The sequence below is a fragment of the Ranitomeya imitator genome, chromosome 6, assembly GCF_032444005.1.
Source record: "Ranitomeya imitator isolate aRanImi1 chromosome 6, aRanImi1.pri, whole genome shotgun sequence".
NCBI classification, from domain to species: Eukaryota; Metazoa; Chordata; class Amphibia; order Anura; family Dendrobatidae; genus Ranitomeya; species Ranitomeya imitator.
In genome coordinates this window covers 20025667-20271495 of record NC_091287.1, presented here as the reverse complement: position 1 = coordinate 20271495, position 245829 = coordinate 20025667, and the positions used below count along the sequence as shown (strand labels likewise).

At 45.2% G+C, this 245829-nt stretch overlaps 6 protein-coding genes across 15 annotated transcripts; 3 read left to right on the top strand and 3 right to left on the bottom strand.

The window, feature by feature from the left end:
* Positions 1–5863: 5863 nt before the first annotated feature.
* Positions 5864–11326, bottom strand: SYF2 (SYF2 pre-mRNA splicing factor). Its single transcript, XM_069729303.1, has 7 exons — positions 11245–11326; positions 10665–10766; positions 9410–9535; positions 9183–9300; positions 8945–9035; positions 8017–8115; positions 5864–6164 (listed from the first exon to the last, which is right to left on the bottom strand). Exons 1-7 carry the CDS (start codon positions 11275–11277, stop codon positions 5999–6001), a joined length of 735 nt encoding a protein of 244 aa, XP_069585404.1. The 5' UTR covers positions 11278–11326; the 3' UTR covers positions 5864–5998.
* Positions 11327–11403: 77 nt separating this feature from the next.
* Positions 11404–77935, top strand: LRRC72 (leucine rich repeat containing 72). Of its 4 annotated transcripts, none has more exons than XM_069729301.1 (10): positions 11404–11426; positions 15965–16038; positions 29483–29552; positions 31748–31829; positions 36661–36774; positions 38440–38529; positions 45019–45171; positions 45920–45950; positions 64118–64296; positions 77814–77935. In XM_069729301.1, the coding sequence occupies exons 1-9, from the start codon at positions 11415–11417 to the stop codon at positions 64281–64283; spliced, it is 792 nt and encodes a 263-aa protein (XP_069585402.1). In that variant the 5' UTR covers positions 11404–11414; the 3' UTR covers positions 64284–64296; positions 77814–77935. The 4 variants fall into 4 exon arrangements, 3 of the variants coding, with proteins under 3 accessions (XP_069585402.1, XP_069585401.1, XP_069585403.1); XM_069729300.1 differs by lacking the exon at positions 77814–77935 and adding an exon at positions 71197–72061; XM_069729302.1 differs by lacking the exon at positions 77814–77935 and adding an exon at positions 71197–71333 and having other exon boundaries at positions 38440–38523.
* On the bottom strand, positions 74649–115946 carry ANKMY2 (ankyrin repeat and MYND domain containing 2). Its single transcript, XM_069729291.1, has 10 exons — positions 115789–115946; positions 103466–103530; positions 93632–93770; positions 87039–87137; positions 84567–84727; positions 83221–83435; positions 80871–81006; positions 80280–80408; positions 78870–79011; positions 74649–75718 (listed from the first exon to the last, which is right to left on the bottom strand). Exons 1-10 carry the CDS (start codon positions 115853–115855, stop codon positions 75534–75536), a joined length of 1338 nt encoding a protein of 445 aa, XP_069585392.1. The 5' UTR covers positions 115856–115946; the 3' UTR covers positions 74649–75533.
* Positions 115922–160799, top strand: BZW2 (basic leucine zipper and W2 domains 2). 7 transcript variants are annotated; one of them, XM_069729295.1, is made up of 13 exons: positions 116232–116280; positions 134191–134352; positions 140667–140731; positions 143048–143224; positions 146722–146825; positions 147400–147465; positions 147742–147877; positions 150001–150110; positions 152632–152802; positions 153186–153332; positions 154815–154953; positions 157362–157484; positions 160391–160799. In XM_069729295.1, exons 3-13 carry the CDS (start codon positions 140674–140676, stop codon positions 160417–160419), a joined length of 1260 nt encoding a protein of 419 aa, XP_069585396.1. In that variant the 5' UTR covers positions 116232–116280; positions 134191–134352; positions 140667–140673; the 3' UTR covers positions 160420–160799. The 7 variants fall into 7 exon arrangements, with proteins under 7 accessions (XP_069585395.1, XP_069585397.1, XP_069585393.1 ...); XM_069729293.1 differs by having other exon boundaries at positions 116237–116280; positions 134191–134292; XM_069729294.1 differs by lacking the exon at positions 134191–134352 and having other exon boundaries at positions 115922–116249.
* Positions 160800–179693: 18894 nt separating this feature from the next.
* Positions 179694–219094, top strand: TSPAN13 (tetraspanin 13). Its single transcript, XM_069729290.1, has 6 exons — positions 179694–179900; positions 207397–207564; positions 211540–211620; positions 211763–211876; positions 213893–214003; positions 214336–219094. Exons 1-6 carry the CDS (start codon positions 179838–179840, stop codon positions 214408–214410), a joined length of 612 nt encoding a protein of 203 aa, XP_069585391.1. The 5' UTR covers positions 179694–179837; the 3' UTR covers positions 214411–219094.
* A 987-nt stretch (positions 219095–220081) lies between these two features.
* Positions 220082–244719, bottom strand: LOC138641695 (anterior gradient protein 2-A-like). The gene is made up of 8 exons (XM_069729288.1): positions 244615–244719; positions 242490–242615; positions 238164–238227; positions 237810–237862; positions 237285–237358; positions 226271–226334; positions 223978–224061; positions 220082–220691 (listed from the first exon to the last, which is right to left on the bottom strand). The coding sequence occupies exons 2-8, from the start codon at positions 242605–242607 to the stop codon at positions 220642–220644; spliced, it is 507 nt and encodes a 168-aa protein (XP_069585389.1). The 5' UTR covers positions 242608–242615; positions 244615–244719; the 3' UTR covers positions 220082–220641.
* Positions 244720–245829: the final 1110 nt, after the last annotated feature.

The window sequence follows — 245829 nt, the reverse complement described above, 5'->3', positions numbered from 1 at the left end:
ATAGGAGCAGTATTATAGTAGTTATATTCCTGTACATAGGAGCAGTATTATAGTAGTTATATTCTTGTACATAGGGGGCAGTAGTATAGTAGTTATATTCTTGTACATAGGAGCAGTATTATAGTAGTTATATTCTTGTACATAGGGGCAGTATTATAGTAGTTATATTCTTGTACATAGGGGCAGTATTATAGTAGTTATATTCTTGTACAAAGGGGCAGTATTATAGTAGTTATATTCTTGTACATAGGAGCAGTATTATAGTAGTTATATTCTTGTACATAGGGGGCAGTAGTATAGTAGTTATATTCTTGTACATAGGGGCAGTATTATAGTAGTTATATTCTTGTACATAGGGGCAGTATTATAGTAGTTATATTCTTGTACATAGGGGCAGTATTATAGTAGTTATATTCTTGTACATAGGGGCAGTATTATAGTAGTTATATTCTTGTACATAGGGGGCAGTAGTATAGTAGTTATATTCTTGTACATAGGAGCAGTATTATAGTAGTTATATTCTTGTACATAGGGGCAGTATTATAGTAGTTATATTCTTGTACATAGGGGCAGTATTATAGTAGTTATATTCTTGTACATAGGGGCAGTATTATAGTAGTTATATTCTTGTACATAGGGGCAGTATTATAGTAGTTATATTCTTGTACATAGGGGCAGTATTATAGTAGTTATATTCTTGTACATAGGGGCAGTATTATAGTAGTTATATTCTTGTACATAGGAGCAGTATTATAGTAGTTATATTCTTGTACATAGGGGGCAGTAGTATAGTAGTTATATTCTTGTACATAGGGGCAGTATTATAGTAGTTATATTCTTGTACATAGGGGCAGTATTATAGTAGTTATATTCTTGTACATAGGGGCAGTATTATAGTAGTTATATTCTTGTACATAGGAGCAGTATTATAGTAGTTATATTCTTGTACATAGGGGCAGTATTATAGTAGTTATATTCTTGTACATAGGGGCAGTATTATAGTAGTTATATTCTTGTACATAGGGGCAGTATTATAGTAGTTATATTCTTGTACATAGGGGCAGTATTATAGTAGTTATATTCTTGTACATAGGGGCAGTATTATAGTAGTTATATTCTTGTACATAGGGGCAGTATTATAGTAGTTATATTCCTGTACATAGGGGCAGTATTATAGTAGTTATATTCCTGTACATAGGGGCAGTATTATAGTAGTTATATTCCTGTACATAGGGGCAGTATTATAGTAGTTATATTCCTGTACATAGGGGCAGTATTATAGTAGTTATATTCCTGTACATAGGGGCAGTATTATAGTAGTTATATTCCTGTACATAGGGGCAGTATTATAGTAGTTATATTCCTGTACATAGGGGCAGTATTATAGTAGTTATATTCCTGTACATAGGGGCAGTATTATAGTAGTTATATTCCTGTACATAGGAGCAGTATTGTAGTAGTTATATTCCTGTACATAGGGGCAGTATTATAGTAGTTATATTCTTGTACATAGGGGGCAGTATTATAGTAGTTATATTCTTGTACATAGGGGCAGTATTATAGTAGTTATATTCTTGTACATAGGGGCAGTATTATAGTAGTTATATTCTTGTACATAGGGGCAGTATTATAGTAGTTATATTCTTGTACATAGGGGCAGTATTATAGCAGTTATATTCTTGTACATGGGGAAGTATTATAGTATATTCTTGTACATAGGGAGCAGTATTATAGTAGTTCTATTCTTGTACATAGGGGCAGTATTATAGTAGTTCTATTCTTGTACATAGGAGCAGTATTATAGTAGTTATATTCTTGTACATAGGGGCAGTATTATAGTAGTTATATTCATGTACATAGGAACAGTATTATAGTAGTTATATTCTTGTACATAGGAGCAGTATTATAGTAGTTATATTCTTGTACATAGGAGCAGTATTATAGTAGTTATATTCTTGTACATAGGGAGCAGTATTATAGTAGTTATATTCTTGTACATAGGGGCAGTATTATAGTAGTTATATTCTTGTACATAGGAGCAGTATTATAGTAGTTATATTCTTGTACATAGGGGCAGTATTATAGTAGTTATATTCATGTACATAGGAACAGTATTATAGTAGTTATATTCTTGTACATAGGAGCAGTATTATAGTAGTTATATTCTTGTACATAGGAGCAGTATTATAGTAGTTATATTCTTGTACATAGGGAGCAGTATTATAGTAGTTATATTCTTGTACATAGGGGCAGTATTATAGTAGTTATATTCTTGTACATAGGGAGCAGTATTATAGTAGTTATATTCTTGTACATAGGGGCAGTATTATAGTAGTTATATTCTTGTACATAGGAGCAGTATTATAGTAGTTATATTCTTGTACATAGGGGCAGTATTATAGTAGTTATATTCTTGTACATAGGGGCAGTATTATAGTAGTTATATTCTTGTACATAGGAGCAGTATTATAGTAGTTATATTCTTGTACATAGGGGCAGTATTATAGTAGTTATATTCATGTACATAGGAGCAGTATTATAGTAGTTATATTCTTGTACATAGGAGCAGTATTATAGTAGTTATATTCTTGTACATAGCAGTATTATAGTAGTTATATTCTTGTACATAGGGGCAGTATTATAGTAGTTATATTCTTGTACATGGGGAAGTATTATAGTAGTTATATTCTTGTACATAGGGGCAGTATTATAGTAGTTATATTCTTGTACATAGGGGCAGTATTATAGTAGTTATATTCTTGTACATAGGGGCAGTATTATAGTAGTTATATTCTTGTACATAGGGGCAGTATTATAGTAGTTATATTCTTGTACATAGGGGCAGTATTATAGTAGTTATATTCTTGTACATAGGGGCAGTATTATAGTAGTTATATTCTTGTACATAGGGGCAGTATTATAGTAGTTATATTCTTGTACATAGGGGCAGTATTATAGTAGTTATATTCTTGTACATAGGAGCAGTATTATAGTAGTTATATTCTTGTACACAGGGGCAGTATTATAGTAGTTATATTCTTGTACACAGGAGCAGTATTATAGTAGTTATATTCTTGTACATAGGAGCAGTATTATAGTAGTTATATTCTTGTACATAGGAGCAGTATTATTGTAGTTATATTCTTGTACACAGGAGCAGTATTATAGTAGTTATATTCTTGTACATAGGGGCAGTTATATTCTGGTTCTGTTCTGACTTTTCGGTATTGCCTGTCTTTTATTCATAAACGTATGCACTAAACAGGTCATATCTATTCTAATGTCCAAACCCTACAATTCATATAAAAAATCTAATTCAGCTACTCACTGGAACGCCTTGGTTGTTTGCTTATTAATTTTTGGGTGTGTGCCAGTAACACCAAGAGGTAAGATAACAAAATAAAAACCCTCAATAGTCGCTATGGAGTCGACCAGACGGGAGTCCTAATTTCTGCCTTTGAAAGAAGGGGAACAGTTTGTCCCCAAAATTGCATAAAAAAATTACATTTGTGCAAAAGATTAAAAACTCGGGAGGGTAGAAGATGAATTAGAATCCAATGTGGAACTTCTCTTTAGCTGCCCTTTTTTTCTGGATTGCTCTCGCTCTTCCTAGGACTCTCCAGCCCTCCTCAGATATGGCCTATTCCCTCTGATTATCACATAAGGCATTTATTTCCAGATATTAGCTCTTCTTTTATCTACCGAGTCCATGGCCGAGCTAATAACAACAAAGAGGCATCACTTCAAGGGGTAGAGGTGAAAGTCACAGAAAAATTAACAAAATATTTGCAGTTTTTAATCATTTGTTCTGCAGATGGGAAATAATCACCTTTGGTAAATTAAGGCCAGGTTTTCTTATAAGGACGCTGTCCGCTCCGCAGATGTTTGTTTTGAATAAGAAACTTAAAGATTAATATTAGCCATAAACGTCCACATTCTATATCATATTAATCAGTGGCAAAAGTACGTGACCCCCTTTGCTCTCAGTATCTGGTGTGACGCCTTGCTCAGCAATAACTGCATCTAAACATTTCTGGTAAATGCTGATTATTCTTGCACATCAGATGGAGGAATTTTAGCCCGTTATTCCCTACAAAATTCTTGTTTCAGATGACTTGTGTTTTGGGTCGTTTTGCTGCAGGACCAACGTTCTTGAGATTCTGCTCATGGGAAGAGGTCTGGATGTTTTCCTTCGGAATTTGTCAATGATGGCCGCCGTCCTGGCCCAAACACTGATACAACCATCACTGCGTGTCACATTATGGTAGGAGGTTTTTAACCCCTTTCTGACCTCGGACGGGATGGTACGTCTGAGGTCAGAAGCCGCGCTTTGATGCGGTCTCCGGCAGTGAGCCCGCATCAAAGCCGAGAGATGTCAGCTGTTTTGAACAGCGGACATGTGCCTGCAATAGCAGCAGGTGAAATCGTGATTCACCAGCTGCTATTAACTAGTTAAATGCTGCTGTCAAACGCAGACAGCGGCATTTAACTACCGCTGCCGGAAATGATCACCATCGCCAACCCCCGTCACGCGATCACATGTGGGCGGCACTCATAGCACACCTGCATTTCTGCTGCATAGCAGCGATCTAATGATCGCTGCTATGTAGCAGAGCCGATCCAGTTGTGCCAGCTTCTAGCCTCCCATGGAGGCCATTGAAGCATGGCAAAAGTTAAAGTAAAAAAAAAAAAAGTGAAAAAAATAAAAAAAATATAAAAGTTTAAATCACCCCCCTTTCGCCCCATTCAAAATAAAATAAAAAAAAAAATCAAACCTACACATATTTGGTATCGCCGCGTTCAGAATCGCCTGATCCATCAATAAAAATAAAGCATTAACCTGATCGCTAAATGGCGTAGCAAGAAAAAAAAAATTAGAAACCCCAGAATTACGTTTTTTTGGTCGCAGTGACATTGCATTAAAATGCAATAACGGGCGATCAAAAGAATGCATCTGCACTAAAGTGGTATCAATAAAAACGTCAGCTTGGAACGCAAAAACTAAGCCCTCACCCGAGCCCAGATCCCGAAAAATGGAGACGTTACGGGTATCAGAAAATAGCGCAATTTTTTTTTTTTTTATCAAACTTTGGAATTTTTTTTCACCACTTAGATATAAAAAAGAAATAACCTAGCCATGTTTTGTGTCTATGAACTCGTAATGACCAGAAGAATCATAATGTCAGGTCAGTTTTAGCTTTTATTGAACCTAGCAAAAAGGCCAAACAAAACACAAGTGTGGGATTGCACTTTTTTTGCAATGTCACGGCACTTGGAATTTTTTTCCCCGTTTTCTAGTACACGACATGCTAAAACCAATGATGTCGTTCAAAAGTACAACTTGTGCCGCAAAAAATAAGCCCTCACATGGCCAAATTGACGGAAAAATAAAAAGTTATGGCTCTGGGAAGGAGGGGAGAGAAAAACGAACACGGAAAAATGGAAAATCCCAAGGTCATGAAGGGGTTAAGGTTTATCCAGGTGATGTTTCGCAAAATTACAGAGGGACAGCAATGATGTTTTTGTACCGCAGTGACCTCCTTACAAATCCTGTCATGCACTACATACTTGTTCAGGATCATACCAATGGTGGACAGGTGCGGAGAGGCCTTCAGTTGTTTAGGGGTTACCTTGGGTTCCTTTGTGAACTTGTGGAGTATTATATGCCTTGCTCTTGGAGTGACCCGTGTCGGTCGCTGCTCCTGTGGAGGGTAGTAATGGTGGCGAGTGCCCTCCATTTGGAAACACTGTTTTGACTGTGGACTGATGACATTCACACTCGTGCAGGTCTTATGGTGTGCTCACCACCACCGCTGTGTATATAAGGCGACACTTGTCACAGCCATTGACTTTCTAGTCCTGGTTTCTCAGCAACACATTTATTATAGTCATATCTGTATGTACAAAGCAGAAGAATATAGAAAACACAAGATAGAAATCTCCAAATGTCTTATAGGGAAACGCATGAGAGCTGCACCCACAGGACAGCGCCCGGCCCCTACACGGCGGTGCCCCGCTCCAGGTTCTGCTTGATCTCGGCTGTGTACTTCCCATAAAACCTCTCCGCCTTCTTGTTGAATTTGGCGTTCCTCTCGTTGATGTAATCGATATCAGCATCGTCGTTGTACGCGCGCCGACGGCTGTATTTCTCTCGTTTCGCGATCCTGCAACACGAAGAGAAAGGAAAAAAACAAAACAATTATCCATCATTTTCTTTTATTAAGCCTCACTGCAATCATTAATGTAAAAAAAAAAAAAGTTTTCAAAAGGTGTCAGTATTTAGGAAATCATTAAACACTTGAAGGCTATGTGCAAACAATTTTTCTGATTTCTGCATCTGTTCGCAAAAAAAAAGTGCGTTTTTTTTTTTTGCCAGGCTTTGAGTGCGGTTTTTTACTGCATTTTCTCCCAGATAATTATTGCAGTTACATGTTTTGTTAGAAACACGTTTATTTCCTTTGTGTGTATTGGAACAATAAAAAAAAGTAGAAAAAGAAATTGACATAATTGCACCTTATTTAAAAAAAAAAAAAAAAAGTTCCCACGTATTTCTTCAGACGTTTCTGCTCCCTGTGGTCAGGATAGGGAAAGAGTCGGGGGGAGTTTTTTTTTTTGGGTGCTTTGTCTTCCATTTACTTAGTTGGGTTATATATACTAGCATCGGGGCTTGATGTCGGCTGTGTGTCTTGGACAATTCACAGCTGACAACACCAAGCTCCATTACCCCAATTACCACGACATCGGGAAACAGCCGAGCACAGCGCCAAATTTGCAGCATCAATGTGATGTGCCACTTCTGGGGCAGCTGTGGGCCGGTACATTTAGGCTACGAAGGGCCCAATATCCATGGACCTTCCCAGCCTGACGACATAAGCACGCAGATGTCTGCTTTACCTTTGCTGGTTATCAAAAATAAGGGGGGGGGGACGTAGTTTTTTTCATTTATTTAATCATAAAAAGCTCTGCACGGTGCACTATGTCGGGGGCTGTAGTGCAATTATATGCCTGTCTCTATTATATCGCTCTATTCCATGCATTGTTGTCTAAAAACACAGCAAATCCACAATAATTTTTAAGACGTGCATTTTTATAGCATTTTTTACTGACTTCTTTTGAAATCAAAAGGTGAAAAACCACCCAAAAAATTGTAATACTGCAGTTCTAAATCTGCAAGTCACAAATACGCAATGTGTGCACGAGACTTCAGGATTCTCATTCGCTTTTCTGGCTCTGGCATCAAGAATCCCTTCAGATTTTGTGACAAATCCAAGCGGCAAAAATGCAAAGTGTGCACATCGCCAAAGAATTGCCAAACTTGACCAGTGAACTAATCCCTTTAGAATATACAGCCGTTTCATTGCACCCTGCGCTTTCTACCTATAGGTATAAGTCAAGCCGTACGGTTAGGAGATACTTCCTGTACTTTAACTATATAGGCTGTAATCCAAATGAATCTGAAGAAAGGGGGAAAAAAAAAATTCTACGAAAATCTCAGGAATCTCTGTGGTTCAAGCAGGAGCATTGCTACATGTTACTGCCAAGGTCCTGATTGCACAGTCACAGTGCGATTACAGCATAATAACAGCAGACTCCTACTTGCATCATACTGTGACAATGCCAGTCATCAAGGGGTTAAAGATGTGGCAAGTGTTTCTCTTCACGCCTTACAATGTTTAGTGGGTCTGTCCCATGAAAAATAATGAACTGGAAGTCACAGAAAACATGGAAAGGGGACATGGAAGCAACAGATCGTACTGAAGACATAGTGATCAGGTCATGTAGAAATGATGGGGATATTAAATGCATGCAGGTTTCTTATAGTAATGGTGATTTATGTGATGCCTGAACTACAGGCAATATAATCAGGGACACCACATGGTCACAGTGTGCACTCATTGGGATTCGCTCATGCTTTACTGATCAGTGTGGTGTTCTTCAATGACAAACTGCGGAGAGGACAGTGGTGTCCAAATAATCTACAAGAGAGCAAATTCTAGGACAGAGATAAGCGCTTACTGTTTCTCAAGATCGGTGACCATTCTGTCGACACCATCCTTGGACGGGACGTGCGTTCCATGATACAGACTGTTTGATGTGGGGTAGAAGAGGTCACCTCTGGAATAAATGAGAGCAAAATACAATTAATATACAACATAATACATTGTGTATAATAAATACAAGACTTATCCTGCATTACATCCTGTATTATACCCCAGAGCTGCACTCACTATTCTGCTGGTGCAGTCACTGTGTACATACATTACATTACTGATCCTGAGTTACATCCTGTATTATACTCCAGAGCTGCACTCACTATTCTGCTGGTGCAGTCACTGTGTACATAAATTACATTACTGATCCTGAGTTACATCCTGTATTATACCCCAGAGCTGCACTCACTATTCTGCTGGTGCAGTCACTGTGTACATACATTACATTACTGATCCTGAGTTACATCCTGTATTATACTCCAGAGCTGCACTCACTATTCTGCTGGTGCAGTCACTGTGTACATACATTACATTACTGATCCTGAGTTACATCCTGTATTATACTCCAGAGCTGCACTCACTATTCTGCTGGTGCAGTCACGGTGTACATACATTACATTATTGATCCCGAGTTATATCCTGTATTATTCTCCAGAGCTGCACTCACTATTCTTCTGGTGCAGTCACTGTGTACATACATTACATTACTGATCCTGAGTTACATCCTGTATTATACTCCAGAGCTGCACTCACTATTCTGCTGGTGCAGTCACGGTGTACATACATTACATTATTGATCCCGAGTTATATCCTGTATTATTCTCCAGAGCTGCACTCACTATTCTTCTGGTGCAGTCACTGTGTACATACATTACATTACTGATCCTGAGTTACATCCTGTATTATACCCCAGAGCTGCACTCACTATTCTGCTGGTGTATATGTACACTTACTGTTTATCCCGCTCCCTCTCGTACTCCTCCATGTCCGGTTTGATCTGTCGTGTCAGTCTCTGGTACTGGCGCAGTTGTGCAGCTGCGTAATCTGTGAAGCACAAGAGGTTATGAAGGACCCCAGTACATGAGGCAGCAGATCACAGATTATAGGGCAGTCACAGTATCAGCCAATCAAATACTCTGATCCCTGCAATCCCATCTCAGACTGACATTGCACCGACATGATGTTACTCACCTGAGAATCCCATATCCGGGTTCCTCTTCCTCTTTTTCCTCTCCCATCTCTCTGCATCGTCTGCGCTGATCTCCAGCAGCTTTGCCCTCTCGTAATCCACCCCGTTAGCTGCACATTCCTAGGTTATAGCAGAGAGTCAGAGGTGAGATATGATTTTTCTGGGCTTTCTTGTTCCTGCATGAGGTCCAGGATCTCCCGGGCTCCTCCATGACCGGATTCACGTTTACCTTCTTCCTTTCCTCCTCCTTCAGCTCCCACTCCAGTCGAGCTTTCCGAGCCTCCCAGTTGCTGGGTAACTTCTGCCTCTTGTCCTCCTCCACCACCTCCTGGTGGTTCAGTTTCCGCGCTTCATTCTGAAAAATGAGCGGAGTCTTTAATTTTCACCACTTATGCATAGGAAAGACTGACAGGTCGCAGCGTTGGCACGGGTTGCAATTTCCGGATCGTTTCTTAGGTGTGTTAGGGTCAGCAGGTTTAACCCCTTCCCAACATCCACCTTTTGCAAGATGGATGGGTGGCGGCTGTGTTATACAGCCGACCCTGCCTCCAAGAGCAGCGATTGGAGTTAGATCTGATCGCTGCCACTTAACTACTTAAATGCCGCTGTCAATCTCTCATAGCAGCTTATAATTGTGTGGTGCAATCCGAGAGAGGGTTTGTTGCAATGCCCTAAACAATGCGATCGGTAGGTGCTGACGGTCCGCCATGGCAGCTGAGGTCCTGCTGAAGGTCCCCGCAGCCGCCATCAGTGCCACGCAGCACAAACATTTGGTATCGTCACATCCAGAAAAGTTCTATCTATGAAGATATTGAATGATTTAACCTATAAGGCAAACGGTGTAAACAAAAGATAGTGGAAACGTCAAAACTAACATTCTTTGGCGGTTCAACCATACTATAAAAAAAAAAGTAATAAAAAAATAAAACACAATCAAAACGTTGTATGTACTCGAAAAAATGACAACAATAGCCAATGCATCTCGCCGTGCAAAAACAGGGTGTTCTCCTGAAGGCAGCCTTAGGCCATGTGTCCTATAAGGAGCACTCCGCTCATCATCCTCACACCACACAGACAGTCGGGCTGAAGTCTGCGACTTTCTAATATACTCTCTTGTTTCAAAATCTCTGCTTACAGTCAAAAATAAACATTCTGCTCCACATCCAGAGGCCTGCAGAGACCTAACAGCTATCACAGCCGAGGGTCTGACATCCAGCCGTCTGGTATTTGGGAAGATACATTTTCCCAGCACTGATACATTGTAACAAACTAATAAGACAGATAAATTGTAAAGTTTCTGTCATCAACTTAGTGTTCATTCTACCCAGCAATGAAGACTTGAGTGATGTGGGACAGACTTGTCCGCTAGCAACCAGACCGGGCTCCGGCCCCAGAGATGTACGGGCCCAGTCCCCCCCCTCCGGCCCCAGAGATGTACACCCCCGGCCCCCCGGGCTCCTCACTTGTCACACACGGCCTCTCACCCTTTTCAGGTGCAGTTCCCGAAACTTTCTCAGACGTTCCTCCCGTTTCTGTGCGGCCGGATCTTCCGCTGATGTTGTCGGCTCCTCGTCCTCAGAAGAAGACTGTGAAATAAAGAGCAAATTATTAATCACAATGACACGATGAACAGCGCAGGAGAGGACTACTGCTCCCTGTTATCAGCCACACACAGGGGAGATGCAAAAAATGTGCCAACTCCCCAGCCCCAAACCAAGAGACCCTGTGATCTGCAGAAGAACTACAAGACCCAGCACAGCCCAACAGAGATAATGAATAGCAAACCCCCCAGAACTGCACCAATGAACTACAAGTCTCAGCACAATTGAACAGACCTCACACATAGGAACACGTTCCAGAATAACTAAAACCACACTGATGAACTACAAGTCTCAGCATGTCCCCAGACATCATACTGAAGAGCTACAAGTCTCAGCAGGCCTTCCAGAGAATACAACCACCCACTACAGAGACGTCACACATCAGCCTGTAGGAGGTCTGGCCTCAGCTTAGGACCTGCTGGGCGTTATAGTCCTCCGGGCCCCACCTCGCCCCTGTTCTCACCCGCTCTCTCTCTTCCGCTGCTGCAGTCGCCATCTTGATGTTATGAACAGTAAACTTCCGCCCTCACCGCGTTTAGCGGCCGCGACCCACAGTGCGTGCGTATGACGTACTTCCGGCGCATAACCGCGTCCCCGCCCCTCAGGTGTCTCCTAGCAACAGGAGAAGCTAACATGGCGGCCAGGGTGAGTGAGATAAACAAGAACAGCAGCGCCGCGGAGGAGAGGAGAGTCTGACAGTGCGGACACTACAAGGATAATCCGGCAGCTCCAGGAATTAACATGTCCAGCTTGTTATCAAACTATGCAGTATTACACCAGACCCCCGAACTAATACAGACCCCAGACAAGACCCCTCAACATGGATACTGACCCCCCCCAGCACTGAAGCAAACCCCAGACGAGACCCCCAAACTAATAGACCTCAAACCAGACCCCCAACACTGATACAGACCCCAAACCAGACCCCCAACACTGATACAGACCCCAGACCAGAACTTCAACACAGATACAGACCCCAAACCAGACCCCCAACACTGATACAGATCCCAAACCAGACCCCCAACACTGATACAGACCCCAAACCAGACCCCCAACACTGATACAGACCCCAAACCAGACCCCCAACACTGATACAGACCCCAAACCAGACCCCCAACACTGATACAGACCCCAACCCAGACCCCCAACACTGATACAGATCCCAGACCAGACCCCCAACACTGATACAGACCCCAAACCAGACCCCCAACACTGATACAGACCCCAGACCAGACCCCCAACACTGATACAGACCCCAAACCAGACCCCCAACACTGATACAGACCCCAAACCAGACCCCCAACACTGATACAGATCCCAGACCAGACCCCCAACACTGATACAGACCCCAAACCAGACCCCCAACACTGATACAGACCCCAAACCAGACCCCCAACACTGATACAGACCCCAGACCAGACCCCCAACACTGATACAGACCCCAGACCAGAACTTCAACACAGATACAGACCCCAAACCAGACCCCCAACACTGATACAGATCCCAAACCAGACCCCCAACACTGATACAGACCCCAAACCAGACCCCCAACACTGATACAGACCCCAAACCAGACCCCCAACACTGATACAGATCCCAGACCAGACCCCCAACACTGATACAGACCCCAAACCAGACCCCCAACACAGATACAGATCCCAAACCAGACCCCCAACACTGATACAGACCCCAACCCAGACCCCCAACACTGATACAGATCCCAGACCAGACCCCCAACACTGATACAGACCCCAAACCAGACCCCCAACACTGATACAGATCCCAGACCAGACCCCCAACACTGATACAGATCCCAGACCAGACCCCCAACACTGATACAGACCCCAAACCAGACCCCCAACACAGATACAGACCCCAAACCAGACCCCCAACACTGATACAGATCCCAGACCAGACCCCCAACACTGATACAGATCCCAAACCAGACCCCAAACCAGACCCCCAACACTGATACAGATCCCAGACCAGACCCCCACACTGATACAGACCCTAAACCAGACCCCCAACACTGATACATACCCCAAACCAGACCCCAACACAGATACAGACCCCAAACCAGACCCCCAACACTGATACAGACCCCAACCCAGACCCCCAACACTGATACAGATCCCAGACCAGACCCCCAACACTGATACAGACCCCAAACCAGACCCCAACACTGATACAGATCCCAAACCAGACCCCTAACACTGATACAGACCCCAGACCAGACCCCCAACACTGATACAGATCCCAAACCAGACCCCTAACACTGATACAGATCCCAGACCAGACCGCCAACACTGATACAGACCCCAAACCAGACCCCCAACACTGATACAGATCCCAGACCAGACCCCCAACACTGATACAGATCCCAGACCAGACCCCCAACACTGATACAGACCCCAAACCAGACCCCCAACACTGATACAGATCCCAGACCAGACCCCCAACACTGATACAGACCCCAAACCAGACCCCCAACACTGATACAGATCCCAGACCAGACCCCCAACACTGATACAGACCCCAAACCAGACCCCCAACACTGATACAGACCCCAAACCAGACCCCCGACACTGATACAGATCCCAAACCAGACCCCAACACTGATACAGATCCCAAACCAGACCCCCAACACTGATACAGACCCCAAACCAGACCCCAACACTGATACAGATCCCAGACCAGACCCCCAACACTGATACAGATCCCAAACCAGACCCCCAACACTGATACAGACCCCAAACCAGACCCCTAACACTGATACAGATCCCAGACCAGACCCCCAACACTGATACAGATCCCAAACCAGACCCCAACACTGATACAGATCCCAGACCAGACCCCCAACACTGATACAGATCCCAAACCAGACCCCCAACACTGATACAGACCCCAAACCAGACCCCAACACTGATACAGATCCCAGACCAGACCCCCAACACTGATACAGATCCCAAACCAGACCCCCAACACTGATACAGACCCCAAACCAGACCCCTAACACTGATACAGACCCCAAACCAGACCCCAACACAGATACAGACCCCAAACCAGACCCCCAACACTGATACAGATCCCAAACCAGACCCCCAACACTGATACAGACCCCAAACCAGACCCCAACACTGATACAGATCCCAAACCAGACCCCCAACACTGATACAGATCCCAAACCAGACCCCCAACACTGATACAGACCCCAAACCAGACCCCTAACACTGATACAGATCCCAGACCAGACCCCAACACTGATACAGATCCCAGACCAGACCCCCAACACTGATACAGATCCCAGACCAGACCCCCAACACTGATACAGATCCCAGACCAGACCCCCAACACTGATACAGACCCCAAACCAGACCCCAACACTGATACAGATCCCAAACCAGACCCCCAACACTGATACAGACCCCAAACCAGACCCCTAACACTGATACAGACCCCAAACCAGACCCCAACACAGATACAGACCCCAAACCAGACCCCCAACACTGATACAGATCCCAAACCAGACCCCCAACACTGATACAGATCCCAAACCAGACCCCCAACACTGATACAGACCCCAAACCAGACCCCAACACTGATACAGATCCCAAACCAGACCCCCAACACTGATACAGATCCCAAACCAGACCCCTAACACTGATACAGATCCCAGACCAGACCCCCAACACTGATACAGATCCCAGACCAGACCCCCAACACTGATACAGACCCCAAACCAGACCCCAACACTGATACAGATCCCAAACCAGACCCCCAACACTGATACAGACCCCAAACCAGACCCCTAACACTGATACAGACCCCAAACCAGACCCCAACACAGATACAGACCCCAAACCAGACCCCCAACACTGATACAGATCCCAAACCAGACCCCCAACACTGATACAGATCCCAAACCAGACCCCCAACACTGATACAGACCCCAAACCAGACCCCTAACACTGATACAGATCCCAGACCAGACCCCAACACTGATACAGATCCCAGACCAGACCCCCAACACTGATACAGATCCCAGACCAGACCCCCAACACTGATACAGATCCCAGACCAGACCCCCAACACTGATACAGACCCCAAACCAGACCCCCAACACTGATACAGATCCCAAACCAGACCCCCAACACTGATACAGACCCCAAACCAGACCCCAACACTGATACAGACCCCAAACCAGACCCCAACACTGATACAGACCCCAAACCAGACCCCAACACTGATACAGACCCCAAACCAGACCCTCTGATACAGACGTCAGACCTTCCATACATTAATACAGACCTGAGTCCAGACCCCCGACCTAACAGATTTCAGCCCCCAAACAACTAAAACAGACCCCAGACCAGACTTCCAACAATAACACAGACAGCGAACCAGACCCCCCCCCCAGAAAAAAGAAGTGCAGCCCTAATACCAGACCCCCAAAATAACCCAACTAACAAGTCCCATCTGTGCCCTGAGCGCTGTGATGTTTGAGCCCAACAGCCAGCGACAAGGCGCAGCCCCCCTGTTGGGACCCTAACATGAAGCCTCTCCCGGGCTAAGAGCCTACAACTATAAGGGCAGGTAGGATCTAGGCTGATGGGGGGAGTAGTGCTCAGTCAGGGGGCGTGTGCTGCAAATATCAAAAAACTGACCGCACTTCAAAGCAGAAAAAGACAAGTGTGAACAGATGCGAAGAGAACGCTGCGCTCGGGAACACCATAGCACGAAATCACTGAATATGTGGAACTGGAAACTGCTGCTGTAGAAAGCAAGTAAAACAATGATAAAGTGGCCTAAACCAACACAGACCCCCAAATCCTATAAACACGTAGGGACCTGAGCCGTATGTAGAAAATCACAAAACATATAAAATTGTCTAAAACAGAAGCATAAAATGGAGAGTATCAAACACTAATACAGACCCCTGATCTGTCCCCCAACACTAATACTCCAGACATGACCCCGAAACTAATACAGACCCCCAAAAGCTAACACAATCTTCAGGATTGCCGCCATACATTAGTACAGAGCGGACCCCTACAGAGGAGGGCTTCATGTCTGTATCACCCACTTATTCTGTGTCTGCAGCGTTACTGCTCGGCTGGTGAATATATTTGGAATTTGTGTGAGGAGAATAATGGCCGGATAATAATAATAATGTGTTTCTATAGATTATTCAGGAGCAAATCCACAAGTGCGGCTACAAGACCGACAGAGATGTGTGTGAGCTGTACCTGGGGAGACGGTACGTACCCCGATATGTGTATATAGGACGTACCCCCAACATGTGTATACAGGACATACCCCCCAACATGTGTATACAGGACATACCCCCCGATATGTGTATACAGGACGTACCCCCAACATGTGTATACAGGACGTACCCCCGATATGTGTATACAGGACGTACCCCCGATATGTGTATACAGGACGTACCCCCAACATGTGTATACAGGACGTACCACCGATATGTGTATACAGGACGTACCCCCAACATGTGTATACAGGACGTACCCCCGATATGTGTATACAGGACGTACCCCCGATATGTGTATACAGGACGTACCCCCAACATGTGTATACAGGACGTACCACCGATATGTGTATACAGGACGTACCCCCGATATGTGTATACAGGACGTACCCCCGATATGTGTATACAGGACGTACCCCCAACATGTGTATACAGGACATACCCCCGATATGTGTATACAGGACGTACCCCCGACATGTGTATACAGGACGTACCCCCGATATGTGTATACAGGACGTACCCCCAACATGTGTATACAGGACGTACCACCGATATGTGTATACAGGACGTACCCCCAACATGTGTATACAGGACATACCCCCGATATGTGTATACAGGACGTACCCCCGATATGTGTATACAGGACGTACCCCCAACATGTGTATACAGGACGTACCACCGATATGTGTATACAGGACGTACCCCCGATATGTGTATACAGGACGTACCCCCGATATGTGTATACAGGACGTACCCCCGATATGTGTATACAGGACGTACCCCCGATATGTGTATACAGGACATACCCCCCGATATGTGTATACAGGACGTACCCCCGATATGTGTATACAGGACGTACCCCCGATATGTGTATACAGGACGTACCCCCGATATGTGTATACAGGACGTACCCCCGATATGTGTATACAGGACGTACCCCCGATATGTGTATACAGGACATACCCCCCAACATGTGTATACAGGACATACCCCCCGATATGTGTATACAGGACGTACCCCCAACATGTGTATACAGGACGTACCCCCCTATGTGTATACAGGACGTACCCCCGATATGTGTATACAGGACGTACCCCCGATATGTGTATACAGGACGTACCCCCGATATGTGTATACAGGACATACCCCCCAACATGTGTATACAGGACATACCCCCCGATATGTGTATACAGGACGTACCCCCGATATGTCTATACAGGACGTACCCCCGATATGTGTATAGAGTGCGGACCCCCAATACATATATTTATATATTTTTGTATCTATCTGACTATTTGTCTATTCTTTCTCTAAAAAACTATAGGGAGAAAAATACTTTATCTAAAAAACTAATTAAAGCTGCCAAAAAGGAAACAGAGAAGCACATTGCTAAGGAGAGTAAAACTAATCCCAAACTGTTCTTCAACTATATCAATAGTAAAAGAATAAAAACTGAAAATGTAGGCCCCTTAAAAAATAGTGAGGAAAGAATGGTTGTAGATGACGAGGAAAAAGCTAACATATTAAACACCTTCTTCTCCACGGTATTCACGGTGGAAAATGAAATGCTAGGTGAAATCCCAAGAAACAATGAAAACCCTATATTAAGGGTCACCAATCTAACCCAAGAAGAGGTGCGAAACCGGCTAAATAAGATTAAAATAGATAAATCTCCGGGTCCGGATGGCATACACCCACGAGTACTAAGAGAACTAAGTAATGTAATAGATAAACCATTATTTCTTATTTTTAGTGACTCTATAGCGACAGGGTTTGTTCCGCAGGACTGGCGCATAGCAAATGTGGTGCCAATATTCAAAAAGGGCTCTAAAAGTGAACCTGGAAATTATAGGCCAGTAAGTCTAACCTCTATTGTTGGTAAAATATTTGAAGGGTTTCTGAGGGATGTTATTCTGGATTATCTCAATGAGAATAACTGTTTAACTCCATATCAGCATGGGTTTATGAGAAATCGCTCCTGTCAAACCAATCTAATCAGTTTTTATGAAGAGGTAAGCTATAGGCTGGACCACGGTGAGTCATTGGACGTGGTATATCTCGATTTTTCCAAAGCGTTTGATACCGTGCCGCACAAGAGGTTGGTACACAAAATGAGAATGCTTGGTCTGGGGGAAAATGTGTGTAAATGGGTTAGTAACTGGCTTAGTGATAGAAAGCAGAGGGTGGTTATAAATGGTATAGTCTCTAACTGGGTCGCTGTGACCAGTGGGGTACCGCAGGGGTCAGTATTGGGACCTGTTCTCTTCAACATATTCATTAATGATCTGGTAGAAGGTTTACACAGTAAAATATCGATATTTGCAGATGATACAAAACTATGTAAAGCAGTTAATACAAGAGAAGATAGTATTCTGCTACAGATGGATCTGGATAAGTTGGAAACTTGGGCTGAAAGGTGGCAGATGAGGTTTAACAATGATAAATGTAAGGTTATACACATGGGAAGAAGGAATCAATATCACCATTACACACTGAACGGGAAACCACTGGGTAAATCTGACAGGGAGAAGGACTTGGGGATCCTAGTTAATGATAAACTTACCTGGAGCAGCCAGTGCCAGGCAGCAGCTGCCAAGGCAAACAGGATCATGGGGTGCATTAAAAGAGGTCTGGATACACATGATGAGAGCATTATACTGCCTCTGTACAAATCCCTAGTTAGACCGCACATGGAGTACTGTGTCCAGTTTTGGGCACCGGTGCTCAGGAAGGATATAATGGAACTAGAGAGAGTACAAAGGAGGGCAACAAAATTAATAAAGGGGATGGGAGAACTACAATACCCAGATAGATTAGCGAAATTAGGATTATTTAGTCTAGAAAAAAGACGACTGAGGGGCGATCTAATAAGGGGACAATACAAATATCTCGCTGAGGATCTGTTTATACCAAGGAAGGTGACGGGCACAAGGGGGCATTCTTTGCGTCTGGAGGAGAGAAGGTTTTTCCACCAACATAGAAGAGGATTCTTTACTGTTAGGGCAGTGAGAATCTGGAATTGCTTGCCTGAGGAGGTGGTGATGGCGAACTCAGTCGAGGGGTTCAAGAGAGGCCTGGATGTCTTCCTGGAGCAGAACAATATTGTATCATACAATTAGGTTCTGTAGAAGGACGTAGATCTGGGGATTTATTATGATGGAATATAGGCTGAACTGGATGGACAAATGTCTTTTTTCGGCCTTACTAACTATGTTACTATGTTAGGTTCAGAAATATTTGGCCAGTGAGGGAATCTTTGTGATTTCAGCTCTGCAGGCCACAGTTTTTGATGTGAAATGAAACAACTGAGATGCAATTGAAGTGGAGACTTTCGGGTTTATTGAAAGGGGTTACAAAAATATCCTGTGAAACGTGTAGGAATTGCAGACATTTTTCTACAAAGCCGCCTCATTTCAGGGGCTCAAAAGTAATTGGATAAATTCACTTTATCATAGATAAAATGTTCATGATACTTTAAAGAGAATCCTTTGCAGCAATGATGGCCTGAAGTCTGGAGGCCATGGACGTCATCATCGCTGGTGTTTTCTGGTCTGAGGCTTTCTAGCAATGACGACCTGAAGTCTGGAGGCCATGGACGTCACTGTCGCTGGTGTTTTCTGGTCTGATGCTTCGTAGCAATGACGACCTGAAGTCTGGAGGCCATGGACGTCACCATCGCTGGTGTTTTCTTGTCTGATGCTTCGTAGCAATGACGACCTGAAGTCTGGAGGCTATGGACGTCACCATCGCTGGTGTTTTCTGGTCTGAGACTTTGTAGCAATGATGACCTGAAGTCTGGAGGCCATGGACGTCACCATCGCTGATGTTTTCTGGTCTGAGACTTTGTAGCAATGACGACCTGAAGTCTGGAGGCCATGGACGTCACCATCGCTGGTGTTTTCTGGTCTGAGACTTTGTAGCAATGATGACCTGAAGTCTGGAGGCCATGGACGTCACCATCGCTGGTGTTTTCTGGTCTGAGACTTTGTAGCAATGATGACCTGAAGTCTGGAAGCCATGGACGTCACCATCACTGGTGTTTTCTGGTCTGAGGCTTTGTAGCAATGATGACCTGAAGTCTGGAAGCCATGGACGTCAGTATCGCTGGTGTTTTCTGGTCTGAGACTTTGTAGCAATGATGACCTGAAGTCTGGAAGCCATGGACGTCACCATCGCTGGTGTTTTCTGGTCTGAGGCTTTGTAGCAATGACGACCTGAAGTCAGGAGGCCATGGACGTCACCATCGCTGGTGTTTTCTGGTCTGATGCTTCGTAGCAATGACGACCTGAAGTCTGGAGGCCATGGACGTTACCATCGCTGGTGTTTTCTGGTCTGAGACTTTGTAGCAATGATGACCTGAAGTCTGGAAGCCATGGACGTCACTATCGCTGGTGTTTTCTGGTCTGAGACTTTGTAGCAATGACGACCTGAAGTCAGGAGGCCATGGACGTCACCATCACTGGTGTTTTCTGGTCTGAGGCTTTGTAGCAATGATGACCTGAAGTCTGGAGGCCATGGATGTCAACATCGCTGTGTTTCCTCCTGTGTGAAGATTTGTAGACAATGACGGCCTGAAGTCTGGAGGCCATGGATGTCACCATCGTTGTCATTTGCCGCCTTTACTGAAGTGACTTCAGTTCTCGCTTGTTTGTGGCTCTTTCTGCCTTCAGTTGTATCTTCATCCTGTGAAATGCGACTCGATGGGCTGAGATCTGGGGATGACTCGGCCATTGCAGAATATTCCTCTTATTTGCTTATACAGGATGTTTTTGGTCATTGTCCATCTGTCCTGTGAAGCGTCGTCCAACCTTGTTGCATTTGGTAGAATATGAGCCGAAAGTGTAACCCTGTACAGCCAGGATTCATCCGGCCGCTTTTGTCTTCAGTCACATCATCAATAACCACTAGTGACCCGACGCCATTGGAAGCCATGCATGCCCGCGCCATCACACCACCTCCACCATGTGTCACACAGGATGTGGTGTGCCGAGGAGCAGAAGCCGCTACAAGCCTTCTCCAGACTTCCTTCTTCCAATCATTCTAGGACAGGTTGATCTTAGTTTAGCTTTTCCATCAGGGATAAGCTGATGACAGACGCAGATCATCCCCAACTGGTATTTATGGGTCCATAAGGTGGTAAGTGATCTCCGTGAAAGTCAGTGATAGGATATATCTATATATCCTAATATATCTAATATCTAATATATATATATTTGTCTCTTCTTACTATAGGGGAAGAAAAGCTCAGGCAAGACTAAGCATAAAGTACCATATATACTCGAGTATAAGCCGACCCGAGTATAAGCCGACCCCCCTAATTTTGCCACAAAAAACTGGGAAAACTTATTGACTCGAGTATAAGCCTAGGGTGGAAATGCAGCATTTACCGGTAAATTTCAAAAATAAAAATAGATCATTCTTGCCCCATAGCTGTGCCATATAGTGCTCTGCATGTTCATTATTGCCCCATACCTGTGCCATATAGTGCTCTGCACCGTTCATATTTCCCCATAGCTCTGCCATATAGTGCTCTGCACCGTTCATATTTCATGGGGGTTCTGAAAGATCCCATGGACAAAGAGGCAGATGCTTTCCTCAAAAGTTCATGGGAGGCAGCCGGGGGAGGGTTAAAACTTGCGGTTGCCGCCGCATGCACATTCCGTTCCCTAATGGTCTGGTTATACCAATTAGAAATCCAGCTTAAAAACAAGTCATCTATGGTCTCCATATTAAACACCTTACCGGTAATGCGAGGAGCTACCGCTTTCCTAGCAGATGCCTCCGCTGATTCTATCAGACTGTCTGCTAGGTCAGCAGCTTTTTCAAACGCGGCCAGGCGAGCCCTTTGGCTTAAATGTTGGCCAGGGGATCTCGAAACCAAATCTAAGTTGTGTACAATCCCCTGTGACGGAGAATTCTTATTTGTACCCACTTTAGACGACATCTTAGAGAAGGCAGGGGATAAAAAGAAATCATTCCCCTCCCTTGGTTTTCCTTTCTACAGGAGGCTCTTTCGGAGCAAGAGGTTCTTAGGAAGGAAGCCTGGGAAAAATCAAGATAAGTGTGAAGATAGGAAAAACAAGAACAAGGGATTTATGTTCAACAAGAGCCCCACTGACAACAAAAAACCCACCCAATGAATGTTTGCCCCAGGTCGGGGGAAGACTGTCCCTCTTTCTCTCGGCATGGGAGAAAATTACCAACAGTCCATGGATTTTGGACAGAATAAAGTCAGGACTAAAGTTAGGATTTCACAAACTTCCTCGTCCCTCCTTGATGATGACATCCCTGAGATCATCAGGAGAAGAACAACTAGCATTAGAACAAGAAATTATGGGGCTAGTAGGCAAAGGGGTTCTCCTGGAAGTTCCCCCCCAAGAAAGAGGAAAAGGATATTACTCCCCTCTGATCCTGAGGAAAAAACCAGACTGGTCCTACAGGACAATTATAAACTTGAAAAGCCTAAACAAATATCTAAATGTTCAGCGGTTCAAAATGGAGACAATAAAAACATCAATAAAAATGCTGTTTCCACTTTGTTTTATGGCAGTCCTGGACCTGAAAGACGCTTACTATCACGTCCCTATCCACAAAGACCACCAAAAATTCCCCAGGATAGCAGACGTCATCATAGGGGTGACATGTCATTTCCAATTCTGAGCTCTTCCCTTCGGACTAGGCATATCTCCGCAAGTCTTTACCAAACTAGTTGCAGAGGTAATGGCTTACCTGAGGGAACAAGACACCCTGATAGTGCCATACCTCTCCCCAACATTGTGAAAGTCAGCTAGAAAGAATCATGCGCTCATTAAAAAGCCTGGGCTGGTTAGTGAACTTAACAAAATCCAGATTGTTGCCGTGCCAAATCCAGGAATATCTGGGTCTTACTTTGGACTTTGTAAGGCAGGAATGCCGCATTCCATCAGAAAAAGTGCAAAAGATGGTGGGCCTAGTGTCCAGAATGAGGGATTTCCCTTCCATAACTCTCCGCCAAGCAATGTCCCTTCTGGGGTCCATGACGGCTTGCATCCCTGCAGTCCAATGGGCTCAGCTTCATTCAAGGGACCTTCAATGGCAACTTTTGTCAGAAGAAGTCTCTCTAGAACGGAATTTAGAAGGTCGGTTCAGTTTATCTCCAAACACAATTCTCTCACTAGATTGGTGGACGTTGCAAAACAATCTTTCTCAAGGAGTCCCCTGGGTAACCCCGGTCTCAAAAGTAGGTGGGTGGGGGGCACATCTAAATGACCTATTAGCTCAAGGGACTTGGCCACCGAGCCTGGAGAAGGTATCTTCCAACACGAAGGAACTCCTGGCAGTCAAGTTTTCACTCTTAGAGTTCATAGATCCACTTCACTCCCTCCATGTCAGAGTTATGTCAGACAACAGAGTAGTGGTAGCGTACCTAAATCATCAGGGGGGTACCCGCTCTCAGAGTCTGATGGAAGTAAACAAATCAATCTTCCACATAGCCGAAGGCAATCTTCAGTCTCTGTCAGGCCTTCATTTAAAGGGGTAGACAATTACAGAGTGGATTTTCTGAGTCGTTCCCGTCTAAAACAAGGGCAATGGAATTGAACCAGGCAGTGTTCATCCAGATCTCACAAAGGTGGGGTGTACCGAGCATAGACATCTTCACGAACAACCTAAACAAAAAGGTAGGCACCTTTTGCTTCATAACACCATTAGGGAGCCCCGTATCACTAGATGCGTTTCTGACTTCTTAACACCATCAACTAGTGTATGCCTTTCCCCCAATTGCTCTAATTCCAGCAGTTCTGAGAAAGATTCGGGAGGACATAGCTCATGTAATCTTAATAGCTCCGTTCTGGCCGAAGAGGGCATGGTTTTCTTGGATGATGAGGTTGTCTATCTCCAATCCCTGGGTACTCCCGGACCTCCTAAACCTCCTCTCCCAGGGTCCAGTTCAACATCCGCAGGTTGCAAGTTTACACTTGACAGCCTGGCATTTGAGAGGGAGCTATTAGAAAATAGGGGTTTTTCTCCGGGGCTGGTATCTACCCTTCTACAAAGTAGGAAACCAATTACGACCAGACAGTATGGGAAAATATGGAAAAAATTCCTGTCATCCTCAGGCGCCAAAATAGGTGAGGGAGTCCCTCTTAATGCCGTACTAGAATTCCTACAAAAAGGGTTAGAAATTGGTCTCGCCTCAAGTACCCTAAAAGTCCATGTAGCAGCGTTGGGGGCTCTATTCAATTATGATTTGGCGGGTAATTGGTGGGTCTCACGGTTCATCAGAGCAGCCGGGAGATCAAGACCTCTTCCTGTGCGAAACACCCCTCAGTGGGATTTAAATTTAGTCCTGAAAGCCCTGACTAAACCTCCATTTGACCCATTGGCGGATGTCCCATTAAAAATGTTATCCCTCAAAACATCTTTGCTGGTCGCTCTCACTTCTGCACATAGAGTTAGCGACATACAGGCTCTATCTGCTACCCCCCTTTTTACTCAATTCCTGGATGATAGGGTTGTTCTTAAAACAGACCCAGCCTACCTCCCAAAAGTAGCATCCCAATTCCATAGGACACAAGAGATATCTCTCCCCTCATTTTGTCCTAACCCCAAAAACAAGGAGGAAGAGTCCTTAGACACATTGAATGTTAGGAGATGCCTGATGCATTACATAGAAGCCACCAGAGAGAGTAGGGAGGATGGCTCTCTTTTTGTATGCTTTCAGGGTCCCCTGAAGGGGAAGAAAGCCTCCAGGGGCACTCTGGCAAGATGGATCACGGACGCCATCAGCCTGTCATATTCATCAAGTGGGGTACCCGTCCCAGGAAATGTCAAAGCGCACTCAACAAGAGCAGTAGCAACCTCTTGGGCGGAGAAGGCCGAAGCTTAAGTCGATCAGATATGTAGAGCTGCTACCTGGTCTTCACCATCTACATTCTATAAGCGCTATAGATTGGACCTTATCTCCTCTTCGGACCTTACCTTCAGTAAAAAAGTTCTGGAAGCGGTGTTCTCTCCCTAATGTACAATCTCTGCAATTCTTTCCGTGGTGCCATCATGGGCGTCAGAGAAAAATATCGTTCTTACCGATAACAGTATTTCTCTGAGCCCATGACGGCACCCGTACATTCCCTCCCTTCACATATGGGTGTGCACATTAATATAATGTCTATGCTAAATACCTAAATAAATAGCCACGCGGTATCTCGGTTAAGACTTCAAGTAATGATGAACTTAGATTCTACTCTTTAAGCTTCCATCATGCTCTGTAAACAACTGATGCAGGAGAGAGGTACCACCTTTTTATCTGTAGGTTTCCTGTCCTTGGTGGGCGGATCCCCTCTCTCCGTGGTGCCGTCAGAGAAATACTGTTATCGGTAAGAACTATATTTTTTTTCTTTACCATGGAAAAGATTCTGGAATCATCCACCGCTGTTGTCTTCTGTGGACGTCCAGGCATTTTTGAGTTCCCAATCTCACCAGTGCCCTTTTTTTAGAGAATATACCAAACTGTTGACTTGGCCACTCCTAATATTTCTGCTATCTCTCTCTGATGGATTTCTTCTTTTTTTCAGCCTAATGATGGTCTGTTTTACTCCCACTGACAGCTACTTTGTCCACACGTTGTGAGTTTACAGCAACAGTTTTCAAATGCAAATGCCACATCTGGAATAAGCTCCAGACCTTTTACCTGCTTAATTGATGATGATTTAACGCGGAAATAATCAATGAAGCCTATTACAGAGATTTTAAAATAATTGTCAAATTATTTTTGGTCCCTATAAAAAAAGGGAGCTACATATTAAAGATGTGTAATTGCTAAACCCTTACTCCAATTAGGAAGTGAACCCCTCAGATTAAAGCTAAGAGTCTGCACTTTAAGCTCAGGTAATTTATAATTGGACCTTGAATTGACTTTGGTTATCAGCTAAAATGCCAAAACTTGTATCACTTGCATCTATTATCTATCTATCTAGCTATACAAAAAAACCTGACCAGCACCTCCTAAGTGTGAATAGGTGCAAGCTGTAGTGACTGAAAAATATGTATAAAAAAAGCACAGTCAAAATTGTCGGAACCTCTCGCTTAATGACAGAAAAACCCACATTTGTCACAGAAATAACTTGAATCAGATAAAAGTAATAATAAAAGATCTATGAAAATGAATAAATGAAAATCAAACATTGTTTTCCACCATGCTTCCACAGAATTTAAAAAAAATAAAACTCATGAAATCGGCCTGGACAGAAATGATGGTGTGAAGGATCACCTGTTCCTCCCACATCACCAATTTGTGACGTCACTACACAGGCACAGCTCTCTGACGCCCCCTCTGTCTCTCAGGTCAGTAAGGGAACTGCACCTAGAGCAAATGGCCGCCGGGGAGACTGCCCTTTTACCCACACTGGGTATTCTAAGATTCGCAATCAGAGTAAAAGGATCAGCCCAAAATTTATGATTTAATTGCCTTAAGGGCACACTAGGTAATTACAAGAAATATACAATCACAATATAGCAAGAGTTACAGTCAGAGTACCATATAACAATAATAATACAAGGCTTAAAGGTATAAAGCTGGAGGTCAGTTTACCAGGTTGAAGGTCGCTTGTGGAAGCCAGGGGGCTTTGCGCTCCACAGGTAGACATCTTAGTTGCTGGGCAGCCCCCAGAAAGCGTGTGCTTGCCCCCCTCTGACTGGCCTGCCCTCTTTCGTAGTTCCTCAGTTAGTCATCTTCTTCTGTATGTGTTTAACTCTCCCAGTGTCCCAGCTCTTAACCCTGCTGTGACCCTCCCCCTGTAGCTGGGTGGGCTTAGCAATCTCCACCCCTCTGCAACCCTGCAAGATTTATTCCAATATCTAATAAATGGGATAACTTCTCTCAGGATGATCGGATCAGTACACGGGCAGTACCAGCGCCTGTGGTTTGTTCTGCCGGTCGTACAGGGATCAAACCTGGACCCATTCGGTCCCTGTGGGAGGCTCATCTCTATATCTCGGGTTTCAGACCTCCCACGGACACGGGAGTTGCACTGTTAGATGCGCAATTTCTTTAGGGCGAGGGGAATATTTTTTATGAGCGGGTACCTCAGACGATGCGTCCATAATTCACGATTCCATGTTGGAGACGGTTCGACTGGATGGCCATAATAGATGTGTATCCTGTGGCCACTTGACATGCGTGCTTAAATTAAGCCCCCAAGCACCTCCATGTCCCCTGCTGGTGTGGCTTCCTCACTCAGGCTTTGAAATGCTATCTGCCTGCCACACTGTGCTCAGCCCATTACCATACTAATAGGAACTTTATTCATTAGAAAAGGTGGGGGCCAGGAGCACTCCTCTCTGCAGACCTGTGACGAGGAGACAAAATGGAGTCACGCCAATCTCTGTTAGTATGCCCGTCCAAGATGGCGGCTGTTCCCTCATCACAGATGGTTTCCTTAACTTAATATTTTGTTACACGACCTTTTGCGGCTATCACTGCAATGAAACGATTCCTGTAACTGTCAGTGAGACTTCTGCACCTCTCGACAGGTATTTTAGCCGCTCTTCCAGACCAAACTGCTCCAGTTGTCTCCTGTTTGAAGGTTGCCTTTTCCATGTTTCAGCTCTTTCCAAAGATGCTCAATAGGATTTAGGTCAGCGCTCATAGAAGGCCGCTTCAGAATAGTCCAATGTTTTCCTCCTAGCCAGTCTTGGGTGTTTTTAGCTGTGTGTTTTGAGTTATTATCCTGTTGCAAGACCCATGACCTGCGACTGAGACTAAGCTTTCTGACGCTGGGCAGCACATTTCTCTCTAGAATCCCTTGATAGTCTTGAGATTTCATTATACCCTGCACAGATTCTAGACACCCTGGGCCAGATGCAGCAAAGCAGCCCCAGAACATAACAGAGCCTCCTCCATGTTTCACAGTAGGAACAGTGTTCTTTTCTTGATATGCTTCATTTTTCCATCTGTGAACATAGAGCTGATGTGCCTTGCCAATAAGTTCTATTTTTGTTTCATCTGTCCATAAGATATTCTCCCAGAAGATTTGTCGCTTGTCAACATGTAGTTTGGCAAATTCCAGTCTGGCTTTTTTTTTTTTTTTTTCCAACAATGGTGTCCTCCTTAGTCGTCTCCCATGAAGTCCACTTTGGCTCATATAACGATGGATGGTGCGATCTGACACTGATGTTCCTTGAGCTTGAAGTTACCCCTAAAGCTGTTTAGAAGTTTTTCTGGGCTCTTTTATTACCATTCGTATTATCCATCTCTTTGATTTGTTATCAATGTTCCTCCTGCAGCCACGTCCAGGGAGGTCGGCTACAGTCCCATGGATCTTACATTTCTGAATAATATGTGCAGCTGTAGTCACAGGAACATCAAGCTGCTTGGAGATGTCTTATAACTTTTACCTTTAACATGTTTGTCTATAATTTTCTTTCTAATCTCCTGAGACGACTCTTTCCTTCGCTTCCTCTGGTCCATGTTGAGTGTGATACACACCATGTCAGCACACAGCACAGTGAGGATCTGTAGCCCTATATACCGGCCACTCACTGATTCCAGGATTGTAGACACCTGAGATGCTCGTTAGTGGACACACCGCGATTTAACATGTCCCTTTAGTCACATTATTTTCAGGGGCGCCATCATTTCTGTCCAGGCCGATTTCAGGAGTTTCATTTTTTTTAAATTCTGTGGAAGCATGGTTGAAAAGCAATGTCTGACTTTCATTTGTTTATTTTCATAGATCTTTTATTTATTATTACTTTTGTCAGATTCAAGTTATTTCTGTGACCATTGTGGGTTTTTCTGTCATTCAACGAGGGGTACCAACAATTTTGACCACGTGTGTATAGTACTGGAGGGCAGATATGTATCACTGAGGTTGTTCGCTTCAGTGATATGAACCTAGGAAAACGATCCAGGACACTAAGTGCTGAGATGGGTTAATCGGCCATATTTAGGGCTAGGTTGAGTGAACAGCTGTAGAGTGGGTGGGAGGCTGTTCACCATATCTCCACCCAAGGGTGCAATCCAGAGGATAAATACACAGCCTTCTGGCTCATTCAGTGTGGCGTGGGCTTGGAGGTGCAAGCTCCAGAACCATGTTTTCATGATAATGAAAGCTGAACATTTTGTTCTTTGTCCCTGAGCGGGCCCACAGCAACACAGAATGTGCCATACATTGTATATTTTTTTCACATTAGGCCAGAAAGGCCGTGTTTGTTTTGCTAATGCTGCACTGGTTTATGCAGTACCTTTAATAAACCAGTGGAAGATTTAAAGAGACAGTGTTCCTGCTTCTACCTCTATCTGCAGCCAAGAGAGCCGATCTAGCACAGTATTATCATTTATCTATTGTACAGGCTGCGGCTCCCCGGTTGGGGCAGTCATCTCTTTAATCCACGGTGTCTGTAGTGTTATGTATCGGTTACATTCCTACTACTATTTCCCATATTCTTCTCTGTACAGGGGGCTGCAGGACGTCTGCGACTTGTCGAGGTTTCGCTTACTAAAATACTTGTGGCTTAACCATAACAAGGTAATGAATTCGCAGGATTTCTGTAAGTGTTGAACAAAAGGTTTTGCAGAACCCCGGTCATTAGTCCGTGGCCGTCGACCCAAAGCCTTGCGAGCCTCCTCCTACCTGCCGCCATCTGTAGGTCATTGTGCAGTGGAAATGACCCGACAGCACAAATTTCTGGGTCAGTCCAATTACGGGGATACCAAACTTCTCCAGTTATTTTTTATTAATAAGGTGGTGAAATAAAAAAAAAATAATTAATGTCGCCATTTTCTGAGATTTGTGACTTCATTATTATTCTGACAATGGCTTGATTTTTTCAGTGGCGAGCTGAAGTTTTTACTAACACTATTACGGGTTACATATGTTTTGTTCACTTTTCCGTGCATTCTTTTTTGGGGAAGTGTGGAGACCGAAAAACCTGAATTCTGGCGTTTGGATTTCTTTTTACACTATTTATCATTTAGATTAATGCATTTTATATTTTGAGGTGTGTTTACGCACGGAGCGATACCAAATGACTTATTTTTTCGTTAATGGAATTAAAAGGGGGTGATTTAAATTTTTTATGATTTTTAAATTTTATATTAGTAATTACCGTAAGTAATTTTTATTTTTTTTTGTTATATTTTTAACTTTTCACTTTTTTAATTAGCCTCTATGAAGCCACGCTAGCAGGATTGCACGGTTTCACTGCTGATGTCAGTGATTGACGGCATCATTTAAGGGGTTCACAGCAGTGATCAGATTTTGATTTACAGAGGAAATAGTCACCAAAAATGTATATTTGCTTTTGCTGCTGCTACCTGGAATTGAGTGAATATTTTTCTCTGGGTTCCGACTTGTCAAGACCCTTGCAGACAAAACTAAAGGATTGTGGCGCATTATAACTCCATCGCCTGTTGAACTGATAAGGGGCTTCCATTGTATAGAAATGATTATCTATAATGCTCTAATCGATGGGGGTCCCAGCAGTGAGAATGGAGCGACAGTGCGCACGTCCGACCGCTGCTATGTTTATTCTCTGGGGATTCCTGGAAGAAGCTCTGGGCATTGCCACTTCATGCTCATAGGGGTTTATAGAGGCCCATTTCGCCGATCGGTGAAGGCCCCAGCAGGCAGACCCCCACCAATCTATAATTTATAACCTGGATAGGTGAAGACTTCTTTTAGGCCGCAGTCACACTGGACTGTAATAACGACGAGTGCTATGAGATAAAAAATCGCATAGCACTTGGACCAATGTTAATCTATGGGGCAGCTCCCATCATCTGTTGTTTTCTCAGCCGTTTTATAAATGCGAGAGAAATCACAGCATGCTGAGACTGTACGTGTATATCAACCGAGAATCGCCAATGAAAGTCTATGGGTGCGAGAAAAACTCGCACACCACACGGACCATCAGGGTGACTTGTGAGAAATACGCAGCAGTGTCCTATAGAAAAGCCGTCACTTCAGTGCGGTGTACAGTAAAATCACACGGACCGGTTAGAACAGAACAGATAAAATTAATGTCTACACATAGTAGTATATATATATATATATATATATACACTCCCTGACAGAAGTTATGTCGCTTATCCATGTTATGTAAATAAAAGCTTATAACCTGACGTTAAATTCATCCATTGGTTGTATAAATTATTCTTTTGAAAGCTGAAACCCTCCGAAATGTGGCTTAGGTTAAGAAAATAAATTGGCATCAATGCAGAAATATTGATCAGTTAATGGACACAGAATGGTCAGATTTTGGCAATATATACCGGCTATTCTGCTATCTAACTCTGTATGAATTATAGATATATATATACTAGATGGTGGCCCGATTCTAACACATCGGGTATTCTAGAATACGTATGACAGAACTTGTTCAGTAAACGTAGCATATAACAGCCCACGTAGCATATAGCACAGCCACGTAGTATATAACACAGCCACATAGTATATAACAGACAATTATATATATATATATATAGATATGTGTGTACTGTATATACAGTATGTTTTTCCTAATATTTCAGCCCATGAATCCATTATATGTCCATTTTCCAAGCCGGCGAGAAAATCTCGCCATACGGATCACTGTTCATGAACATTTCTGCGTTTCTCGGCCATAAAAAAAGGACCAATTTTTTTATACGTTGTGTGTGACGCCGACCTTAAATCCATTTTGCGTACGTGCATTTCATCAGAAGTTTTCATCTTTATTTCAGATATCAAAGGTGAACTTTCTTGGCAGTAATTTCCGACTGACGGAGTTATATCTGAACAGCAATGAACTCTGTGACATTACAGGTGCGAATCCACAGGAGCCATCCCCAAATACTGATACTGGATGTACCCCAGGATCAGTAACGTAATGTATGTACACAGTGACTGCACCAGCAGAGTAGCGAGTGCAGCTCTGGAGTATAATACAGGATGTACCCCAGGATCAGTAATGTAATGCATGTACACAGTGACTGCACCAGCAGAATAGCGAGTGCAGCTCTGGAGTATAATACAGGATGTAACTCAGGATCAGTAATGTAATGTATGTACACAGTGACTGCACCAGCAGAATAGTGAGTGCAGCTCTGGGGTATAATACAGGATATAACTCAGGATCAGTAATGTAATGTATGTACACAGTGACTGCACCAGCAGAATAGTGAGTGCAGCTCTGGGGCATAATACAGGATGTAACTCAGGATCAGTAATGTAATGTATGTACTCAGTGACTGCACCAGCAGAATAGTGAGTGCAGCTCTGGAGTATAATACAGGATGTAACTCAGGATCAGTAATGTAATGTATGTACTCAGTGACTGCACCAGCAGAATAGTGAGTGCAGCTCTGGAGTATAATACTGGATGTACCCCAGGATCAGTAATGTAATGTATGTACACAGTGACTGCACCAGCAGAATAGTGAGTGCAGCTCTGGAGTATAATACAGGATGTAACTCAGGATCAGTAATGTAATGTATGTACTCAGTGACTGCACCAGCAGAATAGTGAGTGCAGCTCTGGGGTATAATACAGGATGTAACTCAGGATCAGTAATGTAATGTATGTACACAGTGACTGCACCAGCAGAATAGTGAGTGCAGCTCTGGGATATAATACAGGATGTAACTCAGGATCAGTAATGTAATGTATGTACTCAGTGACTGCACCAGCAGAATAGTGAGTGCAGCTCTGGAGTATAATACAGGAGGTAACTCAGGATCAGTAATGTAATGTATGTACTCAGTGACTGCACCAGCAGAATAGTGAGTGCAGCTCTGGGGTATAATACAGGATGTAACTCAGGATCAGTAATGTAATGTATGTACACAGTGACTGCACCAGCAGAATAGTGAGTGCAGCTCTGGGATATAATACAGGATGTAACTCAGGATCAGTAATGTAATGTATGTACTCAGTGACTGCACCAGCAGAATAGTGAGTGCAGCTCTGGAGTATAATACATGATGTAACTCAGGATCAGTAATGTAATGTATGTACACAGTGACTGGACCAGCAGAATAGTGAGTGCAGCTCTGGGGTATAATACAGGATGTAACTCAGGATCAGTAATGTAATGTATGTACACAGTGACTGCACCAGCAGAATAGTGACTGCAGCTCTGGAGTATAATACAGGAGGTAACTCAGGATCAGTAATGTAATATATGTACACAGTGACTGCACCAGCAGAATAGAGAGTGCAGCTCTAGAGGATAATACAGGATGTAACTCAGGATCAGTAATGTAATGTATGTACACAGTGACTGCACCAGCAGAATAGAGAGTGCAGCTCTAGAGGATAATACAGGATGTAACTCAGGATCAGTAATGTAATGTATGTACTCAGTGACTGCACCAGCAGAATAGTGAGTGCAGCTCTGGGGTATAATACAGGATGTAACTCAGGATCAGTAATGTAATGTATGTACACAGTGACTGCACCAGCAGAATAGTGAGTGCAGCTCTGGGATATAATACAGGATGTAACTCAGGATCAGTAATGTAATGTATGTACTCAGTGACTGACCAGCAGAATAGTGAGTACAGCTCTGGAGTATAATACAGGAGGTAACTCAGGATCAGTAATGTAATGCATGTACACAGTGACTGCACCAGCAGAATAGTGAGTGCAGCTCTGGGGTATAATACAGGATGTAACTCAGGATCAGTAATGTAATGTATGTACACAGTGACTGCACCAGCAGAATAGTGACTGCAGCTCTGGAGTATAATACAGGAGGTAACTCAGGATCAGTAATGTAATATATGTACACAGTGACTGCACCAGCAGAATAGAGAGTGCAGCTCTAGAGGATAATACAGGATGTAACTCAGGATCAGTAATGTAATGTATGTACACAGTGACTGCACCAGCAGAATAGTGAGTGCAGCTCTGGGGTATAATACAGGATGTAACTCAGGATCAGTAATGTATGTACACAGTGACTGCACCAGCAGAATAGTGAGTGCAGCTCTGGGGTATAATACAGGATGTAACTCAGGATCAGTAATGTAATGTATGTACACAGTGACTGCACCAGCAGAATAGTGAGTACAGCTCTGGAGTATAATACAGGATGTAACTCAGGATCAGTAATGTATGTACACAGTGACTGCACCAGCAGAATAGTGAGTGCAGCTCTGGGGTATAATACAGGATGTAACTCAGGATCAGTAATGTAATGTATGTACACAGTGACTGCACCAGCAGAATAGTGAGTGCAGCTCTGGAGTATAATACAGGTTGTAACTCAGGATCAGTAATGTAATGTATGCACACAGTGACTGCACCAGCAGAATAGTGAGTGCAGCTCTGGGGTATAATACAGGATGTAACTCAGGATCAGTAATGTAATGTATGTACACAGTGACTGCACCAGCAGAATAGTGAGTGCAGCTCTGGGGTATAATACAGGATGTAACTCAGGATCAGTAATGTATGTACACAGTGACTGCACCAGCAGAATAGTGAGTGCAGCTCTGGGGTATAATACAGGATGTAACTCAGGATCAGTAATGTAATGTATGTACACAGTGACTGCACCAGCAGAATAGTGAGTACAGCTCTGGAGTATAATACAGGATGTAACTCAGGATCAGTAATGTATGTACACAGTGACTGCACCAGCAGAATAGTGAGTGCAGCTCTGGGGTATAATACAGGATGTAACTCAGGATCAGTAATGTAATGTATGTACACAGTGACTGCACCAGCAGAATAGTGAGTGCAGCTCTGGAGTATAATACAGGTTGTAACTCAGGATCAGTAATGTAATGTATGTATACAGTGACTGCACCAGCAGAATAGCGAGTACAGCTCTGGGGTATAATACAGGATGTAACTCAGGATCAGTAATGTAATGTATGTACACAGGGACTGCACCAGCAGAATAGTGAGTGCAGCTCTGGGGTATAATACAGGATGTAACTCAGGATCAGTAATGTATGTACACAGTGACTGCACCAGCAGAATAGTGAGTGCAGCTCTGGGGTATAATACAGGATGTAACTCAGGATCAGTAATGTAATGTATGTACACAGTGACTGCACCAGCAGAATAGTGAGTGCAGCTCTGGGGTATAATACAGGATGTAACTCAGGATCAGTAATTTAATGTATGTACACAGTGACTGCACCAGCAGAATAGTGAGTGCAGCTCTGGAGTATAATACAGGATGTAACTCAGGATCAGTAATGTATGTACACAGTGACTGCACCAGCAGAATAGTGAGTGCAGCTCTGGGGTATAATACAGGATGTAACTCAGGATCAGTAATTTAATGTATGTACACAGTGACTGGACCAGCAGAATAGTGAGTGCAGCTCTGGAGTATAATACGGGATGTGAAGGTATACCGGTAATTCTGTAATAAATGTGTATTTTGCAGCGTCAGCTTCATTTTCTGTGGTTCTGATTCCCTTTGATACATTTGTGAAGCCTTTTCCGTTGACCTGTAATCGCGCTCTTATGGTCACACATTTGCGGCGTCTCTGCCATATGGCGGACACTTTGCTATGTTGGATGTGAGAGCACAGATACTGACAGCGGCTGCAGATGATCGGGGTGCGTGTGGCAGCGTGTACAGAAGTGATTCATTGCGGGTTGGGGGATTATCCTCCTTTCAGCTCCACTTTCATTCATCGTCTGTGGATTTCCCTTTGATTTCTTGCACTTTCTATTTGGGGGGACCAGAGGGGGTATCTGGGGTGGGGTGGGGTGAGATCAGCGGTGTCTTGTCCTGTGACCACATTGTGCAGCCTGGGCAGACTAACATTTGTCTGGGTTACTGCAGCACAGAGTATTTCAGGTGATGAGTGTCCAGATTATGGGGAAAGTAGCAGACTTATGTTTTCTTAGTGGAAGGTTTGGGTTCTTGCAACAGCACAGAGTATTTCAGCAGAAGAGTGTGCATATTTTGGGGGAGATCGCCGATTGGAAGTTATTTGTGGCAAGTAGCAGGGTACCCCAACAGCACAGAGTATTTCAGGAGAGGAGCGTGATGATCAGGTTGGAGCACAGCTGTGGAATGAACAAAGTATTTAGCAGCACAGAGTGTTTCAGGAGAGGACTGTGCTCATCTTGAAGGCCATAGACCAATAGTTACCTAGTGGAAGAATCAAAGTGACCAGCTGCGCAGAGTATTTAAGTGTAATGATGGTGGAGGAGACAGTGAAAGCAACAAGGTCCCACAGCAGCACAGAGTATTTCAGGGGAGCAAAAGGTCACAGATTGGGAGGTAAATAGTTTAAGGACCAAGTTTCTCAGCAGCACAGAGTATTTTAGCAGATGAATATGTGTTAGCTCACAGTTACATAGTATGACATAGTGTAGAAGCAGCATCCTTTGGTAGCGCAGAGTATTTCAGGAGAGCACTGTGTTTATCCTGGGGAAGAACACAGACAAGACCTCCCCCCATGATCAGCACAGGGCTCCTCAGTAGCACAGAGTATTTCAGGAGAGCAGAGCTTCTGATGCCAGAGGAGGTCTGACAGTGTATAGTGGAAGGAGCAAGTAACCCCAGTAGCACAGAGTATTTCAGGAGAGCAGCATGCCGATCCTGTGGAGGGAGGAGGTTCTCCTTGGTCGCCATCTAGATGTCACCATTGTCAGTAATGTCTCCATCTTCCTCCATTTCAGGGTCTCTGAAGCATTTATCCTCGCTGCAGACCCTGATGTTACACGACAACCACCTGACAGATCTGAAGGGCACAGTGAAGGAGCTGAGAGGAATGACAGATCTCCGCGTCCTGAGTAATCACCGTCCACATGAGGACGCTCTGCAGCCGGGGGTCATCTGATAGATTGTATAAGTAACAGCGGGCGCCATTCATTCTGCAAAAGGGTGCAGCGTACACCCTGCAGCTCACTCAGAGCTGCTTACTCTCTCTGCAGCTCACTCTCCGCGGCTCACTCCCCGCAGCTCACTCTCCGCGGCTCACTCCCCACAGCTCACTCTCCGCGGCTCAGACCCCGCAGCTCACTCTCCGCAGCTCACTCTCCGCAGCTCACTCCCCGCAGCTCACTCCCCGCAGCTCACTCCCCGCAGCTCACTCTCCGCAGCTCACTCCCCGCAGCTCACTCCCCGCAGCTCATCCCACGCAGCTCACTCTCCGCAGCTCACTCTCAGCAGCTCATCCCACGCAGCTCACTTTCCGCAGCTCACTCCCCACAGCTCACTCCCCGCAGCTCATCCCACGCAGCTCTCTCCGCAGCTCTGACCATGCAGCTCACTCTCCGCAGCTCACTCCCCGCAGCTCACTCCCCGCAGCTCACTCCCTGCAACTCAGTTTCCGCAGCTCACTCTCCGCAGCTCACTCCCCGCAGCTCACTCCCCGCAGCTCACTCCCCGCAGCTCATCCCACGCAGCTCACTTTCCACAGCTCACCCTGCGCAGCTCATCCCACGCAGCTCACTCTCCGCAGCTCTGACCCTGCAGCTCACTCTCCGCAGCTCACTCCCCGCAGCTCACTTCCCTGGTGGTCCAAAGTAGAGGAGAGATTAAAGCCATCCTCCCTGGTGGTCCAAAGTACTGGCGGGATTAATGTCATCCTCCCTTGTGGTCCAAAGTAGTGGAGGGATTAACGCCATCGTCCCTGGTGGTCCAAAGTAGTGGAGGGATTAATGTCATCCTCCCTGGTGGTCCAAAGTAGTGGAGGGATTAAAGCCATCCTCCCTGGTAGTGGAGGGATTAACGCCATCCTCCCTGGTGGTCCACAGTAGTGGAGGGATTAATGCCATCCTACCTGGTGGTCCAGAGTAGTGGAGAGGTTAATGCCATCTTCTTAGGTGGTCCAGCCTGTGACGGGATTTATACCAGCCTCCCTGTTGATCGGTGTATTGTAGCGGATGGATTAATGCTAACATCCCTGGTGGTCTAGGGTTGTGAAGGGTTTAATGGCAGCTTTATTGGTGGTTATGGCAGTAAAGAGCTTAAACTCATCTTTTCTGGTTGTCTAATGTGGTTGAGGGATTAACCAGGTTTCCTGGTGGTCTGGGGAACTGGACACATTAATACCATGTTTCCTGGTGGTCTAGAGCAGTGAATCGATTAATATCAGCTTCACTGGTGGTCCAGGGTAGTAAAGTCAATGCTAAGTTTCTTGGACGTTTAGGGCCATGGAATGAGTAATGCCCATTTCCCTGGTGGTCTAGGGGTGTGTGTGTCTTAATTCCAATATTCTTGGTGGTGTAGGGTGGAGGAGCGATTAATGCCAATGTGGCGGTGTAGGACGAGCAGAGGATGGATTCGCTTCTGTTCACACTCTCTGTGCAGACATGATATGCAGTGAGTAGTGACACGGGGGCAGCACTAGGCGCAGGGTTAGGGTGACGGAGCTGCGATGTTCGGGGCTTTGGGTGACAGTATATAGACGGTGAGTTTGCCTCCATCTTGTGTCTCTGTCTCGCCCTTTGTAGATCTATTTCATAACCCGCTGGGACAAGACCCCTGTTACCGCCGCACCGTCATCCACCACCTTCCTCCGGTGCAGCTGCTGGATCGTGAGTGTAAGCGCCTCCACATCTGGTTCTCATTCCCGCCGCACTGTCTAAATGGAGGCAGATCCGCGGCCACAGGTCACAAATCTCCTGCAACCGATAGAGTGCAGCCACAAATTACCGCAGGATTTGTGGAATCAGAAAATCTGCACAATCCCAGATGGCTGCTCAGCGTCGTGTAATCTCACACGTCTGTACGAGACAAGACAACGGGACCGGCCCAACATGGGGGTATCCCGATATGGGGGGATAGTTATATACAGTGGACCTGTCCTGAGAACTACACTAAGGGATTAAAGTATTGAGCGATTCTTGTATGAGAGGAAAAGGGGGCCGAGCCCGTGTCTGACCGGGAGTGCAGAGGAAAACGGGGCAGAGCCCGTGTCTGACCGGGAGTGCAGAGTAAAAGGGGGCCGAGCCCGTGTCTGACCGAGAGTGCAGAAGAAAAGGGGGCCGAGCACGTGTCTGACCGGGAGTGCAGAGGAAAAGGGGGCCGAGCACGTGTCTGACCGGGAGTGCAGAGGAAAAGGGGGCCGAGCCCGTGTCTGACCGGGAGTGCAGAGGAAAAGGGGGCCGAGCCCGTGCCTGACCGGGAGTGCAGAGGAAAAGGGGTCCGAGCCCGTGTCTGACCGGGAGTGCAGAGGAAAAGGCCGAGCCCGTGTCTGACCGGGAGTGCAGAGGAAAAGGGGGCCGAGCCCGTGTCTGACCGGGAGTGCAGAGGAAAACGGGGCCGAGCCTGTGTCTGACCGGGAGTGCAGAGGAAAAGGGGGCCGAGCCCGTGTCTGACCGGGAGTGCAGAGGAAAAGGGGGCCGAGCCCGTGTCTGACCGGGAGTGCAGAGGAAAACGGGGCAGAGCCCGTGTCTGACCGGGAGTGCAAAGGAAAAGGGGGCCGAGCCCATGTCTGACCGGGAGTGCAGAGGAAAAGGGGTCCGAGCCCGTGTCTGACCGGGAGTGCAGAGGAAAAGGGGGCCTAGCCTGTGTCTGACCGGGAGTGCAGAGGAAAAGGGGGCCGAGCCCGTGTCTGACCGGGAGTGCAGAGGAAAAGGGGGCCGAGCCCGTGTCTGACCGGGAGTGCAGAGGAAAAGGGGGCCTAGCCTGTGTCTGACCGGGAGTGCAGAGGAAAAGGGGGCAGAGCCCGCGTCTGACCGGGAGTGCAGAGGAAAAGGGGGCCGAGCCCGTGTCTGACCGGGAGTGCAGAGGAAAAGGGGGCCGAGCCCGTGTCTGACCGGGAGTGCAGAGGAAAACGGGGCAGAGCCCGTGTCTGACCGGGAGTGCAAAGGAAAAGGGGGCCGAGCCCATGTCTGACCGGGAGTGCAGAGGAAAAGGGGTCCGAGCCCGTGTCTGACCGGAAGTGCAGAGGAAAAGGGGGCCTAGCCTGTGTCTGACCGGGAGTGCAGAGGAAAAGGGGGCCGAGCCCGTGTCTGACCGGGAATGCAGAGGAAAAGGGGGCCGAGCCCGTGTCTGACCGGGAGTGCAGAGGAAAAGGGGGCCGAGCCCGTGTCTGACCGGGAGTGCAGAGGAAAAGGGGGCCGAGCCCTTGTCTGACCGGGAGTGCAGAGGAAAAGGGGGCCGAGCCCGTGTCTGACCGGGAGTGCAGAGGAAAAGGGGGCCGAGCCCGTGTCTGACCGGGAGTGCAGAGGAAAAGGGGGCCGAGCCCGTGTCTGACTGAGACCGCATAGGAAAAGGGGGCCGAGCCCGTGTCTGACCGGGAGCGCACAGGTAAAGGGGGCCAAGCCCAGATGAGACCGGGAGCGCACAGGTAAAGGGGGCCAAGCCCGTGTCTGACCGGGAGCACACAGGTAAAGGGGCCGTACCCGGGTCTGACCGGGAGTGCCCAGGTAAAGGTGGCCGTACCCGGGTCTGACCGGGAGTGACCAGGTAAAGGGGGCCGTACCTGGGTCTGACCGGGAGCGCACAGGTAAAGGGGGCCAAGCCCAGATGTGACCGGGAGCGCACAGGTAAAGGGGGCCAAGCCCGTGTCTGACCGGGAGCACACAGGTAAAGGGGGCCAAGCCCAGATGTGACCGGGAGCGCACAGGTAAAGGGGGCCGAGCACGTGTCTGACCGGGAGTGCAGAGGAAAAGGGGGCCGAGCCCGTGTCTGACCGGGAGTGCAGAGGAAAAGGGGGCCGAGCCCGTGCCTGACCGGGAGTGCAGAGGAAAAGGGGGCCGAGCCCGTGTCTGACCGGGAGTGCAGAGGAAAAGGGGGCCGAGCCCGTGTCTGACCGGGAGTGCAGAGGAAAACGGGGCCGAGCCCGTGTCTGACCGGGAGTGCAAAGGAAAAGGGGGTCGAGCCCATGTCTGACCGGGAGTGCAGAGGAAAAGGGGTCCGAGCCCGTGTCTGACCGGGAGTGCAGAGGAAAAGGGGGCCTAGCCTGTGTCTGACCGGGAGTGCAGAGGAAAAGGGGGCCGAGCCCGTGTCTGACCGGGAATGCAGAGGAAAAGGGGGCCGAGCCCGTGTCTGACCGGGAGTGCAGAGGAAAAGGGGGCCGAGCCCGTGTCTGACCGGGAGTGCAGAGGAAAAGGGGGCCGAGCCCTTGTCTGACCGGGAGTGCAGAGGAAAAGGGGGCCGAGCCCGTGTCTGAGGGGGAGTGCAGAGGAAAAGGGGGCCGAGCCCGTGTCTGACCGGGAGTGCAGAGGAAAAGGGGGCCGAGCCCGTGTCTGACCGGGAGTGCAGAGGAAAAGGGGGCCGAGCCCGTGTCTGACTGAGACCGCATAGGAAAAGGGGGCCGAGCCCGTGTCTGACCGGGAGCGCACAGGTAAAGGGGGCCAAGCCCAGATGAGACCGGGAGCGCACAGGTAAAGGGGGCCAAGCCCGTGTCTGACCGGGAGCACACAGGTAAAGGGGCCGTACCCGGGTCTGACCGGGAGTGCCCAGGTAAAGGTGGCCGTACCCGGGTCTGACCGGGAGTGACCAGGTAAAGGGGGCCGTACCTGGGTCTGACCGGGAGCGCACAGGTAAAGGGGGCCAAGCCCAGATGTGACCGGGAGCGCACAGGTAAAGGGGGCCAAGCCCGTGTCTGACCGGGAGCACACAGGTAAAGGGGCCGTACCCGGGTCTGACCGGGAGTGCCCAGGTAAAGGTGGCCGTACCCGGGTCTGACCGGGAGTGACCAGGTAAAGGGGGCCGTACCTGGGTCTGACCGGGAGCGCACAGGTAAAGGGGGCCAAGCCCAGATGTGACCGGGAGCGCACAGGTAAAGGGGGCCGAGCACGTGTCTGACCGGGAGTGCAGAGGAAAAGGGGGCCGAGCCCGTGTCTGACCGGGAGTGCAGAGGAAAAGGGGGCCGAGCCCGTGCCTGACCGGGAGTGCAGAGGAAAAGGGGGCCGAGCCCGCGTCTGACCGGGAGTGCAGAGGAAAAGGCCGAGCCCGTGTCTGACCGGGAGTGCAGAGGAAAAGTGGGCCGAGCCCATGTCTGACCGGGAGTGCAGAGGAAAACGGGGCAGAGCCTGTGTCTGACCAGGAGTGCAGAGGAAAATGGGGCCGAGCCTGCGTCTGACCGGGAGTGCAGAGGAAAAGGGGGCCGAGCCCGTGTCTGACCGGGAGTGCAGAGGAAAACGGGGCAGAGCCCGTGTCTGACCGGGAGTGCAGAGGAAAACGGGGCAGAGCCCGTGTCTGACCGGGAGTGCAAAGGAAAAGGGGGCTGAGCCCATATCTGACCGGGAGTGCAGAGGAAAAGGGGTCCGAGCCCGTGTCTGACCGGGAGTGCAGAGGAAAAGTGGGCCTAGCCTGTGTCTGACCGGGAGTGCAGAGGAAAAGGGGGCCGAGCCCGTGTCTGACCGGGAATGCAGAGGAAAAGGGGGCCGAGCCCGTGTCTGACCGGGAGTGCAGAGGAAAAGGGGGCCGAGCCCGTGTCTGACCGGGAGTGCAGAGGAAAAGGGGGCCGAGCCCGTGTCTGACCGGGAGTGCAGAGGAAAAGGGGGCCGAGCCCGTGTCTGACTGAGACCGCATAGGAAAAGGGGGCCGAGCCCGTGTCTGACCGGGAGCGCACAGGTAAAGGGGGCCAAGCCCAGATGAGACCGGGAGCGCACAGGTAAAGGGGGCCAAGCCCGTGTCTGACCGGGAGCACACAGGTAAAGGGGCCGTACCCGGGTCTGACCGGGAGTGCCCAGGTAAAGGTGGCCGTACCCGGGTCTGACCGGGAGTGACCAGGTAAAGGGGGCCGTACCTGGGTCTGACCGGGAGCGCACAGGTAAAGGGGGCCAAGCCCAGATGTGACCGGGAGCGCACAGGTAAAGGGGGCCGAGCACGTGTCTGACCGGGAGTGCAGAGGAAAAGGGGGCCGAGCCCGTGTCTGACCGGGAGTGCAGAGGAAAAGGGGTCCGAGCCCGTGTCTGACCGGGAGTGCAGAGGAAAAGGGGGCCTAGCCTGTGTCTGACCGGGAGTGCAGAGGAAAAGGGGGCCGAGCCCGTGTCTGACCGGGAATGCAGAGGAAAAGGGGGCCGAGCCCGTGTCTGACCGGGAGTGCAGAGGAAAAGGGGGCCGAGCCCGTGTCTGACCGGGAGTGCAGAGGAAAAGGGGGCCGAGCCCTTGTCTGACCGGGAGTGCAGAGGAAAAGGGGGCCGAGCCCGTGTCTGACCGGGAGTGCAGAGGAAAAGGGGGCCGAGCCCGTGTCTGACCGGGAGTGCAGAGGAAAAGGGGGCCGAGCCCGTGTCTGACTGAGACCGCATAGGAAAAGGGGGCCGAGCCCGTGTCTGACCGGGAGCGCACAGGTAAAGGGGGCCAAGCCCAGATGAGACCGGGAGCGCACAGGTAAAGGGGGCCAAGCCCGTGTCTGACCGGGAGCACACAGGTAAAGGGGCCGTACCCGGGTCTGACCGGGAGTGCCCAGGTAAAGGTGGCCGTACCCGGGTCTGACCGGGAGTGACCAGGTAAAGGGGGCCGTACCTGGGTCTGACCGGGAGCGCACAGGTAAAGGGGGCCAAGCCCAGATGTGACCGGGAGCGCACAGGTAAAGGGGGCCAAGCCCGTGTCTGACCGGGAGCACACAGGTAAAGGGGGCCAAGCCCAGATGTGACCGGGAGCGCACAGGTAAAGGGGGCCGAGCACGTGTCTGACCGGGAGTGCAGAGGAAAAGGGGGCCGAGCCCGTGTCTGACCGGGAGTGCAGAGGAAAAGGGGGCCGAGCCCGTGCCTGACCGGGAGTGCAGAGGAAAAGGGGGCCGAGCCCGCGTCTGACCGGGAGTGCAGAGGAAAAGGCCGAGCCCGTGTCTGACCGGGAGTGCAGAGGAAAAGTGGGCCGAGCCCGTGTCTGACCGGGAGTGCAGAGGAAAACGGGGCAGAGCCCGTGTCTGACCGGGAGTGCAGAGGAAAACGGGGCCGAGCCTGTGTCTGACCGGGAGTGCAGAGGAAAAGGGGGCCGAGCCCGTGTCTGACCGGGAGTGCAGAGGAAAACGGGGCAGAGCCCGTGTCTGACCGGGAGTGCAAAGGAAAAGGGGGCCGAGCCCATATCTGACCGGGAGTGCAGAGGAAAAGGGGTCCGAGCCCGTGTCTGACCGGGAGTGCAGAGGAAAAGGGGGCCGAGCCCGTGTCTGACCGGGAATGCAGAGGAAAAGGGGGCCGAGCCCGTGTCTGACCGGGAGTGCAGAGGAAAAGGGGGCCGAGCCCGTGTCTGACCGGGAGTGCAGAGGAAAAGGGGGCCGAGCCCGTGTCTGACCGGGAGTGCAGAGGAAAAGGGGGCCGAGCCCGTGTCTGACGGAGACCGCATAGGAAAAGGGGGCCGAGCCCGTGTCTGACCGGGAGCGCACAGGTAAAGGGGGCCAAGCCCAGATGAGACCGGGAGCGCACAGGTAAAGGGGGCCAAGCCCGTGTCTGACCGGGAGCACACAGGTAAAGGGGCCGTACCCGGGTCTGACCGGGAGTGCCCAGGTAAAGGTGGCCGTACCCGGGTCTGACCGGGAGTGACCAGGTAAAGGGGGCCGTACCTGGGTCTGACCGGGAGCGCACAGGTAAAGGGGGCCAAGCCCAGATGTGACCGGGAGCGCACAGGTAAAGGGGGCCAAGCCCGTGTCTGACCGGGAGCACACAGGTAAAGGGGGCCAAGCCCAGATGTGACCGGGAGCGCACAGGTAAAGGGGGCCAAGCCCGTGTCTGACCGGGAGCACACAGGTAAAGGGGCCGTACCCGGGTCTGACCGGGAGTGCCCAGGTAAAGGTGGCCGTACCCGGGTCTGACCGGGAGTGCCCAGGTAAAGGGGGCCGTACCTGGGTCTGACCGGGAGCGCACAGGTAAAGGGGGCCAAGCCCGGATCTGACCGGGAGTGCCCAGGTAAAGGTGTCCGTACCCGGGTCTGACCGGGAGTGCCCAGGTAAAGGGGGCCGTACCTGGGTCTGACCGGGAGCGCACAGGTAAAGGGGGCCAAGCCCGGATCTGACCGGGAGTGCCCAGGTAAAGGTAGCAGATTGTGTCAGTCTCAGGAGTTTATCCAACCAGTGAAGATCATAGATATGTGATAAGGGCTAGATGACAGTAATGGAGGCTGAACGTCTTTTCTTGCAGACGTGACACAGAAGGAGAGGGAAGAAGCGTTCCGGCTCTTTAATCCGCACCGGACGGCCGTCATCCAGTCCCTGGGATTTGGGAGAAGAACAGACTCGGTCATCGGCAGCAGAACGGCTGCAGGTCGCGGCTCCACAGGCCGCAGATCGTACAGTGAGTGCCCACATGGCATAGACACCAGGAGCCACAGCCCCTCAGCTACACGGGAACCCGTCTACACCCGGCACCAGCGGGTCAATGGCGGAAAGGAGTGTGGCTCGCACTGCGCCATTAGGAGCCAAAGTTTTATTTGTGCCTAATAGTAATCTCGCCCCTGCTCTGTCTACCCTGTACAGGCGGAAAGGTAACGTCACCCTCCTTTATAGCTCCACACAGACTCTGGGTATGTTTATTAAAAAGTTTAAGAATAAAGAAAGTTGGGAAATGGTGACATAAGGCTACTTTCACACTTCCATCTTTTCAGATCCGTTGCAATGCGTCGTTTTGGGAAAAAAACGGATTCCTGCAAATGTGCCCGCAGGATCCGTTTTTTTCCCATAGACTTGTATTAGTGACGGATGGCCACACGTCGCATCCGTCGTGCGATGGATCCATCGTGTTTGGCGGAGCGTCGTCTGGAAAAAACATTCAATGTAACGTTTTTTGTCTGCTCGAAAAAACGTACAGCGGCGGCCATCGTTGGCTAGAATGCAAGCCTATGGATGCAGGATCCGTTGCTGTCCGTTGGAAGACGGAAGTGTGAAAGTAGCCTGGAGTAAGTGCGAGCGTCTCCTACCGAGGCTTATTACACACTGATACGGCTGCAGGAATAGAAAAGAAGACTTCAAGAAACGGCATTTACTGTCCTGCAGTCACAACGGTCACAAAATATCTCAACATTTTCTGTTTTATGTCTTTATAGGAAATCGTGTCCTTACAAGTAATACCAAAAGGTGAGGAGGAAGAATGCATCAGGAATCCCTGATATCAGACTCTATACAGGGAGCTCCCCCTAGTGGTGACTGCTTACAGGATCTTATCATGTATCTCTATATACAGGGAGCTCCCCCTAGTGGTGGCTGCAGACAGGATCTTATCATGTATCTCTGTATACAGGGAGCTCCCCCTAGTGGTGGCTGCAGACAGGATCTTATTTATCTCTGTATACAGGGAGCTCCCCCTAGTGGTGACTGCAGACAGAATCTTATCATGTATCTCTATATACAGGGAGCTCCCCCTAGTGGTGACTGCAGACAGGATCTTATTTATCTCTGTATACAGGGAGCTCCCCCTAGTGGTGGCTGCAGACAGAATCTTATCATGTATCTCTGTATACAGGGAGCTCCCCCTAGTGGTGACTGCAGACAGGATCTTATCATGTATCTCTATATACAGGGAGCTCCCCCTAGTGGTGGCTTCAGACAGGATCTTATGTATCTCTGTATACAAGGAGCTCCCCCTAGTGGTGACTGCAGACAGAATCTTATAATATATCTCTGTATACAGGGAGCTCCCCCTAGTGGTGACTGCAGACGGGATCTTATCATGTATCTCTGCATACAGGGTGCTCCCCCTAGTGGTGGCTGCAGACAGAATCTTATCATGTATCTCTGTATACAGGGAGCTCCCCCTAGTGGTGGCTGCAGACCGGAACTTATCATGTATCTCTGTATACAGGGAGCTCCCCCTAGTGGTGGCTGCAGACAAGATCTTATCATGTATCTCTGTATACAGGGAGCTCCCCCTAGTGGTGGCTGCAGACAGATTCATATCATGTATCTCTATGCAGGGAGCTCCCCCTAGTGGTGGCTGCAGACAGATCGTATCATGTATCTCTGTATACAGGGAGCTCCCCCTAGTGGTGGCTGGAGACAGGATTTTATCATGTATCTCTGTATACAGGGAGCTCCCCCTAGTGGTGACCGCAGACAAGATCTTAACATGTATCTCTGTATACAGGGAGCTCCCCCTAGTGGTGGCTGCAGACAGATTCATATCATGTATCTCTATGCAGGGAGCTCCCCCTAGTGGTGGCTGCAGACAGATCGTATCATGTATCTCTGTATACAGGGAGCTCCCCCTAGTGGTGGCTGGAGACAGGATCTTATCATGTATCTCTGTATACAGGGAGCTCCCCCTAGTGGTGACCGCAGACAGGATCTTATCATGTATCTGTATACAGGGAGCTCCCCCTAGTGGTGGCTGCAGACAGGATCTTATCATGTATCTCTGCATACAGGGAGCTCCTCCTAGCCTCCTAGTGGTGACTGCAGACAGGATCTTATCATGTATCTCTGTATACAGGGAGCTCCCCCTAGTGGTGGCTGCAGAAAGGATCTTATCATGTATCTCTGTATACAGGGAGCTCCCCCTAGTGGTGGCTGCAGACAGAATCTTATCATGTATCTCTGTATACAGGAAGCTCCCCCTAGTGGTGACTGCAGACAGGATCTTATCATATATCTCTGTCTACAAGGAGCTCCCTCTAGTGGTGGCTGCAGACAGGATCTTATCATGTATCTCTGTATACAGGGAGCTCCCCCTAGTGGTGGCTGCAGACAGAATCTTATCATGTATCTCTGTATACAGGGAGCTCCCCCTAGTGGTGACTGCAGACAGGATCTTATCAGGTATCTCTGTATACAGGGATCTCCCCCTAGTGGTGGCTGCAGACAGGATCTTATCATGTATCTCTGTATACAGGGAGCTCCCCCTAGTGGTGGCTGCAGACAGGATCTTATCATGTATCTCTGTATACAGGGAGCTCCCCCTAGTGGTGGCTGCAGACAGGATCTTATCATGTATCTCTGTATACAGGGAGCTCCCCCTAGTGGTGGCTGCAGAAAGGATCTTATCATGTATCTCTGTATACAGTGAGCTCTGTTGTGAGTTCTGTTTTTGGGCTCCCTCTGGTGGTTACTGATGGTACTGGGTGATTTGTGTTCTGCTGTCTCTGGTGTCCACCTGTTCTATTAGCATTTGGGAGTTTCCTATTTAACCGGGCTTTCTTGTCATTTCCCGGCCGGCTATCAAGGTTATCAGAGTGTTTTGTTACCTCAGCTTCTGGCTTCAGTAATCTTCAGGACAAGCTAAGTTTTTGATTTTCTTGTTCCACGTTTTGCTTTATTTTTTGTCTTGTCCAGCTTGCATATAATTGTTTCTTTGCTGCTGGTTGCTCTAGTGGGCTGTAATTGCTCCTCATGTTCCATGAGTTGGAACATGAGTTCAAGTAATTACAGGATGGTTTTTTGAAGGGTTTTTTGCTGACCGCGCAGTTTACTTTTGTATCCTCTGCTATCTAGTTTTAGCGGGCCTCATTTTGCTGAATCTGTTTTCATACTGTGTATGTGCCTTCCTCTCATTTTACCGTCATTATATGTGGGGGGCTGCTATTTCTGTGGGGAATTTCTCTGGAGGCACGTTCCCCGGCTATTGTTATTTGTGCGTTCAGGTTTAGGGTCGCGGTCAGCTCAGGTTCCATCACCCTAGAGCTCGTTGGTGCTTGTCCTTTTGTGATTCCCTGCCATTGGAATCATGACAGTATAGCCGGCTCAAATGTTTGGGCTGAAGTAGGAGGAAAAGTAGTCTGAGGAAGTTTTTTTTTTTTTTTTTTCTCTCCTCTGAGGTTGCTGCCTAGCCTTAATTGCAGCCTGGCTGATTTTTTTTTTTTTCCTCCCCTAATCCTTGAATGGCTCTGACCTTAGCTGTTTATCATGGACGTCCAGAGTTTAGCTTCCAGCTTGAATAATCTTGCTGCTAAGGTTCAAAATATACAAGATTTTGTTGTACATGCTCCTATGTCTGAACCTAGAATTCCTATTCCAGAGTTCTTTGCTGGAGATAGATCTAGTTTTCTGAATTTTAGGAACAATTGCAAGCTGTTCCTTTCTTTGAAATCTCGCTCTTCTGGAGACCCTGCTCAGCAGGTTAAGATTATTATATCTTTCCTGCGGGGTGACCCTCAAAATTGGGCATTTGCATTGGCACCAGGGGATCCTGCGTTGCTTAATGTGGATGCGTTTTTTCTGGCATTGGGTTTGCTCTATGAGGAACCTAACCAGGAGATTCAGGCTGAAAAAGCTTTATTAGCTCTCTCTCAGGGGCAAGATGAAGCAGAAATATATTGTCAAAAATTTCGGAAATGGTCAGTGCTTACTCAGTGGAATGAGTGCGCCCTGGCTGCAAAGTTCAGAGATGGCCTTTCTAAGGCCATTAAAGATGTTATGGTGGGGTTCCCTGCGCCTACGGGTCTGAATGAGTCTATGACTATGGCTATTCAGATGGATCGGCGTTTACGGGAGCGCAAACCTGTGCACCATTTGGCGGTGTCTTCTGAACAGGCACTTGAGACAATGCAATGTGATAGAGTTCAGTCTAAAAGTGAACGGCAAAACTATAGGCGGAAAAATGGGTTGTGCTTTTATTGTGGTGATTCAGCTCATGTTATATCAGCATGCTCTAAACGCACAAAAAAGGTTGATAAGTCTGTTGCCATTAGTACGTTACAGTCTAAGTTCATTCTGTCTGTGACTCTGATTTGCTCATTATCATCCATTTCCGTCGATGCCTATGTAGATTCAGGCGCTGCCCTGAGTCTTATGGATTGGTCATTTGCCAAGCGTTGTGGGTTTAGTCTTGAGCCTCTGGAAGTCCCTATTCCTTTGAAGGGAATTGACTCTACACCTTTGGCTATGAATAAACCTCAGTACTGGACACAAGTGACCATGCGTATGACTCCCGTTCATCAGGAGGTGATTCGCTTCCTGGTATTGTATAATTTACATGATATTCTAGTACTTGGTCTGCCATGGTTACAAACTCATAATCCAGTCCTTGACTGGAAAACAATGTCTGTGTTAAGCTGGGGATGTCAGGGTGTTCATGATGATGCACCTCCAATTTCTATCGCTTCATCTACTCCTTCTGAGGTTCCTGTATTTTTGTCGGATTATCGGGATGTTTTTGAGGAGCCTAAGCTCAGTTCGCTTCCTCCTCACAGGAATTGCGATTGTGCTATAGATTTGATTCCTGGCAGTAAATTTCCTAAAGGTCGTTTGTTCAATCTGTCAGTGCCAGAGCATACTGCTATGCGGGATTATGTTAAGGAGTCCTTGGAAAAGGGACATATCCGTCCATCTTCGTCCCCTTTGGGAGCAGGTTTTTTTTTCGTGGCCAAAAAAGATGGGTCCTTGAGGCCTTGTATAGATTATCGTCTTTTGAATAAGATTACCGTAAAATATCAGTATCCTTTGCCTTTGTTGACTGATTTGTTTGCTCGCATTAAGGGGGCTAAATGGTTCACTAAGATTGATCTTCGGGGTGCGTATAATCTTATACGAATAAAGCAAGGTGATGAGTGGAAAACCGCATTTAATACGCCTGAGGGCCATTTTGAGTATTTGGTAATGCCTTTCGGACTTTCTAATGCTCCTTCAGTCTTCCAGTCCTTTATGCACGATATTTTTTCTGTATATCTGGATAAATTTATGATTGTGTATTTGGATGATATTTTGGTTTTTTCTGATGACTGGGAGTCTCATGTTCAGCAGGTCAGGAAGGTGTTTCAGGTCCTGCGGGCTAATTCCTTGTTTGTAAAGGGCTCAAAGTGTCTCTTTGGAGTCCAGAAGATTTCTTTCTTGGGGTATATTTTTTCCCCTTCTACTATTGAGATGGATCCCGTCAAGGTTCGGGCTATTTGTGACTGGACGCAGCCTACATCTCTTAAGAGTCTACAGAAGTTCTTGGGCTTTGCTAATTTCTATCGTCGTTTTATAACTAATTTTTCTAGTGTTGTTAAGCCTTTGACGGATTTGACTAAGAAGGGTGCTGATGTTGCTGATTGGTCTCCTGCGGCTGTGGAGGCCTTTCAGGAACTTAAACGCCGGTTTTCTTCTGCTCCTGTGTTGCGTCAGCCTGATGTTTCGCTTCCTTTCCAGGTTGAGGTTGATGCTTCCGAGATTGGAGCGGGGGCGGTTTTGTCGCAGAGAGGCTCCGATTGCTCGGTGATGAAGCCATGTGCGTTCTTTTCTAGGAAGTTTTCGCCCGCTGAGCGGAATTATGATGTGGGTAATCGGGAACTTTTGGCCATGAAGTGGGCATTTGAGGAGTGGCGTCATTGGCTGGAGGGTGCTAGACATCGTGTGGTGGTCTTGACTGATCACAAAAATCTGATTTACCTTGAGTCTGCCAGGCGTCTGAATCCTAGACAGGCTCGTTGGTCACTGTTTTTCTCTCGTTTCAATTTTGTGGTTTCATACCTGCCAGGTTCAAAGAATGTGAAGGCGGATGCTCTTTCTAGGAGTTTTGTGCCTGACTCCCCTGGAAATTCTGAGCCCACTGGTATTCTTAGGGATGGGGTGATTTTGTCGGCCGTCTTCCCAGACTTGCGACGTGCTTTGCAGGAGTTTCAGGCGGGTAAACCTGATCGTTGTCCGCCTGAGAGACTGTTTGTTCCGGATAGTTGGACCAGTAGAGTCATCTCCGAGGTCCATTCTTCTGCGTTGGCAGGTCATCCTGGAATATTTGGTACTAGAGACTTGGTGGCCAGGTCTTTTTGGTGGCCTTCCTTGTCGAGGGATGTGCGTTCTTTTGTGCAGTCTTGTGAGGTTTGTGCTCGGGCTAAGCCTTGCTGTTCTCGAGCCAGTGGATTGTTGTCACCTTTGCCTATCCCGAAGAGGCCTTGGACGCACATTTCCATGGACTTTATTTCGGATCTCCCTGTCTCTCAAAAAATGTCCGTCATCTGGGTTGTGTGTGACCGCTTTTCTAAAATGGTTCATCTTGTACCCTTGCCTAAGTTGCCTTCCTCCTCTGAGTTGGTCCCTCTGTTTTTCCAGAACGTGGTTCGTTTGCATGGGATTCCGGAGAACATCGCTTCTGACAGGGGATCCCAGTTTGTGTCTAGATTTTGGCGGACGTTCTGTGCTAAGATGGGCATTGATTTGTCCTTTTCATCTGCATTCCACCCTCAGACGAATGGCCAGACGGAGCGAACTAATCAGACCTTGGAAACTTATTTGAGGTGTTTTGTTTCTGCTGATCAGGATGACTGGGTTACCTTTTTGCCGCTGGCCGAGTTTGCCCTTAATAATCGGGCTAGTTCTGCTACCTTGGTTTCTCCTTTCTTTTGTAATTCGGGGTTTCATCCTCGTTTTTCCTCTGGTCAGGTGGAGCCTTCTGATTGTCCTGGAGTGGACATGGTGGTGGATGGGTTGCATCGGATTTGGAGTCATGTGGTGGACAATTTGAAGTTGTCCCAGGAGAAGGCTCAGCAGTTTGCTAATCGCCATCGCCGCGTGGGTCCTCGACTTCGTGTTGGGGACTTGGTGTGGTTGTCTTCTCGTTTTGTTCCTATGAAGGTCTCTTCTCCTAAGTTCAAGCCTCGGTTCATCGGTCCTTATAGGATCTTGGAAATTCTTAACCCTGTGTCGTTTCGTTTGGATCTCCCGGCATCGTTTGCTATTCATAATGTGTTCCATCGGTCGTTGTTGCGGAGGTATGAGGTACCTGTTGTTCCTTCGCTTGAGCCTCCTGCTCCGGTGCTGGTGGAGGGAGAATTGGAGTATGTTGTGGAGAAGATCTTGGATTCTCGTGTTTCCAGACGGAAACTCCAATATTTGGTCAAGTGGAAGGGTTATGGTCAGGAGGATAATTCTTGGGTGGTTGCCTCTGATGTTCATGCTGATGATTTGGTCCGCGCTTTTCATAGGGCTCATCCTGGTCGCCCTGGTGGTTCTCGTGAGGGTTCGGTGACCCCTCCTCAAGGGGGGGGTACTGTTGTGAGTTCTGTTTTTGGGCTCCCTCTGGTGGTTACTGATGGTACTGGGTGATTTGTGTTCTGCTGTCTCTGGTGTCCACCTGTTCTATTAGCATTTGGGAGTTTCCTATTTAACCGGGCTTTCTTGTCATTTCCCGGCCGGCTATCAAGGTTATCAGAGTGTTGTGTTACCTCAGCTTCTGGCTTCAGTAATCTTCAGGACAAGCTAAGTTTTTGATTTTCTTGTTCCACGTTTTGCTTTATTTTTTGTCTTGTCCAGCTTGCATATAATTGTTTCTTTGCTGCTGGTTGCTCTAGTGGGCTGTAATTGCTCCTCATGTTCCATGAGTTGGAACATGAGTTCAAGTAATTACAGGATGGTTTTTTGAAGGGTTTTTTGCTGACCGCGCAGTTTACTTTTGTATCCTCTGCTATCTAGTTTTAGCGGGCCTCATTTTGCTGAATCTGTTTTCATACTGTGTTTGTGCCTTCCTCTCATTTCACCGTCATTATATGTGGGGGGCTGCTATTTCTGTGGGGAATTTCTCTGGAGGCAAGAGAGGTCTGTGTTTCTTCTAATAGGGGAAGTTAGATCTTAGGCTGGTGCGAGACGTCTAGGATCAACGTAGGCTTGTTCCCCGGCTATTGTTATTTGTGTGTTCAGGTTTAGGGTCGCGGTCAGCTCAGGTTCCATCACCCTAGAGCTCGTTGGTGCTTGTCCTTTTGTGATTCCCTGCCATTGGAATCATGACAGTATAGCCGGCCCAAATGTTTGGGCTGAAGTAGGAGGAAAAGTAGTCTGAGGAAGTTTTTTTTCTCTCCTCTGAGGTTGCTGCCTAGCCTTAATTGCAGCCTGGCTGATTTTTTTTTTTTTTTCCTCCCCTTAATCCTTGAATGGCTCTGACCTTAGCTGTTTATCATGGACGTCCAGAGTTTAGCTTCCAGCTTGAATAATCTTGCTGCTAAGGTTCAAAATATACAAGATTTTGTTGTACATGCTCCTATGTCTGAACCTAGAATTCCTATTCCAGAGTTCTTTGCTGAAGATAGATCTAGTTTTCTGAATTTTAGGAACAATTGCAAGCTGTTCCTTTCTTTGAAATCTCGCTCTTCTGGAGACCCTGCTCAGCAGGTTAAGATTATTATATCTTTCCTGCGGGGTGACCCTCAAAATTGGGCATTTGCATTGGCACCAGGGGATCCTGCGTTGCTTAATGTGGATGCGTTTTTTCTGGCATTGGGTTTGCTCTATGAGGAACCTAACCAGGAGATTCAGGCTGAAAAAGCTTTATTAGCTCTCTCTCAGGGGCAAGATGAAGCAGAAATATATTGTCAAAAATTTCGGAAATGGTCAGTGCTTACTCAGTGGAATGAGTGCGCCCTGGCTGCAAAGTTCAGAGATGGCCTTTCTGAGGCCATTAAAGATGTTATGGTGGGGTTCCCTGCGCCTACAGGTCTGAATGAGTCTATGACTATGGCTATTCAGATGGATCGGCGTTTACGGGAGCGCAAACCTGTGCACCATTTGGCGGTGTCTTCTGAACAGGCACTTGAGACAATGCAATGTGATAGAGTTCAGTCTAGAAGTGAACGGCAAAACTATAGGCGGAAAAATGGGTTGTGCTTTTATTGTGGTGATTCAGCTCATGTTATATCAGCATGCTCTAAACGCACAAAAAAGGTTGATAAGTCTGTTGCCATTAGTACGTTACAGTCTAAGTTCATTCTGTCTGTGACTCTGATTTGCTCATTATCATCCATTTCCGTCGATGCCTATGTAGATTCAGGCGCTGCCCTGAGTCTTATGGATTGGTCATTTGCCAAGCGTTGTGGGTTTAGTCTTGAGCCTCTGGAAGTCCCTATTCCTTTGAAGGGAATTGACTCTACACCTTTGGCTATGAATAAACCTCAGTACTGGACACAAGTGACCATGCGTATGACTCCCGTTCATCAGGAGGTGATTCGCTTCCTGGTATTGTATAATTTACATGATGTTCTAGTACTTGGTCTGCCATGGTTACAAACTCATAATCCAGTCCTTGACTGGAAAACAATGTCTGTGTTAAGCTGGGGATGTCAGGGTGTTCATGATGATGCACCTCCAATTTCTATCGCTTCATCTACTCCTTCTGAGGTTCCTGTATTTTTGTCGGATTATCGGGATGTTTTTGAGGAGCCTAAGCTCAGTTCGCTTCCTCCTCACAGGAATTGCGATTGTGCTATAGATTTGATTCCTGGCAGTAAATTTCCTAAAGGTCGTTTGTTCAATCTGTCAGTGCCAGAGCATACTGCTATGCGGGATTATGTTAAGGAGTCCTTGGAAAAGGGACATATCCGTCCATCTTCGTCCCCTTTGGGAGCAGGTTTTTTTTTTTTCGTGGCCAAAAAAGATGGGTCCTTGAGGCCTTGTATAGATTATCGTCTTTTGAATAAGATTACCGTAAAATATCAGTATCCTTTGCCTTTGTTGACTGATTTGTTTGCTCGCATTAAGGGGGCTAAATGGTTCACTAAGATTGATCTTCGGGGTGCGTATAATCTTATACGAATAAAGCAAGGTGATGAGTGGAAAACCGCATTTAATACGCCTGAGGGCCATTTTGAGTATTTGGTAATGCCTTTCGGACTTTCTAATGCTCCTTCAGTCTTCCAGTCCTTTATGCACGATATTTTCCGTGAATATCTGGATAAATTTATGATTTTGTATTTGGATGATATTTTGGTTTTTTCTGATGACTGGGAGTCTCATGTTCAGCAGGTCAGGAAGGTGTTTCAGGTCCTGCGGGCTAATTCCTTGTTTGTAAAGGGCTCAAAGTGTCTCTTTGGAGTCCAGAAGATTTCTTTCTTGGGGTATATTTTTTCCCCTTCTACTATTGAGATGGATCCCGTCAAGGTTCGGGCTATTTGTGACTGGACGCAGCCTGCATCTCTTAAGAGTCTGCAGAAGTTCTTGGGCTTTGCTAATTTCTATCGTCGTTTTATAACTAATTTTTCTAGTGTTGTTAAGCCTTTGACGGATTTGACTAAGAAGGGTGCTGATGTTGCTGATTGGTCTCCTGCGGCTGTGGAGGCCTTTCAGGAACTTAAACGCCGGTTTTCTTCTGCTCCTGTGTTGCGTCAGCCTGATGTTTCGCTTCCTTTCCAGGTTGAGGTTGATGCTTCCGAGATTGGAGCAGGGGCGGTTTTGTCGCAGAGAGGCTCCGATTGCTCGGTGATGAAGCCATGTGCGTTCTTTTCTAGGAAGTTTTCGCCCGCTGAGCGGAATTATGATGTGGGTAATCGGGAACTTTTGGCCATGAAGTGGGCATTTGAGGAGTGGCGTCATTGGCTGGAGGATGCTAGACATCGTGTGGTGGTCTTGACTGATCACAAAAATCTGATTTACCTTGAGTCTGCCAGGCGTCTGAATCCTAGACAGGCTCGTTGGTCACTGTTTTTCTCTCGTTTCAATTTTGTGGTTTCATACCTGCCAGGTTCAAAGAATGTGAAGGCGGATGCTCTTTCTAGGAGTTTTGTGCCTGACTCCCCTGGAAATTCTGAGCCCACTGGTATTCTTAGGGATGGGGTGATTTTGTCGGCCGTCTTCCCAGACTTGCGACGTGCTTTGCAGGAGTTTCAGGCGGGTAAACCTGATCGTTGTCCGCCTGAGAGACTGTTTGTTCCGGATAGTTGGACCAGTAGAGTCATCTCCGAGGTCCATTCTTCTGCGTTAGCAGGTCATCCTGGAATATTTGGTACTAAAGACTTGGTGGCCAGGTCTTTTTGGTGGCCTTCCTTGTCGAGGGATGTGCGTTCTTTTGTGCAGTCTTGTGAGGTTTGTGCTCGGGCTAAGCCTTGCTGTTCTCGAGCCAGTGGATTGTTGTCACCTTTGCCTATCCCGAAGAGGCCTTGGACGCACATTTCCATGGACTTTATTTCGGATCTCCCTGTCTCTCAAAAAATGTCCGTCATCTGGGTTGTGTGTGACCGCTTTTCTAAAATGGTTCATCTTGTACCCTTGCCTAAGTTGCCTTCCTCCTCTGAGTTGGTCCCTCTGTTTTTCCAGAACGTGGTTCGTTTGCATGGGATTCCGGAGAACATCGTTTCTGACAGGGGATCCCAGTTTGTGTCTAGATTTTGGCGGACGTTCTGTGCTAAGATGGGCATTGATTTGTCCTTTTCGTCTGCATTCCACCCTCAGACGAATGGCCAGACGGAGCGAACTAATCAGACCTTGGAAACTTATTTGAGGTGTTTTGTTTCTGCTGATCAGGATGACTGGGTTACCTTTTTGCCGCTGGCCGAGTTTGCCCTTAATAATCGGGCTAGTTCTGCTACCTTGGTTTCTCCTTTCTTTTGTAATTCGGGGTTTCATCCTCGTTTTTCATCTGGTCAGGTGGAGCCTTCTGATTGTCCTGGAGTGGACATGGTGGTGGATGGGTTGCATCGGATTTGGAGTCATGTGGTGGACAATTTGAAGTTGTCCCAGGAGAAGGCTCAGCAGTTTGCTAATCGCCATCGCCGCGTGGGTCCTCGACTTCGTGTTGGGGACTTGGTGTGGTTGTCTTCTCGTTTTGTTCCTATGAAGGTCTCTTCTCCTAAGTTCAAGCCTCGGTTCATCGGTCCTTATAGGATCTTGGAAATTCTTAACCCTGTGTCGTTTCGTTTGGATCTCCCGGCATCGTTTGCTATTCATAATGTGTTCCATCGGTCGTTGTTGCGGAGGTATGAGGTACCTGTTGTTCCTTCGCTTGAGCCTCCTGCTCCGGTGCTGGTGGAGGGAGAATTGGAGTATGTTGTGGAGAAGATCTTGGATTCTCGTGTTTCCAGACGGAAACTCCAATATTTGGTCAAGTGGAAGGGTTATGGTCAGGAGGATAATTCTTGGGTGGTTGCCTCTGATGTTCATGCTGATGATTTGGTCCGCGCTTTTCATAGGGCTCATCCTGGTCGCCCTGGTGGTTCTCGTGAGGGTTCGGTGACCCCTCCTCAAGGGGGGGGGTACTGTTGTGAGTTCTGTTTTTGGGCTCCCTCTGGTGGTTACTGATGGTACTGGGTGATTTGTGTTCTGCTGTCTCTGGTGTCCACCTGTTCTATTAGCATTTGGGAGTTTCCTATTTAACCGGGTTTTCTTGTCATTTCCCGGCCGGCTATCAAGGTTATCAGAGTGTTTTGTTACCTCAGCTTCTGGCTTCAGTAATCTTCAGGACAAGCTAAGTTTTTGATTTTCTTGTTCCACGTTTTGCTTTATTTTTTGTCTTGTCCAGCTTGCATATAATTGTTTCTTTGCTGCTGGTTGCTCTAGTGGGCTGTAATTGCTCCTCATGTTCCATGAGTTGGAACATGAGTTCAAGTAATTACAGGATGGGTTTTTGAAGGGTTTTTTGCTGACCGCGCAGTTTACTTTTGTATCCTCTGCTATCTAGTTTTAGCGGGCCTCATTTTGCTGAATCTGTTTTCATACTGTGTATGTGCCTTCCTCTCATTTCACCGTCATTATATGTGGGGGGCTGCTATTTCTGTGGGGAATTTCTCTGGAGGCAAGAGAAGTCTGTGTTTCTTCTAATAGGGGAAGTTAGATCTTAGGCTGGTGCGAGACGTCTAGGATCAACATAGGCACGTTCCCCGGCTATTGTTATTTGTGTGTTCAGGTTTAGGGTCGCGGTCAGCTCAGGTTCCATCACCCTAGAGCTCGTTGGTGCTTGTCCTTTTGTGATTCCCTGCCATTGGAATCATGACAGAGCTCCCCCTAGTGGTGGCTGCAGACAGGATCTTATCATGTATCTCTGCATACAGGGAGCTCCTCCTAGCCTCCTAGTGGTGACTGCAGACAGGATCTTATCATGTATCTCTGTATACAGGGAGCTCCCCCTAGTGGTGGCTGCAGACAGGATCTTATCATGTATCTCTGTATACAGGGAGCTCCCCCTAGTGGTGGCTGCAGACAGAATCTTATCATGTATCTCTGTATACAGGGAGCTCCCCCTAGTGGTGACTGCAGGCAGGATCTTATCAGGTATTTCTGTATACAGTGAGCTCCCCCTAGTGGTGGCTGCAGACAGGATCTTATCATGTATCTCTGTATACAGGGAGCTCCCCCTAGTGGTGACTGCAGACAGAATCTTATCATGTATCTCTGTATACAGGGAGCTCCCCCTAGTGGTGGCTGCAGACAGGATCTTATCATGTATCTCTGTATACAGGGAGCTCCCCCTAGTGGTGGCTGCAGACAGAATCTTATCATGTATCTCTGTATACAGGGAGCTCCCCCTAGTGGTGGCTGCAGGCAGGATCTTATCAGGTATTTCTGTATACAGGGAGCTCCCCCTAGTGGTGACTGCAGACAGGATCTTATCATGTATCTCTGCATACAGGGAGCTCCCCCTAGTGGTTACTGCAGACAGGATCTTATCATGTATCTCTGTATACAGGCAGCTCCCCCTAGTGGTGACTGCAGACAGGATCTTATCATGTATCTGTATACAGGGAGCTCCCCCTAGTGATGGCTGCAGACAGAATCTTATCATGTATCTCTGCATACAGGGAGCTCCCCCTAGTGGTGACTGCAGACAGGATCTTATCTTGTATCTCTGTATACAGGGAGCTCCCCCTAGTGGTGACTGCAGACAGGATCTTATCATGTATCTGAATACAGGGAGCTCCCCCTAGTGATGGCTGCAGACAGAATCTTATCATGTATCTCTGTATACAGGGAGCTCCCCCTAGTGGTGGCTGTAGACAGGATCTTATTATGTATCTTTGTATACAGGGAGCTCCCCTAGTGGTGGCTGCAGACAGGATCTTATCATGTATCTCTGTATACAGGGAGCTCCCCCTAGTGGTGGCTGCAGACAGAATCTTATCATGTATCTCTGTATACAGGGAGCTCCCCCTAGTGGTGGCTGCAGACAGAATCTTATCATGTATCTCTGTATACAGGGAGCTCCCCCTAGTGGTGGCTGCAGACAGAATCTTATCATGTATCTCTGTATACAGGGAGCTCCCCCCGGTGGTGGCTGCAGACAGGATCTTATCATGTATCTCTGTATACAGGGAGCTCCCCCTAGTGGTGGCTGCAGACAGGATCTTATCATGTATCTCTGTATACAGGGAGCTCCCCCTAGTGGTGGCTGCAGACAGGATCTTATCATGTATCTCTGTATACAGGGAGCTCCCCCTAGTGGTGGCTGCAGACAGGATCTTATCATGTATCTCTGTATACAGGGGAGCTCCCCCTAGTGGTGGCTGCAGACAGGATCTTATCATGTATCTCTGTATACAGGGAGCTCCCCCTAGTGGTGGCTGCAGACAGAATCTTATCGTGTATCTCTGTATACAGGGAGCTCCCCCTAGTGGTGGCTGCAGACAGGATCTTATGTATCTCTGTATACAGGGAGCTCCCCCTAGTGGTGACTGCAGACAGGATCTTATCATGTATCTCTGTATTCAGGGAGCTCCCCCTAGTGGTGGCTGCAGACAGGATGTTATCATGTATCTCTGTATACAGGGAGCTCCCCCTAGGGGTGGCTGCAGACAGGATCTTATGTATCTCTGTATACAGGGAGCTCCCCCTAGTGGTGACTGCAGACAGGATCTTATCATGTATCTCTGTATACAGGGAGCTCCCCCTAGTGGCGGCTGCAGACAGGATCTTATCATGTATCTCTGTATACAGGGAGCTCCCCCTAGTGGTGACTGCAGACAGGATCTTATAATGTATCTCTGTATACAGGGAGCTCCCCCTAGTGTCGGCTGCAGACAGGATGTTATCATGTATCTCTGTATACAGGGAGCTCCCCCTAGTGGTGGCTGCAGACAGATCGTATCATGTATCTCTGTATACAGGGAGCTCCCCCTAGTGGTGACCGCAGACAGGATCTTATCATGTATCTCTGTATACAGGGAGCTCCCCCTAGTGGTGGCTGCAGACAGGATCTTATCATGTATATCTGTATACATTGAGCTCCCCCTAGTGGTGGCTGCAGACATGATCTTATCATGTATCTCTGTATACAGGGAGCTCCCCCTAGTGGTGGCTGCAGAAAGGATCTTATCATATATCTCTGTATACAGGGAGCTCCCCCTAGTGGTGGCTGCAGACAGAATCTTATCATGTATGTCTGCATACAGGGAGCTCCCCCTAGTGGTGACTGCAGGCAGGATCTTATCAGGTATTTCTGTATACAGGGAGCTCCCCTTAGTGGTGGCTGCAGAAAGGATCTTATCATATATCTCTGTATACAGGGAGCTCCCCCTAGTGGTGGCTGCAGACAGAATCTTATCATGTATCTCTGTATACAGGGAGCTCCCCCTAGTGGTGGCTGCAGACAGGATCTTATCATGTATCTCTATATACAGGGAGCTCCCCCTAGTGGTGGCTGCAGACAGAATCTTATTATGTATCTCTGTTTACAGGGAGCTCCCCCTAGTAGTGGCTGCAGACAGGATCTTATCATGTATCTCTGTATACAGGGAGCTCCCCCTAGTGGTGACTGCAGACAGGATCTTATCATGTATCTCTGCATACAGGGAGCTCCCCCTAGTGGTGACTGCAGACAGGATCTTATCATGTATCTCTGTATACAGGGAGCTCCCCCTAGTGGCGGCTGCAGACAGGATCTTATCATGTATCTCTGTATACAGGGAGCTCCCCCTAGTGGTGACTGCAGACAGGATCTTATAATGTATCTCTGTATACAGGGAGCTCCCCCTAGTGTCGGCTGCAGACAGGATCTTATCATGTATCTCTGTATACAGGGAGCTCCCTCTAGTGGTGACTGCAGACAGGATCTTATCATGTATCTCTGTATACAGGGAGCTCCCCCTAGTGGTGGCTGCAGACAGGATCTTATCATGTATCTCTGTATACAGGGAGCTCCCCCTAGTGGTGGCTGGAGACAGGATCTTATCATGTATCTCTGTATACAGGGAGCTCCCCCTAGTGGTGACCGCAGACAGAATCTTATCATGTATCTCTGTATACAGGGAGCTCCCCCTAGTGGTGGCTGCAGACAGGATCTTATCATGTATATCTGTATACATTGAGCTCCCCCTAGTGGTGGCTGCAGACATGATCTTATCATGTATCTCTGTATACAGGGAGCTCCCCCTAGTGGTGGCTGCAGACAGGATCTTATCATGTATATCTGTATACATTGAGCTCCCCCTAGTGGTGGCTGCAGACATGATCTTATCATGTATCTCTGTATACAGGGAGCTCCCCCTAGTGGTGGCTGCAGAAAGGATCTTATCATATATCTCTGTATACAGGGAGCTCCCCCTAGTGGTGGCTGCAGACAGAATCTTATCATGTATGTCTGCATACAGGGAGCTCCCCCTAGTGGTGACTGCAGGCAGGATCTTATCAGGTATTTCTGTATACAGGGAGCTCCCCTTAGTGGTGGCTGCAGAAAGGATCTTATCATATATCTCTGTATACAGGGAGCTCCCCCTAGTGGTGGCTGCAGACAGAATCTTATCATGTATCTCTGTATACAGGGAGCTCCCCCTAGTGGTGGCTGCAGACAGGATCTTATCATGTATCTCTATATACAGGGAGCTCCCCCTAGTGGTGGCTGCAGACAGAATCTTATTATGTATCTCTGTTTACAGGGAGCTCCCCCTAGTAGTGGCTGCAGACAGGATCTTATCATGTATCTCTGTATACAGGGAGCTCCCCCTAGTGGTGACTGCAGACAGGATCTTATCATGTATCTCTGCATACAGGGAGCTCCCCCTAGTGGTGGCTGCAGACAGGATCTTATCATGTATCTGTGCATACAGGGAGCTCCCCCTAGTGGTGGCTGCAGACAGGATCTTATCATGTATCTGTGCATACAGGGAGCTCCCCCTAGTGGTGGCTGCAGACAGGATCTTATCATGTATCTCTATATACAGGGAGCTCCCCCTAGTGGAGGCTGCAGACAGAATCTTATCATGTATCTCTGTATATAGGGAGCTCCCCCTAGTGGTGACTGCAGAAAGGATCTTATCCTGTATCTCTGTATACAGGGAGCTCCCCCTAGTGGTGACTGCAGACAGGATCTTATGTATCTCTGTATACAGGGAGCTCCCCCTAGTTGTGACTTTTGTTATTTTTAATAAGGAACAATTTCAGAACTTTTTCCACCTTTAATATCTCCCATAATTTATACAAATCCACGGGGTAAAAACAAATCATTTTGAGTAACAAAATACATATAGCAGAACTAAAATAATGTTGCAGGAATGCGAGTACCTTCTTATAATTGGGGATGTGGTTGTGTTCAAAATTAGCCAATCGCATTTACACTCATGTTACATAGTAGTCAGCACTCGGCCGCCATCATTTACAGCGATTTTGATAAACCCCATATAAATTTACGCTGTGCTACGATTTTCATGGCATTTTCTGGTCCATAAACAGCTGACAACACAGCAAAAGGATTTTTTTTAAAGTGATCATTTATGAGAAGGGTATAAAAATATAGCCGAGAAATTAGATTTACCATGGACGCTGTGAAGATGTCAAAAAAGTCACTGTTTTGCCAAATATCAGTCACGTTACTTAGAACTGGACATCTCTCAAATTTATAAAAAGGGCAAGTAGAAAATTGGTCCAGATGGCTGCCAAGAAGCCTACCGCAACATTAGAGGAGCTACATGAAATTTTTGGCAAGTTCTGGTTGTGTCCTACATGTGACAACAATCTCCCGTATTCTTCATATGAGCGGCCTGTGGGGTCTGGGGGGAAAGACGGAAACCTTTGCTTACAAAGGAAAACATCCAACCCCAAAACTTGCATTAAGTCTGCCAAAAGCATGTGGGTGATATCTTTGTGTGGAAACTTCCTGAAGAAGAAGCCTTTGAGCTTCGAAACGCGTTGAATAAAGCACCCGAACACCCTAACAGTATATCTGGATCTATTATTTGTCACAGCAGCGCAGATGTAATCCACATTTCATTTATTATATAAGCATGTGGGAAACGTGTTATGTTTGATCAGACAAAGGATATACTTTTCGGCCATAATTCCAAAACATATGTTTGTTACAAACATACCATGTCACTAAAAGATCACCATCCCCACAGTAAGTCATGGTGGAGACTGCATTTTGCTTTGGGGCTGTTTTTTGAGAGCTTTTAGTGTGGCTTTATTGAAAGTGGAGGGAAATACCGTATGTAAGGGTGTGAATATTTTTGCAACCACATTATGTTAGTGTTTTACTTTTCTTATTTCAGCCGAAAAGATTTAAGTTTGTTTCTCAATTGATTTGTACAGATTATGCAGAAATTTAAGGTGGAAAAAGTTCTGATTCCTTCCTGGTGTTGTAATTTCAGGGTCTCAGATTGTATATTTTACTTTATTCTTTATTTTTAAGGTGATTATACAATCTTTCTTCTTAGTAATGATGGTTTTACCCTGGATGATAAAGTTCTACTGAGAGGATATCACAGATCCATTATGCAGTTTACGCTCTTCGATTGGAATAAGATCCCTGTATCCAAACTTCTACGCTCGGAGGAGAATCCCAAGGACGCGCCTCAGTTGATCACTGTCACATTTCGATAATAAGATTAATAAGGTGAACAAAAATGGTGAAAGATGATAAGTCACCTTCCTGGCTGCTGAGGCTTCATATCTGCCTGTAAATATTACCCAATATTGCCCTTACCTTCAGTAATATGTACAGTCAGTATGACACTATGAATAGGACAGATATATGAATTAAAGGGCAACACTAGCTGTCAATACCATCATCTACTGTGGAGAAATAGTCTCTGGACTACATGTGACGGATAATAAAGGAAAAAAAATCTGTTGCTTTTGATGTGTATAAGTCCGTATCAAACCTCACACTGGACATCTTTGTACCTCACATAACAGAACACAAGAATCTACAGTGGGGCAAAAAAGTATTTAGTTAGTCAGCAATAGTGCAAGATCCACCACTTAAAAAGATGAGAGGCGTCTGTAATTTACATCATAGGTAGACCTCAACTATGGGAGACAAACTGAGAAAAACAAATCCAGAAAATCACATTGTCTGTTTTTTTAACATTTTATTTGCATATTATGGTGGAAAATAAGTATTTGGTCAGAAACAAAATTTCATCTCAATACTTTGTAATATATCCTTTGTTGGCAATGACAGAGGTCAAACGTTTTCTGTAAGTCTTCACAAGGTTGCCACACACTGTTGTTGGTATGTTGGCCCATTCCTCCATGCAGATCTCCTCTAGAGCAGTGATGTTTTTGGCTTTTCGCTTGGCAACACGGACTTTCAACTCCCTCCAAAGGTTTTCTATAGGGTTGAGATCTGGAGACTGGCTAGGCCACTCCAGAACCTTGAAATGCTTCTTACGAAGCCACTCCTTCGTTGCCTTGGCGGTGTGCTTTGGATCATTGTCATATTGAAAGACCCAGCCACATTTCATCTTCAATGCCCTTGCTGATGGAAGGAGGTTTGCACTCAAAATCTCACGATACATGGCCCCATTCATTCTTTCATGTACCCGGATCAGTCGTCCTGGCCCCTTTGCAGAGAAACAGCCCCAAAGCATGATGTTTCCACCACCATGCTTTACAGTAGGTATGGTGTTTGATGGATGCAACTCAGTATTCTTTTTCCTCCAAACACGACAAGTTGTGTTTCTACCAAACAGTTCCAGTTTGGTTTCATCAGACCATAGGACATTCTCCCAAAACTCCTCTGGATCATCCAAATGCTCTCTAGCAAACTTCAGACGGGCCCGGACATGTACTGGCTTAAGCAGTGGGACACGTCTGGCACTGCAGGATCTGAGTCCATGGTGGCGTAGTGTGTTACTTATGGTAGGCCTTGGTACATTGGTCCCAGCTCTCTGCAGTTCATTCACTATGTCCCCCCGCGTGGTTCTGGGATTTTTGCTCACCGTTCTTGTGATCATTCTGACCCCACGGGGTGGGATTTTGCGTGGAGCCCCAGATCGCGGGAGATTATCAGTGGTCTTGTATGTCTTCCATTTTCTAATTATTGCTCCCACTGTTGATTTCTTCACTCCAAGCTGGTTGGCTATTGCAGATTCAGTCTTCCCAGCCTGGTGCAGGGCTACAATTTTGTTTCTGGTGTCCTTTGACAGCTCTTTGGTCTTCACCATAGTGGAGTTTGGAGTCAGACTGTTTGAGGGTGTGCACAGGTGTCTTTTTATACTGATAACAAGTTTAAACAGGTGCCATTACTACAGGTAATGAGTGGAGGAAAGAGGAGACTCTTAAAGAAGAAGTTACAGGTCTGTGAGAGCCAGAAATCTTGAAGGTTTGTTTCTGACCAAATACTTATTTTCCACCATAATATGCAAAAAAAATGATAAAAAAACAGACAATGTGATTTTCTGGATTTTTTTTTCTCAGTTTGTCTCCCATAGTTGAGGTCTACCTATGATGTAAATTACAGACGCCTCTCATCTTTTTAAGTGGTGGAACTTGCACTATTGCTGACTGACTAAATACTTTTTTGCCCCACTGTATATATATGTATATTACCTAAGCACTGCCCGCTACAGATTAACAAGTAACTAATACTGCAACCTGCATACAAGAATATAACTACTATAATACTGCCCCTATGTACACTAATATAACTACTATAACACTGCTCCTATGTACAAGAATATAACTACTATAATACTGCTCTCGTGTACAAGAATATAACTACTATAATACTGCCCCTATGTACAAGAATATAACTACTATAATACTGCTCCCATGTATAAGAATATAACTACTATAATACTGCTCCCATGTACAAGAATATAACTACTATAATACTGCCCCTATGTACAAGAATATAACTACTATAATACTGCCCCTATGTACAAGAATATAACTACTATAATACTGCCCCTATGTACAAGAATATAACTACTATAATACTGCCCCTATGTACAAGAATATAACTACTATAATACTGCTCTCATGTACAAGAATATAACTACTATAATACTGCCCCTATGTACAAGAATAGAACTACTATAATACTGCCCCTATGTACAAGAATATAACTACTATAATACTGCCCCTATGTACAAGAATATAACTACTATAATACTGCTCCTATGTACAAGAATATAACTACTATAATACTGCCCCCTATGTACAAGAATATAACTACTATAATACTGCTCCTATGTACAAGATTATAACTACTATAATACTGCTCCTATGTACAGGAATATAACTACTATAATACTGCTCCTATGTACAAGAATATAACTACTATAATACTGCCCCTATGTACAAGAATATAACTACTATAATACTGCTCCTATGTACAGGAATATAACTACTATAATACTGCTCCTATGTACAAGAATATAACTACTATAATACTGCCCCTATGTACAAGAATATAACTACTATAATACTGCCCCTATGTACAAGAATATAACTACTATAATACTGCTCCTATGTACAAGATTATAACTACTATAATACTGCTCCTATGTACAGGAATATACAGTGGGGCAAAAAAGTATTTAGTCAGTCAGCAATAGTGCAAGTTCCACCACTTAAAAAGATGAGAGGCGTCTGTAATTTACATCATAGGTAGACCTCAACTATGGGAGACAAACTGAGAAAAAAAAATCCAGAAAATCACATTGTCTGTTTTTTTAACATTTTATTTGCATATTATGGTGGAAAATAAGTATTTGGTCAGAAACAAAGAATCAAGATTTCTGGCTCTCACAGACCTGTAACTTCTTCTTTAAGAGTCTCCTCTTTCCTCCACTCATTACCTGTAGTAATGGCACCTGTTTAAACTTGTTATCAGTATAAAAAGACACCTGTGCACACCCTCAAACAGTCTGACTCCAAACTCCACTATGGTGAAGACCAAAGAGCTGTCAAAGGACACCAGAAACAAAATTGTAGCCCTGCACCAGGCTGGGAAGACTGAATCTGCAATAGCCAACCAGCTTGGAGTGAAGAAATCAACAGTGGGAGCAATAATTAGAAAATGGAAGACATACAAGACCACTGATAATCTCCCTCGATCTGGGGCTCCACGCAAAATCCCACCCCGTGGGGTCAGAATGATCACAAGAACGGTGAGCAAAAATCCCAGAACCACGCGGGGGGACCTAGTGAATGAACTGCAGAGAGCTGGGACCAATGTAACAAGGCCTACCATAAGTAACACACTACGCCACCATGGACTCAGATCCTGCAGTGCCAGACATGTCCCACTGCTTAAGCCAGTACATGTCCGGGCCCGTCTGAAGTTTGCTAGAGAGCATTTGGATGATGCAGAGGAGTTTTGGGAGAATGTCCTATGGTCTGATGAAACCAAACTGGAACTGTTTGGTAGAAACACAACTTGTCGTGTTTGGAGGAAAAAGAATACTGAGTTGCATCCATCAAACACCATACCTACTGTAAAGCATGGTGGTGGAAACATCATGCTTTGGGGCTGTTTCTCTGCAAAGGGGCCAGGACGACTGATCCGGGTACATGAAAGAATGAATGGGGCCATGTATCGTGAGATTTTGAGTGCAAACCTCCTTCCATCAGCAAGGGCATCGAAGATGAAACGTGGCTGGGTCTTTCAACATGACAATGATCCAAAGCACACCGCCAGGGCAACGAAGGAGTGGCTTCGTGAGAAGCATTTCAAGGTCCTGGAGTGGCCTAGCCAGTCTCCAGATCTGAACCCTATAGAAAACCTTTGGAGGGAGTCGAAAGTCTGTGTTGCCAAGCGAAAAGCCAAAAACATCACTGCTCTAGAGGAGATCTGCATGGAGGAATGGGCCAACATACCAACAACAGTGTGTGGCAACCTTGTGAAGACTTACAGAAAACGTTTGACCTCTGTCATTGCCAACAAAGGATATATTACAAAGTATTGAGATGAAATTTTGTTTCTGACCAAATACTTATTTTCCACCATAATATGCAAATAAAATGTTAAATAAACAGACAATGTGATTTTCTGGATTTTTTTTTTCTCAGTTTGTCTCCCATAGTTGAGGTCTACCTATGATGTAAATTACAGACGCCTCTCATCTTTTTAAGTGGTGGAACTTGCACTATTGCTGACTGACTAAATACTTTTTTGCCCCACTGTAACTACTATAATACTGCTCCTATGTACAAGAATATAACTACTATAATACTGCCCCTATGTACAAGAATATAATTACTATAATACTGCTCCCATGTACAAGAATATAACTACTATAATACTGCTCCCATGTACAAGAATATAACTACTATAATACTGCCCCATGTACAAGAATATAACTACTATAATACTGCCCCTATGTACAAGAATATAACTACTATAATACTGCCCCTATGTACAAGAATATAACTACTATAATACTGCCCCTATGTACAAGAATATAACTACTATAATACTGCTCCCATGTACAAGAATATAACTACTATAATACTGCCCCATGTACAAGAATATAACTACTATAATACTGCCCCTATGTACAAGAATATAACTACTATAATACTGCCCCTATGTACAAGAATATAACTACTATAATACTGCCCCATGTACAAGAATATAACTACTATAATACTGCCCCTATGTACAAGAATATAATTACTATAATACTGCCCCTATGTACAAGAATATAACTACTATAATACTGCCCCTATGTACAAGAATATAACTACTATAATACTGCTCCTATGTACAAGAATATAACTACTATAATACTGCCCCTATGTACAGGAATATAACTACTATAATACTGCCCCTATGTACAAGAATATAACTACTATAATACTGCCCCTATGTACAAGAATATAACTACTATAATACTGCCCCTATGTACAAGAATATAACTACTATAATACTGCCCCTATGTACAAGAATATAACTACTATAATACTGCTCCTATGTACAAGAATATAACTACTATAATACTGCCCCTATGTACAAGAATATAACTACTATAATACTGCCCCCTATGTACAAGAATATAACTACTATAATACTGCCCCTATGTACAAGAATATAAGTGCTATAATACTGCTCCTATGTACAAGAATATAACTGCTATAATACTGCCCCTATGTACAAGAATATTACTACTATAATACTGCTCCTATGTACAAGAATATAACTACTATAATGCTGCCCCCTATGTACAAGAATATAACTACTATAATACAGCTCCTATGTACAAGAATATAACTAGTATAATACTGCCCCTATGTACAAGAATATAACTACTATAATACTGCCCCTATGTACAAGAATATAACTACTATAATACTGCCCCCTATGTACAAGAATATAACTACTATAATACTGCCCCTATGTACAAGAATATAAGTGCTATAATACTGCTCCTATGTACAAGAATATAACTACTATAATACTGCCCCTATGTACAAGAATATAACTACTATAATACTGCTCCTATGTACAAGAATATAACTACTATAATGCTGCCCCCTATGTACAAGAATATAACTACTATAATACAGCTCCTATGTACAAGAATATAACTACTATAATACTGCCCCTATGTACAAGAATATAACTACTATAATACTGCCCCCTATGTACAAGAATATAACTACTATAATACTGCTCCTCTGTACAAGAATATAACTACTATAATACTGCCTCTATGTACAAGAATATAACTACTATAATGCTGCCCCCTATGTACAAGGATATAACTACTATAATACTGCTCCTATGTACAAGAATATAACTACTATAATACTGCTCCTATGTACAAGAATATAACTACTATAATACTGCCCCCTATGTACAAGAATATAACTACTATAATACTGCCCCTATGTACAAGAATATAACTACTATAATACTGCTCTTATGTACAAGAATATAACTACTATAATACTGCTCCTATGTACAAGAATATAAGTGCTATAATACTGCTCCTATGTACAAGAATATAACTACTATAATACTGCTCCTATGTACAAGAATATAACTACTATAATACTGCTCCTATGTACAAGAATATAAGTGCTATAATACTGCTCCTATGTACAAGAATATAACTACTATAATACTGCCCCTATGTACAAGAATATAACTACTATAATACTGCCTCTATGTACAAGAATATAACTACTATAATGCTGCCCCCTATGTACAAGAATATAACTACTATAATACTGCTCCTATGTACAAGAATATAACTACTATAATACTGCCCCTATGTACAAGAATATAACTACTATAATACTGCCCCTATGAATAAGGAGTTGTAAATGCAGGACTGTTTCTTTGAATATTTGCTCAGTATGAGGGGAGTCGGTGTGGGATGTAGCAGTGCTCTGCTTTGCCTCCATGCTCTCTGGATTATACCGCCATACACGACAGGCTCACACACATTGGTTTGTAGAGATGATAAACAGGTTCTACCTTCTATCAACAAATCAGACTTTACCAGTTGAACATTTTGACATTGCTTTAGTTTCGGCTTTTTTTCCTCTAACCTTCCAGGAAGAGCGGCCACATGTCTACCTGATCTTAACGGACAAAAACATTTACGTAACCCGCACGGAACATCTGTTGTGGACGATCCCGAAAATATCGTCAGCGAGAGACAAGTTGGAAACTGTGCAGAATGTTATGATGAGAGGTTGGGATGGTTGCGCCTCCTCGGGACCATATGGCGGGATTCCTGGGTTCTTCATAACTTGTGAGTGCCATAGGTTTACCAGCCATGGTCCTCCCCGATGAGCTGGGTCTTCTCCTGGAACTTCATTGACATCAAGAAGTCACTCACTGTTCTTCCTCGCTACCAATGATCTAGTAAAAAAAAACCTTCACATTAGAGTTCAATGGCATCTGTGAAGATCTTGTCTTAAAGGGGATGTTCAGATTTGTGAAATTTTCTTATTCCTTTTCTGTAAAATTCTGTCTTACGGGCTTCCTCTCTACAAGACCATCTCCCCTTCACCAGAATGGTCAAAAGTCAAAGATTTTCTCTCTCTCTAGAGACCCTGATGAAGAGTCCATCAATAACACTTGTTCCAGTGTAATGCTTCCTTTCTCCAGTGGTGGCGCTGTAGGGACTCTAACCACTTAGGACACGATTTATGACTTTTTTTTTTACTAGTTTTTCCTGGTTTTGGGCTGTTTTTTTTTTTTCTTTAGTTGTGCTCCAAGTTCTATTTTGATGGTATTTCTACTCATTCTTCTCTTTTTGTAATCCAGATTTCCTCAACGAACTCCTTATTTGTGACGCTTTAAAAAATAGCACAACTTTTTACACCAAAATAATTAATCAGAAATTTTTTGCACAAATGTTAGAGCTGCACTCAAAAAGTGAACGGATCTCGAGACTTTTTGACTCAAGAAGGAGAAAAAAAAAGTTAAAAAAAAATAAATAAAATGAAAATATTACAGGCAGGTTTGTAAATTATGCAAAAAATAATTTTAACACTTTAGCGCAAACATCAGAAACGGAAACTGCAAGATAATAAAGAAAAGTGACTTAAGAGGATGAAAGGGACCATTAGCGCTTGGACTCCCCACGGTTAAGGCTACTTTCACACTAGCGTTAACTGCAATCCGTCACAATGCGTCGTTTTGCAGAAAAAACGCATCCTGCAAAAGTGCTTGCAGGATGCATTTTTTCCCCATAGACTTGTATTGACGACGCATTGCGACGGATTGCCACACGTCGCATTCATCGTGCGACGGATGCGTCGTGCTTTGGCGGACCGTCGGGAGCAAAAAACGCTACATGTAACGTTTTTTGCTCCTGACGGACCGCTTTTTCCGACCGCGCATGCGCGGCTGGAACTCCGCCCCCACCTCCCCGCACCTCACAATGGGGCAGCGGATGCGCCAGAGAAATGCATCCGCTGCCTCCGTTGTGCAGTGCGTTAAACGCTAGCGTCGGAATCTCTCCCCGACGCACTGCGACGGGGAGATTCCGACGCTAGTGTGAAAGTAGCCTAACACTTGTTATCTGCCCAATATCAAGAGACCTTGGATTTGTTTTTCATCCTCTTAAAAGGTTATAAAATTGTAAAGATATTTATACAAATAACTTTGCAATTTACTTCCCAGTGAAAATATTCTCTTTTCTCAAGAATGGAGATATTTTTAAGTTTATAGTCTATGGATCGTTGCCAAGTTACCGGCCACCTCTGCAGCCTGTCAAAGGTGGCTGGTAGCCTTGGAGCACAGTTAGAAGCTCTTTGCTATAGTGATTGCTTCAGTGCCAAAACATGGCAGAGCGTAGTCCGGGCTGTCAGCCCAATCATGTCTCTGGTCTGAACTGTCAATCAGGAGCACATCGTCCCCAGCAAGCAAGAGTCAGGGAAGCAGCCCTCAGCAAGCAGGAGTCAGGGGAGCAGCCCTCAGCAAGCAGGAGTCAGGGGAGCAGCACGCTCCAGATGACAGAATAAAACCCTTTTAAAGGAGGTTGTGTTCGAATTTAAAAAAAAAATGACCAAGGTAGGGGATGTAAAAAAGAGAGAAGTATATACCCTTAAGTTCCCCAATGCTTTAACACCAGTCCCATCCATCAGTGACCTTACCACTGCAGCCAATCACCAACCTCAATCATCACATATTAAATCATGGCTGAAGTATGTGTAAGGTGACAGACAAATTGGGTTCTTATTTTTGGTAATGGCAGGGACCTGAGCAGCGGTGGTCGGTTTAAGTCATTAACATATTTGTATATGAAGGGCCATTAGGAACAGTTGTCAGTCACGCACTTGTTCAGCTGACAGGTACCAGAGGTGTATGGGTTTTATGTTAGACTTTTTGTGGGTGGGCAACACGGGGACAAGCTACGATCATTATCTCTGTGGAGGACCCCCGCTCTTCCCATTGGTTTCAATGCAAAATGTGTAATTCTTGCTTTCTCCTGTGGAGGTGCTGCAGGAAAAAGGTGAAGTTTCAGCTGATCACCAGACGTCCCATCAGTACGGCACTCTGTAAGTAGTTTGTCCATATAGAATACCCCCCCTTAAAGGGATATTCCCTACACAGCCATCATATATTGTAGTCACAGATATGGAAACGATGGTATCAACAAGCGCGAAATTAGTGTAACAAGGGACAAAAAGTCACATTCAATTTCAATTTATCACCACTTTTAAAATATCTGCTTGCAGTCAATGAATGAAAACATTGTTGACAGGCAGAGGTTAAGCACCTGGACAGCCACAATACTTCTCGCAGCTGAGTTTTTGTTACAAACCTCTGTGAACTAAACACATCAGTGGAACAAAGGTCTCATCTGTCCTCAGTTACAATGTATCAGTCTATAGTCTCAGACCATTGTCTATACTGGATACAACTGTAACAAACCATCAGCTGTGAGAAGTAATAGGTCCCTGGATGTAAAGTAGAATGTTTCCATTCCCTGACATCAAGGAAGTGAATTTTATTACTTTCCTAGAATGCTCTTTCCAGGAGCGCAATGAGGATAAAGTATTTCTAGCGGATTTCAGCTCTGAAGGAGTGGATTGGGTATAGAAACTAGCTCAACTTCATCAGCACAGGAATGAAATATTGGGTAAAGGGAAAAATCCTGAAAAAACAGCAGGAAATGCCGGGTCCTGGATGGGCATTAGATTCGGGGTCACAGGGCGGTGTACAGAAGAGATGGTTCCCTGCATACTATGTGGATATGGTGGTCTTCACTTGGACGCTTCTATAGCGGCGGGAGCAGACCCCCATGATTAATGGCAGTGAGTGTCGTTCATTGGTCAAGCTGGAAACTCTTCACTGCCGCCATCCTAGCGAAACCATGAAAGCCTCATCCACGAGGACATAGAAAGGTACCGGCCAAGGCCGACAACCAGTGTGGCCGCCATTACTGCTCCCACAATGGTTGTCAGAATGGAAAACCGCCAAATGGTATTTGTCATTGAGGAAGCTGGGAAAGCTGGGTGAGGTTGTGAAATCAGCGTCCTGCTAATCAACGATAGAGAAAAGTCAGATTTATTAAAGGGATGTCCCCATAATCACCATCCAACACCCCATAATCACCACCCATCACCGATTACTCAGGAGCGCGGCACACGGCCGTGCACTCTGCTCAGCGCCCCCCTTAGTGATTGGGGGGATTCACAGCAAACTCGCAATTTTTACCAATCCAGTAGAAAATGGATTTAGCTTTGAATATCCCTTTAACGGCGGTTTCCAGGACTTCAATATTGACCTTAACATGGGATGATTGGAACAGGTGTAACCCCTTATTCAATGAGCCGTGGCACACCGGCCCTAAACATGCGACTGACATTGTGCCATGAAAGGCTGCAGTACCGCTCCCGGCCACTACACAATATGGCGCTGTCAGATTCGATGCACTTCGACCCCATCGATCAGACGATCAGTGGGGTGTCTGACCCCACCAGGCTATTAAATCACCCTTCCTTTTAACAGGTGATCAACGTTAAAGTTCCAGGAACCGGCCATTAATGGCACCTCTAGTAACCATATCGCAGTATAATTACATGGAGTGGCCACGTGCGAGTCTAGGGAATCTGAGTGATAACTAATCTGGGAGCCGACATGACACCATATTAGTCATCACCCAGCTTTCCCAGGAGCAGATGTCACCGTCAGTGGCGAGAACGGTCCCTTATTAGTCACATGTGGTCCTGATGTGGGCGGAGGGTGGCGGTGGAATGTGGAGCAGTGCTGGGACTGGAGCGCGCGGCTTCTTATACTTCAGCACTTTACAAATTGCTGCTATACGTCCTTCCCTCCATTGTAAAACGCTTATCAAGCTGGGACTTGTAGTTCTACAGCAGGATGTAGATTTTCATGTCCACAGTGAAGAGCGTTGTAGGAGCGCAATGGTCGGATCATTGTCCTGCTCCCTCCGGTGCGTCCGGCTGGATCGGATCAGCCGAGGTTTCATCATCATCAGCAGCAGCAGCAGCAGAAGTCACAGTCTCTTCTACAGTGGAGTCGGACTCTCTTACTGTGGAGGCTTCACTTTCACCATTATCCTCCTCCTGTGACGCCGTGGATTCAGCAGATTTCAGCTCTGGGGGGAAAAAAAATAATAAAAATATTGTATTGTATTGTACCTGCTTCCAATTATAAGGCGTAAAAATCTACAGCACAACATGTCTATACATACAGTAATGTGCGCCACCATGTGGATGCAATTAGAATAGCAGCAGTATGATAGTAGTTCTAGTACATAGGGGCGGTATTATAGTAGTTATATTCTTGTACATAGGGGCAGTATTATAGTAGTTATATTCTAGTACATAGGGGGCAGTATTATAGTAGTTATATTCCTGTACATAGGAGCAGTATTATAGTAGTTATATTCCAGGTCATAGGGGGCAGTATTATAGTAGTTATATTCCTGTACATAGGAGCAGTATTATAGTAGTTATATTCTTGTATATAGGAGCAGTATTATAGTAGTTATATTCTTGTACATAGGGAGCAGTATTATAGTAGTTATATTCCTGTACATAGGAGCAGTATTATAGTAGTTATATTCTTGTATATAGGAGCAGTATTATAGTAGTTATATTCTTGTACATAGGGAGCAGTATTATAGTAGTTATATTCTTGTACATAGGAGCAGTATTATAGTAGTTATATTCTTCTACATAGGAGCAGTATTATAGTAGTTATATTCTAGTACATAGGGGCAGTATTATAGTAGTTATATTCTTGCACATAGGAGCAGTATTATAGTAGTTATATTCTTGTATATAGGGGCAGTATTATAGTAATTATATTCTTGTACATAGGAGCAGTATTATAGTAGTTATATTCTTGTACATAGGAGCAGTATTATAGTAGTTATATTCTTGTACATAGGGGCAGTATTATAGTAGTTATATTCTTGTACATAGGAGCAGTATTATAGTAGTTATATTCTTGTACATAGGAGCAGTATTATAGTAGTTATATTCTTGTACATAGGGGCAGTATTATAGTAGTTATATTCTTGTATATAGGAGCAGTATTATAGTAGTTATATTCTTGTATATAGGAGCAGTATTATAGTAGTTATATTCTTGTACATAGGGGCAGTATTATAGTAGTTATATTCTTGTACATAGGAGCAGTATTATAGTAGTTATATTCTTGTACATAGGGAACAGTATTATAGTAGTTATATTCTTGTACATAGGGGCAGTATTATAGTAGTTATATTCTTGTATATAGGAGCAGTATTATACTAGTTATATTCTTGTACATAGGAGCTGTATTATACTAGTTATATTCTTGTACATAGGGGCAGTATTATAGTAGTTATATTCTTGTACATAGGGGCAGTATTATAGTAGTTATATTCTTGTACATAGGGGCAGTATTATAGTAGTTATATTCTTGTACATAGGGGCAGTATTATAGTAGTTATATTCTTGTACATAGGGAGCAGTATTATAGTAGTTATATTCTTGTACATAGGGGCAGTATTATAGTAGTTATATTCTTGTACATAGGGAGCAGTATTATAGTAGTTATATTCTTGTACATAGGGGCAGTATTATAGTAGTTATATTCTTGTACATAGGGGCAGTATTATAGTAGTTATATTCTTGTACATAGGGGCAGTATTATAGTAGTTATATTCTTGTACATAGGGGCAGTATTATAGTAGTTATATTCTTGTACATAGGGGCAGTATTATAGTAGTTATATTCTTGTACATAGAGGCAGTATTATAGTAGTTATATTCTTGTATATACGGACAGTATTATAGTAGTTATATTCTTGTACATAGGGGCAGTATTATAGTAGTTATATTCTTGTACATAGGGGCAGTATTATAGTAGTTATATTCCTGTACAAAGGGGCAGTATTATAGTAGTTATATTCTTGTACATAGAGGCAGTATTATAGTAGTTATATTCTTGTATATACGGACAGTATTATAGTAGTTATATTCTTGTACATAGGGACAGTATTATAATATTGTGAAGAAATGTATACATTTTTAGTGTATATAGAAGTATTAATCAGCAGGAGGTGACAGTACATTATTTCCTGGGTATAATTTCTTTGCTCGATTGTGCGGCATTATATCATGATTATTTATACTATTAATCTACATCACATGAATATTCCGCACAGATGGTGACTCTTTATACTTTTCCCTTCTCTCCCAGTTATTCGCGCACAGAGCTATGTAATATAATGAGAGCTTTCTGTAAGACTCCGATGATTCCCGCCGTTCTGTACGAGGCTGGAGACAATTATCCTCAGCATCTCCGGGTAATGGAGGACAATTCTCAGCTATTGAGCAGCAGCTACAAAGACTTCTCCCGCTAAGACGCCATCACACAATCGTCTCAGTGTCGGGAAATTAGAGAAGAGGATCAGAGCCGGGTGATGACGGGAGATGCTGAGCGCCGCTCACGCTGCCACCACAAGGGCAAAATAATACCATAGATTTTAATAAAGTTTTAAATACACCCCATTAAATAGAACCAGTCACTTCCCATAAATAGGTAATATTTTAATCTGCTGTGAATGCCGCTTTTCTCCTGAATCCGGCAATGTTTTTCTTTTCTTCCTGCGCCTCTCCATTCATAAGACATGGCTCATTCTTCCCTGTATGTAATTGTTGTCAGCCAAGGGGGCGTCGTCCTCATGTAGACACCCACACAGAAGCTGAGGATCACACCCTCTTGGTTAACAAGACTAGATTTATATACAGGGAAGAGACGGCCGTATCTCAGGAACGGAGAGGCGCAGAAAGAAAAGAAAAACATCGCCCCTTACCGGAGAACAGCGACTTTTACACCTGAAAAAAAAAATCTGTATTTATGGCCAGTGGCAGATTTTCTTAAAAGTCATGTCCATATCTATACTGTGGATTTCTTCACCGTTTTCCTAAAGTCTGCTTGTTGTCAGTGAATGGAAATATGAGTTCTTTCTATCCGGAGGTTGATAACACATCCTGACCTTCTACTTTTCACAGCTGAAGGTTTGTTACAACAGTCCTGTTTGAGCTAACCATGTGTGAAGTCCGAAATTCCCTCCTGTGCTGACAGGTTTGTTACAATGTATCAGTACAGGAAAATTCTAAAGGATTACCTAGGCTGGATACAATTGTAGCAAACCCTCAGCTGTGAGAAGTTCACGTGTTCGCAGCCTCCGGATGTTAAACGTTTGTTCCATTCACTGACAGCAATCACTAATAATCGCCTTTCTCCACGGACCTCTCTCGGCCAGCCGCTCCTGCCTCTTCTTCTCTTTGGACGCCTCCAGCTCCTGCTTCTCTCGCTTCTCCTTCAGGATGTTGCAGACTTTCTTGTGGGCGAACCAGTGAAGTTTCTGACACTTCTGGCCGCAGTAGATGACCTGACGGACGAGGAAACAGGACAGTAAGAAGCCTGAGACGTGTGGCCCCAACTCCCATGATGCTTCTGTTAGAACTTGCTGGGAATTGTAGTTCCACAACAGTTTGGGAGAACACCTTGCAGTAACATTAGTTACATTGTAAGACAGGTAGATGGCAGCAACGCGCAAGCTTCCTCGAAGGTACAGTCTTAAAGGGGTAGTGCCATCTTAAAGAATTATGGCAGCTGATGTAACCCTCATCTATGGGGAAAATAACTGAAGTCAATGGGACTTACGGGGAGGAGTCTTCTGCTACTTGTTCGGCTCTTTTTATGACTCCCATAGAATTCAATGGAAAGCAACATTTGGTAAAGCAGCAGCTTAATTATTTATGGAGGTTGCAATCCCCTTAAAAAAATTGACTGTGGAGTCAAAAAATGATCCTGCACCCATCCAAGATGGGAATCCCACCTTAAGAATTTATCTTTAGTGTATAAGGATTTTCTCTGACCTCCGTCTAAATATTTGGGTCAGGTGAAAAGGGGGTAAAAAGTATTAAAAAGGGGTTGTCCAGGATTAAAAAAACATGACTGCCACTTACATGCAAAGACAGCCCCCCGACAACTGTCCTTGAGCTGCACTGAAGTGAATGGGACTGAGCTGCAATACCAGACGTGATCTGCAGAAAGGTGTGGTGCTTTTTTTTTTTTTTTTTTTGAACACGTAGTCAGAGATCACAAAAAAATTCCCACATACAATTCCTAGGCAGGTGGAAGCGAGTAGCCATGTTTTACTAATGAAGATTAAATGGGTCTGGAGCTTTAATAAACCTACCCCATAGAGGCAATTGGATAACGTACTAATTTAGATCCCGTCGTGGGGAGCAGAGGTAACGATGTGAGAATATAGGTGTGGAGTCTATTACAGAGCAGCATTTCATCGTGGTTTTTGTCCATCTAGGGGTATTATACACTATAAAGTTGGGGCGGAAACCTCTGAAAAGTCAAAAGACAGAATTGTATTCAACGGAGTTGTCACTTCTAGGGAACTGCAATGGGCACCAGCTCCACCCCATTGATAATTCTCTGTCTTAAATGAATACCCCTCCCATGAGGAGCCTTAAATTGCAGACCTCCACCCCTGCCTAAAGATCAGCGCAATCTATGCTACGTCATATTGTGAAACACTAAGGTCTGAGGATAGACGCACATTCTTGAACATCTATAGCACCTCCAGGAGAAAAAGTTAAATCAATACCTTGATGTGGCCACAGAGAAATGAATACTCACCAACTTGCAAACCGAGCAGCGTTTATCTGCGCCTTTCTCACCACATGTAGTGCAAAATTCTGCATCCACAAAGCCCACCTGGCCGGTAATGGCTTGTGTCAGCACGGAAAACGCTGTGGGGTCAGATCCCTGGAGAAACCAAAAACACATTATTAGCTCCAAAATCTTAAAGTCATTCACGGCACAGAAATTAACGGCTCATAAGCCATCTCGGAGTGGTCGTGGTGGCCATATCCTGTGTCACCTAGAAAACCAAAATATTTTTTATAGGAAAAATAAAGGATTTATATTTAGATGTTTTGTTTGTTTTGTTTTTTTACTTCCATGCTTATATTTTGAGTTAAAAACTTTTTTTTTCTGGATTTGGGTTTAGGGAATTGAAGTTGAGATACTTTGTCTGTTTCATACTATGGAATTATTATGTCATTTGAAAGATCAAAAATTCTGTACTTGGATAATTAACAATTTTTTGCAATTGGGTTTCATTAAAAATGGCTCCCATAAAGTGCACATAGGGTCACTTTCAGCTGCTGCAAGAGAACTATTTAAAGCAATGTGTCCGATATTTCCAACTCCCAGTAATACCCTTACAATTTCCACAGGAGCGATGCTTCGAACCAGCTGCTGCAGGAGTGTGGTCTCGCAGTATGGAAATTTCCGGATACTTTCCCTTATGAACTTTTCTTGGAAAACGGGAAAGCAGTCACCCTCTCGACCCTTCAGTAAGCTAAACGAGAACACGGAGAGAAACGTCAAACAGGGAAACCATGGAAAATAGTGATTATACCCAGGTAATAGGTGCACGCTGTGATAAAGCCGGCCCCCGAAGAGCCCACAAATAACAGCATCCGCTGCTACGCCCCACCCCCGAGGAGCCCCCAAATAACAGCATCTGCTGCTACGCCCCACCCCCGAAGAGCCCACAAATAACAGCATCCGCTGCTACGCCCCACCCCCGAGGAGCCCACAAATAACAGCATCCGCTGCTATGCCCCACCCCCGAGGAGCCCACAAATAACAGCATCCGCTGCTACGCCCCACCCCCGAGGAGCCCACAAATAACAGCATCCGCTGCTACGCCCCACCCCCGAGGAGCCCACAAATAACAGCATCCGCTGCTACGCCCCACCCCCGAGGAGCCCACAAATAACAGCGTCCGCTGCTATGCCCCACCCCCGAGGAGCCCACAAATAACAGCATCCGCTGCTATGCCCCACCCCCGAGGAGCCCACAAATAACAGCATCCGCTGCTATGCCCCACCCCCGAGGAGCCCCCAAATAACAGCATCCGCTGCTATGCCCCAACCCCGAGGAGCCCCCAAATAACAGCATCTGCTGCTACGCCCCACCCCCGAAGAGCCCACAAATAACAGCATCCGCTGCTATGCCCCATGAGGAATACTAGGCTCTATGAAGAGCTGAAGCTGCAGTAAAGAGAGAGGCTGCAGTCAGACCTGCGGTGACCAGCAGATCACCACGTGAACAGCGCTATGGAGAGCTCCACCAGACTCCAGTCACACCCAGAGCTGCATTTAAAATTCACTGACATTTGGATTATGTCAACATTTAACCCCCTGGAAACTCGGACATAGTGTTATTTTTTTTTTTGCTGCCGTTTTTCTACTTCTTTGCTTTTGAAGAACCTTAATGTTTACAACTATGTGGACATATAAGCCGTATATATTTATTTTTTGCAGGATGAGTTTATAAAATTGAATGAAACATACCATATAAAAGAAAAAAATACAAATACTAAATAATAATATTAATATTATTAATAATACTACTACTGATCGGGTCGGTCAGTTGGAAAAAAAAAAAGTTACAAAAAAAAAACAAAAACAGCAATTCTGTTTTTACATTTTGGAGTTAAAAATATGAGCTGGTAACTTAAGGATCATTCTGGTTACGGTGAGACCATCATTCTGTTTTTGCTTTTCTTTTGTTCCAGTCTGGCTCTTTAGAATATTACTTTATGTTTTGCTTTTTTTTTCTGTAGAAGCTGTAGTTGTTATTGGCCCCATTTTGGGTTTTTGTTTTGCCTTTTTTTACCTCTTTTTGCTCCATTTTTGTTTGTTTTTTTCAGGAGAGTTGGGTGGTGAATGCATTTTATCATGATGGACAAGAGGTTAAACTGTTTGCAGTAGGAGCCAGCTCCAATGGCAGCAGCTCCTCTCGGGTGCTGGCTGTATAACGCGGCCGTCACCCGCATTGTATGGCGTCTGCTCCCACATCAACAGTAAATGTACGGCGGTGGCATGTAAAAGGGTTAATCCCAGCTTCATAAATGGGTATTGGGGAAATAGAAGCAATGTTGCTATTTACAACTAATGAAAATTTCCAGCTGTTGAGATATAAATACTTTGTTTGTTTACTGCTCGTTGCCTCGGAGATCGACCACCGCTGCTAGACCTCACAACATACGCAGTCTTCTCTATGGATGGTTTTGAAGCCGGCCAGCATGGCCTAAGTGTGCGGCTACCTCCCAATGCCAGCCAGCTCCAGGGCAAGGCTTACAAGCTAGACAGCAGCGAGCGGTGGACGGTCTCCATGACAACGAACCGTAAACAAAAGAAAAAATGTTTATATCTCAAAAACAGCTGCAAATGTTAAGCAGTAAACTGAAAAAGGGCTTGTTTTAGGCAGCACAATCTGGCAATATCCATGTCTGAAGTTGAGGAATAACCCTTTATTAAGCACTTTTGTGGTGGAATCATCATCATCATCTCGGCCTCTGGAATCAAGAATCCAGCAAAATCGTGAATGCAGCTTTGGATGTGGCTGGAGTATAGGATCTAATGTAATAAAAGGTCTAGAATAGGATACAATGAATACGATTTATTACTTCAAAGCAAAGGCAGAAAGTTTGCAAATTGTCTTGATTAAACATCTCCCGTTTTGTGTACACAGCTCCTCTGCAGACCTATGCATTCCATGGTACCTTTTAATGAGAGGATCCAGCTGATTCTCCTGCTCCTGCAGATGAGCGCTGCACTTCTGGAAGATACAGCTGATGTAATGCATCTTCATGGCCAGGACCTCGTTCATGTCTCGCTGCTTCATGCACTTCTCACAGATCAGGTCCAGCACCGCGCTGCATCTCTTCAGAGCTTCCGCATCCAACAGCAGCGGGTTCTCTTTTATCAAAAAAATTATCTGGGAGAACAGATTGTACCAGAATTTATTTTTTACTTATATCAAATTTTAGTTTAACAAGATTAAACTAGTGGTTGTCCACTTTTGGGGACAATTTTTTTTAGTAAAATGCAGTCAATTGGGGCCTAAAAATCATTTTTGCAATTGGGTTTCAGTAAAGATTTGGCTTCTACAGCCTCTGTGTTGCATCATCTATTGCTGGCTGCAGAATGAGTCATCTGAGAAACCAGCAGTGAGTTCATTCTGTCTGCAACTCTTTCATCTGTCTTTTTCTAAGCTCCTCCCAGCTGATTTATGACCACACAAGACATCAATGTTTTACGTGCAGGGAAACAAAGCTTGTAAAAGCCAAACAGTGCAACATTTTTTTAATTAAACCCAAATCCCAAAAAATATTTTATCCCCAAGTACATGCATTAAAAAATAAAATTGGGTCAGCATCACACTAGGAAGAGCCCAACCCCCTCGGTAAGCAGAGAAAGAGAATGTACGCATTTTAATTTATTTTCAACGTGTGATATACATGTAGGTTACAGGTGGAGGAAGGCGAATGCAGGGTGCTAGCATGGCAGACGAGGCCTGCTGAAGGCCCCCATGGCGGTCCCTGTGGCACTCCTGTTAAACACAGCTGCAGGCTCCAAGTTTAGCCTCTGTAGATATTTCAGTAAGTTAACCTTGTAGCTTATGTGACAAGAATCAAATGACTACTCAAAAAATAAGTTTTCAGAAATAAAGAAAAATAATAATATACAGATCTGATATTGCTGTTATCGGACTGATCAATAATGACACCAGGTTACTTTTACCGCAAAATGCTGTGGAAATAACACTGACAGAATTGTGTTTCATTTCACTGCACTTGGATTTTTTTTTGATCATTTTTCAGTATATTTTACGGTCATTCAAAACTGCAACTCGACTCGCAAATAAGTCGTCGTAGAGCGGTGGAGAGGTACAAAAAAGTTATGGCCACTGGAAGGCGAGGAAAGAAAGTGCAGAGGTGGAAGGTAACCGCAGTCAGAGGGGTCAGAGAGGTCAAAGGCAAAAAGATACAAAGTAGAAACATTAGTGGACTCTAGATCTGATCATCGGCACATGGCGGTCCCCCGAACAAAGACGCGACAGCTTTACCTGCACCGGGTGGAGGTTGGTGGTGGTGATGATCTTGTGTAACGGTCCGGACAGCTTCACTGGTAACTTTGGTTCCGTGTTCAGTCCTTGCGGTTTGGTGTAATAATCCAACTTCTCACGTGGAAAGAAATTGTTAATGACGGTGACACAATCGTGCTGACCTGGGAGATACAGAGAGAAGACGGGAAGTCCGGGAGTCACGGCCGCTCTGGGGGCCATACTGACACGACGGGTAAAGGATTCCATCCTATATGCAGATCACACACTGCTCTACAGACGATCAGGGCATGCTGGGAGTTGTAGTTCTGCAACATCTGCAAAGTCACAGGTTGGGGACCAAACCCATAGGGGTAATGGACTATGGCCCCAGGTAAGATGGAAGGGAGAGGAAATAAGAATGAGTGTATATAAGATAAAGGGGAGCAAACCCAGGCTAAATTATCCTGTACAATGATCGGGGAGGAGGCAGGAAACATTTCAATGCCTCATATGTCTCACAGTGGTGATTTGGATACAATTGTATCCAGTCTGTGCAATTCTATACTGGTCTGGGTTACCTGTACTGATACATTTTAACAAACAAAGGCAACAAAAGTCACAATTGTTTGTATCATAAAAGAAACACAGTCATATGTGTAAAATATTGTCTAATGCAGTTATTTCTACATACAGATACACGATAAGATCCTGCTTGCAGTCACCGCTAGGGGGAGCTCCCTGTATACAGAGATACATGATAAGATCCTGTCTGCAGCCACCACTAGGGGGAGCTCCCTGTATACAGAGATACATGATAAGATTTTGTCTGCAGCCACCACTAGGGGGAGCTCCCTGTATACAGAGATGCATGATAAGATTCTGTCTGCAGCCACCACTAGGGGGAGCTCCCTGTATACAGAGATACATGATAAGATCCTGTCTGCAGCCACCACTAGGGGGAGCTCCCTGTATACAGAGATGCCTGATAAGATTCTGTCTGCAGCCACCACTAGGGGGAGCTCCCTGTAGACAGAGATACATGATAAGATCCTGTCTGCAGACACCACTAGGGGGAGCTCCCTGTATACAGAGATACATGATAAGATCCTGTCTGCAGACACCACTAGGGGGAGCTCCCTGTAGACAGAGATACATGATAAGATCCTGTCTGCAGACACCACTAGGGGGAGCTCCCTGTAGACAGAGATACATGATAAGATCCTGTCTGCAGTCACCACTAGGGGGAGCTCCCTGTAGACAGAGATACATGATAAGATCCTGTCTGCAGTCACCACTAGGGGGAGCTCCCTGTATACAGAGATACATGATAAGATCCTGTCTTCAGCCACCACTAGGGGGAGCTCCCTGTATACAGAGATACATGATAAGATCCTGTCTGCAGCCACCACTAGGGGGAGCTCCCTGTATACAGAGATACATGATAAGATCCTGTCTGCAGTCACCACTAGGGGGAGCTCCCTGTATACAGAGATACATGATAAGATCCTGTCTGCAGCCACCACTAGGGGGAGCTCCCTGTATACAAAGATACATGATAAGATCCTGTCTGCAGCCACCACAAGGGGGAGCTCCCTGTATACAGAGATACATGAGAAGATCCTGTCTGCAGCCACCACTAGGGGGAGCTCCCTGTATACAGAGATGCATGATAAGATCCTGTCTGCAGCCACCACTAGGGGGAGCTCCCTGTATACAGAGATACATGATAAGAGCCTGACTGCAGTCACCACTAGGGGGAGCTCCCTGTATACAGAGATACATGATAAGATCCTGTCTGCAGTCACCACTAGGGGGAGCTCCCTGCATACAGAGATACATGATAAGATCCTGTCTGCAGCCACCACTAGGGGGAGCTCCCTGTATACAGAGATACATGATAAGATCCTGTCTGCAGCCACCACTAGGGGGAGCTCCCTGTATACAGAGATACATGATAAGATCCTGTCTGCCGTCACCACTAGGGGGAGCTTCCTGTATATACAGAGATACATGATAAGATCCTGTCTGCAGTCACCTCTAGGGGGAGCTCCCTGTATACAGAGATACATGATAAGATTCTGTCTGCAGTCACCACTAGGGGGAGCTCCCTGTATACAGAGATACATGATAACATCCTGTCTGCAGCCACTAGGGGGAGCTCCCTGTATACAGAGATACATGATAAGATCCTGTCTGTAGCCACCACTAGGGGGAGCTCCCTGTATACAGAGATACATGATAAGATCCTGTTTGTAGCCACCACTAGGGGGAGCTCCCTGTATACAGAGATACATGATAAGATCCTGTCTGCAGTCACCACTAGGGGGAGCTCCCTGTATACAGAGATACATGATAAGATTCTGTCTGCAGCCACCACTAGGGGGAGCTCACAAGGACAATATCTGATTTTTTTAATCCCATTTTCTTTATGAAGGAAAAATAAAAATAAACGGAAAAAAACACAATTTCATACACAACATTAAAAGGTTTTACCTACAAAAGCTGCCATTTGTGCGGCCGTCCTGCCAACAGAATTAACGACGTCGGTGTCGGCCCCGGCCTCTAACATCATCCAGACGATTTCTTTTTTTCCTAGGACACAGAAAAACTAATTTGATTACCTCCAAGATGGGAGATGGGGCCACTGACATTTTTGCAACGCAAATCGGACTTCAAGAGTATCTGTGGTTTCAGGTGCACATGAGGAGTGACACCATTTCTGGCCACTATATGACTTGTATCCTGTATTTCCGCCTGTCACGCTTTTCCTTTCTCCTCCTGCCATAGACTTCAATAGGCAGCTGTAACCTGACTCCTCAGTAAACTTTGTTTTGGGCATGTTAGTTTTAGCAGTATTTTACAGTAAATGAGGACATGTTTAAGTTTGACCCAGTGCCAGGATCCCTTTAATAAAGACGTACCTTGTTAAAATAAAACATTCTGCAACTTATTTGCCTTTTAAATTCTCACCTCTTTAAAGATTTCTGCTTGCGGTCAGTGAATGAGAACAGACCTGCGGCTGCACTATGTATCCATGTATATTAGAGGATGGCATCCAACATGATGCACTGGAACAAACCCTCTGCTGTGGCTGTAAAATGGTTCACTATACAATAAGTTTTATATTTTCATAACTGTGGCCAAGACAATTATCAGTGGAGAAACCTGTGTTAAAGGGGAACTCCGACAAAAAAGTATCACAGCATTTATCATATGGGAAGTATTCCGAGGGGAGGGAGTATCTTTGTGTTACCGATATGATCCGCAGCAATGAACAGCCAAGAGGGAGGTCGGCCCCAATAATTAGGGTGTACGATAGGGGCCCTGTTGTCAATGACGGAGTGCCCCTTTACCATATAGTTAGTATCTATATCCATAGAGTAAATATACACGTGCAGGCAGTAGCGGCAGTGGGGGCAGTAGCGGCGGTGGGGGCAGCAGCGGCGGTGCGGGCAGTAGCGGCGGTGCAGGCAGTAGCGGCGGTGCAGGCAGTAGCGGCGGTGCAGGCAGTAGCGGCAGGCAGCAGCGCATCATTAGCAGCTGCTCCGCTCTGAATAGTTGCTGTATGTGATCAGATAATGGGGCACTCAGTGTCAGTGCGCAGGGTTCACAGAGCCTCCATTATAAGCAAGAACATGAGGATAATCATCCACCAAGTGATCTGTGGGCGGAGAAGATGCGAAATCTAAAGACATAAACGTCTCCCCTGTAGTTTAGAATAGATTAAAAATGTTTCAATAGAACACAAGAAAATAAGAAACTTTGTAACATCTCATCTTTCACTCTGAATGCTTAGTTCACAGGTACATTTTGCATCTTTAAATTTCTCAGAGGGGCATAGCATAACTTGTCTCCTCACTCGGACATGCCAAGCTTGGCCTGCTACTCTCCACAAGGAGAAACTTTACTCCTTAGATATCAATTCACGGGTAAAATCAGTATTCGGTGACAACGGAATGTTACATTACTGAGATACGAGAGGACAGTTGGTGCTCATAAAGTTCTATGGAGAACTGTAACGGTCCTTACAGGAGAACTTTCAGCACAATTTCTGTGGCTCCTCCAGCTCCTCCCTCCTGTCTGTGGCTCCTCCAGCTCCTCCTGTTGTGAATTCTGTGGCAAAGCTCCCTCCTGTGGTCACAAGTGGTACTTCGGCTGATTCTCTCTGTGAGCTTCTGTTGGTGGAGGGAAGTGGTACTGCGGCTTCTGAGTTTCCTCCCTCAGGTGATCTGGTGAGGTCGTTAGGTGCTTCTCTACTTAACTCCACCTAATGCTTTGATCCTGGCTTCCTGTCAATGTTCCAGTGTTGGACTTGCTTTTCCCTGGATCATTCCTGTGGCCTGCTGCTCTGCATAGCTAAGTTCTTCTTTGCTATTTGTTTGCTATTTTTTCTGTCCAGCTTGTCTAATTTTTTGCTGGAAGCTCTGGGACGCAAAGGGTGTACCTCCGTGCCGTTAGTTCGGTACGGAGGGTCTTTTTGCCCCCTTTGCGTGGTTTTCTTTAGGGTTTTGTGTAGACCGCAAAGTTACCTTTTCTGTCCTCGCTCTGTTAAGAAAGTCGGGCCTCACTTTGCTGAATCTATTTCATCTCTACGTTTGTCTTTTCATCTTAACTCACAGTCATTATATGTGGGGGGCTGCTTTTTCCTTTGGGGTATTTCTCTGAGGCAAGGTAGGCTTATTTTCTATCTTCAGGCTAGTTAGTTTCTCAGGCTGTGCCGAGTTGCATAGGCAGAGTTAGGCGCAATCCACGGCTGCCTCTAGTGTTGTTTGGAGAGGATTAGGGATTGCGGTCTGCAGAGTTCCCACGTCTCAGAGCTCGTTCTATGATTTTGGGTTATTGTCAGATCACTGTATGTGCTCTGACCGCTATGTCCATTGTGGTACTGAATTGCCTTTCATAACATCCTCCCTCCTGTCTGTGGCTCCTCCAGCTCCTCCCTCCTGTCTGTGGCTCCTCCAGCTCCTCCCTCCTGTCAGTCTCCTCCAGCTCCTCCCTCCTCCAGCTCCTCCCTCCTGTCTGAGTCTCCTCCAGCTCCTCCCTTCTGTCTCCTCCAGCTCCTCACTCCTGTCTGACTCTCCTCCAGCTCCTCCCTCCTCTCTGTGGCTCCTCCCTCCTCTCTGTGGCTCCTCCAGCTCCTCCCTCCTGTCTGTGGCTCCTCCCTCCTGTCTGTGGCTTCTCCCTCCTGTCTGTGGCTTCTCCCTCCTGTCTGTGGCTCCTCCCTCCTGTCTGTGGCTCTTCCAGCTCCTCCCTCCTGTCTGTGTCTCCTCCAGCTCCTCCCTCCTGTCTGTGTCTCCTCCAGCTCCTCCCTCTTGTCTGTGTCTCCTCCAGCTCCTCCCTCTTGTCTGTGTGTCCTCCAGCTCCTCCCTCCTGTCTCCTCCAGCTCCTCCCTCCTGTCTCCTCCAGCTCCTCCCTCCTGTCTCCTCCAGCTCCTCCCTCCTCTCTGTGGCTCCTCCAGCTCCTCCCTCCTCTCTGTGGCTCCTCCAGCTCCTCCCTCCTGTCTGTGTCTCCTCCAGCTCCTCCCTCCTGTCTGTGGCTCCTCCAGCTCCTCCCTCTTGTCTGTGTCTCCTCCAGCTCCTCCCTCTTGTCTTTGTCTGACCAGCTCCTCCCTCCTGTCTCCTCCAGCTCCTCCCTCCTGTCTCCTCCAGCTCCTCCCTCCTGTCTGTGGCTCCTCCAGCTCCTCCCTCCTCTCTGTGGCTCCTCCAGCTCCTCCCTCCTGTCTGTGTCTCCTCCAGCTCCTCCCTCCTGTCTGTGTCTCCTCCAGCTCCTCCCTCCTGTCTGTGGCTCCTCCCTCCTGTCTGTGGCTCCTCCCTTCTGTCTGTGGCTCCTCCCTCCTGTCTGTGGCTCCTCCCTCCTGTCTGTGGCTCCTCCCTCCTGTCTGTGGCTCCTCCAGCTCCTCCCTCCTGTCTGTGGCTCTTCCCTCCTGTCTGTGGCTCCTCCAGCTCCTCCCTCCTGTCTGTGGCTCCTCCCTCCTGTCTGTGTCTCCTCCAGCTCCTCCCTTCTGTCTGTCTCCTCCAGCTCCTCCCTCCTGTCTGTGGCTCCTCCAGCTCCTCCCTCCTGTCTGTGGCTCCTCCCTCCTGTCTGTGGCTCCTCCAGCTCCTCCCTCCGCTGTGTCTCTTCCAGCTCCTCCCTCCGCTCTGTGCCTCCTCCAGCTCCTCCCTCCGCTCTGTGTTTCCTCCAGCTCCTCTCTCCCGTCTGTGGCTCCTCCAGCTCCTCCCTCCCGTCTGTGGCTCCTCCAGCTCCTCCCTCCCGTCTGTGGCCCCTCCCTCCCGTCTGTGGCCCCTCCCTCCCGTCTGTGGCTCCTCCCTCCCGTCTGTGGCTCCTCCAGCTCCTCCCTCCTGTCTGTGGCTCCTCCCTCCTGTCTGTCTCCTCCAGCTCCTCCCTCCGCTCTGTGCCTCCTCCAGCTCCTCCCTCCCGTCTGTGGCTCCTCCAGCTCCTCCCTCCCGTCTGTGGCTCCTCCCTCCCTTCTGTGGCCCCTCTCTCCCGTCTGTGGCCCCTCCCTCCCGTCTGTGGCCCCTCCCTCCCGTCTGTGGCCCCTCCCTCCCGTCTGTGGCCCCTCCCTCCCGTCTGTGGCCCCTCCAGCTCCTCCCTCCTGTCTGTGGCTCCTCCAGCTCCTCCCTCCTGTCTGTGGCTCCTCCAGCTCCTCCCTCCTGTCTGTGGCTCCTCCAGCTCCTCCCTCCTGTCTGTGGCTCCTCCAGCTCCTCTCTCCCGTCTGTGGCTCCTCCCTCCAGTCTGTGGCTCCTCCCTCCCGTCTGTGGCTCCTCCCTCCCGTCTGTGGCTCCTCCAGCTCCTCCCTCCTGTCTGTGGCTCCTCCCTCCTGTCTGTCTCCTCCAGCTCCTCCCTCCGCTCTGTGCCTCCTCCAGCTCCTCCCTCCCGTCTGTGGCTCCTCCAGCTCCTCCCTCCCGTCTGTGGCTCCTCCAGCTCCTCCCTCCCGTCTGTGCCTCCTCCCTCCCTTCTGTGGCCCCTCTCTCCCGTCTGTGGCCCCTCCCTCCCGTCTGTTGCCCCTCCCTCCCGTCTGTGGCTCCTCCAGCTCCTCCCTCCCGTCTGTGCCTCCTCCCTCCCTTCTGTGGCCCCTCTCTCCCGTCTGTGGCCCCTCCCTCCCGTCTGTGGCCCCTCCCTCCCGTCTGTGGCCCCTCCCTCCCGTCTGTGGCCCCTCCCTCCCGTCTGTGGCCCCTCCAGCTCCTCCCTCCTCTCTGTGGCTCCTCCAGCTCCTCCCTCCTGTCTGTGGCTCCTCCAGCTCCTCCCTCCTGTCTGTGGCTCCTCCAGCTCCTCCCTCCTGTCTGTGGCTCCTCCAGCTCCTCCCTCCTGTCTGTGGCTCCTCCAGCTCCTCCCTCCTGTCTGTGGCTCCTCCCTCCTGTCTGTGGCTCCTCCCTCCTGTCTGTGGCTCCTCCCTCCTGTCTGTCTCCTCCAGCTCCTCCCTCTGCTCTGTGCCTCCTCCAGCTCCTCCCTCCGCTCTGTGCCTCCTCCAGCTCCTCCCTCCCGTCTGTGGCCCCTCCCTCCCGTCTGTGGCCCCTCCCTCCCGTCTGTGGCCCCTCCAGCTCCTCCCTCCTGTCTGTGGCTCCTCCAGCTCCTCCCTCCTGTCTGTGGCTCCTCCAGCTCCTCCCTCCTGTCTGTGGCTCCTCCAGCTCCTCCCTCCTGTCTGTGGCTCCTCCAGCTCCTCCCTCCTGTCTGTGGCTCCTCCCTCCTGTCTGTGTCTCCTCCAGCTCCTCCCTCCGCTCTGTGCCTCCTCCAGCTCCTCCCTCCGCTCTGTGCCTCCTCCAGCTCCTCCCTCCCGTCTGTGGCTCCTCCAGCTCCTTCCTCCCGTCTGTGGCTCCTCCCTCCCGTCTGTGGCCCCTCCCTCCCGTCTGTGGCCCCTCCCTCCCGTCTGTGGCCCCTCCCTCCCGTCTGTGGCTCCTCCCTCCCGTCTGTGGCTCCTCCCTCCCGTCTGTGGCTCCTCCAGCTCCTCCCTCCTGTCTGTGGCTCCTCCAGCTCCTCCCTCCTGTCTGTGGCTCCTCCCTCCTGTCTGTGTCTCCTCCAGCTCCTCCCTCCGCTCTGTGCCTCCTCCAGCTCCTCCCTCCGCTCTGTGGCTCCTCCAGCTCCTCCCTCCCGTCTGTGGCTCCTCCAGCTCCTCCCTCCCTTCTGTGGCCCCTCTCTCCCGTCTGTGGCCCCTCCCTCCCGTCTGTGGCCCCTCCCTCCCGTCTGTGGCCCCTCCAGCTCCTCCCTCCTGTCTGTGGCTCCTCCAGCTCCTCCCTCCTGTCTGTGGCTCCTCCAGCTCCTCCCTCCTGTCTGTGGCTCCTCCCTCCTGTCTGTGGCTCCTCCCTCCTGTCTGTGTGTCCTCCAGCTCCTCCCTCCGCTCTGTGCCTCCTCCAGCTCCTCCCTCCGCTCTGTGCCTCCTCCAGCTCCTCCCTCCCGTCTGTGGCTCCTCCCTCCCGTCTGTGGCCCCTCCCTCCCGTCTGTGGCCCCTCCATCTCCATAGAACTTTACAAGCACCAACTGTTATCTCCTATCTCCATAATGGGAAAGTCTCTGCACTGAATACAGACTTTCTCCACGGATTGAGATTCATTGATCAGTCCAGGAGGAGGAAGAAGCAGATTTCTCGGCTAATAAACGATGTATCTTTTCATCTGTATTATTGATTTATGAAATAACACTGTAAATAATTGTTACTCTCCAAGTGAGGAAGAGCAGAGCACTCAGACATGTAGATGCAATGTGTACTACTCCTTTATAGTTCTACTGAGAAAAAAAGAGAAAAAGGAGCAACTGTTTATAAATGGTGATGAGCAGGTAATATGTGAGCGGACATTGGAGGAAATATATGTCTTTTATCGTGGGCAGTGAGTTTTGTCCAGTAGTGAACAATCCCTTCAAGTCCCGTGTCACTCCACAGATTATATAATAAGAGGGATGGAGTATGATATGACAGGAGGATCAGACTACGGGGGTTTGTTTGCAGTCTGTTACCGTGGAGACACATTGGTCTGCATTGCATCTTTCCACACAAAACCATTTACAAAGTTGCTTATTCCTGATCAGCTGCTTTTGGGCCGTTCCATTTTTGCTGCTCGGATTTCTCGGTGCGCTCCGGTTACAGCGCCCCCTACCTGACAGACAGGCGAACATCAGCGCCGTGTATCCGTGCTCGTGCTGGTTGCAGTTGACGTCTGCGCCGTGTTGTAGCAGCAGTTTGCACATCTCCACCTTCCCCTTGTACGCCGCGTGCATCAGGGGGGTCATCCCGTGCTGCAACAAGAAAGACAAATGGGAAACCAGGTCTGGTCACATTATAGGGACGGGGGCCCTTTAAGGACAACAATTTGGAGTTGCTGTATAGAAAAAAATAAAACAAAAATTGGAAAACTGCAAATGTTTTATTTCTGGGAGCACTGTGGCCGTCGCTGACCTTATACTGGGAGCACTGTGGCCGTCGCTGACCTTATACTGGGAGCACTGTGGCCGTCGCTGACCTTATACTGGGAGCACTGTGGCCGTCGCTGACCTTATACTGGGAGCACTGTGGCCGTCGCTGACCTTATACTGGGAGCACTGTGGCCGTCGCTGACCTTATACTGGGAGCACTGTGGCCGTCGCTGACCTTATACTGGGAGCACTGTGGCCGTCGCTGACCTTATACTGGGAGCACTGTGGCCGTCGCTGACCTTATACTGGGAGCACTGTGGCCGTCGCTGACCTTATACTGGGAGCACTGTGGCCGTCGCTGACCTTATACTGGGAGCACTGTGGCCGTCGCTGACCTTATACTGGGAGCACTGTGGCCGTCGCTGACCTTATACTGGGAGCACTGTGGCCGTCGCTGACCTTATACTGGGAGCACTGTGGCCGTCGCTGACCTTATACTGGGAGCACTGTGGCCGTCGCTGACCTTATACTGGGAGCACTGTGGCCGTCGCTGACCTTATACTGGGAGCACTGTGGCCGTCGCTGACCTTATACTGGGAGCACTGTGGCCGTCGCTGACCTTATACTGGGAGCACTGTGGCCGTCGCTGACCTTATACTGGGAGCACTGTGGCCGTCGCTGACCTTATACTGGGAGCACTGTGGCCGTCGCTGACCTTATACTGGGAGCACTGTGGCCGTCGCTGACCTTATACTGGGAGCACTGTGGCCGTCGCTGACCTTATACTGGGAGCACTGTGGCCGTCGCTGACCTTATACTGGGAGCACTGTGGCCGTCGCTGACCTTATACTGGGAGCACTGTGGCCGTCGCTGACCTTATACTGGGAGCACTGTGGCCGTCGCTGACCTTATACTGGGAGCACTGTGGCCGTCGCTGACCTTATACTGGGAGCACTGTGGCCGTCGCTGACCTTATACTGGGAGCACTGTGGCCGTCGCTGACCTTATACTGGGAGCACTGTGGCCGTCGCTGACCTTATACTGGGAGCACTGTGGCGGTCGCTGACCTTATACTGGGAGCACTGTGGCGGTCGCTGACCTTATACTGGGAGCACTGTGGCGGTCGCTGACCTTATACTGGGAGCACTGTGGCGGTCGCTGACCTTATACTGGGAGCAATGTGGCTGTCACTGACGGGTAAGAAAAATTAAAAACATTGAAGGGGAGGTTTTGGTTCAGACGTCAGACAGGACCCACATTATAATTATCGGGGGTCCCAGCAGTGAGACCCCGGTGATCAGCCGAGTATCACCTGTCCTGTGGATACATTGTTACTGCCGAGTATCACCTGTCCTGTGGGTACATTGTTACTGCCGAGTATCACCTGTCCTGTGGATACATTGTTACTGCCGAGTATCACCTGTCCTGTGGATACATTGTTACTGTTACACTGTGACTTTGTATCAACACAAATGTATCGAATTCATTCCGCGTCCTGATTTCAGTAAATCTTTGTTTTCTATATTTCTTCATCTTCAGGTTTCTCCTTCTTCTCGGTGGTCTCCGGTCACCGCGGCCGGGCCGCTCCGTCCCCTGTAAGCGGCAATTAGTGCTCAGGATGCCGCCGGTTGCCAAGGTTACTAATGCATAGCAACAGAGAAGGCCGCTCCTTGGCCAATAGCTAAATGAACACAAAGTGCAAGTCTGAAGGCGGAAACAGCAAGAAATCTGCCGAATTACCAGATGGTCACCAAATGCAGGGGCCGAGTGACCCTGTATGGGATCTGCAGAGCCCCTAAATGTGTGGTCATGTGACACTGGCCCCAATTATCTTTTAAAGGGGATCTGTGACCTGATCAAAAATGTCAATTTTATTTTCACAGCTCCCCTGAGAATTAGATTGGTTGATATTTTCTAAATCCGCCACATAGTTCCAGAGATCTGGGCCTGTTAACTTCATAAAGACCATGAAAATGAGCCACGTGGCTCCAGAGATACGGCCTCCTTATTCAGTGCTTATTTTTTTATACACTTTTAAATGGGGCGTGGTCACTGGATCCTCAGGGGTGTGGTCACTGGATCCTCAGGGGCGTGGTCACTGGATCCTCAGGGGCGTGTACTTACACTGCTCTATAATTACACTGAGCCAAACATAAAGGTCCATAACTCTGGGACTGTATGGCGGATTTAAAAAAAACAAAAAAATAACCTAAACCAGGGGTGTCAAACTGCATTCCTAGAGGGCCTCAAACCATGCGTGTTTTCAAGATTTCCTTAGCATTGCACAAAGTGCTGGAATCATTCTCTGCAGGTGATTAAATTATCACCTGTGCAATGCAAGGAAATCCTGAAAACATGACCTGTTTGCAGCCCTCTAGGAATGCAGTTTGACACCCCTGACCTAAACTAAATACCGAGGGGAACCGCAGGAATAAAATAACCAAAATCTGGCCACTCTGGACCTGGCGATACGTCGTATTTAAGCCACTAACTCAGATATTAAACCCCATCAAGATATTTGAACTCTGGAGATTTCATTTCTCCATTTCAAAGGGATTTCCAGGGAATTAGGAAAATCTGGCAGCTCAATCCCGGAAAGTGAGTGCGACTGAGCTGCAATACCGCAAACAACCTGCAAACAGGGGTGGCGCTGTTTAAGAATGGGAAACTCCATTTTACTAAAATGTTAAATTATTCTGGGTTCAGACATCGTGTAGGCGACACTCCAGATGGTTTTCCTAATTTTGGAGGGGACTATTCCTCAACATTTCTTAGCATGGGGTTTGCGACACTGATAATTAGAGTCTGTCGTTTTCTCATTTCCATAATGTTCCTAAGTGCAGGCGATTCCCCAATCTCCATATCAGCCGGAGACATTTTTTTTTTATTTTTATTTTTCTCAGCCTGCACTCTTCTCTTCAGAATTCGGCAATGTACAGGAGAGGCGCATGCGCAGAGCCAAATTCCCACTGCTGGGAGTGGAGAACAGGGGACACTGGGAGCTTGGTTGGATAGAGGCACGCTGGACATTGTAGTACACATTGATTAGATGAAGCTGAAAAATTGTGAAAAATAGACATACAATTGACATGCTGCAGAAAATAAACTGCAGCGTTTCCGCACTTTTTTTTCTCTGCAGAATGTGCACTGCGGGTTTGGTTTTCCATAGGTTTACATGGTACTGTAAACTCAAGGAAAACTGCTGCGAATCCGCAACGTGTGCACAGAGCCTTATTATTACTTAAATTCTGCCTTTAGATTTCAGAGGTATAAAACTTTCTACGGTTGTTACAAAGGGGCGTGACTCACACCAGGTAAAGACACGCCCCTGAGGATCTTTGTTACAGGAGATAATAAATAGTCCCACATCTCTGGAACCGTATGGCAGAATAAAAAACAATAAAAAACTACTTGGGAGCAGCAAACAGGACACTCTGGAGCAGACGGCAGGTGCTGCTTAGGCCGGGTTCATTGTGTTTTTGCTGAGTTTTTGTTAATAAAACCGCAATCAAAACCCGACGTTTCGCACACATGTTGCAGGTTTGGCGCAGATAATAATCTGCTGCGTGTCATTCTCTGAGCGTTTTTCACCATTCAATTCACTAAAAACCTCACCAAAAACAAGCGTTAGTAAAGATGTGTATTTCAGGGCCAAGAAATGCAGAAATTGTCCAGAAATGTGACTCCACCTGTGCATACAGCCTGTGGAAACAATCTGGTATTTATTATTGTAAAGTTTGTTGAGACCTTAGAATCTTTCTAAACTCAAGAAGAAAGTTCTCAGCTCGGCCTCTTTCACGCTTCCGTCTTTTCCCTCCCGTCGAAATCCGTCGATTTTTTGAAAAAACAGGATCCTGCAAATTATTGTGCTGGATCCTGTTTTTTCCCATAGACTTGTATTAGCGACGGATTGTGACGTTGGTCGTCCGTTTCATCCGTCGTTCACTGTATCCGTTAGAAAAATCGCTGTCCGTCGGGCGGAGACAACGCACAGAGGAACGTTTTTTTCTGCACAACGGAAAATCGCTGAGTGACGGTTCCTGCGCTGTCCGTCGTTGGCTATAATGGAAGCCTATGGGCGCAGGATCCGTCACTGACCGTCAACAGCGGGAATCCAGCGACAGGTCCCGTCTTTTGAAACGGAGCATGCCCATCGGGAAATTCTCTCTCGCTCGCTCTCTCTTTTTACTACTGATCTGCACAAGATCCGTCATTTCAACATTTTTAAGGATCCTGTGCAGATTGTAAAAACGGAAGTGTGAAAGAAGCCTTAGTCCTCCTGGATCAATGTGTCCTCATGGATTATTCTAGGAGTACAGGGACGGACGCAGCAATTTCCTTCCTTCTGGTAGATGCAGAATAGAACAAACCTTCAACTATATCCAACTGTAAATCTTTTGAGTAAATGAACAGTTATTGATTGACAAAAGCTGCGAGTTACAGATCTGGGAACTAATACCGGGAACATATGTGCTGAGCGGTCGATCAATGTGACACGGTGTGCAACAATCACATCTGCCGGACTCGCGCCAGAGGAGCCGTATAACAGGGGCCAAATGGTCCCATTACTAATATTAGTCCTAAAGAATTCATCCACTGAAGGAGCAAAACACTCTCAGCAACTAACATAATACTGCCCCTATGTACAAGAATATAACTACTATAATACTGCCCCTATGTACAAGAATATAACTACTATAATACTGCTCCGATGTACAAGAATATAACTACTATAATACTGCCCCTATGTACAGGAATATAACTACTATAATACTGCCCCTATGTACAAGAATATAACTACTATAATACTGCTCCTATGTACAAGAATATAACTACTATAATACTGCTCCGATGTACAAGAATATAACTACTATAATACTGCTCCTATGTACAAGAATATAACTACTATAATACTGCTCCCTATGTACAAGAATATAACTACTATAATACTGCCCCTATGTACAAGAATATAACTACTATAATACTGCCCCTATGTACAAGAATATAACTACTATAATACTGCTCCTATGTACAAGAATATAACTACTATAATACTGCTCCCTATGTACAAGAATATAACTACTATAATACTGCCCCTATGTACAAGAATATAACTACTATAATACTGCCCCTATGTACAAGAATATAACTACTATAATACTGCCCCTATGTACAAGAATATAACTACTATAATACTGCCCCTATGTACAAGAATATAACTACTATAATACTGCCCCTATGTACAAGAATATAACTACTATAATACTGCTCCTATGTACAAGAATATAACTACTATAATACTGCCCCTATGTACAAGAATATAACTACTATAATACTGCCCCTATATACAAGAATATAACTACTATAATACTGCCCCTATGTACAAGAATATAACTACTATAATACTGCCCCTATGTACAAGAATATAACTACTATAATACTGCCCCTATGTACAAGAATATAACTACTATAATACTGCCCCTATGTACAAGAATATAACTACTATAATACTGCCCCTATGTACAAGAATATAACTACTGTAATACTCCCCCTATGTACAAGAATATAACTACTATAATACTGCCCCTATGTACAAGAATATAACTACTATAATACTGCCCCTATGTACAAGAATATAACTACTATAATACTGCTCCTATGTACAAGAATATAACTACTATAATACTGCCCCTATGTACAAGAATATAACTACTGTAATACTGCTCCTATGTACAAGAATATAACTACTGTAATACTGCTCCTATGTACAAGAATATAACTACTATAATACTGCCCCTATGTACAAGAATATAACTACTATAATACTGCCCCTATATACAAGAATATAACTACTATAATACTGCTCCTATGTACAAGAATATAACTACTATAATACTGCCCCTATGTACAAGAATATAACTACTGTAATACTCCCCCTATGTACAAGAATATAACTACTATAATACTGCCCCTATGTACAAGAATATAACTACTATAATACTGCCCCTATGTACAAGAATATAACTACTATAATGCTGCTCCTATGTACAAGAATATAACTACTATAATGCTGCTCCTATGTACAAGAATATAACTACTATAATACTGCTCCTATGTACAGGAATATAACTACTATAATACTGCCCCTATGTACAAGAATATAACTACTATAATACTGCTCCTATGTACAAGAATATAACTACTATAATACTGCCCCTATGTACAAGAATATAACTACTATAATACTGCTCCTATGTACAAGAATATAACTACTATAATACTGCTCCTATGTACAAGAATATAACTACTATAATGCTGCTCCTATGTACAAGAATATAACTACTATAATACTGCCCCTATGTACAGGAATATAACTACTATAATACTGCCCCTATGTACAAGAATATAACTACTATAATACTGCTCCTATGTACAAGAATATAACTACTATAATACTGCTCCTATGTACAAGAATATAACTACTATAATGCTGCTCCTATGTACAAGAATATAACTACTATAATACTGCTCCTATGTACAAGAATATAACTACTATAATACTGCCCCTATGTACAAGAATATAACTACTGTAATACTCCCCCTATGTACAAGAATATAACTACTATAATACTGCCCCTATGTACAAGAATATAACTACTATAATGCTGCTCCTATGTACAAGAATATAACTACTATAATGCTGCTCCTATGTACAAGAATATAACTACTATAATACTGCTCCTATGTACAGGAATATAACTACTATAATACTGCCCCTATGTACAAGAATATAACTACTATAATACTGCTCCTATGTACAAGAATATAACTACTATAATACTGCCCCTATGTACAAGAATATAACTACTATAATACTGCCCCTATGTACAGGAATATAACTACTATAATACTGCTCCTATGTACAGGAATATAACTACTATAATACTGCTCCTATGTACAAGAATATAACTGCTATAATACTGCCCCTATGTACAAGAATATAACTACTATAATACTGCTCCTATGTACAAGAATATAACTACTATAATACTGCTCCTATGTACAAGAATATAACTACTATAATACTGCTCCTATGTACAAGAATATAACTACTATAATACTGCCCCTATGTACAAGAATATAACTACTATAATACTGCCCCTATGTACAGGAATATAACTACTATAATACTGCTCCTATGTACAGGAATATAACTACTATAATACTGCCCCTATGTACAAGAATATAACTACTATAATACTGTCCTATGTACAAGAATATAACTGCTATAATACTGCTCCTATGTACAAGAATATAACTGCTATAATACTGCCCCTATGTACAAGAATATAACTACTATAATACTGCTCCTATGTACAAGAATATAACTACTATAATACTGCCCCTATGTACAAGAATATAACTACTATAATACTGCCCCTATGTACAGGAATATAACTACTATAATACTGCCCCTATGTACAGGAATATAACTACTATAATACTGCTCCTATGTACAGGAATATAACTACTATAATACTGCTCCTATGTACAAGAATATAACTGCTATAATACTGCCCCTATGTACAAGAATATAACTACTATAATACTGCTCCTATGTACAAGAATATAACTACTATAATACTGCTCCTATGTACAAGAATATAACTACTATAATACTGCTCCTATGTACAAGAATATAACTACTATAATACTGCCCCTATGTACAAGAATATAACTACTATAATACTGCCCCTATGTACAGGAATATAACTACTATAATACTGCTCCTATGTACAGGAATATAACTACTATAATACTGCCCCTATGTACAAGAATATAACTACTATAATACTGTCCTATGTACAAGAATATAACTGCTATAATACTGCTCCTATGTACAAGAATATAACTGCTATAATACTGCCCCTATGTACAAGAATATAACTACTATAATACTGCTCCTATGTACAAGAATATAACTACTATAATACTGCCCCTATGTACAAGAATATAACTACTATAATACTGCCCCTATGTACAGGAATATAACTACTATAATACTGCTCCTATGTACAGGAATATAACTTTATGGAGTCAGTGCCTCTATTCACACACATCTGATATTGACCTTTCAGTATAGGGGAGCATCGGGCCGGACTTGTCATCCCAGACCCATAGTCCATGGCTGACTTTTCAGACTTTGCTGTGTAATAGATAAATGTAATAATGCAGCCGGTATCTATTTCATAGTGCCAGTGCTTTGGGCAACATAAATCTCCCATCAAGTTCAATTTTAAAATTGCCTTTAGGCTCTGTGCACACGTTCAGGATTTCTTGCAGAAATTTTCTGAGAAAAACCTGAAATTTTCTGCAAGAAATCTGCATGTGTTTTTGGTGCATTTTTTTGTGGATTTTTCCAGACATTTCCCAATGCATTATATAGTGGGAAATCCGCAAAAAATCCGCTAAATAAATGAACATGCTGCATTTTTTACTGCAATGCGTTTTTTTTTTTCCGTGGAAAAAAACACATCATGTGCACAAAAATTGCAGAATTCATTCTAAATGATGGGATGCGTAATGTATGCTTTTTTTTGCGGTTTTTTTTTAGCGAAAAAAACGTGAAAAATCAGCAACGTGTCCACACAGCCTTAATGAGCTGAAATGATTAGCCATATTATGGACACGCAATATTTCACATTATTATTACCTAAAGAACTGCACAGATTTGGAAGAGGAGCTATCGAATAAAGGTACCGTTACACTAAACGATTTACCAACGATCACGAGCAGCGATACGACCTGGCTGTGATCGTTGGTAAGTCGCTGTGTGGTCGCTGGAGAGCTGTCACACAAACAGCTCTCCAGCGACCATCGATGCCGAAGTCCCCGGGTAACCAGGGTAAACATCGGGTAACTAAGAGCAGGGCCGCGCTTAGTAACCTGATGTTTACCCTGGTTACCATTGTAAATCTGAAAAAAAAAAAAAACACTACATACTTACATTCTGGTGTCTGTCACGTCCCCCGGCGTCAGCTTCCCTGCACTGACTCTGAGGGCCGGCTGTAAAGCAGAGCACAGCGGTGACGTCACTGCTCTGCTTTACGGCCGTGCTGTCAGTGCAGAGAAGCTGACGGCGGGGGACAGACATCAGAATGGGAGTATGCAGTGTTTTTTTTTTTTACTTTTACAATGGTAACCAGGGTAAACATCGGGTTACTAAGCGTGGCCCTGCGCTTAGTAACCCGATGTTTACCCTGGTTACCAGTGAACACATCGCTGGATCGGCGTCACACACGCAGATTCAGCGATGACAGCGGGTGATCAGCGACCAAAAAAAAAAAAAGGTCCTGATCATTCCCCAGCGACCAACGATCTCCCAGCAGGGGCCTGATCGTTGGTCGCTGTCACACATAACGATTTTGTTAACGATATCGTTGCTACGTCACAAAAAGCAACGATATCGTTAAAGAAATCGTTATGTGTGACGGTACCTTAAGTTCCACATTTATACCATTTTTTACATTCAGACTCATTTGTGCCAACCCTGGATAATCCCTTTAAGCCATTCATACCTCATCCAGACAGTTGACGCGGACGTCTTTACGCCCCAGCAGTGTGACGGCTTCTTGGACGTTCCCTACAAAGGAAGAAACAGATGATTATCAATAGTCCGATGTCTGGAGAAAATAATAAAACCTTTACACCAGTACGTGCATCACTAAATGGAATTCTGCAAGTTTAATATCAATGTAAAAATGTGCAGATTGTTACTAGAAACAGTCAGCAAGTAGGACGTCAGAAAGCTCCCTAATAGCTTAGGTGATCTCATAGAATGTTATGCAGTGTCTGGTGACCAAGCGACGCTACTGGCAAACTGTGCAGATATTCAACAAGAAATGGAGGAGGAGTTCAGCTCTGAAGTTTGCAGACTTTTCACTTCAGCTCTGGAGTATAATACAGGATGTAACTCAGGATCAGTAATGTAATATATGTACACAGTGACTGCACCAGCAGAATAGTGAGTGCAGCTCTGGAGTATAATACAGGATGTAACTCAGGATCAGTAATGTATGTACACAGTGACTGCACCAGCAGAATAGTGAGCGCAGCTCTGGAGTATAATACAGGATATAACTCAGGATCAGTAATGTAATGTATGTACACAGTGACTGCACCAGCAGAATAGTGAGTGCAGCTCTGGAGTATAATACAGTATGTAACTCAGGATCAGTAATGTATGTACACAGTGACTGCACCAGCAGAATAGTGAGTGCAGCTCTGGAGTATAATACAGGATGTAACTCAGGATCAGTAATGTATGTACACAGTGACTGCACCAGCAGAATAGTGAGCGCAGCTCTGGAGTATAATACAGGATATAACTCAGGATCAGTAATGTAATGTATGTACACAGTGACTGCACCAGCAGAATAGTGAGTGCAGCTCTGGAGTATAATACAGGATGTAACTCAGGATCAGTAATGTAATGTATGTACACAGTGACTGCACCAGCAGAATAGTGAGTGCAGCTCTGGAGTATAATACAGGATATAACTCAGGATCAGTAATGTAATGTATGTACACAGTGACTGCACCAGCAGAATAGTGAGCGCAGCTCTGGAGTATAATACAGGATATAACTCAGGATCAGTAATGTAATGTATGTACACAGTGACTGCACCAGCAGAATAGTGAGTGCAGCTCTGGAGTATAATACAGGGTGTAACTCAGGATCAGTAATGTAATGTATGTACACAGTGACTGCACCAGCAGAATAGTGAGTGCAGCTCTGGAGTATAATATAGGCAGTACAGGATCAGTAATGTAATGTATGTACACAGTGACTGCACCAGCAGAATAGTGATTGCAGCTCTGGAGTATAATACAGGATATAACTCAGGATCAGTAATGTAATGTATGTACACAGTGACTGCACCAGCAGAATAGTGAGCGCAGCTCTGGAGTATAATACAGGATATAACTCAGGATCAGTAATGTAATGTATGTACACAGTGACTGCACCAGCAGAATAGTGAGTGCAGCTCTGGAGTATAATACAGGGTGTAACTCAGGATCAGTAATGTAATGTATGTACACAGTGACTGCACCAGCAGAATAGTGAGTGCAGCTCTGGAGTATAATATAGGCAGTACAGGATCAGTAATGTAATGTATGTACACAGTGACTGCACCAGCAGAATAGTGAGTGCAGCTCTGGAGTATAATACAGGATATAACTCAGGATCAGTAATGTAATGTATGTACACAGTGACTGCACCAGCAGAATAGTGAGCGCAGCTCTGGAGTATAATACAGGATATAACTCAGGATCAGTAATGTAATGTATGTACACAGTGACTGCACCAGCAGAATAGTGAGTGCAGCTCTGGAGTATAATACAGGGTGTAACTCAGGATCAGTAATGTAATGTATGTACACAGTGACTGCACCAGCAGAATAGTGAGTGCAGCTCTGGAGTATAATATAGGCAGTACAGGATCAGTAATGTAATGTATGTACACAGTGACTGCACCAGCAGAATAGTGAGTGCAGCTCTGGGGTATAATACAGGATGTAACTCGGGATCAGTAATGTAATGTATGTACACAGTGACTGCACCAGCAGAATAGTGAGTGCAGCTCTGGAGTATAATATAGGCAGTACAGGATCAGTAATGTAATGTATGTACACAGTGACTGCACCAGCAGAATAGTGAGTGCAGCTCTGGAGTATAATATAGGCAGTACAGGATCAGTAGAGTTTGCACACAGTGTGTACCAGCCTCCTGATATAATCTCGTTAATACAGGAAGACGTCTGAGTAACAAGTAGAGGGGAGCATTGAGTTATTGCCCCATTAGGGGGTCTCGCCACCTCTCGGGAGTCCTGATATATCGATCTCTCACTCCCGGGCTTATTCTGTGTGTTCAGCTCCGGCTCTCGGACGCTCCAGTATTGAGGACGTGCTGCTATTCTTTGAGTTAGGCTACTTTCACACTAGCGTTTTCTGCAATCCGTCACAATGCGTCGTTTTGCAGAAAAAACGCATCCTGCAAAAGTGCTTGCAGGATGCGTTTTTTCCCCATAGACTTCTATTGACGTCGCATCCGTCGTGCGACGGATGCGTCGTGCTTTGGCGGACCGCCGGCACAAAAAAACGCTACATGAACTCCTCCCCCACCTCCCCGCACCTCACAATGGGGCAGCGGATGCGATGAAAATCTCCATCCGCTGCACCCGTTGTGCGGCGCTTACAACGCTAGTGTTGGTAACCTCGGCCCGACGCACTGCGACGGGCCGAGCCCGACACTAGTGTGAAAGAAGCCTTAATATTGAATGTGCCTGATGAGGAAAGTAAAGGATCCGCTAATGAGCCCCGGGCAGGAGGCGGCTGCAGCTCGTCAGGGGAGACGTCCCAGAGGGCACAGACCGGGAAGACTAATGGCAATTAAATGTGAGCAGAAATCCTGAGTCCATGCTGCTGATTGCTGTAAGTAGGACGTGTGCCCGCTATAACATGAGCACAAGCGCAATCTGCACCAGGCTCGCCCCACGGGTGACTCCATGCTCCTCTTCCCCTTTTCAGTCCATAAACACTCAGTCAGCAGGACAGGTCGTGGTGGTGCGGGGTCGGGGGGGAACTTTGGCTTTACGTTTTAAAGTAACTTTGTGGGATCAATGTACTTCTAATCAACAATCAGGAAACTGTCAGCAAGCTGCTGCAGATGGAATATTACATGTAGTACATTCATTGTCTCTTTAATAGCGCCCCCGGCACATGTAGTGTGAAATCCCGGATCCACAAGCTGCACTGAATCTGTTCAAACTTACAACTGGAGGTTCCAGCTGCAGCTGACCGACCTGCTTGCTGATGGTTTCTAGGCAGGATTTTTTTTTAAAATCTGTAATGAAGAACATGTACAAAATTGCTACATTTTACATTAACGGATTGAAGCCTAAAGCAATAAAATATATAGCGTAACACGGATGACGACTGTAGAGCGCTGCAGAATATGATGTCGCCATACAAGTAAGCAAAATAAATGAATAAACGTGGATCCGTCACAGCTTGGATCATATTTGCTCCCTTGCTGATTGTTTCCAGAATTATAGATTTTGATTTTTTGCTATGAATGGAGAACCGCTCTCACATGCACCATGGAGGCGCCAGGAGTTTTGCAGTTTCCATGGTGTCTCCAAGTCTCGCCGGGAAGGTAAATTAGGAGCAGATAACTGCTGCAGACGAGGGGCGACCACCCAAAGTTTCCGGAGGAGGAACACCACTGATGACGACACGGACCTGACAAAGTGTCCAGTACCTGAAGTTATCAGTGGGGTCCGCACGTGAGAGAGCGGTGCATGACCCCTAGCACAATGGAGCATCGCCTGTCACTCATGTAACATGTGACCGAGTGCGAGGATACAAATCAGCCGAGCGCTCGCTCACATGAGGATACAAATCAGCCGAGCGCTCGCTCACACGAGGATACAAATCAGCCGAGCGCTCGCTTACACGAGGATACAAATCAGCCGAGCGCTCGCTCACACGAGGATACAAATCAGCCGAGCGCTCGCTCACACGAGGATACAAATCAGCCGAGCGCTCGCTCACACGAGGATACAAATCAGCCGAGCGCTCGCTCACACGAGGATACAAATCAGCCGAGCGCTCGCTCACATGAGGATACAAATCAGCCGAGCGCTCGCTCACATGAGGATACAAATCAGCCGAGCGCTCGCTCACACGAGGATACAAATCAGCCGAGCGCTCGCTCACACGAGGATACAAATCAGCCGAGCGCTCGCTCACACGAGGATAAAAATCAGCCGAGCGCTCGCTTACACGAGGATACAAATCAGCCAAGCACTCACTCACACGAGGATAAAAATTAGCCGAGCGCTCGCACGAGGATACAAATCAGCCGAGCGCTCGCTCACACGAGGATACAAATCAGCCAAGCACTCACTCACACGAGGATAAAAATTAGCCGAGCACTCGCACGAGGATACAAATCAGCCGAGCGCTCGCTCACATGAGGATAAAAATTAGCCGAGCGCTCGCACGAGGATACAAATCAGCCGAGCGCTCGCTCACATGAGGATACAAATCAGCCAAGCACTCACTCACACGAGGATAAAAATTAGCCGAGCGCTCGCACGAGGATACAAATCAGCCGAGCGCTCGCTCACACGAGGATACAAATCAGCCAAGCACTCACTCACACGAGGATAAAAATTAGCCGAGCGCTCGCACGAGGATACAAATCAGCCGAGCGCTCGCTCACACGAGGATACAAATCAGCCGAGCGCTCGCTCACACGAGGATACAAATCAGCCGAGCGCTCACACAAGGATACAAGTCACCTGAGCGCTCGCTCACACGAGGATAAAAATTAGCCGAGCGCTCGCACGAGGATACAAATCAGCCGAGCGCTCGCTCACACGAGGATACAAATCAGCCGAGCGCTCACACAAGGATACAAGTCACCTGAGCGCTCGCTCACACGAGGATAAAAATTAGCCGAGCGCTCGCACGAGGATACAAATCAGCCGAGCGCTCACTCACACGAGGATACACATCAGCCGAGCGCTCGCTCACACGAGGATACAAATCAGCCGAGCGCTCACTCACACGAGGATACACATCAGCCGAGCGCTCGCTCACACGAGGATACAAATCAGCCGAGCGCTCGCTCACACGAGGATACAAATCAGCCGAGCCCTCACTCACACAAGGATACAAGTCACCTGAGCGCTCGCTCACACGAGGATACACATAATAATCTTTATTTTTATATAGCGCTAACATATTCCGCAGTGCTTTACAGATTGCACATATTATCATCGCTGTCCCTGTTAGGGAATTTAGATTGTGAGCCCCATCAGTATGTCTTTGGAATGTGGGAGGAAACCGGAGAACCCGGAGGAAACCCACGCAAACACGGAGAGAACATACAAACTCTTTGCAGATGTTGTCCTTGAACCCAGGACTCCAGCGCTGCAAGGCTGCTGTGCTACCCACTGCGCCACCGTGCTGCCCGTGCTACACATCAGCCGAGCGCTCGCTGTGGTATGTTCTGTACACGGTCAGAAGCAGGGGTGAGTGTGTCTGACTGTGTACGGAGCATACACATGCCATCACCATTTACAGAAGAGAGGTAGTACTATCTACACCAACATTATATAATAAGGGATACAGGGAGGCAGCACTATCTGTGCCATCAACATTTACAGAAGAGAGGTAGTACTATCTACACCTACATTATATAATAAGGGATACAGGGAGGCAGCACTATCTGTGCCATCACCATTTACAGAAGAGAGGCAGTACTATCTACACCTACATTATATAATAAGGGATACAGGGAGGCAGCACTATCTGTGCCATCACCATTTACAGAAGAGAGGCAGTACTATCTACACCTACATTATATAATAAGGGATACAGGGAGGCAGCACTATCTGTGCTATCACCATTTACAGAAGAGAGGCAGTACTATCTACACCTACATTATATAATAAGGGATACAGGGAGGCAGCACTATCTGTGCTATCACCATTTACAGAAGAGAGGTAGTACTATCTACACCAACATTATATAATAAGGGATACAGGGAGGCAGCACTATCTGTGCCATCAACATTTACAGAAGAGAGGTAGTACTATCTACACCTACATTATATAATAAGGGATACAGGGAGGCAGCACTATCTGTGCCATCACCATTTACAGAAGAGAGGCAGTACTATCTACACCTACATTATATAATAAGGGATACAGGGAGGCAGCACTATCTGTGCCATCACCATTTACAGAAGAGAGGCAGTACTATCTACACCTACATCTACTATATAATTGTCTAAGGGTCACTTCCGTCTGTCTGTCTGTCACGGATATTCATTGGTCGCGGCCTCTGTCTGTCATGGAAATCCAAGTCGCTGATTGGTCGTGGCAAAACAGCCACGACCAATCTGCGACGGGCACAGTCCAGCGGAAAAATGGCCGCTCCTTCCTCCCCGCAGTCAGTGCCCACTCCATACTCCCCTCCAGTCAGCGCTCACACAGGGTTAATGGCAGCGCTAATGGACAGCGTTATGCCGCGGTGTAATGCACTCCATTAACGCTGCTATTAACCCTGTGTGACCAACATTTTACTATTCATGCTGCTTATGCCGCATCAATAGTAAAAAGATCTAATGTTAAAAATAATAATAAAAAAAAAATTAGTTATATACTCACCGTCTGTCGGATCAGGAACAGGCCTTTCCCGCTTCTCGCGACGCCCCGGTGACCGCTCCATGCATTGCGGTCTCGTGAGATGATGACGTGTGGTCTCGCGAGACTGCTACGTCATCATCTTGCGAGACCGCAATGCACTCTTCAGACCGAAGCGCACGAGGAGCGTCGGTAAACGCTTCGATCCGGGGGCCAACGGAGGGTGAGTATATAACTACTTTTTATTTTAATTATTTTTTTTATTTTTTATTTTTTAACAGGGATATGATGCCCACATTGCTATAGACTGCGCGGGCTGTATTATATACTACTACGTACTTGGCAATATACTACGTGGCTGGGCAATATACTACGTGGGCTGTATTATATACTACGTGACTGGGCAATATACTACGTGACTGGGCAATATACTACGTGACTGGGCAATATACTACGTGACTGGGCAATATACTACGTGACTGGGCAATATACTACGTGGCTGGGCAATATACTACATGGCTGGGCAATATACTACGTGGCTGGGCAATATACTACGTGGCTGGGCAATATACTACGTGGCTCTGTGCTGGCCAATATACTACGTGGCTGGGCAATATACTACGTGGCTGGGCAATATACTACGTGGCTGGGCAATATACTACGTGGCTGGGCAATATACTACGTGGCTGGGCAATATACTACGTGACTGGGCAATATACTACGTGACTGGGCAATATACTACGTGGCTGGGCAATATACTACGTGACTGGGCAATATACTACGTGGCTGGGCAATATACTACGTGGCTGGGCAATATACTACGTGGCTGGGCAATATACTACGTGGCTGGGCAATATACTACGTGGCTCTGTGCTGGCCAATATACTACGTGGCTGTGCAATATACTACGTGGCTGGGCAATATACTACGTCGCTGGGCAATATACTACGTGGCTGGGCAATATACTACGTGGCTGGGCAATATACTACGTGGCTGGGCAATATACTACGTGGCTGGGCAATATACTACGTGGCTGGGCAATATACTACGTGGCTGGGCAATATACTACGTGGCTGGGCAATATACTACGTGGCTGGGCAATATACTACGTGACTGGGCAATATACTACGTGGCTCTGTGCTGGCCAATATACTACGTGGCTGTGCAATATACTACGTGGCTGGGCAGTATACTACGTGGCTGGGCAGTATACTACGTGGCTGGGCAGTATACTACGTGGCTGGGCAGTATACTACGTGGCTGGGCAATATACTACGTGGCTGGGCAGTATACTACGTGGCTGGGCAATATATGACGTGGCTGGGCAATATATGACGTGGCTGGGCAATATACTACGTGGCTGGGCAATATACTACGTGGCTGGGCAATATACTACGTGACTGAGCAGTATACTACGTGGTTGGGCAGTATACTACGTGGCTGGGCAGTATACTACGTGGCTTGGCAGTATACTACGTGGCTGGGCAATATACTACGTGGCTGGGCAATATACTACGTGGCAGGGCAGTATACTACGTAGCAGGGCAGTATACTATGTGGCTGGGCAGTATACTACGTGGCTGGGCAGTATACTACGTGGCTGGGCATTGCATACATTAGTTAGGACTGCTCTGATAAGGGTATACCGTGAAGATTGGTAGAGCAGCTTAGTATACATTTTTTGCAAAAAACGTATCAACCAAATACCCTGTTTTTTACATCTTTTACTAGCACTTGCGGATTACTGCAACATTTTTTCAAACTGAGTGTTTTTGGTTTTACTATTCTCTTTTGTGTCTTCAGGTTTCTTGGTGGTGTGTGAACATGATCATACAGACTTGTTCACTGTGCAAGTAGCCCATGTGTTCCTGTTTCCATACGTGGATGGGCAGTATACTACGTGGCTGGGCAGTATACTACGTGGCTGGGCAATATACTACGTGGCTGGGCAATATACTACGTGGCTGGGCAATATACTACGTGGCTGGGCAATATACTATGTGGCTGGGCAATATACTACGTGGCTGGGCAATATACTACGTGGCTCTATGCTGGGCAATATACTACGTGGCTGGGCAGTATACTACGTGGCTGGGCAATATACTACGTGGCTGGGCAATATACTACGTGGCTGGGCAATATACTACGTGGCTGGGCAATATACTATGTGGCTGGGCAATATACTACGTGGCTGGGCAATATACTACGTGGCTCTGTGCTGGGCAATATACTACGTGGCTGGGCAGTATACTACGTGGCTGGGCAATATACTACGTGGCTGGGCAATATACTACGTGGCTGGGCAATATACGACGTGGCTGGGCAATATACTACGTGGCTGGGCAGTATACTACGTGGCTGGTCAATATACTACGTGGCTGGTCAATATACTATGTGACTGGGCAATATACTACGTGGACATGTATACTCTAGAATACCCGAGCGTTAGAATCGGGCCACCATCTAGTTATATAATAAGGGATACAGGGAGGCAGCACTATCTGTGCCTACGTCCTTTTCAGGCAGGCAGTGCTATCAGTACCTAGATAACTCACAGATGCTAGGAGTTGTATCCGGGCAGGATATAGGGGAGGTGCGCACCAGACATCGCAGATTATTGGAATATTACGGATTAGAGGACGTTCATCACTCACAGGCCGCAGATCAGACCGGCGAGAGATTAGTCACAGAACTGAATTCTCCATCTTCCCAATTACAGCCGGAGCGGGGTCATCTGCCGTCTGCCCGGCTCTAATCACTGGAGATTATCGCTTTAATTATGTCTAGTGCAGATTAGTGGGGGGCTCAGATTTTATATCCACTGGGTTACGATTCGCAGCCTGCCCCCAAAATAAGACTAAAAAACAAATAATATAGAAATATTACCCTGTTATAATACAGAAATAACAGAAAAAGGAATAAGAGCAGCGGCTCCATGTTCCCCTACTCGGCTGCCTCCAGGTTACTGCCTATAGGGCTGCTGTCCGAGGTGTCAGTCCGCACTGCAGTTATCATTCTAGTCATGAATCAGGAGGCCCAGGATGATCAGCTCTGCAGGTTCCTCATACGTTCATGAGGGTTAGGACATTTTAGTTTTGTGCTGATCGTTGGGGAAGGTCCATTACTGACAGGTCAAAGCCCCCCGGGGGGACGCACCGCTGCGTGAACACTTGTACAAAACGGTATTCCATAAGCTGCAATAGATGTGAAAAAAGAAACGGAGCACTACTTACCCTCCCTCTGTCACTGTTTGGCTGCAGCGGTCTCATCTTGTCACCAGCGCTGCAGCCTATTAGTGAGTCTAGGGGCTTGTGCCATCCACACAAGCAGAGCAGTGATTGACTGCAGCAACATCGACATGCAGCCAAATAACAGAGAGCAGGCGGAGATCAAAGATCCCCCGAACAACAGCACGTCAGCCGCGTGCTCCCCCGTAACATTGTCATTCACGAGATCCCCCCTTAAAACGGTGCATCCTTTGCAGATCCCCCTTGTAGATTGTGGGTCCTCTCTCCTCCTGTACCAGTTGTGACTTGTATTGTTTAAGATTATTGTACTTGTTTTATTATGTATACCCCTCCTCACATGTAAAGCGCCATGGAATAAATGGCGCTATAACAATAAATAATAATAATAATAATAATAATAACAGCGCGTCCTCCACAGATCTCCCATAACGCGTCCTCCACAGATCCCCCATAACAACGCGTCCTCCACTGATCCCCCATAACAGCGCATCATCCACAGATCCCCCATAACAGTGTGTCCCCCACAGATCCCCATAACAACGCGTCCTCCACAGATCCCCATAACAGTGCGTCATCCACTGATCCCCCATAACAACGCGTCCTCCACTGATCCCCCATAACAGTGCGTCATCCACTGATCCCCCATAACAGCGCATCATCCACACATCCACCATAACAGCGCTTCATCCACAGATCCCCCATAACAGCGCATCATCCACACATCCACCATAACAGCGCTTCATCCACAGATCCCCCATAACAGTGTGTCATCCACTGATCCCCCATAACAGCGCTTCATCCACAGATCCCCCATAACAGTGTGTCATCCACTGATCCCCATAACAGTGCGTCATCCACTGATCCCGCATAACAACGCGTCCTCCACTGATCCCCCATAACAGCGCATCATCCACAGATCCCCCATAACAGTGTGTCCTCCACAGATCCACCATAACAACGCGTCATCCACAGATTCCCCCATAACAGTGCATCATCCACAGATCCCCATAACAGTGCGTCATCCACAGATCCCCATAACAGTGCGTCATCCACAGATCCCCCATAACAGCGCGTCATCCACAGATCCCCCATAACAATGCATCATCCACAGATCCCCATAACAGTGCGTCATCCACAGATCCCCCATAACAGCGCGTCATCCACAGATTCCCCCATAACAGCGCGTCATCCACAGATTCCCCCATAACAGTGCGTCATCCACAGATCCCCCATAACAGTGCATCATCCACAGATCCCCCATAACAGTGCATCATCCACAGATCCCCCATAACAGTGCATCATCCACAGATCCCCCATAACAGTGCATCATCCACAGATCCCCCATAACAGTGCATCATCCACAGATCCCCCATAACAACGCGTCATCCACAGATTCCCCCATAACAGTGCATCATCCACAGATCCCCCATAACAGTGCATCATCCACAGATCCCCCATAACAACGCGTCATCCACAGATTCCCCCATAACAGTGCATCATCCACAGATCCCCCATAACAGTGCATCATCCACAGATCCCCCATAACAGTGCATCATCCAGATTCCCCATAACAGTGCGTCATCCACAGATTCCCCCATAACAACGCGTCATCCACAGATTCCCCCATAACAGTGTGTCCTCCACAGATCCCCCATAACAACGCGTCATCCACAGATTCCCCCATAACAGTGTGTCCTCCACAGATCCCCCATAACAGCGCGTCATCCACAGATTCCCCCATAACAGTGCATCCTCCACAGATTCCCCCATAACAGTGCATCATCCACAGATTCCCCCATAACAACGCGTCCTCCACTGATCCCCCATAACAGTGCATCATCCACAGATCCTCCATAACAGTGTGTCCTCACAGATCCCCCATAACAGTGCATCATCCACAGATCCCCCATAACAACGCGTCCTCCACTGATCCCCCATAACAGTGCATCCTCCACAGATCCCCCATAACAGTGTGTCATCCACAGATCCCCCATAACAGTGCATCCTCCACAGATCCGCATAACAGTGCATCATCCACAGATCCCCCATAACAGTGTGTCATCCACAGATCCCCCATAACAGTGCATCCTCCACAGATCCCCCATAACAGTGCATCATCCACAGATCCCCCATAACAGTGCATCATCCACAGATCCCCCATAACAACGCGTCCTCCACTGATCCCCCATAACAGTGCATCCTCCACAGATCCCCCATAACAGTGTGTCATCCACAGATCCCCCATAACAGTGCATCCTCCACAGATCCGCATAACAGTGCATCATCCACAGATCCCCCATAACAGTGTGTCATCCACAGATCCCCCATAACAGTGTGTCCCCACAGATCCCCCATAACAGCGCATCATCCACAGATCCCCCATAACAACGCGTCATCCACAGATTCCCATTTGCCCCCGGTCCGGCTCGCCCACCTTTGGAGATGACGGCCACCAGCTGCTTCTCCTCGCCGGTGGCCTCGCCTCCTCTCCCGGGCGCCATGCTGCCGCGGCTCCGGGGTCTCTGGATACACGATGTGTCCGGATAACGAGTCAGTGCGCGGCCATCACCGGAGCGCGGCCATGACAAGTGCTGGCAGCCGAGCCCGACCGCAGCTCCCGGCACACACCACTGCGCACAGCCCCGGGGGGAGCGCTGTGCCGCTTATACCGACCACTGATGGATCAATGGAGAGAGGAGAAACGGAATGTTCTCCCACAATTGTGTCACTCTGTTATCTCTAGACGGAGGTAAAGAGAAGTGGCCGAAATCCAGGCGGAGGTGACTGCTGCGGCCAGAGCTCCCCCTGCTGGCGCGGAGTTGGTATCGCCCGCAGGACTGCGCTGCTGCCTGACAGGAGAGAGCTGTCTGCCCTTCAGTGTCCTATTGTCTGCCGGTGAGTGCGGGAGGCGGCCGGAGCAGCATAGGTGAGCAGCGACAGCACGGCGCCGACACCACTGTGTGCACAGCACCGACACCACTGTATGCAGAGCACCGACACCACTGTATGCAGAGCACCGACACCACTGTATGCAGAGCACCGACACCACTGTATGCACAGCACCAGAGTGTACACAGCGCCGACACCACTGTATGCAGAGCACCGACACCACTGTATGCAGAGCACCGACACCACTGTATGCAGAGCACCGACACCACTGTGTGCACAGCACCAGAGTGTACACAGCGCCGACACCACTGTATGCAGAGCACCGACACCACTGTATGCAGAGCACCGACACCACTGTATGCAGAGCACCGACACCACTGTATGCACAGCACCAGAGTGTACACAACGCCGACACCACTGTATGCAGAGCACCGACACCACTGTATGCAGAGCACCGACACCACTGTATGCAGAGCACCGACAGCACTGTGTGCACAGCACCAGAGTGTACACAACGCCGACACCACTGTATGCAGAGCACCGACACCACTGTATGCACAGCACCAGAGTGTACACAACGCCGACACCACTGCACAGCGCCGACACCACTGTATGCAGAGCACCGACACCACTGTGTGCACAGCACCAGAGTGTACACAACGCCGACACCACTGCACAGCGCCGACAGCACTGCACAGCACCGACAGCACTGTATAGCGCCGACACCACTGTATGCAGAGCACCGACACCACTGTGTGCACAGCACCAGAGTGTACACAACGCCGACACCACTGCACAGCGCCGACAGCACTGCACAGCACCGACAGCACTGTATAGCGCCGACACCACTGTATGCAGAGCACCGACACCACTGTGTGCACAGCACCAGAGTGTACACAACGCCGACACCACTGCACAGCGCCGACAGCACTGTATAGCGCCGACACCACTGTATGCAGAGCTCCGACACCACTGTATGCAGAGCGCCGACATCACTGTATGCAGAGCGCCGAAATCACTGTATGCAGAGCACCGACACCACTGTATGCAGAGCGCCGACATCACTGTATGCAGAGCGCCGACATCACTGTATGCAGAGCGCCGAAATCACTGTATGCAGAGCACCGACACCACTGTATGCAGAGCGCCGACATCACTGTATGCAGAGCACCGACACCACTGTGTGCAGAGCACCGACACCACTGTATGCAGAGCGCCGACATCACTGTATGCAGAGCGCCGACACCACTGTGTGCAGAGCACCGACACCACTGTATGCAGAGCGCCGACATCACTGTATGCAGAGCGCCGAAATCACTGTATGCAGAGCACCGACACCACTGTATGCAGAGCGCCGACATCACTGTATGCAGAGCACCGACACCACTGTGTGCAGAGCACCGACACCACTGTATGCAGAGCACCAACACCACTGTATGCAGAGCACCGACACCACTGCACAGCACCGACATCACTGTATGCAGAGCACCGACACCACTGTATGCAGAGCACCGACACCACTGTATGCAGAGCACCGACACCACTGCACAGCACCGACATCACTGTATGCAGAGCACCGACACCACTGTATGCAGAGCACCGACACCACTGTGTGCAGAGCACCGACACCACTGTATGCAGAGCACCGACACCACTGTATGCAGAGCACCGACACCACTGTATGCAGAGCACCGACACCACTGTATGCAGAGCACCGACACCACTGTATGCAGAGCGCCGACACCACTGTGTGCAGAGCACCGACACCACTGTATGCAGAGCACCGACACCACTGTATGCAGAGCACCGACACCACTGTATGCAGAGCACCGACACCACTGTATGCAGAGCACCGACACCACTGTATGCAGAGCACCGACACCACTGTATGCAGAGCGCCGACATCACTGTATGCAGAGCGCCGACACCACTGTATGCAAAGCACCGACATCACTGTGTGCAGAGCACCGACATCACTGTATGCAGAGCGCCGACATCACTGTATGCAGAGCACCGACATCACTGTATGCAGAGCGCCGACACCACTGTGTGCAGAGCACCAGAGTGTACACAACGCCGACACCACTGCACAGCACCGACAGCACTGTATAGCACCGACACCACTGTATGCACAGCACCAGAGTGTACACAACGCCGACACCACTGCACAGCGCCGACACCACTGTATGCAGAGCACCGACACCACTGTGTGCACAGCACCAGAGTGTACACAACGCCGACACCACTGCACAGCACCGACAGCACTGTATAGCACCGACACCACTGTGTACACAGCACCGACACCACTGTATGCAGAGCGCCGACACCACTGTGTGCACAGCACCGACAGCACTGTATGCAGAGCGCCAGAGTGTACACAACGCCAACACCACTGCACAGCACCGACAGCACTGTATGCAGAGCGCCGATACCACTGCACAGCGCCGACACCACTGCACAGCGCTGACACTGCTGAGCACCGACACTGCAGAGCACTGGCACCACTGCAGAGCACCACTGCACAGCACCGACACCACTGCACAGCACCGACCACACCGACACTGCACAGCGCAGACACCACTGCACAGCACCGACACTACTGTATGCAGAGCGCCAACACCACTGTGTGCACAGCACCGACATCACTGCACAGCACCGACATCACTGCACAGTGTCAACACTGCTGAGCACCGACACCACTGCAGAGCACCACTGCACAGCACCAACACTACTGTATGCACAGCGCCGACACCACTGCACAGAACCAACACCACTGCAGAGCACGACTGCACAGCACCGACACCACTGCACAGCGCCGACACCACTGTATGCAGAGCACCAATACCACTGCACAGCACCGACATCACTGCACAGCGCTGACACTGCTGAGCACCGACACTGCAGAGCACTGACAACACTGCAGAGCACCACTGCACAGCACCGACACCACTGTATGCAGAGCGTCGACATGACTGCACAGCGCCGACACCACTCTATGCACAGCACCGACATCACTGCACAGCACCGACATCACTGCACAGTGTCGACACTGCTGAGCAACGACACCACTGCACAGTGTCGACACTGCTGAGCAACGACACCACTGCACAGCACCGACACCACTGTATGCAGAGCGTCGACATGACTGCACAGCGCCGACACCACTCTATGCACAGCACCGACATCACTGCACAGCACCGACATCACTGCACAGCACCGACATCACTGCACAGTGTCGACACTGCTGAGCAACGACACCACTGCACAGCGTCGACACCACTGTATGCAGAGCGTCGACACCACTGTATGCAGAGCGTCGACGCCACTGTATGCAGAGCGTCGACGCCACTGTATGCAGAGCGTCGACGCCACTGTATGCAGAGCGTCGACACCACTGTATGCAGAGCGTCGACACCACTGTATGCAGAGCGTCGACACCACTGTATGCAGAGCGTCGACACCACTGTATGCAGAGCGTCGACACCACTGTATGCAGAGCGTCGACACCACTGTATGCAGAGCGTCGACACCACTGTATGCAGAGCGTCGACACCACTGTATGCAGAGCGTCGACACCACTGTATGCAGAGCGTCGACACCACTGTATGCAGAGCGTCGACACCACTGTATGCAGAGCGTCGACACCACTGTATGCAGAGCGTCGACACCACTGTATGCAGAGCGTCGACACCACTGTATGCAGAGCGTCGACACCACTGTATGCAGAGCGTCGACACCACTGTATGCAGAGCGTCGACACCACTGTATGCAGAGCGTCGACACCACTGTATGCAGAGCGTCGACACCACTGTATGCAGAGCGTCGACACCACTGCACAGCACGACTGCACAGCGCCGACACACCGCAGAGCACCATTGCACAGCGCCGACACCACAGTGTGCACAGCACCGACACTGCACAGCACTGACGTCACTGCATGCAGAGCACCGACACCACTGCACAGCGCTAATACTGCAGAGCGCCGACATAACTGCAGAGCACTACTGCTCAGCACAAACACCACTGTATGCAGCGCACCGACACCACTGCACAGCGTCACCACTGCAGAGCACCGACACCACTGTATGCATCGCACTGACACCACTGCATGCTGAGCACCGACACCACTGCAGTATGCAGCGCACTGACACCACTGTATGTAGCGCGCCGACACCACTGCACAGCGCCGACACCACTGTATGGAGAGCGCAGACATAACTGCAGAGCACCGACACCACTGTATGCAGAGCACCACTGCACAGTGCCGACACTGCAGAGCACCAGAGTGTACACAGCGCCGACAACACTGCACAGCGTCAACACCACTGTATGCAGAGCACTAACACTGCAGAGCACCAGTGTATAGAGCGCCGACACCACTGCACAGCGCCAGCACCACTGTGTGCAGGGCACGGGCACCACTGTGTGCACGGCACCAGAGTGTACACTGGGCCGACACCACTGCACGCCCAGCACCGACACCACTGCACAGCACAGACGCCACTGCAGAGCACCAGAGTGTGCATAGCGCCGACACCACTGCAGGCAGAACATCCCAGTGTGCAGAGCACCGACTGCAAGCAGTTCACACTTGTGTGTGCAATGTGAGAAACTCGAGTATCAATTCCTGGCACTGCAGCCAGCGGTTCGGACCGGAACGTTCAGCTGCATAGAAATACGTGAGCTGAACGCTCCAGTTCCGAGTGTCGGCGGCAGTGCCGGGTATTGATGCGAGAGACTCGTAAGTGTGACCCCGGCCTAACCGTATACACAGCACTGCCCCACCCCAAACACACTGCACGCGGAGTACACAGCACTAATCCCACTGCAGGTTGTGGTACACATGTACTGTATATGGAGGGGACACAATGTACTGGAAGTATATATGTACAGCTGAAACCAGACGTTTCCACCCGCTATATAAAGACACATCGGCAGGTTTTTCTCATTATCTGACATGAAATCAGTATAAACCTTTCCTGTTTTAGGACAAATAGGATTGCCATAATTATTATTAATTGACAAATGCCAGAATAATGAGAGAGAATGTTTTAAGGTATTTTTATTACTTACTGCAAAGTCAGTCTTGTGTATAGGGGGCAGTATTATAGTAGTTATATTGTACATAGGGGCAGTATTATAGTAGTTATATTGTACATAGGGGGCAGCATTATAGTAGTTATATTCTTGTACTTAGGAGCAGTATTATAGTAGTTATATTCCCGTACATAGGGGCAGTATTATAGTAGTTATATTCTTGTACATAGGAGCAGTATTATAGCAGTTATATTCTTGTACATAGGAGCAGTATTATAGTAGTTATATTCTTGTACATGTGGGCAGTATTATAGTAGTTATATTCTTGTATATAGGAGCAGTATTATAGTAGTTATATTCTTGTGTATAGGGGGCAGTATTATAGTAGTTATATTCTTGTACATAGGGGGCAGCATTATAGTAGTTATATTCTTGTACATAGGGGCAGTATTATAGTAGTTATATTCTTGTACATAGGGGCAGTATTATAGTAGTTATATTCTTGTACATAGGAGCAGTATTATAGTAGTTATATTGTACATAGGGGGCAGCATTATAGTAGTTATATTCTTGTACATAGGAGCAGTATTATAGTAGTTATATTCTTGTACATAGGGAGCAGTATTATAGTAGTTATATTCTTGTACATAGGAGCAGTATTATAGTAGTTATATTCTTGTACATAGAAGCAGTATTATAGTAGTTATATTCTTGTACATGTGGGCAGTATTATAGTAGTGATATTCTTGTACATAGGGGCAGTATTATAGTAGTTATATTGTACATAGGGGGCAGCATTATAGTAGTTATATTCTTGTACATAGGAGCAGTATTATAGTAGTTATATTCTTGTACATAGGGAGCAGTATTATAGTAGTTATATTCTTGTACATAGGAGCAGTATTATAGTAGTTATATTCTTGTACATAGAAGCAGTATTATAGTAGTTATATTCTTGTACATGTGGGCAGTATTATAGTAGTGATATTCTTGTACATAGGAGCAGTATTATAGTAGTTATATTGTACATAGGGGGCAGCATTATAGTAGTTATATTCTTGTATATAGGAGCAGTATTATAGTAGTTATATTCTTGTATATAGGAGCAGTATTATAGTAGTTATATTCTTGTACTTAGGAGCAGTATTATAGTAGTTATATTCCCGTACATAGGGGCAGTATTATAGTAGTTATATTCTTGTACATAGGAGCAGTATTATAGCAGTTATATTCTTGTACATAGGAGCAGTATTATAGTAGTTATATTCTTGTACATGTGGGCAGTATTATAGTAGTTATATTCTTGTATATAGGAGCAGTATTATAGTAGTTATATTCTTGTGTATAGGGGGCAGTATTATAGTAGTTATATTCTTGTACATAGGGGGCAGCATTATAGTAGTTATATTCTTGTACATAGGGGCAGTATTATAGTAGTTATATTCTTGTACATAGGGGCAGTATTATAGTAGTTATATTCTTGTACATAGGGAGCAGTATTATAGTAGTTATATTCTTGTACATAGGAGCAGTATTATAGTAGTTATATTCTTGTACATAGAAGCAGTATTATAGTAGTTATATTCTTGTACATGTGGGCAGTATTATAGTAGTGATATTCTTGTACATAGGGGCAGTATTATAGTAGTTATATTGTACATAGGGGGCAGCATTATAGTAGTTATATTCTTGTACATAGGGAGCAGTATTATAGTAGTTATATTCTTGTACATAGGAGCAGTATTATAGTAGTTATATTCTTGTACATAGAAGCAGTATTATAGTAGTTATATTCTTGTACATGTGGGCAGTATTATAGTAGTGATATTCTTGTACATAGGGGCAGTATTATAGTAGTTATATTGTACATAGGGGGCAGCAGACTGTGGAGACCTGGGTGTCGTAACCAGTGCCTTCCCCCCTCCCATCAATCCCGTAATGAAACACACACAGTCCTAGGTGGGTTGAACAGGTCGGTCACAGTTTATTAATTAATAAGCAGAGAAAGGGCAATTACATATCGTAACGAGCGGCTCGCGCCGAGCTCCTGTCCGTGATCGACAGGGGAATTGGCCAAACGAGCGGTTACGACCTTTGCCCTCCCCCGCTTCTTCCGCTGTGACTTAATAAAGGTTACCAGGGTTAGTTATATCACATACGTATGCAAAAACACACTTTTTTTTTTTTTTTTTTTTTTAAATATTACAACATAATTTACACATTTACATTCTCCTGCGGGTTAGTATCATAATTAGCCTTTAAAAGGGAGGGTGGGTGGGACAAAAGCTTCCAGGTGTCCGCCGAGAGTGAAAGAGGAAGTTCTCGGCCGGACACCTGGATTTAACCCCTGTAGGAGTGGCCGTAGGACCCCTCCCCTCTAGTGCCCACTGGCCGGCTGGGGGTCTTCCAATTAGTACATCACTAAGGGGGGAGTGATGCTAGGGGGGAACTGGCACAGACCACCTTTACGTGCAGCTGTCTATAAGTGCTCCCCAGTCAGAGACGCGCACCTTAATCAGTACCGCGTCTGCCAGACTGTGGAGACCTGGGTGTCGTAACCAGTGCCTTCCCCCCTCCCATCAGTCCCGTAATCAAACACACACAGTCCTAGGTGGGTTGAACAGGTCGGTCACAGTTTATTAATTAAATAATCGGAGAAAGGGCAATTACATATCGTAACGAGCGGCTCGCGCCGAGCTCCTGTCCGTGATCGACAGGGGAATTGGCCAAACGAGCGGTTACGACCTTTGCCCTCCCCCGCTTCTTCCACCACGGAGGATCCCGTGTATTACCTACGCGGGACTCCGACCCCACCCATCAATGTTAAGGCCTGTTCAACCCCACCCTGTAAACCAGACAGAAAAATATCGAGGCCAATGTCCGTTAGGTGAACTCCATCCGGTCTTAGTTGTGGCGTGTTATCCCCTTGTAGCTGGCGGTGCCGGATCACGATACCGCCTCTTCCTCTCACATATTTTCCAATCCGCGCGTTGAATTTTCTCCTTGTCCGCTCTATGGCTTTTTTATCTCTTGCTCCTCGCCAAACGGCCCGTGGTGTTATATCCGACCACACCAGGATCATGTTCCTGAATAGACAGCTGAACCTTTCCATATCAGTTGTCACCCATTTGTACAATTCGACCACCTTTTGTTTGCCGAGGTCATTGCCACACGCGTGTACCACCATTATTACCGGGTGTTCCGCCATCCTTGCAATGCCAACCATCTCTTTGAACACCTGTTTCCACTGGAGGCCTTTGATACCTCTCCAGTTTACTTTTATGCCCGGGAGGTAAAGATTTGTTCCTCCTGGCCGCAGTTTGGCCCTCTTTTCGGCCCAGTAAACGTAGGAATCTCCTACCACCCAAACTTCAACCCCTGTAAGAGACAACACATGTTAATTAAGCAAGTCGGGTCTAATGTATCTGGCGAAGCATGCGGACTTCCAACGACCCCTTCTCTGCACCTCGGCCTCTGGCACTCCTGCCCTAGCCGCTTCCGTGGCTGCCCCAATGCGGAACGAATGTGTTCCGTACTCCTTTGGATTTGCGCCGGCTTTTTCCAAGCATAGCTTGAATATCGCCTGGAATTGGTACTTGGTCAGAGGGGACCCGTCTGTATGAGTATAGAAAAATCTACCAGCGTGTCTTATCCCGGCGTATCTTCTAACCATTTTTAGCGGGCAAGCTGGGCCCTCTGTGGAGTTAACCAGGACCCATGTGCCCCTACCGGTGGGGTCGCATTTGGATTTTCTAACCCTGATGCGCAGGGCGTCGCTGCATATTACCATGTCCTCATTAATTAGGCCTCCTTGCTACCGCGTTTTTTGACCGCGGTAGCAATTCACTGATACGCAGTGCTCCGAAAAAGACGGTCGCAAAAGCTGCCGATAAGAGGGCTGCCTCATATTGCGATGAGCAGACCGACGGGGATATCGCAATCAGGTCCTGCAATAGTCTCAGAGAGATGGGGCGGCGACATTCTTGGCTTGGCTGAAGCCTTTTCCAACCTTTTATGGCTTGTCTTATGCAGAAGGACTTAGTTACGTCTACCCATCCCAATAATTGAAAGAAAAATGCTAGCCCCGATAATTTCCGTTGTGCCGAGGTGCCCGACGCCCCATCTTCTCTCATCCGCACTAGAAAATCAGTTGTCACCGCGCTTCGTGCTTGATCGCATTTATCGACTGGCCTACCCTGAATTAGTGAGCACCACTCCTCCCAAGCCTTACCATACACCCGCCAGGTAGATGGCGAAACGGAGGCCCGGATTAAGGGCATCAATGATTGGCCACTGTATCCCACAGGGACAGTGGACACAGGATACCCAGGGGTTGCGCGTTGGGCTGCTGGATTCTGAAAGCCTGCCAATTGGAAAATAACAATGGGTTAATGATATTCTCGTCAACCTCCGCCACCACGGTGGCTCTACACCAAATATTGTTTTCTAGGCATAACAGCGCAAGCCGTCGCAAAAGAGCAAGTATGGGCAAGGATGAAGAAGACATGTGATTTAAACTCTTCGCTGTTTTCGTATTTTTAGTTTGGAAACGAATGTTCATGTTCCTCAACTGATCGGCCCATATCTCCAACGCTGCTACTACCGCAAACAATTCCCATAGGGCCGGGTCTTGCCCCCACTTTGTTGTCGTCCATCTTTCTGGCCAACCAGATTTGCACCATTGGTTTTTATAGATTGCTGCGAAACCCTCTTTTTTGTTCCACCCTATTGTCAGCCCTAAATCCTCGCTTGTAATCTCTCTAGCCATGACGCACGTGTGACCGTTGTACGATTGTAGGAACGTCTGCCATACCAGCAGATCAGCTTTTAGCGAACGAGTGAGCCTAATTCTATGGCCGGGCTGAGAAGCGCCTTTTGTTGCCAGCGATAGTCTGCGCGAGAATGCTCTGCCGACCGGCATTACCCGGCAGGCGAATGTCAGTAGACCCAAAAACGCCTGCATTTGCTGTAGGGTTACCTTTTTAACTTCGCGGAAGCCTTTCAACATTTGCAGGGTTTTTTGTATTTTATCCTCTGGTAAGCGGAACACCATCATGTTGGTATCTATTTCAATGCCCAGAAAGGGCAATACATTACATGGACCCTCCGTTTTCTCCGGTGACAATGGCACGCCGAATTTGAGTGAGATAGATTTGAATTTTTCTAGTAGATCGAAGCAGAGTTTAGAATTTCTGGGGCCGACGAACAGGAAATCGTCGAGGTAGTGAATTAGGGATTTACTGCCCGTTTCGTACCGAACTACCCAATCTAGGAAGGTGCTGAACAGCTCGAAATAGTGACATGAGATGGAACATCCCATCGGGAGGCACATGTCGAAGTAATAGTATTGGTCCACTTTGCAGCCCAGAAGGTGGAAACATTCGGGGTGCACGGGTAGTAACCGGAATGCCGATTCAATGTCTGATTTGGCTAGCAGGGCGCCGGTCCCGGCTGCCCGCACTAATTCAACCGCCTTATCAAAAGACGCGTATGAGACAGAAGCTTCTTCTGGGGTAATTGCGTCGTTAATCGAATCGCCCTTTGGGTGGGATAAATGATGGATTAGGCGGTATTTACCGGGTTCCTTTTTTGGTATGATGCCTAACGGTGATATTTTAATGTTTTTGAAGGGGAGCGACGTAAAGGGGCCGGCTACCCTACCCAATTCTACCTCCTTTCCAATTTTTTGCCTAAGAATTTTGGGGAATTCGCGAGCTGATTTAAGGTTATCGGATAGGGTTGGCGTTCTTGTTAGCCTAAATGGTATAAAGAAACCGTCGGTGAATCCCGCCTGCAGCTGCTGAGCCGCTTTCTTATTGGGGTAGAGGTTTAGCCAGGGGGCCATCGCGGTTACGCTCACTGGGGTTCTGCCTTGTAGGCCCTTTGTATGCCTGACGAGTGCACCTTGATGATTGGTGTCCCCCCCCCCCCCCCCCGCAAGCGGAGCATTCGTGTCTGAATTTGCATAGCGCGTGGAAACGGCAGTTCCCCTCGTTATATAGCCAGCAGGCCCCGGGTTTTCGCACGACCACTGAGTTCTGACCTGCGGCTCCGGAGTAATTAGTGGTCGTGGCTGAAAAGGGGGGCTGCTTTTGAGACCACATCATACGCAACCACCCGTCTGTCGCTTTTACCCCCCAGCCTAGATCGGGCTGTAGGGCCAGACGCCTGCGGAACTCCTCGTCGTACCGTCGCCAGGCTGACCCGCCGTGCGACTTGTACGAACTATATATCATGTCCTGATATATAAACAATTCGGAGCAGCGTTCCGGATGTTTCTGGCCCATAATACAGCCCAATACTGCGAAGGCCTGGATCCAATTATTCATGGTTAGAGCAATTTTCGATCTCCCCCTATCAAAACCCCTATCGTTCGCTTTCTCCACCGTTTGTTGGTCTGCTGAGAACAGCGACCATATATCTATGTAATCGTTGCTCCATATCTTCAGTCTAGTTTCCTGATCTATATGAGCGCCTAGCGGACTGATCCCGCAGAAGAAGGCGTCTTTGTGTAGATTAGCGGATTGTGGTGTTGTGGTGTTCACCACATTTCCCCTTGCCTGACATAATTGTAGGATTATCTCCTTTAACGCTGACGTTAGCTCCATTTCCTTTACATTAACTCCGTAGCGTAACGTTTCCTCGCTACCCTTGGTACACTCACCGCTGTGTGATTCTGGACGAGTGGATACCGATCCTGGAGGAACCCCCGCCGATGTTGACGGGGGGATGTCGCAGGACGGGGAAACTCTGGCTCCCGCTACAGCGAGGGACTGGCCGATGTCCTGAGTATCGTGCGTTGGAGCCCGATTACTACCACATAGTGGCGGATTGATGGCTCCGTCTTCAGCGACTGCGTGGTGGTTGTTGTGGCTGGAAGCCGTGGGGGATTGTTCTCCCCGGCTGAAAGCCCTAGAGGGTGGCCGTGATTTAGAGGATTTACCACGTGCATGATGACTCTTATCCGGACTTAGCGACACCTCGGACCCCTCGGATGTTGCCGATGACAGCCATCCTGTGGCCCGGGATCTGCGGCGGCTCCTATGGGAGCTGCGTCTGCGACGGTGACGGGAGGGGCGTTTAGAGGAGTAGCGGGAACGGCGACGGGAGTTATCGGAGGAAGATTGGGAGGACGTGCGGCGTCTACGCCTTCGTCCGCCGTTGTTATGCGGTGTAATGGGGGGGATTCTATCGGTGGACAGAGGGGGATAATTGGCCGTAGATGGTCCTGTAGCGCTAATCGGAAGGGGGGGCGTCAGGAGGTAACCGTATTCCTCCCTATTGCTGGCATTTGACGGGGCAGTGGTAAACGGAAAACTTTTATTAATATTTTGGGCTGTGGGGGGAGGTGATAATGTATCTGTGCTTGGTGCGTTTACTGAGATGTCGCCGTGATTCCCGCTGTGCGGCTGTTGAGCGCCTTGCTCGGTCCTATGGGACCGAACAACGCGCTCTTCAGCCGCCCTGTGACCTCTCTGGCCTGACCCCCTGATACCCCCGTACAGGCATCAGTGCTGCGCCTGCCGGGGGTAAGCTGGAGGTCACGCCAGGAGATAAATTAGCACGCTGTTCGGACGAGTTCGACCGAACAGCGCACTCTGTAGCACGTGAGGGCTTAAAACCCGCCCCCAGGTTACCCCCTGCGGGCGGCGTATATGTGCCCGCAGGGAAGGCAACCGAGGACTGACCAGCGCTGTGTTCCGCGCTGATATGCGGCGACCGGAAGTGGCCGGGCGGAGCCTCCCCAGAGCTCCGAGCGGTGCCCAAGGCCTCCGGAAGACGCCTACAGCTGCGAGGCGGTGAGGCCCTCTCCTCCCCGACCTGGAGCCGCTCCGGGGCGCGGGGCAAGCGGGCGGATCGCCTGCTACCCGGCGCCACCACCGGCCTCTCCGGAGCGGCTGGGGAAGGGGGCGACACCGTCCGCCGCCGGATGTAGCCCCGCACAGCCGGGACGGAGTAACCGGAGCCGGCTGCCCATCGCTGCCTTCCGCCCCCACCGGAGTCCGGACAAGAGCCGGCGAGGAGACGCCGGCCATCCTCCGACGGGTGCGACGCCCGGCTCTGCCCCGCCGCCTTCGAGAGGCCCCCAGACCCTCTACAGCCGAGGGCCCCGATACCGGCAGCGGCACAGAGAGGGGCCTCTGTCCATCGATCGGGGCCGGGCCAGACGACGGACCACAGGGTGCTGGTGCTCCCGAAGGCAGCAGAGGTGAGCTAGGCCCGAGGGGGCCCGATGGCGGAGGGGTAAGGGAGAACAGCCCTGGAGAAGGGATACTGGGGGACGGACCTAGGGGACCAGAGGGCGACGGGGTAATGGAGGACGGACCTACGGGACCAGGGGACGAAGGGGTGAGGAAAGACAGAGCGGGGTCGGGAGAAGGCCCAGGGAGGTGAGCCCTGACGCCGGTAAGGATGGCCTGAAGCCAGTGCTCACCTCTCTGTTCCAATCCTTTCCGCAGGGCCTCGACCAGGGAGTCCGACATTACTACAGGGATGCAGGGACAAAAGCTTCCAGGTGTCCGCCGAGAGTGAAAGAGAAAGTTCTCGGCCGGACACCTGGATTTAACCCCTGTAGGAGTGGCCGTAGGACCCCTCCCCTCTAGTGCCCACTGGCCGGCTGGGGGTCTTCCAATTAGTACATCACTAAGGGGGGAGTGATGCTAGGGGGGAACTGGCACAGACCACCTTTACGTGCAGCTCTCTATGTGCTCCCCAGTCAGAGACGCGCTCCTTATACAGTACCGCGTCTGCCATTATAGTAGTTATATTCTTGTATATAGGGGCAGTATTATAGTAGTTATATTCTTGTATATAGGAGCAGTATTATAGTAGTTATATTCTTGTACATAGGGGCAGTATTATAGTAGTTATATTCTTGTACATGTGGGCAGTATTATAGTAGTTATATTCTTGTACATAGGGGGCAGTATTATAGTAGTTATATTCTTGTACATAGGGGCAGTATTATAGTAGTTATATTCTTGTACATAGGAGCAGTATTATAGTAGTTATATTCTTGTACATAGAGGGCAGTATTATAGTAGTTATATTCTTGTACATGTGGGCAGTATTATAGTATTGATATTCTTGTACATAGGGGCAGTATTATAGTAGTTATATTCTTGTACATAGGAGCAGTATTATAGTAGTTATATTGTACATAGGGGGCAGTATTATAGTAGTTATATTCTTGTACATGTGGGCAGTATTATAGTATTGATATTCTTGTACATAGGGGGCAGTATTATAGTAGTTATATTCTTGTACATAGGAGCAGTATTATAGTAGTTATATTGTACATAGGGGGCAGCATTATAGTAGTTATATTCTTGTACATAGGAGCAGTATTATAGTAGTTATATTGTACATAGGGGGCAGCATTATAGTAGTTATATTCTTGTATATAGAGGGCAGTATTATAGTAGTTATAATCTTGCACATACTGGGCATTATTCTAGTAGTCTTGCACATATTTAGTTATATTTCTAGAAGTACAAGATACATAGTGTCAGTAAGATGTTATTCTTGGTAACCAATTTAAACCACATCTGCAGGTGGAAAGCGGAATATAGACTTTTGTTGCCCTCACATACTGTGTTTTTTTTTTTACATATGTATTCCTATAATTTTCAGCTCCAATACTTTTTATTCAATTTCTAATTATATCTACTTTTTTTTTTTTTTTCTTTTAATCTGTTTCCAAAAATACTTCTGTGGAGGCAGAGATTTTGCAGCGGTCGCCTGTAGCTCGTTCCTTTGTCTGCTGAGCACATGACCCTTCTTTCCCGTGTGTGGCTCTTTCCATTATGTAGTCAGAATTGCCGTTCTTCTGTATTGAAACGTTGTGAATCCAGATTTAATTGCAGCGCAGCAGAGAGGAGGCTGCCGGGAGGTAAATTACCAGGAAAACCAAACAAATCCTCCTTGTACAGTGTAATTCTGCTCCTGGAGAAACTATTGAGTCTTCACTAATCTCCGTTATTTCATGGTGCACCAGCAAGCGATGTAGGAGGGAGAAATGGGAGTCTGAGGAAATCTGTGTCTCCTTTATGGCCTAGAATCTCCTCCATCCAGTGATGTGGTTTGCTGGGACTGGTAGTTCTGCGTCATGTGTACATATATTTAACCTTGTGTACGCAGGGACATGCGTTGGCATCAGTTTGTATGCGGATTTGTCCGGCGAACACAACATGTTGCACTTTTTGAGGCATTACATATGCGCAGGCATGCGGATGAGTGCGTCAAAACAACGCACTACTGTCTATGGGAATGCATTGGTTATGCAAGGACATGCGTATGCATGCGTTCGATGCACATGCGTACTTGAGACTGAGCATGTCCAGGAACTGATTGAGATACGCTCTCCTGGAAATATCCAACGCATGCGCAGAACCAACGAAAACGCAGGCAAAAACACATACAAACACATGCACACGCAGCGGTTTTTTTTTTTGCGTCATGCGTAGGCTGATGCGGATAAAAAGTGCAGCGTAACCGTGCATGCAGATGATTATAAGCTGCGCACAGATACGCTAATGTGTACTTAGCCTTAGAGTTGTCTGGTGCAGGGAAGGGTGCGTGCGGGGGGCTGTCGCGGTGCAGGAAAGGGTGCGTGCGGGGGGCTGTCGCGGTGCAGGGAAGGGTGCGTGCGGGGGGCTGTCGCGGTGCAGGGAAGGGTGCGTGCGGGGGGCTGTCGCGGTGCAGGGAAGGGTGCGTGCGGGGGGCTGTCGCGGTGCAGGGAAGGGTGCGTGCGGGGGGCTGTGGCGGGAAGGGTGCGTGCGGGGGGCTGTCGCGGTGCAGGGAAGGGTGCGTGCGCACTCGGGGGGGCAGCCGCCATTAGACTGCCGTCTGACTACTATGACCTTCAAAAATGACATACGTGGAGGGAGAAGTTGTCCAGGTAAATGGCGCATATCACTGCCAGCTTCTCCTTTTTATTTTATGGCTTTGTTCATCTGAAGCAATAATCGGCTGCAGTTCTTCCAGTGGTTTTGTGTCCGCAGCTAAGTGACATTTAAAGGGAAGTTACACTTTTGTACGAAAGGAAGCCATCCTATCAAATAGCACTTGGCAGCAATTACATAAAAGTACTAAGAACACCGGAAAGGTCTGAATTAACCGCTATCTGATGTAAACCGGTAGATAAAAATGAGTAGAATTCTCTCATGCTGGTGAGGGGATGACTATCGCTAAGACCACCCCCTAGGAGGTGTCAGCCAATCAGTAGAGCCAGTGGGTGGTCACCTGACATATGGAGATGGATCAGAGCTTGGAGTGGATGAAGGCCAATGGCTATTAGGTGTTGAAAAAAACTACTTTGTTTTTTCTTCCAACAAGGCCGACCTTAAAGGGCAAGTTTATGGTCGCTTATCATCGAGATATCATCAGCCCATTCCTTGCAATTCGGTTTCGACTTGGAGACCTCCAAGTTTGTGCCCCTTCCCTTGAAGCAATTGGAACTGCTAATGATCTGGTGTGACTTTAATTTTATGGCCGAGATCAAAAGTGTTTGTGACTGATGCAAATCTTCACAGTTTGCTACTTCTGTGCTTCTTGCTCTTTCGGTGGATGTTTCCTTAGTTACTGATGTACAGTTATAAACATTCCAGAAGTTAATGCAAAGTGGCATTTCAGGAATGAAGAAATTGATTTTTACCTTCAAAATGTTAATAACTTCTGAACAGGCCACTGTAGCCGGCCATTATTTGGCTATTAATTGCCATAGCGAACATCAGGACCACACAATCAAGATCTCATGGTGCTGATGGGATTGAAGAGGGAGCCCCACACTCTGTTAACCATCTAGATGCTGTGATCATTATTGACTGCAGCATTTAAGGGGTTAAACAACTATTGGTCGGTACCAACACAAATCGTGGCAGATGCAGCAAGTTGTCAGCTATAGTGTACTGCTGACATCTACAGGATTGTCACCCATCGCGTGATGCTAGTGTCTTATAACCCAGGTCAGTAAAAAGACGTATTGCGGGTCACTAAGGGGTTAAACTTTTATTGACAAATACATGAAGTTTCTGTCAATATTTCCAGCACTGCCCCTTATTCTCCAGTCTTCTGCCCCTTATTTTCCTTGCGCTCGGCTCTCCTGCCCTTTGCCCCGACAGATGGATATCTGCTTATGGGCAGATCCTGACCGCTGGCCGCCCGTTCTTGTTTCATCAGAGCTCGGAGGTTATCACAATTTGTGTTTGTGTGTCACCCTCTTTTTTAGGATTGACTACAGGTTTTCTATAGGATTGAAATCTGGACATTTTTCTAGTCATGGACCCAAAAATGTAAAATTTTTCTTTTTTTTTTCACCCAGCCACTTGATGAAGCCCCATGTCACAGGCAAAAGTGATAACTAAGTGGCTCGGTGAATACATTTTTCTTTTTTTTTTCTTCAAATTTGAGACTAAACACCTTTAGATTGCATCATTTGCCTCTTAAAGGCTTTCTCTCCCTGCAATCTGCTTATTGTAAAATTATTTAACTAAGAATCTGTCAGTGAGTTCATTTTGTCTTTTCGGCTGATTTATGACCACATCAACGGTCAGCTCCGCTTTGGTGTGATCTGGGGTTATAAATCCGCATGGAGCAGTTTAGAAAATAAATCATGATGAATTCTCAGCTGAGGGCTCATTCCATTTTTTTTTTGTTTGTTTTTTCACATCTGAGAAAAATGGACCAAATTTAAAATATATATATATATATATATATATATATATATATATATATATATATATATATATATATATATGTATATGTATATAAATTTTATTATTGTTTATTTATTTTTTTCTGATGAGGACAAAAAAAATTCTTTACCTTCTCCTATCAGTCAGTGAAAAATGGACAACGCACAAATAAATCGGTCAACACTCAGATGCTATTTTTAATTTTTTTTTTTAAGGTTCCACACACCACGATATTGGACATGTCTCCACAATTTTGCACTGACTACTTGGTCCACAAGAAATCACGGACATGTGAACAGCCCCACAGACTGTCATAGGTACGAGTACTATCCATGGAAGAAAAAAAAAACACTCGTGCTTGGAAAAAAAAAAACTTGGTATGTGAATGAGCCCTTACTCACAATGCAGCCATCGATGTGCAATGGAAACAAAGCTTCTGTAAAAGGCAAACAATGCAATATTATTAATGAAACCCAATGGCAAAATACATGCAATTAAAATGATCCCCCATAAGCATCGATATTCCGTAAACGCAGCTCTGGAGGTGACTGGGGTGTAATAGAAGATGTCATTTAGTACAAGTATTTGAGAATGTCCTCGAAGTACACCTGATGGAGAATGTGAGAGAGAGGTGGAACTCCCCCACGTAATAACTAGGACCGACGTATGGAAGGTTTCTCAAGATAAAGGTTCCTTCTTAGAATTCCATCCTTTATGTAGGGAGATACAAAAAAAGTTTCTTTTCACCATCTGTTTCCATCAGAAGGAAAGATTTCCCTTGATTTGGATACATTGATCTTTTTATGTCAGAATTTTAAAAGCTCCGTCTGTTCTTGAATAACAGTAAATGTGACGGTGACAATTTGAGGAAAACGTTGAATTTTCATGTTGTGAGTTTTAGAAAAGACTCGATTTTGCCTGTGAGCATGGATGGCTCATTTACAGGATTACATGTTTTCATTTAAGCTTGGTGACTGTTTTAAAAGGAACGTGTTATCGTGTGATTCACTGTTCAAATTAAATTTTTGTTCAATTTTTTTCCCATATCACTATCACTGTATTTAACAAAGAAAAAAAAAATTAATTCTTGCAAGTTGGCTCTGTCAATTATGACTAATACTCATACATCCATTCTTCAGTCATTAGAATAACCTGTATACATTATACAACATAAAATCCATCTTTCACAATAGGTGGTTACAGCTCACCTCCTCCTCCCCCTCCTGCACAATGACTGAGGACACCTCTATATACAGTAGATAACACAGGATCCACCATTCACAATAGGAGATATCACAGCTCACCTCCTCCTCCTGTACAATAACTAATAACACCTCTATATAGAGTAGATAACACAGGATCCATCATTCACAATAGGTGATATCACAGCTCACCTCCTCCTCCTCCTGTACAATGACTGATAACACGTCTATATACAGGAGATTACAAAGGATCCACCATTCACAATAGGTGATATCACAGCTCACCACCTCCTCCTGTACAATGACTGATAACACCTCTATATACAGGAGATTACAAAGGATCCACCATTCACAATAGGTGATGTCACAGCTCACCACCTCCTCCTGTACAATGACTGATAACACCTCTATATACAGTAGATAACACAGGATCCACCATTCACAATAGGTGATGTCAGAGCTCACCACCTCCTCCTGTACAATGACTGATAACACCTCTATATACAGTAGATAACACAGGATCCACCATTCACAATAGGTGATGTCACAGCTCACCTCCTCCTCCTCCTGTATAATGACTGATAACACCTCTATATACAGTAGATAACACAGGATCGATCCACCATTCACAATAGGTGATATCACAGCTCACCTCCTCCTGTATAATGACTGATAACACCTCTATATACAGTAGATAACACAGGATCCACCATTCACAATAGGTGATGTCACAGCTCACCTCCTCCTCCTGTACAATGACTGATAACACCTCCATATACAGGAGATTACAAAGGATCCACCATTCACAATAGGTGATGTCACAGCTCACCACCTCCTCCTGTACAATGACTGATAACACCTCTATATACAGGAGATTACAAAGGATCCACCATTCACAATAGGTGATGTCACAGCTCACCTCCTCCTCCTGTATAATGACTGATAACACCTCTATATACAGTAGATAACACAGGATCGATCCACCATTCACAATAGGTGATATCACAGCTCACCTCCTCCTGTATAATGACTGATAACACCTCTATATACAGTAGATAACACAGGATCCACCATTCACAATAGGTGATGTCACAGCTCACCTCCTCCTCCTGTACAATGACTGATAACACCTCTATATACAGGAGATTACAAAGGATCCACCATTCACAATAGGTGATGTCACAGCTCACCACCTCCTCCTGTACAATGACTGATAACACCTCTATATACAGGAGATTACAAAGGATCCACCATTCACAATAGGTGATGTCACAGCTCACCTCCTCCTCCTGTACAATGACTGATAACACCTCTATATACAGTAGATAACACAGGATCCACCATTCACAATAGGTGATGTCACAGCTCACCTCCTCCTCCTGTACAATGACTGATAACACCTCTATATACAGGAGATTACAAAGGATCCACCATTCACAATAGGTGATGTCACAGCTCACCTCCTCCTCCTGTACAATGACTGATAACACCTCTATATACAGTAGATAACACAGGATCCACCATTCACAATAGGTGATATTACAGCTCACCTCCTCCTGTATAATGACTGATAACACCTCTATATACAGCAGATAACACAGGATCCACCATTCACAATAGGCGATGTCACAGCTCACCTCCTCCTCCTGTACAATGACTGATAACACCTCTATATACAGTAGATAACACAGGATCCACCATTCACAATAGGCGATGGAGTGTATTGTGGTTTTCGGTGTGTCCCTTGTTGTACGACGCCTCCTCCTCCTCCAGAGTAATGAGTATGGGGACAGGTTCATGTCAGTGAGAGAATTTCTTCCTGGAAATGGTTCCTAAAATATCCCCGTCAGTCTGCAGATCGGTGTTAGTGTTTGGCAACCTGAGAGGGTTAGAGGGGCGCAGCGTCGGAGATGAGCGCGCACTGTGAGGCGGCCACTGATGAGTTTTGCACCTGTACAAGGCCAGGTTCATATTCACTGTTACACCTGACACTTTATTCCTTCATCCTCCAGGCTTACACTGTACCGTCTACATAATAATTATAGGATCTCAGGCATAAAAACCAAACACACTGCTCTATAAAGTGTGTTACTCATAGCAACCAATCAGATTCCAGCTTACATTTCTCTAGAACAGTTTTGAAAATGAAAGAAGCCATCTGGTTGGTTGCTATTGGCAACACTGATACTGAGTGCACACATGGAGGCCGTTATGTATATTATAGAGTAGGCCGATTATCTCATAAACTGCAGCTACAGATTTATAATGGCTGCATGGGTAACATATACAATAACCTAGTAGGAGGAGGGGGGTGTCTGGGTAGAGTTGCCCTTTAAGTGCCGTACTGCCGCCTTGTTCGGGCTGACCCTGGTGCTCCCCAGCAGATTAGAGGCCGCTGAATTGTGAGCTATATATGTCTGCGGGCAATAATATCCCAGCGGGGACAGGCCGGTGACATGAGCCACCTCATACAATCAGTCATCAGCGACCACCCTGAGGTGTGATCACACCATTTTCCCTACTCAAAGGGGCTGTCCAGGATTAGAAAAACATGGCCGCCTTCTTAAAAAAAAAATGATGCCCCAACATTCATGGGGTTTTGTCCAACGGAGCTGTAATACTAAAAACAACCTCAGTACAGGTGTGGAGCCAACTATGGAAATCCAAGTGACATTTTTAGAGAAAGTGTTGCTCTATGCCCCCCACATTTATATATAGTTCACCTATTGCAGCCCCCAGACTCCTAGGTTAATACGGAGGTTTCCTGTTATCTCTGGATATTCTGGGAAAAGTTATCGCTTGTGCATAATTGGCGAAAAATGATGTCATTCATCAAGAATCGCTCGCTGCTGTTGACTTGCATACATGTCTTCACTTCAGGTCTGTCATTGTACTCATGCATCAGGTGGCTCTGGATGTGCAGTGCCGCACTGAGACCGCAGCTTCTCCGTATGATAACACTGTACAGATGTCTTGGACTTAGTAGGTCAATAATGTTAGGAGGCCAGAAATCCTCAGGTGCAGATTTCCGTCCATGGCGGCCGTTCCCTTGCATCGTTGTACAAGATCTACAAGTAACGCGATGTCTGACCGTTTCGCCTTGTGATGGAATCTGCTAAAGTGTGAGACGTGTTCGCCGTGCTCTTCATTAACTTTCTGATAGTCTTGTCCTTAGATTACAAAACCTTCCATACACGAATATGGCACGAGCGGCTGTGGCGATGTGTCCAGTCTTGTTGCCTTTTGCTTTGATGACTGCTTTGCACACTCTTGGCATTCTCTTGATGAGCTTCAAGAGGTAGTCACCGGGAATGATCTTCCAACAATCTTGAAGGAGTTCCCAGAGATGCTTAGCACTTGTTGGCCCTTTTGCCTTCACTCTGCGGTCCAGCTCACCCCAAACCATCTCGATTGGGTTCAGGTCTGGTGACTGTGGAGGCCAGGTCATCTGGAGTAGCACCCCCATCACTCTCCTTCTTGGTCAAATAGCCCTTACACAGCCTGGAGGTGTTTGGGGCCATTGTCCTATTGAAAAATAAATTATGGTCCAACTAAATGCAAATCGGATGGAATAGCATGCCTGCAAGATGCTGTGGTAGCCATGCTGGTTCAGTATGCCTTCAATTTTGAATAAATCCACAACAGTGTCACCAGTAAAGCCCCCCCCCCCCCCCCACACACACACCATCACACCTCCTCCTCCATGCTTCACGGTGGGAACCAGGCATGTAGAGTCCATCCGTTCACCTTTTCTGCATCCCACAAAAACACGGTGGTTGGAACCAAAGATCTCAAATTTGGACTCATCAGACCAAAGCACAGATTTCCACTGGTCTAATGTCCATTCCTTGTGTTCTTTAGCACAAACAAGTCTCTTCTGCTTGTTGCCTGTCCTTAGCAGTGGTTTCCTAGCAGCTATTTTACCATGAAGGCCTGCTGCACAAAGTCTCCTCTTAACAGTTGTTGTAGAGATGTGTCTGCTGCTAGAACCCTGTGTGGCATTGACCTGGTCTCTAATCTGAGCTGCTGTTAACCTGCAATTTCTGAAGCTGGTGACTCGGATAAACTTATCCTCAGAAGCAGAGGTGACTCTTGGTCTTCCTTTCCTGGGGCGGTCCTCATGTGAGCCAGTTTCTTTGTAGCGCTTGATGGTTTTTGCCACTGCACTTGGGGACACTTTCAACGTTTTCCCAATTTTTCGGGCTGACTGAGCTTCATTTCTTAAAGTAATGATGGCCACTCGTTTTTCTTTACTTAGCTGCTTTTTTCTTGCCATAATACAAATTCTAATAGTCTATTCAGTAGGACTATCAGCTGTGTATCCACCAGATTTCTGTACAACACAACTGATGGTCCCAACACCATTTATAAGGCAAGAAATCCCACTTATTAAACCTGACAGGGCACACCTGTGAAGTGAAAACCATTCCCGGTGACTACCTCATGAAGCTCATCAAGAGAATGCCAAGATTGTGCAAAGCAGTCATCAAAGCAAAATGTGGCTACTTTGAAGAACCTAGAATATAAAACATAATTTCAGTTGTTTCACTTTTTTATGTATATAATTTCACGTGTTAATTAATAGTTTTGATGCCTTAAGTGTGAAGGTACAATTTTCATAGTCATGAAAATACAGAAAAATCTTTAAATGAGAATGTATGTCCAAACTTTTGGTCTGTACTGTATCTCTGTATACAGGGAGCTCCCCCTAGTGGTGTCTGCAGACAGATCTTATCATGTATTTCTGTATACATATATGTATGTAGTTTCATCGTTCATCATGTGGAATAAATATATTTATATTCTATTTGCTCTGGCAATTACACGTGCAGTGATGCAAATTCTTTTTTTATATATATAGTTTGGTACTTTTTATTACAGGAAATAGTTGTTGATGCCCTGCTACATTTCTGAAGATTTTATTATGCAAACCAGCACATAGCGACGTCACCAGAATGAGGCTCCTGCGCAGGTGCAAGATCTCAGATCGCCATGCACATCAATCAAAGCTAGGCGCTTGCGCAGTGCTGCCTTATCCTCCGCTCACAGTTGGGTAGAGCAGAGAGCGTCTGTGCAATCAGACAGATTTTCCAATAACAATAAGTTGATCGGACGCTGCAGTGCCTCCGCAGGTGAAATGAAGCATTACACGATCCTCAGTAAGGTCAGTGGGACGTCTGTGTAGTGTAAGGACACCATGGGTCCTCCAAAGTCAGAGACACTGTCTATGTATCTGATTTTTGCTCAGGCTAATGGCTAAAGGTTCCCCGAGATGCTACAGCCTCGATCTAATGAGTAAGGGACACTCAGATCTCTGCTAAGGCTGCAAGTGGGAACTATTGCGACGGTGAAGACCACTGGGCCATTTTCCGGTTTACTGTAAAAATAAAATATCCAATATATGGACACACTGATTTATTGTCATTTTTTTTCATGTTTGTCTTTACAAATAACAATCCTATTTTAATTTTTATTGCTTTTATTTACAGAAATTTTATGAATAAGCACCAGAAGCCAGTGCTAACGGGCCAGCGGTTTAAAACCAGAAAGAGGGGTAAGTTTCCCCGGCACATACACTTCTTACCTTGTGGATTATCTGGTTCATCAAAATTTTTAAACTTTAGTACATTTTCTATTTAAAAAAAAAAAAAGGCAGTGCAGATCCCTGACATGCGTTTGGCATATTGCTTCTATTGGAAGAAGCAATATGTGAAACGCGCGTCGGGGATCTGCACTGCCTCTACCAGGTCATATACCTTCTCTCTAGCCTTTATACTTAGTTTTCCTCTTCTGCTACTTTACTGCATTATTTTCTTGCTGTGCTATATATTGCATGGGTTATTGGTCCCTGGGATTATATGTATATTAATATCTTATGAATATCTATGTGGCTGTTGTAGTCTGTTTAGACACATTTACTTATAAGCACTAGGCACTTTCTGCAGCTTGTGTTAATGACACGCATAAGGATTGTATACAGTGCCTTGCGAAAGTATTCGGCTCCCTGGAACTTTTCAGAATTGTGAAGTTGAACAAACTTTATTGGTTATTTTACATTTTTGTGGAAAATCAAAAACTGAAAAGTGGGGTGTGCAATATTATTCGGCCCCTGTAACTTAATACTTTGTTGCGCCCCTTTTGCTGCGATTACAAGTCTCTTGGGGTTTGTCTCTATCAGTTTTGTACATTGAGAGACTGAAATTCTCGCCCATTCTTCCTTGGCAAACAGCTGGAGCTCAGTGAGGTTTGATGGAGATCGTTTGTGAACAGCAGTTTTCAGCTCTTTCCACAGATTCTCGGTTGGATTGAGGTCTGGACTCTGACTTGGCCATTCTAACACCTGGATACGTTTATTTGTGAACCATTCCACTGTAGATTTTGCTTTGTTTGGGATCATTGTCTTGTTGGAAGACAAATCTCCGTCCCAGTCTCAGGTCTTTTGCAGACTCCAACAGGTTTTCTTCAAGAATGGTCCTGTATTTGGCTCCATCCATCTTCCCATCAATTTTAACCATCTTCCCTGTTCCTGCTGAAGAAAAGCAGGTGCAAACCATGATGCTGCCACCACCATGTTTGACAGTGGGGATGGTGTGTTCAGGGTGATGAGCTGTGTTGCCTTTACGCCAAACATCGTTAGGCATTGTTGCCAAAAAGTTTGATTTTGGTTTCATCTGACCAGAGCACCTTCTTCCACATGTTTGGTGTCTCCCAGGTGGCTTGTTGCAAACTTTAAACAACACTTTTTATGGATATCTTTGTGAAATGGCTTTCTTCTTGCCACTCTTCCATAAAGGCCAGATATGTGCAGTGTACGACTGATTGTTGTCCTATGGACAGACTGTCCCACCTCAGCTGTAGATCTCTGCAGTTCATGCAGAGTGATCCTGGGCCTCTTGGCTACATCTCTGATCAGTCTTCTCCTTGTTTGAGATGAAAGTTTAGAGGGACGGCCGGGTCTTGGTAGATTTGCAGTGGTATGATACTCCTTCCATTTCAATATGATCGCTTGCACAGTGCTCCTTTCGATGTTTAAAGTTTTGGAAATCATTTTGTATCCAAATCCGGCTTTAAACTTCTCCACAACAGTATCACGGACCTGCCTGTTGTGTTCCTTGGTCTTCATGATGCTCTCTGTGCTTCACACAGAACCCTGAGACTATCACAGAGCAGGTGCATTTATACGGAGACTTGATCACACACAGGTGGATTATATTTATCATCATGAGGCATTTAGGACAACATTGGATCATTCAGAGATCCACAATGATCTACTGCACTGAAAGTAAAGGGGCCGAATAATATTGCACGCCCCACTTTTCAGTTTTGAATTTCCCAAAAAATGTAAAATAACCAATCAATTTCGTTCAACTTCACAATTGTGTTCCACTTGTTGTTGATTCTTCACCAAAAACTTACATTTGGTATCTTTATATTTGAAGCATGATATGTGAGAAAAGTTTGAAAAGTTCCAGGGGGACGAATACTTTCGCAAGGCACTGTATGTATATCTAGCAGCTTCTATTCACAACCCTAACAGTATTTAGCCTCTGTTAGATTACTGATATGCCCTTTTTATCAGACTTACAGAAAGTCACCTAGTCTTTAGGAGAGTTTACTACCACTATATGTATGTATATTTTTTGATCAGGACGTCCTGTATTGGAAAGCCTTCTGAGTGTTCCTTATAGAATTTTCTGTTACATATTAGGATCCAGTATATGTCTTTGGCAGGCAGTCTCTTTGTAATTGTCTCTATTTTTATCTTTCTTATCCATTTTTTAGAATCATTTGTGAATAAAGATTTTTATATTTTATTTGGCTTTTGCTTCCTTGTTCTGTTTTGGCTTTACTTTACATGTTTTCAATACAGATGAAAAAGAGAAATTTGAACCTACAGTTTTCCGGGACACCATCATCCAGGGACTTAATGAAGCAGGCAACGAATTGGAATCAGTAGCCAAATTTCTTGACACCACAGGATCACGATTGGACTATCGCCGCTATGCTGATACACTGTTCGATATTCTCATAGCTGGGAGCATGCTGGGTAAGAACTTATGGGAAAAGCTGCCAGCGTCATGTGGAGCATTTCCTGCTACAATATTACATTTATGTACGAGAATTAACAATAATACTGCCCCCTCTGTACTAGAATATAACTACTATAATACTGCCCCCTATATACAAGAATGTAACTACTATAATACTGCCCCTATGTACAAGAATATAACTACTATAATACTGCCCCATATATACAAGAATGTAACTACTATAATACTGCCCCTATGTACAAGAATATAACTACTATAATACTGCCCCTATGTACAAGAATAGAACTACTATAATACTGCCCCCTATGTACAAGAATGTAACTACTATAATACTGCTCCTATGTACAAGAATATAACTACTATAATACTGCTCCTATGTACAGGAATATAACTACTATAATACTGCCCCCTATATACAAGAATGTAACTACTATAATACTGCTCCTATGTACAAGAATATAACTACTATAATACTGCCCCTATGTACAGGAATATAACTACTATAATACTGCCCCCTATATACAAGAATGTAACTACTATAATACTGCTCCTATGTACAAGAATATAACTACTATAATACTGCTCCTATGTACAAGAATATAGCTACTATAATACTGCTCCTATGTACAAGAATATAACTACTATAATACTGCCCCTATGTACAAGAATATAACTACTATAATACTGCCCCTATGTACAAGAATATAACTACTATAATACTGCCCCCTATGTACAAGAATGTAACTACTATAATACTGCCCCTATGTACGGGAATATAACTACTATAATACTGCCCCTATGTACAGGAATATAACTACTATAATACTGCCTCTATGTACAGGAATATAACTACTATAATACTGCTTCTATGTACAGGAATATAACTACTATAATACTGCCCCTATGTACAGGAATATAACTACTATAATACTGCTCCTATGTACAAGAATATAACTACTATAATACTGCCCCTATATACAAGAATATAACTACTATAATACTGCTCCTATGTACAGGAATATAACTACTATAATACTGCCCCTATATACAAGAATATAACTACTATAATACTGCTCCTATGTACAGGAATATAACTACTATAATACTGCCCCTATGTAGAAGAATATAACTACTATAATACTGCCCCTATGTACAGGAATATAACTACTATAATACTGCCCCTATATACAAGAATATAACTACTATAATACTGCCCCTATGTACAGGAATATAACTACTATAATACTGCCCCTATATACAAGAATATAACTACTATAATACTGCTCCTATGTACAGGAATATAACTACTATAATGCTGCTCCTATGTACAGGAATATAACTACTATAATACTGCCCCTATGTACAGGAATATAACTACTATAATACTGCCCCCTATATACAAGAATATAACTACTATAATACTGCCCCTATGTACAAGAATATAACTACTATAATACTGCCTCTATGTACAGGAATATAACTACTATAATACTGCTTCTATGTACAGGAATATAACTACTAGAATACTGCCCCTATATACAAGAATATAACTACTATAATACTGCTCCTATGTACAGGAATATAACTACTATAATGCTGCTTGGGAAGATTCCTTATCCATATATCATTTTTATATGTAACTTATTTTTTTTCTTAAGTTCTCCCGACGGTAGGGTTATTACCTGTAACGTTCTCGGATATAATGGTGCTGTACTAGCAGAGTCCTTTATTTAGGGTCTACAATGTCACGTCTTACCACTCTTAGTTTTCTGTCCAGCAGGTGTTATGTGGGAAATAGTCTAAAGCTGGTTTTGTCTCTAGAGATGGAGTGAGAGCAGTCATGTCTCTGTCAGAATCAGATGAAGCTGCAAAATGCAGTTCTGCTAAACTTATTGGGGTGATGGTGGGTGGTGGTGACCTGACTGCTGGGGACCAGTAATAATGCCTTATTTGTAATGGGAAGCCTGACAGCCTGGAGATGGCTTTTCACAGTATTTCTGAGCTGCAAGTTACAAATCCTTTGCTCCATCCCACGGGAATAAGGAAATAAAAGTCTTAAATTACATTTGTTGGTAGTGTCGCTACAGGTTTATTAGTGAAATCCATGAACTTCATGTTTTTTGGGCTCATTGTTAATTACATGGAACTCTTCGTGTTTAATTCTGTCGTTCCTATATGTCCTCATGAGGCTCAGAATTTACACTCTGTTCCAATCTGAATTGGGAACACAAAAATAAAAAGGTGAAGAGTTAACGTAATAAAGTAATATGTATTGTCTTCTAACAAAGGAGAAAGAGGGAAGGGACATAAATGCTGCAGTGAATAAAGTAAGTACATATACTGTGTAGTACTGTGAAAGTGCTAGTGCCAATTAAACTTCACAATTCATACAGAGTTCCAGAAGACAAAAAACAATATAACTACATAAATGAACACCCATGTAAAACATGGAAATGGATTAAAAAAAAAGTTATATCCTTCAGAAAGGTAAATGGGGATACAGATTCTTTTCCCGCCTTGATCTGGAGGCCACTTGCAGATTGCTGGGGCATAAAAACCATGACCTAGGACGAGGACACCGACCTGGAAAGAAAAGGAGAAGAGACAAAAAATGTAGTCTAGAGATGGAGTGAGAGCAGTCATGTACCTGTCATAATCAGATGAAGCTGCAAACTGCGCTTATGCTAAACTTATTGGGGGATGGCAGGTGCAGGTTGTAACGGGGTCTACTGTGCTGTAGTACCTCTTTCAGCACCCCCCGTGATTCAGGAGGTCCACTCTGCTTTTGCTAGATTCTGAATGAAGGACGCTGGCAGGAATTTCTTGATTACATGAGAGCATATAAAAGCTGACTGCTTCTCCACGTATTTCCAGTCTAAAGAACCCACTTTATTCACAGGACACAGAATATATAACACAGAAACACAGGGCAGGCCAATAGAAAAAGCAGGCCAGACATACATTACAATAGCCGCAGGGGGCCGGAGCCTGCTGATATGTACTGTGGGAATTACAAAGGTGGGGGAGGTCAGAAGGAGAATATCTTGTCTCCTCTGACCAGGGGCACAGCCTGTGGACTGATGCATTTCACATGGAACCTATTATACATAATATATACTGCATAACATATTCTTGGTGCTGGGGGTTCTGTAACACAGGTGACCTGACTGCTGGGAGCAGTAATAATGCCTTATTTGTAATGGGCAGCCTGGAGATGCTTTACACTGTATTTCTGAGCTGAAAGTTACAAATCCAGGAAAAAGGAAAGGAAATAAATCTCTTAAATTGCGTTTGTTGGCAGTGTCACTGCTGGTTTCTTAGTGAAATCTATGAACTTCTTGTTTTTCGGGCTCATTGTAAAGTACATGGAACTCCTCGTGTTTTATTGTGTCGTTCCTGTATGTCCTCGTGTATAATTCTTACAAATGTATAAGTTTGGTAGCCGACTTCTTCCTACTGGAAGATTCTTTATTGATCCATTTCTTCTTCTTAGCTCCGGGAGGCACACGAATCGATGATGGAGACAAAACCAAGGTGACCGTTCACTGTGTCTTTGGAGCGAATGAGGACTATGAGACCATGCGAAATTATGCCCAGGTAACGCCTGTGTGCCAGGAGGGGTCACCTTACCTGGACAGCTGTGACCCAATGCCTTTTTTCAAGTTTGTGCATGGAAAATCATTCCGAAAGTTAATATGGAAGCAGTCAATATGTTGATGATAAATGTGACATTGCATGTACATTGTAATATTTCTTGCGCTTTCTTTTAATGAGTGATTCTAGATTTTATACCAGTTGTAAGTTACGTTGAATGTGACCTACTTGTTGACTGTTTCCAATAACTGTTCCAACAGATGCTGAGTTCAGTGCTGCTAAACTTTACACCTACTTCATTTTATTTTTCCTGCTAATCTGGATGTTATTTGTTTTTTTTTTTTCTTCTTTTTTTCAAGTATTTGGTATGAATGAAATGGAGATGCCCATATGGGTGGTAGAAAAATGGCCGTGCTCGGATTTACAGGCCATGTGAACGCATCCTGTTGGATTGCTAGACCGTACTTTTCCCAGACTTTGGTGCAGGGGAATACCCTTCAGCTGTATTCGACATTACTCCATCGCACCCTACCCACTCGCCTGTCCTCTTTCTTATTTTATTTTTTATTTTTGCTAGGTATTCAGCAAACTGATCAGAAGATACAAATACCTGGAGAAGGCATTTGAAGAAGAAATCAAAAAGGTATTAAGGAATCTTAACACTTAAAGGGCCGGCTTGCTAAAAGATTGGAAGCAATATTTTGAACGAATTGCAGTACCAAACATGGCCACTAGTAGAAGTATAGAGCTATGCCTGGTAAACAATGACGTGAACACCCTGGCGCCCCTCATTTAAAAAAAAAAAAAGACAACAAACCAAAACAGTGGGGTGCAGAACCACGTTACACTAAACATTGCCAGCCCACTCACTCCAGAAAAAGCTAGAGGGGCTCACACGGTGTCTTTTGTCTTTGTGCAGCTCCTGCTTTTTCTCAAGGCATTTTCCGAAGCAGAGCAAACAAAGTTAGCCGTGCTCACTGGCATCTTGCTGGCCGGTGGAACGCTCCCAGCCACAATTTTAACAAGCCTGTTTACCGAAAATATAGTCAAAGAAGGTACGGTATGTACGATGGACGTGTCCACAACTGGCAGCAGGTTTGATTTATATTTCTTAAATTGATTTCTCTTCTACTCCAGTCACCACCAAAGCTGCAGGAAACAATTTTTCGCACCATGAGTCAATCATCATCTACTATATAATTGTCTAAGGGTCACTTCCGTCTGTGTCTGTCTGCATGTCTTTCTGTCACGGATATTCATTGGTCGCGGCATCTATCTGTCATGGAAATCCAAGTCGCTGATTGGTCACGGCAAAACAGTCACGACCAATCGGCAACCGGCACAGTCCGGGAAAAATGGCCACTCCTTACTCCCCGCAGTCAGTGCCCGCTCCATACTTCCCTCCAGTCAGCGCTCACACAGGGTTAATGCCAGCGTTAATGGACCGCGGTGTAATGCACTCCATTAATGCAGCTATTAACCCTGTGTGACCAACTTTTTGCTATTGATGATGTGTATGCAGCATTAATAGTAAAAAGATCTAATGTTACAAATAATAAAAAAAAAAAAAAAAGGTTATTCTCACCCTCCGCTGTCGCGTCCTCTCCTCGGCAGTGCAAGCGGCAGGTTCCGGGGCCAAGGATGCTATGAGAGAAGGACCTGCCATGACGTCACGGTCATGTGACCGCAACATCATCACAGGTCCTGCGCTCATCCAACCCTGGGACCGGAAGCTGCCACGTGCACCGCACACAGGTGACAGGTCTACAAGGGGCCTTCGGAGGGTGAGTATATGTTTATTTTTTATTTTAACTTTTTTTTTTTTCATTTAACCTGTTACATACGTGTCTGGGCAATATACTACGTGGCTGGCCAATATACTACGTGACTGGGCAATATACTACGTGACTGGCCAATATACTACGTGACTGGCCAATATACTACGTGACTGGCCAATATACTACGTGACTGGCCAATATACTACGTGACTGGCCAATATACTACGTGACTGGCCAATATACTACGTGACTGGCCAATATACTACGTGACTGGCCAATATACTACGTGACTGGCCAATATACTACGTGACTGGCCAATATACTACGTGACTGGCCAATATACTACGTGACTGGCCAATATACTACGTGACTGGCCAATATACTACGTGGCTGGGCAATATACTACGTGGCTGGGCAATATACTACGTGGCTGGCCAATATACTACGTGGCTGGCCAATATACTACGTGACTGGGCAGTATACTACGTGACTGGGCAGTATACTACGTGACTGGGCAGTATACTACGTGACTGGGCAGTATACTACGTGACTGGCCAATATACTACGTGGCTGGCCAATATACTACGTGGCTGGCCAATATACTACGTGGCTGGCCAATATACTACGTGACTGGCCAATATACTACGTGACTGGGCAATATACTACGTGACTGGCCAGTATACTACGTGACTGGCCAGTATACTACGTGGCTGGCCAGTATACTACGTGGCTGGGCAATATACTACGTGGCTGGGCAATATACTACGTGACTGGCCAATATACTACGTGGCTGGCCAGTATACTACGTGGCTGGCCAGTATACTACGTGGCTGGGCAATATACTACGTGGCTGGGCAATATACTACGTGGCTGGGCAATATACTACGTGGCTGGGCAATATACTACGTGACTGGCCAATATACTACGTAACTGGCCAATATACTACGTGGCTGGGCAATATACTACGTGGCTGGGCAATATACTACGTGGCTGGGCAATATACTACGTGGCTGGGCAATATACTACGCGACTGGGCAATATACTAAGTGGCTGGGCAATATACTACGTGGCTGGGCAATATACTACGTGGACATGCATATTCTAGAATACCCGATGCGTTAGAATCGGGCCACCATATAGTGTTCTATATATTTTGCAAAGTATGATTTGAGCAAAAAAGTAGCCGGTGTCCATCACTCCTCACACAGGTCTGGAAGAGAGAATATACCATGGTCTCCCAGCGTATCTGCCCCGTCCTCTAACTCCTCCTAGTGCTCAGACTCAGATTAGTTTATCACTTAGGGGGTAGCAGGTCTCAATTTCTAGTAGGCAGGAGCACAGTATGAGAAAGATGTCCACAGCCCCTGTTATTGCTTCTTCTTGCTTCACTCCCATCTCAGGTATTTCTGCGTCTTTTGCTGTAAAACTCTTCAAGGCATGGATGTCTGAGAAGGATGCAAATTCTGTGACATCATCCTTAAGAAAAGCCAATCTGGATAAAAGACTACTAGTCAGTATATATCTATGACTCCAATGTAACTGAATATTCAGACACTTATAGAATAGTGCCCCCTATGTAGAAGAATAAAAGTTGCATCACTACTATAATACTGCCCCTATGTACAGGAATATCCCCACTATAATACTGCCCCTATGTACTGGAATATAACTAATATAATACTGCCCCTATGTACAGGAATATAACTACTATAATACTGCCCCCCATGTACAAGAATATAACTACTATAATACTGCCCCTATGTACAAGAATATAACTACTATAATACTGCTCCTATGTACAAGAATATAACTACTATAATACTGCTCCTATGTACAAGAATATAACTACTATAATACTTCCCCTATGTACAAGAATATAACTACTATAATACTACCCCCTATGTACAAGAATATAACTACTATAATACTGCTCCTATGTACAAGAATATAACTACTATAATACTGCCACCTATGTACAAGAATATAACTACTATAATACTGTCCCTATATACAAGAATATAACTACTATAATACTGCTCCTATGTACAAGAATATAACTACTATAATACTGCCACCTATGTACAAGAATATAACTACTATAATACTGCCCCCTATGTACAAGAATATAACTACTATAATACTGCTCCTATGTACAAGAATATAACTATTATAATACTGCCCCCTATGTACAGGAATATACCTGAGTATAAGCAGAGACCCCTAATTTTGCCACAAAAAAAGGGAAAACTTACCGTAATTACTCGAGTATAGGCCTGGGGTGGTAAATGCAGAAGTTACTGGTAAATTTCAAAAATAAAAAGTTACCAATAAAAGTAAAATTAATTGAGACATCAGTAGGTTAAGTGTTTTTGAATATCCATATTGAATCAGGAGCCCCATATATTGCTCCATGCAGTTCATGATGGCCCCATAAGATGCTTCATACAAAATACACCCCATATAATGCTGCACAAAGGTTGATTATGGCCCCATTAGATGCTTCATAGAATATTATGCGCCATATTCTGCTGCTGCGATAAAAAAAAAAAAAAAAAAAAAGACATACTCCCCTCTTGTCATGAGCAGGCGGAGACACCGTCACTTGCGATATTCACCTGTCCCCGTTCCACCGCCGTGCGCCGCTCTGTCTTCCGTCTCTGCAGAGACTGTTCGCGCAGAGGGCGCGCACGCTAAACAAGTCATTGTGCCCTCCGACTTGAACGTCACAGCCAGAGGACGCGGAAGACGGAGCGCGGTGGTGGAACGGGAACAGATGAATATCGCATGGCACACCCTCCCCCGTTATACTCACCCTCCCGGCGCGGTCTCTGCTTCTCCGATGCGATGGTGCCTGTAGTTTGTTCCTGTGTTCAGCTGTCACTGGTACCGCTCATTAAAGTAATGAATATGCGGCTCCACCCCTATGGGAGTGGAGTCGTGTCCATAATCATTACTGTAATGAGCGGTACCACGTTACCGCTGAACACAGGAAGAGCTGCGGGCACCGGAGAAGCCCGGACATGCAGAGACGCGTCGGGAGCAGGTCAGTATGATGGACAGCTGCCGCTCCCCCGCCAACCCCCTGGGACAATGACTCGAGTAAAAGCCGAGAGGGGCACTTTCAACCTATTAAAAAAAAAAAAATCTTGGCTTATACTCGAGTATATACGGTAAATACTAGAATACTGCCCCTATGTACAAGAATATAACTACTATAATACTGCCCTCTACGTACAGGAATATAACTACTATAATACTGCCCCTATGTACAAGAATATAACTACTATAATACTGCCCCCTGTGTACAAGAATATAACTACTATAATACTGCTCCTATGTACAAGAATATAACTACTATAATACTGCCCCCTGTGTACAAGAATATAACTACTATAATACTGCCCCCTGTGTACAAGAATATAACTACTATAATACTGCCCCCTGTGTACAAGAATATAACTACTATAATACTGCTCCTATGTACAAGAATATAACTACTATAATACTGCCCCCTGTGTACAAGAATATAACTACTATAATACTGCTCCTATGTACAAGAATATAACTATTATAATACTGCCCCCTATGTACAAGAATATAACTACTATAATACTGCCCCCTATGTACAAGAATATAACTACTATAATACTGCAAGAATATAACTACTATAATACTGCTCCTATGTACAAGAATATAACTACTATAATCCTGTCCCTATGTACAAGAATATAACTACTATAATACTGCCCCCTATGTACAAGAATATAACTACTATAATACTGCCCCCTGTGTACAAGAATATAACTACTATAATACTGCCCCCTATGTCCAAGAATATAACTACTATAATACTGCCCCCTGTGTACAAGAATATAACTACTATAATACTGCCCTCTATGTACGTACTAACTATGTACATAACTACATACTGCTAACACACCCGTTTATACCATGTCATTCTTATGACCAGCTGTAGTATATATCTCACCAGTATATTCGTCCCCCTGATCACTGCATTATTGACGCCTTAGGAGCTGTTTCCAACCAATCGGCAGACAGTTGAACATTTCTCTAAGTATTTCACTGATGCCGACCTTAAAGAGCTCTCTGATTTTCTGAGGGTCCAGCAATCTCTGGGAACACGGAAGGAACTGCAGAAGGAGCTTCAGGAACGTTTGTCTGAAGAATGTCCTATCAAAGAGGTAACGTTTTTACTAATAACTCCGCACATGGCGAGCTGGATATGGCACATAATGCCGCCATACAGTGCACATACAATACTACCAACATTGCAGCACCATACAGGGCTCTAGTAATCACATAAGTGCCCACGAGATACCACCATGTGCTAATATGCATTGCACACTGTATACCGCCATACAGTAAACTGACATTATACTACTTATACTATCGCTTATAAACCTCCACATGGTGCTATAGTAACTCATATCTTTACTCACTGCCCATGTAGTAGCCTCATATAAATGCTATCTTACAGTATCCTCTGCATAATTAATGTGACAATACCGCCATACTGTGCTACAGTGATTTAGAAACTACACCGTTGTCATATGATTTATCTTAGATAGTGATTTACTTAAAAGAGGAGATGAAGCGTAGCGGGATCCCTGAGCCGGCCGTGATTGGGCTCCTGTGGACCTGTGTGATGAACGCGGTAGAATGGAATAAGAAGGAAGAGCTGGTGGCGGAGCAGGCTCTGAAACACTTAAAGGTGCGCAATTAAAGGGAGATTCCGCCCGTCACGTTTTTACATTTTTCACTACCAAAGATGTGGATAATAAATCAATCATGACTTCATTATTCTAGCCATGACCAGAATATGGAGACACCGTTGTGCAGACCAGAGAGGGAGAGAGTGCAGGAACGTTTCCTCATGTTGTCATTCCCACTTCGTAATTGTAGCCATTTAATCTCCTCTCTTCCCAGTACATCCTGCATTGATCCCAGGAGAATCAACAAAAAGTATTTTCTTCTTGTCATCATCCATCTTGCCAATCACTAAAATATTTCTCATTGAGAGCCTTAAGTGACTTAGGGGAAATACAGGAACTTTTCCTTTAGTTGCCATCCTTCTTCCAGACATTTGTCCCCTCAATCACTTCTAGTGATCCAGTAAGAATGCAGGAAATTTTCCTTTAGTCATCATCTTTCTTACAAGCATTTGTCCCATCAATAGCCTTTACTGATCCAGTAAGAATACAGGAACTTTTCCTTTAGTCATCATCCTTCTTACAGGCATTTGTCCCCTCAATAGCCTTTACTGATCCAGTAAGAATACAGGAACTTTTCCTTTAGTCATCATCCTTCTTACAGGCATTTGTCCCCTCAATAGCCTTTACTGATCCAGTAAGAATACAGGAACTTTTCCTTTAGTCATCATCCTTCTTACAGGCATTTGTCCCCTCAATAGCCTTTACTGATCCAGTAAGAATACAGGAACTTTTTCTTTAGTCATCATCCTTCTTCCAGGCTTTTTGCCATCAGTAGCCTCTACTGATCCAGTAAGCATGCAGGAACTTTTCTTTGTGTTATCTCTTATTAGCATTTCTTCCCTTTAGAGCCTCCAGTGACTGAAGGGAAATACAGGAACTTTTCTTCATGTTGCCAGTTGGGGGTATTTGTGCTCCTTGATTGTCACATTTAGGAGGGGATGGGATTCTATTTATTCCTACTAAAGCAGTGAGGACATAATCAGATGCCAGTGAACTCATCCTCTGTCTAATTGGGACCTTTCATAACTGTATGCCATCCTAAACATCGGATTCACAGGGATTTCATTTGTTTGAAGATTTGTGTGTGCAGACTTAAACACTGTGCACATCTTAAATGTAAGGCAAAATGGCATGAAGGTGTCAGTAAGTGATAGGCACGCTTCCAAAAAACTAAGGTGTATGGGAGTGTAAAATGAGTACAGTATTTAAAATATTTTCGGCGTTAAGCGAGTTCGACAAAAATATGAAAATTGCCCTGGCTTTGAAATGTTTAAAGATCACATACTTTTCTATGACTTATAGCAACGGGTTTCTTTCTAGGACCAATATCTATAACCATTAATGTACATAAAACGGGTCAAATTCTCCATTTCTCCTTCCTTTAAAGAAGTTTTGTAATATGTATGAAGCTGTAAGACACGATGCGGCTCAGGGCGGTGATAACGTTACATTTAATCTTAGTATATCACCTTGTGTTTTAGCAATACTCTCCTCTGCTGGCCGTGTTCAGCACTCAAGGCCAATCCGAGCTCGTCCTGCTTCAGAAAGTGCAAGAATACTGTTACGACAACATCCACTTCATGAAGGCCTTCCAGAAGATCGTAGTCCTGTTCTATAAAGGTGAGACATAAGCTGAGGAACTGCTGTAAGAAATGTAACTGGAGTTAGTAGGTATAGCCTTCTCCACAGGGGGCAGTATTATAGTAGTTATATTCTTGTACATAGAGGCAGTATTATAGTAGTTATATTCTTGTACATAGGGGCAGTATCATAGTAGTTATATTCTTGTACATAGAGGCAGTATTATAGTAGTTATATTCTTGTACATAGGGGCAGTATCATAGTAGTTATATTCTTGTACATAGAGGCAGTATTATAGTAGTTATATTCTTGTATATAGGAGGCAGTATTATAGTAGTTATATTCTTGTACATAGGGGCAGTATTATAGTAGTAATATTCTTGTATATAGGAGCAGTATTATAGTAGTTATATTCTTGTACATAGGAGCAGTATTATAGTAGTTATATTCTTGTACATAGAGGCAGTATTATAGTAGTTATATTCTTGTACATCGAGGCAGTATTATAGTAGTTATATTCTTGTATATAGGAGGCAGTATTATAGTAGTTATATTCTTGTACATAGGGGCAGTATTATAGTAGTTATATTCTTGTATATAGGAGCAGTATTATAGTAGTTATATTCTTGTACATAGGAGCAGTATTATAGTAGTTATATTCTTGTACATAGAGGCAGTATTATAGTAGTTATATTCTTGTACATCGAGGCAGTATTATAGTAGTTATATTCTTGTATATAGGAGGCAGTATTATAGTAGTAATATTCTTGTATATAGGAGCAGTATTATAGTAGTTATATTCTTGTACATAGGAGCAGTATTATAGTAGTTATATTCTTGTACATAGAGGCAGTATTATAGTAGTTATATTCTTGTACATAGAGGCAGTATTATAGTAGTTATATTCTTGTATATAGGAGGCAGTATTATAGTAGTTATATTCTTGTACATAGGGGCAGTATTATAGTAGTAATATTCTTGTATATAGGAGCAGTATTATAGTAGTTATATTCTTGTACATAGGAGCAGTATTATAGTAGTTATATTCTTGTACATAGAGGCAGTATTATAGTAGTTATATTCTTGTACATCGAGGCAGTATTATAGTAGTTATATTCTTGTATATAGGAGGCAGTATTATAGTAGTTATATTCTTGTACATAGGGGCAGTATTATAGTAGTTATATTCTTGTACATCGAGGCAGTATTATAGTAGTTATATTCTTGTATATAGGAGGCAGTATTATAGTAGTTATATTCTTGTACATAGGGGCAGTATTATAGTAGTTATATTCTTGTACATAGGAGCAGTATTATAGTAGTTATATTCTTGTACATAGGAACAGTATTATAGTAGTTATATTCTTGTACATAGGAGCAGTATTATAGTAGTTATATTCTTGTACATAGGGGCAGTATTATAGTAGTTATATTCTTGTACATAGGGGCAGTATTATAGTAATTATATTCTTGTACATAGGGGCAGTATTATAGTAGTTATATTCTTGTACATAGGGGCAGTATTATAGTAGTTATATTCTTGTACATAGGGGCAGTATTATAGTAGTTATATTCTTGTACATAGGGGCAGTATTATAGTAGTTATGTTCTTGTACATAGGGGCAGTATTATAGTAGTTATATTCTTGTACATAGGAGCAGTGTTATAGTAGTTATACTCTTGTACATAGGGGCAGTATTATAGTAGTTATATTCTTGTACATAGGGAGCAGTATTATAGTAGTTATATTCTTGTACATAGGGAGCAGTATTATAGTAGTTATATTCTTGTACATAGGGAGCAGTATTATAGTAGATATATTCTTGTACATAGGAGGCAGTATTATAGTAGTTATATTCTTGTACATAGGGGCAGTATTATAGTAGTTATATTCTTGTACTTAGGGGCAGTATTATAGTAGTTATATTCTTGTACATAGGAGCAGTATTATAGTAGTTATATTCTTGTACATAGGGGCAGTATTATAGTAGTTATATTCTTGTACATAGGGGCAGTATTATAGTAGTTATGTTCTTGTACATAGTGAGCAGTATTATAGTATTAATTTCTTCAGGATTATTATAGATAAAACCTTGGAGAAAGAAGCCGCTGGTGAATTCCTAGTTGTCTTGTAATGACTAGTTTTGCCCTTTGTTTGCACTGGGTTTTTTTCACCCTTTTATTATGATTATGTCCACAATATAAATGATCTACTATGTGGAGTTTTAAAGGGCTGTTAAACTGTATAAAAATAATCTACTAGCGCCATTCTCTGCTTGTTTTGACCCTTTCTTTTTCCATTTTGTAATCTATAGCTGAGAACGTTAGCCCCCCTATTTGTGTCTCATTCCTTGCCCCCGTCCGGTGCTGATTCTATCCGTACATCGAGTGACGGGGCAGCGTTCCGGCCTCTTCTTCTTCTTATTTCCTGTTGTTCTGGATTTCAGCCGATGTCCTGGGAGAAGAAGCCATTCTGAAGTGGTACAAGGAAGCGCACGTCGCCAAGGGGAAAAGCGTCTTTCTTGACCAAATGAAAAAGTTTGTGGAGTGGTTACAAAATGCAGAAGAAGGTAAAGCGAAATCCACCACTTCCTTTTTAAAAGTATTTGGGGTGCACCCGCGCTCCACATTCATTGTGTGGTTTAGGGTTTTGTGGCTCGGTACGGAGAGCAAGGCTCATATTCTGCAGTATGGACCAAAGTTTAGCAGAACATGCAACATTTTCCATCTGAAAAGGCGCAAGGAGAAAAAAAAATGTGTGTTTTTATTTTGCAAAAAATTCATTGTGACCCATTTTTAGAACGTGCTATAAAGTCGACAGATCTTACAAAGCTAATTAAAATCAGATAAAGGGACTTAGAAAAAAAAATAGAATGGTAATTGAGGCATCGGGCCAACAAATGTCTGTCAGGATGCATTAAGATGACTATGCAGCATGAGCCGGTCGCGCTAGCCCCCGTTTTTGCTGTTTCCTTTCTGCACTGTGGGTCCCTACACTGGTTTTTCACTGGATTTTGTTGGTGTGTGCTGCCCCCTAGTGGAAGTTGGTTAAGTTTTCTGTAAGTTATAGTGGACTCTTCATAGCAGGTAGACATCTATAGGGAATCCGTCATTCTGTACAATCTGTAGACCATACGTTATATGGTTTTCCCCAAGCCCAACTCTATTGAGATCTCTGCTTATTCTGGGGTTAGGCGTCAAGGCGGTGGTCCTAATAAGTGATTGCCACCCTCTCTTGTATAAGTGTTAGAGATGGCTGTCAGTCACTGATTAGGACCGCCCACCGGACTCCTACATCCAAAGTAAGAAGGGACTTGATTTACTTTATTGTAAAGTTATACTGAATCTTTTTTTTTTTTCACAAAGCTTTACGTCACTCTGCTGTATAAGTTCAATGCGACAGGGTCCCTTTCAGCTCCACTTTTGGGTAACTGTTGTCCACTAGCTATTTCTTGTGACTCCCCACCATATTTACTCAATGGGGGAAAGAGAAAAAGCAGCGGTCAGACTTATTTGACAGCTTCTTATCTCTTCTGGAAAGAAAGGATTGGGCATATTAAAATTCAACATGGCTGATCCTCCATTCTTCCAATATCAGATAACGAAGGAGAGTCTGATCTGCTCATATAAACCCGATTAACATCAGATATTAGTATGATTTTAAATTCTTAAAATTGCAGTACTATGTACATGTGGTGGCAATCAATTGTCATTTTTGTTTTTTCACTTTGGCTGTGCTAGACAGCGGGTACATGACAAGATTTGGTGGCTTGTGGGTATATAGTAGGATGTGTGTTTCTGGAAGGAGACGTTCTATTGTCCCAGCATGCAGTTTCATAGACATGGTGGAGCTGCAGCTGCATCCCCCTCCTCCCCTCACAGCTCCAGTGCCATTATCACCAGATGGACCAAGGCAAGAATTGCAGTTGCCCTCAGCTCAGTCATAGAGGGGAAAAAGACAAGGATGTAAAAATAATAAAGGTCTTCATGGGAGGCCAAATTTTGCAAAAAGACTGACTCCGTGATTTTTTTTTTTTTTTTTTAAACTGATAACGATGTGATCAATTAATTATCAGCCAATTATAAAGATGGATGTGTATGTACATAAAATGTAAATATTATAAAACTTTGAGAGATACTGTCTGTTAATGAAGACTTCAGGGGTTAAAGTGCACAATGTGAATATCTAGAACGATTCTCTATTAATTAACCTCTGATATTGGTCCGAATAACATTCCGGGATCTCTTCTATTATTTATCAATCTGAGACAACAAGAGTCTTTATTGTTTTCAAGAAGATAAAAAAAAATCTTGATGATGTATCAATGTTCATTCATCCGTTCCCTGAAGGTTTGGACCGTTCTACCAACCATTTGTCATTTACAACTACGTTCCCATAGATGAATTCCGAATACGGAACAGGAATCTAAAGTGATCTAAAGTGATCCCGCTCCAGGACCCTCTGTGAAACAGAACCAATAAATTTAAAAAAAAAAAAAAAACAAAGGTTGGTTAATTTGTCCCCATTCCCTGATTTTAAAGGTTGTGATCAAAAATTATTCATCAATTGTGTGACCAAATCATTCATAATTTATCAGAACATAGTTGTATATTATAATACATTGGTGGAAGGATGATTCTACCTGTTTATTATTTTTGAGAAACTCTGATTAAGTGTCCTGTGCTTGATAATAAAGATCCAAGATGTCTCAGACTGATAATAGAACAGATCCCTGAACATTAATGAGACTGAGACCGGAGATTAATATAACATCGTTCTGGATATTATTCACTTTAGCCCCCGGATTTCTTACTTTCTATTAACTAATTATCTCTCCGTTTTAGTTTTATATTTTACTTTTATCTAGGAATATAATATTTGTAATTGTTCAATTTATTAATTGTTGTATCTGCGAGTCCTCAGCATTGATCATATGATGACTATGTATCATTATGTATCTGAGGAAGAAATGAGATTGGTTCTGAAACACATTGTCTCCAGTAAAGCCCTATTATTATTATTATTATTATTATATTCTTGTCTTTTTCCATGCCTGAGCTGCAGCAACCACATTACTTTATTTAGTATTTTATGTATTTCTTGGTCCATTATGGCTAGTGTTGCCGCAGTCATCTGCTGGTTGTTTTGTATTTTTTTTTTTTTTGCCATCACCAGAGCTGTGCCTGTTTTTTAGCACATTTTGCAGGTCAGCCCCTTTCTACTTGATTGATTTTTGTTTTTTTATTATTGTAAAAACAAAGTTTCTAAAACTAGTTTTTATTTTTTTATTTTTTTTTTTTAGAAAAAACTCAAGTAACTGATTTCATTTAAGTGCAGAAAATCGCAACATAAAAAACTCAACCAAAAGCTCATGGTGTGAACGTGACCTAATACACTACGCTGCGCCACGTTTCTCATGTTGCATTTTCCCCACTTGTGTCCCTCAATATTTATACAATGTTCTCCGTCTTCTAGAATCGGAGTCTGAAGGAGAAGAGAACTGAGCGGCGCTCCGGTCTGCAGACGAGCGGCATGAAGGCCGCGTCTGCCGGGAGTCTACGAGCCACCAGTCGTCCCTGTTGTGTAGAAGAGCCGGTTTAGAATTGTTGCACTCAGGCAATTAGATCCTTCATATGGACGTCTACCTCCGGTCAGTCTCGTGATCTTGGGCAAAGCCATCCACCCGGGAGCCATGACAAAGGGGCGGCGCTTCTCCATGGACTCCTCCTACTTGTTAGTATCTCCAAGCACCCAATGAACGGCACAGTCCCGACTCTTGTGTCCAGGTCTCTAGTGTGCGCTCGTAGCTCAGTATCGGCTTGTGGATGTCATATAAGATTCATCCTTTTATTTTTCCCTTTTGAATAAAGGCTTTTTATCTTAAGGCTGCAGTCTGTGACGCCATATTGCGCCATTCTGCACTTCTGCTCTTCACCACGAATGACGTAAAGCTCCTGTAATTGTCACGGTGCAACAGGAGCAAGAAACCCTCGCAGAGGGATCCCAAAGGAAAAAGGAACGAAAAGTGACGCCGCAGCGTGGAAATCATAACATGCCCTGACACGGCCCTGCTCCGGGCAGAGACCCCCGGTATAGCCCATAGGACTTGTATACTCAGCCAGAACATGACCCTTATATACAGTAACCAGACAAGATCCCCATATATACAGTAACCAGACGAGAGCCCCCTATAGACAGTAACCAGACGAGAGCCCCCTATATACAGTAACCGGACAAGAACCCCCTATAGACAGTAACCAGAGGACAAGAACCCCCTATGGACAGTAACCAGAGGACAAGAACCCCCTATGGACAGTAACCAGAGGACAAGAACCCCCTATAGACAGTAACCGGAGGACAAGAACCCCCTATAGACAGTAACCGGAGGACAAGAACCCCCTATAGACAGTAACCAGAGGACAAGAACCCCCATGTACAGTAACCAGAGGACAAGAGCCCCCTATAGACAGTAACCAGAGGACAAGAACCCCCATGTACAGTAACCAGAGGACAAGAACCCCCTATAGACAGTAACCGGAGGACAAGAACCCCCTATAGACAGTAACCGGAGGACAAGAACCCCCTATAGACAGTAACCAGAGGACGAGAACCCCCTATAGACAGTAACCAGAGGACGAGAACCCCCTATAGACAGTAACCAGAGGACGAGAACCCCCTATAGACAGTAACCAGAGGACGAGAGCCACCTATAGACAGTAACCAGAGGACAAGAACCCCCATGTACAGTAACCAGAGGACAAGAACCCCCTATAGACAGTAACCAGAGGACAAGAACCCCCATGTACAGTAACCGGACAAGAGCCCCCTATAGACAGTAACCAGACAAGAACACCCTATAGAAAGACTGCAAGGCCAGTTATACCCCCCCCCCCCCCATAAAAACATGCACAAGCAGTTTTACCCCTATATACAGACGCACAGCTGGTTATAACCCCTATATACAGACGCAGGGCCGGTTATAACCCCCTATATACAGACGCACAGCTGGTTATACCCCCTATATACAGACACAGGGCCGGTTATAACCCCTATATACAGACGCACAGCTGGTTATACCCCCTATATACAGACGCAGGGCCGGTTATAACCCCCTATATACAGACGCACAGCTGGTTATAACCCCTATATACAGACGCACGGCCAGTTATAACCCCCTATATACAGACGCAGGGCCGGTTATAACCCCCTATATACAGACGCAGGGCCGGTTATAACCCCCTATATACAGACGCACGGCCAGTTATAACCCCCTATATACAGACGCAGGGCCGGTTATAACCCCCTATATACAGACGCAAGGCCGGTTATAACCCCCTATATACAGACGCACAGCTGGTTATACCCCCTATATACAGAGGCACGGCCGGTTATAACCCCCTATATACAGAGGCAGGGCCGGTTATAACCCCCTATATACAGACGCAGGGCCGGTTATAACCCCCTATATACAGACGCAGGGCCGGTTATACCCCCTATATACAGACGCACGGCCAGTTATAACCCCCTATATACAGACGCAGGGCCAGTTATAACCCCCTATATACAGACGCACAGGCAGTTATTACCCCCTATATACAGACGCAAGGCTGGTTATAACCCCTATATACAGACGCAGGGCCGGTTATACCCCCTATATACAGACGCAGGGCCGGTTATACCCCCTATATACAGACGCAGGGCCGGTTATACCTCCTATATACAGACGCAGGGCCAGTTATAACCCCCTATATACAGATGCACAGGCAGTTATAACCCCCTATATACAGACGCAGGGCCGGTTATAACCCCCTATATACAGATGCACAGGCAGTTATAACCCCCTATATACAGACGCAGGGCCGGTTATACCCCTATATACAGACGCAGGGCCGGTTATAACCCCCTATATACAGATGCACAGGCAGTTATAACCCCCTATATACAGACGCAGGGCCGGTTATACCCCTATATACAGACGCAGGGCCGGTTATAACCCCCTATAAACAGACGCACGGCCAGTTATACCCCCTATATACAGATGCACAGGCAGTTATAACCCCCTATATACAGACGCAGGGTCGGTTATAACCCCCTATATACAGACACAGGGCCGGTTATAACCCCCTATATACAGACGCAAGGCTGGTTATACACCCTATATACAGATGCAGGGCCGGTTATACCCCCTATATACAGACGCAAGGCCAGTTATACCCCCTATATACAGACGCAGGGCCGGTTATAACCCCCTATATACAGATGCACAGGCAGTTATAACCCCCTATATACAGACGCACGGCCAGTTATACCCCCTATATACAGATGCACAGGCAGTTATAACCCCCTATATACAGACACAGGGCCGGTTATAACCCCCTATATACAGATGCACAGGCAGTTATAACCCCCTATATACAGATGCAGGGCCGGTTATAACCCCCTATATACAGACGCAGGGCCAGTTATAACCCCCTATATACAGATGCACAGGCAGTTATAACCCCCTATATACAGACGCACGGCCAGTTATACCCCCTATATACAGATGCACAGGCAGTTATAACCCCCTATATACAGACACAGGGCCGGTTATAACCCCCTATATACAGACGCAGGGCCAGTTATAACCCCCTATATACAGATGCACAGGCAGTTATAACCCCCTATATAGAGATGCAGGGCCGGTTATAACCCCCTATATACAGACGCAGGGCCAGTTATAACCCCCTATATACAGATGCACAGGCAGTTATAACCCCCTATATACAGATGCACAGGCAGTTATAACCCCCTATATACAGATGCAGGGCCGGTTATAACCCCCTATATACAGACGCAGGGCCGGTTATAACCCCCTATATACAGATGCACAGCCGGTTATACCCCCTATATACAGACGCAGGGCCGGTTATAACCCCCTATATACAGACGCAGGGCCAGTTATACCCCTATATACAGACTTCTTTTCATACAGAAATACATACAGAAGGATCCTGAAGTGAAGGTGAAGATGCTTATCTCAGACTATTTTCCTATAAAATAACCGAACACCACGGTAAGTTCACAATATAATGCTACAAGAATGGAATGAACTTTCTTCTTCCATGAAAACACCCAAGTTTTAAAACCACCAAGGAGCCGAGGCCAATCCCAGACATATGTAATAAATAAGGGCGACCACTAGGTGGCAGTGTTAAATGATAGACTGCATAGAATGAGAATTATTGTGGCCTTCCGCTTTAAAAAGTGGACCCCACACACTGTTATACTGTAACAATAAACACAGATGTCTCCCTCTCCCTCTGTTTTGACTGTGCACATCAGCGCTGCAGCCAATCACGGACCTTAGCAGCTTGCACCATCTACATCAGCAATTGTGTCTTTTTCATCCCTGTGTTCGCTGAGCAGTAACTTTCTCACTTGTTACCACTAACTTTGGAGTACATACAATGTAGAAAAAAAACTTTTGTTTATGTGCAAAAAAGTTCTGCCGTAGTTCAAGCGACTCCAGAAAAGTTCATCAAATCCTCCATGCAAGGCCTGTGTCGCGCCATTCTGGTGCTCGGTAACATTACTGATCAGACCTGCCGGCCTCGTGCAGCGTCACCCGGCAGCGGCTTTTTGCAAAGATTATGGCGCCTCAGAACGAGGCTCTATGGTTTTCGCACAGCGGATTTGATGGACTTTGCTGGATTCACTTGGACTACGTCAAACCGGCGTGAAAACTTTCTTTAAAAAAAGTAAGCGATGTAAAGTGTCTGTTTTATTGCTCTGTGTTTTGTGTACGTTCTTTTCGGGTTTCCATCCCACCGGGAATATGTCGGACCTCCTTTTGTTTTGTTTTTTTAATTGAAAAAAGTATTATTTATTTGAATAAAGTGGGGTTTTTTGTGTGCATGATCCGAAGGGGGCCTAACAACAAGTAAATACCGCCATATAGTGGTGAAATAACAGCTATAATTCCGCTGCCGTACAATGTCTAATTAACGCCAGGCTCAGAAAATAGATTTTTGCCATACAGTTAGAACATTTTTTTTTTTTTTACTCCTGCAAAAAAAAAATAAATATGTGATCGTCAGCCCTAGCAATGACAATTGCCAACGCTGATTGTTTTAAGGGGCAGCCCTCAACCAGATAGACATGAACGCACATTTGGTAAATCTGTCACTATTCTATATTCATCTGGAGTGCTGCTTTTTTATTTAATATTTTCCTATACAGTATTCGCTATATTATTATTATTATAGGGCTTGACTGACTGACTTTCTGGAAGTTCTTGGAATTTGGAATGCTTGACATGTAAAAAAAAATGGATTCTTTACTGTACAAGCAGTAAAACTAGAGTTCTTTTCTGTACATGCAGTAGATCTGCAGATTCTTTACTGTAAGAGCAGTGAGACTATGGATTCTTTACTGTACAAGCAGTAAAACTAGAGTTTTTTTTTCTGTACATGCAGTAGATCTGCAGATTCTTTACTGTAAGAGCAGTGAGACTATGGATTCTTTACTGTACAAGCAGTAAAACTAGAGTTTTTTTTTCTGTACATGCAGTAGATCTGCAGATTCTTTACTGTAAGAGCAGTGAGACTATGGGACTTTCTGCCACACCATTTTGCAATGATTTATTTGCTAAACATTGTCCGTGTACTAGAACTACCCCTAATATGCAGAAAGTAGCATCGACCTCATGGGTTTTTTCCTTCCTCTGGATCAAGACTTCGTGGATAGGTTGAACTCGATTGACTCTACCTTCTACCTTGAAACTATGAAAACTTTCCCCAGTAATTCCCTCTAACAGCGGCACACTGGTGGTCTCTGCCAGTTCTGCAGTGCTAACTTGGCTCAGTGGTTATGTTTGCATCTATAGTATGAGACTAACGAGGCCAGTGATTGGCAGCAGTGGTCACATGAATCATCTAAGGCATGATCTCATTCCTAGACCTTCAAGTGCTTCTCAACAATTAGAATATCGTCAAAAAGTTAATTTCAGTTCTTAAATACAAAATAATATGAGTTTCACTTTTCGTATTGAAGACCTGAAATGAATTAACTTTTTGATGATTTTTCTAATTTATTTGAGAAGCACCTGTATTATGGCAGGGGGGAGGGGGGGGGGCATTTTCTTTTTTCATGCTCCTTGAGAGCTTTCTGGAAATCCTGGACAAGCCTTTAAAATGCTCATTGTGATTTCAACACATTTTGTAATTTGTTGAGTCTTAGAGAAAATGTTGTAGTTATCTTTTCAGAGAATTCTGCTACTTTTTCCATGTATGAGCCACTTCTTCCTCTTCCCTTGCGTCCACTTTGAAATAAACAGAATAAACACAAAGATCGGGCTGAGCTTTCTAACAAGTCTTTTACCTCGCCCCAGAGTTGGATTCACATCCACTCAGCTCAGTGCTGCTGTATAATCTCCATTTTGCTGTTTCTATCTGCCCGCTAATTAAAGAATATAGAGTAGGAATCTTTGTGCAGTGTGTGGGAAATATCATAGAAACGTTTGTGCACCCACCAGCTCAGAAAAAAACTGAAAATGAGAGAGAGCCTGCAAAGGGGAAAATAGCAAGATGCAAATCATATACAGCACCTTGAAAAAGTATTCATATCCCATGAACTTTTCCACACTTTTCACGCTACACCCAACAACTTTTGGGGTCTGTCCCTCACAGCTTTGCACATCTAGAAGTGAAATTTTGCCCCTTTTTCTTTGCACACTCGATCTCACTCAGTGAGATTAGATGGAGACGTCTGATCAGCAATTTTCACTCAATGGGATTTGGTCTTGACTGTGACTGCGCCGTTCACACACATGAATATGCTTTGATCTAAACCTTCCATTGTAGCTCTGACAGGATGTTTTGGGTGGTCTTGCTGGAAGGTGAACCTGCACCCCAGTCTCAAATCTTTTGCACCCTCTAACAGGTTTTCCTCCAAGATTGCCCTGTATTTAGCTCCATTCACCAGCTCTGACCAGCTTCCCTGCCCCTGCTGAAGAAAAGCATCCCCACAGGAGGATGCTGCCACCATCATGTGTGATGGTGGGGATGGTGTTTTCAGGGTGACATGCAATGTAAGTTTTCTGCCACACATGACATTTTGCATTTAGCCAAAAAGTTCTCATTTGGTCTCATCTGACCAGATCATCTTCTTCCACATGATCGCTGTGTCTTATACTTGGCTTTTTGCAAACTGCAACAGGAATTACCGTATATACTCTAGTATAAGCCGACCCCCCTAATTTTACCACAAAAAACTGAGAAATGACTTAATGACTCGAGTATAAGCCTAGGGTGGAAAATGCAGCAGCTACCGGTAAATTTCAAAAATAAAAATAGATACCAATAAAAGTAAAATTAATTGAGACAGCAGTAGTTTTAGTGTTTTTGAATATCCATATTGAATCAGGAGCCCCATATAATGCTCCATACAGTTCATGAAGGGCCCATAAGATGCTCCATATTAAAATATGCCCTATATAATGCTCCATACAGTGTATGATGGGCGCCATAAGATGCTTCATATTAAAATATGCCCTAAATAATCCTGCATAAAGGTTAATAATTGCCCCATAAGATGCTCCAAGACATATTTGCCCCATACAGTACTGCATAAAGGTTAATAAGGGCCCCATACGATACTCCATAGACACATTTTGCCCCATATAATGCTCCACAAATGCTGATTATGGCCCCATAAGATGCTCCAAAGAGATATTTGCCCCCATATAATGCTGCACATGGCCCCATACAGATATTTGCCCCATATAATGCTGCACATGGCCCCATAAGATGCTCCATACAGACATTTGCCCCATACAATGCTGCACATGGCCCCATAAGATGCTCCATACAGACATTTGCCCCATATAATGCTGCACATGGCCCCATAAGATGCTCCATACAGATATTTGCCCCATATAATGCTGCACATGGCCACATAAGATGCTCCATACAGACATTTGCCCCATATAATGCTGCACATGGCCCCATAAGATGCTCCATACAGATATTTGCCCCATATAATGCTGCACATGGCCACATAAGATGCTCCATACAGACATTTGCCCCATATAATGCTGCACATGGCCCCATAAGATGCTCCATACAGACATTTGCCCCATACAATGCTGCACATGGCCCCATAAGATGCTCCATACAGATATTTGCCCCATATAATGCTGCACATGGCCACATAAGATGCTCCATACAGACATTTGCCCCATACAATGCTGCACATGGCCACATAAGATGCTCCATACAGACATTTGCCCCATATAATGCTGCACATGGCCCCATAAGATGCTCCATACAGATATTTGCCCCATATAATGCTGCACATGGCCACATAAGATGCTCCATACAGACATTTGCCCCATATGCTGTTGCTGCGATTAAAAAAAAAAAAAGACATTCACCTCTCAGGCCCCCGACACTTGCTATATTCACCGGTCCACGTTCCACCAACGTCCGCCGCTGTGTCTTCCCCGTCCTCTGCACTGATGTTCAGGCAGAGGGCGTCGCGCACTAATTGCGTCATCGCGCCCTCTGACCTGAGCGTTACTGCAGAGGATGGGGAAAACGCATTGGCGGCAGTCGGTGGAAAGGGGAACAGGTGAATATCGCGCAATGCGTTATACTCACCTGCTCTTGGCGCGGTGCAGTCCTTGGATCCCCGGCACCGGCAGCGTCTTCCTGTAGTCAGCAGTCACATGGTACCGCTCATTACAGTAATGAATATGCGGCTCCACCCCTATGGGAGTCCATATTCATTACTGTAATGAGCGGTACCATGTGACCGCTCACTACAGGAAGAATCTGTCAGTGCCCAGAGAACCAGGGACCGCGCCAGGAGCAGGTGAGTATTATTACACAGCTGCCGCTCCCCCTCCACTGCCGACCACTGGGTATGACTCGAGTATAAGCCAAGAGGGGGACTTTCAGCCCAAAAAAATGGGCTGAAATTCTCGGCTTATACTCGAGTATATACGGTATTATGGCTGGCTTTCAAAACTGACTTTTTTCTTCGCACTCTTCCATAAAGTCCAGATTTGTGGAGTATTTGACTAAGGCTATGGTCACACTATTAATATTTGGTCAGTATTTTACATCAGTATTTATAAGAAATGCAAATCGCAATTCTCAGATTCATTTTTTTTTTTTAAATATTTAGAAAACCTTGTATCATTTCCTTTACACTTCACAAATACTTGCTGCATTGTGTTGGTATCACATAAAATCCTATTTATGTTCGTGGGTGTAACGTGATGATAATGTGGAAACGTTCACGGGGTATGAATACTTTTTTTAAGGCACTGTAATACCCATAAATAGTGCTATTCCCCATGTATACACACACAACAGCTTATTCAGAACAGTCACCAGAAATGATAGGCACACTTTAAGGATATTTCAAGAAATACCAATATTTTTGCAAGTTCCACTTACAACAAATAATATTATCCCAAAAATACACGAAAAACAAGACCTCGCCCTGCGCTGTCAGCAAAACGTAACAGTTAAGAGGCTCAAAATGCAGTAAAATGAAAATATGCTCAGTCCCTCATACAAAAATGAGTAGCATCCTGAAGGACTGAAGGGGTTAAATTTGACAAGTCCCTGGATTATAGAGCAGGAGGCTGCTGACGTATCTGTTCCCTAATATATGCAGAACATACGCTGGTGCCAATATTGTGCCGACTACATCCTCAGTGAGACACCATGGCGCCAGTGTCCAGAATACCATACTTGGCCAGAGGTATAAGCAGGACGCTCCATGTGCCCCGTCGCAATGGTTACCGTACTCAATAGTTGATGATTTCCAAAAGTTAATTCAGTCCTGTTGGATTTTAGAGACCCTGTAAAAAGGCTCGAGCCACCTGTCATACGAGTTTGTGTCCCACCTTTATGGAGGACAGAGAGAGCTGTGAGGACCTTGTCAGAAGCCATAGGCAGCAAGGGAGTACACCACCGCGCTAGTAGGAAGGCGTCTAACTCCACCTGGTGAAGGGGACTCTCTGGATTCACTTCCAAGCCGGCCGGACCCTGCCTGCCCTGTGATCTGATGCCCTGGACTTTGGCTGCCTGATGTCTTCAGTAAACCAGGTAAAGAGACTGCAAACCTGTGTCCTCCGCTCTTCACTGCACCACTCACCATCTTCACCTACACACCGGGAGCCCTGGGGACCTACTTCACCTGTGGGAAGTTATACTATCCTAGTTGCCCTAACATCACTCCAGAGGACCCCTTTAAGCAGCGTCGGTCCCCACTTACCAAATACCACAAGTGGCGTCACGAACACAAACTTTATTCAAAACCCCTTTAAAGACATTCCCTTTAACATGGGCATCCAGGGCCACGGACAGGGTCATCACCACCGTGACACCCCCTTTGAGTATCGGACCTGGTACTGAATACCCCACAGCCCTGGCGGGCGTTCCATTAGTACAGCTGAAAACAGTTTGGCTGATTAGAGAACCTATAAACCTGACTTTCCTTTGGAGAATCTGGAGCATTACATTTGTTGGTTCCATTAAACTCTCAAAATGGCCAGAAAAAAAAGAACTTTCATGTGAAACTCGACAGTCTATTCTTGTTCTTAGAAATGAAGGCTATTCCATGCGAGAAATTGCCAAGAAACTGAAGATTTCCTACAACGGTGTTTCCTACTCCCTTCAGAGGAGAGCACAAACAGGCTCTAACCAGAGTAGAAGGAGAAGTGGGAGGCCCCGCTGCACAACTGAGCAACAAGACAAGTATACTAGAGTCTGGAGTTTGAGAAATCGACGCCTCACAGGTCCTCAACTGGCAGCTTCATTAAATAGTACACGCAAAACGCCAGTGTCAACGTCTACAGGGAAGAGGAGACTCCGGGATGCTGGCCTTCAGGGCAGAGTGGCAAAGAAAAAGCCAGATCTGAGACGGGCTAATAAAAGGAAGAGATCAATATGGGCAAAAGAACACGGACATTGGACAGAGGAAGATTGGAAAAAAAATGTTATGGCCAGACAAATCCAAGTTTGAGGTGTTTGGATCACACAGAAGAACATTTGTGAGACGAAGAACAACTGAAAAGATGCTGGAAGAGTGCACGCCATCTGTGAAGCATGGTGGAGGTAATGTGATGGTCTGGGGTTGCTTTGGTGCTGGTAAAGTGGGAGATTTGTACAAGGTAAAAAGGATATTGAATAAGGAAGGCTATCACTCCATTTTGCAGCGCCATACCATACCCTGTGGACAGCGCTTGATTGGAGCCAATTTCATCCAACAGGACAATGACCCAAAGCACACCTCCAAATTATGCAAGAACTATTTAGGGAAGAAGCAGCAGCTGGTATCTATTTGTAATGGAGCGGCCAGCACAGTCACCAGATCTCAGCCCCATTGAGCTGTTGTGGGAGCAGCTTGACCGTATGGTGCCAAAAAGTGCCCATCAAGCCAAACCAACTTGTGGAGGGGCTTCTGGAGGCATGGGGGGAAATGTCTCCAGATTACCTCCGCAAATTAACTGCTAGAATGCCAAAGGTCTGCAATGCTGGAATTGCTGCAAAAGAGAATTCTGTGACCAAAGCAAAGATTGAAGGAGAAAATTATTATTTCAAATAAAAATCTTTTTTTCGAACCTTGTCAATGTCTGGACTAGATTTACAATTCATTTGGCAACTCATTAATAAAAGTATGAGTTATCATGGAAAACACAGAATTGTCTGGGTGACCCTAAACCTTTGTACGGCAGAGTACATATGAACATACCCTAATAATAATATAGGTATGTTGGAGAATGTCTGACTGGGACGCCAAGGGCCCACCAGTAACCAACTCAAGGGCCCCACTTTTCCGCAAAAGGGACATTGTCCTCAATCACAAAATTCTATAACAATAAACTGGGTAGATTGTTAAATAAATAAGACGCTGCCTTTGTCTTATAATACAGTGGGGGTCCACACTTGCACAGGGGCCTACAGGAGAGTGGGCCAAGCCTGGGGAGAATGCAGGTGTATCTGTTAGGCCGGCGTCACACTAGCGAGTTTTACGGACGTATGAACGCAGAAAATACGTCCAGAAAATACGCATTGCACACGGCCCAATGATTCTCTATGGGGCAGCTCCTATCTGCCGTATATTACGCATCCGTAATATACGGTATGTTATGGGTGTAGAAAATCGCAGCATGCTGCGTTTGTCAGCATATTGCGCAAAGCATACGCCAATGAAAGTCTATGGGAGAGAGAAAAATACGGATTACACACGGACCAACAGTGTGACTTGCGAGAAATACGCAGCGGTGTTAGAGAGAAAAGCCGGTAATTCAGTGCGGTGTACAGTAAAATCACACTGACAGCTTACAATAGAATAGGTAGAATAAATGTGTACACATAGAATAGATATATATATATATATATATATATATATATATATATATATGTCAGTGAGACACATATATATTTATATTTAATTCAGCGCTAGATAGCAGAAAAGCCGGTAATTCAATTGCCGGCTTTTCCTATCTCCTTCACAAACCTGACATGATATGAGACCTGGTTACATACAGTAAACCATCTCATATCCCTTCTTTTATTACATATTCCTCTTTAGTAATGTAAGAAGTTTCTTTGTGTCAAATTTGGCCGTTCTAGCTGTTAAATTAAAGGGTTAAATCCCGGAAAAAATTGGCGTGGGCTCCCGCGCAATTTTCTCCACCAGAATGGTAAAGCCAGTGACTGAGGGCAGATATTAATAGCCTAGAGAGGGTCCATGGTAATTGCCCCTTTACCCCCGGCTAAAAACATCTGCCCCCAGCCACCCCAGAAAAGGCACATCTGGAGGATGCGCCTATTCTGGCACTTGGCCACTCTCTTCCCATTCCCGTGTTGTGGTGGGATATGGGGTAATGAAGGGTTAATGTCACCTTGCTATTGTAAGGTGACATTAAGCCAGATTAATAATGGAGAGGCGTCAATTATGACACCTATCCATTATTAATCCAATAGTACGAAATGGTTAATAAAACACACACACATTATTACAAAGTATTTTAATGAAATAAAGACACATGGTGTTTTAATATTTTATTATACTCTTAATCCACCTGAAGACCCTTGTCACCTGAAACAAAGTTGAAAAAAAAAAATATATACCATTCCTTCCGTCGTTCAGTCTTGTCCCACGCTGTAAATCCATCTGAAGGTGTTAAATCATTTTACACCCAGGAGCTCTGCTAATGCAGCTGTGCTCCTGACTGTAAAACTTGGTGAATGTAGGGGAATGTACTGTAGTTACCTCAAGTCGTGGTGATGCGCCCTCTGCTGGATGTCCTCATATGAACTCGAGCCTGGGAACTTTTCAGAATATTTTCCCACAGCATAGCCCACATAGTATACTGCACAGCCCACGTAGTACATTGCGCAGCCACGTAGTATATTGCACAGCCCACGTAGTATATAGCAATGTGGGCATCATATCCCTGTTAAAAAAAAGAATCAAAATAAAAATAGTTATATACTCACCTTCCGTTGGCCCCTGGATACAGGAAGCGTTTACCGACGCTCCTCGTGCACTCCGGGCTCAAAAGTGCATTGCGGTCTCGCGAGACCGCTACGTCATCATCTCTCGAGATCGCAATGCATGGCGCGGTCATCGGAGCGTCGCGAGGAGGGGCCGACAGACGGTGAGTATATAACGATTTTTTATTATTTTTAACATATCTTTTTACTATTGATGCCGCATAGGCAGCATCAATAGTAAAAAGTTGGACACACAGGGTTAATAGCGGCTACGGAGTGCGTTACCCGCGGCATAACGCGATCCGTTACTGCCGGCATTAACCCTGTGTTAGCTGTGGCTGGAGGGGAGTATGCGGGCGCCGGGCACTGACTGCGGGAAGTAAGGAGCGGCCATTTTCTTCCGGACTGTGCCCATCGCTGATTGGTCGTGGCTGTTTTGCCGCGACCAATCAGCGACTTGGATTTCCATGACAGACAGAGGCCGCGACCAATGAATATCCATGACAGACAGAAGGACAGAAAGACGGAAGTGACCCTTAGACAATTATATAGTAGATATATATAGACTGTATATATGTTTTTAAGAATATTTGAGCCGATGGATCCATGATATGTCCATTTTGCAAGCCTGCGAGAAAAAAAAAATCGCCATACGGATGACACACAGATAAATTTGTGCGTAAAAATCGCATCCTCGCATTGAATACGGAACAGTGTTTTGGGACAATTACTGCGTATTACGGCCGTAAAAAACGGACCGTATTTACTTACGCCTAGTGTGACGCCGGCCTTAGCGTTCCTCAATAGATCTGGGCTTGCTGTCAGAGAATGTGAACATTCTTCTTTACACAGAGAGAATAGAAATCCGTCCCTGACCTGATACTACTCACAACTCAGTGTTTGCTATAACTGTCTACAGTGTAGAATATCCCGGACTCCACACTGATACATTTTACCTGTGTTTATACTTTGTAACAAACATTCATGGTTTATTCTACTAATGTACAGTCCAAGGTCCAGACAGAGAACTTAAGGAAGCCCTCCTCCTCATCCTCCCCCTCCTTGTCCTCCTCCCATTAAAGCTTTTACTCTCTTAATATATTGCAGTCCTCATATTATATAGCACTGTGTACTTACAATTATTCATTTTTCCCTTCTACCCAGATATTTCTTCTCTTTTCTATTAGGTCTATGACATCACGTGATTAAAAACGGACGAGCTGAATCCTTCTAAGAAACAGGAGGTTAATTTTCTCTGCAGAAGTTAAGAATCACTGCAAAATGAATGCCCCATACGCCCACTCCACAGCCGAGGCCAACCTATGGAAGCACCAACCCTGTTGTAGACCCCTGTATTAAAAGGACACTGAAGGAGGAAGTGCTCCATGCTTTCCAGCGTGTTGCAACACCCCTCACGGGGACAACCCCGATCATCGGAGTTCCTACACTTCAGGTTGTCCCTTACATACAGTTTCCCATGGAAGCAGCGCCAAGCCAAGTCCTAAAACTTCAAGGGGACCCGTGTAGAATTCAATAACCTCAGCCCACCCTCCAGATCCCGACTTGGGCAATCTTTGAGCACCAGAGGCTTCTGGAAATGGGTCAACAAGACCCTCCTGTCAAGGAATTTCCTCGACATGGTCCTGATCTCCCACATCTCCAGACCCCACCGGCGGATCCCCTTCAGAACCGGGGTAGTGTAAGCCGGGAGATGCCCGTGCGGTGTGCGCAGGTCCTTCACTTGCCCTCCTGTCTCCCATTCCTGAAAGAAGGGCCGAAGCCATCCCCTGCAGGAGAATACCCACGGAGGAGCCCTCTCTGACCAGAGGTTGGCGATGTTAGTCTTGACAAAAGTGTTTATTAGAAACACCACTGGGTTGACCATACCCAACCCTCCTAGTCTCCTTGTGCGATATGTGACCTCCCGCTTGACTAGGTTCAGCCTATTTCCCCATAACATCTGGAAAAACAGGCTGTAGACCCGTGTCCAGAGCGGCTCTGGCAACATGCAGACACTGCCCAGGTATATTAAGAAGGGTAGCAAAAAACCCTTAACCAGGCTAACCCTTTCCCTCAGGGTCAAAGACCAACCCTTCCATTGGTCCACCTTCTGGGCGGCAATCTTAAGTCTGCCCTCCCAATTTTGCTGGGGGTAGTCCCCAGGGCCAAATTCGATGCCTAGGATTTTTGCCGATGCCTGGGGCTCTGGAAGAGTGTCCGGGAGACCAAAACTAGGGTCTCCCCCTCCCAGCCAGAGACTCTCACACTTTTCCTGATTAATTCTGGACCCAGAAGCCTCCGAGTAGCGATCAACCTCAGACATGACCCACTCCACCTCCTCACCCGAGGACACGAAAAGGGAGACGTCATCGGCATACGCTACCACCCTCAGAGTGGCTTCTGGGGCCACCTGGTCCATCCTGACTCCCGCCAACGGCCCACGCTCAATCCTCCTTAAAAGGGGATCTATCGCGAACACGTATAACAGCGGGCTCAATGGACAGCCCTGGCGGACCCCAGACCCAACCTCAAAAGGGCGGCCAGACCAACCATTCACGAGCGGGAAAGTCTCTGCCCCTGCGTACAAGATCTTTAGCCAATTTACAAACCCCCCAGGCAGACCGTACCTCAGAAGGACGGACCAGAGGTACTCATGGTTAACCCGATCAAAAGCCTTCGCCTGGTCTATGGACATCAAGTACCCCTTCCAGTGACCAGCCCTGCCCTGCTGCACTGCCTCTCGGACACCGAGCACAACACTAAACGTACTGCGGCCTGGAACAGAACAGTGCGGGGCCCCCGAAAGGAGCCGGGGTGCAAACTTCACCAGCCGTTTGAACAGCACCTTTGCCAGAACCTTCCGGTCCGTATTGAGAAGCGCTATGGGACGCCAATTCTCAATACGGGACGGGTCCTTACCCTTTGACAGGATAATCATGGCAGACTGCCTCATTGACCGGGAAAGAGCGCCCGAGGAGAGACAATTGTTAAACACCTCAGTCAAGAGAGGGACCAAGGAGTCCCTAAAGGTCTTATAAAACTCGGATGTTAAGCCATCCGGACCTGGCGATTTCTTAGGCCGAAGCCCATCAATGGCCAGTCGCACTTCCTCTTCCCTGATTGGTTCTGTCAAAACGTGAAGCGAGGGGTCATCCCCTGGCTCAGGGATGGCCTCGGCCAGGAAAGCCGACATCACGTTCCGATCCAGATCCCTTTTCCCCAAGAGGTGTGAGTAGAAAGATCTGATCACCTCCAGGATCCCTGATTTGGACCTTTTCAGGGAACCCGTATCGTCAACCAAACCTGTCACCACCTTACAACTCACTGACATCTTACAGTTTCTGTAGGGGTCAGGCGAGCGGTACCTCCCGAAATCCCTCTCAAAAACCAAAGATGTGTGCCTATCGTACTGACACCTCTTGAGTAAAGACTTCATATCCGTAAGCCTGGTCTCCTGCAAAAACAAAATTTCAGCCTCAAATCGGGTGAGAAAATCAAAGGCCGCAAATCTAGCCGCATCAGACTTTATACTAGCGACATTAATGGTCGCTAGAGTCCACGGGGTGCGTGCCGCCATCATGAGTGATCGAGTTAGATGGCCTTTTTCATCACCCCACCCTTTTTCTTAGCCCGCTCATCTCCGGACGATGAAGCCCCCCCTCTTCTTTTCAGAGAGACAGAGGTATCCATGCCTCCCACCTCTTTCTCATCTCCGGACCCAGGGTCGTCCCCACCTCTGTTATGATTAGGTAATTCAGAACCACAATGGACCTTGAAGTTCAGAGCACACAAAGTGACCTGACAATAACCAAAAGACATAGGACAAGCTCTGAGACGTGGGAACTCTGCTGACCGCAATCCCTAATCCTATCCAACCACACTAGAGGCAGCCGTGGATTGCGCCTAACGCTGCCTATGCAACTCGGCACAGCCTGAGAAACTAGCTAGCCTGAAGATAGAAAATAAGCCTACCTTGCCTCAGAGAAATACCCCAAAGGAAAAGGCAGCCCCCCACATATAATGACTGTGAGTAGAGATGAAAATACAAACGCAGAGATGAAATAGATTTAGCAAAGTGAGGCCCAACTTACTGAACAGACCGAAGATAGGAAAGATAACTTTGCGGTCAACACAAAACCCTACAAACAACCACGCAGAGGGGCAAAAAGACCCTCTGCACCGACTAACGGTACGGAGGTGCTTCCTCTGCGTCCCAGAGCTTCCAGCAAGCAAGAAAAACCAATTAAGCAAGCTGGACAGAAAAAATAGCAAAACAAAAATAACACAAGCAAAACTTAGCTTATGCAGAGCAGACGGCCACAGGAACGATCCAGGAGGAAGCAAGACCAATACTAGAACATTGACTGGAGGCCAGGAGCAAAGCACTAGGTGGAGTTAAATAGAGCAGCACCTAACGACTTCACCACATCATCTGAGGAAGGAAACTCAGAAGCCGCAGTACCACTCGTGACCACAGGAGGGAGCTCTGCCACAGAATTCACAAGACACCTCCCGAGGAAGACACACCCCCCGGAGAAGGGACTCCCCCGCCACCCAAAGGCCCTCCTGATGTTACCTCCGGAACCTCACCCCCGAATCCCGGTCGGTGGGACCTTCCTTAGGCACCTTGGTCAGGGAAGAAGATTTTCCACCTTTTTTCTTCTTTTTTTTACTTTTGGCACTCTTGGTACCCTTGTCACCCATTTCTTTTGGCTGTTCCCCTCCATCCTCATCAAAACTTTCATATTGAGAGGCATCTGAGAGATCAGCCACTTCCTCATTCTCCATCCGTCTGATCTCCTCATTCACCGCTTCCTCCCCCGGGGCCTCAGTGACATGGGCCGTCGCCTCGGAGGAGGGGGCAGCCATTACCCCAGTTTCCCGAGGCTCCTCCTGCCCCCTGCCCTCCTGACGCCTTCCTGCCTCCGCTGGTAAGAGGGGCCCCTAGCCCTGCCATTCCTCATCGGCCCCTCAGCTCCTCCCCCGCTGCCACCTCCAACCTCTGCAGAAGTTGCACCGCCAGGAACTTCCTCACGGCTCCCCTCCGCCCGGCTGGCCATGGCACTAGAGAAGGAACGAGGGCAGCGGCTGAATGGGTGACCTAGATCACCACACAGGTGACATCGAATGACACCACAGGATGCGGCGAGGTGACCTACCTCGCCACACAAGGCACATTTCTGCACCTTGCAGCCCGCGCTGAAGTGGCGAGGATCACCGCACCTGGTAGAAGACCAGAATCCGATCCCTTCCCAGAAAAGCCGAGGAAAGGATGTGGGTGACAGTGCCCCCTGAACGCTTCAACTTTACCATGAAGGTCCAGCAATCTTGCCTTGTGCAGGCGTGTACTACGGAGGACAGAGAATGAACTTCAATCCAATATTGCAGCCAGCATGCAGCCAGCGGGTAAGGAAAGGGTGAATCAAACACCCGAAAACTCCGCCCATATGACCGAAAACCGGTCCCGCCAAATTCAGGTGACAGGTTCCTTTGAAGGGATTATCCTTGTTTAAAAACTTCTGCCTGCAGGCTGAGATAGGGGTAAAAAAAAAGATAAAAAACCTTAATGAGCAAAATGTACCCTCCCCAGGTCCAGCGAGGGGTCTCTTCCACTGGCCTGGTCTATGTTGTTTGGCTGCAGTGTCGATGTCATATTGACAGCGCTGCAACCAATCTCTAAGCTCAGCAGCTTGTGGTTTCTACATCATGCTACCATGGCGTCAGTTACCATGGAGAGACATGTGTCCGCATGGGAGCTGCTACACAAAATACACTCGGGTGCTTCAATTTCTAATTGCGATTTCCTGAAGCAATGAGCAGAGCTGGTTACAAAGGTGGAATTAGCCAGGGGCGGAATTACAACAGGTGCAGGGGCTGCGATCACACCCGGGCCCTGGAGCCTAGGGAGCACAAAATGTCCCATGGTATTAAAGACTTGCAATAATTGGGGGCCCTGCTGAGCCCCTGCATTGGGGTCCATGAGCTTCAAGTTACTGGACATAGCCATAGTCTGTTGTAGCAGAAAACCAGTTCCATACACCTGACTGGGGTGATTTCTGCAGGCCCCAATGAATAAAACACATAAAAACCTTCGCATCTTAAAGTGGAGCATTGTGATTGTGCCCATGTAATAGGCTTTATATAACCTAGGGGGGAACTTTACAGGTGACTGTCAGTACAGGTCGCATTTCGTGTGCTGACCTGCAGAGGGCGCTCATCCACTGCAGCCAGCTACTATAATAGGTCTATATGTAAGAGAAAGAACCACCTCCTCCTTTATTCTCCACCTAAGACAAGAGGTGGGCAGACATTGGTCACAGCTGTCGCATCCCACAGCTCCTCAGACCTTCACCTCCCTCTGCCTGGCCCAGGACATCATCATCATCATCACAGAGGGAGCCTGAACCTTGCAAGCAGCCAACATGGTGTGTGGTGGCTTCACCTGCTCCAAGAACTCCTTATGTGTCCTCAACCTGCTGTATATTGTGAGTATTGGGGGTCTTCCCTTCCTCATATGGAGCTGGTGGGATTAGTCCTGGCTCCCTGCTCTGCACCTGCCTCCTCATTATCCTCCATTCATCAGCTGCTGGGGTGAGCTCCTGCCCTCTCCTGCCTGGATTGGGTTGCATCAGAAGCAGGGAGGCAGATCAATATCCTGCTTGATAAACAGGATATTCTTACCAAGCTGGTATTTTTAGATCAGCCTTGCTCAGAGCCCTGGTACAGGAGATGGGGCTTCTGCCATGTTCCAGAAACTGCTACTGCTCCAATATATATGAGCTGAGTGTATATAGCATAGACCTATATACTGTTCTATGTGAGCTGAGTGTATATAGCATAGACCTATATACTGTTATATGTGAGCTGACTGTATATAGTATAGACCTATATACTGTTATATATGAGCTGAGTGTATATAGCATAGACCTATATACTGTTATATGTGAGCTGACTGTATATAGTATAGACCTATATACTGTTATATATGAGCTGAGTGTATAGTATAGACCTATATACTGTTATATATGAGCTGAGTGTATATAGCATACACCTATATACTGTTATATATGGCCTGAGTGTATATAGTATTGGCCTATATACTGTTATATGTGAGCTGAGTGTATATAGCATAGACCTATATACTGTTATATGTGAGCTGAGTGTATATAGCATAGACCTATATACTGTTATATGTGAGCTGACTGTATATAGTATAGACCTATATACTGTTATATATGAGCTGAGTGTATAGTATAGACCTATATACTGTTATATATGAGCTGAGTGTATATAGCATAGACCTATATACTGTTATATATGAGCTGAGTGTATATAGCATAGACCTATATACTGTTATATGTGAGCTGAGTGTATATAGCATAGACCTATATACTGTTATATGTGAGCTGAGTGTATATAGCATAGACCTATATACTGTTATATATGAGCTGAGTGTATATAGCATAGACCTATATACTGTTATATATGGCCTGAGTGTATATAGTATTGGCCTATATACTGTTATATGTGAGCTGCGTGTATATAGTATTGGCCTATATACTGTTATATATGATCTGAGTGTATATAGCATAGACCTATATACTGTTATATATGAGCTGAGTGTATATAACATAGACCTATATACTGTTATATATGACCTGAGTGTATATAGTATAGACCTATATACTGTTATATATGAGCTGAGTGTATATAACATAGACCTATATACTATTATATATGACCTGAGTGTATATAGTATAGACCTATATACTGTTATATATGAGCTAAGTGTATATAGCATAGACCTATATACTGTTCTATGTGAGCTGCATGTATATAGTATTGGCCTATATACTGTTATATATGATCTGAGTGTATATAGCATAGACCTATATACTATTATATATGAGCTGAGTGTATATAGCATAGACCTATATACTGTTATATATGGCCTGAGTGTATATAACATAGACCTATATACTGTTATATATGAGCTGAGTGTATATAACATAGACCTATATACTATTATATATGACCTGAGTGTATATAGTATAGACCTATATACTGTTATATATGAGCTAAGTGTATATAGCATAGACCTATATACTGTTCTATGTGAGCTGCATGTATATAGTATTGGCCTATATACTGTTATATATGATCTGAGTGTATATAGCATAGACCTATATACTATTATATATGAGCTGAGTGTATATAGCATAGACCTATATACTGTTATATATGGCCTGAGTGTATATACGGTAGTATAGACCTATATACTGTTATATATGAGCTGAGTGTATACAGTATAGACCTATATACTGTTATATATGAGCTGAGTGTATACAGTATAGACCTATATACTGTTATATATGAGCTGAGTGTATATAGTATACACCTATATACTGTTATATATGGCCTGAGTGTATATACGGTAGTATAGACCTATATACTGTTATATATGACCTGAGTGTATATACGGTAGTATAGACCTATATACTGTTATATATGAGCTGAGTGTATACAGTATAGACCTATATACTGTTATATATGAGCTGAGTGTATATAGTATACACCTATATACTGTTATATATGGCCTGAGTGTATATAGCATAGACCTATATACTGTTATATATGAGCTGAGTGTATATAACATAGACCTATATACTGTTATATATGACCTGAGTGTATATAGCATAGACCTATATACTGTTATATATGGCCTGAGTGTATATAGTATTGGCCTATATACTGTTATATGTGAGCTGAGTGTATATAGCATAGACCTATATACTGTTATATATGAGCTGAGTGTATATAGCATAGACCTATATACTGTTATATATATATGAGCTGAGTGTATATAACATAGACCTATATACTGTTATATATGACCTGAGTGTATATAGTATAGACCTATATACTGTTATATATGAGCTGAGTGTATATAACATAGACCTATATACTGTTATATATGAGCTGAGTGTATATAGTATAGACCTACATACTGTTATATATGAGCTGAGTGTATACAGTATAGACCTATATACTGTTATATATGGCCTGAGTGTATATACGGTAGTATAGACCTATATACTGTTATATATGACCTGAGTGTATATACGGTAGTATAGACCTATATACTGTTATATATGAGCTGAGTGTATACAGTATAGACCTATATACTGTTATATATGAGCTGAGTGTATACAGTATAGACCTATATACTGTTATATATGGCCTGAGTGTATATACGGTAGTATAGACCTATATACTGTTATATATGACCTGAGTGTATATACGGTAGTATAGACCTATATACTGTTATATATGAGCTGAGTGTATACAGTATAGACCTATATACTGTTATATATGAGCTGAGTGTATATAGTATACACCTATATACTGTTATATATGGCCTGAGTGTATATAGCATAGACCTATATACTGTTATATATGAGCTGAGTGTATATAACATAGACCTATATACTGTTATATATGACCTGAGTGTATATAGCATAGACCTATATACTGTTATATATGGCCTGAGTGTATATAGTATTGGCCTATATACTGTTATATGTGAGCTGAGTGTATATAGCATAGACCTATATACTGTTATATATGAGCTGAGTGTATATAGCATAGACCTATATACTGTTATATATATATATATATATGAGCTGAGTGTATATAACATAGACCTATATACTGTTATATATGACCTGAGTGTATATAGCATAGACCTATATACTGTTATATATGAGCTAAGTGTATATAGCATAGACCTATATACTGTTCTATGTGAGCTGCGTGTATATAGTATTGGCCTATATACTGTTATATATGATCTGAGTGTATATAGCATAGACCTATATACTATTATATATGAGCTGAGTGTATATAGCATAGACCTATATACTGTTATATATGGCCTGAGTGTATATAACATAGACCTATATACTGTTATATATGACCTGAGTGTATATAGTATAGACCTATATACTGTTATATATGAGCTGAGTGTATATAGCATAGACCTACATACTGTTATATATGAGCTGAGTGTATACAGTATAGACCTATATACTGTTATATATGGCCTGAGTGTATATACAGTAGTATAGACCTATATACTGTTATATATGAGCTGAGTGTATACAGTATAGACCTATATACTGTTATATATGAGCTGAGTGTATACAGTATAGACCTATATACTGTTATATATGTGCTGAGTGTATATAGTATACACCTATATACTGTTATATATGGCCTGAGTGTATATACAGTAGTATAGACCTATATACTGTTATATATGAGCTGAGTGTATACAGTATAGACCTATATACTGTTATATATGAGCTGAGTGTATACAGTATAGACCTATATACTGTTATATATGAGCTGAGTGTATATAGTATAGACCTATATACTGTTATATGTGAGCTGAGTGTATATAGTATAGACCTATATACTGTTATATGTGAGCTGAGTGTATATAGTATAGACCTATATACTGTTATATGTGAGCTGAGTGTATATAGTATAGACCTATATACTGTTATATGTGAGCTGAGTGTATATAGTATAGACCTATATACTGTTATATGTGAGCTGAGTGTATATAGTATAGACCTATATACTGTTATATATGGCCTGAGTGTATATAGTATAGACCTATAAACTGTTATATGTGAGCTGAGTGTATATAGTATAGACCTATATACTGTTATATGTGAGCTGAGTGTATATAGTATAGACCTATATACTGTTATATGTGAGCTGAGTGTATATAGTATAGACCTATATACTGTTATATGTGAGCTGAGTGTATATAGTATAGACCTATATACTGTTATATATGAGCTGAGTGTATATAGTATAGACCTATATACTGTTATATGTGAGCTGAGTGTATATAGTATAGACCTATATACTGTTATATGTGAGCTGAGTGTATATAGTATAGACCTATATACTGTTATATGTGAGCTGAGTGTATATAGTATAGACCTATATACTGTTATATGTACTGTATGTATGTAGCTCTGTGCCGATCATCTTTGTTTCTTGGTATAACGAAACTGTTATATGTGAGCTGAGTGTATATAGTATAGACCTATATACTGTTATATATGGCCTGAGTGTATATAGTATAGACCTATATACTGTTATATGTGAGCTGAGTGTATATAGTATAGACCTATATACTGTTATATGTGAGCTGAGTGTATATAGTATAGACCTATATACTGTTATATGTGAGCTGAGTGTATATAGTATAGACCTATATACTGTTATATGTACTGTATGTATGTAGCTCTGTGCCGATCATCTTTGTTTCTTGGTATAACGAAACTGTTATATGTGAGCTGAGTGTATATAGTATAGACCTATATACTGTTATATATGGCCTGAGTGTATATAGTATAGACCTATATACTGTTATGTGAGCTGAGTGTATATAGTATACACCTATATACTGTCTGTGTCTATATTAGTAGCATTTACAGCATTAGATCAGCACAGTCTCATTCCCCAGTGCTTGTATATTTCTGCTGTTTACTTGATACATTGTATCTTTTTATGTTTATCGTTTCCACATTCCGTGCTGATAGAATCCATAGAGATGTCTTTCCACCTAAGGATCTGTATTATTGGGATCAGTACTAGAATTCTATAGGCCTGTACCATATGCCACCTTGTAGGAGAACGTGGTGCAGTATGGAGGCAGACTATGGCGGCACATGGAGTGTAAGGGGGTTGATGATGAAGAGCTCTAGGGACCCTCCATGTGCTGAGCTGCAGGATTTCCGCACATGGCGCTGCCTCAGTCCAGGTTCACACATCACTGATTTATTCTGTTTATTCCAAGGGTTCTGGTTATTTTTTATTTTTTTTGCATACTTGAAATAAATGGACCGTTTTCACCTCTGTGCCAGGTCCAATTTTCATCCGTTTTTGAGCCGTTTGTCCACTTTTTCCATCAATGTGCCCCTTTTCTGCGAAGGCCTTTTGTTTAGATGTCTGTTTTTCACCGATAGAAAATGTGCCCTTTATAGTCTATGGAGGTGTTCATATACATGAGTGTCTAGAAAAATAAACCCCCCCAAAAACATGTCTGTTTTTGATCCGGGTCATGAATCAAATTCGCCATGCCCAATGAATAGGTCCATTTAAAATGAAAAATAAAATGAGCCGTGCGTGTGCCCTCGGAGTGGGGTACATTGTATAAAGGCTCGTTCAGACGGCTGAGAATGGACCGCAATGCACGGACTGTCCAACCCGAGCAGGACCGGCTTCTAGGAATACACGAAGAGGTCAGGGGTCGGGAGATGCCTGTCCAGTCTGTGCACAGCCTTTATGAGGAGGAACCGCTTAGGATTCTTTATGTCTTTGTATATAAGGCTACTTTCACACATCAGGTTTTTGTTTTCAGGCTAAATCCGACTAATGTTTAAAAAAACGTATCCGACCTAAAGTGCGAAAAACTGATGCGCTGGATCCGGTCCTCTTCAATGCGCATGGATTTTTTTTTTTTTTACTTCCTGGTTCCGAGAGAGCGAGCGAGAGTTTCACACGTCCGTTTCATGTGTTTTTGCCCGATTCCGTCTATATGCGTTTTTTTTTTCCGCCGGACAAAAAAACGTTGCAGTGGACGTTTTCTCCGGAAACGACTATTTGGACGGATCCGGAAAAAAACGGATGAAACGTCTGGCCATCTGGCACAATCCGGCGCTAATACAACTCTATGGGGAAAAAAAAACGGATCCGGGGTAAAAAAAAAAAATGGATCCGTTTTTTTTCAAAAATTTCCGGATTGTGCCTGAAACAATAAACCTGATGTGTGAAAGCAGCCTAAACACGGATGCCACACTGATTGTTTTTGGTGTTTGAGCCGGTTTTTACAATCGGATCCAGCACACTGATGAAAAATGTATTTATTAATTTTTTTTTTTCTGTAGAACAGATCCTGGTGATCCGTCATGTTCAGGGCTGGTGGTGTAAGATTCCCCATGACCAGTCTGTGACCCTTATTGCTTTTGGGGCTCATTCCTAAGCGTTTGTTTTTCGTCCGTGTGAACGATGAAACGCGCATGGACCGGTTGCAGCCAATCTGCTGGTGAACATGGCGGATTATCCGCACGGACCACTGGTGCAGCCCCATAAGACGTCTCCTTTACATAGAGCGCCCCCGATAGTGTAGGGGTCTGTTCTGACCCTGTAGGTTTCCTGCCTGTGATGTAGCAGAGTGGGTGGGTTGTGTTTCACCTGAATAATTGAGCACAGTGGCCGCGTCCTCGTCTCATGTCTCCTCATCTCTCGCTCCAGTCTGAGGAGTAAAATAAGAGAATAGTTCTAGAATCTGCAGGAAAATGTCTTCTGTATCTGTGTAGTAACACATGTGCCATCCTGACCACGAGGATCTAGCGCTGCCCAGGTAACGATGGATTCCACCGATGTCTTTCCTTTCATCTCCGCACATTCTTTTCAAATGTCAGTGACAAATGTGGAAACCATCATCAAGTAGGAGGATGGATTTTCTCATTGCTTTAATTATGGCTTGTGTTGTCCGTACCCCATTTGCAGCAGGACGCCATTATGCGTTGTCAATATAAACCGCAGTACAAGATACAAAATGGTGCAGAAGTGACTTCTTGGTGGCCCCCGAAATGTGCGCCCGTCACACATCTTGGTAGCATCACATGGCAGGATTGTGTGGAGACTGTATGGAGCAGGTAGTCACTCTGTGCTGTTTGAGCACAGTATGGCGGTAACTTTCCAGTGTATGGAGGCCGCCATACGGTAAAGCAGAATTAGACACCTATATTGCAGTTTTATTGCAGCCTATTATTCTACCATCATATTATCTGGCGCCTATAATTAGGTACTGCATGGCAGCACAGGACATGATCCAACATACAGAGGTACCAATTAGGACAATTGCAGCTTGTTGATGGTTTCCACTTCGTAGCATTCTCTGCACAGATTAAAACTAAATAAACCCAACAAAACGGCACAAAAAGGCTACAAGTGACGTGTTCCATCGATATGGCCCAATGTAATGAGAGGCGGCGTAGATTAGTCTGGATCGGACGGGCGGGGGGCACAATATAATTTAGTCTGAGATTATAACACCATAGTGGTCCATGGCTCTCTGACCAGAACCTGTGTTATGGAATTGCTCTTTAAGCAGTTGCTTGGCGTCACAGTCTTCATCCTGCCACGTCATGGGGGAATAATATAGGTCCAATCTCATAATCAGGGTGACATGTGGCAGGGCTGATACGCAGTGTTTGCTCAGGACGAGGCGGGGGAGGGTTGGTGTTTGTGTTGCAGTCACCAGTTTTACCGCTTTTCTGGGCTAAATTCTTTATAATATCTATATATGAAGTAAATGCAGAATGAGTGCAGCCCCCCGTGCCCCCGGCCAGGCGGAGGACCCGGTCTGTCCTGTTTGGTGACATTGCCGCCGTACCTGCTGCCTCCAGGCCCGGGTCATACCAGTGTGAATAATCTGTCAGTTCTTCCTATTACGGCCAGTTAGATGACAGATCACTTCTTAATAATCAGTTATGGCGGGCGTTTGTAGTCACAGGGTCACCCAGGCTTCTTAGAAGTGCTCGGCCCCCGACTCTCTGCACCCCACTTATGTCTCCAGAACCGGCTCTGCAGAACTCAGGACGGCTTTAGCCAAAGGCAAGTAATCTGCTGACTATTTGTAGCCTTATAGCCAGCGCCCAACTATTCCGAAACTGGAGAAACGCAGCCAGTGACGCGACCATCCGACATCTCAAAGCAGCACAGAGTATTTCAGAGGATGAGAAGAGTAACCTATCCAGCCATAATGATGATGGTGAGGACAGCAGAGCAGAGTATTTCAGGAGAGGACTGATCAGGAAAGTGAGAAGAATGGAGACCAATGGAAGGTTACCGCAGCACAGAGTATTTGAGGAGATGATTGGTGGTCTGGTGAGGCCATTTACATTTCCAGCAGGGTATTGATGTGATGGGACAGTGTTATCAAGTGGAGGTGTTCCAGATAGAGAGCAGCACAGAGTGTTTCAGGAGCGGTGTGAGCCAGCACATAAGAGAATTCTGAACACTTGCTAAAGTTCCATGTTCCATACTGTAGCAGAGGATGAACCCCATAATGGATGTATTATACATTGTCACCCAGCTTTCCATGGGTCCTGCAGGATATGGAAGACTAAAGTGCACTGCACTACAAAGGGAGATAGATTCACCATTCAGGGTTTTGGTAAAGTTGGTGGCAGCAGGTTCTGTGGTTTTGTCACCCAGCTTTCCTACAACCTCTCTGATCACCCGGAGAAGGATAACTCCGTCTTTCCTTTATTCCAGATTTTCGGCCTGTTCTCTTCCCTGCAGTCACAATGTCCTTTATTTGCTCGCACCTCTCGCTGCAGCGACTCCTTATTATTCTCATCAGATTATGATCTGCGCAAGTGTGGGAAAGTCAGAAAGGAAAACTTCTCCATGGAGTTTACCTGGGAGCAGCCGGTCATATGACGGCTTATCTGTCGGCTGGTAATGTCATGTGACGGTGTGACGGTGACCCTGCGCTGCACGGGGTGCAAGAACAATCACATGAGCGCATAAACTACTGCATAGTGGTGTAATGTATTGTATGGCACTGCTATATGCTGGCTGGCTATATACAGGGTGTATGGGTAATGCTGTATAGTGGCTGGCTATATACAGGGTGTATGGGTAATGCTATATGGTGGCTGGCTATATACAGGGTGTATGGGTAATGCTGTATAGTGGCTGGCTATATATAGGGTGTATGGGCACTGCTGTATAGTGGCTGGCTATATATAGGGTGTATGGGCACTGCTATATGGTGACTGGCTATATACAGGGTGTATGGGTAATGCTGTATAGTGGCTGGCTATATATAGGGTGTATGGGCACTGCTGTATAGTGGCTGGCTATATATACAGGGTGTATGGGCACTGCTGTATAGTGACTGGCTATATATAGGGTGTATGGCACTGCTATATGGTGACTGGCTATATACAGGGTGTATGGGCACTGCTGTATAGTGGCTGGCTATATATAGGGTGTATGGGCACTGCTGTATAGTGGCTGGCTATATATAGGGTGTATGGGCACTGCTATATGGTGACTGGCTATATACAGGGTGTATGGGTAATGCTGTATAGTGGCTGGCTATATATAGGGTGTATGGGCACTGCTGTATAGTGGCTGGCTATATATACAGGGTGTATGGGCACTGCTGTATAGTGACTGGCTATATATAGGGTGTATGGCACTGCTATATGGTGACTGGCTATATACAGGGTGTATGCGCACTGCTGTATAGTGGCTGGCTATATATAGGGTGTATGGCACTGCTATATGGTGACTGGCTATATACAGGGTGTATGGGCACTGCTGTATAGTGGCTGGCTATATACAGGGTGTATGGGCACTGCTGTATAGTGACTGGCTATATACAGGGTGTATGGGCACTGCTATATGGTGACTGGCTATATACAGGGTGTATGGGCACTGCTGTATAGTGGCTGGCTATATATACAGGGTGTATGGGCACTGCTGTATAGTGACTGGCTATATACAGGGTGTATGGGCACTGCTGTATAGTGACTGGCTATATACAGGGTGTATGGGCACTGCTGTATAGTGACTGGCTATATACAGGGTGTATGGGCACTGCTGTATAGTGACTGGCTATATACAGGGTGTATGGGCACTGCTATATGGTGACTGGCTATATACAGGGTGTATGGGCACTGCTATATGGTGACTGGCTATATATAGGGTGTATGGGCACTGCTGTATAGTGACTGGCTATATACAGGGTGTATGGGCACTGCTGTATAGTGACTGGCTATATACAGGGTGTATGGGCACTGCTATATGGTGACTGGCTATATATAGGGTGTATGGGCACTGCTGTATAGTGACTGGCTATATATAGGGTGTATGGGCACTGCTGTATAGTGGCTGGCTATATATAGGGTTTATGGGCACTGCTGTATAGTGGCTGGCTATATACAGGGTGTATGGCACTGCTGTATAGTAACTGGCTATATACAGGGTGTATGGCACTGCTGTATAGTGGCTGGCTATATATACAGGGTGTATGGGCACTGCTGTATAGTGACTGGCTATATACAGGGTGTATGGGCACTGCTGTATAGTGGCTGGCTATATATACAGTGGGGCAAAAAAGTATTTAGTCAGTCAGCAATAGTGCAAGTTCCACCTCTTAAAAAGATGAGAGGCGTCTGTAATTTACATCATAGGTAGACCTCAACTATGGGAGACAAACTGAGAAAAAAAAATCCAGAAAATCACATTGTCTGTTTTTTTATCATTTTTTTTGCATATTATGGTGGAAAATAAGTATTTGGTCAGAAACAAAATTTAATCTCAATACTTTGTAATATATCCTTTGTTGGCAATGACAGAGGTCAAACGTTTTCTGTAAGTCTTCACAAGGTTGCCACACACTGTTGTTGGTATGTTGGCCCATTCCTCCATGCAGATCTCCTCTAGAGCAGTGATGTTTTTGGCTTTTCGCTTGGCAACACGGACTTTCAACTCCCTCCAAAGGTTTTCTATAGGGTTGAGATCTGGAGACTGGCTAGGCCACTCCAGGACCTTGAAATGCTTCTTACGAAGCCACTCCTTCGTTGCCCTGGCGGTGTGCTTTGGATCATTGTCATGTTGAAAGACCCAGCCACGTTTCATCTTCAATGCCCTTGCTGATGGAAGGAGGTTTGCACTCAAAATCTCACGATACATGGTCCCATTCATTCGTTCATGTACCCGGATCAGTCGTCCTGGCCCCTTTGCAGAGAAACAGCCCCAAAGCATGATGTTTCCACCACCATGCTTTACAGTAGGTATGGTGTTTGATGGATGCAACTCAGTATTCTTTTTCCTCCAAACACGACAAGTTGTGTTTCTACCAAACAGTTCCAGTTTGGTTTCATCAGACCTTAGGACATTCTCCCAAAACTCCTCTGGATCATCCAAATGCTCTCTAGCAAACTTCAGATGGGCCCGGACATGTACTGGCTTAAGCAGTGGGACACGTCTGGCACTGCAGGATCTGAGTCCATGGTGGCGTAGTGTGTTACTTATGGTAGGCCTTGTTACATTGGTCCCAGCTCTCTGCAGTTCATTCACTAGGTCCCCCCGCGTGGTTCTGGGATTTTTGCTCACCGTTCTTGTGATCATTCTGACCCCACGGGGTGGGATTTTGCGTGGAGCCCCAGATCGAGGGAGATTATCAGTGGTCTTGTATGTCTTCCATTTTCTAATTATTGCTCCCACTGTTGATTTCTTCACTCCAAGCTGGTTGGCTATTGCAGATTCAGTCTTCCCAGCCTGGTGCAGGGCTACAATTTTGTTTCTGGTGTCCTTTGACAGCTCTTTGGTCTTCACCATAGTGGAGTTTGGAGTCAGACTGTTTGAGGGTGTGCACAGGTGTCTTTTTATACTGATAACAAGTTTAAACAGGTGCCATTACTACAGGTAATGAGTGGAGGAAAGAGGAGACTCTTAAAGAAGAAGTTACAGGTCTGTGAGAGCCAGAAATCTTGATTGTTTGTTTCTGACCAAATACTTATTTTCCACCATAATATGCAAAAAAAATGATAAAAAAACAGACAATGTGATTTTCTGGATTTTTTTTTTCTCAGTTTGTCTCCCATAGTTGAGGTCTACCTATGATGTAAATTACAGACGCCTCTCATCTTTTTAAGTGGTGGAACTTGCACTATTGCTGACTGACTAAATACTTTTTTGCCCCACTGTACAGGGTGTATGGGCACTGCTGTATAGTGGCTGGCAAAATACAGGGTGTATGGGCACTGCTGTATAGTGGCTGGCTATATATACAGGGTGTATGGGCACTGCTATATGGTGACTGGCTATATATATAGGGTGTATGGGCACTGCTGTATAGTGGTTGGCTATATATAGGGTGTATGGGCACTGCTGTATAGTGACTGGCTATATACAGGGTGTATGGGCACTGCTATATGGTGACTGGCTATATATATAGGGTGTATGGGCACTGCTGTATAGTGGTTGGCTATATATAGGGTGTATGGGCACTGCTGTATAGTGGCTGGCTATATACAGGGTGTATGGCACTGCTGTATAGTAACTGGCTATATGCAGGGTGTATGGACACTGCTGTATAGTGACTGGCTATATACAGGGTGTATGGGCACTGCTATATGGTGACTGGCTATATATATAGGGTGTATGGGCACTGCTGTATAGTGGTTGGCTATATATAGGGTGTATGGGCACTGCTGTATAGTGGCTGGCTATATATAGGGTTTATGGGCACTGCTGTATAGTGGCTGGCTATATACAGGGTGTATGGCACTGCTGTATAGTAACTGGCTATATACAGGGTGTATGGCACTGCTGTATAGTGACTGGCTATATACAGGGTGTATGGCACTGCTGTATAGTGGCTGGCTATATATACAGGGTGTATGGGCACTGCTGTATAGTGACTGGCTATATACAGGGTGTATGGGCACTGCTGTATAGTGGCTGGCTATATATAGGGTGTATGGGCACTGCTGTATAGTGGCTGGCTATATACAGGATGTATGGCACTGCTGTATAGTAACTGGCTATATACAGGGTGTATGGCACTGCTGTATAGTGACTGGCTATATACAGGGTGTATGGCACTGCTGTATAGTGGCTGGCTATATATACAGGGTGTATGGGCACTGCTGTATAGTGACTGGCTATATACAGGGTGTATGGGCACTGCTATATGGTGACTGGCTATATATATAGGGTGTATGGGCACTGCTGTATAGTGGCTGGCTATATACAGGATGTATGGCACTGCTGTATAGTAACTGGCTATATACAGGGTGTATGGCACTGCTGTATAGTGACTGGCTATATACAGGGTGTATGGGCACTGCTATATGGTGACTGGCTATATATATGGTGTATGGGCACTGCTGTATAGTGGCTGGCTATATACAGGGTGTATGGCACTGCTGTGTAGTGGCTGGCTATATACAGGGTGTATGGACACTGCTGTATAGTGGCTGGCTATATACAGGGTGTATGGGCACTGCTGTATAGTGGCTGGCTATATATACAGGGTGTATGGGCACTGCTGTATAGTGGCTGGCTATATATAGGGTGTATGGGCACTGCTGTATAGTGGCTGGCTATATACAGGGTGTATGGGCACTGCTGTATAGTGACTGGCTATATACAGGGTGTATGGGCACTGCTATATGGTGACTGGCTATATATATAGGGTGTATGGACACTGCTGTGTAGTGGCTGGCTATATACAGGGTGTATGGACACTGCTGTGTAGTGGCTGGCTATATACAGGGTGTATGGGCACTGCTGTATAGTGGCTGGCTATATATACAGGGTGTATGGGCACTGCTGTATAGTGGCTGGCTATATACAGGGTGTATGGGCACTGCTGTATAGTGGCTGGCTATATACAGGGTGTATGGGCACTGCTGTATAGTGGCTGGCTATATACAGGGTGTATGGGCACTGCTGTATAGTGGCTGGCTATATACAGGGTGTATGGGCACTGCTGTATAGTGGCTGGCTATATATACAGGGTGTATGGGCACTGCTGTATAGTGGCTGGCTATATATAGGGTGTATGGGCACTGCTGTATAGTGGCTGGCTATATACAGGGTGTATGGGCACTGCTGTATAGTGGCTGGCTATATACAGGGTGTATGGGCACTGCTGTATAGTGGCTGGCTATATACAGGGTGTATGGGCACTGCTGTATAGTGGCTGGCAAAATACAGGGTGTATGGGCACTGCTATATGGTGACTGGCTATATATATATATATATATAGGGTGTATGGGCACTGCTGTATAGTGACTGGCTATATATAGGGTGTATGGGCACTGCTGTATAGTGGCTGGCTATATATAGGGTGTATGGGCACTGCTGTATAGTGGCTGGCTATATATAGGGTGTATGGGCACTGCTGTATAGTGGCTGGCTATATATAGGGTTTATGGGCACTGCTGTATAGTGGCTGGCTATATATAGGGTGTATGGGCACTGCTGTATAGTGGCTGGCTATATATATAGGGTGTATGGGCACTGCTGTATAGTGGCTGGCTATATACAGGGTGTATGGGCACTGCTGTATAGTGGCTGGCTATATACAGGGTGTATGGGCAATTCTTGGTCATGGTGTTATATATATATATATATATATTACATAGTACAGACCAAAAGTTTGGACACCTTCTCATTTAAAGATTTTTCTGTATTTTCATGACTATGAAAATTGTACATTCACACTGAAGGCATCAAAACTATGAATTAACACATGTGGAATTATATACTTAACAAAAAAGTGTGAAACAACTGAAATTATGTCTTATATTCTAGGTTCTTCAAAGTAGCCACCTTTTTGCTTTGATGACTGCTTTGCACACTCTTGGCATTCTCTTGATGAGCTTCAAGAGGTAGTCACTGGGAATGGTTTTCACTTCACAGGTGTGCCCTGTCAGGTTTAATATGTGGGATTTCTTGCCTTATAAATGGGGTTGGGACCATCAGTTGTGTTGTGCAGAAGTCTGGTGGATACACAGCCGATGGTCCTACTGAATAGACTGGTAGTTGCTTTTTTCTTGCCATAATACAAATTCTAAGTAAAGAAAAATGAGTGGCCATCATTACTTTAAGAAATGAAGGTCAGTCAGCCTGAAAAATTGGGAAAACTTTGAAAGTGTCCCCAAGTGCAGTGGCAAAATCCATCAAGCGCTACAAAGAAACTGGCTCACATGAGGACCGCCCCAGGAAAGGAAGACCAAGAGTCACCTCTGCTTCTGAGGATAAGTTTATCCGAGTCACCAGCCTCAGAAATCGCAGGTTAACAGCAGCTCAGATTAGAGACCAGGTCAATGCCACACAGAGTTCTAGCAGCAGACACATCTCTACAGCAACTGTTAAGAGGAGACTTTGTGCAGCAGGCCTTAATGGTAAAATAGCTGCTGGGAAACCACTGCTAAGGACAGGCAACAAGCAGAAGAGACTTGTTTGGGCTAAAGAACACAAGGAATGGACATTAGACCAGTGGAAATCTGTGCTTTGGTCTGAGTCCAAATTTGAGATCTTTGGTTCCAACCACTGTGTCTTTGTGTGACGCAGAAAAGGTGAACGGATGGACTCTACATGCCTGGTTCCCACCGTAAAGCATGGAGGAGGAGGTGTGATGGTGTGGGGGGGCTTTGATGGTGACACTGTTGGGGATTTATTCAAAATTGAAGGCATACTGAACCAGCATGGCTACCACAGCATCTTGCAGCGGCATGCTATTCCATCCGGTTTGTGTTTAGTTGGACCATCATTTATTTTTCAACAGGACAATGACCCCAAACACACCTCCAGGCTGTGTAAGGGCTATTTGACCAAGAAGGAGAGTGATGGGGTTCTACGCCAGATGACCTGGCCTCCAGTCACCAGACCTGAACCCAATCGAGATGTTTTGGGGTGAGCTGGACTGCAGAGTGAAGGCAAAAGGGCCAACAAGTGCTAAGCCTCTCTGGGAACTCTTTCAAGATTGTTGGAAGACCATTCCCGGTGATTACCTCTTGAAGAGCATCAAGAGAATGCCAAGAGTGTGCAAAGCAGTCATCAAAGCAAAAGGTGGCTACTTTGAAGAACCTAGAATATAAGACATAATTTCAGTTGTTTCACACTTTTTTGTTAAGTATATAATTCCACATGTGTTAATTCATAGTTTTGATGCCTTCAGTGTGAATGTACAATTTTCATAGTCATGAAGATGCAGAAAAATCTTTAAATGAGAAGGTGTGTCCAAACTTTTGGTCTGTATTGTGTATACATACATACATACATACATACATACATACATACATACATACATACATACATACATACATTGAATGTAAATCACAACTAATATCCCGCAGAGATCTGGAGTTGGAATGATGCTCAAAATCAAAGTGGAAAATCAAATTTCAGGCTCATCCAACTTCAGTGGAAATGCCTCAAGACAAAGAAATGATGCTCAATATTGTGTGTGGCCTCCACGTGCCTGTATGACCTCCCTACGATGCCTCGGCATGCTCCTGATGAGGCAGCGGATGGTCTCCTGAGGGATCTCCTCCCAGACCTGGACTAAAGCATCCGCCAACTCCTGGAGAGTCTGTGGTGCAACGTGACGTTGGTGGATGGAGCGAGACATGATGTCCCAGATTTGTTCAGTCGGATTCAGGTCTGGGGAACGGGCGGGCCAGTCCATAGCTTCAATGCCTTCATCTTGCAGGAACTGCTGACACACTCCAGTCAAATGAGGTCTGGCATTGTCCTGCATCCAGCATATGGTCTCACAAGGGGTCTGAGGATCTCATCTCGGTACCTAATGGCAGTCAGGCTACCTCTGGTGAGCACATGGAGGGCTGTGCGGCCCTCCAAAGAAATGCCACCCCACACAATCACTGACCCACTGCCAAACCGGTCATGCTGAAGGATGTTGCAGGCAGCAGATCGCTCTCCACGGCGTCTCCAGACTCTGTCACGTCTCTCACATGTGCTCAGTGTGAACCTGCTTTCATCTGTGAAGAGCACAGGGCGCCAATGTTGAATCTGCTAATCTTGGTGTTTTTTTGCAAATGCCAAGCGTCCTGCACGGTTTTGGGCTGTGAGCACATTATTCACTTGTGGACATCGGGCCCTCATACCATCCTCATGGAGTCTGTTTTTGACAGATTGAGCAGACACATGCACATTTGTGCCTGCTGGAGGTCATTTTGCAGGGCTTTCGCAGTGCTCCTCCTGTTCCTCCTTACACAAAGGAGGAGTTGGCGGTCCTTCTCCTGGGTTATTGCCCTCCTATGGCCACATCTCCTGGTGTACTGGCCTGTCTCCTGGTATCTGCTCCAGCCTCTGGACACTTTGCTGACAGTTACAGCAAACCTTCTTGCCATAACTCGCATTGATGTGTCATCCTGGATGAGCTGCACTATCTGAACCACTTCTGTGGGTTGTAGACGCAGCCTCATGATACTGTTGGGGTGAGCATAATGACAAAATGTAAAAGTGACCAAAACAAAAAAAAGAAAGAAAGAACAAAAAGAATGAGTACAGAGAAATGGTCTGTGGTCACCCCCTGCAGAACCGCTCCTCTATAAGGGTGGTCTTGCTAATTTCCTGTCATTTCTACCTGTTGTCTGTTCCATTTGCACAACAGCAGGAGAAATTGATTCCCAATCTGCTGCTTCACAACTGGACAGGTTGGTTCCACAGAAGCGATTGACGTGGAGTTGCATTGTGTTAAGAGTTCACTTTATTTTTTGAGCAGTGTATATGGCAGAGATACTGCTCAGCTGACTAATGTTGGTAACGCAATCATATGAGCTGAATATGTGACCGGTGGTGGATCCTGCGGGCCGGCACTGCTGGAGATCCATATGTTAGTGACCCTATTATAGGGCAGTATGATGTGTTACTTCATATACTGATGGCACAGGGCACTACTACCAGCTGGGTGACAGTACTGTGCCGCCATTGGAGGTGTCGGTGGGTGATATTTGGGGTGTTCCTGGTCTTCGGTTGCTCGCCCCTTGTGGTCGTATCTCCTGTGACCTGTGGAAAAGTACCTGATATCTGATAACAGGAGGAAGTAATCCTCCTCCTCCGGTGTCGCATGGTGACATGTCAGAATGTGGAGGTGTCATCGCACGTCTTCTCTGGGGTGCGAAGTTCGCTCCTGGCCTGATTTATGGTGTAAACCTTGTGTCTGCACTGTTCCCCTATATCCGGGTCTGTCACATAACATGCGCCAGAAATGTGCAACAATGGGGAACGTAGCCGCAGCGGTGTGTGAGGAGCAATGGGGCAGACTAGCTGGAGCCAGCGTGTATCGTCAGCGCCTCATTGTTACTGGTGAAGTGGAAATCGCTTTACGGATGATCTGATTGCTATAAATGACACAAGCCCCTTTGTGTTAACATTCTGGTTGCTATATGTTACACGAGCATCTCTAGGGTGACATTCTTGTTACTATGGGTGACACCAGCATCTTCATGGTGACATTCTGGTTACTATGGGTGACACCAGCATCATCATGGTGACATTCTGGTTACTATGGGTGACACCAGCATCTTCATGGTGACATTCTGGTTACTATGGGTGACACCAGCATCATCATGGTGACATTCTGGTTACTATGGGTGACACCAGCATCATCATGGTGACATTCTGGTTACTATGGGGGACACCAGCATCTCTAGGGTGACATTCTGGTTACTATGGGTGACACCAGCATCATCATGGTGACATTCTGGTTACTATGGGTGACACCAGCATCTCTAGGGTGACATTCTGGTTACTATGGGTGACACCAGCATCTTCATGGTGACATTCTGGTTACTATGGGTGACACCAGCATCATCATGGTGACATTCTGGTTACTATGGGTGACACCAGCATCTTCATGGTGACATTCTGGTTACTATGGGTGACACCAGCATCATCATGGTGACATTCTGGTTACTATGGGTGACACCAGCATCTTCATGGTGACATTCTGGTTACTATGGGTGACACCAGCATCATCATGGTGACATTCTGGTTACTATGGGTGACACCAGCATCATCTCTAGGGTGACATTCTGGTTACTATGGGTGACACCAGCATCTTATGGTGACATTCTGGTTACTATGGGTGACACCAGCATCATCATGGTGACATTCTGGTTACTATGGGTGACACCAGCATCTTCATGGTGACATTCTGGTTGCTATGGAAGCCTCCATCAGCATCTTCATGGTGACATTCTGGTTACTATGGGTGGCACCAGCATCTCTAGGGTGACACTCTGGTTACTATGGGTGACACCAGCATCTCTAGGGTGACATTCTGGTTACTATGGGTGACACCAGCATCATCATGGTGACATTCTGGTTACTATGGGTGACACCAGCATCTCTAGGGTGACATTCTGGTTACTATGGGTGACACCAGCATCTTCATGGTGACATTCTGGTTACTATGGGTGACACCAGCATCATCATGGTGACATTCTGGTTACTATGGGTGACACCAGCATCTCTAGGGTGACATTCTGGTTACTATGGGTGACACCAGCATCTTATGGTGACATTCTGGTTACTATGGGTGACACCAGCATCATCATGGTGACATTCTGGTTACTATGGGTGACACCAGCATCTTCATGGTGACATTCTGGTTGCTATGGAAGCCTCCATCAGCATCTTCATGGTGACATTCTGGTTACTATGGGTGGCACCAGCATCTCTAGGGTGACACTCTGGTTACTATAGGTGACACCAGCATCTCTAGGGTGACATTCTGGTTACTATGGGTGGCACCAGCATCTCTAGGGTGACACTCTGGTTACTATGGGTGACACCAGCATCTCTAGGGTGACATTCTGGTTACTATGGGTGGCACCAGCATCTCTAGGGTGACACTCTGGTTACTATGGGTGACACCAGCATCTCTAGGGTGACACTCTGGTTACTATGGGTGACACCAGCATCTCTAGGGTGACATTCTGGTTACTATGGGTGGCACCAGCATCTCTAGGGTGACACTCTGGTTACTATGGGTGGCACCAGCATCTCTAGGGTGACATTCTGGTTACTATGGGTGACACCAGCATCTTATGGTGACATTCTGGTTACTATGGGTGACACCAGCATCATCATGGTGACATTCTGGTTACTATGGGTGACACCAGCATCTTCATGGTGACATTCTGGTTGCTATGGAAGCCTCCATCAGCATCTTCATGGTGACATTCTGGTTACTATGGGTGGCACCAGCATCTCTAGGGTGACACTCTGGTTACTATGGGTGACACCAGCATCTCTAGGGTGACATTCTGGTTACTATGGGTGACACCAGCATCATCATGGTGACATTCTGGTTACTATGGGTGACACCAGCATCTCTAGGGTGACATTCTGGTTACTATGGGTGACACCAGCATCTTCATGGTGACATTCTGGTTACTATGGGTGACACCAGCATCATCATGGTGACATTCTGGTTACTATGGGTGACACCAGCATCTCTAGGGTGACATTCTGGTTACTATGGGTGACACCAGCATCTTATGGTGACATTCTGGTTACTATGGGTGACACCAGCATCATCATGGTGACATTCTGGTTACTATGGGTGACACCAGCATCTTCATGGTGACATTCTGGTTGCTATGGAAGCCTCCATCAGCATCTTCATGGTGACATTCTGGTTACTATGGGTGGCACCAGCATCTCTAGGGTGACACTCTGGTTACTATGGGTGACACCAGCATCTCTAGGGTGACATTCTGGTTACTATGGGTGGCACCAGCATCTCTAGGGTGACACTCTGGTTACTATGGGTGACACCAGCATCTCTAGGGTGACACTCTGGTTACTATGGGTGGCACCAGCATCTCTAGGGTGACATTCTGGTTACTATGGGTGGCACCAGCATCTCTAGGGTGACACTCTGGTTACTATGGGTGACACCAGCATCTCTAGGGTGACATTCTGGTTACTATGGGTGGCACCAGCATCTCTAGGGTGACACTCTGGTTACTATGGGTGACACCAGCATCTCTAGGGTGACATTCTGGTTACTATGGGTGGCACCAGCATCTCTAGGGTGACACTCTGGTTACTATGGGTGACACCAGCATCTTCGTGGTGACATTCTGGTTACTATGGGTGACACCAGCATCTTCATGGTGACATTCTGGTTGCTATGGAAGCCTCCATCAGCATATTCTTGGTGACATTCTGATTACTATGGGTGGCACCAGCATCTCTAGGGTGACACTCTGGTTACTATGGGTGACACCAGCATCTTCGTGGTGACATTCTGGTTGCTATGGGTGACACAAGCCTCTTTATGGTGACATTCTGGTTGCTATGGGTGACACCAGCATCTTCATGGTGACATTCTGGTTACTATGGAAGCAGCCATCAGCATATTCGTGGTGGCATTCTAGTTGCTATGGGTGACACCAGCATCTTCATGGTGACATTCTGGTTACTATGGAAGCAGCCATCAGCATATTCGTGGTGGCATTCTGGTTGCTATGGGTAACACAAGCATCTACATGGTCACATTTTGGTTGCTATGGGTGACACCAGCATCATCATGGTAACATTCTGGTTGCTATGGGCGACACCAGCATCTTCATGGTGACATTCTGGTTGCTATGGAAGCTGACATCAGCATCTTCATGGTGACATTCTGGTTGCTATGGAAGCCGACATCAGCATCTTCATGGTGACATTCCGGTTGCTATGGAAGCCGACATCAGCATCTTCATGGTGACATTCCGGTTGCTATGGGTCACACTAGCAGCTCTGTGACAATAGTTTGGTTGCTATGGAATCCATCAGCATGTTCTTGGTGACATTCCGGTTGCTACAAGTGACAGCATCTTTGATCAGAATGGCGTTTCCATGGCTGCGGTGGTACAGGAGAGGGTTTTCCTCTGTTCTCCCCTCACTTTTCGCAGTTCTGTTCCCATAATACCAGCATTGGCGTTATGTGTGGATGCGCACGCAGTTGTTTCCATGGAGACGGCCCGCACCATTCAGCCATTGTCAATGCCTCTGAATGATTCAGTCACCCATTCACAAATGGCTTTGACAAGGGGTTAAGTATCAGTGTCGCCTTTCCATGGTGCATGGAGGGGCTCAGTGCGAGTGCCGGCCTGGGAACGTACATCTCCCAGACCCCTGGATGGACCCCCAGTCTCTCCACAGTTCAGCTTCCAAATCCCATTATCACCCGGCTCTGCCAGACTCCGGGGTGGGACCTGTCGTAATAATCCAGCAGAGATGTATAACCGGGCGACCATGGGAAAGCTGGGTGACCACCGCTGTACCAGCCATCACTGCCCTCCGCCTGGGCATGTGTGCGAAATGCCACAAATGTATATATTGCCCAAACCCTTTCATTATACCCCTAAAATGCAGATCACAGACCTCCTACACTAGTACAGTCCCCAGACCAGGCCCCCACATCAAATACAGACTCCCGACCAGAACCCCTAAATGAATTAAAGCTGGAGGGTAAAGGAAAAAACCCAAATATTATTATATATGCCTGGAAAACCATATTTTATTGAAACAATTTAAAAACCAAGAATAAAGAGAAAGATACAGCACCAGAGGCTGCTGGACACTAGTCATGGAAGACAGTAGATGGTAATGAAGACGTGTAAGTATATAAGTTATTAAAGCTCCAATATGGTGCACAATAATCTCAGGTAAACTTTCCACAATGTAATCACGAGGGGCAGATAAATAATGAAATGACCTTACGTGTATGCACCAGTGATTGCCTTGCCGCCCCGACGCACGTTTCGTTCAGAACTTCATCAGACAATTGTACACATAAACATAAGAACTTTGATCTATCTTACTAGAGAAAATTGCTTCTTTCTCCACCTGGACTGATCTTTAATTCTCAATTTTTCGATTTACGAGTAAAATATGTATTCAGTGAAGACAGATTTTCCCATTGTTGAGATATATGACAGTTGGTGCTCATAAGGTTCTATGGAATAATTTCAAGAGCACGTTCAGCACAAGGTTTGTTTCTGCCTCCAGCTCCTCCCTTGACTCCATCTAATTTTGAAAGCTCCGACTTTTATCTAACTCTGTAATGGGTAGTTCTGCCTTCACTCAATACAGATGTTACGTATTTGACTTATCGATTGAGCGTGAAAGATCTGTCCAGAAGAAAGAAGCAGAATTCACTGATAAAATATATTACAAAGTTTCTTATTGTCATGTAAACTATTGATGTCCGAAATAAAATAATAAAAATAATAAAATGATGTTTATTCCTCAAGGGGTTGTTCACACGATGTCAACTTTTATTTTTTGCTGGCGGTTTTTTCCTAAAGCCTCTTCTTTGGCGTCTGTTCAGTTGTTTTTGCAGCAGCTACACCACCAGCATATATATATTTTTGGACTTGTATGTATACAGTGGTGAGTGCGGGGGGCATATGCATTCCTGCCACCCGGCCCAGTCCGCCCCTGGTGAGCGGGTTGCATGTGGCAGTCCCTTCAATAATGGAGCGGTCGCTTCTTTTAAAGCTTTGTGTCTTTGGAAACCTGAAGTGTTTAAAAGAAACTCCGACGTCTGACCATGTGAACAGCGATTGGTTTGTACATTCTGATGAATATGTTCATTCTTTACAGCATTTCTTTAGCGCTTTTTCAGATGGCCTGAAAATGTCGTCATGTGCACTTACCCTAATGACGCTTGGTCCTTGCTTTCATTCTTTTTTTTTTATTTTTTTATTTTTTTTTTTAGTTTTAAGGTTCTGGGAGAAACTGTATGATGAGGTTTGTTCAGACATTGGTGATTATTCTTACGCTAAAACAGTCCAAGTTCATGTGTCTTTTTGATCAGAGTTTGGTCAGCGTCCGTTTTCAATTTGCTCCAGAGTTTGTTTTTTTTTGTTTTTTTTTTCGGATAAAAAAAAACCCCAAATGATGGAAGTTTCTCCAGCTTCTCCCATCAGTCTGTGGAAAAACAAATAGCGCACGGATGGCGTCTGGTTTTCTTCATGGACCTATAGACTTGCGTTTGCAACTTTGATCTGAGCGCCAGATGATTTCTAATTTAATTTGTGCAGAACACTCGGTCATCAAAAATACCTGTACATGTGAACAGCTCCGCAGACTACAGGGTGTCCCTAAATTCTGGACTCATAGGAATTATCATTTGCGATAACTTTTGTACTCGATGAAAATCCCACATGTATCACACAGTGTGTAACGCATAAAGAATGAATGTGCTAAAATCGAATTTTGCACAGCGCATCAACCTCTGCTTCGCAAATGATGGAAATCATATTGAAGAAGTTAATATTCCAATTGAATAAAATGTTACTAAATTTAAATTCTTCTGGCAGCACTGACATCAATATGTCCTGCACACGGATTACATAAAGTGTTCCGTTCATGTGATCTGTACTGGAATACAAATGGTCTTAGATCATGTGCAAACATATAGATCGATATCTGTGAGCTACATAATTAGTGTTGTGTGTGTACGGTTTACTCTATATGTATTTAGCTTAAAAATAAATAAATGAAGAAATTGGCGTGGGGTCATCACTATTTTTAATAACCAGCTAAGGAAAAGCAGACAGCTGTGAGCTGGTCTTATAAGGAGTCAAAAACCATGGATCTTCCCAGCCTGCTAATGTCAGCTCACAGCTGTCTGCTTGGCCTTTACTGGATATTCAAAAGTGTAGCCCCTAAAAAAATAATTAAAATGATATGGGGTCCTCACTATTTTTATTAACCAGCAAAGTCTAAGAAGACAGCTGCGGGCTTATATTATTAGGCTGGCAAGGTTCATGACTATTGGCCCCTTCCCAGCCTAATAAGTTAAGTTTTCAGCCACTCCAGAAATGGTACAACCAGTAGATGCACCAATTCTGGCTCTTAGCATCTTCCAGATTGCCCTGGTGAGGTGGCAGTGGGATTGATGTCAACAGCTGGCGCTGACACCAAGCCCTGAGATTAGTAATGGAAATAGCAGGACGCGTGAAGGAGGCCTCATGGGTACAAATTCCAGTGGTGAAAAACGCAGATAGAACTTGTACAGGAAAAACTTTTTGAAGGTTTCGATGGTAGGCGAGAGTCTGATGTGTTGTGGTAGAGGGTTCCAGAGTATGGGGGATACGCGAGAGAAATCTTGTATACGATTGTGGGAAGAGGAGATAAGAGGGGAGTAGAGGAGGAGATCTTGTGAGGATCGGAGGTTGCGTGCAGGAAAGTACCGGGAGACGAGGTCACAGATGTATGGAGGAGACAGGTTGTGGATGACTTTGTACGTCATGGTTAGTGTTTTGTACTGAAGTATCTGGGCAATGAGGAGCCAGTGAAGGGATTGACAGAGGGGAGAGGCCGGGGAATAGCGGGGGGACAGGTGGATTAGACGGGCAGCAGAGTTTAGAATAGATTGGAGGGGTGCGAGAGTGTTAGAGGGGAGGCCACAGAGCAGGAGGTTACAGTAGTCGAGGCGGGAGATGATGAGGGCATGGACTAGGGTTTTATTATTATTTATTATTATTCTTATTCACTCAGCTTTCCTAGAGTCCTGAGTAGCAGAGCTGCCTAATCATGCAGTGATACTTTCTCTGCTCAGATTTGCGATTCAGGATCCGTGCAAACCTGAGTGACAGAGGATGGCTAAGGGCGACATTGGATGACAGATTTTTTTTTTTTTCTTCATTTTTTGCTCTTTATCCATTTCAGTTTGGTATTTCTGCAGAATGTGGCATTTGCAGCCGATCCGGCCTCCGATGACCTTTGTGACTGAGGACGGTGACTAAGCCGCTGCTTTCTTGTGCTGTAATTCCGGGGTCAGACACAGCCGTCTATTGTCCCTGACGGACAGCAGTGAGCTGGGTTCTGCTATTTCAGGGTGCATTTCCCTTTCAGAACTTTTTGCGCTATCTGCCCTCTCTCTGGCCACAGGGAGGAGATTTACCGCTGATTTATTATAATATTTTTCAATATGAGAACATTTTGTCAGTAAATAAATAGAAACATAACTGCAATCTTTCACCATAAAGGGGAATTTGACTTTTTTATGGCAACTTTTCACACTTATAAAATCTACAGAAGAAAAGCCGAGTAACTTGTAAATACTTCTAGTGATCTAGAGACGGTTCCGACCCGTATGTGGTTTATATCGGAGTCATGATGGGGACTGTAGTGTCTGATTCCACAACTCCCTGGTAGCAGCAGAATTCTCACTTTAGCTGTGTATGAATGGAGGGAAAAACATCCTGTGGATATAAAGTAGAACAAGGGAAGTAAAAATGACCTGTATAATTAATTATTCATTATGTATTCTTAATTAAAGGGTGTTTATACTGTTACAACTTGCTGCAATGATGCAGATTAAAAAAAAGAGAGAGAAAAAATCCTGTTTTGTGGCTACAGCAGACTACTTTTTATTATATAAACAAATGAGAGGAGGATCAGACTACACAAGGTGTGTAGTCTGTCACCATGGTAACGCATAGTTCTGCACAGGAGCTGTTTACACAACGTGTGAGGATTTTGGAATGGAGCCCTATTGTTGCTGTAGGACTGTTACTACCGCGTCTCTTGGGGTCGTCCTGTAACCTGACGTCTCTACTGGTCCCTCTTTTATCCTCTTCCAGAGGAAATTCTGGAAATGTCTGTAGGGAAGAGGACATCCTCTCCCGCCACATAATGTGCTCACTCCCAGCAATCCGTTGCTCGGCGCTGGACAAGACCAGGAAACAAGGAAGTTTTTACTTTTCTTTATTTCTTCATATGCTCAGGATTGATGTAGCAGAGCTGAATGTGTCATTGCAATTTTTGACATTTCATTGTTGAAACCTGTCGAACAGGAAATACCAGTTTGTGCAATGGAAAGTTTTGAGAATTTTTAGTTTTTTTTTAATTCTTATTAAATTTCCAAGGAATTAAACAATGCGAAATAGATGTTGGAGCCATGCATATAAACATAGTGTTGAGAATATACTACCTGCATATACTCGAAATGTACCAATATTTACATGGATAGGTAAAGTTCTAAAAATGTAAATCCTCTTGTATACCTACTTTTGGAAAGATGTATGACACGTAGACTTATAAATGACATATTTGCCTGGATAAAGGAACCTATGACCGGTGCTCGAGATGAAGAAGGCCAAGTACAACAGTCTTCGTCAGTACCATGGACTTCGTAGTGCCGCTCCATGGAGTCAATGTGTTCCCCAATACTAGGATTTCTTATTAACAGGGGATGGCTTTTAAACAGTGATACAGCTATCCTCCCTTCTTTATAATGCTACATAACTTTGCAAATATGCCTTTCAGGATTCCAGAAAAGCCTTTACAGTCAGATGGATAACTCTCTGTGCTCTTTTCTAGATGGTCAGCCTCCTGCTGATTGGCGTTGCCGCCTGGGGCATTGAGTTCGGTCTCATCTCCAGCCTGCGAGTGGTCGGAGTCGCTGTTGCTGTCGGGATCCTCCTCTTCCTCATTGCCCTCATAGGGTTAATTGGAGCCATTAAACATCACCAGGTGTTACTGTTCTTTGTATCCTTTCTCTTCCACGTTCATATGTTTCGTAACGTGTGAACTTTATAGCGTCAGTATCTAGAACAGATGCGGTGTCAGGACTTTCTGCAACCGAGGTGTCGACCTAAATCCTAAGGTTACAATGACTCGGCGGCGTTATCGGAACGTAATTATTCACTGAAGCCAATGACTATACTGTGCCGTGAAGTCTTCATACCCCGTGAACTTTTTCACATTTTTTTTTTTTTTTTACATTACACCCACAACTTAGATATATTTTATTGGGACTTTTTGTGATCCCAACACAAAGTAGTAAGTATTTGTGAAGTGTAAACGAAATGACACTTGGGTTTTCTAATTATTTTAAAAATATAAATCTGAAAATTGGCGTGCATTTGTGTTCATCCCCCCTCCCCCCCCCCCCCCTGTAGTCGGATACTTTGTAGGACCACCGTTCGCTGCAATTACTGCTGCAACACTTTTGGGGCTGTCTCTACCAGCGTTGCACACCTATCGGCTGAAATTTTTGCCCCTTTTTTCTTTCCAAAATTGCTTGATCTTTCTCCACATGCCATGTAGGAGAAACAGCGAGCATGTGGAAGGAGGAGCGCTGGTCAGAAGAGATCAAAGGAGAACTTTGGGGGTTAAATGTAAACCGCTTTGTGTGTTGGAAAACTAACACTGCACAACACTCTGGAAACATCATCCTCGCCATCAAACATGGTGGTGGCAGCACCCTGCTGTGGGGAGGCTTTTCATCAGCAGGGGCAGGGAAGCTGGTCAAAGTTGATGGGAAGATGGATGGAGCTTAATACAGGGCAATCCTGGAGGAAAACCTGTTAGAGGCTGCAAAAGACCTGAGACTGGGGTGAAGGATCACCATCCAGCAGGACAGTGACTCTAAACATCCTGCCAGACCTACCATGGTGAGTTTAGATCAGAGCAAATTCATGTGTTTTGAACGGCCCAGTTACAGTCCAGACCCAAATCCAAGAGAATCTGTGACGAGATGTGAAAATTACTGATCACAGACGTCTCCATCCAATCTCACTGAGCGAGGGGGGCAAAGAAGGGTCAAAACGTCACCTCTAGACGTGCAAAGCTGGAAGAGACAGACCCCAAAAGACTGCAGCAGTGATTACAGCGAAAAGTGGTCCTACAAAGTACTGACTCACAAAACAAATACTTCTTACGTTGTGTTGGTATCACATAAAATATAGATACATTTTAAGCTTAGGGGAGTAATGTGAAAACATTTAGAAAAGTTCTCTGGCTACTGAGACATCTTTCAAAACACTAGCTGCATATGCCACTAGGAGGAACTAACACAATAGGAACTGTAAAAATTTAAATGTCACGATCAATCCCTAGTGGTGACTGTATACATTTGCATGTAGTGGGCTCCCCCTAGTGGTGGCTGTATAAATTTGCATGTAGTGAGCTCCTTCTAGTGGTGGCTGTATAAATTTGCATGTAGTGAGCTCCTCCTAGTGGTGGCTGTATAAATCTATATGTCGTGAGCTCCCTCTAGTGGTGGCTACAGGTAGATTTTTATTTATTTTTATTTTTGCATTCAGTAACCTTGGACTGAAAGGGTGGTCCCCTTTCAGAAAATCTTTGCTTCCCCCCAGCTGCAGGTTGTTTTAATATAGGGTGTCAGTGTACAGGTAATACAGTGATCACCAGTAAGTCAGTGATATTATACACAGGATCCCCTGTATATAGTGTTTAGATAACATATTGACATCTCTAGTTGAAGTCCTTCATCTTTGCTTTTCTTCCTCCAGCTCAGACCACCATCACTTCTTCCAGTCAGGACTTGTCTCTTCAGAAAATAAGTTATCTAGAGCAGTGATTGCTCCATCGGTCACTTGATCCTGCCCCGTGTGTCCCATGATTTTGCCCCGTGTGTCCCATGGTCCTGCCCCAGCGTCCCATGGTCCTGCCCCAGCGTCCCATGGTCCTGCCCCAGCGTCCCATGGTCCTGCCCCAGCGTCCCATCGTCCTGCCCCAGTGTCCCACGATCCTGCCCCAGCGTCTCACGATCCTGCCTTACCTGCCCCCATATTGCGGCTTGACGCTTTCGGTAAAAAAAAAAAAGAAAAAGGAAAAAAACACTTTCTTCTTAGCAGCCTACGGTCCAGCAGCATAGTCTCCTCCGTGCATGTGAAGCGCGGACTCGCCGGCGCATGACCGTGACGTCGTAGGCCGACAACGTGCTGCAGACATCAGCTGCCTGCCAGTAATTGGCTGGCGGCTTTTATGGCCATGCCGGCCCTTGTGGCAATAGATTTTTAAACTGAACCTGCGCCCTCAGTCCAGGCCCATATGCCAGTGAGAGCAGTAATGCCCTGATGGCGGCCCTGGCTCCATATATGCTGGGCCCCATATACGCACACTGGGCGAAGGAACGCGGAGAGGTAAGTGATGCAAGCGGGGGAAGGGCTCCCTCGTGGGTGTTGGCACCAGGACCCCATAGTATGCCAGTGTCCCTGACAGCGAGTGGGCCCTCCTGCTTGCCAGGTGCTGACCCTGCCGCTGAGCTGACATTGTGATGTTGTACTACGCCAACCCTGTGTCATTTTTAGGTACATGGGGGTCTCACGTCATACCACTATGGCGCATACATTCGTGGCATCGCCCTGTGATACATCATCTAATACCGGGACACCCCATTCAGTTTTCCCCTCTGCCCCGTGCGGTCGGCACTGTGTGGCGGTACGATCCCGCTGTGTATATATTGTTACACTCTCAGACAATACCGCCATATCTGCTACAATGAACATTTACAGAAATCCCTCAGAGACTCCGTACAACACGTGTGACCGGCCCCGGGCGGCGCGGACGTGAGGTGCGGCCCTGAGTCACCTTGTCATTATGTCGCGCTGTTTGGTTAGTGGGAGCAGCTGCAGGTACAATGCACACAGCGCCGGGTGCCAGACAGCCATTCCTCCAGACGGGGGAGGGGGCTGGTATAGGGGTAGGTGGTCGGGAGATCTATATCACAACCTTATGCCAGGAAAAACATGGCTTTTTTTTTTTTTTTCAAAAAACAGCGCCCCTTAGTGCACAGGTTATTTCTGGTATCGAAAATTACTTTATTGGAGCTGAGGTGCAATACCGAACCCATCCTGTAGACATGCGTGGCGCTGTTATTGGAACAAGGCATTCATGGGTTTGTAATCTTGGACCCTCTTAATGACTGACCATAGACCTGTCTACTGTGGAATTCTATGGGGACCCCCAAAAATACCTGCAGCTGTAGATCGCGTGCTCCAAAAGACGGCAAAAACTGTCATTGATCACTTCTGCCCTGTCGATGGCTCATGTATGGGCCTGGCGATGGCGCGATCACTGGGTGACGGGTCATAGGACCATGTTATTAAGACCCTCGCACAGCTGCTCACGCAACCCTAAAAAAAAAAAATTAAAAATACCGTAAATAAAATCCTTGAAATTGGTGGTGATCGGCTCCTCATCAATTACAAAGTGATCGCATGTCCCCCAAAAGTCATTTAATTATTTATTGATTTGATCTTTTGAAAGGAGACTAGGTAAATCATAAAAAAAAAATAGAAAAAAAAATCTTAATTGAATAAAAGCGTAAAATATTCTATTTTTCGTACAACGTTAAAAAGTTATTTCTAACGCACACAAATATCTGAATAATTGGACTGGATCCAAATGTAACAAAAGGAAAAGAGTTCAGATAGAAACATTGCTGACAGTCTGCACAGACCCCCTGCTTCTCACAGCTGAGGGTTTGTTACAGTTGTATCTGCTCGAGCTCCAGACGGATGCACTGTACCTGCTCTGATACATTGTTGCAAACTACAAGGATGAGTTCTGTGCATCTGACGGGTTCGGCTCACAGACGATTGTCTAATCTGTAACATTTGGTGGAATAATGTGAGGTTCATAAACTTTTATCGTTGCCCCTGGTGACACAAGACGTTCATAGATAATGAATCCCATCCTTGACTCTGCGCTCAGTACATGATCATCCTCTTCTTGGTGTTTGTCGTCCAGTTCTCGGTGTCGTGTGCTTCTCTGGCATTAAACCGTCAGCAGCAGGTGATGATTTATTATTTATCTCTAATCGTCATATTGTAAATGGCCGCCCTGGAAGATGAAGCCCGGGCCGCACTCGTCATTAAACTGGTCTACAAGGTTCTAGATTTTCATGAATTCCCCCTCCCCCCTTCTTCTTCTGTAGAATGAGCTTTTGGAAGTCGGGTGGAACCACACGGTGACCGCGAAAGACGACATTGAGAAAAACTTCAACTGCTGCGGATTTCATTACTTCGATAAGAACGACACTTGCCCTGCGGTAAGTGTATGCAGGAGCGGCTGCCTGCGTCTGGTGGGCCGGCTGCCTGCGTCTGATGGGCTGCCTGCGTCTGATGGGCCGGCTGCCTGCGTCTGATGGGCCGGCTGCCTGCGTCTGATGGGCCGGCTGCCTGCGTCTGGTGGGCCGGCTGCCTGCGTCTGATGGGCCGGCTGCCTGCGTCTGATGGGCCGGCTGCCTGCGTCTGATGGGCCGGCTGCCTGCGTCTGATGGGCCGGGTGCCTGCGTCTGATGGGCTGCCTGCGTCTGGTGGGCCGGCTGCCTGCGTCTGATGGGCCGGCTGCCTGCGTCTGATGGGCCGGCTGCCTGCGTCTGGTGGGCCGGCTGCCTGCGTCTGATGGGCCGGCTGCCTGCGTCTGATGGGCCGGCTGCCTGCGTCTGATGGGCCGGCTGCCTGCGTCTGATGGGCCGGCTGCCTGCGTCTGATGGGCCGGGTGCCTGCGTCTGATGGGCTGCCTGCGTCTGGTGGGCCGGCTGCCTGCGTCTGATGGGCCGGCTGCCTGCGTCTGATGGGCCGGCTGCCTGCGTCTGATGGGCCGGCTGCCTGCGTCTGGTGGGCCGGTTGCCTGCGTCTGATGGGCCGGGTGCCTGCGTCTGATGGGCTGCCTGCGTCTGGTGGGCCGGCTGCCTGCGTCTGATGGGCCGGCTGCCTGCGTCTGATGGGCCGGCTGCCTGCGTCTGGTGGGCCGGCTGCCTGCGTCTGATGGGCCGGCTGCCTGCGTCTGATGGGCCGGCTGCCTGCGTCTGGTGGGCCGGTTGCCTGCGTCTGATGGGCCGGTTGCCTGCGTCTGATGGGCCGGCTGCCTGCGTCTGATGGGCTGCCTGCGTCTGGTGGGCCGGCTGCCTGCGTCTGGTGGGCCGGCTGCCTGCGTCTGGTGGGCCGGCTGCCTGCGTCTGATGGGCTGCCTGCGTCTGGTGGGCCGGCTGCCTGCGTCTGATGGGCTGCCTGCGTCTGGTGGGCCGGCTGCCTGCGTCTGATGGGCCGGGTGCCTGCGTCTGATGGGCTGCCTGCGTCTGATGGGCCGGCTGCCTGCGTCTGGTGGGCCGGTTGCCTGCGTCTGATGGGCCGGTTGCCTGCGTCTGATGGGCCGGCTGCCTGCGTCTGATGGGCTGCCTGCGTCTGGTGGGCCGGCTGCCTGCGTCTGGTGGGCCGGCTGCCTGCGTCTGGTGGGCCGGCTGCCTGCGTCTGGTGGGCCGGCTGCCTGCGTCTGGTGGGCCGGCTGCCTGCGTCTGGTGGGCCGGCTGCCTGCGTCTGATGGGCCGGTTGCCTGCGTCTGATGAGCCGGATGCCTGCATCTGATGGGCTGCCTGCGTCTGGTGGGCCCGCTGCCTGCGTCTGGTGGGCCCGCTGCCTGCGTCTGGTGGGCCCGCTGCCTGCGTCTGGTGGGCCCGCTGCCTGCGTCTGGTGGGCTCGCTGCCTGCGTCTGGTGGGCCCGCTGCCTGCGTCTGGTGGGCTCGCTGCCTGCGTCTGGTGGGCCCGCTGCCTGCGTCTGGTGGGCCCGCTGCCTGCGTCTGGTGGGCCCGCTGCCTGCGTCTGGTGGGCCGGCTGCCTGCGTCTGGTGGGCCGGCTGCCTGCGTCTGGTGGGCCGGCTGCCTGCGTCTGGTGGGCCGGCTGCCTGCGTCTGATGGGCCGGTTGCCTGCGTCTGATGAGCCGGATGCCTGCGTCTGATGGGCTGCCTGCGTCTGGTGGGCCCGCTGCCTGCGTCTGGTGGGCCCGCTGCCTGCGTCTGGTGGGCCCGCTGCCTGCGTCTGGTGGGCCGGCTGCCTGCGTCTGGTGGGCCGGCTGCCTGCGTCTGGTGGGCCGGCTGCCTGCGTCTGGTGGGCCGGTTGCCTGCGTCTGATGGGCCCGCTGCCTGCGTCTGGTGGGCCCGCTGCCTGCGTCTGGTGGGCTCGCTGCCTGCGTCTGGTGGGCCCGCTGCCTGCGTCTGGTGGGCTTCATCTCCTGACTGCCTAAATTGCGGCTAGATGATTTCTTTTCTGTATTTCTCCACTTCCAGGCCTGCTTTGTATCCCAGAACTGTAAAACGTGCGGCTCTATCATCGAGGAGCATGCAGAGGACGTCTTAAAAGTGGTTGGGGGGATCGGCTTTTTCTTCAGCTTCACTGAGGTGGGTCCGTTATGCAAAATGTTCAGTTTTATTTTCTAAGATCTGATGGCTGCTACACCCAGAAAATGCAAATATCCTGACTCCTCCTCTCTGCAGCTCCTCCCCTTTGTCTGTGATCGGCAGACATCTGACGATCTTCTCTCGTAGTTTATTCTTTCCATTTTTTGCGCTGATGATTATAGCTGTACCTGGTACCCGTCCCCACCAACGGGAGCTGATCTTTATTTCTGGGTGTCCTGTGACTCCAGCAGCCTCCATTGGGCAGAACATTGTACTGAAAAACAATGTCTTGAAGAAACTTGAACTTTTAATTTATTTTTATTTTTTTCTAGATCCTTGGCGTTTGGTTGACTTACAGATACAGGAACCAGAAGGACCCTCGGGCCAACCCCAGCGCGTTTCTTTGATTGAAATCCCTTTTTCTAAGACTCTCTCCCTTTTTTGTGGAATACTCTGCAGCTCCTCTGATTGCTGTGGTTGGTTTTGTTTTGAAGGACTAAACTTCTTTCATTTTTTTTTTTTTCCCTCCTTTTTAAATGAGATGTAAAATAATAATGTTTAAGTCAAAAGCTCAAAGGAAGAAATAAAACACAAAAGACTTGATAAAAAGCAAAAGTAACTATTGATAAAATAACAAGAAAACCCAAATCTGGAACTGGCTGCAGCCTTCTAAGATCAGCGATCTATTATATGAGTATTACGTCGTCGTTCCTGTATAATTTACACTCCTCCTATATTTGTGTTGGGGGCGCGGGGGTCTTACCAGTTTAATTTGTGGGTTGGGGGGGGAGGGGCATCATTTTCGTCCAAGTTCTAAGGTATTAAGGCAAATATTTCTGGATGGTAACTTGCATTTCATCATAACGGGTCCCACCAATCATTTATCCGGAGCGGGCGCTGCGACTGTGCAATGTGAGTGGCGAGACCTAAATCCCCTGCGGTCCCTGCACTCGGGCAGTGGGATGAGTATTGATCGGGTCTGTGACTAATATTATAGCCAATTAGTGCCGGGTGTTTGAGTCTCAGCTGCCGTGTACAGCGGTGGTGACTGTAAGTGTTGTATGCTATACACTGGACTGCCTCTTCTTAGTACACAGACTTGTCTTTGTTCCGCCCATGTGTGACCACGTCGTACTCCGTGTGCCTAGATGTACAGGGGTGGTCACCGGATCTCCACAGATTTGTTTTAGGGCTGTCCCTCTGACCACCATCTTAGTCCGTATGCCTCGATGTTCAGTGGTGGTCACCGGATATCCTATATGCTATACACTGAACTGCCTCTTCTTAGTACACAGACTTGTCTTTGTTCCGCCCATGTGTGACCACGTCGTACTCCGTGTGCCTAGATGTACAGGGGTGGTCACCGGATCTTCACAGATCTGTTTTAGGGCTGTCCCTCTGACCACCATCTTAGTCCGTGTGCCTCGATATACAGTGGTGGTTGCCGGATATCCTATGTGCTATACACTGGACTGCCACCTCTTAGTACACAGACTTTCTTGTTTTTTCTGTCCCTTTTGTGACCGCCATCCTATTCCATGTACCTATGTGTCCAGTAGTGGTGACTGGACGACCTGTATTCTATGCAGTCGCATGTAAAAGTTTGGGCACCCCCTGGTCAGAATTACTGCTAATGTGAACAGTTAAACAAGTGGACGATGAAATGATCTCCAAGAGGCCTAAAGTTGTAGATGACACATTTCCTATGTACTTTAGGCAAAAAAAACATAAAGAAAAATAAAATCTCTACATATATATATCTTATGTTTTATATTATAATAATTGCAAGGAAAATAGGCCGATGCAAAAGTTTGGGCACCCTGCATGGTTAGTACCTAGTATCTCCCCCTTTTGAGAGTCTCACAGCTTGTAAACGCTTTTTGCAGCCAGACGAGTGTTTTCAGTTCTTATTTGAGGGATTTTCCTCCATTCTTCCTTGGCGAATTCCTCCCGTTCTGTGAGATTTCGGGGCCGTCTTGCATCCTCCGCTATTTTGAGATCTAGCCACAGATTTTCAATGATGATCAGATCAGGGGTCTGTGAGGGCCATTGTAAAACCTTCAGCTTGTGCCTTTTGAGGTCATCTATTGTGGATTGTGACGTGTGTTTAGGATCATTATCCATTTGTAGAAGCCATCCTCTTCCTTTTCTCACCTTCAGCTTTTTTACAGATGTGTTACGTTTGCATCAAGAATTTGGATTCAATGAAATTTCAACATTCTTCCCTCTACCCGAGAAATGTTCCCTGTGACATTGGCTGCAGCACAACCTGAAAGCATGATTGATCCCCCCATGCTTAATGGTTGGCGAGATTTTCTTTTTCCTGAAATTCTCTGCCCTTTTTTCTACACTCATACTTGTGATCATTATGGCCAAAGAGTTCTATTAACCTCATCGGTCCACAGGACTTGTTTCCAAAACGCAGGGTTATTTAGACTTTCTTTTGCATACTTCTGGCGCTGAATTGTATGGTGAAGATGCAGGAGAGGTTTTCTTCTGATGACTCTTCCATGAAGGCCATATTTGTGCAGGTGTCTCTGAACAGTAGAACAATGTACCACAGCTCCAGAGTCTGATAAATCTTTCTGAAAGTCTTTTGCAGTCAATCTGGGGTCCTGCTTTGGCTCTCTAGCAATACTATGAGCAGCTCACTGAAATTTTGCTTGGTCTTCTAGACATTATCTTGACCTCCACTGTTCCTGGTAACGGCCATTTCTTAATTACATTTCTAACTGAGGAAAGGGCAACTTGAAAATGCTTTCCTTTCTTGTTATAGCCTTCTCCTGCATTGTAGCCTCCACCATTTTCAGACTGATATATATATACCGTATATATATATAATTTGATTTTTTTTTTTGCCTAAAATAAGGCAAATGTGTCATCTGTAACTTTAGCCCTTTTAGAGATCACTTCAACTTGCTCAACTGTTCGTAATAACAGCAATTTTGCCAAAACTTGTACATGCCACTGTACACTGGACTGCCTCTTCTTAGTGCACAGACCAGTTTTTGATCTCTTCCAGGGTCACAACTTTAGTTGCTGAGGTCCATACTGGGCATTTGCTTACTTGGCAGTAGTCCCAATTAGGACAGTCCGATGACTTTATTTATGTAAACCACACATAAAAATCGGGTATTAATGGGGGTCCTTAGTGGTCCATGGGAAATGAAAAATCCCAATTTGGTGCCTTTTTAAGAGTTGGTAAGTGAACATGGCATTATCAGTTGTTGGGAGGCACAGATTTGGAACCCCGGGGCTTTATGACACCTCTGTTCTCATTTCCCTCCCAATAGTCAGAAATTCCACTGCTTATCGATAAAACCCTGGAAGGTGAAGGGAAAATGGACTGTAATACCTGTGTAAGACAGTGGTGGCGCCTGTGAGCTGAGCACTGGAAAGTAGAGCACTCGGCAGCGGCGCACCATTGCTTCATATGTGTCATTTGTTTCAATGGCTCATTTTCATTTTTGTAAATGGTGAAAAAATAAATGCAAAATACTTTTATTAACTTTGAATCTACTGTAAAATAATCTAAAATCTAATTTCTAGGACATTTGAGGACTGGTGACAATCACTGGTTTTTATGACACCATGTGGTTCCTGCTGCTTTATTTGAATTTGTTCATGATGTTTTGGATTTCCAAAATTAGCAAAAACTTGTGAAAATACAAAGTCTCCGCCCTCGCTTAACAGAACTCTAATACTGTATTCCACACAGTGCATTGTCTGCTCAGCGTATGCTCCGCCCCCGAGGAACTGCATTAGACTGAAATCTGTTATTTCACACTAATAACACTGCCGATATGTGTTCTAACCTTCATAATCCCTTCTGGACTCTTCAGCCCCCCCAGCTGATCCCCCGAATACTCGGTAGGCTTAGACATACACATTGCACTGATTTAGATGAGATAATATTCACACTACTTTGGAGGCCATCTTCTCCTTGACAAAATCTTACAAGACTTACGGGGACGGCGATGAATTCCGGTGACCTTCCCTGTGCAGCATTAAGGGAAGCGGAGTAAGAGTGGAATGTTGGTTTTCTTTATAGGGGACACCATTGTGTTATTTTCCATGTATCACTATAGTCATAAAACCCTTCCTAAGCTGTAAAAGTTTTTAGGGTTCTTATCGTTGCATTGACGCCATGATTTGACCCCATTCCAGTCTACAGCAGAAGTGTATTAACAGAAACAGCGCCCCTCTCTTTTTCAGGCTAGGCTAGGTATTGCAACTCATTCCCATTCACGTGAATAAGGCACAGCCTGAGGACAAGTATGGTAGAAAATAACCCCTTTTTATATAATATGTCTGCAATTTCCTGACTCGAGTGTTACAAATTGTTAAAGTGAAGCAGCAGACTAAATGATTTGGATCGCTCTCCTTATATACTTTGATAACACTCCATTGCTTTAGGATTTCAGTTTCCTCTCGTTGCCACTAGGGGGCAACAACAGCAACTAGTCACATTCTGTTGTGCACAGATTGCCCTCTAGTGGTGAAAATAGGGTATGTCATGTGTGGGAAATTATGAGAAGGCAGCAAAAGAAATGGAGCTCGGGAGCTGTATCAATGAAATTAGAAAAATGGTCCAAATAATTTATTTTATTTTTTTATTTTTTTTACAGTAAAGTGATAAAGGAAGGTGCACCTTTTTTAATATGTTTAAAAAATAAAAAATTTGCCCCAGTTCAGACTTTAATTGATGCCCTTGATCACCGCTTAAAGCATAACCGTTGCTGGGAGTTGTAGTTTCCCAACAGTTGGGGAGACCACTCTTCTCTTCCGTGACCCAGACCTGGTCTATTGTATGTGATGGATCTCCATACAGGGGTGATGATGGGACATTGCATGGACAAGAGACCTCGCTGTACAGCAGACCATCGTCACAACTACTACCCCCATCATCACTCCCTTATTGTCTTATTTTCATGCTGAGAATGTCTTTGTATTTCAGTTCACATATTATTGTGGGTGTTATGTCCAGTTTTAATGCTGTGAATATGGATTTTTTTTTTTTTTTTTAGTTACAGATCTTGATTTGCACTGCAGAAATGACTGGTAAAAAATAAAATAAAAATAAATCAATAAGTGGCACGTGTCTTCATTGCATTCCTTGGGCTCCTTACCCGTTGTGATGGTCGTATAAAGTCATTTGTGGCTCCTGAGACTTTGTCCCTTTAACTCCTTTCCATAGGTCACTTTAGCACATTACAGCGGGGGAGGTCCCTCCTTCCTTGGCCCCGCCCCCGAGGAGCCAGAAGACAAGAGCAGCAGTCGGAATCTCAGCGTGACCATGTATTTCATGGGGTTTTTCCTACGGTTGGGCCTTGCATAATATTACAGGGTGGACGCCAGGGGTAAATCTTTAGATACCCTCACGTTCTCCAATAACACACAGCTGACTACCAGCTCGTTTGCATTTAGAAAAAAGGGTTGTCCGTGTTGATGATCGTCCTAAAGTGAAAAGTTCGCCAACTTTCCAACATACTTTGTTTCAGTTCCTAACAATTTTCGAGATTTCTGCTAGTTGTCGGTGAATAAAAAAAACATAGGGTTACAGAGGACGTAAAACAAAAACCTTTCCTGCCCATAGTGAATGCAAATAGTGAGTCCGGATACATAATGTCAGCGCTTTACTACTTTTACAGACCACAGGTTTGCGGACCCGGACTAAGAGCCGTATATATGCCCACTGTGGTCAGTATATGGACCATTAGACATGAATGTGTGGGCTGACTGATGCCCCTTTCTCCATGGGCCCCACTGCAGCTGCCCTTTAAGCCTCCACCATTCGTACACTCTTGGTCAAGAAGTAAAGAAAAATATGATCGTTTTCCACAGGCAAACTCCCTTTAAAAAAAATCTAAAACAGCGCCACCACTTTACATAGGTTGTGTGTGGTATTGCAGCTCGATCCCATTCACTTCAATGAAGCTAATCTACAATCCCAGACAATAACCTATTGGCATTTGTGGCGCTGTCTCTAGAAGAAAGCAGTTGTATTTTTCTAACTCCTATACAAATTGTAGAATAATATACACAAATAATCTACAGACGCTTCTCACAAAATTAGAATATCATCCAAAAGTGAATTTATTTCAGTTCTTCAATACAAAAAGTGAATCTCCTCTATTCTATAGAGTCATTACACACAGAGTGATCTATTTCACGTGTTTATTTCTGTTAATGTTGATGATTATGGCTTACAGCCAATGAAAACCCAAAAGTCACTAAGTATTTTTTTTTATAAATTCATATTACATTTAGTGTAAAACAACTCCCAAAGGGGCGTGAATACTTTTTATAGGACCGGTTTTCTGACCCCCTCACCTCACAAACCTCTACATTCCATAGGAGCGGGTAATGAGTAACCGCAGGCTTATTCCTTAAGTGGCAATTTCAGCCAAGAATCCACAAAGCGCCGTCATAAATAACCCCAGGTTGATTTATTTTTTACAAAACAGTCAAGAGAAATTTTACATTAAAAAAAAAAAATAATAATAATTTTTTTTTTTTTTTTTTTAAACGAAGTCTTCCAACACCGCTACATGTGAGTATCAGTGAAATATATATTGTATCATCCGCCACATCCATACATTGAATATCTAATCTACGTATATACAGGTAGAGGGTCTCTACAGCTCGGTCTTCAGGAGAATTTGCGCCTTCTTCATGTTTTCGTACACTGGAAGCAAAAAATAGAAAAACCCAATAAAATAACCATAAAGAATAATCTCTTTTGTATCATGACACAAGTGTTAATCTGGGGGCAGCGAGACCTGACCATCGGGTGGTCCCTGGCTGAAGATCTGTAGAAACCCAGAAACTGAGTCTATGGATCCTCTAAACTCATCAACTTTAAAGGTGGTATAAGAAAAAAAAAAAGTTTTGGAACTTTCGAATAAACTTTGACTTTTAGTTCTGACAACTTTTTAAGATCTCTGTTTGCTGTCAGTGAATGGTTTCCATCCAGAGACTTCACTATGGGCATCTAAAACCTCTACCGGGTAAGGCTGCATATAAATAACGACTTTTTAACTAACCTTTCCAGCAGGAGAAAATAATGGTTAGGCGGACTCAGGACCCGGAGAGCAAATATTGGGGGGGAGATATTTCATTTTACTGTTGCTAGTGGAGAGATTTCCAAATATTTAACAGTCCATAGGATAGAAAGTATCTCGTAGTAAATAATAATAGAATTGTAAAATATTTCCATTTTTCAGTTAAAAGAAGTTGCCTGTAATTCCCACTTTTGTCCTCTAGGTGGTGATAATGTATTTTCTAGATTTAAAATATTTTGTAGTTTTGTTGTTTTGTTTTTTCCAGAAATTTAGAAAATGCTCAATATTGAAATGATTGATGGAGCGAGAATCAAATCCAGAGCAATAGCGAACACAGCGGAGAACGTTCTTATTCCGTGTGGAGAAAGTTTGAAAGTTACAAAAACTTCTGTTCTCCTTGGTCTAATAGCAGCAAAAAAAAAGTTTGTAAACTTATTAGTGCACCGCACATATTTATAAAAGGAGATTTGGGGTTAGCTGTAGTGTTCCTGGCCTATTCATAGTGTTGATTAATTTCATGATTTATAGGGAGGTATAGATTAAAGATCGAATATTTAATATTCCTGCTAGTATTGGTGAGTGAATGGGTCAATGTGATTATCTGAGATGTGCAATCCTGAGCTGCTCTTAAATGTAAAGGCCCCTAAAGATACATAATAATATTCTTGTTCCTTGCAGCCCCCACTAGTGGGAGCTCACTATAGATTTATACAGCCACCACTAGAGGGAGCTCACTACATACAGATTTATACAGCCACCACCAGAGGGAGCTCACTACATACAGATTTATACAGTCACCACTAGAGGGAGCTCACTACATACAGATTTATACAGCCACCACTAGAGGGAGCTCACTACATACAGATTTATACAGCCACCACTAGGGGGAGCTCACTACATACAGATTTATACAGTCACCACTAGAGGGAGCTCACTACATACAGATTTATACAGCCACCACTAGAGGGAGCTCACTACATACAGATTTATACAGCCACCACTAGGGGGAGCTCACTACATACAGATTTATACAGTCACCACTAGAGGGAGCTCACTACATACAGATTTATACAGCCACCACTAGAGGGAGCTCACTACATACAGATTTATACAGCCACCACTAGAGGGAGCTCACTACATACAGATTTATACAGCCACCACCAGAGGGAGCTCACTACATACAGATTTATACAGTCACCACTAGAGGGAGCTCACTACATACAGATTTATACAGCCACCACTAGAGGGAGCTCACTACATACAGATTTATACAGTCACCACTAGAGGGAGCTCACTATATACAGATTTATACAGTCGCCACTAGAGGGAGCTCACTACATACAGATTTATACAGCCGCCACTAGAGGGAGCTCACTGCACACATATTTATACAGCCACCACTAGAGGGAGCTCACTGCACACATAGTTATACAGCCACCACTAGAGGGAGCTCACTGCACACATATTTATACAGCCACCACTAGAGGGAGCTCACTGCACACATAGTTATACAGCCACCACTAGAGGGAGCTCACTGCACACATATTTATACAGCCACCACTAGAGGGAGCTCACTGCACACATAATTATACAGCCACCACTAGAGGGAGCTCACTACATACAGATTTATACAGCCACCACTAGAGGGAGCTCACTACATACAGATTTATACAGCCACCACTAGGAGGAGCTCACTGCACACATAATTATACAGCCACCACTAGAGGGAGCTCACTACATACAGATTTATACAGCCACCACTAGAGGGAGCTCACTACATACAGATTTATACAGCCACCACTAGGGGGAGCTCACTACATACAGATTTATACAGTCGCCACTAGAGGGAGCTCACTACATACAGATTTATACAGCCGCCACTAGAGGGAGCTCACTACATACAGATTTATACAGCCACCACCAGAGGGAGCTCACTACATACAGATTTATACAGTCACCACTAGAGGGAGCTCACTACATACAGATTTATACAGCCACCACTAGAGGGAGCTCACTACATACAGATTTATACAGTCACCACTAGAGGGAGCTCACTATATACAGATTTATACAGTCACCACTAGAGGGAGCTCACTACATACAGATTTATACAGCCGCCACTAGAGGGAGCTCACTGCACACATATTTATACAGCCACCACTAGAGGGAGCTCACTGCACACATAGTTATACAGCCACCACTAGAGGGAGCTCACTGCACACATATTTATACAGCCACCACTAGAGGGAGCTCACTGCACACATAATTATACAGCCACCACTAGAGGGAGCTCACTACATACAGATTTATACAGCCACCACTAGAGGGAGCTCACTACATACAGATTTATACAGCCACCACTAGGAGGAGCTCACTGCACACATAATTATACAGCCACCACTAGAGGGAGCTCACTACATACAGATTTATACAGCCACCACTAGAGGGAGCTCACTACATACAGATTTATACAGCCACCACTAGAGGGAGCTCACTACATACAGATTTATACAGCCACCACTAGAGGGAGCTCACTGCACACATTTATACAGCCACCACTAGAGGGAGCTCACTACATACAGATTTATACAGCCACCACTAGAGGGAGCTCACTACATACAGATTTATAACGACACCACTAGAGGGAGCTCACTACATACAGATTTATACAGCCACCACTAGAGGGAGCTCACTGCACACATATTTATACAGCCACCACTAAAAGGAGCCCACTGCACACATTTAAACAGCTGGGATTGAGGGCTGTTATGCGACGTATGTATAGAGCTCCCCCAAGTGGTGGATATCTGATTTTTTTTTTCTCTTATTCTCTTAAGCAGAAATAAGAGGCCGTGCCTCTGAGTATTAGGAACTCGCCCTCATGTGACCAATAATGGAATTGCTACTTACGGAGATCAATGTCATCTGGCTCATATGTGTAACGATGGTTGGAGTACTTCCCAGGAATATCAGCTCTGACTACAAGGGAAGGATCTGTGGAAAAGACACAAAAATACAAAGTTTTTTTGTTGTTTTTTTAAATCTGGCATCTGGTAAATCAGAAAGTTTGATCAAATCTAAAGTGCAACATTTATTTTTGAGATCAACTTCTACTGAGGTATATACACCCCTACAACCAAATTATGGCTATAGTTCCTGTGTCTGAGTCCTGTGTAATCAGAGACAGAGGAGCGACACAAGACGGCAGGATCTGACTACACAGAACAGGTGTATAGAGGGCAAGTAATCTCATCACCAGAGGGAAGTGCTGCTCTGGGGTATAATACAGGATGTAACTCAGGGTCAATAATGTAATGTATGTGCACAGTGACTGCACCAGCAGAATAGTGAGTGCAGCTCTGGAGTATAATACAGGAGGTAACTCAGGATCAGTAATGTAATGTATGTACACAGTGACTGCACCAGCAGAATAGTGAGTGCAGCTCTGGAGTATATTACAGGATGTAACTCAGGATCAGTAATGTAATGTATGTACACAGTGACTGCACCAGCAGAATAGTGAGTGCAGCTCTGGAGTATATTACAGGATGTAACTCAGGATCAGTAATGTAATGTATGTACACAGTGACTGCACCAGCAGAATAGTGAGTGCAGCTCTGGAGTATAATACAGGATGTAACTCAGGATCAGTAATGTAATGTATGTACACAGTGACTGCACCAGCAGAATAGTGAGTGCAGCTCTGGAGTATAATACAGGAGGTAACTCAGGATCAGTAATGTAATGTATGTACACAGTGACTGCACCAGCAGAATAGTGAGTGCAGCTCTGGAGTATATTACAGGATGTAGCTCAGGATCAGTAATGTAATGTATGTACACAGTGACTGCACCAGCAGAATAGTGAGTGCAGCTCTGGAGTATATTACAGGATGTAACTCAGGATCAGTAATGTAATGTATGTACACAGTGACTGCACCAGCAGAATAGTGAGTGCAGCTCTGGAGTATAATACAGGATGTAACTCAGGATCAGTAATGTAATGTATGTGCACAGTGACTGCACCAGCAGAATAGTGAGTGCAGCTCTGGAGTATATTACAGGATGTAACTCAGGATCAGTAATGTAATGTATGTACACAGTGACTGCACCAGCAGAATAGTGAGTGCAGCTCTGGAGTATAATACAGGATGTAACTCAGGATCAGTAATGTAATGTATGTACACAGTGACTGCACCAGCAGAATAGTGAGTGCAGCTCTGGAGTATAATACAGGATGTACCCTCAACCTACTGTCTACTTCCCCACCATCCTGTAGAATGTAAGCCCGCAAGGGCAGGGTCCTCGCCCCTCTGTATCAGTCCGTCATTGTTAGTTTGTTTACTGTATGTGATATTTGTAACTTGTATGTAACCCCTTCTCATGTACAGCACCATGGAATCAATGGTGCTATATAAATAAATAATAATAATAATAATAACTCAGGATCAGTAATGTAATGTATGTACACAGTGACTGCACCAGCAGAATAGTGAGTGCAGCTCTGGGGTATAATACAGGATGTAACTCAGGATCAGTAATGTAATGTATGTACACAGTGACTGCACCAGCAGAATAGTGAGTGCAGCTCTGTGTATAATACAGGATGTAACTCAGGATCAGTAATGTATGTACACAGTGACTGCACCAGCAGAATAGTGAGTGCAGCTCTGGGGTATAATACAGGATGTTACTCAGGATCAGTAATGTAATGTATGTACACAGTGACTGCACCAGCAGAATAGTGAGTGCAGCTCTGGGGTATAATACAGGATGTTACTCAGGATCAGTAATGTAATGTATGTACACAGTGACTGCACCAGCAGAATATTGAGCGCAGCTCTGGAGTATAATACAGGAGGTAACTCAGGATCAGTAATGTAATGTATGTACACAGTGACTGCACCAGCAGAATAGTGAGCGCAGCTCTGGGGTATAATACAGGATGTAACTCAGGATCAGTAATGTAATGTATGTACACAGTGACTGCACCAGCAGAATAGTGAGCGCAGCTCTGGGGTATAATACAGGAGGTAACTCAGGATCAGTAATGTAATGTATGTACACAGTGACTGCACCAGCAGGATAGTGAGTGCAGCTCTGGAGTATAATACAGGATGTAACTCAGGATCAGTAATATTGATCTAGTAAACCTGCCCTGTGATATTACCGGGTTCCTCTGGTTTTCATTACAATCTACTTACCCACAAATACAATCTTCGGCACATACTGTCCATCGAGAACGAGGTTTTTATCTGTGGGGTCATGCTAAAAGACAGAAATATAAATACATTTACTAACACTAATTGTCATTATAGGGGTTGAATATTTTCTCTAAAATAAAAAATAATGTCAAAAGCCTTGACTGAGAATCTCCTCCTGTTTTGTGTATGCAGCACCTGTGCAGACTCATGCATCTCCGCGGTCTTTTCCCTCTTTTATCCCCCTCTGAGCCTCTTCTACCATCTGTATCGGAAAGAGGGAACAGATGTAGCGATGTAACTAGTGACTACAGGATTTGTTTGTAGTCTGTAACCACGGATACACATAAGTCTGTGCAGGAGCTGTAAACTTAAAACAGTAGAATTGTTTTTTTGTTTTTTAAATCAAGGCTATCATTAGAATTGTGTCCGTTTTAGTTATTGCAGTAATTTAAAAGGATGTTGGGAAAGTATACACGCCCTCTAAGCATTAAGTCAAGCTCGAGAGTTTTAAAAATGTTCTGGTCTTGTGGGAAAAATGCTTTCCTTCCAAGATCAAAGGACAAGAAGCTTTGATGGCGTCTCAGTCTCAGGGGCTCCTATAATAGGCGGGAGAGAACGCGATCCTTATCTGGGGCCGAGGAAGGGCCGCTGTCGGCCATTATGTGACCCAGGGACTACAAGGTGTATAGTGTCAGGACAGGACGGCCCTACAAAAGGGTCCGGATACTACAGACCAGCGGCCGTCGATCCAAGTCCGGGATATCAGGCAGGGAGTGGATTCTAAAGTCAATATTTTCTTTATTACATCATCGGAATTTATTTATTAAAATGTAATATATTTGATTTTTACATTCTGTTTGTTAATGTCTCTATTTTTTATAGTGAGTAGAAATGAAATATATCTAACATTTTCTTTTCCTCACTTTCCATCTTCCCTTATTCTTTAACCTACACTGATACATATAAGAAAGTTTTATATATGCAGCTGGTGAAATAAGTATTGAACACCTCTCCAGTTTTCTAAGTAAATATATTTCTAAAAGGTGTTATTGACATGAAATTCTCACCAGATGTCGGTAACAACCCATCTAATCCACACAGGCAAATAAATCACCATAGATGTCAATAAATCATGTGTAATAATGAGAAATGACACAGGAAAAAGTACTGAACACGTTACTGAGATTTATTTAATACTTTGTATGAAAGCCTTTGCTGGTGACAAAGCTTCATGACACCTAATGAATGGAGAAACTAGTTGCAGGCATTGCTCAGGTGGGATTTTGTCCTATTCTTCCATACACACTCTCTTCACATCCTGAAGGTCCCGTGGGATCCTTCTGTGAACTCTGAGCTTTAGTTCCTTCCGTACATTTTCTCTTTGATTCAGGTCAGGTGATCGGTTCGGCCATTCTAGCAGATTTTTTTTTTCTGTGAAACCAATTGTGAGTTTCTTTGGATGTGTGTTTGGGATCATTGTCTTTCTGAAATGTCCTCCCTCGTTTTATCTTCATCATCCTGATAGATGGCAGCAGATTTTTATGAAGAAAGTCTCAGTACATTTGTCCATTCATCCTTCCTTCAATCACATGAAGTTTACCAGTGCCGCATACTGAAAAACAGCCCAACACCACGATGTTCCCGCCTCCACACTTCACTGTTGGTATGGTGTTTTGGGGTTGATATACAGTGCCTTTTGGCCTCCAAACATGGTGTGTATTATGGCATCCAAAGAGTTCAATTTTGGTCTCATCTAAAAAGACCTGTATTCTCCCAGTATTTCACATGTTTGTGGAAATGTCGTTGAGCAAACATTAAATGCACTTGAACATGCTTTTCATTCAGCAATAGACTGTCCTTCATGGAGGTTCCGTGGTGAACGTGCATACAGGCCATGGAGGCTGCGTGGTGAGCGTGCATACAGGCAATGGAGGTTATGTGGTGAGCGTGCATACAGGCGATGGAGGTTATGTGGTGAGCGTGCATACAGGCAATGGAGGTTATGTGGTGAGCGTGCATACAGGCGATGGAGGTTATGTGGTGAGCGTGCATACACGTCATGGAGGTTGCGTGGTGAGCGTGCATACAGGCCATGGAGGTTGTGTGGTGAGCGTGCATACAGGCCATGGAGGTTGCGTGGTGAGCGTGCATACAGGTCATGGAGGTTATGTGGTGAGCGTGCATACACGTCATGGAGGTTGCGTGGTGAGCGTGCATACAGGCCATGGAGGTTGTGTGGTGAGCGTGCATACAGGCCATGGAGGTTGCGTGGTGAGCGTGCATACAGGCCATGGAGGTTGTGTGGTGAGCGTGCATACAGGCCATGGAGGTTGCGTGGTGAGCGTGCATACAGGCCATGGAGGTTATGTGGTGAGCGTGCATACACGTCATGGAGGTTGCGTGGTGAGCGTGCATACAGGCCATGGAGGTTGTGTGGTGAGTGTGCATACAGGCCATGGAGGTTGCGTGGTGAGCGTGCATACAGGCGATGGAGGTTATGTGGTGAGCGTGCACACAGGCGATGGAGGTTATGTGGTGAGCGTGCACACACGTCATGGAGGTTGCGTGGTGAGTGTGCATACAGGTCATGGAGGCTGCATGATGAGCGTGCATACAGGCCATGGAGGTTCCGTGGTGAGCGTGCATACAGGCCATGGAGGTTCCGTGGTGAGCGTGCATACAGGCCATGGAAGTTGCATGGTGAGTGTGCATACAGGCGATGGAGGTTATGTGGTGAGCGTGGATACAGGCCATGGAGGCTGCGTGGTGAGCGTGCATACAGGTCATGGAGGCTGTGTGGTGAGCGTGCATACAAGCCATGGAGGCTGCGTGGTGAGCGTGCATACAGGTCATGGAGGCTGTGCGGTGAGCGTGCATACAGGCCATGGAGGTTGCGTGGTGAGCGTGCATACAGGTCATGGAGGCTGTGCGGTGAGCGTGCATACAGGCCATGGAGGTTATGTGGTGAGCGTGCATACACGTCATGGAGGTTACGTGGTGAGTGTGCATACAGGCCATGGAAGTTGCATGGTGAGCGCGCATACAGGCCATGGAGGTTATGTGGTGAGCATGCATACAGGCCATGGAGGCTGCGTGGTGAGCGTGCATACAGGCCATGGAGGTTGCGTGGTGAGTGTGCATACAGGCCATGGAGGTTGCGTGGTGAGTGTGCATACAGGTCATGGAGGCTGTGCGGTGAGCGTGCATACAGGCCATGGAGGCTGTGTGGTGAGTGTGCATACAGGCCATGGAGGTTGAGTGCATTACTTATAGCTTTCTTTTAAACAATTGTTCCTACTGATTTCAGGTCTTTCTGTTGCTCTCCTCAGATTGTCGTTGGCTCTTGGAAAACTCTTCTGATAATTCTTTTCACTCCTCTGAGTGAAATTTAAGAGGGAGTACCTGGTCAGGGTCTGTTTTATGGTGAAATTGTTTTCTTTCCACTTCCAAATTATGACCACAACAAAGCTTGTTGGAACCTTCAGTAGATTAGACCGTTTTCTGTAACGAATGCCATCACTATGTTTTTGCAACAATAAGGTTGCAAAGGTCTTGAAACAGCTCACAGGATTTTCCCATCCTGAGATGTTTCTTGTGTGGCACCTTAGTAATGAGACACCTTTTTATAGACCTCAGTTGCACCAGCTGATATGGTAGGCACGGCACTGTATAAGGAACGTGCCTCCGATTGCAGAGCCCTTAAGGGATAGCTAGGTGGGAAAACTGTGCAGTGCCCAATTCCCCCCTCCCACTACCTCCCCAGGTGAGGTCATGATTGGGACGCCCAGCGGACCAACCGGGGAGAAGAGGGGAGTCTGGCCACACGCTCAGGAGTTAAATGCTAGTGACGGGACCAAGTTCTCCCTCTTTCTCCCCGGCTGAACCTTGGAAGCTGTTGTATATTACTTGTTGCGTTGTTCTTTCTTCATGTGTGTATTATTTTTTTCCCTGTGTCATTTCTCATTATTACACATAATTTATGGATATCTATGGTGATTTCCTTCCTGTGTGGATTGGATGGATTGTTACTGACATCTGGTTAGAATTTCATGTCAGATAGCACCTTTAGAAATAGATTTACTTGTATATTCTCTCATGTACTGTAGCATTGGTGTAATTCTCTGATATAACTGTCATTTAGATTTCCAATTACAGTTACAGCATCACCTGAACAAGGTGATTTGTAGCTTCTGTTACTTTTATGCTTTGATACATTTAAGATTCATGGAAATTATACATTTATTTCCTTTATTAGAAAGGATTTTTCTTAAATGTATAATTAACACTGCTGCTATTACAACTATGATTATTACTCTTCTTATTGCTGCTTTTTGCAAGAACAGCACTACAACTTCTATCATTACCACAACTACTATTCCTATTATTACTAACATTATTATCATTATTACTACTTCTACAAGTACTACCATTACTACTACTACTACCACTACTATTACTACTACTACCACTACTATTACTACTACCACTACTATTACTACTACAACCACTACTATTACTACTACTACCACTACTATTACTACTACCACTACTATTACTACTACAACCACTACTATTACTACTACTACCACTACTATTACTACTACAACCACTACTATTACTACTACTACCACTACTATTACTACTACAACCACTACTATTACTACTACTACCACTACTATTACTACCACAACCACTACTATTACTACTACTACCACTACTATTACTACTACAACCACTACTATTACTGTTACTACTACCACTACTATTACTACTACCACTACTATTACTACTACAACCACTACTATTACTACTACTACCACTACTATTACTACTACTACCACTACTATTACTGTTACTACTACCACTACTATTACTACTACTACCACTACTATTACTACTACAACCACTACTATTACTACTACTACCACTACTATTACTACTACAACCACTACTATTACTACTACTACCACTCCTATTACTACTACAACCACTACTATTACTACTACAACCACTACTATTACTACTACTACCACTACTATTACTACAACTACTACTATTACTACAACAACCACTACTATTACTACAACTACTACTATTACTACTACTACCACTATTACTACTACTACCACTACTATTACTGCTACTACCACTACTATTACTACCACACCACTATTACTACTACAACCACTACTATTACTACAACCACTACTATTACTACCACTACTATTACTACTACAACTACTACTATTACTATAACTACTACTATTACTACTACTACCACTACTATTACTACTACAACCACTACTATTACTATAACTACTACTATTACTACTACTACCACTACTATTACTACTACTACCACTACTATTACTACTACAACCACTACTATTACTACAACTACTACTATTACTACTACAACCACTACTATTACTACTACTACCACTACTATTACTACTACAACCACTACTATTACTACTACTACCACTACTATTACTACTACTACCACTACTATTACTACAACTACTACTATTACTACTACTACCACTAGTATTACTACTACAACCACTACTATTACTACAACTACTACTATTACTACTACTACCACTAGTATTACTACTACAACCACTACTATTACTACAACTACTACTATTACTACTACTACCACTACTATTACTACAACTACTACTATTACTACTACTACCACTACTATTACTACAACTACTACTATTACTACTACTACCACTAGTATTACTACTACAACCACTACTATTACTACTACAACCACTACTATTACTACAACTACTACTATTACTACTAGTATTACTACTACAACCACTACTATTACTACAACTACTACTATTACTACTACTACCACTACTATTACTACTACTACCACTACTATTACTACTACTATTACTACTACTACCACTACTATTACTACTACTACAACCACTACTATTACTACTATTACTACTACTACCACTAGTATTACTACTACAACCACTACTATTACTATAACTACTACTACTACTACCACTACTATTACTACTACAACCACTACTATTACCACTACAACCACTACTATTACTACTACTACCACTACTATTACTACTACTACCACTACTATTACTACTACAACTACTACTATTACTACTACTACCACTACTATTACTACTACTACCACTACTATTACTACTACCACTACTATTACTACTACAACCACTACTATTACTACTACAACCACTACTATTACTACTACTACCACTACTATTACTACAACTACTACTATTACTACAACAACCACTACTATTACTACAACTACTACTATTACTACTACTACCACTACTATTACTACTACAACCACTACTATTACTACTACAACCACTACTATTACTACAACTACTACTATTACTACTACTACCACTACTATTACTACTACTACCACTATTACTACTACTACCACTACTATTACTACTACTACCACTACTATTACTACAACTACTACTATTACTACTACTACCACTAGTATTACTACTACAACCACTACTATTACTACAACCACTACTATTACTACAACTACTACTACTAGTATTACTACTACAACCACTACTATTACTACTACTACCACTACTATTACTACTACTACCACTACTATTACTACAACCACTACTACTACCACTACTATTACTACTACTACCACTACTATTACTACAACAACTACTACTATTACTACTACTACCACTACTATTACTACAACTACTACTATTACTACTACTACCACTAGTATTACTACTACAACCACTACTATTACTACTACAACCACTACTATTACTACAACTACTGCTATTACTACTACTACCACTAGTATTACTACTACAACCACTACTATTACTACAACTACTACTATTACTACTACAACCACTACTATTATTACTACTTCCACTACTATTACTACTACTACCACTATTATTACTACTACAACCACTACTATTACTACAACTACTACTACTAGTATTACTACTACTACCACTACTATTACTACTACTACCACTACTATTACTACTACTACCACTACTATTACTACTACAACCACTACTATTACTACTACCACTACTATTACTACTACTATCACTACTATTACTACAACTACTACTATTACTACTACTACCACTAGTATTACTACTACAACCACTACTATTACTACTACAACCACTACTATTACTACAACTACTACTATTACTACTACAACTACTACTATTACTACTACTACTACTAGTATTACTGCTACTACAACCACTACTATTACTACTACAACCACTACTATTACTACAACTACTACTAGTATTACTACTACTACCACTACTATTACTACTACTACCACTACTATTACTACAACTACTACTATTACTACTACTACTACCACTAGTATTACTACTACAACCACTACTACTACTACAATCACTACTATTACTACTACAACCACTACTATTACTACTACAACCACTACTATTACTACTACTATTACTACTACCACTACTATTACTACTACTACCACTACTATCACTACTACTACCACTACTATTACTACTACAACCACTAATATTACTACTACAACCACTACTATTACTACTACAACCACTACTATTACTACAACCACTACTATTACTACAACTACTACTATTACTACTACTACCACTACTATTACTACTACAACTACTACTATTACTACTACTACCACTACTATTACTACAACTACTACTACTACTACCACTACTATTACTACTACCACTACTATTGCTACTACAACCACTAATATTACTACTACAACCACTACTATTACTACTACTACCACTACTATTACTACTACAACCACTACTATTACTACAACCACTACTATTACTACTACTACCACTACTATTACTACTACAACAACCACTATTATTACTACTACAACCACTACTATTACTACTACCACTACTATTACTACTACAACCACTACTATTACTACTACAACCACTACTATTACTACTACTACTATTACTACTACTACTATTACTACTACAACCACTACTATTACTACAACTACTACTATTACTACTACTACCACTACTATTACTACAACTACTACTATTACTACCACTACTACTACTATTACTACTACAACCACTACTATTACTACTACTACTATTACTACTACAACTACTACTATTACTACTACAACCACTACTATTACTACTACTACCACTACTATTACTACTACAACAACCACTATTATTACTACTACAACCACTACTATTACTACAACTACTACTATTACTACTACTACTACTACCACTACTATTACTACTACAACCACTACTATTACTACTACTACTATTACTACTACAACTACTACTATTACTACTACTACCACTACTATTACTACTACTACCACTACTATTACTACAACTACCACTACTATTACTACTACAACCACTACTATTACTACAACTACTACTATTACTACAACTACTACTACCACTACTATTACTACTACAACCACTACTATTACTACTACAACCACTACTATTACTACTACCACTAGTATTACTACTACTACCACTACTATCACTACAACTGCTACTATTACTGCTACTACCACTAGTATTACTACTACAACCACTACTATTACTACTACAACCACTACTATTACTACTACAACCACTACTATTACTACAACTACTACTATTACTACTACTACCACTAGTATTACTACTACAACCACTACTATTACTACTACTACCACTATTACTACTACTACCACTACTATTACTACTACTACCACTACTATTACTACTACTACCACTACTATTACTACTACTGCCACTACTATTACTACTACAACCACTACTATTACTACTACAACCACTACTATTACTACTACAACCACTACTATTACTACAACTACTACTATTACTACTACTACCACTAGTATTACTACTACAACCACTACTATTACTACTACTACCACTATTATTACTACTACAACCACTACTATTACTACTACTACCACTACTATTACTACTACTACCACTACTATTACTACTACTACCACTACTATTACTACAACTACTACTACTACTACTACCACTACTATTACTACTACCACTACTATTACTACTACTACCACTACTATTACTACTACTACCACTACTATTACTACTACTACCACTACTATTACTACTACTACCACTACTATTACTACAACTACTACTACTACTACAACCACTACTATTACTACAACTACTACTATTGCTACTACAACCACTAATATTACTACTACAACCACTACTATTACTACTACTACCACTACTATTACTACTACAACCACTACTATTACTACAACCACTACTATTACTACTACAATCACTACTATTACTACTACAACCACTACTATTACTACTACTACCACTACTATCAGTACTACAACCACTACTATTACTACTACTACCACTACTATCAGTACTACAACCACTACTATTACTACTACAACTACTACTATTACTACTATTACTACTACAACCACTACTATTACTACTACAACCACTACTATTACTACTACAACCACTACTACTATTACTACTACAACCATTACTATTCCTACAACCACTACTATTACTACTACTACCACTACTATTACTACTACAACCACTACTATCAGTACTACAACCACTACTATTACTACTACTACCACTACTATTACTACTACTATTACTACTATTACTACAACTACTACTATTACTACTACTACCACTACTATTACTACTACTATTACTACTATTACTACTACAACCACTACTATTACTACTACAACCACTACTACTATTACTACTACAACCACTACTATTACTACAACCACTACTATTACTACTACTACCACTACTATTACTACTACAACCACTACTATTACTACTACAACCACTACTATTACTACTACCACTACTATTACTACTACAACCACTACTATTACCACTACTATTACTACTACAACCACTACTATTACTACTACAACCACTACTATTACTACTACCACTACTATTACTACTACAACCACTACTATTACTACTACAACCACTATTATTACTACTACAACCACTACTACTATTACCTTTAGCACCACTGCTACTATTATTACTGTTACTTCCACCACTATTATTATATCCTTATACTATTTGTATTGTTCACATCTGTGTAGTTGGATACATCAGAAGCCTCTGTGACATTCTTGCATTACTATATCCCTCTGTGGAATCCATTGGAGACCACCCAGCACGGCTGATATCCAACGTATGATGGATCCGCCACTCTCTCGTGGATTCTTCTATGAATGTTAGGGCAGCACGGTGGCTCAGTGGTTAGCATTGTAGCCTTGCAGCGCTGGAGTCCTGGGTTCTAATCCCACCCAGGACAACATCTGCAAAGAGTTTGTATGTTCTCTCCGTGTTTGCGTGGGTTTCCTCCGGGCACTCTGGTTTCCTCCCACATTCCAAAGACATACTGGTAGGAATTCTAGATTGTGAGCCCCAAAGGGGACAGTGATGATAATGTGTGCAAACTGTAAAGCGCTGCGGAATATGTTAGCGCTATATAAAAATAAAGATTATTATTATTAAATCTAAAACACCGAGGTGAATGGAGTTTAATGTGTAACTGAACATTTACAAAACTTTCGCCAAAAAAGTTTGAAGTTTTGATTGGTCGGTGTCAGGGGGCCGAGTCGCTAAAGCAAAGGGGCTGAAGTCTGCCAAGACCGAATATGGGGCTCAATAGAAACTCTGAGATTGTCTTCAGTCTCAGGGAGGAGCTGCACTTGTCGAAAGATTCATTTTAATTAGCCTCAGACCCCCAATAATTACAACTCCTGAAACTTTTCTGGAAGTCTAGACAAGACACACTTTAGCCATGCCTGGTCTAATTAGATCACATGTGTGTGTATAGAATATATATATATTAGGCTGTTTTTTTTCTTACTTACAATAACATTGAGGAGTACGAAGCTTTCTGCAATTTTCTGAATTCCCTTGTGATCGGAAAATACTTTCTTCAGGGCTGTAAGAAGTAATCAGATTTCCTAATGTATTAATTGATATCATATATGAGTGTCTTATTCATATAATTACTGGTTTCTTCTAAATATTCCCACAGCACGGTCACCAGTAACTTCTACAGCTAAAAAGTCGTTCAGAGAAACACAATAAGTCTGTCTGTGTGCAGTCACCACCAGGGGGAGCTCAGGAGCTGGCTGCATACTGAATTCCCATTGAACCGCATACTAACCCCGTATGCGGGAAGTTTATCATTCCTAATTTTTATTTTTTTTACTTGTATATCATATATAATTATTAATTCGATTGATTTCCCTTTTGTTCATTCGCTTTGTAAACTAATAAAAAAAAAAAACATAAGCTATTAACACTTCTACTGACTTTTTCTTCCTTTGTAGATTTTATTTCACCCCTGCCTAAAACTTTTGCACGGTGCTGTAACGCATCAGTCTTACCTTGAGAGTGTGGGCAATCTTCCCGGTGGTTAATGACCATCAAAGGTTTGTTTCTGTGATAAGAGGGAGATATTAAGTTAATTTTCAGTAAGAAAAATGCAAATTATTTAATTTATTTTTTTTTTTTAAATAGTTATAGTTTTACGATTAGAAAAAAATCTGTAAGCAGTCTGGTTTTCTGGTAGATCAGGTGCCATATAGGATGAGGCGGACGCCTGCGTCTTCTCGTATTCGGAGCCCTATGTGATCCCGCCTGGACTCCTGATATAAGTCCGCACTATGACAATGTGGCGCTAGGTGGCGCTCTAGATCCCTGACCGGTGCAGTCATCTCCCGCCGCTGCCGGATACTCACCCGTTCTTGGCTTTGAACAGCGCTTCCTCATACGTCTGCACCCAGTCAAGGTTGTCGCCCCACCCTGCAGGGAGAGGAAGAACGTTATCTGCCATTGTGCACTTAGCGCCTGCATCATGCACCGCGAAACACTGACGTCAATTAGAGGAACGCTTCTACAGAATTCAGTATTGGAAGGGTTAATGAGATTAGAAAAGGTTTTTTTTTTTTTCAGAAACGGCTCCACCCTTCCCTGCAGGCTGTATCTGGTATTGCAGCTCAGTCCTATTAATCTAGCAGTGGATTGTCAGTGGTTGCAGGGGACACCATAGCGTAGTGATATCACCAGCCTAGCAACCTGGATTACACGGGGTTCGTTATTTCAAGAAGGGGTCCAGGATGGGGACATTATACCAGGAAGGGACCCAGGATGGAGGACATTATACCAGGAAGGGGCCCAGGATGGGGACATTATACCAGGAAGGAGCCCAGGATAGGGACATTATACCAAGAAGGGACCCAGGATGGGGGACATTATACCAGGAAGGGGCCCAGGATGTGGGACATTATACCAGGAAGGGGCCCAGGATGTGGGACATTATACCAGGAAGGGGCCCAGAATGGGGGACATTATACCAGGAAGGGGCCCAGGATGGGGACATTATACCAGGAAGGAGCCCAGGATGGGGACATTATACCAGGAAGGAGCCCAGAATGGGGGACATTATACCAAGAAGGGACCCAGGATGGGGGACATTATACCAGGAAGGGGCCCAGGATGTTGGACATTATACCAGGAAGGAGCCCAGGATGTGGGACATTATACCAGAAAGGGGCCCAGAATGGGGGACATTATACCAGGAAGGGGCCCAGGATGGGAGACATTATACCAGAAAGGGGCCCAGAATGGGGGACGTTATACCAGGAAGGAGCCCAGGATGGGGGACATTATACCAGGAAGGAACCCAGAACATTATACCAGGAAGGGGCCCAGGATGGGGGACATTATACCAGGAAGGAGCTCAGAATGGGGGACATTATACCAGGAAGGGTCCCAGGATGGGGACATTATACCAGGAAGGGTCCCAGGATGGGGAACATTATACCAGGAAGGGTCCCAGGATGGGGACATTATACCAGGAAGGGGCCCAGGATTGGGGACATTATACCAGGAAGGGTCCCAGGATGGGGAACATTATACCAGGAAGGGTCCCAGGATGGGGACATTATACCAGGAAGCGGCCCAGGATGTGGGACATTATACCAGGAAGGGTCCCAGGATGGGGACATTATACCAGGAAGGGACCCAGGATGGGGGACATTATACCAGGAGAGGGCCCCAGGATGGGGGACATTATACCAGGAAGGGGCCCAGGATGGGGGACATTATACCAGGAAGGAGCTCAGAATGGGGGACATTATACCAGGAAGGGGCCCAGAATGGGGGACATTATACCAGGAAGGGACCCAGGATGGGGGACATTATACCAGGAAGGAGCTCAGAATGGGGGACATTATACCAGGAAGGGTCCCAGGATGGGGACATTATACCAGGAAGGGTCCCAAGATGGGGTCATTATACCAGGAAGGAGCCCAGGATTGGGACATTATACCAGGAAGGGTCCCAGGATGGGGAACATTATACCAGGAAGGGTCCCAGGATGGGGACATTATACCAGGAAGGGGCCCAGGATGTGGGACATTATACCAGGAAGGGTCCCAGGATGGGGACATTATACCAGGAAGGGCCCAGGATGGGGACATTATACCAGGAAGGGCCCAGGATGGGGGACATTATACCAGGAAGGGCCCCAGGATGGGGGACATTATACCAGGAAGGGGCCCAGGATGGGGGACATTATACCAGGAAGGGGCCCAGAACGGTGGGCATAATACCAGGAAGGGGCCCAGAACGGGGGGCATTATACCAGGAAGGGGCCCAGAACGGGGGGCATTATACCAGGAAGGGGCCCAGGATGGGGGACATTATACCAGGAAGGGGCCCAGAATGGGAGACATTGTAATACGAAGGGGGTCACTATACTAGGAAGAAATCCACGATGGGGGACATTATACAAGGATGGGGGACATTATTACAGGAAGGAGCCCAGGACAGGTGATATTATATTAGGAAGGGGTCCAGGATCGGGGACATAATATCAGGAAGTTGCCCAGGATAGGGGGGGCATTATTACTGTAAGGGGCCCTGATTGGGGACATTACATCAGGATCAGAGACATTGTTACAGGAAGGGGCCCCAAGCCTGGTGATATTTTACAGGAAGGTGCCCAGGATATTATTACCGAAAGAGGTTAGGAAGGATGACATTATTACAAGAAGGGGACACTATTACATGGAGGGTGAACACACAAGTCTTTATAGGATCTAGAACGTTACAAAGACCCTTACATCTGACCAACAGGAAGGTGGGGGCACAGGTCCCCATTTTGCAGCGAGGCCGGTGGGACTCTAGTTATGCCACAGTCTGGATCCCTGCCCTGGATTATGGGTGCAACCTTGGCAGAGTCACACACTTTAAATCACAGGAGGCTTACAGATGTAGCAGAGCTGAATTTGTCTGGAGCCATACAGTGGATGTTCAGGTGCAGCAGTATTAGGCCATGTTCACACAGTGCGTTTTTTACCGCGGAACCGCGGCGGTTTTGCCGCTGCGGTTCCGCAGCTGTTTTCCATGCAGGGTACAGTACACTGTACCCTATGGAAAACAGGACACACTGTGCACATGGTCCGGAAATTGTTAAAAAAAAGCCGCGCTGAATAGCTCCCGGAAAAAAGAAGGAGCATGTCAATTCTTTTTCCGGAGCCGCAGCGGTTCTGCACCCATAGACCTCCATTGTGAGGTCCAAACCGCAGTAAAACCCGCAGATCAAAAATATATCTGCGGGTTTTACTGCGATTTGATGTGCAGAACCGCTGCAGCAGGAAGTGCGGGGAGCGGGCGGAAGTGCGTGGGCGGAGTGTGGCTGCCCCCCCCGTGTTCCGATCCCGCCCCCCCGTGCTCCGATGCCCCCCCCCAGTGCTCCGATGCCCCCCCCCAGTGCTCTGATGCCCCCCCCGTGCCCTAATCTCCCCCCCTTATACTCACCCGGCGTCCCGGTGTCCGTCCGGCCGTCTTCTCCCTGGGCGCCGCCATCTTGCAAAATGGCGGGCGCATGCGCAGTGCGCCCGCCGAATCTGCCGGCCGGCAGATTCGTTCCAAAGTGCATTTTGATCACTGAGATATAACCTATCTCAGTGATCAAAATAAAAAAATAGTAAATGACACCCCCCCCCCTTTGTCACCCCCATAGGTAGGGACAATAAAAAAAATAAAGATTTTTTTTTTTTTTTTTTTCACTAAGGTTAGAATAGGGGTAGGGGTAGGGTTAGGGGTAGGGTTAGGGGTAGGGTTAGGGTTAGGGGTAGGGTTAGGGTTAGGGTTAGGGTTAGGGGTAGGGTTAGGGTTAGGGGTAGGGTTAGGGGTAGGGTTAGGGTTAGGGGTAGGGTTAGGGGTAGGGTTAGGGTTAGGGGTAGGGTTAGGGGTAGGGGTAGGGTATTTTCAGCCATTTTAACCCTAAAAAAATTCCTAGAAAACACACAGACTCTGGCTAGAAAACTGCATCAAAAAAACGCATCAAAAAACGCATCAAAAAACGCATCAAAAACGGACCAAAAAAGGACCAAAAAAAGGACCTGCGTTTTCTGCCAAGAGCTGCAGTTTTTTAAAAAACAGTCAGGAAAAAAAAAGGATGGAAATCCTGAACGTGTGAACATACCCTTAAAACGACAGCATGAAATATTGTGCGCAGAATGCTTTCACTGTTATGTCTAGTGCAGGTTCTGGGGAGGGGGTCACAACACTTCCTCACCTGGGGTCCTGCCTAAAAGGTGAAGATTTAGTTCTCCTTTAAACTTGGTAAATGTAGCAGAGCTAAGATGGTCAGGAGCGTAATATGTGAATTGTAAATGTATCCGCGCTGAATCTGCGAGATGAATCCCAGTTCTGTCATTCCGGGTGCAGGTTTGGAGGAGGGATGCGGGATGGGGGGCATGGGCTGCATTTCACGTTGCTCGTCCCCCTGTCGCCCTGCACTGAGCATAGCATATAGGCATAGTGGGTTGTTGGACGGCTCCTTTAAGCTGGTAAAATGCAGTGAAGATGAGTTTGTCAGATGTTATGTGCACAGACAGTATTGTCCAGGGGCCTCTGTACGCCAGGGAAGGCATCAAACATGGCCCTCTGCTCCGGACACGGTGCGCTCTGAATAACAACTTCAGCTCTGCTTCATCTGTGAGGACATGAGACAATCTGCCAGCTTTGCATTGAGGCATTGTCATGTATTTTACCTCTGGAGAGAGTCTGAGGTTTGGCCTTTTCGGGCTTCGTTTTGGGGGGCACATCCTTGGCCAGCGAGAGTGAGGTAGCGACAATGACAAGAACCACGGACTTCATTCCGGTCTTCATGATGATTGCTGGGAAGAAGAGCACAATACAGTCAGCCTGGCGGGGTCTAGTGGGCTTGTAGGGTTAGAACTGTGCCTCTATGGCATGGGAATAGTCTCCTCCTGTTCCTCAGGGGCGGAGCTAATGTTACAAGAGTGAAAGAGGCAGTTCCGAGGGGGCGAGTCCTCCTCAGCTCCGCCCACGAGGAACAGAGCTGTGATACTCCGCCCCAGAGCAGCCATTCTTTACCCATTACACAATGTTTCTACCATAGAACCCAGATCAGAAACTAAGGTGATACAATGTAACTAAATACTAAAGAAAGCCCCCTGTAATGATCTGTACTTCATTACCAGTCACAGAGGACAGTCATCCAGCTCTCTCATATGAACTAGATATTGTACAGGAAGCTAGGAAAGCTGGGTGACCACCATTATATCTGTCCAAGAGATTGTGACCAAACTCCTAAAGATCTAGCTATACAGTAAAATCCGAGTGTAACATTGTACAATGAGAGTTGTAGGAAAGCTGGGTGACAACCATTACAACTCACATAACGATAGTCACCCAACTTTCCCAGACCTCTAAATGGTAATCATGAAAAGTTATACACTAAAATGAAGGTATATAACTTTATAACAGACAGTGGGGAGCCTAGGAAAGCTGGGTGACAACTAATACAACGCCCGTAAAGACTTCTGCTCACTTTTTAAACTTATGAATAGCAAATCTCTTGAATTATACAGTAATATTAGAATGTATCACTGTGTAATGGGAAGTCTGGAACCTAGGAAAGCTGGGTGACAACCATTACATCTCACGTAGGGATCGTCACCCAACTGTTCAAAAACTTTGAATGAAAAATTGTTTCAGTTATAGAGTGAACCAAGAATGGATCTCTGTATAATAGACAGTCAGGAGCATAGGAAAGCTGGGTGACAACCATCACATCTAACATAAGCATTGTCAGCCAACTTTTCTAGACCTCTGAATGGCAAACCTGTCTGGTATACAGTACATGAGTGTATATCAGTTTATAATGGTCTGTCAGAAGCCTAGAAAAGCTGTGTGTCAACTAGTACAGCTCCAATAGAGATTAATACTCACCTTTTTGGACCCTTAAATGGCAAATTGTAGTTAAGCAGTGATATGAGAGTGTGCACATTATAATGGACAGTCATGAAAGCTGGATGACAAATTAAATGGGAAAGCTGGGTGATGACTAAAACAGCTCTCATAGGGATTGTCACCCAGCTTTCCTAGATGTTTAATACTAGGCTTGTTTAGCTATGCAACAATATGATAGTTTTCATTGTACAATGGACAGTTAGGAGCCCAGAAAAGCTGAGTGACCATCATTATCTTGATCATAAAGATTGTCACCCAACTTTTCCATACACCTGAATGGGAAATCTGTCTAGCTATATAATAAAGTGACAGCATATCATTATACGATGGATATTCCTAAAGTTTAGTGACCACTATTACAATGCCAATAGAGATGGCTACTCAGCTTTTTTACACCCCTGAATGGCAAATTGGTCAGTCATAGGGACCATTGCATTGATGCAAACCTTTACAAGACCCCAAAATGGTAAGTCTGCCCAGTTATGCAGTGAAATGGAACGATACCATCAGCTGACAACCCTTGCACGAACTGATGACGAAAGTATCGGTTGTCACCCAGCTTTCTTAGAAACTGATAGGACTAAAAATTATTTTTAACCCCCAAAAATGTCAGACACCAGGACTTTCTGCCATGCACAATTTTCCTCCTGGAACGTGAATTCCAGACATCCTGATCCGTGAGCGCACCTGCTGAGTAAATTTAATATGCTGCTAATTAAATGCCAGTCTCCATGGCAACCTAGAACTAATGTATCCAGGAGAGAACTAGAATCGCTTCTTTGTATCAGATCTCGTTCCGGGACAGTAAACGACTGTTACTTCCAGCAGTTTCTGCATTAATTGCGGTAACTTAATACTAAGTCCCCGAAAGAATGAGACAATTGAATGGCAGCGACTCACCTGCTCTCCGGTGCCAGGGATGGGATACAGCGTCCGATACCTGGCGGAGCTCACCTGGCTATATATACTCACCTGGGCACACCTGTCCACGCCCCTCATCTCCATATGAACGCCGTGTACACTAACCTCATTATTACAGGGGATGGACACTCCCTCGAAGCCCAGGAATCTCTGCAGGGAGAGATTTGCCCTAAGGCTGATTTGTCCTTGTGCGATTGGATACACGACTGTGAGCGTAGAGGCCGTATACTGCCGTCACTACACGGATTCATATACTGGCCATTGTCAAAGGGCTCCGCACCCAGGAATGATGGCAAAGACCCCCGGAGGTCAGCTGCAATGTAACCAGTAAGCGTTCCATTATCCTGCAGCGCCTCCGCAGGGGAGATGAAGTATTACACAGCGCCCCATCATCTCTAGGTGATAACTGTGTTACGGTATGTGCACGCAGAAATTCTTCAAATCCTCCTCGAAAACTTGGAGTTTCTGCAGAAATGTCCAACGTAGGACAGGACAGCTCCTCCAGGACGACAGGCTCTTCCTCTACCCGCTGTCAACTTTGGCCAAAAAGATGAGGAACGTGAACATAAGACCCCCCCTATAATAACATGGAATTCCCTAGTAGGGTGCATGGAAATGAGATTCCAAAAGAGGATCACTGCGTGTTTGTCCTATATTAGGGCATATGGACAGTAATTAAATAATTCATTGATGCTTATATTAACATTTACATTCTAGAGACCCCCTACTAGTAGAGCCACCCTGCAATACTACATTTCTCCTCTAGTGGCCGCTAGTGGGTCTGGTTGGCACCTGCTGCTGCGATCCGCCAGAGGACTCAACCCTGTAATATTACATTACCGCATACCTGCAGCTTCAGGTGACGTTCCAGAACAAACCGATGTGTGTACATGAGGAAGAACACTACTTCTGGCTGTTATATGACTTGTATCTTGCATTTAGCACCAGGTTTCCCCCTTTCAACCTCTATTCATTTTATGATTTTTATGATGTAAGTTGTGCTGCTGTGATACCATAATTTCCCACGGGATCAATAAAGTGTATCGTATCGTATTGTATGTCTAATTTCAGTTGTCTCTGAGCTGGTAGGCAATAAACACAAACACATACACACAGCACATACACACAACATATACTTATGTGCACACATACACATATATCATACATTATCTACACACATACACAACACACTCA

Bases quoted from the DNA above. Each gene is read 5' to 3' on its own strand.
- SYF2 (XM_069729303.1), bottom strand. From the start codon at position 11,277: ATGGCGACTGCAGCAGCGGAAGAGAGAGAGCGG. The intron at 8,116-8,944 runs GTAAGTGTACAT...CATTTATTCCAG, and splicing joins GAGAGGGAGCGGGATAAACA to AGGTGACCTCTTCTACCCCA. The intron at 6,165-8,016 runs GTAAGCGCTTAT...TTCGTGTTGCAG, and splicing joins GTCACCGATCTTGAGAAACA to GATCGCGAAACGAGAGAAAT.
- LRRC72 (XM_069729301.1), top strand. The intron at 36,775-38,439 runs GTAATCACCGTC...CGCCCTTTGTAG, and splicing joins GACAGATCTCCGCGTCCTGA to ATCTATTTCATAACCCGCTG. The intron at 38,530-45,018 runs GTAAGCGCCTCC...CTTTTCTTGCAG, and splicing joins GCAGCTGCTGGATCGTGAGT to ACGTGACACAGAAGGAGAGG.
- ANKMY2 (XM_069729291.1), bottom strand. From the start codon at position 115,855: ATGGCGCCCGGGAGAGGAGGCGAGGCCACCGGCGAGGAGAAGCAGCTG. The intron at 103,531-115,788 runs GTGGGCGAGCCG...CTTCCTTTGTAG, and splicing joins GGTGGCCGTCATCTCCAAAG to GGAACGTCCAAGAAGCCGTC. The intron at 80,409-80,870 runs GTAAGGGTATTA...TGGTTTCTCCAG, and splicing joins GCATCGCTCCTGTGGAAATT to GGATCTGACCCCACAGCGTT.
- BZW2 (XM_069729294.1), top strand. From the start codon at position 140,674: ATGAATAAGCACCAGAAGCCAGTGCTAACGGGCCAGCGGTTTAAAACC. The intron at 153,333-154,814 runs GTGCGCAATTAA...CTTGTGTTTTAG, and splicing joins AGGCTCTGAAACACTTAAAG to CAATACTCTCCTCTGCTGGC. The intron at 154,954-157,361 runs GTGAGACATAAG...TCTGGATTTCAG, and splicing joins CGTAGTCCTGTTCTATAAAG to CCGATGTCCTGGGAGAAGAA.
- TSPAN13 (XM_069729290.1), top strand. From the start codon at position 179,838: ATGGTGTGTGGTGGCTTCACCTGCTCCAAGAACTCCTTATGTGTCCTC. The intron at 211,621-211,762 runs GTGATGATTTAT...CTTCTTCTGTAG, and splicing joins CATTAAACCGTCAGCAGCAG to AATGAGCTTTTGGAAGTCGG. The intron at 214,004-214,335 runs GTGGGTCCGTTA...ATTTTTTTCTAG, and splicing joins TTTTCTTCAGCTTCACTGAG to ATCCTTGGCGTTTGGTTGAC.
- LOC138641695 (XM_069729288.1), bottom strand. From the start codon at position 242,607: ATGAAGACCGGAATGAAGTCCGTGGTTCTTGTCATTGTCGCTACCTCA. The intron at 238,228-242,489 runs GTAAAATACATG...CTCTCCCTGCAG, and splicing joins ACCTCAGACTCTCTCCAGAG to GGTGGGGCGACAACCTTGAC. The intron at 224,062-226,270 runs GTAAGTAGATTG...TCTTTTCCACAG, and splicing joins GCCGAAGATTGTATTTGTGG to ATCCTTCCCTTGTAGTCAGA.